Consider the following 288358-nt stretch of genomic DNA (forward strand, 5'->3'; position numbering starts at 1 on the left):
ACTGCTCCGTGACAAGGTTCATTCATAAAAGCGCCACACAAATACAATTTTATTTATTTGTTTATTATTATGTAAACTTTGATTTCTTTATTTAGAAAACATCTTTGCTATACAGGATCTGCTTACACCTGTCTAGAACTGCTTCTGCAAAATACTGTTGATACCATGTTAAGGTGATTCAACTGACCTAAAAAATGACATAACAGGAATAATTTGAATTCCTCATTATGCTTCAGCATTCAATTTAAGCTGAAGCAGTAATTTCTGATGCAGGTTATTGATTATGGTTTGCCACTATGGATTACCCTAAAAGAAAATTTTGTATCCCAGATATCCAGGGCAAACATATTTTGTGATTGCGTGTTGTCATTCATTGTTGCAGTTGACCAGAAACAAATGATTTGAATATTTTAAATAATAAATATTTCAAATACATTTTCACAAAAAAAATAAAAAATTTAATTGTTATCTAGAACCTGCTGCATTATACACATTAGCCTGAAACAATCATCTGGTTGCCAGTAGAACAGTTTAAACAACGAAAATAAATACATTGACTAGCTAGATATATACATGTGATGGAAAGATAAAACATGATGGCTCATAGCCAAAACACTGGCCATCCATTTGCAAAATTTTGGTCATGGGAATTAACAATGTTCAACATGGTCATAGACTATAGTTTTTTTAGTTTGTTTTAAAGTAATAGTAATCTAGCTTGATGTTTATTTGCTACATGTTTTGTTTTTGTTTTTTAAGTCCATTCCTGTGCAATTAAAGCATGGATCTGGGCAAGTACACTGGAGCTTAGCATTGCATGTTAGGCTAACTTGTACACTTATAATTTGTAAAACTTACTCTTTCAAAATAAGTCACTAAGGCGGGTTGATCACAGAACCTGCTGGGAAATCAGTGCTTCACAGTGGGAGAAATCACCTGACACAATTATAACTTCTCTAGAAAAAATATTTCTGAAGAGATCTGTATTGGTTCAGCTATCAATACAACTGTCCATGGAAGCCTGTCTTCTCTGTGTTCCCTACATTTATAAGTACAGAAAATGACTAGAATCAGGAATGAGAAGATCTCACAGAGGCAGTTGTCAGCACTAGACACACCTTGGGGCATTCAACTGCAAGCATTCATGGTGAAATATTGGGTGTCTAAGAGTTTAATGAGGACAAACTAGCCACCCTGAAAAGACAAAGATATCTAGAGATCATAAAACCCTGCCATGTCTCTATCTGATATGTGCTCTAATTGGTGAGTCATACAACCTTAGTTGTAATGACGGAATCACATAGCCAAAGTTACTGGAGCAAAAAGTGTAAAAACACTGTACAGTGAAATCCATTCTGTTTGTACCAATTTTACCTTATTATACCTACTGAAACCATGTAAAATGCAAGTCCATATTCCCATTACCACTTTGTAGAAAGTGGAATAATGAGGAAAAGTCCTCATTTGATTACTGTACAACTTGGTATATCATACAAGAGCCTTCCACAAATCTTTTAACAAATAAACATACAGCAAAAATACATTGGTCAGCTAAGTTATTTGTTCAGAATACAGAAGAGTTTGTATTAGGTTATTTTTGAAGAAAGAAATGCTCTAAATTAGTTCTCCTGAACAATCATTTCCTGTGTGAAATCATTGAGCGTTTATCCATTTTCATAATGCTGTAAATCTGTTTCTCGAAAAAATATGCAAATAGGATATAGAGTCACTATAAATATTAGCCTTTAAATGATTATTAGGTTTATCGCCTTTCAGTTATTTCTATTTTCACAGGTGGAACAGGGAGCCAGGAATCTCCTTAACAGCTGTCCTCTTGGACTTGCCTAAATTAACATAATAATATTTGATGTCCTTTAATTACAACAATTAACAACAGGTGAAACAAGAGTGTTTGCTTCCCAGCATGCAGTGTTCCAGGGACTTTGAATCCAACAAAACCTTGACCAGGAAAAAAGGGGTTACTAAGACTCAAAGAATCAATTTAATACAAAACAATAGATAATACAACACAAATCAGTTCTTCTAAGTAAAGGCTGATCTTCAAGAAAAAGCTTAGACCTTGGAAATAAAAAATGAGGTCTGAAGAATTTAGAGAATTGTGATTGCTGATTGTTACATATATGTTGGCCCAAATGCAATTCAAACTTAAATGCACATTATCTAAACAATATCCACATTCTATATTGCTTGAATGCATTACCAATTTCAAGCCAAAGTGTATGCTTTAAAATAAGCTGCGGGGGATTTTTAGGCAATAAAAAATCGTTAATAGTTTATGTTCTAAATGTGGTTTTCTGGGGGTACGTTTGGAATTGTTAGATGTGAATAGGTATAGATAATTTATGATATACCTTACACTAATACAATACCAAGGGTTTCTTTGGATTCTTGAGAAAACATTTAGCATGACAAGGGTGAAATGCTGATAGCAACAATTTGATTCTACCAGACAGGAGTACAACTGTGTGCATGATATAAGAAAGAAAGAAAAAACATATACATTTAGCATTTAAGCAGCGATAGTGGAACTACAACTGTTGGAAACACAATAAATTGATCTTAGCATTAGCGATAACCCAAATGGCTGAAGGAGGAGAAGGAGAGGAGGAAGGCGTTTATAGAGACAGCAGGGAAAAGGGAAGTGGAGGAAAGTGGAGGTTAGAGTTGTTACTATGACTGGTAAAGGGAGAGAGGTAGCTGATATAAAGGATGTGAAGAAAGGTAGATATGTTGTGTGTTCAGGAGACCAAGTGTAAAGGGAGAAAGACAAGAAACATTGGAGGGGTTTAAACTGTTCTTTTATGGTGTGGATGGAAAGAAAAATGGTGTAGGGGTGATTCTGAAGGAAGAGTACAGTAAGAGTGTAGTGGAGGTGAAGAGAGTTTCTGATAGGGTGATGAACGTTAAGCTGGAAGTTGAAAGGTTGATAATAAATGTCATTAGTGCTTACAGTGGGGCAAAAAAGTATTTAGTCAGCCACCAATTGTGCAAGTTCTCCCACTTAAAAAGATGAGAGAGGCCTGTAATTTTCATCATAGGTACACTTCAACTATGAGAGACAAATAAGAAAAAAAACTATTTAATTTAGATTTAAAAAAAATGTATTTGCAAATTAAGGTGAAAAAATAAGTATTTGGTCACCTACAAAAAGCAAGATTTCGGGATCTCACAGACCTGTAACTTATTTAAGAGGCTCTTTTGTCCTCCACTTGTTACCTGCATTAATAGTACCTGTTTGAACTCATTTTCAGTATAAAAGACACCTGTCCACAACCTCAAATAGTCAGACTCCAAACTCCACTATGGCCAAGACCAAAGAGCTGTCAAAGAACATCAGAAACAAAATTGTAGACCTACACCAGGCTGGAAAGACTGAATCTGCAATAGGTAAGCAGCTTGGTATGAAGAAATCAACTGTGGGAGCAATTATTAGAAAATAGAAGACATACAAGACTACTGATAATCTCCCTCATTCTGGGGCTCCATGCAAGATCGCACCCCGTGGGGTCAAAATGATCACAAGAACAGTGAGCAAAAATCCCAGAACCACACAGGGGGACCTAGTGAATGACCTGCAGAGAGCTGGGACCAAAGTAACAAAGGCTACCATCAGTAACACACTAGGCCACCAGGGACTCAAATCCTGCAGTGCCAGACGTGTCACCCAGCTTAAGCCAGTACATGTCTGGGCCCGTCTGAAGTTTGCTAGAGAGCATTTGGATGATCCAGAAGAGGATTGGGAGAATGTCATATGGTCGGATGAAACCAAAATAGAACTTCTTGGTAAAAACTCAACTTGTCATGTTTGGAGGAGAAAGAATGCTGAGTTGCATCCAAAGAACACCATATTTACTGTGAAGCATGGGGGTGGAAACATCATGCTTTGGGGCTGTTTTTCTGCAAAGGGACCAGGACGACTGATCCGTTTAAAGGAAAGAATGAATGGGGCCATGTATCGTGAGATTTTGAGTGAAATCCTCCTTCCATCAGCAAGGGCAACGAAGGAGTGGCTTCGTAAGAAGCATTTCAAGGTCCTGGAGTGGCCTAGCCAGTCTCTAGATCTTAACCCCATAGAAAATCTTTGGAGGGAGTTGAAAATACGTGTTGCCCAGCGACAGGCCCAAAACATCACTGCTCTAGAGGAGATCAGCTTGGAGGAATGGGCCAAAATACCAGCAACAGTGTGTAAAAACCTTTTTAAGTATTAAGTATTAAGATGAACTTTTGTTATCGACCAAATACTTATTTTCCACTATAATTAAAAAATAAATTCTTTAAAAATCAGACAAAGTGATTTTTGGGATTTTTTTTTATTATTATGTCTCTCATAATTGAAGTGTACCTATGATGACAATTACAGGCCTCTCTCTTCTTTTTAAGTGGGAGAACTTGCACAATTGGTGGCTGACTAAATATTTTTTTGCCCCAATGTATGCTCCACAAGTAGGTTGTGAGATGGAGGAAAAGGAAACATTATGGAGTGAGTTAGATGAAGTGGTGGAGATTGAACCTAGGAATGAAAGATTGGTGATTGGGGCAGACTTTAATGGGCATGTAGATGAAGGGAACAGAGGTGATGAGGAGGTGATGGGTAGGTATGGTCTTAAGGAGAGGAATGTGGAAGGCCGATGGTGGTAGATGTTGCTAAAAGGCTAGGAAATGGCAGTGGTGAATAATTATTTTAAGATGGAGGAGCATACGGTGACGTATAAGAGTGGAGGAAGGTGCACACAGGTGGCCAGGTCCTATGTAAGGTGTTGCCAGGGGACAGTGTAGCTAGACAGCATCGATTGAGATGGTTTGGACATGTGCAGAGGAGGGACATGGGTTATATCTGTAGGAGAATGCTGAGGATGGAGCCACTAGGAAGGAGGAAAAGAGAAAGGCCGAAGAGAATGTTCATGGATGTGGTGAAGGAAGACATGCAGGTAGTTGGTTTTAAAGAGGATGAAAGAGGATGATCCGCTGTGGTGACCCTTAATGGGAGAAGCTTAAAGAAGAAGAAGAAGAAGAAGAAGGAGAAGATTAGCAATAACCTATCATTATTTCCATTATTAATTTATAAGTGAACAGTTAATAACCTCAACAATGATAGAAATGTAAGGAATGGACATTCTGTGCAATCTTGATAAGGATGGCTTTTCATTTTGAGTCTTGTTTTACTCAAAGTTTTTCTACTTTTTCCACTGTAGGTTTCTTCCTCACTTCATCTCAAAAAGTTTTTCTTGCCACTGTCAACACTGGCTCAATTGATTAGGGGTAAACATAAAAGGCTGTGAGTGAGCATTACAAGTATTACAAGTAGTATTTCTGGTATAAATGTTTTTCTTAAAAAAAAAAAAAAAACTGTACATGCTGTATGACTAGTGGGCTCTTTGGGTGTTAGACATGGTACGCTGCAAGCACAGGGGAATCTGAGAGCAACTGAAAGAAAGTCAAGCAAATTCAAACTTGACGCTGAGCTCCTCTCACACTGGTCTCTTCTCTGCAACACTATAAAGCACAGTTTTATTTTGAATAATTTATTGGTGCATTTTGTTGCTAAACTATTGGTACCAGCCATAAATAAAACTGATTAGAATAAACATTACGCAAAGTGAACATTATATCTTCATGCAAAACATAATTTACACCTATAAAGTAAATATTATATAAAAACATTTAAAGAAAAAGTGACTGAATACCAAAACAAGAAGATGATACAAAATCAGTTGGTGCATTATAGCTGTATTGCAGACTAACAGTATGATTAATTCTGCTAATTACTAATTTATTTTAGCATAAAATGCATATAATGCTTGAATTGTATTAAAATAAAACTACCCTCCAAGCCCCAAAAAGTAAATCTTACAATTATTAAGGTCATTATCTTAATAATAAATCATCATAATAATAAATTATCAAGTATTGAATACTGTATACTTCTCCCTTCTCTATCAACACTAGTGACATTTATACTCTTTTTATCAGGCTTGATTAACTGCATAAGGTGAAGCAGATATATAGTAAATCCCAGAATATATTTTTGAATAATGTGTTAATGTGAATGTGAAGTGTTTGTGTGTTAATTTTATACCAAGCATTTAATCATCATTGTAATTCTTGTTTATTTTCTGACTAAAGATTTGTTTTTAAGGACATAACAACTTAATATTTGCTAAGAAATTTTTCATTTTAAGATGACCTTTATTCTAATGTAAGTCCTTCTTCCTTCAATCTATTCTAGTACATTTGATTTTGATGGGAACTTAAGTCGAATCTCACAGATCTGTCCAATATTTTGACAGAAGGTCAAAGCTGCTGTGCGAATGACCTTGGCCGTAGGTTTTTATCCACAGAATCTCTTAACCTCAAGGAATCTAAAAAGCACACAATCTTTAACTTAACTTCAGCTTGCACAGGACACCATGAGATAGATATCAGTGTTGAGAAGATAAACCAAGGTTGAATGAGGCAAACAATAATAACATGAAAATCCGACTGCAACTTTGATCACAGTGGGATCATCAATAGTGTACCTAAACACATAATTATACATTTATAATAAGCAATATAATATACACACTATATACATTTATAACTACAGCAAAAAGATCAAAACAAACAAAAGAGCTACAGCAACCAAAAAACACATCTTAAATGTAACCCGACCATATTTAATCACTACCCATCAAACTGCTCACAAGTTGTTTTTGTGAAATACTGTACATGTAGTGAGGAAGAACACAGTCATTGTGTGAGTTTAAAAATTAACTCACTATTTCACTATGTCTATTTCAGAGTAAGTTCCATCCATCCAAGTGATGATATGTGAGAGCATGGAGCTATTCTGTTCTAGCCTAGGCATTGCAAGTCAGAGTTCACATATTTACTACCCATAACTTGGTGATACTACCAAACATAACCGGTAAAATTATCATATCTGCCGAAAAACAGATTTAAACCTTATTATGACAGGTGATGATCCACAATGACAGAGTCTCCTGTGTAAATAGCAAACACAGTAAACAAAATAACTGCCTTTGGTGTTATCCAGCACCTTTTTCTACTTTGTGACATGCTTGACACAAGAATTGATGACATGAATCTGCAGTTTGTCCTAAAGAAATAAAGTTAATCCCCAGCATTTACTTTATAAGTATGTCTTTTTTTTTTTTGTTTTTTTTTTAAAATGACTGTTGCTCATGACCATCGATTTGTTGAGCAGGCCACACTTCACTCTTGCTACAGGCTGCTACCTAGTGAATTTTTAAGGGAAGCCTGTAACTAGGCAACATACCATCATCGATCTTAAAATCTAGGTCTGTTAGGTCATTTTAAATGCTTTTATGTGTATTATACCTACCATTTTTTAACAGCATCCAATAAAGTAGATTGGTTTGCCAGATGTTTGCAAAATTTCCAGCACAAATATTAGCACTGAAAAAAGTGTTTCCTTTTGCGTGTATGGGAAATATGGTCACTGTGATGCACACACATTTCTGATGTATAAACATCATCAATTCCCTAATCCCCCTTCTGCACTGCCATGTATTTTTAATATAATAAGAATGTGTACCTCATGCAAACACTGCTTGCACTGACACCATGTCTTTGTTTGCAGAAATGTATTACTGACTTTAAAACTTTTTTTCCCCCACATACATCATTGAAAATATTCATGTAGCAAACATGGGGTAGTGAGATTCCTGTCTCAAGACATCTTTTAGCTTTTAAAGTTGAGCTGAATGTTCCCGTCTTTGAACACTATTTTTTCAAAAATGGATTGTCTTTTTAAACACTAAATGATAAGAAATGGATCACACGGCTCTGCAATTGTGAAACATCTAGACTTGCCTTGCTTAGCAAAGCCTTGCTAATCATTAGCACACCAGCTTGTATTGCATTTTTTGTAATCAAATGTATGTGGACTTAAATGAAGATGAACTTTTGTTTAGTGGCTGATGGTGTGGGTTTCCTCACTTGCCCTTTAGATGTTTACTACAAGATGTTGCCTTTGCTTTGCAAGTTCATTTCATGTAATGGTCTTAAAAATAATATGCATTCATGAAAGTTTTTGTTTTACATTGTTAGTCTGCATAAAGCTTATAAACAGCTACTTCATACACACTTTTATAGTCACAGGCCTGAGGGGCTATTGATACTATTGTCCATTTCATTTAGGAAGTACAGTTACTATACAGCTACTTTAATGAACTTCAAACCTTCGCAATATTTGTACAATAGTGAGTAGATTATGAGGTTGATAGATGACATTGTTATTTGTGGTGAGAGTAGGGAGCAGGTTGAGAAGAGCCTGGAGAGGTGGAGGTATATGCTGAATGAAAGTCAGTACGAGTAAGACAGAGTACATGTGTGTAAATGAGAGGGAGGGCAGTGGAGTGGTGCAGTTGCAGGGAAATGAGGTGGAGAAGATAGAGGAGTTTGGGTACCTGGGGGTCAACAGTGCAAAGTAAAGGAGAGTGTGTTAGAGAAGTGAAGAAAAGAGTGCAGGCAGGGTGGAGTGGGTGGAAAAGAATGGCAGGAGTGATTTATGATAGAAGGGTATCTGTAAGAGTGAAAGGAAAAGTTTATAGGACTGTGGTGAGACCTGGGATGTTGTATAGATTAGAGACAGTGGCATTGAGTAAAAGACAGGAGGTGGAGCTGGAGGTAGCAGAGCTAAAGATGTTGAGGTTTTCGTTGGGAGTGACGAGGACGGACAGGATTAGAAATTAGTTTATTAGAGGGACAGCGCATGTAGGACATTTTGGAGACAAGGTGAGGGAGGCAAGATTGAGATGGTTTGGACATGTGCAGAAGAGGGACATGGGGTATATCGGTAGAGTAATGCTGAGGATGGAGCCACCTGGAAGGAGGAAAAGAGGAAAGCCAAGGAGGCGGTTTATGGATGTAGTGAGGGAAGACATGCAGGTAGTTGGGTTGAAAAGGGCAGATGTAGAGGAGAGGGGGGTATGGAGACAGATGATCCGCTGTGATGACCCCTAATGGGAGAAGCCGAAAGAAGAAGAAGAAGAAGAGTAGTGAGTAGCTCAGCAACAAGCTACCTGTACAGAACACCTTACCTAGCATTGTAGGTTCTGTATGTATATTAATTGTTCTAATTTGCTACTGTCACTTTGTAGAAGAAATTGGTAATGAGAAGATTACTTCAAGTTGACAAGCTGAGATTTTTGAGGGCAATTTTTTGCAGCCTTCATCATTTGACAGCTGTGAATTACTATCAGAATTATGTTACAAACTATGTTTTTCTGTGTTTGTTTTGTAAGTGTGTGTTTTGTTTTATTGCACCTGCATTTGCTACCACTGTTCATGACATGACATGACATACCACAAGACCAATAACATCAATGCAGCAAAAAACTTTTTTTAGAATGCTTTTGAAAGCAAGAGGAAGCTCTGGGAGAACCAGAAGTAGCTTAACTGGCCTGATGAATCTTGTGAGATACCAGCAGCATCATGAACATCCCTGCATTTTTGTCTTGTTGTTCTTTCCATGGTTAATGTTAAGGCTTGTCTTTGTACCCTAGTTTCATGTACCAGTTTTGCTGCTTGTTTCTATGTTTATTTTGTGTTTAGTTCCAGTGTGCTCGTTTTGTACATGGCACTTTATTAAAATATAATTACATTTGCATCCACTTCATAACATGACAAGAAGTTACAACTTTGCTTTGAATGCAGAATAAACCCATCTATACAATGTAAACCATCTCTGGCCCTTAGGATGCCAACAAATAGCTAATTTATTTAAACCTACTGCAATTCCCTGTTACATTTTGGGATAAAATTATAGGCACTTACATATAAATTCATATTTTATAACCTCTTTATATCTGTAGAGTTGCTTTGGGACAATGCCCATTGTTAAATGTGCTATAAAAAATAAAACTGAAGTGCATTTAATATCTTTGAAACGTTTAATAGTTTTAATATTTATGTGTGCTTCATTTCAGCTCAATCAAACAGTGAAATTATTTACTTTTACATTGTAATTTCTCCTATTATGACTGGTTACTAATCAGAATTGCTGTAAACATGTTGTACATGTTGTTGTAACATGCTGTACACACAGACAACAGTCTCATACAAATGCAGGAGGCAAACGTCTATAGGTTATATATGTAACCCTAGTTCTCTCAGGGAAAGAGACTGTGGGAGAGCGAATGGTTCGGGGAAAGGAAGACCACTACAGGACAGGTTCAAAATCAAAGAAGTGTTAATTTTTTTCATAAGCTCCATGCTCAGTGTCGCAGCCTTTCATTCCCAGGCACACACACACATCCTATCGCTTTCTTTTTAAATGCTCCCTCTCATCACTGCAAGAGGGAGAACACACATTAGTCACAATCCCCTTCAGGTGTGTCATTCCCATCTCTACCTGCTCCCGGCCTCGCCCTCCATTCACAAGCCGGCGCTCAGCCATGCCCCCACTGCTACAGAGATGCTGTGTCGCAACGGTTTGGGAACGCTTCTGAGTTGAAATCCGGCCAACAGAGAGACGCGACCTCACTGGCAGGACCAGGAAGCTACAAAGCGTGCAAGCAGTGGAATCGAAGCTAGCTTCTGCAAAAAGAAGGGAAGCATGGTAGGGAAGCAGTGCGCTTTAGCTCTATCTTGAATCTACTCTCTTCTGGTAAGGTAGGATTCTAACGTTCTATATCTATTTAACTCAGTTGATTCTAGAGTGTTGGTCTGTGCTTATTAGTTTGGTCAGGTGATTAATCATCCATAGAACAGATGTCACATTGCCAGTAACCTCATCTACCCGCCCCTGTTGTCTCAATCTCAAACAGTGGTGGTAGGTGGGCTATGGAATTGCCAGTCTGCTGTAAGGAAAGCTGACTTTATCACAGGCTTGGCTTCCCACTACACCTTTGACATTCTGGCACTTACTGAGACCTGGATATCCCCACAGAACACTGCTACACCAGCTGTGTCTTCTGCCTATGCATTTTCTCACTCACCAAGAAAAAACCAGTAGAGGTGGTGGTACAGGTCTACTTTTATCACAGAGATGGTGTTTCACACCTCTCCCTTTGTCTCATCTAACCATGTCTTCTTTTGAATTCCATGCAGTTTCAGTTACCTCTCCAATCAACCTTTTCATCATTGTCATCTACCGCCCTCCTGGTCCCCTTGGATTCCTCTGACAGTTCTTGATTACTTCAACCTCCCAACCACCCACATTTAACAGCTGCCCTCCAACACACAAGGGAGGAAATGTCCTGGACCTGGTTTTCACCCGCCCTACCCCAGCAACAGACATGACTGCCACTCCACTTCCAATCTCTGATCATCACCTGGTTTTCTTTTCAATCACTCTTCCTATTCAACCTAAAAATAATTTACATGTCTCTCTTATCCATCCTAACCTTCACTCCATCTCTCCCTCCTCTGTAGCTTCCTGTACTATTTCATCTCTTCCTGACCCTGACTCTACCCTTAAACATTGCTACTGTCTCCTTCCTCTCATCTCTTTCCTCAAGCATGGACCTCCTTTGCCCCTTGACTACAAAACCCAAGAATACTTCTTGTCTGTCAGAAGTTTTGCGCAGCAAACGACGAGAGCTCAGATCTGCAGAAAGGCAGTGGAAAAAAAATCACAATCCATCAGATACCACAGCTTCCGCTCAGATCTCAGCATGCTTGACAGACATATCTTCATGGATGAGTGCTCACCAACTAAAACTCAACCCCAGCAAAACAGAACTGCTGGTCATCCCAGGTGATTCATCTCCAGGTCAAGCTCTCCAAATAACACTTCATGACTCTCTGCTCTCCCCTTAAGCTGCACGTATCAGATTCAAAACACTGATGCTTGCCTACAAGGCCAAAAATGGACCAGCGCCATCTTACCTCAGTGACATCTTGCACTGCACCATGCTGTCTGAAATCCTCCAGCACTGCTCGACTGATACCACCTTCTCTCAAAATGAGAGGTAAGTACACTTCAAGGCTCTTCTTTGTTATGGCACTGAGGTGGTGGAATGAACTTCCCCTAGATGTCCGTACAGCAGAGTCCCTGACTATATTCAAGCGACGACTGAAGACCTACTTCTTCCTGACACACTTAAATTAGCACTTTCCTAGTTTGAAGAATTCAAGAGTTATATTTATATTAAGTTTGTAATCTGGCATACCAGTGTAGATTTATTCATTACTAGAGACTCAAAGCACTTTTGTACGTCGCTCTGGATAAGGGCATCTGCTAAATGCCGCAAATGTAAATGTAAATGGATGCAGGAAGTGTGGCTCAGAGACACAGCATCTTGTTCCCTCAGGGAACTAGGGTTACATACAAAACCTAGAGACACTCACTTTCTGGAACTCGAGAGCACCGCAACACCTTGGGAACGAGAGTCCAATCATGCCGCACAGCCAGAGCTCAGGACAGAGGTTAAAGTTATAGAACCTGACAAAGGTTAGTGTGGTGGACCAGCCAGCAGCGTTGCAGATGTCCTGGAGTGGGACTCCAGCAGACCAGGCTGTAGAGACCACCACACTCTAAATGGAGTGAGCCTTGACCCCAAAAAGAGTGGGGAGACCAGAGGACTCATAAGAAGAGGATATAGCATCCACAATCCACCTCCTGAGAGTCTACTTGTTGACAGTCTTGTCCTGTGGATGTATGGTTTTGCTTCTCCTGGTCAGGGGCTAAAAAGGGAGGCAGCACGTGCCTGCAGCATGACGGGTCGTGGGGGAACTGAGGGCACCTTACGTACATACCCCGTTGTGTGATAGAGAAAGGGACTGGCCATGGCAGGGATAAACTCCAGGAGAGATGGGCCATGGAGAGAGCCTGTAAGTCCCCGGCCCTTTTCAGGTAGGATATAGCCAGAAGAAAAACAGTCTTTATAGACAAATGCCTAAGGGCCACCTCAGCCAGTGGCTCAAAGGGGGTCTCAGACAGAGGCTCTAGCACGATGGCCAAGTGCCACACAGGCACTCTGGGTCACGTCCCGGGCCTCAACCTCTGGTTGCCGTGCATAAAATGTGTCACCAAGGGGTGTTTACCCAACGACTGCTCAGCAAGCAGAGTACAATAAGCCACACTAGCCAGACACGTGGCTTACTCATCAGGGATAAATGCACACCATTCACCTTAACTCTTAAAATTCCACTACCTCAGTAGAGAGACCAGCTGCTAGGAATTGTGCCACCTTAGGGGCCACAGCCACAGCCTCCATATCTCCGAGTGGGGGTGAACCAAGGTGCCCCCTTCCAGAAAGAGATGATCCCAAGGAGGATCCTTGAGGAGGGACAACAGGTCTGCGAACCATGGTCTGCCCATCCATGAAGGGGCCAAGAGGAGGAGACGGACTCCATCCCAGTAAACTTTTACCGGAACTCCTGGGAGCAGCGCAGGGAAAGGTGTACAAGAGTAGGCTTGGCCATGTCTGTACCTTGGCGTTTAATAACTAGAGTGCTTGGTGAGTGAGGGTGTCTGCTTCCTGACACTGGATGCTGCTGCCATGAGCCCGAGCAGCCTCTGGAACTGCTTCACAGTGAATGACTGGCCTTCTCTCACTCTCTTGACTGCCATGAGGATAGCCCCGATCCAAGTGGGAGACAGCTGTGCCCGCATGACGGTCGAGTTCCACACTATGCCTAAGAAGGTGGTTCTCTGTATTGGAGAAAGCAAACCCTTCTTGCTGTTTAGTCTGAACCCCAGCTCCTTCATACAGGCAAGTTTGACATCTCGATGCCGGACTGCCAGAAGCTCTGATTGAGGTAAAATCAAACAATTGTCAATATAGTTTAGATTGCGGATACCCCGGAGTCTCAGCGGGGTCAATGCTGCATCTATGCACTTTGTGAAGGTGCGGAGTGAGAGTGCAAGGCCGAACGGGAGGACCCAATATTGGTAAGCTTCGCCCCAAAAGCAAACATCAGGAACCTTCTGTGAGCCCAGGACCCACTGAGACATGTTTGGCAGGCTTTCCCAGGCTGCCAGGAAATCTTTTAAGACAAACCAGTCTCTCAAGACTGGCCTCTGACCTGACCAGAGAGGCTGGAGTAATGCCCTGCAGCCGTTGGAGCCTCCTAAGAGGTGGCTGGAGTAATGCCCTGCAGCCATTGGAGCCTCCTAAGAGGTGGCCGGTCTCCCTCATCCGCTATAATACCGGGCAGAGGTGGAGGAGGACGCCGCTGGAGGTGGCTGTGCCCTGAAGCACATCCTGTGGCAGGGTTAACAGCCCGACCTCCTGGTGACACTGAGAAGAACGGGCACCATATAATGAGGTGTACACCACCCTCCTAAAAATGAGGCCCTTTTGTTGTCACGCTTGCCGTAGAGGACAACCCTCAGGTCTAGGCTTGGTGCCCTAAAAACAGGTATGATTTTTTGATGGAAATTACTCCATGGGCTCAGAAACACCTCTAGAAATCAAACACAGAATTGTAAAAACAGCTCGCAGTGTCATCTACAAATGCAGGTTAATTATGCAAAGATGCAGGTGCTATCATGCAAAGAAGGCGGCATATGTGAATACGATATATGTATATGTAACCCGCCTTATGGTTACGAGTGTATAGGGTCTTGGCGCACAGAAGCCTGTGGTCCCAGCTGATAGATTGAGAATTATGCTGGCCTTTCACCTATAGTTCCTTTTCCCAAAATACAATAAAATAAAACAGTAGAAATGTCTATGCCGGTGCCTCCAAAATGTAATAATTACAGTTGATCAGTATGTTCTCAATAAATCCCGAAACATTTATCCTGGATTATAAACAAAATTAAGATATTTATTATTCTAAACCAATCTGCAGTGAAACAAAATAATAACAGTAAATTAAAGAAATATTAAATTAGACTCAGACAGGGATTTAAATATATCAGCAATAAAACAGAAATAAATCAGCCTGTCAGTTCCTTTGGACGATATTTTATACAGATGTGGCAATAAACTGAAATAGACAGTCAATGACTATTGAAACCAATAACCCAGTAGTCAGTTCAAAAGGAAAACAACATGTAGAAACACAAATATAGAAATACCCGGGTATGTAATTAGTTCGGGCCCTTAGCGTTGGTGCACGTTTGAGAAAAAAGCATCCATTCAGCAACAAACAGGTGCTTTCAGAATAAGTTTTTCAGCTTCCAAGTTACTCACGAAAACAAACGATTCTCATTCAGTAAAACAGGGTTTTCTCTGGTTGTATTCCTTCCTGCTGCAAGGTCATCCGCGACGAGAACAAAACAATACCAGAAAAAGTTGTAGGCGATCGCAACTCCACTGGCACGCAAAAGTCCGCAGGATAACACCTGACTGAAATCCGTCTGGTTTCGCTTGTCGGTCGAGTCCTGAACTCTCTCCCGATCTGCTGTTGGGCGACGATCACTTTGGTCGTCGGATTTCAGAACAAATCGAAAATGATATTCGTTATACCCGGGCTGAACGAACTTAATCCAAATGTCTAGATATTAATACTTTCTGGGAAAACATCCCGCACCGCCATTTTTCTGTCTCTCTCCTTCTTTTTTTTTCCCCGCGTTCCTCCACCAAAACCCAGTCCACCTCCGAAACCTGATTGGACAAACAGTCTGTCCCTCATACAGGGAGAAAATCCTCATTTGCTATTTTTCATGCCCCATCAAGACAATATATTCTTACAGTATTACAATAAGACAATTTTTCATTAAATGGGTTTGAAAATAAAATGAAATGAAATATATACATTGCCCTAAATCCATAGTATGTTACATATATATATTTAGTTTCTTAAACATATGCTTTCATCCAGAAAAAAACATCTGTTTTGGGAAAGGCCTTGCATATTTCAGCAAGACAATGCTAAACCACACCCTGCAGCTAATACAACAGCAAAGCTTCATAGTAGAAGAGTCTGGGTGCTGAAATTGCCTGCCTGCTGTCCAGACATTTCACAATGTAAAACATCTTACCTGCAAGCAAGACCTAACAGTATAAATGTGAGCTAGCAGCAGCACTGATGAGTAAAGTTACAGTGGTATGGTACACGAACAAAGAGCTATGGTTTAATGTTTAACAGTATACATGTGAGATAGCAGCACTGATGAGTAGAGTTACAGTGGTATGCTACACCAACAAAGAGCTATTGCTTTAAATTAAAAGTCTGCATAATTCATAATGAGCAGACAGTGGCACAAATTAAATCTCCACCAATACACCTTACGTTGGTTAGTGAAAGGAATATCAACACTGGCTTTAACAGTGGTTATTGCTAACCAAAGTGATGGGTTGCATAAACTATCATCACTGAAACTAATCTCTAATTTTCTATGCTAGAAAAAGGGTCTATCATTCTTGATTTTTCATGTTTAGTGGAAAACACAAAGTGTATCTGATGAATTGAGATGATGGGTTTTTAAATAATTATACATTTATAATCAGTGGTGGACAAAGTACTCAAACTATGTACTTGAGTTAAAGTAGATATACAATTGGTAAAATATTACTCAAGTAAAAGTAAAAGCTTTCCCTTTAAACTTTCACAAAACTACTGTACAAAAGTATTTGCCTTTAAATGTACTTAAGTACTTTAAATTATTATGGATATAATGTTCCTATTATAGCCCAAAAGCTTCTTTTCAACTAATAAAAAAAAATTGCACAAATAAGGCCACAGTTGTTGTGGAAAGTTAGAGACAGGAGTTTTTTTCCATAATTCTTTGCTCTCAAAATATTATGCTTGCTGTTGAACTGATGCTGAACTGTATGTACGTGCTAAGTAGTTACCATCAACCGGCAATTGAAACAAGTTCAAAACAGAGCGTGCACCTCCCTGATTGGTGGCTTGCTGCTTTTGCTGCGGTTACATTTTTATTAGGGATGCACCGAATATTCGGTCACCGAAAGACTTTGATCACCGAAAAACCGCGGCCTGCACGTGCTTGTCTGAAACAACATGTCTGCGGTGTGGACGTATTTCAGTATATCTGAGAAAGACCCACGGATAGCGTTTTGCAAAACATGTAATGCCGAAATTTCGTCTGCAAAGACTTTCTCCACGTCGAGTTTATCACCTGAAATCCAAACATTCCGATTGCTATACTGAATATGAGAAGAACGCGGCACAGAAAAGCAAAACCCCTCTGAGCATGCGCACTCCGTCTGTGGCGAACGTTTTTAAAAAGGCAGGAAGTTTCCCAGTGATATTGTTGTATTGTTGTATCTTTAAGCAGTTGCACTTGTTCTGAATGCACTTTGTTTTTATGAAAGAACATATTTAATTTTACAACCTTTCAGCAGGCCAGAGGGCCTGTACATTATTATTTAATGTACACATGAGTGCATTTAAGTTAAACATTTAAGTTAAAAAATTTTTTATCCTGTGCAGTGTTGCAATGTGCTATAAATAAATATTTTTATAATTTGTAACTGATTTATTCTTTGAAACTTTAATATTAATTCATGCAATTGAAATGCCTTGATTTTAGTAAGGTTAGTACACAGTCATAGACATAAATGCAATGGTAATAATAATTGGCATAATTTCTTTCGGTGTTTCGGTTTTCGGCCTTGCTTTCCTCTTTTTCGGTTTTCCGTTTCGGCCCAGAATTTTCATTTCGGTGCATCCCTAATTTTTATCCACTCATAAATAAAAAGGAACGACTGATTTCACAAAATGTAGTTGAATAAAAAGTAAGATATTTGAATTAAAATGTAGTAAAGTTAAAGTAAAAGTCTCCCCAAAAGAAAATATTTCATTAAAGTACAGATACGCAAAAAAAGCTACTTAAGTACAGTAACAAATTTACATTTACTTTGTTACTGTCTACCGCTGTTTATTATAAATAACAATATATTATATTTAAATAAAACGATTTTTACTGTGTGGTTCAAAATGTGCTGGTGTAGACAGTCCCGTATAAACTACTGAAACAGCAGGACATACTTGATTGTTTTTGCTACACACTGAAGGCATTTGGGTTTATGTTCAAAAAATTAATATTATACAATGAAATAAAATTTCAGTTTTTATTTCCTGATTTTTTTTTAGTTAGATAATGGTAAACAACTTACTGTATGTAGCACCTTTTATTTGAAGTCACCTATTTTTGCAAGGTAAAATTGTCCCACAGACAAAACCAAGCTCAAACCAAAAATAATTTCAGAGCTAAATCAAATATAAATACATTTGTTGCAATTCTCTCCAAAAGAACTAAAACAGCTAAGCTGATTGATTTGTCTAAATATTGAAAACACTGATGATCTGTCTTTAAGACCTTTATCCAGTACTCAGTGGTCCACCAATATAGCTGTCCCAGGAAAGCCATTTTTCTTTTTTTCAGCCATCTTAGCAATGGCTTTCTTACTGCCACTCACCCGGTTAAACCTGCAACTTAAAGTTCTCTTCTCAGCTGAAACTAAAACTTCCTTATTTGGGACTGGGGCATGTGAAGCTACATTTCTCTTAACATCACTGACCAAAAGTAATCCTGATGTCTGTGGGATCAAGTCCTGAACCCTAAGAAACACCTCCTTGAATGGTGTCAAAAAAAGTTTCTTGAAAACATTTTTCTGAAGATATGTTTTCTTAAGCTGAAAAATATGTATTATAATAAACATTATATAATATAATAAAATAAATAAAATATATCTGTCTGAGTTCATGTGTATATTTGATAATATTTTATTACATAGATTCAGTGTATCTTAGAACATAATTTATTCACATAATGTATGTAAGTATTTGTTGTTAACAGCATTCTTCTTCATTTTATCATTGTTGCTTGAAGTTGCATTGTTCACTTAAGTTACAATAGTTTCAAACAACATTCTGTAAGAGAAATCTGTGCTCAGTATGTTCTATGTAAAATGAGAAAAGAGTTCAAATGAATAGGGTGGAATGTACAGCCATAGCTATGTGTTAATATGTATGTATTAATAAAACAAACTCTCATGTACACACAATATGAATGAATATTATATATATTAATATGAATATTTGTTTTATATTATACTTTTTAAAATGTAAAAACCCCTTTATTAACCAGGTCAGATCTGACATTTATTTGCACACTTCACTTGTTAAAAAAAATACAAAGTTAAAAAAAATAATAGATTGCTTTGAGATTTCATTAGAAAGGTAGATAGGAGTAGTAGTAAGATTATTTGGTGTATAATATACCATTTACCAAGTTTAGCCCTGTAAAATCTTATACATCAAGATATACATTCTCTGCATTAAACAAGATAAAACAATTTATGTGTGTTTTACAAAAGTGTGTGTGTGTGTGTGTGTGTGTGTGTGTGTGTGTGTGTGTGTGTGTGTATATATACAGTATATACAGTGTAGCTGCCCAATGGTATCCATAAAAGAGACACAGAGTTTCCGACGGATGCTTCTTTCTTTATTTCGCTCGTGAAGAGCGCCATTAAACCTTAGTTTGCGTAGCACCATGAAACTACACAAAGAAACAACATAACAAATAAATATGACTCATATACAAAAAAAACTATAAATAAAGTTCACATTTACAGAGAAACATAAAATATAAATGATAAAGTGAATGAAGACAATATGAAACAATTAATTAACTAGCAGAGCTCAATGATTAACATGTACAAGCTAATGAAATGCTAACTTTGAAATAAACTATAACACGTAACATATGTCGACATCACATACCTCGCTCCGCTTTACCAAAGGGTACTAAGATGAAAGCAGAATATAGCCTCTGTTTACTGGAAAACACATATATGTATATGGACTATATAGGAACATGAATCTTCACTCTTCTCTGCTGAACTAATTACCTTTGCGTTACTTCCCCTACTGCATAAGCTAGCATGCTCAAGAAACATGCTGAAACGTACCATCCTCACGAAAAATTTAAAGTGACACAACCATACACGGTCATTTACATACAGACTTAGTTTACAGACTTTGTCTGTTTAGTTTAGTTCACATTGTTCTATACATAAATATACTTGTGTATTTGTTGCTAATATATAAACTCTAGCTAACAACATTCTAATTAATAAATTGTATTATTTAATCATTATTGTCAATAAATAATTGACAAAAATATTTATTATTGTTGCAATTAACACATGCATTACTACTTTTAATGGCTAACTTGGACTAACTAGTAAGCTAGAAGGTTTGACATAATTTCTGATCCCTGATTTTTTTGCCAGCATGTAATGAAAGTTTTTTCCCCCTTTGATCAGAATTTACACTGATCAAGTCCAGAATCAGGCAGTGCTGGCACAGTGGGTAGCTTCACAGCTCCAGTCTCGTTTAACTCCAATGCATGTTTCTTCTAGGTTCTCCAGTGAATTTCTTTTCTTTCACATATCCCAGTTTTTTAAGGAAGTTAGGGTGAGAGCACATGGTGAATCTGGAGCTGTTTTTAAACTCCGAACCTTCAGAAAACAGAAATCAGATTCTTTGTGAGTTACTCTTAATCCGGATCCAAATTGAAAGTCGCAAACTATCGAGGTCGTGATTGTCAAGTTCACGAGTATCAAGGTTACACTGTTCTTTATTTTCTAACGGGAAAAAAAAAAAACACTTTTCCAGCCTGCTGAATAATTAACATTAAAAACCTTACTAACAAGTTGCTGACCCTCCCACACCAGATGGTATCAGATCTGGAAACAGAGGTCTAGTTAAACAATGCATTTGTGATTTAATTACCATCTTCAATTGTGTCAGTGTACTATGTGTACTATTGTGTCAGTGTACTATGAACAAAGCTCAACATATGCAGGCTTTCCCAAAAGTAACACACTCACCAGTTCCTCTTAGTAGATTAAACAAAGACAAAAATAACTATTGTAAAGTCAGTGTGGACCAACACTGTGTGCATATTTAATTTCTGATATCATGAGCAGATATTGCTTCACTGTTTGCTGCTTTCAGTTAATCTTCAATGACTGATATAGCTGTCTTTAATATGTAAGGATGAGAAAGAAACTTCCACAGTAACACTAGATAAAAATACTAGATAAACTACTGCCATAAAATTAAGTGAAAATTAGCTTTTGAATCCTTGTTCCTTCTATACACTCCAGGCCAGATCAAAAGTTATGCTGAGACAACGATATCGGCTCACGCTTCACACTTCAAATTAGCAATGACAAGCAATTATACTGCATTGAACATTCATGGATATGGAAGGCAAAGTAATGAAGAGGGAAATAGATCTGAAGTCAGATCTGATTCTAAAGACTGCTTAGATCCCAGTAGGTAACATATTAGGGGCTATACTGCCATGTACTTCCACTTTATTGCCATTGTGTATACAATACAACAATACTTTATTTAAAATTTGAAATAAATCAAAATTATTTTAGGAACCTTTCCCTTATTTTATACTTTTATGGTGATAGAAAAAAAAAATGCAGGCAACCCTCTAGGCTAATAAGATTTAATTCATTAAAAAATATCTTGTCATTCTTTTTCTTTAAAACTGTAGGTATACAATTTTACATTACATTTACATCTGTCCCAAAGTGTTACATTGTATGTGTATAAATGTAAATCTAGATAATTGTTCACAATTGGATAAGCCATCGTTATGCCACTTATATGCCAGTCTATAACAGAAAAACTATGACAAAGTGCTAGCTTTCATACGTTAATATGCATATACTTAAAAAAATAAAATAAAATAAAATTGTCAAGGCGATTTGAGCAAAATGACAAATTCTATTAATAAAGGATGTTTCAATGAGTGCCAACAAAATCCTTGCTAACTATTTGCTTCCTATAATGATTTTTTTCAATTCTTACAATATTTTCATCATCATCATCTTTAATGATTTTATTATTAGATTATCTTTTTTTTTTTTTACAGTTCTGTTTGCTTTCTCTTTTCACCTATCTCTTTCTTTTCTGGTTTCTCTTCATTTTGAAGAGTGTGACAATCCAAAATAAACTTGCACATGATAGTAGGAAAGGGACCACTTTTGGGGGAATGCTTTGTATAGCAGTGTACATTACACATAAGACCGTTTTGAGAGTTTTACACTTTGAAAATGTCCATGGGCTTGGTGTCAGTATTCGGGGGGCCCTCAAAACTCAAGATTGTTTGCCTTACCTGTCCTGTAGCTATGCCTCTGGGTGAGACAGAGATGAAAAAAAGGGAAAGGGAGAAAGAGGGAAAGAGAAAGAGGGAGAGCAGACTACATCTCCTCTTTAGGATAAGGCCTGTGTAGAATCAGATAAAGAACTTCTCTCAGAACATCAGATACGAAAGGATTGGACGGCATGCTGCCTCACTCACATATTAAAACTAGTCAGGCAGCAGGGGAGCTAAGTCCAGCTTTACACAATCTCTAGCACAGAGTTACAGGGAGAAATCATTAAACCAGCAGCTACTTCTTCCTTTATATTCACACTTTATGTCTATGTTCTCTTGTGGGCATGTAACAACTTCTTCTGTTGTCAATTGTGGCCATTGGCATACAATTTATCTTAAAAGATAACTATTTAAACACACATTATATACAGCACCAATCGCTGCTAAAATTACTTGCTAGATTTCCATGTTTCATGCTAAACATTAAAAGCTTTTTAATAAAGTCTCATACTAAGTTTTCACACTAGTTTTTGTCATGAGAGAATTACAAAATGGTCCTAACTTCATACATTCAGCAGAGGCACCAACAGTCTATGCTACATCCTTTCAAGCTTTATTATTATTTGTAGCGTTTTTATACTTAGTAGTTTTCATAAAAAGCTTTTCTACCACCATGGTGCATAAATAATAATTGAGAATCGCAGGAAGGAACTAAAACTGTGAAAAAGGGATTAAAAAAACATCAGACCACGTGCCGTTCCGCTTTATTAGTCGTTTTACAGCATCTCACCTATTTTGCATTGAACTGACAAATTCTCATTGCAAATGTCGCATCTCATGCTGTTTTTTTTTTGATGGTTGCTGGAATGGCGTGTGCATGACCTGCAAGTACATAGCAAATGAAAAGTCACCTGTCGTTTTGCCGCTTGGTTGTGTCAACACAGGGGTAATTGATGCAAGAGCACTGAGGGGCACTAGTGTTTTCAGTTTACATGACCTTTAGTTACCACATCTGGATTCTTTGTTTACAGCAAGTCATGATTCAAAGCCACTTTAGTAGCATCATCAGTCAAATTACATTTAAATGAGATGTTTTGGTTTAGAATCACACTTGGACTTAGGTTTTTAAAATCATATATTCCATTTAGCATCTCAAAGTTACATTTTTTTGTCCTGAGGTAAACACATAATTTCACTACATCTGAATTTTTTACTTTCACAAAAGACACCAACTATAAACGCTATACAGAGAGGGAGCCAATAGCCATCTAAAGAATACATAAGGAACGTGTTATTTTATTTATTGTTATGTTACGTTTTATCCCTTAACAGTTTTTATTCATGTGAGTTTCAAACAGAGAAACTTTTTACTTTTATTTCTATATTTACTTTATGACATTTTTAGCTGATGTCACTCTCTACTTCTCTTTGGTTTCTCCATCAGCTCAGTGTGGTAGTTATATTCATTTCAGTGTTTAGTTAAAAAAAAACTTGAAAGTGAGTCATTATCGCAACGCTGGAGTTTCTCATAGAAAAAGGAACAGCTTTTAATAGGAATACTTTTGGGGAGGAAAAAACGCTTTTTTTTTAAAAAACAGCATTGATTTACCACTTCTGAAACAGCATGCTGTAAAATGGCATGTCTTTAGAAGGTTTTAAAAAGACTGGAGGGGCAACGAAAATTCTACTTCACAGATTTTAAGATATTCAAGGATAAGTGTTCTCCTTAGAGCAGCTCAGAATATCAGCTCTGAATCAATGTTCTCTTTATATGATTTAAATTTACGGAAGCTTTTTAACCGTAAACACATTTAAGGATGTTTTGACAATGAGCGCACATTCAGATTATAAAATCACTCTGAGGTCTGTTGTAGACAAAAGTCAACAACAGACCTCAGAGTGATTCTATAACCTAAATATGAATGTAAAAAAAATGATGTACACAAATCCTTTCAATAAAAAAGGCAGTACTTATTAAAAAGCAAAGCCTAAAGCAATACTAGTCCTGAGCTCCTGAGTCAAAAAGAATGGATGAAAGATAAATTGAGGGAATAGAAAAGCTTCTAAAAAATACAGGAAAAGAAAGGCAATCTGTGGACCCACTTCAACCATATCACTGTCAGTATGCCTGGGCTCAGATGATCCCAAGATGTTAAAGAACATGCACACTAAAGTGTGAATTATGCTCATTAGCTGCTTCCTATTCCTCATTAGCAGTGCAATACTGAAGGATCCACGCATCAGAAAGGAAAAATCTTAGGATTTTCACTCTGTGGGGAAATTAGGCTGCTTATAGAATCTTTTAGTTTGCATGTCACTGTGTGTATGAGTGCAATTGTGTGCATTCATATTCAGCATTTCACTAAACTCTACACAGCTTGGCTGGATGTATATTTTGGAAAATGTTTGTGCTTTTTCAAAAGATCACTCATTAAAATAGTCTTAAATTGGCTATGGCTTTAATAAAAACACCTAAAGAATACTAAATGCTAAAACAACAGAATTATAGGAGCCATTCAAAATCACTGAATTGGTTTTATTCATTTTGTTTATTTTACAACCCCAAACCTCAACTTGAAATGTAACCACTAGGGGGAGACCAATGAATCTGCACCAGCATCAAACCCTGCATAAACAAAGCTGCTTAATTCTATGGATCTGCACCAGCAGTTCTCATCAAACCCTGCATAAAGATTCCACATGCTGAGAAGTGTCTGTGTACATATATACAAATCAAACAATTAGACAAACAAAGACAAATACAATTTTAAGTTAAAGATGTATAAATAGGTATACACACAGACAGACATACACACACCTACTTTGTCAATGTGTCTATGGGTGCACAATACAATATCGTTGTATGGTTTATAGTGTGTATATATATTTACCACACCCATACCATCTCATCATCTGAACAGAGTGATGGGACTGGCACAAACACATACATACCATCTTATCATCTGAACACAGAAGTATACACTATTTAAAGTTATTTATATTGTAAAATTAAAGTAGAAGAAGGTATCCATGTAACATTCAGGCAGTCTAAATGCACTTTAAGGCTCAGTGTATACACTCTGTGTATGTTGTATGCAATAGTACATGGTCATGTGGCTATTCGGTAATGGATTAAAGAAATTCAAATTCACAAACCCTCAAACTTAAACAAACAAACAACCAAACAAAAAACAATACAATGCTCAGCAATATTGTGTTTTAGTTTTAAAGTTCTTACCAGTCACTTGGGGCTTTTCTGAGCATCATCTCTCCTGATATAAACAGTTTGTTGTATAATAAATAGGTGATGGCCTCCAAGTCCTCCAAAACTGGCTGCTGGAACAATTCTGCATTGATGTGTCCATGACTCTGCCATAAGCTCAATTAAAACTTTAAGTTGTTCTATTTTCAGCCCAAAATAAATGTCCTACATATAGAAGGTGGACCTTTTTTTTTTATTCCAAATGTCATCATAAATAAAAAATTGTGGCTGCTTACACTTGGGCCCGCATCTATTCCAGCTCAACATTGCTGTAAGGGGAAGTGGCAGCTCAGTAGTTGAGTTGTTGGACTTCTGATCAGAAGGTTTAGGAAAGGCCCTTAGCCCTCAACTGCTCATTTGTATAAATGGGATAAATTTAAGTTGCTCTGAATAAGAATGTCTAATAAATGCCGTAAATGTCATTTCATTCATTATTGAATGATAATCTGCTTTATGGAATCTTTGTCTTCTTTTTTTCTCGTTTCTCCAATAAGGTAAGATTTAGTTTCCAAACTACTAGTAAACTGTGTTCCTCACAGGGTGGTGATGCCTCCCCAAAACGCCACGCGTGACGTAACTTCCCATTGCCTTCAGGCCCTCAAGTCTACTTGTTGATTTAATAAATGGCGTGTGTAATTCATAATTACATTAAAGTAAATGTGAGAAACACCATGCCAACACGGTTGACACGATCAGGGCGCTTTATCCAAATGGTCCATCTGTGAATATTAAGCGCAGAAGCTGGAAACGTTCCTTCCGGTAAAGGGTTAATCTAGTTTGTGTACCGGCTCAGCGCTTTTTTTTCCTGAGGGTAGTAGTTATTGTGGCGCAGAGCCTGTGGACGGCGCGCTGCCGCAGCGCAACTTCTTCACTCGGCGAGAAGGCGATAAGAGCAGCGCGAGCGTGAACAATGGGCGAGCGGAGAGCGCGCGCCGCGGCGGATCGGGACCGAGCCTGTGCGTGAACGCGCCGCGGCGGCGGCGTCCGCAAAATAACCTGTCCCCGATGGACGGGCGTCTCGCGCACGGCGGCGACATGGAGAACGCGCCGGAAAACCCAAGCAAGGCGGCCGAGTTCCTGAAGGAGCTCAACAACATCATCGAGACCCAGCAGGAGTTGCTAGAGAAGCAGAAGGGTCGCATTGAGGAGCTCGAGCGCCAAGTGCACGAGCTGTGCGAGGAAAACGCGTGCCTGAAAGAACAGCACCAGCGGCACCTGGTCACCTGCAGACTGCAGCAGCTCAGCTCCATTAAAGAAAATGTCCTGCAGGAAAAGTAAGTCCTGGTCACTTTTGCTTTTGTGGGCATGTGCTTGGGTTTGGAGAAGCCCGCGGCTTGTTGCGTTTGGCGGCGTGCGGCACAACCTGTCCTGCCGCTGAGCGCAGTGACTCTGTAAACGAGAGCGTGCTGTGGGAAGTGTTGCTTTTGTGTTCAGTCTAAATCAAAATAAAATGTAGCGCATTGGTACAAGATGATACACATACACACATCACACGCGGCCAAGTGAACCAAAAGTCTCCTGTAAAAACCCCCCTGGTAGTGGTTAGACTGGTGCAAAACCGGAGTAGCAATTCTATTTGAAGCCATGTGCTATTATTATTATTATTATTATTATTATTATTATTATTATTATTATTATTCATCATCAGCCACTGTGGAAAGAAAACCTGTTCCATCTCCAACCACAACCAGCTTGACTGGCTAATGGAGAGGCTCCGAGGAAGCTGTTGTGATATTTGGCATGTAACTGGAAGGTATTTGTGTTTATATTATCAAATAACATTCTTTCCTGGAAAACAGCTAAATCCAGCTGTCACGTTAGGGAACGTGCATCCAGCTAGGATAGTTCTAGCTATAGACTAGTGGGCAGACTGAGGGGGTTGAGATGCGTGTGTTCATGCAACGATGCTGTGATTGGAACTATGTGCTTTGAGAGTTGCTATGTAGATGCACACCTAAATCTTCCCTAAATGTCTAAACTGTGATGTCTAAATGTTTAAACCTAATCCAGGAGCGGTGGTTCTGCCTGTAAAACTGGGCAGTGCTGGTCTGGTCAATAATGCATCAAGAGTGAAATTCAGTGGATTGTGGAGCAGCTTTTCAATTTGCATGCGCATATTTGTGTGCATATCCTCACAGCACCACTAAACTCTCTCATCGAGCTTTTTATCTCTTGCAGCTTTTTTTTTTCTTTTTTTTTTTATATGTTGAGAATCCTAGTAATGCTCTGGTCAACCCCCCCTTCCCCCCTCTCTCTTTCTGACATGCTGTAATGTTTGAGCCTTTTATGTGGATGTGAAGCAGAGAGAAGCATTAATCCTGGGATATATATGGGGGACCACCTAAGCTTTTGGATGTGGGGCATTTAATTTATTACACATACAGAGTTTATCTTAAAGTAGTATGTATACTGTATGTGTATGTGTAATGTTTGAGTCTTTTATACATAATACTGATGTGTAGCCAATAACTTGATTTATAGACCATTGGTGCTGATACAGGTATGCTCTGGGTTGTCTTTTCTTTAAAGGAGATCCATCAAGTGCTCTATCTAGAACATTCATGGAAAAAGGCTCCATCTTGCACCTTTAGGAGACTGTCAGATTGGTTCTTGTGTGGAAGGTTCCAAATAAGCAGATTGAAAGGTTGTGAGTTCCGATCTCAGCACCGCAATGCACCATGGTTGGGAGTTTGATCATAAATAGTTATAGGTTTAAAACATATGCACCCTGTACTGCTCTTCTGTTTAATGACTGACTTGAAGTGGCAGTGCAGCAGCACCTGCTTACAGTGCACTCTCTCTCTCTGTACTGTAATACAATGCTGAACAGATGCTGAGCTAATAGTTTTGGCCTGGCTTTCTGTAAAACTTTCTGGAATACTGAATCTGAATGAGTTTATTTGCACCAGGTATATCTGAGGGGAAAAGGCCACAGACCGTTTGCACTTCACACCATCTATGTGTGTGGTTTCAGCTTCGACACATCTAGGTCCTATCACTAGCTGAAGGGCTATTTTATTCAGAGTTGGTGACGAACTATTTCAGGAGTAGAGCTCTTTTAAAAAAAAATCTGACTCAATTAAGGAAATGATAGGACTGGACCTGAAGATACCTTTTTAGAATTTTAAGTTTTTTTTATAACTAGCAATACAGTTTATGTCGTGACACAACAGTTTAGTCAAATAAACTTTTTGGTTTGGTGCACTTTTACCTAATGTAGTCCAAGAAGAATACATTTGCTTGAAAATGCTCTGTGAGTCATGCTGTATGTGCAAAAGCACATTGTATCTGTGTTCCTGATTTTCTCTTTGTTGCAAATGTGCTGTTCTGGAGCTTAATCATAAATCATGATTTAAGACACTTAAGCTTTGCAGTGTGATTGTAAATAAATGTATATTCAATCCATGGGTGCAGTGTGCTGCAGAAATGAAGATGAATTACAGAGATACTTCATTCCCAACCATACCCTCCTCTTCAAGTTTGCAATTTTCACTTCTTGTCTGTATATAAAACACGAGCTCAGACAGATTCCAGTGTAGTGCGATTATGAAATATCTTAGAGTTTTGGGATTTTAAAGGGTTTTTAAACAGGATTGTGAAACTCATTATGTGTGGAATAGCATGTCTTTGGAGTAGGAGTTGAGTGCTCTGTGTTTGCTAAACAAATTCTGCTTCCAGTTTAAATAACAATAAAAATGAAAAGCTGAGTATCAGAAGTAAAAAGCTGCTTGTTTTTTAAACTGTTAATAATCTAGCTTCACTGATCTCCTGGGTAGTTGCACTGATGTAAACTGGCATGTCAAGTGTCACCATTGTCAGATGGAGACGTGGTATCAGCAGACCGACACAACAGATGTGCAACAAAGATCTGGATTCATTCTCTTGACCTTTAAACCTACAGAGTAAATGTGGGACAGCCTGTAACCCCTTGACTGCCAGTGATCAGTAATTTCATCAGGACTTTACATAGGACAGAGAGAATAAATCAAATAGACACTTTTAGCTCTCTGTGTTGGATGTGTCAGTAAAAAACTGAACTTAGTTTATTTAAGGAGTAAATAATACTTTATTGTTTGTGTATAATGGTGCAGTGTACTGTATATGTAAGCTATTTTGCGCATACACTTTTATTTTATGTTCAATATTCGTGTTTGTTTCTGAGATCAGTTGGTGGTAACAATTTTACAACAGAAAATACCATATTATTTTATATAACATTACTGTTGAAGTCACTGATCAGACTGGTCAGATGGTGTTGCTTAATTTTTCAGCACAGCTAACAGGTTTGTATAAATTATAATGACATTACTTTATATTACCGGATTACATTATATAACAGTTGGAATAGTTTAACAGTTTTGTGCTTGAGCTCAACAAGGAACATTAGCATATGCTTTTAACAAGTTTTCCCTTATACACCAAAAGAGGAGTTGTGAATCTGAAATGATTTGCATGATTGTTTTTGAACTCTTTTAATATTAGGACACTTCCTGGATGCTGCTCACTTTCTTAATATCATGTTCTCACAGCTTTTACAGAGAGAGAGAGTGAGAAGGAGAGAGTGAGAGCATGAGAAAGAGAAAGAAAACCGGAGCAGGTCTCTGTCTTTCTTCCTTGTGCACTTTGCCACGTCAGCTCTCAGCCTTGTGCTGACCACAGCAACCATCAGTCTGCCAGTCCACTCTATGCCTGTGAAGGCTACTGAAGAAACTCTATACGTAATGTTTAACTGCAACATCATGCAGTGTTGAATGTGCCCATGTCAAGTACTTACTCAGAGAATCGTTAATGCAGCAACGCTACTGCATCTGAGCCTAATTGCTTGGAATAAACATTTGAGACCTCACAGTTAATGGCTGTAGTCGAGAAGAGATATCACTGTAAAATGAAAGTGTAATACAGAAGTATCAAGCTCAAACTGGACCCGGGTCACATCAGCATTTCAGGGACCCTTTGAAGGAACATAATTAAAAGCTATTTATTAAAAAGCATATCCAGTCTTTTGATTAACTCCAGTAACATTTGCTTTGAAAGTAAAAGGAAAGCCTAAGAGAAACAATTCATCTGTATGCACTATAAGTTTGAGCTAACATTTTATTCAACTGGATTTATGCATCATTTTCTTTCTCCCTTGTGTTTATGCTGAATCGATTTGAAAAAAATAAATATTATAAATTCAACTTTATTTTTACATTGCTAGCACATTGAGAGTTAATATAGGATTAAGAGTTAAATACTAAAACACATGAAAGACATGTAGCATCAGCCATGTATGTTTGTTTCTCTGTTTTTAAAGGAAATGTTTCTAAATTTTGTTTGTGTGATGGAAATCTGTCTTGCATCAAACACAGCAGATGGATGTTGATTTTTACCTGCCCGTGTGTGCTGTACAGTGATGCATGCAGAACACGGACAATATCTAAGCTAAGGTGATGAATCAGTTTACTATCCTCATCAAGCATATGTAAAACATTTTACGAACATTTTTATTTTCTGCATGGAAAATCTTTCATTTTATTTTTATTTTATTTTATTTTTTTAATGTAAGTAGAACATGGATCGTCCAAGGGGTGGTAAAGGATTGTAAAACGAAGTAAAAAAAAAAAAAAGATTACACCACATTTCATTTTTTTTTTTATTGAAAGCAGTTTGCCAAACAGCATATGGGACTAAAAACTTCCCATACAATGAAGTTTATGTGCTTAATATATTTTCAGACAAACTGACAGAATTAAGGGTTTTTCCCCCCAGTTTTTCTTTAGATGGGTTGCTAGTTACCCTTACATAAGTAAACATTTAGAGAGTCATCTTTAGATATTCACACAAAAAATATGGTTTTAAATATTGACAAAAGCAATAAAATCTGTTTAAAATGTCCACATTAGAGTTAATTGAGATGATCACATTGTATCCTGCCAATCCACTTGTGTGACCCCCAAACTACCGTGCTTTTGTTCTTTCTTCACTTTCATGTTCCACAGGTAAATAATAGTGATTTTCACACAAATCTGAAGAAAGGAAATGATAGCCATCACATCTACAGTTTTGTTTTTGCAGCGCATAAGAATGCTGCTGTGCCAGGTTAAAGAAAAAATGCCGCTCTGGGAAGCCCATACAACCTCTTCTCATATTTTCAGTAAATGACATTCCTAACTCCTCGCTTGACTGACTTGCACTGGATCGTTACTGAAACTGAGATGCGTTCTTTACTCAGAATTGTTTTTTCCCCCCTTTTCCTTTCTAAAGTTCAGTTGTCATGTTTCTTTGTAGTATCAAAGCCAGCTGAGCAAAGATCAAAAGTAATGGATTCTATTAAATAAAAGCATTGCAAATGTGTGTTTAGAACGCACTGCCTAGACCTCCAGCAGCTCATCTAATGATCCCATAGGTGCCTTATTCAGCTTCCATATTCTCCTCAGCAGCACTGCCATTTAGATGGCTTATATTTTATAAGTAGGTGGCGTTGTCTGTTACCAGCACTGCTGAAAGAGGCATTTTCAAACTTCATGGTGATTGATAATTGTGTAAGAGTGTGCCGAGAAAAAAATGCTGCCTGTCTTATTTTATTTCTTTTTTCAATATAAGAATGACATGCTTTCAATTCGGTAGCAATGCTTTTTTGAATTTTAAGATTAAGTTACCTGCAAGTCTTTCCAAGCCATAACAGCTTAATCTAAATGCTCTGCCACAAATCATGCTTTTTCTCCTGAGTACATGGTACATGGCTGCGTGTCTGCAGTCATAATTAAGTACAAGTGGTGTTTGATTGCAGGTTTCATATACGGCTGAAAAGTGTCCTTCAGACAAGAAGTATTGCTGCTGGAGTTAATGGTCAAGGAAATTAGTAGTCATCTTGGAAGATGAACATTTTTGCAGTTATTTGTGGTCCAGGGTCAGGTTCAGTAGTGTAGATCTCAGTATATAGTTTCTATAAATGTTGAGTGTAAACAAACAATAAGAAACCAGGTGGGGGGAAAGACCATTGTTCAGTACCATGTAGAACAGTGGTTCTTAACCTTGTTGGAGGTACTGACCCCCACCAGTTTCATATGCGCATCCACCAAACCCTTCCAATGATGGCCAAGCGGGGCGTGTCATCATGAATCATATGAGTCGGGTGTGTGTCTTGACCTCCGCCGAACCCCTGAGACTGACTCACCGAACCCCTGGGGTTCGATTGAACCCAGGTTAAGAACCACTGATGTAGAACCACCTTTAACAACTATAACTTTAAGTAAATGCTTTCTGTATATTATTTACCTAAACGTGTAATGTGCTAACTAGGGTTGCACCGAATATTCGGCCACGGAAAATTATCGGCCGAAAATGGCCCAAAAGTGCATTTTCGGTTTTCGGCCAAAAGACTTTGATCACCGAAAAAACACGGCCGAAACAGTTTGTTGTGATGACGCAAACAGAAACCGTGGCCTGCACGTGCTTGTTTGAAACAACATGTCTGCGGTGTGGACGTATTTCAGTATATCTGAGAAAGACCCACGATTAGCGATTTGCAAAACGTAATGCCGAAATTTCAAGATGGGGTGCGTCTGCAAAGACTTTCTTCACGTCGGGTTTAATTTGAAATCCAAACATCCGATCGCTATGCTGAATATGAGAGGAACGCGGCACAGAAAAGCAAACAAGAATTTTCATTTCGGTGCATCCCTAGTGCTAACCATGTAAAATGTTTCCTAGGTTAAATAATGCAGCTCTTTGCCTTTTCTCTCCGAGAATGTCTAAATATTTAACAATCTGAGCTTGATTTGTTTGGATGCCGACTCCTGAAAAGACTGGCAACGTTCTTCTAAAAGTATCTTCATTTGTATAATCAGTTTCACATTGTTTGGTGAAGACCTTATAACCCTATTCAGATTGAAGAGCAGCAAAAGTTACTTCTCTGAGCTCATGGCTGACATTCTTTCTTCTTGCCATGATGTAGACACATATCTAAGAGCTCCAGCACACTAAACCGCTCATAATTCTGCTTTTATAAAGGTATTTAAATTTTTCGATGATAAACTAATAAATTAACCTGCCTTTTAATCACTGTCTTAATGATCGTGAATGTAAAAAATCGAATTGACATCGGTTGTGTTTAGTTGTTTGTAGAAGTATATAGTCCCTGATAAATTATAATATACAAAACAGAAATAGGTTGTAATTTATTTTTCTGTATGTCTATATGCATTTTCATACATTAGAAATGTCATTCCTTTTCACTTTATATCTTTTTTTTAATTGCATTTTCTTTCAGTGTTTTTCTAAATATGTAGATTTTTGTATCCATATTACTGAAAAATTTCTTTATGGAAAATCCATTCCATCATTCTCTTAAATGCTTTTATATTCCAGAAAAACACATTACCTCAATAATAGATTTTCCTATAGTTGATGTGAGATGTCTCTGGGTAATTAGTGCTAAATATTTTCTCAGCACTTTTGGGCAATGAAATAATTACACTGATTAATAAACCTTTTTATGTGTTAGAACTTTCCATTTTAAAAGCAAATAAAGAAAAACATTTGTGGTGTTGCTATCACAAAGACAGAGTATTAAAAGCGTTAGGAAAAGTTTTGAGATTTCTTTTTGAATTAATGGTCATGAGTTGGACGGCTATATATAGTTTTGTGTCAACTTCGTGACAGCCTAAAGTATACAGGTAGTCCCCTACTTACGATAGAGATACGTGACGACGACCCTCATCGTCAAAAATATCGTAAGTCAAAGATGGGACTATGACTGTGACAGTCTTTTCTGCTTCATGCTGATTTATAATTAAAATTTTCTGCTCTAAACTGATGGCTTTTCTCTTCGTTTTTTTCACTAGCAGCAGGAGACCTACTTGGGTGCTTAGAAGTCATGCTTTTATCACTAAAATTGCTGTTTAAAATAGTTTGAAACAGAAAAATTTACACATAGAGACAACTTTACTCCGTCGCCCGCTAGCGAGTGTGGAGCATCTCACAGGGCAAGAAATACGCTCCTCCAACGCATCATCGTAGGCTGCTTCCTGTGCCTGTTGTGCAAAAATGTACAATATCTTTTACAATTTTGTCGTACCGCTCTCGTCATCGTAAGATTGAAAAATCGTAAGTCAAACCATTGTAACTCGGGGACCATCTGTATTCATCATGATGGCTACATCTTCACTATCTCACTTAAGAACAAATTTGTCCTCTGATGCAATGGTGTTTGTGCTGTTATTAACTTTATTCATTTTCAATTTTTTAAAGATTTCTTTTTTGTAATTAGTAATGCTGGGTGTTCTGGGGGATAAAAATCATTGCACAAAAAAGCATACAATTAGTGGTGCATGAAATTCTGCGCCCTTCAATATATTATTGTGCTGAATTAATTGAGTCAGAGAGACATACTGAAACCTTTTGTTTGATAGCTGTGTGTTAAAGGAACGGCATGTTTTGTTACTTTATACTAAGGAAATGTTACTGTGTAGACTATTTATCATGCTGTAGTGCTTCAGGGCCAAGATGATGATGTTTATTGGTTTAAAGTCAGTATTTCTGTTATTTGCACCAAGAATAATTAACATTCTAATAATGTAATTCATCATCCCACTACCGTGACTGTCCTCTGGGTGTTGTGGCTTAGAAAAGTTAGCCTAAAGCCAGTTCACAGTTTCAGACATCAGCACTCTCGACTTATGCAATTATGTATACACTTTATTAACAGGACACCATCCATAATTAGAGATGAGTTTTAGGCGCTCTGTGACTGCCAATGTAATAGTCCCTTTGATTAGGCTGCAAACAGAATATCCTTTAAAGATGCTATGTAAAACCAGTTCAGGCATCTTATTTATAACTGCATTCTGAAACCTGCATTGGCATTCGGCAGCACTCACTTGTGATACCATGTATGTTCTTTTTTGTTTGTTTTCCTGTCCATGTAAATTTCAATATGCACAGAAATGAAAAACTATTTCCCAGAAGTTCTTGCTGTGAGACAGCCAATGCTGCTATGGAAGCCCTCGAAATGGGAGTCACAGACTGTAAAATCTCACCATCAAACCTCAAACCAATCATTAACTCTTGCATCTCAAAAAAAAAGTGGCGCAATGGAATGGGACCAGTGCACAGCTAACAAGCTACATTAAATCAAGCCAACTAGAAATGAAAAACAATTCAATTTTAAATCCAGACGCTTTCATTTGGAATACAGACATGATCAGATCATATACACAAGATGCCATATTGGACACTCCAGATTCATGAACATACATGACTATCAAACATATATTAATAGACTGCAATACTCTTAACAACACAAGACAGCATTTTATTCCAAGAAAGCATGTATGTAGGAGTATTTCAAAATGTACTGAATCACCAATAAATACTGGAATTCTAATGGAGTATAAAAATGAAGGACTGCATATAACGACTGATTTGTGCTACATTGAAACACTGGAGCTTGTATTTCCATAATGTTCCATTTTACCTACCTTGATCCTGCTATGAAAATAGCCATTCATGGCATAGCATTATTGTACACTGTGTTTGATATTTGTAAAGGTTGTCTTCATAAAATTTCATTTACATGGTTCACTGAATAGTTTGTATATAATCTCTGTCTTTTAATGTCTGGAAAGGTAGATTCCAGCATGCATTGCATCATGGCCACTTGTTATTTATTAGTAAAGCTGTATTTAGGCTTGTTTGCTGAATGGTGGAACATTTTGACATGCCTCAAACTTTGATGTGGCTAATTTACATAAAACACGCATATTGTGATTTGAGTGTATAAATGCCATGACAGGTTCATCCTCAGACACCCGACTCACTGAAAGGCCAGTTGTTAGTGCTTGCAGCAACATGAGTGCTACAGAAGATACACAGCTAAAATGAATTTAGATGTAAGTTTGCTGATAAAGCATGTCCTGCCTGAGCAATGTGGATTTGCAAATCACTGCATTTAGATTTCATTTAAATTTTCCACAGTGTCCTGACTTTTTTGGGACTGGGGTTGTATCTTCTTATTTACACTACATTTTAGACATATATGCAATATACTGACTCACTTCTGTCTTCATAATTTTACACTGCTGTAAAATGTGACATTTACTCCAATTGTGAGTGATTATACCAGACCTAATAACTTTTGCTTATTTAGTGTAAGAGCTTATTACATAAAAAAATTATGAATATATGCATGTGTTGAATGGACACGTGGATCTGAAATGATTTCTGCAGGGGTTTTGAGCATATCTCGATGCTTTAATTTGAGTTGTGGATGACCTCATTTTCATCAAAATAAATTTTTCTAATGGGTTTTTTTTCCCTAAATGAAAAATTCACTAATTCCAAAACAATTAGCTAACATTCAACAGGTATATAGTTAACAAATGTTAACTTTATTAATGATTCTAAATAAAAGAATGTCAAAAGAATGTGTACATTTTTACTGCTGATATTTAGAATATGCTGTTTGCTTTTTGTCTTTGGTTTTGCATTAGTTTTTGTTTTGCTTTACTATGCCCATGCTAAGTTTTTGCATTTGATGCTTGGTTACCTGTGTTTTTGGCCTGTTCTGTTTTGATTTTAATAATTTTTTTTCTAAAATTTTAACTGAAATAAACTAGACCAGTATCATGCAAATTTAGACCACACAAGATCCTTTGTATTCCTGAACATCTTCCTCTGCTTATATCCATACAATCCAGCACTGAAATTCGGGGCATAACTACCAGTAACTGTTCAACTGCATATTTCCATGTTTAGTCTAAAATGCATTGCTTTTTTTAATGATTAACAAAATAAACACTAGTATTTCATTAGTGATTTTTGCATAATTTTCTGACTGATCCTGCAGTTGATATGTTTCTTATTTGATTGGTCACTAAAATCGCAGAACATATCCCAGACCTGATAGAGACACACCTTTTATTGGATTTTGTCTCTCCAGAAACTCTGATGAGAAGGCAGAGCTTTTAACGAACACTTATTGGAATTTGAGGTGCAGGTCAGAGAGGGTCATGAGAGTTCTTCTAGCTCTGTGCAAAGATGAGATGAGATCACAGCTGGATTTGGTGAATTGTACATGGTGAAATGTACATTGCTGCTATTTCTCCCAAAGAATCGTGATGATTGTTAGCAATAAAGATTTTCAATTTTATTGGTTAGTGGATGTGTCTTTCTGACTAGCAATTTATACAAAAAAAAAACCCCTGCCCTTACATCTTGCATTGGATATTTAATGATGCTAAACATGAGGGATTTTATATATTAAAATCTAGAGGACCTAAAATGATGTGCTGTACAGGTTGTTCACAAGGTTAATCTAACCCATGTGGTCTATTCTAGAGAGGGGTCAGGATGAGCTGTCAATCAGAAAAAGAAAGCTGTTAAACTCTCACTTTGCCCTTCACTGGAAGGACAGTTAAAACAATATGAACTAAGAAAAACAGAATGGTACAAAGGATTTGTTTAAACTGTAATTAAAAGTATGTGCGTGTAAAAACGAACTGTATATAACGAGCTTATATAATGATTTGTGATTATTAATGCCTTTAAGACCGACAATAAATCCTGTGTAAATTCCCACACTAAAAATTGAAATGTGTAAAGGGGATAAGTCTGATCTTAATAAGTCATTTTAGTTTGACTAGTTTGTATAAGAATGTTATCCCAATTCTCTACCTCTTGTTGGCACCTCTGCACATCAGACTCTCTGTTCAATTCAGTTTTGTTTATGTATATTTATTTATAACCCCATTTCCAAAAAAGTTGGAACACTGTGTAAAATGTTAATTAAAAAAAGAATGCAATTATTCGAATGCTTTATAAACCCGTATTTGATTTACAATTGAACATAGCGAATGTTTCAAATGTTTAAACTAGAGCAGCAAGAGTTTCACAAAAGTACAGATGGGCAGGAGTTCACTAGTCTGCAAACTGTATCTAAAAATTCGGAAACATTTTCAAAATAATGTTCCTCGACATAAGATTGAGAAATCTTTGTTCGCAAGGATGAGGGCATAAATCGATATTGGGTGCCTGTGATCTTCAGCCCCTCCAGTGGCACTGCATTAAAAACAATCACGATTCTGTAATGTAATCCCGTCATGGGTTCAGAAATACCTCCAGAAATCATTTGTCTGTGAATTTGTGATAAAGATTTTTATATATATATATATATATATATATATATATATATATATATATATATATATATATATATTATTATTATTTTTTTTTTTTTTTTTTTTTTTTTCTTTTATATTTTTGTTGTATATCTAAGTCTAGATTAAATGTATCCTAAAACATAATAATTTTGCATGAGATCTTTTTGTATGGTTAGACTGTAATCTAAACCCATGTATTTCTAATTGATGCACTTATAATAATAATATATTTTTTTAATTAGTTTGTGATTCAGTTGTTAAAAAAATGATAATAATAAAATTAAAAATAATAAATATATGTATATAAACTTTTATTTTTATGAGGCATAATCTGTAATGTTTGTTTCTTTGTGTTTTTAATCTCTTTGAATTCTTGGTTGATGTGTCAGTGTTTTTAAGAAATTAAAAGATGCCAAACAACAGACTTAAAGTGAACAGTGATGCTGCTTGGAAAAAGTGTTAATCTGCAAGATGAGTCTGGTGTTTACCAATAAATGATTAAGTCTATAAATCTAATGAAGTCCTGGATAGTAAAAATCCAGTGCTAATATTGTATTTTTGGTTCTTTTGCTCTTAAAAGATAGTATTTTTCCCTGCTGGCGATTTACCTAAAAAATGTCTGATATAGGGTTTAATGGCCCAGAATGAAAGTAAGAAAAGTAAAAAGTTGGCTGTCAATCATAAAAACTTTGCTCAATGGTAGAATTTTAGGATTCTGTAGTAATGTGCAGTAAAGAGCAAACCACTTATCTTACTAAGGGTAGATTTTTAAATTACTTTTTACAGATTTAAAGATTAACAGATAGTTTAGTGTTAAGATTAACAGTTTCAGTGTTTTGCATATTTGACTGCATCGGAGTGCTCAAGAGTTGCAAAAAGGGCAAAAAAAAAAAAAAAAAAAAAATCACCATTTCCATTATTTGTTAAAAGTAGTGTTATTTAATTATGCCATTGCAGGCCTAATATTTTAGGGTGAATGTTTGTCTTTGAGTTTAGCGAAAGGTCAAATAAGCTTTTCTTAGCTATATACAGAGTCTCCAGAAAGTTTTCACCCCTAGACAAGGCTTTTCGTTTTAATGGAAAGTCACATTTAAGCACATAAGTCCATTATTTCAACTCAATTTAAAGTGACTTGTCAAAATGAAAATACAATTCTATGAAGTATTAAAGTGTCAAAAAAAGATATAAACTGCTTACTTGATAAGTATTAACCCCCCAGAGTATGAGGTATCACTTTTAAATTTTAGTCAATTAGGATGTCCTTAAGTTTTGCACATTTTGATTTAGAAATCTCTCTTCCATTCATCAGTGTGAGGATTGCAATCAATAGATCTCCATGTCTGTCCACTAGCATGTTTTTTCATCTATTTTGACAGTCATTTTCAGGTCACAGATCACATTTTTAGTTGGATTTTTTAAAGTCTGGGTTTTGACTGCACTGAAGCTGCAGTAACTAATTGATACAATCAATTATAATCAATAATAAAATTTGTCATCGAATGCCGTTATCAATTAGTTGAGTTATGGGATAGCGTGACGGCAAGATAACACAGAACAGGGTCAACTGGCAGTAGGGGAAAAAAAGTGTGTCTCAAGTCACCCAAGGCACGGTAGCATTTTATATTAAATGCAACAAAGAAAACTGTTATGCAAAGCTGAGCTTGTGTGGCATTTAAGTACCACAGTGATGCACGAGCATGTGAAAAATCATGCGTTACTGTTTAAGTGCTATTGTGTAAACTGTTTTTTTGTAACTTCAGTACAGTGGCACTGGATCTGTTCTGTCGTGACTCGCAAGCATCAGGTAGCATAATCGGCTCGCTCGTGACATAGTGATGGATTCAATTAAAAGAGTGAGAACAAACACTAAATCTAAAAGCAGCAAATAACGGCAAAAATGAACATTTACATGTTTAGTCACTGTTGTGGTTTTCAGCAAATGCGTATATAGATCAATGCATAATTCTTTTTTATCATTTGATTATTATATGAATTATATATTCTAGATGCTTATACCTTCACTAATTAACAAAATATCAGTGTATTAATTTATTAATTTATATATATTTTTTTTTTTACAAAAAAATTGCTAAAACAATTGTATTATATTTTATATTGATCTATTTATGCATGGTTGTCAACTTTCAATCTACAAAATACAAAATAAATGTTTACTACATGCTTCACCTTTCATATTTAAATGTAAAAGTTTTTCACTGAAAGAAACATCCCAGCATGAGTAAATTTGTTCAAAATAAAAGCAGAAATCCCCCATGCATTCCTCAACAAGCAGCCACTTTAAGCTTCAAAATATCTAAATTAATGATAAACTCGTGCCTTTTGCATTTTTTAAGCACACTTTTATACATAAATATAATGAATTAGGGTTTTATATAGTTATACAAAGTTAAACATTAATTTTTAAAAAAGAGTATTCGATTTAATCAAAGAATAAAGAAATTGTCAAATTAATCGTTTATCAAAAACATACCGTAATTTCCGGACTATTAAGCGCACCCAAATATAAGCTGCACCCACTGAATTTTACAAAGATTTTTATTTTGAACATAAATTGAACGCAAATTGAATCAAATGGTAATAATAAATAAACTTTACACAGGCTTTAACGAAAGACAGTGACTGTTACACGGCTTGTATCTAAACAGTAGCCTACCAAGAAAGTCATTGTTCACTGTCTTCCTCCTTCCTTTCACAACAATTTCTCTCGAGAGTTTTTCTTTTGGCATCGATGTGCGTTTAAAAACTTGCCAACGGTAAAGCTTTTCTTCCGATGCCATGCAGCTCAGAACACAGGTAAAGTGCGTTTTTTTTTCATGCCCGGTTGTTTTCAGCGTGACGAATGATTCGCATGTCCTGTAGACAGTCCGAGTGAGCGGCAGGTCAAACGTCAGAGGAACATCATCCATATTTATGATGTGGTGCGCATCTGATTTAATATAAAGAGTTTCATTGGTTCACCTGAACCCGTTCTGCAATTTCATTGGTCTAATATTATAGGGCTCAGTTTTTTGGCTTGAAGTTTGTGAAACCGGGAAAAACCCAGGGAAAAATCCATAAATCAGCTGCTTCATTGTTTAAGCCAACGGGGTTCAAATCGTGGGGAAAAAAGTAGCGGCTTATAGTCCGGAAAATACTGTAGTTAGTTGCAGCCGTACTCTGCACCATTCCAAATCGCATATGCTCTTTTCCCCCTTGCCATTTCTGTAATGCCTATGTAGGTTGTTTTGACAAGTCTTTTCAGAATTTTGTGTGATATTAGTATTCATCGATATTGCCTGTGATGGCAACAAGTTTTTGATATCTTCCTGCCGAGAAGCTGCTGATGCTTCCTGTCGTCTTATTAGGAATGGTGTTGTCTGGGCTGGATTGAGTGTACACCTAAATATTATGCTTTAGCACTAGACCAAATCACTCAACTCTGATCATACCAAACAATTTCTTTTTAAAAAGCACTCAAATGTTCTGAAAAGGCCTTCATCAGAAGTAGCTTTCTTCTGGCTACTCTCCCATTGAGGCAGGGTTTGTGAAGAGCTGATGATATTGTTGAGGTCTTTACAGGTTCTTCTATTTCAGACAGTGAGTTATGTAACTCATTCAGTGTTATAGCCAGACTCTTGGACACTTCTCTGATGATTAACCTTCTTGCCCAGGCACTCAGTTTGGCCAGACCTTCTGTCTGCGTTGTGCCACATTTTTTCCAGTTTGTTACAGTGGATTTCACTGTTCTCGTGGGGCAGTTAAAATTGTTGGCAGTGTTTTTTAATATCCTTTATCAACAATCTCAAAGGTTGTACTACTTTATCGGATTTTTATTGTTCAGTCCAACAACATGAAACATGTTCTTGTCTATATTTGCCTGACACATACTTAAGTTTTATATTAATTAATTAATGCAAATTCCGTTTACCTTGACAGAATGTGAGGCAATGGGGGAAGTTTTCAAGACACCTATCAATATATATATATATATATATATATATATATATATATATATATATATATATATATATATATATATATATATATATAATGTCAGTTATAATGTCTGTGCAATTAATTCATAATGAATATGCTGAGTGGCTTATATTCCATTTTATTGTGGAGTAAAAAGACTGCACTTTAACATATTTTTAAGTGATAACTTCTACTTGGAATTGGAATTTCTTTGAGACTACACAGGAAGAATCCCCCTAAAAGAGGTCATTCAAAAGTGTATATTCTATGCTCATGGAGAATCATGATCAAATGATGAAATTATTAAATATTTTATTGCAGCATTGTGCTGTTTTTTTCCTTTTAATGTAAATGGTTTTTAGGTGGACAGCACAGCCTGAATGTGAAAATCTCCAGATGCATGGCTTCTCCACAAACCTTACAAACAGCTGCTAGTCACTGGAATGGTATTGAACATGACTGACATTACAAACCAGCCAGATGTCCTATACCAGTGGTCAGTTAAATAGCATAATCCAAACCACTTTTGCATGCTAGTGTACAGTGTCTTATCTTATTTGCTTATCATTTCTATAAGCCCAGTTCCAAAATAAGTGCTGCGTGAAATGTAAATAAAAAAAAGTACCAATAGAAATCTACCATTTTAATGAAAAAAATGTGAATTTGATGGCTGTACGTCAAGAGTTTGAGAATCTGAAGAAATCTCTGTGCGCAATGGGCAAGGGTGAAAATCAATACTGTATGTTCGTGATCTTTGGGACCCCATGTGGCACTGCATTAAAAAGGTAAAGACACTTTTAAGTGGTCAGACAAATCGCTATTTTAAATTCTTCTTGGAAGAAACAGTCCAGAGAAAACCGAGTGACCTTTAGTAACTATATAATTGACAGCATGCACATCTGGAAAAGCACATTCTATACAAATTATGTGTTTAGTTTTTCAGGAAAGCCCTTGCATATTTCAGCAAAGCAATTCTGAAATGCATACTGCATCAATTGCAAGAACAAGGATTCATAGTAGAGTCTGAGTGCTTAACTAGCCTGCCTGCAATCCAGAGATTTTACTAACTATATAAATTTGCCACATCATGAAATAAAAAACACAACAAAGAAGTCTCAGGACTGTTAAACAGCTAGAATTCTGTATCTCACACATATGGGCCAAATTCCTTTCCCAAATCTCCACCAAATGGTCTCCTCAGTTCCTAGACATATACTGTACACAATGTTAAAAGAAGTGGGGATGCTACACAAATAAACAATGTTCCTGTTTCAACCTTTATGAGATGTGTTGCAGCTATCGGATTCAAAATCTTTTCTCTTCAAATAGAATTTCCATGAATACAGCTGTTTCTTTATATTTTCTCTTACATGTAATCAACAATTCTTAGTTATTTTGTTGCATATATACTATGTGGACCAAATTATTGGGACACCTGACATTTCAGGCCAAACTGTTTCCAAAGAATGAAAGGCACACAATTGTATAGGATATGGTAGCATACATTATTTTCCTTTATGTTCCAGCATGATCTTGAGTACCTTGCTCTAGAGCTCTGACTTTTGAACAGCACTTTTAAACACCTTTGGGATAAATTAAAATGCTTAGTGCACCCCATGCCTTCTCACCCTTCATCAATACCTGATATTGCTAATGGCCTTGTGGTTGAATTGAAACATTTTCCCAAAAGGGTGGAGGTTATTATAACAGGAAATGGGGACTAAATGTAGAATGTGGACAGCATGAATTTGATCAGGTGTACCCAAGCGTATGTCCATATAGCGTTTGTATTGGCATACTATGCAAATTATAAATAAATTTGACTTGATTGCTTTTTTGTGGCTCATCACAACTTTAATCAACTGCTTGCGGTTTAAAAAACCTTTCCAATAGCTCATTCATGCCATAGGACATGTTTGGGCTGTATGCTGTACTGGCTTTGGCCCAACCCTGAATGCATTGTTCCAGCCTGTTACATTGGATTTGGTAGCATTACAGCAACCAATGTTGGGCAGGGCTTTTAGTAAATACCAGCAATCAATATTAGCATGTGGTAAGACGAATGGGAAGTGGTTGTCTTTTCTTTCATGGGGGAGACCTTATTTAGAACTTATCAATCAAGTTGACTTCTGCAATGCCCTGTGACGTCTCCCCATTTAATATGTTACACGTAGTGCTAGTGGATAATTTGATTTTGCAGTGAGATAGAGAGCACACCACAGAGGAAACCTAGTCATAATGGGCTAGGATTTAATGTGACTGATTTTATCGATCGTCAGTTATATAACAGTCATTCATGTGTATCTTCTTCTTTTAGTTTCCAGCAGTGCACATTGGACACTTGGACCTCTCGTAGCAGAGTGTTTGCTGATTGTATTCCGGCTTTCTTTCCCATTTTGTAATAAACGGGTTCCTGCTGTCAGAAAGAAGCTCTAGCACACTACATCCTCAGAGTGCGGGCTCCGAGTTCTCAATGACATTTTGATTTGAGCACAGTTTCCTCTCCTGTGACCAGTGCGTCAAAATCCCATGAAACGGTAGCTGCAGCTCGCTCCCAATCTCTGCATTCAATTTGGCCCCATTACTCCTGAAAGTGGCTGACAGGAGCAAGGCTGTGTGCTGAGAGGGGCATGGGAGATTAAATTCAGCACTCATGTGCATTCGCTAAATCACAGCCTGAGGATGAAGAGATTAGTCCCTCGTCACAGAGCGCTTTCACACACATGCTGTTGCTCTTTTAAACACACTTTTGCACACTCTTAGGTGCCTTAAACAGGTGACAGGCTTTGAAACAGCTACTACCTTTAACTCTTTTTTTTGTAATGATCTGTTTAAATAATCAGAATATGTGATTCAAATTAGTTGTGTGTGTGTAGTACTGTGCAAATGTTTTAGGGCAAGTGTGAAGAAATGCCATAAATTAAGAATGCTTTCAGCAATAAATTTTATGTATTTAGATAAGATTAATATTATTTTTTTTTAGCAAGTTACAAAATGCATAGTGGGCAAACAAGAAAAATCTATATTTGTTTTGATTACTCTTTGGCTTTCAGTTCTTACATTTTCACAATGTCAGGAAATTTGGAGGATCAGAGTCAGGTGTATGATTAACCAATTATACCAGGCAGGTGCTAATGATCATCACTTTCACATGTAGGTTGAAACTCATTCAATAAGTGAACCAGAAACTTAAAACTTAAGTTTTAAAACTGGATGAGAACAGCCAAAAACTATATTGCATCAGCAAGGTTTCTCTCAGGCAAATATTTTTTAAAGCAGACTGGAGTTTTAAGGTGTGCTGTTCAAACTATTTTCAAGCAGCACAAAGAAACAGGAACTGGTGAGGATCGTAGGTGTATTGGTAGGCCAAGGAAACTTAATTCAGCCGATGTCCAACGGTGCTATCAGCAAAGAACTGGCAGTAACCAGTGGGACCCAGGTACACCCATTTACTGTCTGGCCAGATTGCAGCCAAAAAGCTATACCTTTGACATGGAAACAATGTTATGCACAGAAACATAGGAACTTGGATGCAGAAAAATCACAGCAGGTGATCTGGACTGCGGAGTCAAAACAGGTTATTGCTGGGATCCTCTTCCACTCCTCCATAATGACATCAAGGAGCTGCTGAATGTTAGACACATTACGTGTGTGTGTGTGTGTGTGTGTGTGTGTTGGCTACAAACAGAAAGAGTGTGTAAACTAGAATTCATTACCTGGCAGTCTTGCATACATACATTATATGTATTTATATAGTTCACATTGTTTGTTTTTAGCCAATTCACACATTTTTGTGGTGTCTACATAAATTGCACTGATGCTGTTTTTAACTGGTTTTACAAGCTGCACTATTTACAAATAACATTGTAATGCAGACAACACAAAATCATTGCATTTGGCTTCCACTAGGTTTCCACTTTTAGATTGAATTTAGCTTCACAGTCCTTGCATTTATCGCCATGCTATCAAGCTACAGGCTAGATAAGCAAAAATCTAGATTTAGATCTAGAAGGAGTGCACGTTGCAGGGCTGTTGGTAAAACAGTTTAGCTTGAAAGCTATGTCAAAATGAAGTTGAATAGAATAGGCGTATTTATGATGGCAGTGTGTGAATGTAGTGCACATTCTGGGTTAAGTGTACAAATTCTATTCTAATACCCTGTACTTCGTTTAGTTTGCACAAATTCGTTGTTTTATAATTTTCTACCACATTTAATTGAGTGTGTTCCTCTGTTGTCATCCATTGTTGCACCAATGCTTAGCATTGCGTGCAACTATATATGGCTAGAAAGAAACATTAGCTAATATTGCTAATAATTTTTTTTATCAATTGGATTAATGCATATCACCCTGTTAAACTGGCCAGAACAAAACATATTGTTCTATAACATTTTTCTACTGAATGTTTTCTTCTCTTTTTTCTTGTTTTATAATTGCTTTTTGCTGGACATTTAAGTTTTATGAAACTGTTAAGTTTTTTTTTTTTTTTTTTTAGCTTTCCTACAGTGTATATTGTGATGCATAAGGTGTAACAGAAATGTGTAGTGTGATTATTTTCTTATTACAATGGAAGCAATAGATAATTAAAGCCTTTAATGCGACGATAAGTGATTGCAGTCAGTAAATATTATATTTTATGATATAGCCTAAAGGTTTCTGAACATTTATCAAAATTTTAATGCTAATTATAAATGCTCAATTAAACATGTTTTTCTGAAAATGCATACTTTTAAGACAGAATTCAATTTCCACTATGTTCATTTGCTTAAACTGGTATGATTCTGTCATATGTTTGGCCATGGAAGGATATTGTATATCCTGTTTGAATCATATGGATGCGATGTGGTGGTCTCTTGGGCCTTTACCATTAATATAGTCATGATAAGGTACTTCCAGGGTTAAAAAAACCTTTTTTCAGTGTTATTTGAAGTCCTTTTACATGTAATGCAGACGTGTGTGGAAAGTCACTAAACTGCAAACTTTTTCTCTGAAACAGCTCTATTTGTGCCAGCAAAATCACAGGCCATAATCTTTTCATCTTTTCTGTGTACACACTCATGAGCATTGTTGTTTGGTAGATGTGCTGCTTGTGTTTTTGTAGTTTGTTGATTGCTTTCTCTTTCATTCCAGCTTTAATGCACTATGGAGGGTAATAGTGAGAGATAGATGGAAAGAGTTCTGCATTAACTGGGAAGCAAATTAGGATATCTGTCCTCAAAGCCTTTTTGGCTTTCTAACATACTTGTGCGCTCATAGTTCAATCTTTATAAAACTGCCTTAGTAGAAAATGCCCACAGAATTTCAATTTCAGATTGTAATGTGTTCTTATTCATGTTTTCATCACCAAAAGCAAAATTAGGGAACAAAAATCTGTTTCCTCAGGCCTCAGTGCATGAGTTATAGTTAATGCACATGAATGAGAGGGAATATTAGCCACTGGGCCACAGAACATTATGGACATTACAGTGTTTTAAATATTTATGCATTAACAAGCTGACAGTTTCCAACATTTGGCTTATGTGTGTAAATTCGGCCTTGGAACAGACACTGTGTGCTTTATTTATGTATTTATTTATTTATTTATTTATTTATTTTTAATTTTTTTTCTTGGCCTGCCCTGGCTACAGTCTGCCGGCTGATACAGATTCCCATATTCAGCACTGCATGGTGCCTTTGGTAATGATCAGGCTACTTGGGCATCACCAAGAGTAATTGCCTTGAATAAAATTAATGTTTGTAGCCTTGTACAACTTTATTTTAGCCAGGCTTCAGTTGACAGCCAAATTGCATCCCCAAAATGCATAATTGTAGCGGTTAGCCAAATGTTGAAACAGTAAATATCTGCAGATCATCTTGTTTGCCTTCCTTCAGAAGGAAGCGGCATTGTTTCTGAAAGCTGTGCTGGCATGAGGAATCTGTTTACTTATCAGATGAACATCTGCACAGCGCCTTGAGTTTATTCATTTTCCAAAGTGATGCTATTTCCAGGCAGCTGCGTATTTCTCTTCACCGGCTGTTCCGTCAAAGACGCCGTTTTGAGCGAGATCTTTTGACAAGTGGGAAGGCTTGCAGACATCTTTCAGATAAATATAGCATGTGATGTCATTAACGTAAAACGGATCGGCGGCTCAAAAACACTCAACCTATTCATTGCATCAATTCCTCCCTCTTGTGATCAGTTACCAGTTGCCTAATTTCCAATTAGCTCCACCGTTGTATGGCATGTTAACTGGTGCTTTTTATTAGTGCTCATTGCAACTCTGGTAGGAAGTTAATTCATTCTCTGTTTGGGCTTAATAACATAGCCAGCACAAATTTATAACACCCCAGGTCATTGTGCAGGGAACTCCTCAAATTGTTTGACGTTTTATATTTTAGCTGAAATCGGCTACAAATTCCACAAAACCTAGGACTTGGCTAAAGTCAGCAACATTGAGAAGTCACAGAAGCTATTTGTCATATTCAGTATGTTTTAAGCTTGGCTTCAACTTCAGAGTTGGGTATCTTCACTGCAGGACAGTTTCAAAAACAACAACCAAACAGACTTTTTAGATTCTTATGGTTTAATTTCAAAATAAACTTTTGACATTTCAACGTCAGTATGAAAGTGGAAACAGTGTCTTTTACCCCAGACACCTGAGGATGTTAAGAAGACCTTTTATAACGCCACTATATAGAGCATCCATAATGGGAACATCATTGTCTATGCCGGAAATGTAGTGCTAAGAAGTGCAAAAACTTATAAGGGGTTGTTAAATGAATCAGCATGTCAGCACTACATGCAGGATCTGGGGGATGCAGGTCCAGAACAGCAAAGATCTTTATGTATCCCACACAACCACAGACAATTCCAGTGGCTTAGCCTCTCTTGAGTGAGAAGTTCCCCAAGCTATCAGAACTCCTGTCCAGTCCTCCATATGCACAAACAGCTCCAGGTCATGCATGTCACTTTTTGTATGTGTACTATTGTTATGTTTCTGTTTGTGAATTCATGCCCCCTAGCTACATTTACCATAGGTGGCTGGGGGAAGGGGAAAACCAATGTATATCCACTGAATATTGTCTGCATGGTCAATTTAATGTTTGTTACTCACAGTCTTTGGAGAGGACATATCTCATTTCACTGCAGCTTTGTACCAGTTATGAATGCACATGTTATATAAAGCGTTCTTATCTTAATCTTCATTCATTAAATGAGACAGAAATTAAAGACCGTTTAGATTTGAAACTGGTATGCTGTAATATGTTCTTCTACACAGATTTGATATAAAAGGAAAACTAATTTCTGAAACAAATGAAATTGACTAAATATTTATGATGTGTTTTGCAATTCTGGTTCTGTATTTTGAATGCTTTAATGAGCAGTTTCTGCTGACATCTCAGTTACGGTGGTGTTTAACAGAAGTACATGTGCAAATAATATGAATGAGGCCAAATTCTCAGTTTCCAGCTAATTCTTTTTTCCTGCACATACAATTTTTCAATGTGAATGTAAAATATTTATATCCAAAAGTTGGATTCAGTGTTTCTGAATTTGATGCAGCTACAGGGTTACAGCAGAAGCACAGCTTGTCGAGCACAATGCCATTACTGATCGCATGAAAGTTGAAAGTTTATGAGCTGATCTGTAAAGCTCTGCTTCATCAGTTTTTGCAAGAAGTCATGAAGCAAGAGATAATTTCTACAGGCTTTACATCAGCAAAAAGAAAAAATGCCATTGTGGGTAATGTAGGCAACTGGAAGGACATTTCACTTCAAAATTAATCTTATACCATTGATTTTCCCATGCGTATTAAAGTTTTTAGAGAAAGGTAATCTTAAACGTTTTCTTCAAAATTTTCTATCAAATTGTATAACAAAACTAAGCTGTCGCCATGAATACAACCATAGAAGTTGACATGGCGCTAAGGAAAGAAAGAACGAAAGAAAGAACGAAAGAAAGACTATCACATGCTAATTAAAAAGATTTATATTTAAATGGTTTAGGGTGAATTATAATTATATTCCTTTCTACACTTGCCCAACTACCAATAATCCTTGGCATTTATAAAGTGATATTGAGATGGTCTGTGTGACACTGCACTGCAGTTCTCGACTCCTGCAGGACTTCAAAGCATAAAGGAGGGCTGCCGGTGAGAACTGCTGTATGCCAAAAGGTCAAAGTTCATGGAGATGAAGCGCCACTCCTCTGAGAGGTTCTGATTAGGCTGGGATATGAAAAGGCCTCGGCGTGTGCTCTCGATATGCGCAGCCAATTAAGCAAGACTGCTTTTGCTCGGCACTGCCACTTCGGTAATTACACTACGATTAATGAGGATCATTTACATTTTTGTAACAGGTTAAGTAGACACAATGTGTAATGTGGAAGCCCATAAATGTCTGGCTGTCCTGCTGAAGACAGAAATCAGATAGCATATGTAGGTATGGTTCATTTTATAAAGGACAATATAGACGTGTCATGACCAAGACATATTGGACTGTCAGTTGTAGTGCAGGCAGCAGCATTCGATATGGCCCGCATCAGCTTTCAACTAATTAGCAGAATATTATTGAATCCATTGTGTCATTCTTTCATTCATTCGGACAATCTAACAACGAGCATGTTTTTGGCAAGTATGAGAGTGTGTGTGTGAGTGGTGATGTTTGAGGTTCCAGTGACTGCTGTTCCTGCCCCTCTTCCCTTCGTGGATCTTCACACTTTGTCCAGGCCTGCCTCTGGATAGTGTTCTCTTCGAATGGAGGCCACTCTGTGCAGCTGGGGACGGTTTCTCATCAACGCCTTGGGTCGTTCCATGAAATTCTGGAGTAAGAACGGAAGCTTTGAGGATGGATTTGGACTGTAGTTAATGTCAACAGTCTGCTACATTAACTCAGGTCTACAGTTCGCTTCTGATCACTATCACTGTACCCCGCAACATCGTATATCTGCAATAAATGGACATTCGGTGCAACCCAGATGAGGATGGGTTCCCTCTGGAGTCTGGTTCATTTTTTATCACCACATTATCTGTGTAAAGCTGCTTTGAGACAATGTTCATTGTTAAAAGCGCTATACAAATAAAAACGTATTGAACTGAATTGATGTATGAAGTACTGGTAGCCCCCGACTAACGAAATAGATAGGGACCGGAAAAGTTTTTCGTTAGTTGAGAAGAGTGTCTCTGTCCCAAATCCATGCCTGCCAGGCGTGCTGCTTCTTCTTCCTGTTTGCGGCATTGTCAAATATAAATAGCACAAATTTTGAACGTTTTCTTAAATATATTTACATTTTCTTTGTTTTTCTTATCTCAGAAAATTAGTAAGTCGGCGTTCATAGGTTAAGGGCTCAATGTTTTTTATCCAATCTGTATTTCTGCTTCATGTCTTGTGTTCTTAGGATAAACTCTGCTTCTGTGCAAGATACAGTACTTACTGAATATAAATGAGCTAATCTTACAAGTTGCCCACTACTGGATTTTTATTTATTTTTATAAGTAGAAAAGTATTTAATAGAATTTGTAGTTGAGAGTTGATCTGATGTCACATGTTTAATTATGCCGTTTCACTATTTTTAAACGTGTGGTAGTGATGACAGAACTGGACTCGGTTGACTCAAGGACGCATTCAGTCAGTAAACAGATACAAAAACATGCTGTGGGCTATACAGATTGTGAACAAGCTTGTGGAACAATGTGTCTGTTTTTTCCAGCCACATTTTACAATTTGCATGTTTACTTCCTATTAATCTGGTAAAGGCCATCTTCTATCGCCTGTAAAGTAATATTTTTTGTTTCTATGTGAGAAAAGCTCTATCTCTGCCTTTTGTGAACTTGTGTCCATTTTCACATTTGTGAGAGAAAGACAAGAGAATCTGTTAAAACCTGTTAATCATGAGACCCTGTCAGTATTTGAAATCAGTACTTTTAAGTAAATTACTTAGAAGGCTGGTTGTGTGACTGAAATCTTAAATATATGATTTGATGTTTAAGATCAACCTTGGCCCTCAGCAGCCCAGCTGTGTGCTTTGGCTGTGTCCTGTCTCAGTTGTACACTCATTGAACCCATTATTAGGACCACCTGTGAACCAACTTTTGCAATGATCTAATCAGCCTATCGTCAGCAGTTGCAATACGCAAAATCATGCAAATAAAAAATCAAGGCCGGCAGCTTTGGGTAATTTTCACATCAACCATCAGAATGGGGGAAAAAATGTGATTTTAGTAATTTTGACCATGACAAGATGTGCTAGTCTAAGAATTTTTATAGCTGCTGGTCTCCTGAGATTTTCACACACATCAGTCTCTAGGGTTTACTAAGAATGATGTTATAAAGAACTAAAATCCAGTAAACTTTATGCAGACAGAAACACCTTGTTGTTAAGGAAGGTTAAACTGTGGATAGCCATACTATTTGGAGCTGACAGAAAGGCTACAGTAACCTTGATAACCACACGTTACAATCGTACTGAGCAGAAAACCCTAGAATGTGGCGCATGTTGAACTTTTGGGTCTTTTATCCGTCAGCCAAGAACAGAAAGCTGAGGCTGCATTTGGCACCAAAACTGTTGAAGAACTGGTGAATGTAGCTTGGTATGATGAATCTTGATTCCTTCTGAGGAGCACAGAGATTATAGGTCAGAATTTGGCATCAGCATATGAATCCATGGACCCAACCTGCCTTATGTCAACAGTCCAGGATGGTGGAGGTGGTGTTATGGAGTGGAGAATGTTGTCTTTCTCACACTTTGGACATTTTAACAGGCTAAATATGTGCCTCCCTTAATGGCCATTATTTACTGTCTTGGACGTTGGACCATAAGGATAAAAGTATACTCCAAAAGAATGGCAAATGCAAGATTGATGATTTAAAAGCTCATAGAGTTTCTTCCTTTGTTGTTTCGGCTAATGTTTGGAATGGTACAATTAGTTTTGAATCTGTAAGGGATGTTTCCATTTTATCTCCCTGAAAAATAAATACCTGATGCCTTTCTTCTGTCCACAAGAGATTCTGCTCAATCCACCTATGCTTAGTGAGTGAGATGTTCCCTGAGTTTGAAATCAATTCACAGGCAAAAGTAACATGTGGAATAGAAGTGGCTGGAAACATGGCTAAAAGAGCAAATTTTGTGTCTGTGCATTTACAGTATAACTTTTTAATTATGCTTCTCTTAAATATTAGTATTGTATTCAGTGCAAATAATTTTGTATATCTTGTAACTACTTATGTAGATTAAACTATAGGTAAGAGCTAAGGTACTGCCTGTGTGGTGGTTTGTGTGTTCTCCCCAATTCTGGGAAAATTCTGGGTTTGCTGGATTACTAGGTGCTTAGAGTTTTATGCAAATCGTAATATAAAATTTAAAAGTACAAGCTTTAACCTGAAATCACTCAATTACTAATCCACTTTAATAAAGGAGGTGTAGAGAGCTATCCCAAGTAATAGCCTCACATGCTTTTCTGAAATTACAAACAGAATATCCTTTGCTGACTAGCAACTACAAATGGGAAATTCATACATCCTGTTCCTGTCTAAAAAGAGCTTCTTGTCATTGCCTGATTCAGCAGTCCTGTGCTTCAAAGCTAAATGAGCACACTACATCCTACACACAGCTTGCTTCCAGAACTTCCAGAACATGTTCTTTTTTAGCCATAGATAATGAGCCATCTGCTTATTATCCAAACACATCATGCTCGTAATACACACTACCTTTAAATGTCTTGTTAAAAAAAAAATTCTGGTAAATGTTCTAGTAGTTGTTATTGCTTTGACAGTATTGTACCTAGCGAAATGCAGATGTATATAACACAGTTTTATTTTACATTTTAAGTTTTAACAATAGAATTCTGTGAAATGTGTTAGACAGATTTAAAATATTCTTGGAGTTGTCCTGCCCTAGTATGTATTGTATAATACACTTTATATAAGCTGAGGGTGTGTGTGTGTGTGTGTGTGTGTGTGTGTGTGTGTGTGTGTGTGTGTGTGTGTGTGTGTGTATATATATATATATATATATATATATATATATATATACACACACACACACACACACACACACACACACACACAATTTTATATACACTCTATCGCCTGCATCCGCTAGCCTGTATTAATATCTATAGAACACCGTCTGATCCAGCTTTCTCTCTTTCTTTCTCTCAGACCTCTCAGCACTTTCTAAATTACACGTCTGTTTGACTTCTTCAACTGACAATGTCACTTTAAATGTACTGTTACTTCTGCGCGCGCGCTCTCTCTCTCTCTCTCTCTCTCTCTCTCTCTCTCTCTCTCTCTCTCTCTCTCTCTCTCTCCATTTTTTACATTTTTATTTATTTTTTTAAAACTCTTTCTGCCTAGTAGGTTTAGTGACCAATATGACCCAGATGTGGGAAAAGTACCCAGTTATTTCATAACAAATACAATTTTGGCAAATGCACAAGAATTTAGCTACAGTTATACTTCCTTCCATACTACTACTTTATCAATGTTTGATCAGGATTATTCCCAATACCTGTCACCAGATTAATTTTAATTTTTAAAGCATTTCCTGCACAGATCCACTGAACATTGCATAGTCTATACTCAGTGAAAATTGTTTCACCTTGTAGAAGGATAATAACCCATATGATCTTTCTAAAGCTATTATTGAATAGTTCAGGGTCAAAAGTGGCCTTAGTCAGTCATCCACCCAGAATACCACTAGATGAATTACATGTGTGACAAATTAATACACTTTATTCATTAATTTATTCATGGTATTAATTTATTACGTCATTCTGTTCAGAGCCAGTCTGGAGCCTAACACTTGTGTGTGAAGCTGGAATGCTAGATGTTAGTCCTTCGCAGAATACTGCAGTAACCTGTGACTGTGTTTGAACCAGGAACACTGTGGGGAGTTGTGAGGTGGAGGCACTACACGTTGGACATTGTGCTTTCTCAGTACTATACATGATGGCGTTTTGCTTTGATCTGGTTACATCATGCATGCTTAGACAAGTGAACTAGAGTGTTTTAAGTGATCTAACCATTGAAATGTAGTAACTCTTGACCATGCTGTCATCTGTGTGTGTGTGTGTGTGTGTGTGTGTGTGTGTGTGTGTGTGTGTGTGTGTGTGTAATCTCCTGGTCTCTGTAGAGCTTATCAGAAAGCCTGCTGTTTCCAGGACTGCACTGAGCTGAACTCTTAAGCACTGTCATGTTCTCTGCATTTTAACACCTGTTCTGTTCCTGCAGGCACATGCCTGTCACAGCTGTGTAATATGTAAGAAAATAACACATGGTGGGCCATGCTGTTATAAAAAATAATATATTCACATTGTGAATGGTTCAGTGTGCTATGGTTCAGATTGAAGCAGATGTTGATTTTCCTATAGCATGATGGCCTGATGTGCGTATTCCTGTTATTCCGCAGTCATTTTTTTGACTGGGCTCCCAAGTGGCACATCAGAGAATAATGATGTATCCATATAATTTTGGAGTTCTAATTCTGACAATGCCGCATAAATGCATGGAGAGAGTAAAAAAAACAAAGCTGGCTGTGTTTTTTATGAGTGGCAGTTATGGCGTACTTTCTTACTCTGTCATTAATTTCCTATGTTATGCATACTATGCTGAGCTACTAGTTACATTGAATGTTATACACCATCCATGAGAGAAGTTGGTTCTGACTTGCCCCTGTTCTTTTGATTAGAGGAGAAAATGTCTTATCACCCAGATAGCACTCCTTTTGTCCTTTGTTGAAAATTATTTAACGTTACAACTTCATAATGATGCAAGTTCCTGTGTATGAGTGGTTACTGTAGCAAAAATCATGTTCTATATAAACTAGGGCTGTCAATAGATTAAAATATTTAATCGCATGATTGCCATGAGTTAACTCATTATTAATCAGAACTTTATGACACATATTTATCTGTTCTAAATGTACCTGAAATTAATACTTGAATACTCTAATCAACACAGGCATGGACAAATATGGATGCTTTATGCAAATGTATATTTTATTATTAGTGAAACCGTACTCAACATGGAGCATGAAGACAAAACAATCTTGTAAATGTTTTAAAGTAATTATGGTGTTTTACCTCATTTAAATCAACAGGACACCAAATGGAACTTTTGCTATGCTTCCACACGGACAGTTTAAATTGATGGATATGTGCATCATAGTGAATTTTGGTGCTTGATTTGAGACTTGGCGCAAAACAAACGTTTATTGATTAAAAATGATTTTTTGCTGGAGTTTATTTATAATTTTCTTTTTTTTTTTTTTTTTTTTATAAAGAAAGTGTAACCATTACTAGTTACATTGAATGTTTTACACCATCCACATCGTGAATAAATGTGTGGCTTTGAAAGTTTTAAGATTTTGCCTCTTTTTAAATTTATTTATGTATATGTTTTATAAAAATGGTCAAACAGAAATGTGCTGCATTAATAGCGTGTTAATACATTTAGTTCCGTTAAAATTAATTTGCGTTATGCATTAATTTTGACAGCCATAATATAAACCTATCAGTTATGTTACAGCCGGAGCTACTCGTGTAGGTATTGGTACTGTAGGTATTCTGGTAGTAACGTGCACTGATCATGAATTTAACATTAAATGCTAACTTGTGACTGGTATAGACAGATAAACTGCATGTGTGTTTTGGTGTAACCACGAAGTGGTATACTAGGATCTAATAACCAGCTGTACAAAAGCGATTCCACTGTGGTTTTCAAAACACTAATGAAAATTGCAGGAGGTTTGCTCTGATCAGCAAGTGGGATCTAACATTAGGTTAAATTGCATGTCTGAGTATAATGTCTTGAACATCCTATGTATGCGTGTGTGGCTTGATATTTTATCTTTTCTCTAAAATGGTGATTAATGGTCAGTGATATTAAATTTGTGAGCCCAGCTTTCATCAACACATTTTTGCATTTTGTCATAAGGAATTTAAACGCTATGAAATGCAAGAAAAAGCTCATGGAAAAAATAGAGCAATTTATTGGTCACTTGTGTTTCATTTTAAACAGAACAGCTGTGTGTGTGTGTGTGTGTGTGTGTGTGTGTGTGTGTGTGTGTGTGTGTGTGTGTGTGTGTGTGTGTGTGTATATAATATAGTTTTAAGTGAAACAAACTAGACTAGAGTTCATAGACTACGGTGTTTAAATAGTTGATGTAATGGAGAGTGCAGGTTGTTGAAATAAATGCAGTGAAATCAGGATTTGTATGCACAAAAAGGTATTTGTGAGCAGGGAGCAGTGACGTGTGTATGCAGAGAAGCTTACAGAGAAAAAAAATCACTTGCCAAGCAGTAAGCCTTGAAATACATGCACTTCATTTTCATTAACTCTCCATGGTCTAACTCTCATGAGTAAAGATTTTGGAGTAGGGATCAGAGGGATGTCTTCACTCCTGTGATTTGATCAGCCTCTTATATTGCCGTGTGTACATTGTGAGCATATCCACTACTTGTCTGAGTGATTTGTAAGCATGTGCACTGCTTGTGATTGATTATACTGCTCATTATTTGTGCCATTTAATCTCTGGCCTCCTGCAGAAAGCCCCATGCAGAGATATTCTCTGCTTTGTGAACTAATTACCGCATATACCACAAACACACACACACACACACACAGACACACACACAGAGGCAGGATGGAAAACTCATTCTAAAAACAGGTGAATGTTTATACTGCCTCCACCTCATTTTCCAACAACAGTCGCTCACGCCTGTTTATATTCAGTCAGAAAGGAGCTCTACAGATTGATGTAAATTCTCTTCAGCACTGCTAAAAATAGATAAACTAAACATACATTTCTTATTTTTTATTATATCTCGTGCTCAAGTAGTGAGCCAATGCTGAGCTCAGAGAGCAGTGTGTAGATTGTGTTTCTTGGTTACCCCAGTGTCCCAGAATGCTTCAGCTGCATTGTCAGGAAGCTTGACACAGGAAGTGAGGTCGTTGCTGCTGTTTTCCATTGGGAAGAAGCTGAATAACAGGAACAAAGAGGTGCTAGAGATAAGGTGACAGGAAACAGTGGGAATCCCACACACTGTGTTGTGTTTTTTATTTTTTTCCTTTCTAATGCAAATGATAGTAGCCAGTAAACATAGGAATGGTATTTTATACAGTATGGCACAGTATTTTTTTACATAAGTTTTTCATATAATTAATATATTTTTAGAATGCGTCAAAGAGTGTCTATAAAATTATTTTATGTTAAAAATAATTTAGAAGCAAGTGTTTCTGCACTCACAGTTCCAGGGTTTCAGCTTTGATCCTGTGCTCAAATTGCTTGCTTTGTGTCTGTGTTCTTCCAGGTTCTCAGATGGATTGGGAATGATAAATTGCCCCTAGGTGTGAATCATTGTGTGAATGTGTGTGGCACCCCTGCCTGAACTGGAGTTCCATCCAGGGGTGTATTCATACTACACATCATTGTTTCTGATATTCTTAAGAACGATAAAGCATTCCTGGAAACAGGAACATCACAAATCAGGAAATACTGTTTGAGGGCAGCAATGTGGGAGTCAAATAAGGTATTTATATTTACATTTGTGGCATTTAGCAGACACCCGTGTCCAAAGCAATGTGCAAAAGTGCTTTGAGTCTCTAGCAATTACTAAATCTACACTGGTATGCTAGATTACAAACTTAATATAAATATAACTTGAATTCTACAAAGCAAACTTGGAAAGTGCTAATTTAAGTGTTTCAGGAAGAGGTAGGTCTTCAACCATCGGTTAAAGATAGTCAGGGACTCCGCTGTACAGACATTTAGGGGAAGTTCAGTCCACCACCTCTGTGCCAGAACAGAGAAGAGCCTTGAAGTGTACTTACCTCTCATTCTGAGAGAAGGTGGTACCAGTCGAGCAGTGCTGGAGTATCTCCGTTATTGTTACAGATCAGTTCCAACTGCAAAAGACCAAGTGTGTAGACACAGTCACTTTAGGTTTTTCATAATAATAAATAATAAATGTTTTCTAGTATTTATACAATCACCCCAGACAATACAATACTGCATAAAGGACAACTAGAATGCAAATCTGCATCTGGTTTAACAGTCCTCAGACATGAAACAGACATGAGGGAATATTTTACAATACTGTCATATTTTTCACTATTTAGAGAATTTTTTTTTTTTTTTTTTTTGCAAATAGTGGTTCTGTTTCAGCGCTTCTAACCACCATGCAAATAACCTGCACACGTTTAACTTGTACACTATATACAGCTATATGCTTAATACAGTACTTTGGCTTCAGCAAAGAGTTTCAGCAAAACTGCATTCTACAGCCCTATAATCTTTTCTTTCACAGAATGCCCTCACTAGCGCCTGCTAGCTTTGTTTTTAACTATTACTGCTACTTATTACTCATCATGCTATTTAGTTTTTTGTTGTTGTTGCTCTGTGCTGATGCTGTATTTGATTTTTGTTGATGCTCATTAAGGAGTTCTCACATTTTATTCCCATTCTAAATCCATCTTCATAATTCCTGAATTCAACCCGCCACAGTTACCTCATGTGTCTGTTAGTCTGCAGTGAGTGGTTTCCAATTGCAGTCCCTCTATTCAGAAGTAGGGCACCAGGATTAATCAGGAAAGTTTAGAAAGAAGAGGAGGACAGGATCACAATCCCGACCACTATGACATTTTATCACCTTTTACCCTTGGGGTTATTCTGTATAAAATGCGGTCTTATTTGACAAACCTACATGCAAATTCATGCATCTTATTTCTAAATTATTGTAATGAGTGAAGGTACAGTTTATTTTAATGAGAAAAAAAGTCATATATTTAACATTTGTCTGTATGTTAATTGATCTAAAGCCCAAACTTCACCAACCAAAGTTGGCCCATGGTTACCTTTTATTTACCTGCCATGCAATATATGAGAAGAGGAAAAAAATGGCATTTTTAAAAAACGTTTAAAAACTAAGGACCAGCTTTATGTCTCTCATTAGAGGTTACTGAATAGTTGTATTAAGCATTGAAATCTATTGAGCAATAATTTCGATTGGTGTTTTCATTGTACTGTTAGTTTTGTTGAACCAAACATTTGAAATTAAACTATTAGTTAAGCTGATTACAGAGTAATGTTTTCTGTTTTGTTTATTTATTTATTTATTTATTTATTTATTTATTTATTAAGTATTATGAAATCATAAATGAGAGGAACCATGGTTTATTACTGTCTCTGTATTGAGTAACTCAAGATCCCAAAAAATATTTTCGAGTTGATTGGGTGTTTTAAATTTTTTTTTCTTCCCAGTTTAGAAGAGTGAAATTGTGAGGTGTATATATCCTCTGCTTGAATGTAGAACTATTTTCTCAGAGTATGGACATGTCTTGCTGTTAGGAAATTTGTTATATCTGCTAGTGTGGTTGAGTGGATTTCTTCATGCTGTTCACTGCAGAATAGCCTACATTAGCCAATTCCACTAGTACACTAAGCTGGAGTCAGGTTTTTTCCCCTTTACCCATCATTCCCCTTATTGTGTTTGTTTTCCCCGGAATGTGTTTGTTTCTAATTACAATCAGCATGCTAGTTTAACCAACTAAGCTAGCTAGATTTCTGTAATGTGTAGACTTAAGTTAGAGTTGTCTTTCCTACACAGACCAGACCCCTTGTTCTTCATATTACACAGAGTGGTTAACTAAATTGGGCTAAGACTCACACCTGTGTAGCTATCGTATCCTCAGGAAGCCAAAGACAGGTGCCAGATACTGTACATGCTTTATGCTGATATCTACATAGAGCATTTTTTGGCCGAATCTAACTCTAATTTGGAGGTAAATCTGATAAAAAATGCTGAGGCATTAACAAATAACAGTTTACAATACCCACCTTCAGCAGTGATTAATAAACAAGAATTTCAGGAAGGATTGAGTCACTTTGTAGACAAATTAACAACCAGATGAAACTGATATGTTGTTTGTAGGAGACCCTCTAATAATCGAATAATAATAATAAAAAAAAAAAAACTATGTTCATTGTAGATGTTTGAGGATGGCATCTGTAATGATTATAATCTAGTATTGAAACAAATGTTCAGTGCATCTACTGTACGTGGGGCATTGGTATACAGCCACTTTTTAAATGGCAGTGGCTCCACTTTAGTAAAGTGCTTTACATGCCACCAATTATACTTTTTTCTTTGACAGATTTCACTAGTTCTTGTGCATTGTTTCTTGAAAGATGTTCCAAATACTAACATTTATTCAGGTACTCTTATACAGTGTCAAGTCCCCTCCGGCACTGAGGTTGTTGTGGTGGCCTTTTCAAAGCATCACAGCACCGTGGAGGCATTTTTCTGGAGGATCATAAATTCATTACAACCCTTCTTAAAAGGGTGAGGTGTCTGCCACTATTATACAATATCCCTGCGCAGGCTCTACTCCTTCTGCTGGCTTTCATCTATGAAAAATGCCTGTTTGCTAGTGATTACTTCAAGGGAAAAAAGAGGAAACTGCATGCTCTTGCAAAAAGCTTGCCTTTCATATGTTGATGCACAGATGACTCGAGGTCACTTTGTGGTTAAATTAGGAATTTTCCCCCAGGCATCTCATCTTATTTTGTGAATCAATCAGTTGACTTAGCATTCCATAAGCATAAGTCTGCAGAATGTGCTCTGATGTCACCAGTGTGCACCCTATGGTACAATAAAGACCAGATATCAAACATGTGAGCCTCTGTTGGAGAAAAGATGCAAAGGACCCCTTTGTCTAAGCTGATGCAACAATACAAGGAGTGTTTCTATGTAATGGCCATTACTTAGAGACATGCTACTCTTTTCTTTGCTACAGTTACACAAGTTATTGTAAGCATTTTTACTATATTGCCATACTTTTTTTTTTGCTTTGTTGGTAAGCATGCATGCACAGGAAAAACACCTAAATACGTTTTGCATTAAAAAAAATGTAAATGAAAGAATTGAACAGATATCTCAAATCCATAAGTGAGGTTTGAGATGGCAGGATTTCTGTTCTTTTCTTCAGTACAGTGTAACATGCCAAAATGTGCTAATTGCACACCGGTAGAGAATACTAAACAATTTTGCTGAATTAAGTGCATGTCAGTGGTTTTATTTTAATAAAATGCTTTGCAATATAGACTTAACCTATGAGCAGCATTACATTGAAAACAGTGCTGTAATTCTGTAGATATAGTATTTTAGTAAACAGTTCTCTTGTGTCCTCCTGTATGCTGTAACACCTGATTTAAAATCCTCTCCCTGCTCCATCCGGTGTGTTCAACATGCATGCTAATATTCCTGAAACTGCCAAATTACAAACAAATAACTGAACCATGGTGTAAATAGCTCTGTCAGATAGACATGCAACCATGCTTATCTCCCCAGCCATCCATCCTGTGAGTGGGATTTTCTCATGCTGTGCATTTCATGTTATTTGAACACAAGCCCATCTCATCATATGCTTCAGATAAATATGCCTGGCAAAAGATTTCATGCTAAATGAGATCTTCAGTGCTTTTTTTTTTTTCTTTGAATTTGTGCTGCAGCTTAGTAAATCTGCTGTAACTTTGTACATTTGAAATCTTACAGTCCACTGAGTCGGTTATTGTTCCTGTTTAAGGCCTACTACTGGGTAAGTGGTGAAGATGGTGATGGTAATCAGCAAAGTACAAGCCCAGAGTCAACACTGTTTACCAATGGTATTATTGTTCATCTGTTCACATAGCAATATATTTCCATGTAAAACACTTATTCATCCTGCAGAATTATAATTTTTGTATTTTAAATTGTTTTTGTTTGTTTGCTTGTTTCAAAAGGTCAAATTCTGTGGAAATCAATTCCTTACATACACGTTTTATGTATTTACTTTTTAAATTTAGGTGAAGTAAGTTAAGTGTTTTATCCTTTTTTTATACTGACTCACTTGGACCTATTAGACTGTTAAAGACGAATTAGCCAAGTTTTGTCACGTTTAATCGTTATAAAGCTGAACAAATGAAACAATTTATATTCCCATTTATCCTCACCTCCAGGAGCTTTAGTTTTTTTTTTCTCCAGAGTGACTGTATTTGCTTTTAGACAATACAATATAAGACTACACCTAGACTACTGTATTGCTGTCCCCTTATTGGCAATTTGACAGATGATTACATTCACTTATCCCTACAGGCAGTTTGTCTAATCATGTCATCAAAGTAAACAAAGTGCCTGGTACAGCAGCATTTTTGTCAGAGCAGGCATTACACCCGAGTCTGACCTGCGGCTTTGCCCACTAGTCCATTCATAGAGTAATAGCTCCACTATGCAATCATACTGATGGTCATAGAAACCATAGAGACTGTTGTCAATACTAGCATGGATAGCATTAGCTGCATGGGTTAGCTAGCACTGCATATATATATATTTGCTTCATCCAAAGCGTTTCTTTACCTTTACCTATCTGATTAAAAAACGGCTCTGCTTGATTTATTATATAAAGCCAGCCTTTCAAAAACAGTTCATTGCTTTGTACAGATTGTGTTTACAGACATGACCATGAGCAATGTTGCCAAGTCATCAGCCAACTTCATCTCTTTTCCCAGTAATTAATTTCTTGATCTTTTATAGCCATCCGGATGTTTTATCGTAAACGGGCCAGAGACATTTTATTACAAATGACACCCTAAGAAATTAATCTCCTCTATACAGTGCGCAAGTCTGTACATATGAATCATTTTTTGAATTATTGTGTATTGTTGTAAAATGGATGATGTCCATAACAAATATTTTAATATTTCTTTTTAGGAAAGCCATAAGATTATAAAATTGACTTATTGGATATTCAGTTACTGATGAACCGAATATGCCAGTATAAAGGGAGAAAACATAGGCTGCACCCTAAAATGTCTTTTATGGGAATGAAAGAGCCCTCATTGACCTGCATGCAGCTTTTCTGTCTTGGACTGTATACAACAAAATCCACCTTAGAGAAAAACACACGTGCTGCTTATTTAATTTCTAAAATTTATTTTTGATCTTGTGTCAACCACTCATCTAACAGGATCAATTTGTATTCGCCCACTTTAGTGATAAGTGTACTGGCTGCTCTTCTGGACCAGCATAAGTGGGACTGCAAACGTTTCTACATTCCAGAATTCATCACAGAATTGCCAATTTGAGAATTTGTGTATGAAATGCCTTGTTGTATGTATTATGGGAAATATGACAAGTGAATAGATTCGCTTTTTTCTTTATTATTATTATTTTTTACATTGAAATAGTTTATATGTGCAATGAAGAATGGAGACACAATTAATGTTATTATTGGAGGAGGCATGAACTTATTACTTATTACAGCCATGATATCTTTTTGGGCAAATGTATAGTATATAGTGATGCATTATGCGTTATATTTGCAGTCATCTTTTAAAAAATAATGATGTGACAATGTCTTCAGTTATAGTGACTAGTACCCATAACCCAGGACAAGATATTTTTCTGATTCTTAATCGGTCAAGTCAAGTTTTTCTATAGCACTTTTCACAACAGACATTGTCTCAAAGCAGCTTTACAGAATTTAACAGTTAAGTTTGGCGACTGTGGCATGGAAAAACTCCTTTAGATGTTATGAGGAAGAAACCTTGAGAGGAACCAGACTCAAAAGGGAACCCATCCTCATTTGGGTGATTTCAAGAGTGTGATTATTAAACAATACAGAACACTGAAGAGTGGGAACTAGTTTCATGAGCACTGGAAAGTGTGATTATGAGTAATGTCCTTCCTACAGTCAATCGGTCACCATTTATTTTTCTTGTACCTGTAAGAAAGAAATATAATTTACTCCAAATGAGGGGAATTTTTAGCCAGATATGTAGTGGAAAGTAAGAATAGATGTTTCCTACATAAATTAACATGCTTTTACATGAACATTTTATCTCTGTCATTATAGGTAAGTAAAATCTCCATGCAGTATTGACCAGAGAAATACAGAATATATGTAGTTTTCAGGAGTCCTTTTTTATTTAGGTTATTCCAACATCCAGAAAAAAAATACCTCAATCACATTTTGAGATTGCTCAATAAAGTGATAAAATCTGAGAGGGGAGGTAGCGGGTAAACCCATCAGGGATTTATCCCAATGCTGTGTGCTACTTGTGTTTCTATTCAGTGTCACCTTTGACTACAGATAATAACAGGGAGGAGAACCTGGATATCAACTTTCTCAAAGCAAAACAAGGAAAAAACAATTGCTAGAGATGTTCGAGTGACCTTGCCTTTTAGTACAGCTGATTGGATAGCTGTAAAATATTATTTTGCTGAGTGGGAACACACTGCATGTGTTGTACTTCTACATGGCTTTGGCCCTCTGCCTGGCCCACTTCTCCTCTCCCTTATTATTGCCAACTATTTAAGGGGTCATTAAACATGTTGCAAGTTGCTGCCTGCCACTGGGTCTTTACCCAGTGGAGTTAAAGAACTCACCAAGAGTTGCCTATCTGAGCAATCAATTACCATCGGAATGGAATAGGCACAAAGCATCTGTCAGATGGTGACCATCTATGCGGATATGTTGCTGCCAGGATGCCTCTGCAAAGTTATTATGTTTGCCTGTATTGCAAATTTTCTAACTCCTTCTAGGGAGGATTAGAGTGCAGCATTAGAGCTGCATTGGCTGTAGGTTTGATTTCCAAGCAAGCCAGAAAAGGTACAACAGCAGAATGTCTGATTAAGATCCAAATTGCAGGGCCAGCAGATGTACAGCAAAATCTTGCTCACTCTATAAATGAGTGCAGGGGGTTTTGTGCAGAGAGCGGCACACAGCTCATTTAGTTTTGAAGTGACTAACCTTTCAGGCAACATGTCTTCCTTCCTGTGTATCATGCCAGATGGAACTAGACATGGTAGTAAAATGGATATTTTTGGTTCAATTGAGTGTACTTGGTTAGGGCATCCTAGCCCACGCTGAGGACTGACACAAGAATCGATAGAAATCCAATTGGCATTAAATGGGGACTTGGGTGTCCATGTCATTCCTTTGAGAACGATAAGTGCTGTTGGCACTGCATGGTCAGGTTCAAGTACTGTATGAGAGAAACCATGGGAGGAAGAACTTAAAAAGATTGTTGCTATTTACTATGAAATCTGCAATAACAGGATGTCAATAACATAGTAAATAATATAGTATTGTTATATTTGGCCACTTCTTTTTTTTTTTTTTTTTTTTTTTTTTTTTTATCTGTCCTGAAATTGAAGCCATGAAGTCCCATTAAGGCTGGTGCTTTTTGCACATTGTTTCAAAAGAACAATACACTGAAATCTAAGAACCTTTCTTGGACAAGTGGTAACTATAAGCCAAATTGGATTTCAGAATGACCTGAATGACTTTCTCATATCAGCTGTATTGTCTTCATAATTTCTCTTAATATTTTTAGAACATAATTCCTATTTACTTGTTGGGAGACTCAGGTGACCTGTAATTATGCAGAGGTTGGATTATTGTAGCTGATATATCATCAGATTCATTAAGGTAACGCAGAAAGATTTAAAATTCAGTATTTTATTTTAGTGTACATAGTGGACAGCGCATGTAGGACGTTTTGGAGACAAGGTGAGGGAGGCGAGATTGAGATGGTTTGGACATGTGCAGAGGAGGGACATGGGGTATATCGGTATGAGAATGCTGAGGATGGAACCACCAGGAAGGAGGAAAAGAGGCAGACCAAAGAGGGGGTTTATGGATGTGGTGAGGGAAGACATGCAGGTAGTTGGGTTGAAAGAGGCAGATGTAGAGAACAGAGGGGTTTGGAGACCAGTTGGTGATGTTAAAATGGTGTTAAAGTAATACATCAATATGTATACAGAGATGATACTTGCTTTAAGCATGTTAATTTTATCTGCATGCAATTAAGATTTGCCAAGATGGCAACTACTTGGTAAGCCTGGGACAATAAATGGAAATTGCACGATTTTTATGAGTATTAAGAGCAAGAGGTGATTTAAAAAGAAATCTATGATATACAGTCAGGTCCATAAATATTGACATCGACACAGTTATTGCCATTTTAGCTGTCTTTAATAGTAAATTAGCGTTTAAATTAAATATGTGCTTACAGTGCTGGCTTTTAACTTTAAAACTGAGGTTTTCATCCAAATCATGTGAATGGTAGGCAATCAGACAAATCATGAAGTCATAAATTAAGTTTCCATGTTTAATATTTGATGGAATTTCTTTTGTAATCAGTGGCAGCCTGAAATCTGAAACACACAAACATCACAGAATTCTGTGTTTTGTTTAGTTCAGTTTTAGTTCCTTTATTTATTTGCATATATGTATGTGTGTGTGTGTGTGTGTGTGTGTGTGTGTGTGTGTGTGTGTGTGTGTGTGTGTGTGTGTGTGTGTGTGTGTATATATATATATATATATATATATATATATATATATATATATATATATATATATATATATATATATATATATATATATATATATATATATATATATATATATATATATATATATATATATATATATACACATATATACAGTATATATACAGTATATATATGTGTATTTATTATGTGTATATATTTTGGATGCAGTATTTAAATGTATTTGATTACTGAATAATCTCTCTGATTCTTCAGCATGCAACAATGTTAAACTATGTTAAACAATATGCTTAAAATTAATTTAATGATTTTTTTCTGCATTGTAGTTTATTCTTATTCCTTGAAATTAGTTTTACGGAGGTGAAATTGAGTTTTTTAAGCCACTACACTTCACTAAGTGTAAATAATATATTGTTTTTAAATTCTATTCAATATTGCAGTCAAATAACATCTTATACATTTTAGCAGTGCATTTTTTTTAAAAGCTGACCTGATGATTCTCTTTATCCTTAAGGACTCACCATAAAGTCACTAATGTTTTATTTTAGCAAACTACACATTTGGAAGAGAATTACACAGGGCTGAAACTCCATTGCATGCAAAAGCAGCAGATGTATTGAGCATGTGAGCTAGATAGAAATAAACTTTATTTAAATCTGTTCCTGATCCATCCTGATGTTTATTTTCTGCTTGGAGTTCCTTCACCTGAGAGTCACTCACTTCTGATGAGAATGGGTCCACAACGATATAGTGAAGATGAAAGTGGATGGTCTCACATGGTAGCACTTGGTGAAAACAGTTTATGCCCATCTAAATGGAATTTTATAAGTGGATAATTCCACTTAGATTCTATAGACTTAAAGTAAAAAAAAAAAAAAAAAAAAAATGTGATTGGTGATTGTACTGTGGATTTTTTTTTTTTTTTTTTATCTTACTCTTTTATCATACATTTTGGCATGCACCTGTGGAAAAGTAATAATTCATAACCATGTTCACCAATGATTCAGAGCCATTCATCAGTATTTGGTCTCATTTATAGATGAAGATATGTTTCTTTTTGGAAGTGTGTCATCATTATGTCATCTCAGGGAGTTCGTCCTTCAATTCAATTCAGTTTTATTTGTATAGAGCTTATAACAAAGAACATCACAAAGCAGCTTAAAAAATGTAATTCCAGATATACATTTTTCATTTATTTCTAATGAGAGTGCTAGAGGTGATGCTGGCATGGAAAAAAAAAAACTCCCTGAGACGATATGATAATGGAAATTATTGGAGAGGAACCCATCTGCATTTGGAGAATCAGTTTTATTTAGTTGCAAGTTATTATCTGTTCACTATTGTGGACTTCAGTGCAAATTGATTTTTGACAATAGCAGTGGTAAAGCTTTGATAACGTTTGTAGTCCCAAACCATCGTAGCAATCTGTTGATATCAGTTGCACTCCAACGACATCTTCATGTTTTTTCAGTGGTTGCTTGCCACTGTTGCCTCTGGCTTTTTTTTTATTAGAGATAAATTGGTATCTGCAAAGTTGCTCTTGGACAGTATTCATTGTTCATTCATTCAAAGTTCCAGATAATCCTATGCCAATCTTATTCTCTATAAAACACCTAAAATTACAAAATAATCACTCTACCAAACGTACAACAAAAGACAACAAAAAAGTTGAAATCCTCATATTGATTCTTTCAGATGTTTGTTTTTTTCTGTTTTGTCTTTAAGTGGACCAGGGTTGTGATGGCCAGAGCTGGCACCACCAACATTGCTAATCCAATCACTGGGGAGTTGATGTTATCTTCCTGTAAGACAGAGAGTTCATTTTTATTCAGCAGCTTACCGAGCTAACCGCAGTCTCCTCATTGTTTTCCCCTTATTCCTATCTGCATTCTTTTGGGGTGATATATTGAGATGCCTTAAAGCTGAACTGAATGCTGATACTTGGGCTGTAAGTGAGCTTTTATAGGTTACAGTCAAAATATTAATCGCACAAATGTAATAAAATATTCTGCAGTATGCATATTTAAGATGTTTTATCATCTAAATATGGTCCAGAACATTTTGATTTAAGAGGAACACCATGAGGGGGTATTCTCTCTGTAAATGCTTTCAGACCACTTGAAGTGCAAGGTTGCATGCAGATGCAGGCCTGGAGTCAGGGCCTCTTATGGACTCTGAAAATGTGATTTGCCTTGCGGCTGCTTCACCACAGGCTGGCGGGTAAAAAGGTTAATTTCATTACCCTGCTAGATTAAACAATTGCAAATTTAGTGGGGAGAAAATGGGGTGAAATGTGCTTGACATGGCTGCCAATAGGGCAGGAGGATGCCCTGAGTTCACTCTGATGAAATGAGGAGCCATTTTAGAAACTATATCTAAGTTAATGTTTGGTTGTGAAATGTGTTTATGGTATCTGTCATCTGAGGTCATAGACAAGTATAAATGCAAATTTACAATCTAGTTCATAGTTTAAAAATATAACATTTGTCTGTTTAAGCCAATTGAGCATCTTCAATTAAATTAGATTTATGTGCTTATTGACATTCCCAATATGAAATTTGTTGCATAAATCTTAACTACAGTACTTGTAACCATGACAAATTGGAGGTTTTAAAGATTCATGATAAGTTCTTTGCTTGAAGTCCTCTACTCTCTACCTCTTAATATAATGGACATAATTCATGTAATCTCTTATAAAAGTTTTATAATATTAAACAATACGGAAGACTGATAATCTCAGTGGATAGTGCTGCTTCCTTGCAGCCCCAGATTCCCAGTTTGAACCTGAGCTCCAGTTACTGTCTATGTGGGTTTCTTCAAGTATCCCTGGTTCCGTTTTGCTTTTTAAAAATAGCTTTATTGAGTAAATTAGATCCAATTACAGACTATTTAGGAAGGAAGGGGAAAGGGGATAAACACACCCATAAATCAAACAATACACAATAATCTATTTCGGGCACCTCACAAAAGAACATTGTCTATATCGCAATATATACTACTTTTTCTTTTTGCGGCTGCTCCCATTAGGGATCACCACAGCGGATCATCCGTCTCCATACTATTGCCCTCTACATCTGCCTCTTTTGAAACACCATATCTTCCCCCACCACATCCATAAACCACATCGCTATATGTATGTACATATGTTTTCATATATATTTATATACATCCACTGTTAAAATGTCTAACAAGTACCAAGGATGTTTCCTTCTAGTTCTTCTAGTTCACATGCTACCTGTTTAAAGGCAGTCTCAGCAGGGAAATGGCACTGGTCATTAATAATCATGCATAGTGTTTTCCATATTTTATCATTCACAATACATATAACCATCCAAAAGTGTTTTTACTTTTTTGTCCAAATCGTCTTAAAATATTCCATACCTGATAGTTTTCTCATTTATGTTTATATTTGCCTCCAAAAACATACTGACTGAATTAGCTAAGCAATATTGCCATCAGAATCCCACCAGTGCACAAGCTAAGCTGAATAATAGTGATCACAAAACAATTCAAATACTGAATTTCAAATTTAAATCTATGAGCTGATCTTGCCAAGAGAAAATGTTACAACCACAGTGGAGATTATATATATATATATATATATATATATATATATATATATATATATATATATATATATATATATAGTACAGACCAAAAGTTTGGACACACCTTCTCATTCAAAGAGTTTTCTTTATTTTCAAATTGTAGCGTCACACTGAAGGCATCAAAACTATGAATTAACACGTGGAATTATATACATAACAAAAAAGTGTGAAACAACTGAAAATGTCATATTCAAGGTTCTTCAAAGTAGCCACCTTTTGCTTTGATTACTGCTTTGCACACTCTTAGCATTCTCTTGATGAGCTTCTAGAGGTAGTCACCTGAAATGGTCTTCCAACAGTCTTGAAGGAGTTCCCTGAGAGATGCTTAGCACTTGTTGGCCCTTTTGCCTTTACTCTGCGGTCCAGCTTACCCCTAAACCATCTCGATTTGGTTTAGGTCCGGTGACTGTGGAGGCCAGGTCATCTGGCGCAGCACCCCATCACTCTCCTTCTTGGTCAAATAGCCCTTGATGCCTTCAGTGTGACTCTACAATTTTCATAGTCATGAAAATAAAGAAAACTCTTTGAATGAAAAGGTGTGTCCAAACTTTTGGTCTGTACTGTGTATGTGTGTGTGTATATATATATATATATATATATATATATATATATATATATATATATATATATATATATATATATATATATATATATATATATATATATACAGGAGTGCAGAATTATTAGGCAAGTTGTATTTTGAGGATTAATTTTATTTGAGGATTAATTTGAACAACAACCATGTTCTCAATGAACACAAAAACTCATTAATATCAAAGCTGAATATTTTTGGAAGTAGTTTTAGTTTTAGCTATTTTAGGGGATATCTGTGTGTGCAGGTGACTATTACTGTGCATAATTATTAGGCAACTTAACAAAAACAAATTCATACCCATTTCAATTATTTATTTTACCAGTGAAACCAATATAACATCTCAACATTCACAAATATACATTTCTGACATTCAAAACCAAACAAAACAAATCAGTGACCAATATAGCCACCTTTCTTTGCAAGGACACTCAAAAGCCTGCCATCCATGGATTCTGTCAGTGTTTTGATCTGTTCACCATCAACATTGCGTGCAGCAGCAACCACAGCCTCCCAGACACTGTTCAGAGAGGTGTACTGTTTTCCTCCTTGTAAATCGCACATTTGATGATGGACCACAGGTTCTCAATGGGGTTCAGATCAGGTGAACAAGGAGGCCATATCATTAGATTTTCTTCTTTTATACCCTTTCTTGCCAGCCACGCTGTGGAGTACTTGGACGGTGTGATGGAGCATTGTCCTGCATGAAAATCATGTTTTTCTTGAAGGATGCAGACTTCTTCCTGTACCACTGCTTGAAGAAGGTGTCTTCCAGAAACTGGCAGTAGGACTGGGAGTTCAGCTTGACTCCATCCTCAAACCGAAAAGGCCCCACAAGCTCATCTTTGATGATACCAGCCCAAACCAGTACTCCACCTCCACCTTGCTGGCGTCTGAGTCGGACTGGAGCTCTCTGCCCTTTACCAATCCAGCCACGGGCCCATCCATCTGGCCCATCAAGACTCACTCTCATTTCATCAGTCCATAAAACCTTAGAAAAATCAGTCTTGAGATATTTCTTGGCCCAGTCTTGACGTTTCAGCTTGTGTGTCTTGTTCAGTGGTGGTCGACTTTCTGCCTTTCTTACCTTGGCCATGTCTCTGAGTATTGCACACCTTGTGCTTTTGGGCACTCAGTGATGTTGCAGCTCTGAAATATGGCCAAACTGGTGGCAAGTGGCATCTTGGCAGCTGCACGCTTGACTTTTCTCAGTTCACGGGCAGTTATTTTGCGCCTTGGTTTTTCCACACGCTTCTTGCGACCCTGTCGACTATTTTGAATGAAACGCTTGATTGTTCGATGATCACGCTTCAGAAGCTTGGCTATTTTAAGACTGCTGCATCCCTCTGCAATATATCTCACTATTTTTGGCTTTTCTGAGCCTGTCAAGTCCTTCTTTTGACCCATTTTGCCAAAGGAAAGGAAGTTGCCTAATAATTATGCACACCTGATATAGGGTGTTGATGTCATTAGACCACACCCCTTCTCATTACAGAGATGCACATCACCTAATATGCTTAATTGGTAGTAGGCTTTCCAGCCTATACAGCTTGGAGTAAGACAACATGCATAACGAGGATGATGTGGTCAAAATACTCATTTGCCTAATAATTCTGCACTCCCTGTATATACACACACACACACACAGTGGAACCCGGTTATGTCGATGTCCTAGGGGGTCGCCAAAAAGCATCGAGATATCCGATGATCGAGATAAACGAAAATCAAAATGGCGGCAATATATTAACGTGCTTGAAATTTCTTTATATACATGATGTGCGTTAATAAATGAGAATGTGCATGCACGTGTTTTTGGAGGGTTTTTTTACACAACAGCGTTGCCGCGATTTGTTTGATGAAGGCATGCTATAAAAATACATACAGTACATGTTTATCTGTCAGGAATCCACCTGCCACGCCCCCTTCGGCCCCCTTCAGCGTGTCAGGTGCTTTCGCCGCTTTCTGAAGCTCCCGGCTTCAATCGCGCACTTATGGTGCTCGTTTAGCATCATCACCAGCTCCTATTTAAACTTCCACACTCTCACTGTCCGTTATTGTTGGTATATGTTGGTTCACGGCGGTCGTTGTTATCGCTCATGTGTATCCCGGTACGTGCCTTCCCACCGGCACTCTCTCAACGGCTGCTCTTTTCTTCCCAAAGCGCACCGCGAATTCCCCCGATCCTGCCGGTGTTCATTCTATGATTTTCTATGACTTTCGCCTCCCGTTTATCGCATAACATTTAACAACAAAAGGCATATGTACACTAACTAACAGCAAAGATTCACCAGTATACAATACAACACCTGTAGCAGCTGTAAGGCTTAATTTTTCCGACACTTTCGCGAGTTCTTCTGCAGCTGCACCGAGATAACCGACGTGAAATGGCAAATTTTTCCCCCCTTGTGCTCGAGATATTAGGGTTCGGCGACATAAACCGATAAAAAATGCTTAGAAAAAGCGAGAATTTGACGGTTCCACTTCAAAAACGTCGACTTAATAGGGTTGTCGATGTAACCGAGGTCGAGATAACTGGGTTCCAGTGTGTGTGTGTGTGTGTGTATGTATGTGTATGTGTGTGTGTATATATATATATATATATATATATATATATATATATATATATATATATATATATATTCATCTTGGTGGTTATAACAAAAATATGTTCCATGCAATTAGACAAGGACTGAAATATGGTATGGTTTGTCACTTTTTTGTAGGGCTGCAAATAATGATTATTTAGATATATAATAAGCTGTTTTGCTTATTATAACTATATAGAACCATAATTCAGGGTATTTATGTATAAAAGTGTACTTTAATAAATGCAAAAGCCAGATATTGAGTTTACAGTAACTTTCTTTTTGACATTTCTCACAAGGTCAAGAAAATATGACCATATAACCCCAACCTGTTATGTGTCAAATCGCTTTAAATGCATAGATAAATCCCATGTATCTACTCAGTCTTGTAACACTCTTTGTCACACTCTTTGAATCTAAAAACTCTGGACTTCTGGTAGTTCCTAGAATAGCAATGTCCACTAAACTTTGGAATAGTCTTCCTGACAGTGTTCGTGGCTCAGACACACACTCCCAGTTTAAGTGCAGATTAAAGACTTATCTTTATAGCAAAGCCTACACATAACGCACATCATCTCATAACCTTGTGCTCCAGTACATCTGATCACACATTATCAGCTTGTGCTGTTAATATTATAAGTAGTATAAGTATTATAATAGTAAACTTTTTATTCAGCTTGCACATTTCTTTAAATGCCATAATCTTATACTTATACATAACCTTCTACTTCTCTCCATTTATTTTTCAATGCCATAGCATTAGAACCATTTACCTGTACTTCTCAACAATATGCACACATCTCTGCACTGCTATAGTCTATATATTTATTCACTGTACATATGTTCACATAATAAATATATAATATATATATATATATATATATATATATATATATATATATATATATATATATATATATATATATATATATATATATATATATATACAGTGGAACCTCGGGTTACGAACGCCCCGGCATACGTATAATTCAGGTTACAAATCGCAGTTCATAAAAAATGTTGCCTCTAGTTACGAGAAATATTTTAGGATACGAGCGTTGCGCACGGAAAATCGCAGGCAGGTTAGTTTTTACGTATCGCCACGTGCTCGCTGCGCCTCGCAGCACATACACATCCGCTCGTCGCTCTAACAGTGTGGAATTACTGAACTTTAAATACTGTACGTATTCCTATCACCATGCCGCCAACAAAGTAGCCTGATGGAAATTCTCCTTCTAAACAATAACTCTCCTCCTCCCGCTTCACGGACGTCGTCTCCATCATGCACGCAGCGAGACTTCTTAAAGGTAAGGTACCATTTAAAGATTTATTTTTTATATGTTTATATGTTTTTATATGATACGATTTCAATATAACATGTTAAAAGTAAATAATATTAGTGAATATTGGCGTTATTTTTTTTAAGAAACACTTTTTGGGTGTCCAGAACGAATTACCGAAGTTTCTATTCATTCTTATGGGAAAATTTGTATCGGGATACGAGCTTTTCAGGTTAAGAGTAAAGTGATGGAACCAATTAAACTCGTAACCCGAGGTTCCACTGTGTATATATGTGTATGTGTATATATATATATATATATATATATATATATATATATATATATATATATATATATATATATATATATATATATATATATAGCAAGCTGTAAATGTGATACTTATTAACTATTTGCACGATTGGTAGATGCCAAACTGCATTTCGTTGCTGTGTAGCTGTACTATGCAATGATGTGTCTCTCTCTCTCTCTCTGTCTCTGTCAACAGCAACTACACTCATTCCTCTCCACTGCTTCTCTTTCTCACCCATCCTGACGTTGTGCCAGCTTCAGTTGTGTCCCACCTAGATACTGGCCCCACAAACATCCCAAACCATCTAGACGTACCAGTGCCATTTGGATCCCACTTCATGTAGAGTTTGGACATTAGATTTCTTTGTACATTTAAAGGTTCTGGCATGGAGGAGTTGGTGTTGGATCTATGAGGATCTCATATGTTGAGCTATTTTATGAGTATTCATAAGAATATTACCGTAATTTCCGGACTATAAAGCGCACCTTGTATAATCCGCAGTGTCTACACTGAAACGAATGAACTTTACACAGGCTTTACCGAAGAGAGTGTCTGTTACACGGTGTAACGGGTGAAATATGTTGTGGCTCCTTGAAGAGCAGAGCGGCATTTGGGAATAGAATGTCACTGCATTCTCCCGGTATTACTGCGTGTGTGTGCGTGTGGAGACTGAGGATTATGTGCTCATTATTTTCTGATGCTCTTTTCTAAGTTTCTTTGACTAACCCATAACGCTGTTGCCAAGTAAATAAAAAAGCACGCGTTTTGGAAACCTGTCTGTGCTTATATGATTTCTGTTGCAACTGGAGTTTTAGTGAGCTCTCCCTTCACCCAGACTCAACGCGTTACAACGGCTTGTATCTAAACAGTAGCCGACCAAGAAAGTCATTGTTCACTGTCTTCCTCCTTCCTTTCACAACTACTGTATTTCTCTCTGGAGTTTATCTTTTGGCATCGTCGTGCGTTTAAAAATCAACACCGGTGAAGTTTTTTCTCTCAATGCCGTGCAGCTCAGGACCCAGGTGAGGTGCGTTTTTTTCGTTTCTGTTTGAAAATTTCATTGGTCTAATGTTATGTAACTCAGTTTTTTGGCTTGAAGTTTGTGAAACTGGGGACCCAGTAAAAATCCATAAATAAGGCGCTTCGTTTTTTAAGACGCGGGGGTTCAAAACGTGGGAAAAAGTAGCGGCTTATAGTCCAAAAAATACGGTAGTCATAATCACACACTGTGTTACTCATGGTGGTTCTCTCGCGCTGGTGTTTTGTATTGTTTTTTAGATTTTATAATCAGACTTATCACCCAAATGAGAATGGGTTTCACTTGTGAGTCTGGTTCCTTTTAAGGTTTTTTCCTTATTCAATCTTGTCACAGTCACCACTGGCTGCTCATCAAGGATAAACACACAATTTACTTATAATCGCCGTTGTGAAAAGCGCTATAGAAATAAACCTAAACTTATAGTGGCTGCTTGTTTAGTATTACATGGGGGGATTTCTCATTTGAACAAATTTAATCATGCTGGGTTGTTTCCTTCTGTAAAAAAAAATAAAAAAATTTATGCATTTTAATAATGCACAGTGTAAATTGTGTAGAAGAATAGAAAAGCCTTTATTTGTCACATGCATTACTGCACAGTGAAATTCCTTTCTACACATATCCCAGCTTGTTTGAAACTCGGGGTCAGAGTGCAGGGTCAGCCATGATACAGCACAGAGGGTTAAGAGTGGTAATAAACTGTTACTACTCCCCCCCTGCTACAAATCAACATTTGTATTGTTTTTTTTTTTTACAGATGGCAAATTAACTACCATGTTTAAAAAAAATACACAGACATTTTGTTTAGTTGTGAAGATATAAGCCTCTACAATATAATTACCGTATTTTTTGGACTATAAGCCGCTACCTTTTCCCACGTTTTGAACCCCCGCGGCTTAAACAACGAAGCGCCTTATTTATGAATTTTTCCTGGGTTTTTCCCGGTTTCACAAACTTCAAGCCAAAAAACTGAGCGACATATCATTAGACCAATGACATTTCCGAATGTAAATGAAAAAACACACCTCACCCGTGTTCTGAGCTGCACGGCATCGGGAGAAAAAACGTTTTTTTTTAAACACACGACAATGCCAAAAGATAAACTCCCAAGAGAAATAGTTGTGAAAGGAAGGAGGAAGACAGTGAACAATGACTTACTTGGTCGGCTACTGTTTAGATACAAGCCGTTGTAGCGCGTTGAGTCTGGGTCATGGGAGAGCTCACTAACTCCAGTTGCAACAGAAATCATATAAGCATAAGTTACTGTTGTAGTAGGCAAATGCTATAAAAAGAGAATCGAGTGGAGAAACAAAGCAAGCTAACAGGCCTAAATATGCATTGGTGTACAAATGCAAAAGCATTTGTAAAAGCTAAAAGACTAAAAAAAATTTAATCGTTTAATGCTTTAACTTTTATTGTTTGTTCACACTGTTTTAATTGAATCCATCTCTATGTTGCAAGTGAGGTGATTGCACAACCTGATGCTCGCGAGTCACGACAGCACAGATCCAATGCAACTGTCCTGAAGTTACAAGCAAACAGTTTACACAATAGCACTTCATTAAACTTTACCATTTACACATGATGAGGATTATACAGTTTTTGATTACCGTGATGTTTTGCCTTCATCCTTGAAACCAGTGTTTGTTGTTTTTTTTTTCCTCCCATTTCGCACCGGCTGTGTTATCTTGGCGTTGAGGAGCAAAATCCAACCCAGTATGTAGTGGTGTAAAAAAGTGTTTGCCCCTTCCTGATTTCTTTTGTTTTTTTGCTTGTTTGTCACACTTAAATGTTTCAGATCATCAAACTAATTTAAATATTAGTAAAAGATAACACAAGTGAACACAATATACAGTTTTAAATAAAGGTTTTTATTATTGTGGGAAAACAAAATCCAAAACTACATGGCCCTGTGTGGAAAAAGTGTTTGCCCCCTGAACCTGATAACTGGTTGGGCCACCCTTAGCAGCAACAACTGCAATCAAGCGTTTGCAATAACTTGCAATGAGTCTGTTACAGCGCTGTGGAGGAATTTTGGTCACTCATCTCTGCAGAAGTGTTGTAATTCAGCCACATTGGAGGGTTTTCGAGCATTAACCATCTTTTTAAGTTCATGCCACAGCATCTTAATAAGATTCAGGTCAGGACTTTGACTAGGCCACTCCAAAGTCTTCATTTAGTTTTTCCTCAGCCATTCTGAGGTAGACTTGCTGGTGTGTTTTGGATCATTGTCCTACTGCAGAACTCAAGTTCACTTCAGCTTGAGGTCACGAACACATGGCTACACATTCTCCTTCAGGATTTTTTGGTAAACAGCAGAATTCATGGTTCCATTTATCACAGCAAATCTTCCAGGTCCTGAAGCAGCAAAACCCCAGAACATCACACTACCACCACCATATTTTACTAGATGTAATGGGACACACACCTTCCAAAAAGTTTAACTTTTGTCTTGTCAGTCCACAGAGTATTTTCCCAAAAGTCTTGGAGATCTTCAAGATGTTTTATTTAGAAATGGCTTTTTAAACTTATCCATAGATCTCAATTACTTTTTTTTCCTCATTTTTTTGGATGTCAGCAAGATGTCTAGCTTTTGAGGATCTTTTGGTATACTTCACTTTGTCAGGCAGGTCTTATTTAAAAAATGTCTTGATTGTGAACAGGTGTGGCAGTACTCAGGCCTGGGTGTGGTTGGAGAAATTCAACCACACCCAGGTGTGATCAGCCACAGTTTTAACAGGGTGGGCAAACACTTTTTCACACCAATTTATTTAAGCTCTTTTCTCCAATTATCTGATTACAAATTGATCATATTCCACGTACACACTGACATATACTGTAGCCTTACATTCAGTTCATCTAGCAATCCTAGCTAGCAAGCTTTCAGTCAGAGTGACTGTTTTTTTCACTGTGTTTTGTTTGTCTCTCCGACTCAGGCTTATTCTCACAAATAAAGAGTTGGCCTTGCCTCCCCTCTCATATGACAGCTACCAGAGTTATTGCTATCACCCAAATGCATCTTTTTTTAACTGTTGAGTCAAAAAAATGCTACCTCTGTTATTGATGTTGATTGTTAGCTTGTGGATCTGTGAATGAGAGAGGATGCCACCCATACCGAGCTTAAAATTTCAGAACTAAGCCACATCGATATCCAATGGGTTTAACTTGACCACCCCACACAGAAGTAAAAGAGACAAAGTGGCTGAAAGGTTATATCCTTTAGGAGACATTGGAGTTGGAGTGATTGTTATTGGGAGTGGCTGTAGTGTGTTTCTTCTTTGAGGCTATCTTGGCATCCAAACAAGAATTAAAATAATTTTAATGTATTTTTTTTTTAACAGATGCCATCCTTGTGATGCAACGTATGTCCAAACTGAGGAATTATCCAATGGTGTTAAAACCTGATCAATTGTTTCTTATGACTTGGTGTCATTCATCACTAAATCACTGAATTTTGTATTTATGGACACCAATAAAGTACTGAGAGTCTCGTGATTTCACTCCCACAGAAATCTCGACATTTTTTCCCCCAGAAAATATTTAGGTTGTCCTTGACGTGTTAACACGTGTCAGCTTGATATCCCGGAGGTGCTAGCAGCTTGAAACTTTGCTGTCATAACAGTGTGCACACTAAGAGCACTTCCCTCTGGAGGAACTGGTTACTCACACTGTGCCAGAACTGGAAGAAAACTAAGAAAAATTCATAATAAATTCTTACAAAAAAAGGCTTATTATTTCAATTAAAATGCTAAATGCTTGGCACTTGATCTCAAAGTGGAAGGGCAATATAAAATAAGAGATTTTCTATGTGCAAAAAAAATGGCTCGGTTGAGGAAACGGTAATTAGCTTAATCCTGCTAATTCGTTTGTATGCATGCCGAAAGTGCTGGTATGCTAGTGGGAGCTGTAATTGCATCTTTTGTGGCTTAATTCCGGCAGTAACCACAAGCATCTTTCTCTGCTACACATCATGCATTTGTGCCACATTTATAGCATTCATTTCACATGGTCATTAAAAAAACTGGTTAGAGTAGTTTTAAGATTTCCTTTTTTCTGTATAGTTTTGTATGTCATTTTATTAGTTAAATGTGATACAGTAATGCGTAGTATAGCCCTGCGGTGGCCGTTCTCTTTCAGTAAGAGAAACACTGCTATTAAACCAAATGTCAGACAATAATACAATGTATATTAACAAGCTTAATCATACTATATTTTTCCAGCAAACTATTAGCAGAGCAAAACTGATTTGATTATAATACCTAATTTATTATTAATCCTGATAGAGGTTTGTTGAAGCAGTAATGGTTAGTTTATTATAACTCTTCTCTGTGTATTGATGCAGTTCCATTCAGTTGACCCTCATCTGTGAGCAGCTTGGTAAGTTCCTCTCATCATGTGCTCTTCTCACACCTTTATTGAGTATTGAGTAACAGCAGTCACGTGTTTTTTAATTTATTTTTCAGCAGGTTAACTATTGAACAGTGGCAAGTCCAAGATATTGTCCCTATATGCACCACAAGACTTACAGACTGTCTGATACTCTCTAAGCTGCTGCTTTTTTTCAGTACTAGGGAGCCACATAATTATGGAACAGTGACACTATTCCAAGACATCTGTTCCCAGGCCACTCCAGTGTAATGAGATTGCTTTGGTGCTGCTTTGGTGCTTGAACAGCTAGATTTGTGCTTGTTGTCAGCTGTGTAAGCAGGAATGACACAATCTTGAACCACGCTTTAAGTGTATACCTCTGAACCTTTTGGATAGCTGTAGTCTTGTTAATGACCAGTACAAAAGTTTCTTTGGTTGGTTCTGGTGATCTGTGAGGAGACTTGCATAAGGTCTCACAGTAAGCTTCAAGCTCGAGGGAATCTTTAATGAGCCAATTTGCTCATCCTCTAGTCCTGTTTTAGGTTAGTGGTAACCTAATGCTTAAGGGAGTTTTGTATTAATTGCCTCTGACAGCCACAATTTTCTTGGTCACATTGAATAACTGTTTGACAAATAAACAAATGTATATTACAGGGCTCCAGTTGTTCTCCCTGAGTGCAAATTTTATGCATTTATGCTGCTATACAACAAAACCTGTTGAAACCTGTTGTATTTTTTTCATGTAATGAAATTAATTGGCAGATAAAAATTCTTAAAAACATTTATTTAGAATCTCTTTTAGTGGATTTTTTTTTACTGTTTTGTTTTAATGTTTTAAATGCAAGAGAAGTCTCATGCATCTGTAACCAGAAGAGAATTGCAAGAACAGACTTGTGGTCTGTTAGGCTGATGTTTTAGGAGGAGGCTTGGACAGGTAAAACATCATTTTTCCTGGAGTTGGCAAAACACTGGTTATTAAACAAAGCTCAGTGGGCTTTAAACATTGTCTACCCTTAAATTTGTATTTGTACAGTTTATTGATCCAAGTTTGTGGGATAGGCTTCAGGCTCAATACAACCATCAACTGAATAAAACACTTACTAAACATTAATAAATTAATGACAAAAGCAGATATTGTTTTCCTTGTTACTGGCATTTAATGTATATTTATTTTACCATAATTTTTACATAGTGGTGTTTGATTATAAAATACCCTTGCACACTTTATTTGTTTTGCAGATGGGTTAAAATGCATACAATCCAATGAAAAGAATATAAGAAAAAAGAAAATGTCTAATGGTAAATTTAGTATGATGCAGTTTCAAGGAAATGTTTGAAAAGGCAGTAGTCTGAATAGGAGGAAACGGTCTTTATTGGAACAAATAAAAATGTCACAAATTGAACAGACTCACTCACAATCAAAAAAACACAAGGCCAAATATGGCTCACTGCCTATTTAAATAAATAATATTGCTACTTTTCACACTGCACACCACTGTACAGCCTACATAGACTTGCATTTCCTAGTGTTAAAACACTGATTGAAATCAACACATATCTGGTTTAGTCCAAATCCCAAGTCATTAATTTCCCAATTAAGAAGCCTAAAATTAAAGTAGGGAAAAAAGAAGGGCTGATGGAACACAAAGATGGAACATGAAAAACAGGTTAGCAAAAATTATTCCAGTGTATGTTCTGAAATGTTTTCCTGTTCCACAATTGCAGCCATGTTATTGGTGTTACAGAGCATATACAGTATGTTGTAATAAGTGTGTAGCTTTACATGCCCTCCCGAGGCTCACAAAATGTGGCCTAGGCAGAATTTGAGGTTGACATAAATGGCTGAAAGTAAACAGGGCAGGAACAACAAGGGAACTTTTATCTGTACAAGTAACTCATGTTTCTATAAAATAGAGGCACAGAAGAGTCTTACATTTACATTTATAGCATTTAGAAGATGCCTTTCCAGAACAATGTTCAAAACATTCAGAAAGAGTCTCTTTCAATGAGTAAATCTACACTGCTATGCTAGATTACAAACTAAAGGGAAATCAGCCCACAACTCTGTTTAAAAGAAATAATCAGTTTTAAAGTTTACAATTTCCCCAGATTCATACATAAGGCAAAACATGTGTATAGTTAGGGTGAAAAGCAGTGTTTTTGCTTTTATTGCAAGATCATCTGAAATCCAGTGAAAATGCTGTTACTTGATAAGATTGTGGCTTTTGAGTTGTTTTTTTTTGTTTGTTTTTTTGAGGGGGGGTAAAAACACGATTTTTTTTTTTTTATAAGTAGCAAAGAAAAAAAGCTTTTTGAGCAGTGTTAACAGAAATGCATTTTGAGATTCAGCTTGCGCACCAACCTGAGAGTGATGCTTATGAGATGTGTTTGATGCAGGCAATCCAACATGTAGTATCCAGTATTTCTATTTTGTCTTTCATTAAGAAAGACATAACAGCAAATAATTGAATCTGTCTTTAACCCTGCTGTAGACAGGCATTTGTCTGAACAGACAGCCTTACTGTAGTATTGAGAAGGTAGAGCAATTTCTTTTTTCTTTTTTTTAAATGAAGAAAAAAAAAATATATCAGTTCACACAGCATTTCCCAGCAAATTACAGCATTTTAACAGAACCTGATTTCAAAGATACGTGTAGCTAGTGAATTATTGAGTTGGGGCTGGCTAAGCAAGGAAAGCTGAGGTGTTCTGGCTGCCATGAATGTGAATATTGGAATCCTCCATCACTACATAGCACTTCATACCCACAAAGCCCAGTGGGACTCAGTGTGATATTAACTGGCAAATTATAGACTGTACATGCTCTGGGTCATAATCAGATGCGAGTATTGCAACTCCAGTATTTGTATTGGAGGCTTTGACTTCTGTATTCAGGGGTGAGGTTTTAAATCATGTTTTGTAATTATGTATCGCACTGTTTTTTTGCCAGATTAATTTCACACACGTGGTGCACAATCATATTTCTCCTTGAACTGCATGATCAACAAGCATGTGCTGTGCTGCCACAGAAACCCTTTGAAGATGCAGGTCAGGCTTCTGGCTCCTGTACAGTATGTAATGACAAGTGATATACCCAAAATGCTTTTTGTTATTGGCCTCTTTTTGTTTTTACAAAAAGTCTGCTTTCGACCATGAAATTGAAAAGTCATGTGGATGTAATGCATTTCAAAAGTTCTGACTCCAATATATAATACTTTAGCTGATATGGGTCAAGTAGTTCGACCTCTGGACCATAATGGAGCAGGAATGGGGGAAAAATTAAAATTTTTATCCTTCATACAAAAATTACATATTTGGATGGTGATGTGTATCATTTCCTTATAGTTTGAGGATCCAATGCTTGGTCCTAAGCTCATTACTGTGTGCTAGTAGGCAGAATACCACACTTTATTGTCTCTAGAGTGTCACTTCCATCCCAATCAGAATAAATCTCCATTTGTTTAGTTTATGTTTATACATTCTTTCTTTCTACATTCCACGACTGAAAGTGAAGCCTTGTGTGTCTCAAATGTCATGTCTGGAAGAATCATATTCCACTGTTGTGTGTGGCCATGCTTATCAGTTTTAGATATTATAAAAGCATGGCCATTTCCAGCTCTGATTCATATCATTCCAAAAGTCACTTTTTATAACTGTAGATGTTTCCTGTCTGTCTCGTCTTTGGAGAGAGCCCTGTCCTTGGGAAAACTTGTGCTTTTATAGTAATGACAGTTCTTAATGATATTTTTGTGGTTGTCTCAGTTTAACTAAGATTAAAAACTTACAGTTGCTTGTGGTACCTTTAGTACACTCTTACTAGTATGACTCTTAGTGAGGCATGGAACTTTATGGATGTGTGCAGAAGTTTTGGTTGACTTGGGATTTTCCAAAGGCATCAAGACAAACAGGCACTGTTTCTAATAGTAGGCCCTTTCACAGACCAAGTGCCTTTACAATTAGCCCCTAATTATGACAGCTGACTAATCAGAAGCTATTTTCTTTCTTATCCATCATATTGTGCCATGGGTAGCGTAAAACCACTAGTTTTTAAATTTGGATATACTTTAGATTTAGTCATACAAACAAATCAGAGAGAAATTAATTTGGGAATAAAAATGACAAAATTTGACAACCTTTAAAATTGAAATTCAGCTTAGACAGGAATAAACAGTGGTGGTTATAGTACTAAAATCACTAAATTTAATACACCTCATTAAATCCCTATACCTACAGTATGTATAGGGATCTACCAATGGGAATGCCCCATGTTCCTAAAATTTCCACAGATCAGTTATCAGTTCTGCCTAGAAGTATTATGGACTTAATTATGGCTCACAGCTCCAAATATCATCTTGTTTTGCTCAGTAGCCATAATGGCATCTATTTAGCTTTTTTTATGCTTCGAAGCAGATTGCCAAATTAAGTCCTACCTGTAAAGTAGGAATTTGCTAAATTTGGAGCAATTCAATTAAACACTGCTGCACTAAGTCCATGTAAATTCCTTCTTCTTTTGATGACAATGTTTGCATTCATCATAAATAGGGTTTATCTTGAACAGTTTAGCCTGTAAATCAGCTTCTGGAATCTGGAGATCTTTTAGTGTACATAAACATTTGGTTCACAGGAATTCTGATTGTGGGTTAAGGCTAAAATAAAGCTAATTCTAAATGATTGATTTGAAATTATTCTAATGTGAATAAAGTAGATTACCTAAATTATATACCTCAAAAATGCAACATGTTTTGTGTGACCTTGTGGAAAAAGAATCATCAATGGTTGAATATTTTTAGTCTGTGTATGTGTAAATTTTAACTTCTGCTCTGCTTCAGCACTTCTTCAGCATACGTTGTACATGCTGAACATGATTAACTTAAATTATTTCAGGGCATGATGTTCATTTACGCAGCCAAGACTGTTAACCATTGCCAAGCTTTCATATGTTAGAGTTGGCTTTCTTCCAGTAACTTCACAGTTTTTGTTTTTCCAAAACTAATGGCTTGTATAGTGTTTGTTTGTTTGTTGTAATGGTGCCCAGCTTGTGCTTATTATGGTAAAAAGCAATATATCTGACAAATAAGTTAAATGCAAAACAAGGACAGAATACAGTTTCTCCATTAAAATGATGATGATGGGACAGTTATGCAGTATTTGGCCTGAGTGTTCATATTTCAGACAGGACTGTGGTGGTAACCTAGTGTAATGGTGGAATGGTACTTGTTTAAAATGTGATATATATTTGTTTTAATATTCAATAAATGTGTAGTCCTAACAGCAATTTATTGATGATTTAGTTGGTGTGTTTTATGACATGAGGGCTGGTGGAAAAATAAAAATTAACTGTGAAATGCAATGTTTATCAAGAAAACCAGGTTTTTGACATTGATTTTGTTTGAAAATGTGGTAAGACTTTCAAAACGTTTGTATGCGTAATTGCTCACAGAGGATTTCATATGGAAAAAAGTAACACAGGTTCAGAGCACATGGGGTGATGCATTGATTTTAAATCCACAAATAAATCTGACCCAAGGGCAGGTATAAACTTTGGCCATTTCTGTTATCGATAAAAAAAGAAACTGTTTACAAGGCTTACTAATGAGAATACTCATGCATCAAATGTATGGCTTAATATCGGAATAGAAGTCTCTCTAAATCATTGCTCATTAAGTTTTTCATGTTAGCCAACATCATAGACCCTTTCATGTCCACTCTTATGTAATTTGAGGATAAACAGATGCAAGTGCAGAATACACTTTAATTGTGGGAACATAAAACACCAACCCTAGAATTAAAATGCAAAATAACTAGAAACATAAAGAAAAAAATATTAAACCTGAGCTTAAGCAAAAGCATGAAATGACAAACATGACAAAAGATTGCAATGAAAAGTGAGATGCAAATGTGCTAGCTATGATATTTTAAACACTTTTTTGATGCATTTCAGTATTATCATTTTTATCTTCAATACACAATTACATGCATGAGGCAAACTTCCTTCCTTCTTATCTGAGAATCTTGTTAAGATTTCAGATCAATTATCACATAGAAAACTCATTTAAATATGGTTTCAGGAGACATCATTTACACAATGGTTTTTATAGATCACCTACATACAGCCACTTACTACATGCACAACTTATCAGTGTAATATAATTGATGATAATTAAATGTATTACCAAATTTAAGCTTTTAGTTAATTAGATTGAGGATTATCGCAATCATCACTAATCTCGCTCTTCAGGGCTCTGGTAAATATCCTCCAAATAAAAAGGATTTTTTTATGCCTTTTTGTGCCCATGTCATTATAATAGAGGTTGTCTTATTTCAACAAAACCTTTCATGGAGATCAGCTTGAGGTATTTGAGAGGAAACTGAAATGACAGAAGATAGATCGGCTAAGGTGTCGAAGTAGGAAGCTGCAATAAAAAGCACATCATTTAGATGGAAATTATTCTAATGCATAACATTAAATTCAACAACTGATGACAATTGTCAGCCTTGTGCCAGTGTAATTGCCTGAGCTCTGAGTGATAGGTTTTTATTAGTGTGAGAGGGCAGGGCTATAAAGTGAGAGTTAGTTAATGATGGGGAAAGGGCGACAACTGTTTGTGTGCACGCGCGTGCCTGTGTGTGTGTATGTGTGTGTGTGTGTGTGTGTGTGTGTGTGTGTGTGCATGCGTGCAAGCTTTACAGAAAGCAATACAGCATCACACAGAGAGATGAGTGGAAATGATCACTTTCTGTTAGTCATTTTCATAGTTATTGACTTATCTGTAGACACTGCTTTTTCCATCCTATGGACTTGAACATTTTTATGAGTTTGTATATGACATTACTTTGGATTGGACTGAATCCAGTTAATTGTTTCTGAACATACAAATTATATATTTAACCACCCAGTTAGTGGTACATACCACACTTTATTCCCCTGATAAGTGTTTTCACCTTCAAAGAATTTATGCTAATCTGCAGCTCTTTCTTATCATAGTTAATGCTACTCTCATGGATGGCACCATGTATGCGCACTTTCACCAGTTTGTAAATGACTATTTTGCACTGGACTTATTGCTTTCAGTTAATTGTTTTTAAACATGCAAATCATAGATTTAAGTGCCTCATGTCTGTGCGTGGAAGTCATTAAGCTTACACTCAGTAAGCTTATCAGTGCACTACTGTTAATCAACATGTGACCTTTCTGAATCAAAAAAATCAACAGTGATCTGGTACAAATGGAACTTGGCAATTAAGCAAGATATCTTTGTTTTTAATATTATGTATTCTGTAGTGTGAGGTTTCACAAATCAAACCTTCTAAGGACAGAAGCAATGTTGTGACTGTTGCAGCTGTTGTTGAGGCCTTTAGATTGGCAGTGCTTTGCTCGAGACTGTTTTTGTGTGCGGGAGATATGAGAACACACTGTTCAAACAATTCATATCTGTGTGTCCTGCTTACTTTTCAAGGTGGTATGACCAGTATAGTACACAAGAATTTTACAAGGCTTTAATGTTTTAATTTGTTATAATGTAAAATAAAAAATCAATACACCACATTAGACATACTATAATTTCATTTGTTCTATTACTTTTATTTGGTAGTCAGCATATGAACAATTATGTGTGCCAGTTTCCTTTTTCCAAAGAAACAGGACGGTTTGTAGTTTTTTCCACTCCTGATGCGGATACTTGTGCACAAGGAGGGGTGTGTAGGTCAAGAGGAAATCTGTCACTCTGTTCCTTCAGGACTTTATTGCTCTCATTTGACCACTGGACTGTATGAGCATTGATCAGGTGTGTGTGTGTGTGTGTGTGTGTGTGTGTGTGTGTGTGTGTGTGTGTGTTTCAACTAGACGGAAGCTCTCTATTGCTTCGGGTGTGTGTTTAGTGTTTCCACTTTGCTGACATGGCATTCTGTGCACAAGGTTAAAGATGAAAGCAAACCACAAGCCGTGTGCTTTTATACTTTGTGATATCGATGTAACTGGATGTTGAAAAATGCATTTTAAAGATATGCGACTAAGGGTTTCGCTGAGTTGCAGAAAAAAAAAATCCCTTAATGATATTCCGAGACCTCATTAGTCATTAGCAAACACTGTGTCCATGTGCACACATACATGGAGGGATATGCAAAAGTATTTTGCTTTGTATTTAAATACTGAAATCACAATAATCTCAAAAATCTACAATTTAACCATTGCCACTTATGAATTATTGTTGACATCCAGCCCTCCAAAGTTGGGGATACCCTCTTCTAATTTCTTACTTTATTTATTTTTTTTGGTAAATTTACTTTTTCTATATAAAGGGTTGGGCAAAGATGCATCAAAATGTATTTTATGAATGTATCAAAATAAACTACAAAATACAGCAGCCACACCATGTGCCAAAATAAACAACTGTATTTTTATATTTAAGCTAAAAAAAAAAACATTTACATGGGAGCATGAAATTTCTGCGCAAACGTTCCATCAATTGGTCTATTTAATCTTCCATTACACTGACTCAGGTGGTTAAGTGAACAATGTTTGATAGCAACAGCTTTTCTCTAACTGAGTAATGCAATAAATCTGACACATGCAACCAGTTACCAGATCAAATAATCACACATTTCCCTGTAATCTCCCAGAAGAAGGTTAATGATACATGTATTTCAAAGTAACCAACAGATTAATGTTTTACAGTTTGCGAATTCCTTAAAATTGTATCCTAATTAAGTTACTTTGTGTTCGGTAATGAAGGGCCTAGTTTGCATCAGCATCACTGACTCATTTACAAACAGGTCATTCATAAGAAGACAACTTATGGCACCTGTATTATTAGCAACTAGTTTCTAATTAATTAATCATTTTATTGTTAATCATAAATATAATAATATATTCTGTGTCAGGCAGTCATTCATGACATGGTATGCAAAACCATCCTACTAAACAGCTACTTCAATTAAGGGTCCAATATTCAGCAATCAGATATTAATTAATTATTCACTGGACACCTATTTGGAAGTTTAAAAACAAAGGTTTTTAACAAACATTTGATCAAGTCCGGTAACTACCGTGTAGGCACTAATCAGTGGCTGCATTTTTATGATGTCATCATGTTTAGTACTTACAAAGTATTTTACAGTGTTTTAAAACTAAATACACATTATCTGAAGTATTTAGTAGTTATGTATTTTGATACAAACTATGAAGCCATTTTCATCAACCCGATCAAATACAAATTACAAGATCCTATTGTATATCAAATAAAATTTTATTTGTCACATACATACAGAGTCATGCAATAAATCTGACACATGCAACTACTGTAATTTCCGGACTATAAAGCGCACCCATATATAAGCCGCACCCACTGAATTTGACAAAGATTTTTATTTTAAACTTAAATAAGCATGTCTACACTGAAACTAATGAACTTTACACAGGCTTTAACAAAGGACAGTGTCTGTTACACGGTGTAATGGGTGAAATATGGTTTGGCTCCTTTAGGATGCATAGCGGTATTTTGGGAATAGCCTGCCGCCGAATTTTTCCGGTATTACTGCATGTGTGCAAGGCCGAGGAATATGTCCTTATTATTTTCTGATGCTCATTTCTAAGTTTCTTTGACTAACCCGTAACGCTGTTGCCAAGAAAAATAAAAAAGCACGAGTTTTGGAAACCTGTCTGTGCTTATTTGATTTCTGTTGCAACTGGAGTTAGCGAGCTCTCCCATGACCCAGACTCAATACGCTACAACGGCTTGTATCTAAACAGTAGCCTACCAAGAAAATCATTGTTCACTGTCTTCCTCCTTCCTTTCACAACTATTTCTCTCGAGAGTTTATCTTTTGGCATCGTCGCGCGTAAAAAAAAAAAAAAAAAAAGTTTTTTCTCCCGATACTGTGCAGTTCAGGTGAGGTGCGTTTTTTTTTTTCGTTTCCGTTCGAAAATTTCATTGGTCTAATGTTATGGGGCTCAGTTTTTTGGCTTGAAGTTTGTGAAACCGGGAAAAACCCAGGAAAAATTCATAAATAAGCCGCTTCGTTGTTTAAGCCACAGGGGTTCAAAACGTGGGAAAAAGTAGCGGCTTATAGTCCGAAAAATATGGTAATTAACAGATAAAATATTGAGGTGTTTTCTTTATTAGCATTGCTATGTTACATTTAGCTGGTCACTTGCCATTTTTTAGATGTGTTATGGCTTTGCATACACTAAAAAATCTCTGTTGACCATATGGTTAGTGGTACATACCACACTTTATTCTCCCTGTATCTTCCTTCCAGTAATCTGCATTTCCTTCCGACTTGCTGGCAAGCAGAGCTTTCAGCTAACTTTGCCAACATCATAGAGTGATACCCCCCCAAGAAAACACTTTTTATAATTTTTTTATTTTTTTTTAGCCAAATTCCTTCTAATTTGCAGCTCTTGCTTATTACAGTTCATGCTATTCCCACGGATGGGTATTAAATATGTGCTCACTTCCTCAGTACTGACTGCCTTAAGCAAGATCTGTCTGATTTGTACATTCCAATCCCTGACTTCATGGCAATGCCAGTATAAGCATGACATGCTTGGCTGGGTCAAAATCTTAGCAAAAAAACTTTAAAACAGTCTGCAAAACATCAAATCTCTAGATGAATCCACAACTAAGCTACAGATATATATATATCTGCATCATGGGCTTCAAGAGGTATACCACTCTATGAAGTCTTTCTGCTGCAATTTTCTTAAGACCTTGAGCATTTTTGGGGGGCTTAGTGTGATGTCTGGCTCCTCAGGACAATACTGGTACACACTATCCCAGAGTTGCACCCTTCCACATGTCAAAATTTATGTTGCCGTGTATCTCTTACCTTAAAAACTGACAGGATTCCTTGTCATTTGGAACATGTGCTGGCTCAGTAAGAAGGATCTAGGGAATGAGTGTTTATAGTGAATGGTGCACTGTATTGAATACTGTACACTGTGTAATACTGTGTTTATTTGTAAAACTTGTTTGTTGAGGACTATGTAGGCATGCAGACGTGGACGAGGTGATTTCAGTTATTATACACTATCAGGTGGCACACTGTTTGACTGATTAGGTGATATTTTTTAAACATGGCAGTGAATTAGATAATTTTGCAATGGTGGTTTTGTCAAGTTTCTATTAGGGCTAAAGCGATTCCTCGAGTATTTTGAATGCATAATAATAATGGAGGCAAATTATGCTTCGTTTAATCCATTTAACTACATACGAATCACCGTGTTTCCTCACAGACTACTATTACTAATGCAGCTCTCATTAAACTCTGCACTGCTCTGGGGGTCTCATTTATAAATGTGGCGTACGCACAAAATGGGAGTGAAAATGTGCATACGCCACTTTTCACACAAAGATTGTGCGTGCGATCTGTGTCGCCCATTCCCCTTTCTTTTTAATCACAACCTTTGCGTGGCTGAAAACCTGCGTATGCCACGTTTATAAATGAGGCCCCTGGACATGTAAACGCAGAAGATGCTGTGGAATGAAAAATGGATAAATGGAGAGAAAACAGCCAGGGAAGAGGAGAAGATTCAGGCCAAAGAACATAACAGAAGGTTTCCAAAGTTTGGGATCATTTCAAACTAAAACATAAAGAAAACAACACAGTGTATTTTCCTTTTTAAAAGTATTTATTTATTTTTTATTTATATATTTGTATTTGTATTTTGATGTAATATGGCAAATAAATACACTAAATAAGTTTAGTTTTCACAGCAATATTCCAGCAATAAAAATGTTAATTTCTCTAAAAAGGAAACAAATTACTTGTTTGTTTTAAGAGACCTCTCCTGTTTTCTCTTGAATATTTATTATTGCTCTTTAATGAAGAAAAGTACTTCTTATCTGATTACTTGATTAATCGATGGACTAATCAGTAGAATACTCCATTATTAAAACAATCGATAGCTGCAGTTTCTATTACATCAGCACAAATACAGTATACAGGTAGCATCTCTTGATTGAAATGAACTTCTTCTCAGACACTTTTCTAAGTGTTGTATTTGCTCTATTGTAAAATTTCTTTTCACTTTCGTCTTTCCTGTTTGGTCTGACAGTTCTTTGTGTTGTCTAACAGTGTTGATCGTAACGAATGTCATATATATATATATATATATATATATATATATATATATATATATATATATATATATATATATATATATATATATATATATATATTATAATTTGTTTATTGTGAAATATATAATAATAAGCAATGAATAAAAAAAAAACTTAAATAAAGTTGCCAATTTTTGCAAGTTGGCACTCATTTGACATTAAGTAGATGAAAACAAAAAGATTACAAAAACCTTTTGAAAATAGCTGATGTCTTAAATGGTCCAAATACATAGAGCAAAGAAACAATTGTCAATAATTCTCCTGTTTTTACTGAAAGCTGGTAATTTATTATGGCAGAAAAAATATTGCTACAGTAAAGTGGGCAGGGCATGCAACACAAACTGAGAGACTAGAAATTGGGGTGGGAGGATTAAGGCAACAACTATTTACTGGCTCAGATCTTATCTGACCTCATACTACATCACTGCATCGTACATCACTAAGGCCTCCAGATTGACAATTACATTTTTACAGATTTACATAGTTTTAAATGTTGTAGAAAAAATTTGCAGTTGCTGATAATTTATCCTTTTTTTTTTTATAACTTTGTTTCTACATATGCTATTTGTATTTTATAATTGCTATTGATACATTGATGGGCGATAATAAGAACATGGTTTGTGAAAATTTAACACACCTCTGATTTTAGTGGACTGAAGTCTGCTGGAATATTTCTTCAGCGTTGAAAGTGTAACTGGAGGGGAATTATATTGAGGTGTGGGTACAAGCCTGAACTGAGACACTCCACCTCAAGCCCAGGCACTATGTGATCAATAAGACTGAATGCCACTGCAGCAAATAATGACAGGTTTTTTGTTTTTCTTTCAGGTGTTATAGTTATTATTTAGAGGCCACTTTTTCTTCCTGAGCTATGGGATACCATTGCTACAAAGGTTCCATAAATCAGTGCAGGGTGGTAGAAGCAGAGGCCCACAAGTAATGAGAATTTAGCTGCTTCTCTGTGGGTCAGTCACCTCTGTAGAACTGCCTTCCAAGGTAGACTCCCATCTCCCATGGCAGATTGGACGTTTAAACGAAGAGGAAAAGAGTGATCATCTTGTTGCATTAAGAGGTTAAACCGACTATCCTTTTTCTTGGAATATTTTTGTTAGAATATTAGTTTTTTTAATGCTTGGCATGTCAGAATGGTTCTGTTAAAACACTAAAAGGTCATTTTTTGAAGAGTTAAGTGCAGTTAGTGTGTGACAGCAAGGCTTTTTTTGTTTTTCAGTGTTTCCTCTTTTTTTATATATATATATATATATATATATATATATATATATATATATATATATATATATATATATATATATATATATATATAAAATTATTTTTTTATTTATTTAATTCCCCCAGTTTAATGGTTCCAACTTATTTTTGTGTTTATTAGATTTTTCTTTTGCTTTTACACTTTGTTGAGGGTGAGATGGTTTGGTGACCGATGTTAATGTAAAACATTGTTTATTGCAGTGAAAGATCATGTACAGACACTAGAACTTATTGTATAAAATATTATTATTATTATTATTATTATTAACAACAACAACAATAAAACAAGAACTGCTTGTTTTTGTTCAGGGTACATTTTGCATCTCAGTAAACTAATTTTCCTAATTTCTGATTATGGTTACCATATTGCTAATTACCCAGTAGGGCATATACATGTATTATATACAATGTCACCACAATTCCAAAGCCTGAAATAGTTTTCAGCTACAAAATTTTAAATAATTCATACCACAAAGTACTGAATACTTTCCTAGAATAGGAATACCATTTGCATTTGCTTATGAATAATTCAATAAGCAAGAATAGAAAGGAGGATTGTGCATTGGGTTTTGATCATTTGGTCATGCAATGGGGGTTTAGGGTAAATATCGGGAATACTATGATCTCAATTACAGAATTTTTATTATTTAATAATAGTTGGTCTAATAGAATAATGAGTAAATGCTAAAGTGTCTTGTTTGAAATCCACCACAGTTCCACTGACATCAACAGAGCTGCTATAAAATAAATATGGAGTAAAAAAACAAATTCATTTGTGTGTCCCTGAGCATTGTAATCATGATGAAATCTTGTAAACTAAAGCTTAAACCGGTCTATTTTTGTGTTAATCATCTCATCATCTGTAATCAGTGTTTTTATGCCATTTGAATAACGGTCCAGATGCCACAATGATGTGTTATAACTTTTTACTGCTCCCTCTTTGACACTGCCCTGGTTTTATGTGAAGCCTTCCAGGTACTGATAATAACATTAGAGTTAATTTTACATCCTAGTGATGGAAATTAAGGCTCAGTTCACTGAGTCAGATCAAATGGCTCAGCTTACTGATAAGGGCCAGGTCCTGTAAATTTTCCCAATATGCATTTTTAACAGCCTAAAGATGTTGGCCTTTACCTATGTTATCTGTCACTTTTACTAACTTCTGATCAACATAATGACATAAAAATGTGCATTCCAATCAGTACATAAAATCTATTTAATGTTTACAATATGCAATAAATGTAAAGCATAAAGATTACAAATATGTAGGCTAGAATTAAAGCTTTGTGGATAGAGAATATTTTTTACTATGTTAATTTTATTTGTTGTAAAAATGTTCTCTCCCAGAATAGCTATTTATTTATTTTTATTATTTATTTATTTTTTATTGTAGGTTTGGTCAATACTGACTAGTCCATCCCAAATGGAATTGTTTCAGGTGCTTTTACATATGAAATACTGACTGAAGAAGGAGCAAAAGCATACTTCTTTTTTATTCCGTTTTGGCTACGCCAGCATTTTTTGTTTGTATAAATAGAAATATTAACCATTTAATAATTGACTGAATAAGCTTATTTGAGTGGTACATGTTTAAGTTGTCTCACAGTCTCTGGGATAACCAATTACCAAAATCCTCTACCAGCATCTATGATTTGCACTATCCTGTTAAATCTATATCTGGTGAAATTGGCATCCCTTCTTCCACAAGTTGGAAACAAATGTTTTTTTCCTACCCTGTAAGTTAAGGAGGCAGACATCCCCAACCTTTTATGCCTTTTCTGTAGGAACTCCACATTTACCATTGAAGTACCTGCTAATACGTACACGTTATAAGTCAGTCGACATGTTAATCAATAAGGATTTGCAGTCGCAGGTTTTTTTTAATTCTCTGAAATTGACAGGCAATCTGGATACCCCACCCCTGTCATCCTTTCTCACATTAGTGACTTTCTCAATTGAGGCCTACAGCAAATTGTAATAATGTTAATTAGAAAGTAATTAAAAATGCTGCTTATTTTCCTGCACCAGCTGTGCTCAAACAGCATGCGCTCACTTTTTACCTTACAGGTACAGCACACTACAGTTTTTACCTAATTCATGTGATTGTATCAGGACTATGCATTATTCCTCTTCAGTACTGGTGTATCTGAAAAGCTACTGCATACATCATTTTAACAAGCAACAGTGCCATGTTTGTTAATCTTTTTATTTGAACTTTTGTCACAAGCAGAGTCTATTTTAACACTTGTTTTATTTCACATCAGGCATCAGTTTTGTGCAGAACATAAACAACCATTATATTTTACTTTACTGAAAACTGAAATCTACAAAGGCTTAAGGAAGCCGATTTAGTTTTGTAGAAATTGTTTTGTACAGGACTGGTATTTGTGGATAATCAGAAGAAAATATGCTGTTTGTTCATGTCTCTGCTTTCTGGTGTTAGGTATTTATTGAGCTTTGTAGTAATTACAACTGGCCCCATTTATCAGGTTAATTGACACATGTGTACAGTAGTTTTCTTGATTGAAAATAAAGTGCACCGCTGCACTTTGGAATATTTGGGGATAGGAAAAAGGAGACACATTTGTCATCTTTGTTTGAAACCAGAAAACAGAAAAACATGCCCAGTTTGGCTTAAAACCTTGTCTTTCTTTTATATATCATGGACATTTATACCACACACTGCATTTGCAAAGCCAGCATTGAGGCTGACCACGGACTCACATCCAGTCTTCATCCTCCTGCCATCTATAAAAAGGTTGTGAAACATTTGCTGCCTCGTGTCCAGACTGTATAATAGTTTCTTTCTACAAATGATTTGACTCTTTGATACAAAGACACTAGTCTTAGACACACACACACACACACACACACACACACACACACACACACACACACACAATTAACACCTTTAGTGAAGCTTTTTGCATAGAACTGTGGTGAGACCTGCAATGGTGTATGGATTAGAGACAGTGGCACTGAGTAAAAGACAGCAGGTGGAGCCGAAGGTATCAGAGCTGAAGTTGTTAAGGTTTTCGTTGGGAGTGACGAGGATGGACAGGATTAGAAATGAGTTTATTAGAGGGACAGCGCATGTAGGAAGTTTTGGAGACAAGGTGAGGATGCGAAATTGAGATGGTTTGGACATGTGTAGAGGAGGTACATGGGTTATATCGGTATGAGAATGCTGAGGATGGATCCACCCGGAAGGAGGAAAAGAGGAAAGCCAAGGAGGATGTTTATGGATGTGGGAAAGACATGCATGTAGTTGGTTTGAAAGAGGCAGACGTAGAGGACAGTAGTATGGAGACACATGATCCGCTGTGGTGACCCCTATTCGGAGAAGAAGTAGTGAAGCTTTTTGCATAAATAACTGCTGCTAAACCATTAATATTTATATGTACAGTGTTGTTATTAAATGGACAATCTATTTGTACTATTTATTGCTTTGTGTTGAATATTTGTTGTAAATTGCTTACACACCTTTTTTATGTGCAAACAAACTAACCAAAAGAAAACGACCCTTTAATAAAACCTAGACTAGTCTTGCAGTACTGTCATTAGTAGAAAATAGTAGGATGTAAAGATGCATGCAAAGTGATGTGAAGTAGTTCTGGTACACACATGTGTACATGCACACTTGTGCACATGTGATTTTGCCATTTATCTAGGCATCGTGCCACTATAACAGGATGCTTAGACAACTAATTTGTTCACTTTGGCATGTAAATCTGTGTTTTCTGCCATGTCAGCAGCACATGAGGAGTTGTCTAGTTTTAGTCATCTTCCTGTTTCTCTTGGGACACTCCATGACTGCTTGACCCATTTCCATCTGTCACCTTTTCTTTTCCACCCCATACTTCACCATGTCTGCTCATCAAAATCCATTCTTATCTGTGCATGTACTGCTTCCATCTATCTGTATCTGCTCCCTCTTCCCTTCCTTTTATCTCCTACTCTTTGAGCAGGCAGGAAGATGAGAGCTGCTTCAACCAATTATGATTATGCGTATTCCAAAGGTCTCTGCCTTGATTTGCAGTCCTTCAGATGCCAAGTGTGCAAGCTAAAAGTAATGATTGATTCTATGCCCAGTAATGCGACAGTCAGCACTTGTTCTAATGCATATTCTCTCAAGTTAAAGAAGTGTGCGTTTGCAATCTGAGGATGATTTGAAGCCCAAAAGCATTTTGTGTCTATTGTGCAGCATGATATCACATCAGAGATGAAATCTTACAGCATTCTCTGAAATCCGTGTTGTCATCATGTTTGGTGCCCCCTATTTCTGCTATCCATTCTTTAAATCAACTGAAGGTAGAATATTGTATGAAATGTGAGCATCCAAAAAAAAGTAAAATGTTGTTTTTCTTTTTTTATCTTTTCACAAGACGACACACTTCTTTGCCTCCTGAAATGACAGAAAACCAAGGCACCTATATTACTCCTCTCTGTCGACGAAGTTACCCCTGTCGTAAATGGAAGTCAGCATCATTTGGGTAAGTGGAAAGGTTTACTGTTTGCTTTTGCTCACTGATGACACACAGATGCTGCATGCGTAAAACTATTCTACACTCCATACAAATGTTCTGCATTTAGTGAATCTTATCGTAGTGAGCACCACTGACTCTTCAACATTTGTTGTTTTCATGAGACTGCTGTGTCTGTGTATATACAATAACTGATCTATGCTGAATTCTGGGCTCCACGATTTCCACTGTGTGGCCCTGCTGATGGAACTCTCTATTTTTCACTTTACATTGGACTTGTCTTTAACTCACTTACTTTTATTAGGCTGAAGATGTTCCACACGGGGGAGCTATTGTCACTGTACAGTAGTGTGGAATGTCCTGGATGTGGACAGTAGGTGTTCGTAGATATCAGCTGTACAAATCTGCTATAAAAGCTGAAAAAGTGATGAACTTTATGGTATTCCTGCATGGCTGGCAACAAAACCAGATAGTCACCACGGCAGTAACTGGAAAATAACAAACATATGGTAGCCAGAAATGCCCATCACAGCATTTACATCACAGCTTTTAATTGTATTACACACATGAGAATTGAATTGATGAGATCAAAATGTGATCTGAGCAATGTCTGCAAGGTCAGGGTCAAAGCTGCAGTAGATTATAAAATGATTGATGCTGATATGTTGTTTGGTATTGGAATTGAGGACTAGTCAGGGTTTTTTTTTTTTTTTTTTTTTTGTAGAGGCTTGTAGTAATCCCTGTAAACCGTTTTTATATATATATTTCAGCTATAGCATTAATATCAATTACAGATAAATTAAAACACTCATTCCACTGAACCTGCCAAAAGGTGGGGTACATTAGGCAGCAAGAAAAGTCAGTTCTTGATGCTGATGATGAGTTGGAAACAGGAAACATAAAGATCTGTGCTACTCTGGCCAAAATGTGATGGCATGGTCTCCAAAACAGCAGGTCTTGTGTGGTGTTCCATGTTGTGTGGGGGTTAGTACCCACCTAACTGGCCCAAGGATTGACAGCCACTGAACAAAGACAGGGTCATCAAGGCTGCCCAAGACGCAATGATTGATGTAGGACCTGGAGGCCAGCCCATCGGGTTTGATCTCATAGAGGAGCTACTGTAGAATAAATCGCTAAAACAGTTGCTGGCTGTAATAAAGGTGTCAGAACACTGTAGCTTGCCGTGTATAAGGTTAATAGCTGCAGACTGGTCAGATTGCTCATGCTGATTCCTGTCCACTGCCGAAAGTATCTACAATGGGAATATGAACATCAGCACTGGACCATTGAGCAGTGGAAGAAGATGGCCTGGTCTGATGAGTCAAGTTTTCTTTTAAATTATGTATCGTCACTGAAGCATTAGATCCATCAGTTTAGAGCAGAAAATAAACATTACAGTATAAATAAACAGGAAGCAGGATAGACGGTCACAGTCATAGCACCATCTTCGACTTAAGATATTTTTTACTTACGATGGGGTCGTCGTAACTTAACTCCAAGTTACTATCATAAGTAGAGAACTACCTGCATTACTTTTACCATTGTATTTGTAGTTGAGATTTTATTTATTATTTTGTAACTCATTTATTGCTGAATGTTGTCTTAAAGATATTTTTGCAGTAAGCTCATACTTTCCCTCTAAATAGCCTTCTTTTTAATGTAGTCTTGTTTTATGATGCATTCTGCATTGACATGCGCTCTACTGTGCCATTTTGCACTTAAACTCAGAGACTATCACCTGTGTGTATATATTTACAGTTACATCAGCTGAAACATTCGGAAGTCTATAACGGTGTTACCAAAAATGTATCAAAAGAAAGCACATGCTGTACTAATTTTTTTCATTTTTATTTATTTTTTTTAATAAAAGGATAAAACTGCATCTCTAAAAAGATTTAGAGGTCTGTTGATGTGCAAGTGGATTTTTTTTTATATAAACATTACTTCGGAATTAATGTGCACTGTTCTTTAGAATGTTTACTTGTTTATATACCCAAGACCAGGGGTTGCTAACATGAGTCGCCCACGGGCCTTTTCTAAAAATAGTTCACCATAGATACAGCTCACCGGTAAGTGGCGCTAATTTTGTTTGTTGCTATTCTTTTTTTAAATCTGTCACGGATAGACCAAAAGTCAGAAACCGGAGTATGGTTAAACACCTTGTCTTTATTTAGTCTGAACATATACAAGGCAGAGGCTTGAGGAGAAGTACGAACCGGAGAGCGGGTAAAATCCGTGATGCTGGTAGGATCCGTAATGCAGGTAGTCCAGGGATGACCGCCAATGTGAACCGTTAAAGGCACACTTATCTTGAGTGCTTCCTCCGAAGCAGAGCCAGGAGCATGGAAGTACAGGGAATACTTAGTGGTAGGAAGTCCGGTAGATCTTTCATGGCAACGAGTAGATCCGACAGCGAGTGTGGTGGTGGTGTGTTAATATTAAAATGACAATATTAAAATATAGATAACTAGATATAGATGAATATCATTAATTAATAATAACATATAATTAAAGGTAAATTGAGCAAATTGTTATTTCAGAAGTGTGTATCGGGGTAATCGGTACCCAAGAAGTAGCTCTCAGTTGCAAAAAGGTTGGTGACCCCTGCCCAAGACCCTGAAGAGAAATCTCATTGTTATTATGGTGGCATCACTTCTCAGTTAGCTCAAGTGCTATTTTGCTATTTTTTTCTGGTGCTAATTTTACAGACTTTACAGATGAATGTTTAAATTGAAAGTGTGAATGAATTTGCTAGAACAGCGAGGCTCTGACAGTAGTTCCGGCTGTCCTGATATGTTATTGTTCCTGTAGTAACAGCTCATTCACAGGCACATTTATGGCAGATGGTCCACTATATACTAAGGTTAAGAATACACAGATTTAAAGAGATATTATGTAGTAATCAGTAATACATTTACATTATATTTGCATTTGTGGCATTTGGCACACTTACTTATCCAAAGCAACTTACAAAAGTGCTTTGAGGTTTCTATCAATAAATGCATTCTGATACTGGTTTGCTAGATGAAGAATACCATTCTTTCTTCTCACCAGAACTTTTCTAACTATATTTCCTTCAAACAGAGTTTTTATAGTTAAGTTCTTTAAGGAATAGAAGGTCTTCAGAAGTTGTTTGAAGACTGTTAGTGACTACGTGGTTTTTTCCAGCACCTTAGTGCCACAACAGAGAAGAGTCTATTTCTATAGCGCTTTTCACAACAGAAATTGTCTCAAATCAGATTTACAGAATTTAACAGTTAAGGGGAACGATGTGTATTTATCCCTGATGAGCAGCCATGGTTACTGTGGCAAGGAAAAACTTCCTTCAATGTTATGAGGAAGAAACCTTAAGAGGAAACAGACTCGAAAGGGGAACCCATCCTCATTTGGGTGATATCAAGAGTGTGATTACTAAATCTTTAAACAATACAGAACACTGGAGAGTGAGAACTAACATTAGCACCGGAATGTAAGATTACGAGTAATGTCCTTTCTACAGTCTTTTACAGTCATTTGAGTTAATGGAGCCAGGAGCTACTGAGCAACTCATAAAATAGTTTAACATTTGAGATAATCATAGATCCAACACCAGGTTCTTCATGCCAGAGCCTTTAAACACTCAAAGAAGGCCAATGTCCAAACTTCACATGAAGTAGGATCCAAAGGGTGCTGGTACATTGGTACATGGTTTGGGATGTTTGCGGGGTCGGCATCTACTTCTTTAAAGGTCCACAATCTTCATGAGGTGGGACTTGACTGGAGCTGGCCCAACCTCAGGGTGCCTCTGGATGGGTAGAGAAAGAGAAGCAGTGGAGAGGAATTAGCGTAGCTGCTGGTAGGGGAAGCCAGGTAGCCAGTGTAGGGATGATAAGATTGGGGTTATATGATCATGTTGTTAAGATTTGTAAAAGACAAGTTTCTGTCTAAAATAATGCATAGGTACTGTTGAACTAGTAGTTACAGTACATCCTTCTAAATGCAGGTTAAAATGCTGGAGCTTCTGTGTACTGGTTTTTAGGCCGATGAGCAAAGTCTCTGTCTCATCAGAATTTAATAATAGAAAGTTATGAGTCGTCCAATCTTTTAATTCTTTGACACACTCAGTTATCCAAGCCAATTGAGCTTTATCATCTGGATTTGATAAGATATATAAAGATGGGTATCATTTACATAACAGTGGAAGCTAATCCCATAACTTCTAATAATATTTCCCAAGGGAAGCATGTGTATTGTGAAAAGCAGGGATCCTAGAACCTTGTGGCACCCCATTTAAGTCTACAAAATGGTAACGACAGGTAGGATTTAAACCAAACTTGAATGAAGAGCTATCCAGGTTAATACAGAAGTCATGAAGCATGCCTTCCTTGTACCCTGAGAGATGGTGGACTGGTCAAAGATTAGTAGAGGATTGGGAATGATCATGGTGCAGTGTGGGGTGAGATAAGTGCTTTGAGGTAGAGCATGATGCAGTGCAGTTAGAGATAAATGTTTTGAGTGGTGCTGGTCCAAGTTTTTGCTTTGTATGCAAGCATCAGTGTTTTAAATTTAGTGCTACTACAAGTACTGTACAATTCAATATTATAGTAATCCCTCGTTTTACCGCAGTTCGAATCTCATAACTCTTTTGTTTGGCTGATTTTTCCAGTCTAGCACGATAAACCAAAAAAACTTATAGGGAATTGTTTTGGAGTTTTATGTTGAAATAATGAAATTTATAAATCAAAATATAATTAATAATTATAAAATGAAGTAAAATGTCAATTCATTAGAGTACTGTATACATAAAATTGCAATTTTGGGGTGGCGTCCATTTATCGCGGTTTTTTGTTTATCATGGGCGGTTTTGGAACGTAGCCACCGCGATAAATGGGGGATTACTGTATAGTAAGAAGCACTTAGTTAAGAGAAAACACAATCTATTACTTATATATACTTGAATATTATTATAGTTTTTTGCTGCAGCATAGTCTAGTCTAGGAGAGAGGAGTTTGAACTGTAAAGATTCTTATTAACATTTTCTTTCAGGTTTACTAAATTCAATATAGAAAATACAGAAGAGGCTGATAAGGAAACATCTGTTATAACATAAAGAATCAAATGATAGCTTGTCTAATGGACATTCCATAATAAAAAATATATCTCAGTGGTGGGTGGTCAGGGCCAACAAAGCCTTCTCTGCTGGCCTGAACACTATCAGAAGCACTGACCTACATTTACAACCTAAATTCTAATATTTTTTCCGTGAAATTGTATTAATTTATTCCCAACAGTTTATTCTCTTAATTTCATAGCGTTTTTCATAGCTGCACTGCTTCCAGTATGTGTATGTGGATGTTAGGTTTCTTTTTGTCCAATCAGATTTTAGCCCCTATGTGCTGCCATGTCAATCTAATCAGATTATTGACCACTGAGAATATTACCAACGGGTCTGTTTCTTTAACCAATCAGATTTCAAATTTGTCTCACAGGGCTAGCTAGCCTTAGTTAGACTTTTTTATGCCTACGGAGGAAGAGAAATTTATTTGGTCTCGGACATACTAGCGATATGGATTTTTTTGCGTTTTATGTATAGCCTCAAGAATGTCTCCCAGACGGAGAAAATCCTAACAATTCCACATATCGAGGGAGTGAATAAATAAATGATAGAAGGAATGATGACATTTGTTAAAGTATGCTGAAATAAGTAGAACAGTTAAGTAGATCATATCTTTAGAAAAAGAGAAGTGTAAAACACACACACACACATTTAAATACACCTCTGTATCACCCAAATGTGGTTAAATTTAAACTATTTAATTTAAACTTTTTTTACTTTTATTTAATAAGTTAAAATTGTGCCAATGTAATCAAAAAATATTATAAAATATGATTTTATATATTATTTAACCAAACAGGCATTTTATTTATCTAAAATTGTTTCAATAATGTAAACTGTTGTTCACAAATGTTTATAATAATACTAATAAACTGCATTAATAAAAAACAAGCAATTTAATGTTTTGCATTACCCTTACTGTACCGATATAGAACTGAACCTTGAATTAAAAACCGAGGCTTGTGCTGTGAATTTTGTGTAATTTTACACCTCTAAAACCCAGACAAAAATATATTCTGTGCATTATTACCATAATTGCATTTGCTGGCAAATGTGTTACAGCAAATTTGCTGTAACTGTGATATAAGTAGAATAACACTTTTCGAGCTGTGCTAATTCTGTGGTTAACTGTATTATATTGGTGCCACTTGCATGGATTTTTTTATTTATCTGAAATAGTATGGTATTTTGTGCCTTGTTCATTTCTTACAGTGTGCAATCTTGTAATTCTACAGATTACAGTAAAACTTTAGGCTTTACCTGCTTAATAACAACTGTTGACTCCAGGAAGTGGCAGTTATTGCGGGCTTTGAGCATGAGTACAAACAGTGATCGTGAGTTCCTGGGGCTGTGGACTTAATCTTCAGAAGCTTTAGAGCTTGCAATCCCTGTTTTTCACTGAAGGGATTTGATTGAGCTGTGAGAGGGATAAAGTCAGGGATGAAGGAAACTGTAATGCTTATTGGAGAGACTATTGGACAGCTGATTGAATCCTATCTGTATGTTGATGATATCATCATGTTAAAAAAAAAAAACCTTCATTATTGGGGTGCAATATGTAAATAGATACAAATCTAAAGGAATGCAGGTAATGTTTGGAAGCAGGCATGGATGCCCAAAACTACCAAGTGGACCATGTTATTAGCTGTCATTAATAAAGTGTAAACTTTTTTTTTTTTCTTTTTTTAGGGAAATATCAATTGATAAGTTGGAGACAAATACAGCTTCAGAGATAAAATAAACACTTACTAGTAGTATTTGTTCCTTTGTAAGACAGTAAAATCACCTCTTGAATAAGGCAAGGCATGTACAGTATTTCAGGTAAAGGGTGTTGCAAGCATAGGCATCCTAACCTTGTGTTTTATGCATTAGCATAAACTTGGCAACATGCACATTTTAATGAGCACTGCTTAATTAGAGGCACTACATTTTAGCTCATCAGTATTCCACTCAAACTCTGCATGATCAATAGCAGCATTTGGACTTGAAATAATTTCTTGCAGATCATTAGCAAATATACAGTTTCAGAGATTTCAAAGACCTCATTCTGAAGGAGGTGTATGTACTAAATAAAAGCCACTGGGATCAATTTCGGTCTTGTATCTGCATACATACTGTATCATGTGATTTATGCTTCACTAGTACACTCGATTTATATATACTGCACATCAGAAATCTCATTCAGTGTATATTTGGGCCTCACAAGCTATAAATCCATCTAGATATAGCAGTTATTAAAGTTGAATGAATGAATAAATAGTTTGTTGCCTGAAATAAAAAATACTGATAAAAAAGAAAAAATAATGGTATTCTAAGGAAAAAAATATTTTCAACTGTTTAAATAAAATTTCTTATATGATCAAAACAACCTGAATAAACACAAAACATTATTCAATTATCTTTTCCTTAATTGAAGCAATTGGTGTAATTTCTCCCTTAGTTTTCATCAGTGGCCAATTAGCCACATTTAATTGATAATTGGGTTCTATTAGATTAGACACACCTAGGCTTAAGAACTTGTTGAATCTAAACATGATTTGGAGTGAAACCTTCCAGAAATGTGAAGTAGGTCTCAATTTGCAGCACATCATGCACCAGTCAAAAGAAAATCTGGAAGAGATAAGAGTTATTGAATAAATCAGCATGGAAAGGGTTAAAGAGCATTTTCTAAGGTTCTGCAATGCCAGTAAACCACAATGAGTGCCATTATCCCTAAATGGAGAAAATCTGAAACAGCGGTGACCATTTTCAGAAGTATCAGCCCTATAAACATTCCTTCAAGAGTGCATTAATGATACATCCATGAAGCCTCAAATGAACCCAAAGAAACATCTAATGAACTGCAGGCCTCTGCCATCTCATAAAGGTCAAAGTTTATGATTACCCCATTAGAAATAGACTGTTCTTATAGTGAAGTTCTAGGATACCAGTTTTTCCAGTCAGACATGGTGAAGGAAGGGTAATGGTGCGAGAAAGATTTGCTGCTTCAAGCTCTTAGATGACAATTTTAGGGACTTCTGCTGTCAACCAGAAAAATCATGAAGGAGAATGTCTGGTCATCAGTCTGGGATCTAAAGTTCGAGCACAAATGGGCTATTCAACTTTCAAATAATACAAAGCACAGGAGCAAATCCACATCTTGCTGAAAATAAATTCAATTGGTCTCGTCCTGAATTGAACTCCATTAAGGTGATGTGACAGGACTTTAAATGGACAGTTCATTGAACACCTTCCAGTGTAGCTGTAGAAAACCAATACAGCAGAAGAAGAGTGGTCCAGATTTCCCCCACAGTAATGTGAAAAATGTTTGGTTGCAGTTGTTCAAGCTAAAGGTGAAACAACTAGTTCTACGTTTGGGGCAATTACTTTAAAAAAAAAAAAAAAAAAAAAAAAAGTTCTTGTTCTTTTTCTTTGATTAAATTAAAAGATTATTTTCAAAAGTGATTTTTCATGTCCTCTTGACTCCTATTACAGTTTCTATAAAGATATGAAACTATAATGCAAATACTTTCATAGCACTGTATTTGTCCATTTGCATTTTGATTACATCATTCTCATTCCTTTTTTTTTTTTTTTTTTTTTTTTTTTTTTTTAACGATTTTTTTAACAATCTTTTTTTTTAACGATTATGTGCATAGCATTAGTTAAAGACAAACCCTCTGGTTTGCATTTGGATTTTGCTGATTTTTTTTTTTTTTTTATCTATTAAACGCATACACAGAGCACTTTACTAGGGACACCTGTACACCTAATCGTTAGTTTAAGCTGTCAGAAAGTCTACAGTCTACTTTAACTTATAAGTACACTACACAAATATAATGAGCAGATCAGCATCTCAGAACACACAGCACATCAAACCTTGAGGTAGATGAGGCTTTAACAGAATATCAAATTGGCTTCCACTTCTGTCAGCCAGGAGCAGACTGATGCTGCAATAGTCACAGGCTCAGCAAACCTGGACAGCTGAAGACTGAAAGTTCTGAAGTCTGGTCTGATGAATTTCTATTTCTGCTGAGGCACACAAGTAGCTAGGTCAGACAAAGCATCTACCTACACATGTGAGAAGTGTTTACTTACTTACCACTGACCATACTTTGGGTCATTAATACTAATCAGTCATCATTTGAAAGCCACAGCCTATTTGAGTGTTGTTGCTGGCCGTCATTGATCATATTCTCATGGCTACTTCCAGCATTATAGTGCACCAGCAAAAAAGTTATTTTTTTTAATGACAATGAGTTCAGTTTTCTTCAGTGGTCTTTTCAGGCATGAATTCAGTAGAACACCTTTGGGATGTGGTAGAACAGGAGATTCACAGTTTGAAGGAGTGCAAAAATCCGCAGGAATTGTATGATGCAATCATTTCAGCATGGATCAGAATCTCATTGGATTGTTTCCAACATGTTGTGGAACCTATGCTTCGAAGAATTAAGACTATTTGGAGAGCAACAGGAGACCCTTATTAGTATAGTGTTCCTATTAAAGTGCTCTGTGAATGTACATTTGTGTGTGAATTGCCATTGAAACCTCAGTGCACTTATCCTCAAAAGCTCACCCACATGCATTTTGATTCAATTGGAAAAGTTAATTCAGAAAACTTCCCATTTCTTCCTCCCAAATCTCTTTAATGACTTGGTGTAAGTTTCATATCATGTCTGGCTTGTTGCCCGGCTCTTGGCAAGCAACGGGTGGTTTGATATACGAGCGGGTGAGTATGGGTGGGTGGTTTGCGTTTGGCGGCCCGGTGATGAGCGGCTGTGTGGGGAAAGCAGCACTACTTCATCACTGTAACACTGTGCAATAGGACTCACTCGCCCCAGTGCCTGTCACTGGACCACACCACTCCTACAGGCAGTTAATTAACTTTCCGCCTCTGCGTTGATGGAAAGCAAGAGGGAGGCAGGCACTGAAAACAACTGTGTGTGTGTGTGTGTGTGTGTGTGTGTGTGTGTGTGTGTGTGTGTGTGTGTGTGTGTGCGTGTACATGTGTTTGTGATTTAGGAGTGACTTATATAGAACCTTGTGAAGTCCGAATGGTCCAGAAGCAAGAAATTCTCAATTTTTCACAGTCTTAGTAACATAATAGTATTTTTACAGCATTTATTCGTAAAACAAAAAAATTATTATATGCAATATTCATGTCAAAGAAAGATTTATATTGCATCTATGCTGGGCTGTTTCCTCACTAGTTATATGCTGTATATGGTTATTTCTGAGTGTTGGCTGAAGACATCAAAGGTGTGAGATACAATTTAGACCTTTCCTAGAAACATGCAATTTATTGATGCCCTGTGACACAAAACACATGGCAGAATTTCTCAGCAAGTCATATATTTCAGAAAGGAAAAAGAGAAAAAGAGATTCTTCATGTACTGACACTGGGGTACCATTTCAGTGGGAGTTGTTTTCTTCCTCAACTGTGAGGCTTGCAAATAAAATGATTTACAATAGAACTGACTCAACGCCTGGAGCTTCTGATGCAAATCCAACACATTATTTATGCTTCAGTAGCAGTATGTTTCCAGCTTTGCTCTTTGTTGGTATGCTGACAACATGCTGGCACTAATATACATCCACAATAATTAATGCTACAGTTTGTAAGTTTTTTTATTTTGTTGTTTAAAAATTGGGGGGAGGGGGGCGCACTATTGAGTCCGATATTTTAAAACTGTTGAGTTGCTATTAGTCACCCTGACATCCTGTTGGGTTTGATTTGGTACGAGTGTTCGAAAGTATCATACTTTAGCTCATACTGTATGTCCCCACAACATCACACCAAAGGCCCAGCCTCAATGCGGTTAAAACAATGCTACAATGTGGTCTTGTTTTTGTACCACTTATCTGACCATAGAAAGTTAGGCCACACACAGCCCCACTGACAGCTAGTAATGTCATTATATAGGCTTGAGTGAGGCACTCATAACAAATACAAGTGTTTTTCCTAAATCCAATCTGTGATTTTGCTTTCTTGGACTTTCTGACCATCAATGGCTATTGAATTCCAAAGATTTCAAAGCCATTCATGTTCGGGAGGTCCAAAAGAGAGTAAATTAGACATGGAATGGGATGTCTCATTCTAGGTTTACTCACACAACAATTGTATTAATGCTGCAATTCACCAGCCCTGTTCTATAAATTTACCACTTGAGTTCCTACTTTAAATCCAGCACAGTAGCAACTAGAATTTCACTAATAAGAAGAGGAATTTACTCCCCTCTTCACTCCCATTAATAGTCACTGCATGAAATTTTGATATTTGTATAAATTTAAACGTTGTCACATTGTCCACTTTAATTCGCCAACAGATAATGTTGCTCATGTCAATGAAAGTGGCCAGCTCTTGTGCAAAATGCATGTTTTCTGGTTACTTTGTTATTGGGAGACACTGTATGTGTAAATGTAGCTTCATTGTCTCTTCGTTGTAAATCACAGTTCAGTCTTTACTAGCCAATCTTAAGCTTGCATATGCAGTAGCGAGACTGTTATGCTGCCTTATGTTGTATACGTAGTTTGAAAAGATGATGCTGGATCAAGCATTTGTTAGCCTTCTCCCTCCCTCGTTGGTATTTGTTATTAGTACTATCTATGATACTATTAGATAGATAGATAGATAGATAGATAGATAGATAGATAGATAGATAGATAGATAGATAGATAGATAGATCCATCTATCTATCTATCTATCTATCTATCTATCTATCTATCTATCTATCTATCTATCTATCTATCTATCTATCTATCTATCTATCTATCTATCTATCTATCTATCTATCCATCCATCCATCCATCTATCTATTTATCTATCTAATCATAATATCCTGTTTGTGTAGAGTTTAACCTAATGTTTCATCTGATTGGACCTAATCAGTTTTTGGAGTACTTTGGACTTTAGAGCTATGTGTTTAAAAAATATAATGAAGACCAATCATCAATGAAAGATAACCAATTTATGTGTTGAGACTATGGTTTGTATTCATTTACCAACTCATTATTAGTTTTTAGAAGACAAAGAACCCATACTCTATATAAAGTGGGAATATGTAAAATACTGAATTAAGCATTAATAAGCTATTAATGTTAAATGTCTGTTTTTATTACTTATACATAAATTTATTATTTATTTAATATATGGTTCAAGGTAGAGTAGGGGTTAGAACTCGTTTATCCTGCCATTTGTCTGGTCATTCCGGGTTAATTCTTGTGAACTCTTCCTCCTTTGGTGGTTAATCCCTGTATCCAGCATTTACAGTGACTGTTATAGGATACAAAAATGAACATGTTGGAAAAAGTAAATTGATTCCAGCTGACATGGAGGGAGAAATGTTTTTATTTTTCTCTCATCCCTTAAATGCTACAAGTGTTTGTATATAGTGTGTTGTGAGGCTAACTAGAGTTTTTTAATAAGATTAATTGCACACAGATGTTGACACACAAACTGGCATATCATTTTTGCGTGGAGGCCACAATCGACCAGCTTAATTTCTCTACATAAAACTGTAACACACACTAAAGTGTACTGGCCAGCTCTCATATTTCAGCAATACATTTTCATTAGTTACTCCAAGAATTATTGCCCCATTATGACCAGTTAACTGTTGTAATTTAAGATTTTTGCTGCTACACACTGCAGTTACTAAACATATGTCCTTAATGTGAAGTTAGTCAAGTTAGAAGGGTGACTACAGAAGCAGCTTTTAATAATTGATGCAAAAAGCGTCCTTGGTCTGTATTCCATTAAACATTGTATTTGCTATTCCTTGTTTTTGTAAGTGGCATATGGAATACATTAGCATTCATTTGTACTGTGTATTACATATTAGCATTGCAAATAATGTTTGTTTTTATGACTGTTCCTTACTGAACTGCTGGACAGCTTTTCGTCCAAAGCTCAAAAACAATGTCTAAACATACCCCAGTTGCCTGATGTCCATTCATATACTTCTGTTATGTGAGTGCTTGAAAAAAAATCAGTATTGGTTACGTAATTAATATTTAATGTTTTTTTAATTAGTTGTGTTTCTTCCATTTAGTAATTAATGGTGTGGAAGATTGTGCCTCAGATGCATTTTCTCATTCTCTCTTTCCAAGAAGGACTATAGAATGCTGGATGGTAAAAGCAGTAGAAGTACATTTCATCAATCTGAACCTTTTGTTAATGTTTTTCATTGGCTTATTTGGTATCTGTGTCCTTTCATGCTTTAAGCAGAATGAATATTGATTGAGTTAATGGACTTTACTAAACATCATTTTTCCTGCATACAAATATGATGTGATAAAGGCTGCCTGTTTACTACAGCATAGTGACAAGCCAACCCACTGAATGCTGGGCAAACATTTATCGTTCTTTCTTTTAGGTGGCTTTGCTGAGGGGCATTATGGGATGCTTATGGTGTGTCATTCCTGGCTGTGTGCTATCCACACAGTTCATGTGCTCTAGAAATGCATAATTTGTAAACACTGCTGCTACTGCCTCACTGTGGATTACCGTGGAGTCATTTTTCAAAATAAAACAATAACTTTCAAATTTTCTATCTTGCCATTGGGAGCCACTAACGTAGAGCTGAATATGTCCTCAGAAATACATTTTTAATAACTGCCATACATGCTAATAGAATTTCGTGTTGAGGTGTGCTTAGGGTATCGGTCTGGGTTTTATTTTTGTAGCGCAATAATCTGTTGTGCAGTTTAAAATGTGCAGAGAATGAAATTAGCAATCTTCTTTGCTCAAGTTTCAGTGAGAGTATACCTTTTTAATATTCTCTACCGCCAAGGCATGCTTAGAAATGGATGGATATAAAGTGAAAATACCTCATCTGCACACCTATGAGCTTTAAATAGGCATTTTACTATAATATACATTGTTGGGTGAATATTGTCACCCTATCTTAGAAGGATTTTCATCAAGTTTAATTTGTTTTAAATATTCGAGTTATATGACTGACAGGTTTCCTGACATTTTGTCAGTCTGTCCAGATACCATCCTGGCTGCCTAAGAGTCAGAAGATGATGAGTAAATGAACTATACATTGGGACTCATTAATGGAGCAGGACAACAAATGGATTTGTGTAAATTTTTAGTAGAAGCATTTACATAGAATTTTGGTTTTCATTTTTATTTCATGTATTTATTTAAAACTGCTATTGTGTGTAAATATGTGAAAAAAACTAACTACATAAAAAAATTCACAATGGACATGGTGTCAAAGCAGCTTTACAGAAATTAAGAAGTAAAGTGAATAAAGTGGATTTATCCCTGATGAGCAGCCTGGGGCGACTGTGGCAAGGAGAAACTCCCTTAGATGATCCTTATGAGGAAGAAACCTTGAGAGGAACCAGACTAAAAATGTTAACCCATCATTATTTGGGTGATATTAAGGGTGTGATTATAAATTATTAAGCCAATACAAAACACCAGAGAGTGAGAACGAACATGAGCACCGTGTGTGTGTGTGTGTGTGTGTGTGTGTGTGTGTGTGTGTGTGTGTGTGTGTGTGTGTGTGTGTTTATGATTAATGTCCTTTCTACAGTCTTATATATTGTTGAACCCGGAGCTACTGAGCAACTCATGAAATAGCTCAACATTTGAGATCATCATAGATCCAACACCAGCTTCTCCATGCCAGAGCCTTTAAAAATTCGAAGAGGTCCAATGCCAAACTCTGCATGAAGTGGAATCCAAACGGCACTGGTACGTCTCTAGATGGTTTTGGATGTTTGTGGGGTCTACTTCTACATCTACTTCTTTAAAGGTCTATAATCTTCATGAGGTGGGACACAACTGGAGCTGGCTCAGTGGAGAGGAATTAGTGTAGCTGCTGTTTAGAATATTAAAAATATTAACTTCTTTACTTATTGTAGAATATTGGCATTAAGTAAAATAAACCTAAGAACTCAATTATGACCAAATAAAGTTTAATCTGTCTGTTTAAAGACATAAACCATAAACAAATGCCTCAGCTGCAAAAAAGATTTTGCGCTCAGTTTTATGACATTTTATTACCTATTTTTTTATTTTCATAGTAGTGTTGAAATATTTTGACACATCAGCTTATTACCCATGGAACACAATTCTTACAGTGAAACATGGTAGGAGGCTGCTTCTCACCAGCTAGTACTCTGGTTCTAGACAAGAGCGAGGAGTAATAATAATTCACAAATTTTAACAAAAACCATGCAGATCTTTGTTCGAGTGCTAAAGTTGGGTGGAAAACCCTTCCTGCACCATAATAACCCAAATCACAAATCCAAGCCCAGGCTTCAGAAGATGATCGATGATTTCAAATGGCCCAGTCAGACCCCAATTCTAAATCATATCACAAACAAGAGGCATGATTTGAACAGACCGATACAGGTGATCGTTTATCAATCTGATAGAGCTGGATCATTTTAACAGGAAACATGGAATAAAATTGGCAAATCAAGATGCTCTTACTGTAATTGGTGGACTCTTACATAAAAGGCTGTATTACAACTAAAAGGTGCTGTGAGAAGTATTAGTACTTAAGCATCCAGTTTATTGTGTATTAGTTTTTTTTCCCCTTCTTCTTTTCACAAATACCTCTCTGGTTTTTATATCACATTAAAAATAGAAAAGTCTATGCCATGATTTAACTGTCTGACATCTTATGAAGTTTAAAGCTTAGCAGTAGAGATGTGAAAAATATTCTTGGGGGTGGAGTAACAACAGAGACTTGGAGATATGCATAGAGATGCTATTTTACATCTGTAAGTTACAATATATTCCCCTTTACAGTTTTATACGATTTTATAGGTTTTGTTGCCCGTTTGTTTTTTATAAGAGAAATGCTTGAAAAGTGTGTGTGTGTGTGTGTGTGTGTGTGTGTGTGTGTGTGTGTGTGTGTGTGTGTATTGTTGGGATTAAAATGGTCGCACATCAACATGAATGGCTATGACTGTAAAGCAATAGCTTGTCTGGCTACCTGGCCATCAATATGAAATCAATATCAATAGCCAAACATGTATAACAAAAGCCTTTAATAGTCAGCCATTCATTTCTATGCAGACTGTATGAATGGATTATGAATGGCCACCTGAGTTTAGAAAAGGATCAGACATAGTCTCAGATAAATGTTTTTATCTCATTTGTAATGAAAATCTTAATTAAATTTGAAATACAAACTCATAAGACACGTGGCTTTCAACCCACTACTTTTCTGGATTGCTCCAGGACTGATTTCATGTATTTATGTATGAAATAAAAATAATGTTCAATGCACAAAATGTATATTCATGGCACTTCGTCATCTATAACTTATATTTTTGAGCAATATCAACTTTGATGTTTGACAGTAAAGCTCAGTGTCTTCATCCTAAAGATATCTTAATTGTGTATGTAGCACATTTTTTTTATCAGGAGCTGTTAACATTTACAGTTTGGAAGGGCATTTCAGCTGTGAGTCCTAAATTTTGGGCTGGGTGGGGCAAACAAGACATAGTCTCAGATAAATGTTTGTAGGAATCTCATTTTTGTTATGTAAAATATACACTCATGAGGCATGTGGCTTTTAAATCAGTACTTTTCTGGATTGCTACATTACTGATTTCATGTATTTATATATGAAGAAAAAAATTCAATTCAGGAATTTATTTTTTACGGTACTTCATCATTTATAACTTTCTATAACTTATTATTATTAAGTGTCCTCCATTTAAATATGTTTAAATTGTGTATATAGCACATTTTTATCAGGATCTGTGAACATTTAAAGTTAAGTAGGGCATTTTCAGCTGTGAGTCCCAAAATCTGTGCCGAAGGCTAACAGGTTAAAAACATATTCAATTAGGGGCAATTTAAAGTTTTTCTGGGAGGTCAGAAAGAACCAAAAACCCCGAAGCTGTGAGGCAGCTGTGACACTGCATACTCTCTGTAATATCAGTAGTATAATACATTTGTAGTATAAAAAAAAATAAAATTTAGGGCTGCGAAGCATATCCCTAAGCTATATATATCCATAGCTATAAAGATATTTAACTCTGCCCCACTTATATGAAGGTGAACTCTCAGTAGTGTTTGTATTGAGAACAATGGTTCTTCACTGCTCAGGATTTCAAAATTTCAGAATTCCGCTATATAATAGAAAATTATTCTTTTAAAAAATAGATCTGGAGAAAGTGTAAAAACTTGCAGAGTTCATGACTGGTTAAGAGTGAGGAATTGGGTGTGTGTTTGGAGGGTTGCTTGCTTTCAGCCACCTTTTGCACTCCTTGCTTTATTGCGGAATGGTGTGGACACTATAGCATCTGGACTTTTTCTCCTGTTTTGGCCTCATGTCTCAGTCCATTATGGTCAAGTAATGTGCTTGTGTTTACAATTTCACAAGAAGCAGATATCATGCCCTGATGTATCCTGAGAAATTTGCAAATTGAACCAGTGGTTTGAAAGCTGGTGGTGGGGTCTTATCAAGATCTGTCATTAATCCGTGTTGAGATTGTTTAAAAAGACTGTATGTCAGCACTTCATTTCTCACACCATTGTGTTTATGTATTGCATTCCTCCCTGTATTGCAACTTGTATTATCTCTCTTTTTTCTCCCTCAATTCTTGTTAAGTCTGTCTTTAAGATGCCAGCACACCAGTTAGACTCCCAAAACAGATTTTTGGCTCTTTTTTTGTTATGGCTGATGCTGCATGACTCATATGACTGCAGTGCCATTGTTTGTTGTATTGCTGCAGAGTAAATTGCTCACCATTACTGTAAAAGCAAAGCACATACAGTCATTGCTAGGGGTGAGCCATAAGCCACGCATAATGGAAACATGGAATGTTGAGTTACTCTTGTATTCTGACACTGGAGCAGTTTAACAACTCTGAGCCCATGATAAATTTATTAGAGGAGGGTTTTCAGGGGCTGGTCGGCTCACTTTCCTCAGATTAATGATCTTTTCAGAGAAGAGTGACCCCTCAACATGTAGAAAACCTCTGTGTGTGTGTGTGTGTGTGTGTGTGTGTGTGTGTGTGTGTGTGTGTGTGTGTGTGTGTGTGTGTAATTTGCTACAATCAGTGCTATATATGTATATTTATTAATATATATAATATTGTGTGTCTCTCTCTTGCTCAAAGCACTGATTGTTGCAAATTTTCTTACTGCTGCTGAAAATAATGCAAGTAATAGAAAGAACTACGCAGAATGTTATTACATAAGTTATTAAACCTATAAAGAGCAATTACTTGTGAATTCCTAATACCTAATACCTTTTCTCGCTGCTTGTGTCTCAGGATGTTACAAGGTCACAAAATGATGGTTGCTGTTTTTTTCCACTTCTTTCATATGACATACAGTTTCTCAGTGTCAGAGCGTAACTAAAACTTTAAGATGTTGCCAATCCTGATATCGAATGCATTACAAATTAAATTTCACCTTTAAACAAAGTTAACTCTGTTTGCTTAGTTTGTAACATTTTCTGTTTCTCTTTCTAGTCTTTTGTTTTTATGTTAACAATATGTCCACTGGATAAACTCAGTTGGATACTGTAGACTGAAAACTGCTGCTAAAGACAAATCTGCGATTCCGAGTATTTTTGTCCACTATATTTCCACAACACTACACGTATTAATCATGTTTTTAGTTCTATGTGACTAGAAGTATACAAATACAGACATGCAATCATTTATCATCTGATTATTCTCTGTCACCCAGGAGAGGACAGATTACATTTTGATTCAAGGTTACTTCATTGTTTAGTGATGATTCCTTGCTGTGATCACTACTTGGGAATTTCAGATTTCTATAAAGCTGTCTATTCTTACAAATTATATTTATATATGTTTTTTTTTTTTTTTTTGACATTATTGTCATTATTGACATTACAGCTGGCAACGCCACATGTCCTATTCATCATTCATCAGGACCCTACAAATGTGTGTATCTTGTATTAAAGCAGTTGATATTTGGTGCTTTCAGTACAATTCCCTTATACTGACTACTGGATGTTCAACATGGCACCTCATGGCAAAGACTCTCTGAGGATTTGAGAATTAGTATTGTTGCTCTCCATAAAGATTCCCAGGCTATAAGATCAGTAACACCCTGAAACTGAGTTACAGTACAGTGGTCAGGTTCACAAAGATGTTTTCTAAGCTGGGTTCTGCTCTGAACAGGTTTCGCAAGGGTCCATTAAAGATCTTGCTTCCTCGTTCCTCGTCAGGGGCAAAATCAGGCTTCAGAAAACAGACACGAGTGCTGCCAGCATTGCTTTAGAGGTTGCAGAAGCAGAAGGTCCACTTGTCAGTGCTCAGACCAAACATTGCAAACTGCAGCAAGTCTGTTTACATGGCTGTCATCCCAGAAGGAAACCTTTTCTGAAACTGGCTCACAAGAAAGCTTACAAACAGTTTGCTGAAGACAACCTGTCAAAGAGCATGAATTACTGGAACCATGTCCTGTGGGTCTGATAAGACTAAGATAATCTTGTTTGGCTCAGATGGTGTGCAGCATGTGTGGCGATGCCCTCGTGAGGAGTACCAAGGAAATCAATCATGGTGATGGTAGCATCATGGTTTGGGGGCATGCTTGTACTGGAGAGCTGCAGTTCATTGAGGGAAACCTAAATTCAAACATGTACTGTGAAATTTTAAAATGAAACATGATGCCCTCCCTTCAGAAACATTTCAACATAATAAGGACAAAAAAACACACCAACAAGATGACAATTGACAATTGAAGGTGAATTTGATGGAGTGGCCAAGTATGTCTCCAGACCTGAACCCTATGAGCACCTGTGGGGCATCCTAAAGTGGAAGGTGGAAAAGCGCCATGTGTCTATTGAATCCAGCAGCTCCGTGATGTCATTATGGAGGAGTGGAAGAGGATCCCAGCAACAACCTGTGCAGCTCTGGTGAATTCCATGACCAGTGGGATTAAGCCAGGTATAGATAACAATGTGCTCACACAAAATATTAACACTTTGGACACAGTTTTGACATGCATGTTCACTTAGGGTATACTCACTTTTGTTGGCAGCTCTTTAGACAGTAGTGGCTGTATGCTGAGTTATTATAGAGGACAGTAAATCTGTAATGCTGAACAAGCTGCACATTCACCACTCTAAAATATATATCCAATTTTTTATTACTATAGTATTGTCCCTTGAGAACATATAATAAAATGGTTGCTGAAATGTGAGGGGTGTACTCACTTTTGTAAGATACTGTATATGTATGTATGTATGTATGTATGTATATTTAATTTTCTTTATTTTTGTATAAAAAAAAAGTATGTATTAAATTAAAAGTATTAAATGTAATTGCAAAAGCACACATTCCCTTTTGTCCCTCTTCTCATTATTTGTCAGCTTGTGTAATCTTTTTTACTTTTGCCATTTCCATAAAGCACAACACATAAATCCATCTTATTGGCAACTGGAACAGTAAAGTAATTATAATGTGGACCTTTCTGATGCCCTCTTGGCACTTCACGAACTGATCGAGGAATGAATTATGAATTCTCTCCTCCACAGCTCTGGTCACTGCTCTCTCATTAGAACCTGCCCTATTACCCTGTGTATGGGCAAATGCTGGGCTTGGGAAATTTGGTTTATTCAATCCCCTAAGTAACTTGCCTAGCCAGCAGCAGTGAAACCAAACTGATGATGATGAATTTTAATTTTGTACAGTATTTTTTCTGTCTCTCTGCCTCTGTTTTCTAATATGTATCACATGAATACCAATCAGAAAACCTAGATATAGTCATTTGTGGTTGGCAGAGAGAAAAGCTCTTTTTTTCAAAAGGGGTCACCCACAGCTCTTGTCAGTGCTGTTGGTCATATTTTTATAAGATGACCTCAACCCCTTGTTAATGAGTATATAGAGGAATTTGAACTTGATCTGTTGTTCTATTGAATTTTGTGATGCAAAAAACACAGCAGATTATGTATAAGAGGATGGATTTTAGATACTATAGAGTTAGGATTGGTAAGGTTTATTAAAAAGTTCTAAAGTGCCACAATTTAAACAACTTATATTATGCAGACATATAAAAGATTTGTTGGTTGTATTACATTTACATATTACTAAAAATAAGAGACTTGTATGTATGTAACATGTCTGTAACATCTGCTTCAGCCTGCTCACATTGCACTTTACTCTGAAACATTAAACATTACTTTGCTGCAATTTCCTTTTAAATAAGTTATTTAATACTCACATCCATGTCTTCAGCACCACCTATTTTACTTAATACTTAATTGCTGCTGTTGCTTTTTTTGTTTATATTTTGTTTATATTTACAAGTACACTCACGTTTACACTTCTTTTTTGAACATTGTACTGTATAACACATTATTCGGTAGGTTTACTGGTGGTGCTATTTTGTGTCTTGTGTTGTCTGTTGCTCTCTCTTTTGTCTGTACTGTTTGCTCTAGGATGCACATGATGCACTTAATGTGGTGAGGACACTTACTTTAGTCTTGAGCTCTGTATGTAGCTCTGTATATAGCTTTATGTTGTGTGATGTCGCTCTATGTTGTTTTATGTCTCGCCCGGGTTTTATGTAGTGCCAGTGTGTACTACGTCAACTGTATATGGTTGAAATGGGTCCACACATCCAACAATACATATTATTATTAACATTTCCAAAGATCACAGAAAGAAAATATATTTATCTAATAAAATGATTAAAATGGCCTTAATGCTGCATTGTTCTTCCCGGTTATTTATTCAAGAGTAAAGAAGCCTTACACAAAATTAGATATTGTTTTCTCAGATGAGACTCACGTTTCTTTGATTTGCAGTTGAAAAAATATATATTTATGATTTTTCTCTGTGTGCTGTTGGCTTCAAAATGCCAAACCTGGTTATAGACCAGCACTTTGGTATATACAAATGATTGCGTGTGTTTGTATTGTTATGACATTCAGCTGTCCAGCGCCAGCAGATTCCCATGTTATTTGCATAGCAGTAATGAAAATGAAAAAAGTCAATGCTGTTAGCACAAGGTATTTTTTGTTAGCTCAGCTCCCTGTGTTGGTAGACTTGGCCTTGTAATTTATCTGCTTTCACAGTTTATTCAGTACAGCCTTGCAGCAGGTTTGCTGTGCCAAGTAAGTCCAAACAGAAAGTAATTTTTTTATACCAGATATTTAGTTAATCCCTGAGACCTGTCTACACACATGACTAGACACCCCGAAGAACTCTCTAGCTCAATCAAACTCTGCTCATCAAACCACAATCATGGTCTATAAAATTATACAGTTGTCTCTAAAAGTGTATGAATGGTAAAGCCAATTATTTTGTTTTACACTGGAGACGTGGGTTTGAGATCAAAAGATATACATACATCCTTTAATGATTTTTACCTTTTTTTTTTTTATCATTTTTAACATTACTTTAGAAGAACAACAAGCAGAAGAGACTTGCTTGGGCCAAGAAACACAAGGATTGGACATTAGATCAATGAAATCCTTAAATTCTTTGATCTGATGTGTCTTTGTTAGACGTACAGAGGGTGAACAGATGGTTCCTGAATGTGTGGTTCCCACTGTGAAGCATTAGGGAGGAAGTGTGATGGTGTGGGGGAGTTTTGCTGGTGACACTGTTGCATATTTATTCAAAATTGTGGTCACACCCAACTAGTATTGCTACCAAAGCTTGTTGCAGAGACATTCCATTGATTTGCACTAAGTGGGCCCATTTTTATTTTTTTTTTCCTTTCAGGGTAATGTAAGAAAACAAACTCAAACACACCACTAGGTCAAGAGCCATTAGTTCAAGAAGGAGATTGATGCATAAAATGACCTGGCTTCCACATTTACTTAAATGAAATTCAGTTGAAATAAATTGGGGTAAGTTGGACTGGAGAGTGAAGGACTAGGGTTAGGGTTAGGGTTAGGGTTAGCACTCAACCAAGCACTCAACACCTCAGAGAACTGTTTAAGATTTTGTATAACTATTCCAGGTCACTACCTCATGAGGCTGACTGAGAGATTGCCAAGAGTGTGCAAAGTGGTCATCAAAGCAAAAGGTGGCTTGCACAGTGAAATGCACAGTGTTCTATAATAAAGTGTGACTACTTTTATTAAAGCAGGACTTTGACATACATACATGCAGATAGGACTTAGCCTTTTATCATATTAGAAAGTAATGATTGAAATAATTTCTGATCTTTTTAATCATATATTAAGATCTTTGATATTTGAGAGGCTAAAAACATACAAAGACAATCAGAAATACTTAAAAATTGAAACAGAATATGGAAATTTACAACAAGATCAATTCCATAGGATTTTTTGATTTTTTGATTTATCAAATTAGTTATTATTATCAGATTGTTTCTATGACTTAATTATATGGAGCCAAAGTCTAAAATTTATTCTGGATTTCATGGACCTGAATGATTCATTCACTGTTCCGTGTTTTTTTAGGCAAAAAAGGCGAGGAGAGTTTGTGTATGTGTTGGTTGCTGACAGGATTTCTCTGTAATTGGAGTTAGTTCCTTTCTCCTCTGAGATATTTTAGGACTATCAAAAAAAAATAATAAAAAAATGGCCCTCAGCTGTACAACTTCAGTGTCCCTTTAGAGCCCTGTGAAAAATGTGTTAATCAAAACAATTATTTTCTTTTAAAGGATAAAAATTATTGGAGGAACTGTAGTTTGACTGGAGCATTCTTATACTGTTTGGTACAAGATATATAATAAAACGTTAAAATTCACATGCTTGTAAAAGCATACACGTACTCATTGAGTATAAAAAAATCTCCAGTTTTTAGTCAGTATGTGGCACACATGCACAAACACAGAGGCCGAGTGTAGGGCAGTGGAACACGAGATGAACTTCTGCCTCAGTGACCTGTTTCCATAGTTGGTGGCTATAAATGCATGACAGACTGTTAGTGTTTATTGCAAGAGTTCTTGTCATTGCTGCAATGCACATGCATTCCTCAACTGAAAAGGTTACCCTGGAGAAGCATCTGTCACTGCCACTACCAACACTGCCACTACCACCATCTTTAGCTACCAACACTGTTCTACAAAGCCTACTATCAGAGTTTTTCTAGCTTACATAAATTAAATTCCTTTTTTTTTTCACTGAAAACTAGGGAAAAGACAAACTGCCTAATTTTAACAGCTGATTCCCTAGGATTTCTTCTGTCTCAGTGCTATGGATTGATCACTAAAATAGTCACTTAGACTCTTAGCTGTCCTTAGCCTTAGATGGTAATGATAAGCATTGATTTGAAGTGGTGTTTACAGGTTAACTGGAGATCCCAGCCTTGGAGTATTTTTTCCTTTGCCTGGTTGTTATTTACAGAGCAGCCATGGGTGTCCACCTGTGATATTGTACTAGATGTGAAACTGTACATTGGTTAGGGTTGAGTCCATGGTATGGTGAAACTCTTAATTGGTCCATGTGATGAAAAAAGAGTCTGAGGCTATAATTCATCAATACATCATTCATGAAAACATTACAGCAGAAAAGGAACTTCAGTTGAGTGTGAATTTTACCCAACATAAAATATATATATATATAATATAATTATAATATATACAGTGTGTATATACAGTGTGTGTGTGTGTGTGTGTGTGTGTGTGTGTGTGTGTGTGTGTGTGTGTGTGTGTGTATATATATATATATATATATATATATATATGCAGTGAGGAAAATAAGTATTTGAACACCCTGCTATTTTGCAAGTTCTCCCACTTCATGGAGGGGTCTAAAATTGTCATCATAGGTGCTTCACAGTTGGGATGGTGTTCTTGGGATGGTACACATCATTCTTCTTCCTCCAAACACGTTTAGTGGAATTATGACCCAAAAGTTCTATTTTGGTCTCATCTGACCACATGACTTTCTCCCATGACTCCTCTGGATCATCCAAATGGTCATTGGCAAACTTAAGACGTGCCTGGACATGTGCTGGTCAAACCATGACGTCTTAGTGTATTACCAACAGTAACCTTGGAAACGGTGGTCCCAGCTCTTTTCAGGTCATTGACCAGCTCCTCCCGTGTAGTTCTGGGCTGATTTCTCACCTTCCTTAGGATCATTAAGACCCCACAAGGTGAGATCTTGCATGGAGCCCCAGTCTGAGGGAGATTGACAGTCATGTTTAGCTTCTTCCATTTTCAAATGATTGCTCCAACAGTGGACCTTTTTTCACCAAGCTGCTTGGCAATTTCCCTGTAGCCTTTTCCAGCCTTGTGGAGGTGTACAATTTTGTCTCTAGTGTCTTTGGACAGCTCTTTGGTCTTGGCCATGTTAGTAGTTGGATTCTTACTGATTGTATGGGGTGGACAGGTGTCTTTATGCAGCTAAAGACCTCACAGGTGCATCTAATTTAGGATAATAAATGTAGTGGAGGTGGACATTTTAAAGGCAGACTAACAGGTCTTTGAGGGTCAGAATTCTAGCTGATAGACAGGTGTTCAAATACTTATTTGCAGCTGTATTATACAAATAGTTTAAAAATCATATATTGTGATTTCTGGATTTTTCTTTTTTCTTTTTAGATTATGTCTCTCACAGTGGACATGCACCTACGATGACAATTTCAGACCCCTCCATGATTTCTAAGATATATATATCTTAGAAATCATGGAGGGGTCTGAAATTGTCATCGTAGGTGCATGTCCACTGTGAGAGACATAATCTAAAAAAAACATAATCTTGAAAATATATATATATATATAAAATGGCATTTATGCTTCCAGTTTACCATTTTAGACAAGAGCTCTAGATGTTTTGTCTTACTGACAGCCTTAGTTGTCTAGTTTCTTAATATCAGGTAAAAACATTTGCATGTTTGATTGTTTGATTAGTATTTTATGGAAATTCATTGCATTATTTGCAACGTTTAAGAACCTTTTACACCTGAACCGCATGAATCCTGACTGACTAAAAAAAGCCTAGAGTGTCTGAGTCTAAACTGCATTAGTACAACACCAAAGCTTCATTTGTTGCTTTTGGTCTATTCCTGGTTTGTTGCTATCATTTCTTCCACCATGATTTGATTTAAGAAATTTTTTATCTTTCAGTAATACGATTTTTGGTTTATGAGCTTTGAGCATTTCTCCAGTAGGCTCAAATGCCCAATTCTAGGCTTAGCATGGATAAACAAGGCTATATGTTAAATAAGGGGTTAGAAATGAATAAATTTGCAGCATAGTCACCCTCTGAAAGTCAGACAACAGAATGTTATTATAGACTTAATACGAGTTAATAAGAGCCTGTTTTTGAATTTGTATTGATTCTCATTTCTCACTTCTCATACCGCTTTTATAGATTTTGGAAATACATTGTATTGTGTTGTCTTCATTTAGTCATAATATAGTAACTTCTGTAAAGTGTGTAAAAAAATAAATAAAATAAAACATTTGTCTTTTTAATAAAGCAATCTCGGGGCAATATGACACTCATACTGTGCCAATTTCATTTCTCATTTTCAGCACCCTGTATGCAAATTTAATGAGGGGTTTCCAAAGTTTTGCAATAAACTGTTATTCAGTCATAGAATTGTTTAAAGTCTGCAGGAAGCCTGACTTCAATTTCACAAATGCAAAAGTTGCTACAATTGAGCGCTCAATAAGTGTTATTTTGTTATAGAATGTTTTCTATTAAATTAATTCAGTCAATTTGGATACTTATCCTTGTTATCCTTTTATTTTCCTAAACTGCCTCAGCTGTTTGAGCATACAGTATGTGTGCATGGAGCGAGGAGATGCAACACGGATAATTGGGAGTGTGATGCACATGTTTTAGTAGACTTTGCTGTCTTGTCTGGCTGTTCTGTCAATGTACAACTAAAATAAAGATGTACAATAGGAAGAGGATCCAGATGTTCACAATGTTCTGCCTAACAGTTAGCAACAAGAATGTCTTTACTAGATATTTTTCAGATTGCTTGTCATTTTAAAAAAGGGCTAACATTTTTTGTTTAGCCTTGTAATTTACTATGATATGCCTTTTCTTCAGTAATGGCTTTCTGGGAAAGGGTTTTTGGGATACTCTTCTGACTAACATTCTCACTCCCTGGTCAAAAAACTTGCAAAGATCTCTTCTGCTGGTGGAGTGATATCTCTTCAACTTCTGGATAATGGCCCCAATGGTGCTTACAGGAACATTTAGGAATTGTGAAATCTATCGTTAAACAGTGCCATTACTGTGTAATGCAATCATCTAGTTGCAGAGGTTTTAGGAGAACTCAGGCCCAGGCCCATTTCACCTGCCTGTCTGATAGTCTGTGCTGAAAGTCTGACTAGAAATATACCTTCAGTTTGCTTACAGAGAAAACAGGTCCGTGGATGATGCAGGATGAAATGTATTTCAAATGTATCTACTGTATGTTCATTGCAACACCTTGACAGATCCTTTTTGTGGACCTCAGCTTAGCTTTCACAAGTATTGTTGTGCCGCAGTGATGTTTTAATTAAAAAATGTTGACCTGTTGACCTGTTGAATATTTTTTTCCCACTGTTTCTATTTAGTGTTATAATCTGAGCAGAATATTTGCTGTTTTGTCAGTAATGAAAAGTATGTGTTTTGTGTGCGAGGGATTTTGTAGGATCAGAGTTAGGTGTACGATTAAACAATTATACCAAACAGGTGCCAATGATCATCACTTTCATTTGTAGGTTCGAACACTGCATTTTTCAAAGCAGACTCAACATTTCAAAGCAGACTGGGGTTTCAAGCTATTTTGAAGAAGCACAAAGAAACTGGCAGTGTTGAAGTCTGTAGACGCAGTGGTCGGCCAAGGAAACTTCATGCACGATGCATCGTTCTTCAACAGTGGAAGATGTCTGGTAGTGCTGCACGATTACGACAATCACGAAGAATGCTCGATGGTTCAGGACTGTTTTGGGGACCACCACATAATGTTATGCCCGATCAGGTGGGCCATAGTTATGCCTGGTTGATGTATAAATTAGCATGAAACACAACTTTACACAGTTAGTTTCTCTAAACCATTTGCTGCAATAATTTGCCATGCTTTTTCTAAAATGTGCCAAAGGTATTCTTTGCTATTTGGACAGTTCTTCCTGACATTGCGATCTAGCTCATCTAAATATGACTGGGCAGACCATTCAGTCCAATGTTTGGAAATATAATCCAGGTAATTGGATTAAAGGCAAGAATAAAAAAATTGGATTTATTTGTCTGTAGAATCTTACTTCCAGTCATGTTTTTGTGTTATGTATTTTTGCTTCTTAGCTAGTTTGTTTCATATTAATGTTTTGAAAATCGTAAAAGGGCAAGTGTTTTAAAAATTTTGACAGGCACTGTGTGTTTATATACAGTAACCACAAAATGTGTTTTTTTGTTTGTTTTTTTATCATTCTTTTAGAAGATTTTATTGTTTTGTTTCTTGTTTGTTTGTACTTTCTCTCTTTATCACACACATTCAGGATTTTCTTTTTGGCAATATTGGTTCTTGTGCTAATGGTTTTAGGATTCGGTGTTGATGCTCATGATTAAGGCGGTGTGATCTGTCTGTGAACTTTATTGGCGCCCTAAGTGAACTGGTTTTTAATAAAGATTAGAGTTATGTTTCAGCAATAAATTCTCAGATTTTTTCCCCCAGAGAGAAAAAATATGAACTGTTACCTTAAACCATGCCTTTTGTCCTATTAATAATAAATATTAGTTCTTTAATGAGCAAAATGTTTTTGATGAATGGTTTGAATGGTTTTTAAATTAGGTGGTCCTTGTATTTTCTTTTTTGGTTTACAACAAAACAGTAAAGTTTATTTTATGGATCCACTCTAACCAGGAATAATAAATGAAGGCAACTGACTTTAAGATTGTGTTAATGGTTATAGGGAATTAAACAGGATAGAAAACATTAGAGCTCCTTCGCACATTTTATTACCTAATTTAAACCCTTTATGCATCACACCCAGTGCCATTCCAAATGCTGCAAATCCATCGCCTTCTACTGAAGAGATTTTATCTTGTGCGAACTTTAAATGCTGTTCTTAAAGGATCTCACTGTACATATGCCATTTGTCTTATGTAGTCATGGCACAGTACAGCAGTATAGTTGGGTTGGTTCATAAAGAAAAAATATTTTCTTACAGTAGCTAAGTAGAGTGTGCAGGCTTTTTTTTTAGTTTAAATAGCTGAAGAAATCTGATTCTAGTCCTGAGGTTTGCAGTTTACATCGTTGGCCTTTTCCTTCTAAGCCCTTCAGCTTCTCATGTGGAAAGGCTGAAAGATGTGGAATCATTAACATTATTTTGAAATTGGCATGTCTAATCTTATAACGATGCCCCAGTGTTGCCTTTTCACAGCTCCAGGGTTCCAGGTTCTTGAGTTACCAACAACTTGGAGTTTCACATGTTCTGATCATCAGTGTGAGTTTCTTCTGTTCTATGATTTCTTCCCTGACAGTAGTTGAGTTAGCTAAAGTAGGCTAAATTTGCCCTATGTATGTATGTATGCATGTATGCATGTATGTATGTGGGTGTGTATCTGTGTGTGCATGGATGAATGAATGGTATATTTTTATCTTAATTAAAGAAATATGCATTGTTTTGCTGGTAATTCTACTGCTGGCAATATTTTCAGGCCTCTTTAATAAAGAATAATGAAAATACGATTTGAATCTATAGCTTTGCTGATTAAAAAAATGTTTATCCTCACACAAGTAGCTCACTAATACTCATGTCCCCAACTAGATATGTTTAAAATGTAGTTAAACAAAAGTGATTTTTCAAAGTCAAGGAGTTTATACATAGCATGTATGTGGTGATTATACAATCTTTAATTATTCCAATCCTGTTCTAGTGATAAATGTATATTATACATAATGGGTGTAAAGGTACAAGGCTTTTCGTTCGGCACACATGTAACAAATGCAATCCTTTTTGTTGTCCTTTTATCTGTGGGACATAGTTAAAATCTGTTTTTTTCTTCAGGAATGTATTACATGTTGGACTGCAAGTTTGTTTAGTCCCCGCCTTGAAGTTTACGTGCTTTTAAAAAAAAATTATTATCAAATTGGAGAACATACACAACAATACCAGGGGTAAAAAAAAAAAAAAATTAAACTAGAATTAGAGCAGTGTCATTCATGTGGCTACTTATTCCACTCATTCCATACTGGAAATATGTTTTGTAGTGCATTGTTTTGTGCGTGTGCGAAATCGCAATACTTCCTGACATCACCAAGGCTAATAATAATGGATTCATTAGCACTTGTACAGCTTCAAGAATTTCTCTTAAAAGGAGAAAATCCAGATAATTCCACATATCGAGGGAGTCAATGAATGAAGGATAAGAGGAATGAAGACATTTTTTAAAGTATGCTTTAATTAAGTAGCACAGATAAGTGGAACACATTTAGAAAATTTTATATCAAATCTAAAAATCTACACACCTGTATTACCCAAATGGCATCCAACAATTTTTTTTATATTTTATTTAATTTATTAAATCAATTTAATTTGTACCAATTGAATATATTATACAATTTAATTGCTATAATAAAGTGGTATTGCATTCATTTGATTTATTGATCATTTATTTTTTTTATAAAATATTAATTTATTATTTAACCAAGCCGGAAATTTTATTTAACTTTTTTTTTTTTTTTTAAATGTACACTGTTGTTCACAAATGTTAATAATAATTAAAAACTGTGTTAATAAAATAAGGTTTTGCATTTCTTCCCCCAACTGTACCACGACATTTACAAAAATTACAAAAATTGTAAAAAAAGAGCCAGGGGGGCTGGGTGATTATCTGTAGTGTCAGTAGCCATTCACACATTTTAATCAACCAGGGAATAGACCCTAGTACTGGAATAAAGTTTTTTTTCTTATTGTTTAAGCCAGGTCCCGAGAGTGAGTACAGAAAGGTCATGCCTGAAAAAAAGGGGAAAGCACCAGCACATTGAGGAAAAGGGTGAGATGCGGTTGCTCAGGCCGACCTTTTCCATCAAACAGAAATACGAATTAGTTCCTTGAAAGATCTCTTTACAGGCTGGGAGGGAGGAAGTGCCAAACACAGCATCCAGCAAAAGAGGAAGCAAGCTGCACCTAGAGGAGGAGGGGATGCTGGAATGGCATTAAAATTGTAACCAGCCCTACAGTCCAGCATATGATATGTGCCCAATTGAGATTCATCCACCAAGCAGTGCCAACACACACACATATATATATATATATATATATATATATATATATATATATATATATATATATATATATATATATATATATATATATATATACACACACACACACACACACACACACACACACACACACACACACACTGTGCACACAGTTACAGGCTGTTCAACAACTCTCCTAGCTGACTTTACATGTTTTGTTCTTTTTGCCAGAAGAAAGAACAAGTGAATATGAAAGCAAGTCAGGCAAATGAGCGTGTGTATGTGTGTGTGTGTGTGTGTGTGTGTGTGTGTGTGTGTGTGTGTGTGTGCGCGCGGGCGTGCATGTATACACGTGTCATTCCTTCTGTCTTTCCCTTTCAGATATATCCTAGCCAATCCTCTGTTTCCAAGGAGACACGGGTATAGCAGGATGACCGCTGGGTTCAGTACAGTGTGCAGATTCTCTGATAAAAGCTATGCTTGAATCTCTCCATCTGTCTTTCTGTCTGTCTGGTTTTCTCTTTGTCTCTTGCTCTTACTCTCTTGGCTGTTATCAAACAGGCATGTCCATTGTGGGTCTTATCTGCTTATTAATTAGCCGCATTACTGTACAAAATGGAAAACAATAAAAAGTTATAGCCTTGATTTTCCTAGATCGTTTAGCCAGTTTTGTGTTATTTTTGTTTTAGGATAAATAAATGGTTGTTTTTGTTGTAATGAAATTAGTAGCATTTTACATAAGTAGTATTTCACATTTGTCCACAAGTGTTTCAATTTGCCATTTTGGGAGAGTAACTGAGTTTATATTTAGTTTGCGTTTCCTGGTTTCATACATGACTGCTTTGTTGCAAAGCAGTCAAGGTGTAAAAACCGTGTTGTATTTTTTGGGATCATGTGTGCAGTTAATGAAATCTTTTTAGCAGTGATACTCAAATCAGTTGTCTGTACGGTGTGGTCAAAAAAAAAAAAGTCACTGCTCAGGCAATAAAATAGTTTGACCATCTACAAGGAGCAGGATTTTAAAAGTGCCAAAGCTTTAAGGTTACCAGAAGCTGTAATTAAACTAATGGCATCACTCTGATTAAATCCACAACATCAGGCTGTTAGAAATGTATTGCACAAGGTCCATCTTGCGCACAGAGCAAATATAAAAACGGAAATCAGGATTCACACCTGTATAGTGGTTTATAAAATGTTACCAGATAGTGTGTGTTGTAATCATTTGTCTGGGATCGGCTACACTTATTTGCTTTAAGGTATTAGTATGTGGTTGAGTGTGTTCTTTATTGTACTGGTGTTCCAGGAATAAATACCAGATTTGTTCAAACCCTAAACAGGAAAAAGTACTGTCGATTACTGTAGATGAATTTGTGAAAGGAATGATCGGGTGTGTGATAGGAATCGTTGCTACATCCTTTCAACAAATCTTCTCCAAGAATCTTATTAAATCTACCAGAAACATCCTTTGAAATGTCCTTTTTGTTTTTTTATTATTCTAATTCAGTTTGGTTTTGGCTGGAGTCAAAAGAAAATGCCACTTCCACAAGTGTCTTTATCTGTAAAGAAGCATGGAAAAAAATGAAATCACCTCAACGCCACTCGTAAATCTAATCCAGTCTACATATGGCTTTTATTTTTTGGGCTTGTAATATTAATGACTATTTCCGTGAAGTTTTAGAAAGGGGTTTATGTCTCTACTCTTTTCTGCTGATCACATTAGAAAGGCCCATGTGGACATTATCAGATTACTGAAGTGCTTGTTATTCCTCTTCAAACACTCAGCTCCTGACAGACAATCTTCTTTCAGCAGTAACATATCTAGTAATATTGCCAGATGTGCAGTAAAAGAAGAGTGACACTATATTTGAAAATACATTAGGCCACTAATGGCTGAAGCATGGAAGTAACTAAGTGCTGATGTTCTTGTCTATCAAAAAACACCCACGTGTAAAAACAAGCTATGATGAGCTTCAAAATTGTTACAATGTGAAATCAAATGAAGGGGGCTTTGTGATGAGAGCTGTAACACTTATAATGGGTGATTCATATAGGAATTAAGACTGGTGTTCTTTACTTTGATTACTTAATATTTATTGCTTGTTGATTAAACCTGAAACCTGGATTTATATTTTAGTGCCACAAGTTACAAGCCGAACACAACGAAGCAAAATACACACAGTGGAGATTCTTGCATATCAGCTGTCCTGGAGGTGACAACAGCAGAGGAACATTTGTATTTGTAGATATTTTGACCAAATCCCTTGAGTAGTAGGAGCTGTAGAGAAGCTTTTAAGCTTACACCACAAAGTCACAATGTGACTAGCTGAGTAAGGGAGCAGATATTCAGCAACTTCGTCTTATATATAATTAAGTTGCACCTCTCTGTCATTATTATTTACTTTTTTACCCTCCGTGTAAAAACCCAAACAGTTTAAAATAAGATAATTGCACTATGCAATTTCAGTCTGTTGAAGGGCCTCCTAAGCAAACTCAATCCCAACATTCATATATTTTATTTGATAAATCTGCACAATTATGTTGCTCAGACTGACACTGTGTACAATACCACGTGATGTTTTACATTATAATCGTGTTTTATGAAAGTGCTTCATCCAACCTTTACTCCACATTACATGGTGTCCCTGCACATCAGGTATGAAGCTGGCACTGTGGAATCTTCACGATACAACTGAACAGAATAGTAACGTTTTCTGGCCTCCCACTTTTTCTATGTCAGACTGCTTTGTCATATCAGTAGAACTCAAATTTGACACTTTTTTCTTCTTTTTATTAAGCAGATCATCTAATTGTGTTTGTTAAGTTTGGTACACAATTTTGCAGCAGATAAATTAGAGGTGTTGGTCAAGTGTGTGATGTGTGAAGAGATTGCCCCCTACTGGTTATCTTTATTTGTGTGTTTTTTTTGTTTTTGTTTTTTTTAACTCACACTGATGAGGGACAGGTTAGATCGTAATAGTATAATGTTTTTTCCTTTAACTCAAATACTAGAGTAAAGACACTTGTTTGATATGAGATATTGTGTGTTCATTTCAGCATTCTGAACAAAATGATTCTTCTGAGCATGAGCTAATTGTACGCTATTGTACTTTCTTGTATTCAGAGGAGAAAGATGATGTAAAAAAACATGACTTCTACCGTTCTAGCAAGCATGTTGTACACATAATTCTGTATCAGTTTAAAGCTGCTACAGCTAAAAGGGTAGTATAAAAAAATTGTACATCTGCAGTGTCTCATTGTGGTCCAACAAAGTCTGTTTCATAAAGTCACAATCACATTTAAGTTGCGTTTTGGTTGACTTGTCTCAGAGTTATATGTGACTAAATTGCAATTCGAAAGAACAAATATCATTTTAGAATTAAGCCAGATTACACTGTCAATTCTAAGAGCCAACAATTGATTTAATTTGATATAGTGTGGATTTCACTTCTGAAAATTGTATTTATAATGGAGTTTAGTAAGGATATAAAATTCAATCTTTATCCACCAAAAGAGCTGCAAGCAATCCTCAGTGTTAAACTGCAATATTCAGGATAGGCTACACCTTGGAAGATCAGTAAGATAATCTACAGTCATTCCGAGGTTTAAACATCTCAGTCACGGCTTAACAGTCAAAGCAGAACACAATATGTAATTACATTTAAATGGAAGAAAGTATTTAAGTGAGATTAATAGCATCACAGTGATCTTCTGCTTCTATATGTTCAATGAGAACACTGATTGATTTCTCCAGCGAAGTGTGTGCATGTGTGTGGAAAAGAGTTGGACAGAGTCCAAAGGGGCATGTTGCATGAGTGGAAGCTTAATTCAGTGTATTTTCTACAGGATGAATAAAATAAACGATGTATAAAGGGATTGAGGACACTGGCAATTTAGTAGTGTTTTGGCATATGTATGATTATTTGCAAATCAACCACCAGGTTCATCTTCCTAGGTTGTGAAAAATTGACGGTATAATTAAACCTGAACTGGATCATAGAGGCACTTCCGTCTGTTGGCTTTCTTTTTTCAGTTCTTTAGCTCACTCTGTAGGTGTGTGTGTGTGTGTGTGTGTGTGTGTGTGTGTGTGTGTGTGTGTGTGAGTGTGAGTGCATGTGAGTCAAATATTACCAAGCCATTTGTCAAAACTGCCAGTCTTGAAAGCATGCTGGGTTCTGATGAGTGGCTCCAGCTGTGACAAACTTGGAGATGCTCCCTCTTTGAGTTTGGCATGAAATAGAAAGAGCCCTCAGAATGGAAATAGTGCTGACACATGGTCAATACTGTGTGCATATGGCTGTATGTGTCTGTGATCTCTAAAACCTGAAAGCAAAGTTATTTGTGAGTGTTTGACAGGTGTAATTGAGTGAGGTTTACCTGCACATTGTTCCATCTGTCATTCCCTCATACATGCTTATGGACTGCAGGAAGTCTGAGGAACTCCCTGCCATCACTCACATTCACTAATGAGAGCATTTGCACAGATGGTTAGGTGACGGAGCCAAAAACTGTGTCGTGATATTTGAGAAATTCTGAATTCATGAGTTTTTAAGTCTTAAGTTATCTCATTAGTAACGTTACTAGCAGTCTTTTTTACAGCATTAGCAACATTACTCCTTACAACAGTCATGTTTAATGTTAAATAAACACATAAATAAATACATGCTTCAAGTGAAAATATAGCTTACTGTTTTTATTATTTCAATCTTGTTAGAGCCATGTAATTAGCAGGTTCTTCCTCCTTATTTTATTTGTCATGTGGAATTAAGAGACCCACAGCTGTTTTGCGTTACTGAATAATGCAGTGATGAATAACTTATGCTTAATGTTTCTGTAGAGTCAAAATGGCATAATCATTGTGTTATTCTGACAATGTTTGTCCTGATTCAAGCGATTTTATTTTAATAAGGATCCGTTATGATAATTAATTTTGATCATTAGAATGTCTTTAAATGTTGGATCATTAATGTTGATTGTTGGCAAACCAATGAAATGACTAAAGGCCATTGATTTTACAACACTCAATGCCGTAACCGTACATCAATTTCAAAGCGCTTGAAGACCTTTCAGCTTGCATTTGAATATACTGTTCAGTTGACGCATTTCTCAGTGTCTCATTTCTATCAGTATTCTTCTCACTAATAATCTTGTTAATATTATGGACAGCAGCTACGCTAATTTCTCTCCACTGCTTCTCTTTATCTACCCATCCAGAGGCATCGTGAGGTTTAAGATTATAGACCTTTTAAAGAAGAAGATGCAGAGCCTGCAAACATCCCGAACCATCTAGAGACATGCAGTACTAACCACTTCATGTGGAGTTTGGATATTGAATCTCTTTAAATGTTTAAAAGCTCTGTCATGAAGAAGCTGGTGTTGAATCTATGATGATCTCAAATGTTGAGCTATTTTATGAGTTGCTCAGTAGCTCCTGGTTCCATAACATCAACTACTGTATAAGACTATAGAAAGGACATTACTCATCATCTTACATTCCAGTGCTCATGTTCATTTTCACTCTCCGGTGTTTTGTATTGGCTTAATGATTTATAATCACACTCTTGATATCACCCAAATGAGGATGGGTTCCACTTTTGAGTCTGGTTTCTCTCAAGGTTTCTTCCTCATAACATCTAAGGGAGGTTTTTCCTTGCCACAGTCACCCAGGCTGCTCATCAGAGATAAATACACATCGTTCACTTTAATTCTTAAATCCTGTAAAGCTGCTTTGAGACCAATGTCCATTGTGAAACGCGCTATAGAAATAAACTTGACTTGACTAATATAAGCCTATGCACCAAAAATCACAACAACAGCGAAGCTCCTGAGTTGACTGCATGGCCACACCAATCTAATGAACATAATAACTGTTCCCAATTAATTATTTTTATAGCAAAATAGATTGAAAAATGAACATTATGAAATGCACATTAATACACTGATTAATCTTTTCAGTTGCAGTTTTACTTTTGCAGTTGTAGTTTTTATTCAGAAACACAGCATACATACACACACACACACACACACACACACACACACACACAGTCATACAGTAGACTATACAGTTATAGTGCATTAAAAACTTTTAACAATGAAGCAGATTTATTTAATATGTACTTTAACATTTTTTTTCTGGAATTCCTTTAAGAACGGTATAAAAAAGCCACAAATCTCAAAGTTTGAAAGAGTTTATTAAAGAAAATAAGACTTTTCCCAGCATGTTCTTGTGTACTGTAGTTAAAGGTAGAATTTGTTTTATCTTCTCGACTAGTTGACATCACCTAAGTGCTGACTATTTAATGTATTAATCATGTATTGCTGCCAACCCCAGTGCACAAATATTATTAATTACAGAGTAGATGTTATGATTTTTTTATGTTATGGTGATGTCTCTGGAAGCATCCCTTCATTTTTGTTGTTACTAAGTAGCCCGCGCTGCCAGTGGCCTCTCTCTGGCACTTACCTGCTGCCCTAAAAGGTACATTGATGCAATTTACTGTGTCTCTAGTTGGAGATATGCAAACACACACATACACACAATCAACTTTTCTACTCATTGATTCAGAAAGCATGTCTTAAGCGAATGTTGAGTTGCAATTCTAGTGTTTTCTGTAAGAACATTCCAATCTGTTCTGGGTTCTGGTATAAGAGATTTGTGGTTAAATCATGTCTATAGACATTTGAAGTATCAGGCTGCAACATAAGACATAAGTGAAGGGGGTCTGAATACTTTTGGAATGCCCCGTGTTTTCCTTGGGAAAATTATGTTAACAAGAAAATGAGCAAGGATTAAACAAATGCACTATTGTAAACTCCTGTTCCACCATTTACTTTTGCTGGAAATTCATTTACATACTCTTCTTGTACACAAAGGTAAAAATCATGATAAAGACTTAAATATATGGTATAAACCTTAACACATTTGAGTTCACAACTTTTTCCAACTCATCAACTTTTCAAGCACATCAATATTGAATGGAACAGCAATGGCTCTTCTTTCTATAAAAAGCTGTGCAAGTTTATCCACTAGGCTACAACTGAAGAAATCAAAGGGAAAGGTATCGCATACTAAATATCTTTATCGAAATTATATTTATTTAAGTCATGCTAATTAACAATATTGTGCAATTTTTCTATTGTCCCTTTTTTTTTTTTTTTTTTGCTGGATTGTGGGTATTCTGATAATTGAAACCTATAAACTTAGTCAGAACAGTGACACCCAGATGGCAGCCCAAGACACTATTAATAAATGCACTCTTGTTCTAGACAAACTTTAGATCCAAAATTATGGATGTGACAAAGATTTCCTCTTTTGTTTATAGTATAAGGTTTTATGTGAGTGATGTGAGCTTCTCCTTGAGCTTCATTGTTTACAAAGTAAAAGCCTTTACTTTAAAATTCTTAAAAATAAAATATTTTTACACCTTACAGTTGATGATGGACTTCCACTGTAGCATTAGGTTTCTCAAATAATTCTGTGAACTACACCTTAATTTCTGCGGTTTAAATTTATTAGTAAAGAATATTACATTTGCATTACATTAGATTTTTCTGCATAGGACTACTTTCTCAGTTTGACTGCAATATTTATGACTTCAGAAATCTTGCATTTATGTTTTTACTGGAAACCATTAAATCTCCTACTATATTTCACTTGAGCATTTTTTTCCCCTGCAGATAAATCTCTTTATGAATTTTGCTTATTCGCAGCAAGTGAATCTCTTAATGAATTGTGCCTGTTCCGGAAAGCCTTATTACCATGCACTTGCCAAAATCGCTCACTTGAGTCAAGCACCATCTGCCAGGCTCCCAATTACAATTATACTCTCTACCTGCCTGTCTATTTGCACAATACTTCATTAGCTCTTAATGGTTCATCAGTTGGTAACAGGAAAAGGTGTGACTTTCTGATGCCACAACTCTTTCATTATGATTGGACATGCTTTTGCAAACAGCCTCTGTTGCCATGGTTACCAGCAGACCTGATGCATCTCTGCATCCTTGGGCCACAATAAAGTTGAGATACTAAGCCATATAGAGTCATTAAAAAAAAAAAACATGGACATCAAGAGTGAAGAGTTGTGTGTGCTGTATTATGAACGGTGTTCTGGTGAATTGGAGCATCTGAAATGTTTCCTGCTATGTTTTACGCACCACATATAGAAGCTCATCTGATTTCTCGTGTCATCTTGAATGCTGATGTTGCATTGTACACCCACACACCAAACAAACACACTCATTACACTCCGCCCCTCTATGGATAAGCTTGAATGAGCTAGCGAGCTTGTGAGTGTGTGAAGAAAGCAGTGCATGTGTCTGTGTGCGCACGAGGACACGCATCAGTTTGTGTGCGTTTGTGTGCGTGTGTGTGTGTATGTGTGTGAGCAGCCTGCACTACACACAGTCCCTGTGTTTTTCCACCAACGGCACGGAGACATCATGGCTAACAGACTCTACTACCTGTGAGTACTGTAGTTCTTGTGGAATAAACATATGTTTGCTAAAAACATAAAATAAAATGTGTTTGCTTTAAGCAAGTAATGCACATCACATTAAATAATTCAACTTACAAATAAGGCAATACATATGTGATCTCAGCAGCTTGTATAGAGTTGTGTGTATAACATAAAGAGATGCTGTTTGCTTTAACAGTGGCTGATCTGTTACAGCTGTTGACTTTTTAAAAATGTTCTGGCACGTACACGCTATAGAGAATAATTGCGTGCCATGATCATGATTAGCAGGCTTGAGCGTGTTAATTAAATATGTTTAATTCCTCATTGTGTGTATTATGTTGTTCGTTTATTTCTCGCCGCATGTTACTGTGAAGCTTAATTCAGGAGCAGTGTGAGATGTGGACGTGCCCTGCATGTCTCAAATGTCTACCTTGGCTGTGCTGAGCTGAGCCGAGCTAGAGCTTCTTTGACCTGCGTGCAGGGGGATAAGAATGAACATTGACATGCCTCGCACATCCAAACTGAAGACTTTGTGGACAGGCATTTGCGTAGCACTGATGTCGTCACACTTTCTATTTTTGGAAACCATATAAGCCTGTGTGCTTTCAAAGCCTCGCTGCTGACAGACTACACGAATGAGCCTGATTCTGCTTCAGCGCCTCGTTGTTCTGACACAGATAAAGTCCCAGTCACTTCACATAAGCTTATTAATCTGGACAGATTGTGTACCTCTGCATTTAGTGTAGAGGAATGACCATAAGCTCACTTTGGCTCAGCTCAAAACTACATGGAGGTACTTAAATTATTCTTTTCTATTATTTTAAAATATATGAAAAGTGGAAAATTGGTGTACATTTTAAATCTTGATAAGAAATGTACCTTGAGAAAGATTTTACAGCGAAAACTTTATATTGATTTTGATGTATTTGCTTAAGGCTGATGTTTATTCATAAAATACTTAAATGATAGTTTCCTATCCATATAGTATAACACCTCTGGTCCTATTCATATTTCCTCAAAAATATTAACATTTTCTCTTATGTTACATGTTAGAAAATGGTTTATCGTACAGCTACTCTTGAACCCAGAGTGGCTCTATGTCTCTAGCCCTTGACTTAATGTAACTCTACCTTCACAGTTTCATCCTGGGGGAGGGGAGGTCTGGGACTGCCATGAACATCATGTGCTCATTCCTCAAGGTCACTCTGATCCCCCATTATTCCTTCAAAGTAGCCCATGACTAATCAGTCCCCCTCTCTATAACCAGTCTTTTCCCTGACTGAAACACATGTGATGCCTCAGAATGGAGGTATGAATGCTGGGGTCAGTGTAATGGTAACAAGCTGAGCTCTGCATGTGTGACTGGATGCCACTATCAGTACATGCTATGGGAAGCTAGCAGTGAGCCAGACATACTAACAAGCAGGCCATCAGAGCACAATTCAGCTGGATGCTCCATATTGTTGTTCCTCCATTGTTATGATAGCTGCTAGCAGCCCTGAACCGATGTGTCACATTTTGTGATCGTCATCATTGGTTGGTTGGATATGCATTCAATCTAATTTAAATGTGTAATGATGTCTGGAAAGCACACACATACATTTGTATTAAAATAGATATAAAAGGATGGAACCATGATAGTGCTTAAGTTATGCATCTAAACCACTTCCATGATTTCAAATCATTTTGAAGTCTGCTGTCGAGGTGCCCTTGATCCTATCAAATAATTATAAATGAGTGGTGATGTGGAGATTTTAATATTTAAACATGTTTTTAATATTTAATACATTGAACACTTGGTTGGACTGCAATATTTGTGGAAGGGATAAGATATGGTGGCAAACACATTAAAGGATTTATATCAGCTTGATCAATTAATAATTACTATTTATTACAAATGAGCTAGTTTCCCTTCTTTAATACTGCCTAACTCATGGTACCTCAGCTGTGTTGTGGTACATTCTGTTTCTTGAATCTCTCAGATGTAATCATGTTTAAAAGAAAGCCATAAACCATGAGAGGGCATGTATTATAGTCATTTTATCACAAGCAAGGGTGTTGTGATGCAAGATTAGAGTAAATGCAAGCAAACTATTTAAACTCTTGTACATTCAAGTAGCACTCACACTGAAGCTGCACGTATATAAAAACATTCATTCCCAATATTTATTAAAACATTTCTTCGTTTTTATTTTTACATTGACACAGCGTTAGCAGTAATGCTTTACACTATCATTTTATCATAAAACCTTGTTTTGCATTTTATACACACACACACACACACACACACACACACACACACACACACAGTATTTCACAGTATCTCACAAAAGTGAGTACACCCCTCACATTTACTGATACATATATATTTTAGAGTGGTCAATGTGCAGCTTATATAGCAGTATAGATTTACTGTCCTCTGAAAATAACTCGATATACAGCCATTACTGTCAAAATAGCTGGCAACAAAAGTAAGTAAACCCCTCACATTTACTAAAACATATATTTTAGATTTTACTGTCGAAATAGCTGGCAACAAAAGTGAGTACACCCTAAGTGAAAACAGCTGTACGTCTTTTAACCATGCAAAGAGCACATGTCCTATTCATCATGTTTATGTGTTTGTCTGCTTGACACGACCATACAAATTTGTATATCTTGTATTAAAACAGTTAAAATGTGGTGCTTTCAGTACAATTCTCTCATACTGACCACTGGATGTTAAACATGGCACCTCATGGCAAAGACTCTAAGGATTTGAGAATATGAATTGTTGCTCTCTATAAAGATGCCCAGGCTATAAGATCAGTAACACCCTGAAACTGAGTTACAGTACAGTGGTCAGGTTCATACAGACATTTTCCAAGATGGGTTCTGCTCTGAACAGGTTTTGCAAGGGTCCATCAAAAAATGTGACTCCTCGTGCTGTGCGTCAGGTGCAAAATCAGGCTTTAAAAAACAGACGCACGACTGCTGCAGCATTGCTTTAGAGCAGGGGTCACCAACGTGGTGCCCGCGGGCCTTTTCTAAAAAAAAATAGCTGTTTCCTTTTTAAAACATTGTTGATACTTATGAGAAATCATTAACATGATCAGTGTCTTCACATAGATGAATATCATTAATTATTAATAATAACATATAATAAAAGGTCAATTGAGCAAATTTGTTATTTCAGATCAAACTGAAAACTGTGTGTATTAAACTGGTAGCCCTTCATATTAATGGTACCCAAGAAGTAGCTCTCAGTTCAAAAAGGTTGGTGACCCTTGCTTTAGTGGTTGCAGAAAAGGAAGGTCCGGTTGTCAGTGGTCAGACCAAACGGAAACAACATCTGAAACTGGCTTACAAGAAAGTCTGCAAACAGTTTGCTGAAGACAACCTGTCCAAGAGCATAAATTACTGAAACCATGTCCTGTGTCTGATGAGACTAAGATAAACTTGTTTGGCTCAGATGGTGTCCATCATGTGTGGCGATACCCTGGTGAGGTGTATCAAGAAAATGGTGTCGCCTACTTTCAAGCATGGTGGTGGTAGCATCATCTTCTGGGGCTGCATGAGTTAAGCTGGTACTAACATCAGCAGTGCCATGATGTCATTATGGAGGAGTGGAAGAGGATCACAGCAGTAACCTGTGCAGCTCTGGTGAATTCTATGTCCAGGAGGATTAAGGCAGTGCTACATAACAATGGTGTTCACACAGAATATTGACACTTTGGACACAATTTTGACATGTTCACTTAGGGTGTACTCAATTTTGTTGGCAGTTTTTTTTGGCAATAATGGCTATATGTTGGGGTTTGTGTGTGTGTGTGAGAATATACAGTAGTCATACACAGACCACACATTGCATTTCCAGCTTCAGTGCTTTTTACACTACAGTGTAAAATAGTAATTGCAGTAAATGTGCAAATTAATAAAATCATACATAATGGCTGGAAACTAAGAGCTTACATTATAGCTTTAATGATGAGTAGAGGATATGCATTTGGAAGGTTTTTTTCTGCTATGATGATCTGTTATGTACTGTCGATCCTAATCTTAACTGGCGTAGTGGGATTGGACAGTGACATGCAACCAACAGTTCAAATAGCATTCTTTCATGTGACGTTTGTCAAACCAGAAACCACTCTGCCACAGTGTAAGGATGATTTTTATTTACATTCATTTAACTTTAAAAGACAACTAAATTATTATTAGAGAGAAATTCCTTCCAGATTGTTGGGGAAATAGAATCAATGGAATGGGACAGCTGTTAATTAGCAGCAAAGATATTTAAGGTAAGGTACACATTTCTTTAGATATAATTATTTTTTCTTACTTTACTTACTGCTACCATTTGCACACAGTCTGACCATATTACATCCTGACCCTCCGACATTTGCACAAACACCTGGTATGTCTGGATTTTAAATACTGTTGATGACTCATGTGAGTCCTTGTGAGATTGCTGATGCAGAACATATATCTTACATATCTAAGTTCTAATCTCAAAGAATTCTATAAAACTGACACAAGCAGCACTTCACTCGCAACTAACGAGGGAGCTTTTACTTCTTTACAAAAGTCTAAATGAATCCATGATGGCTGATTTTGTTTTGCACAACTCTTCACTGTAAATGGAGCAACAGTCAAAAAGCTGGAGACTAGTGACATTTAATTCACCTTTTTTTTTTCCAGAGTGGTTTTGTTCACCTGCAACAGACAGCAAGTCCAAAGTAAAGACTCAGCACACATATTCATAAAAACTCATCTGAAAATTGTCACTTGAATGATGCAATACGTCAACTAGTAATTTTTGTTCATCATGAAGGGTTGTTTATTATATCTGGAGCTCTCTGTCTCAGGTGTGTGTCATGATGTGGAAAATAAAAGTAAAATTTATTTTGTTCTCTTTGTGCTATTTTAGGTTTAAACCACAGGAACTGGTTCACCGTTTGCTTTCATATAAATCTGTGAGCTCTTGTGGACTTCCTAAAAATTTTTTTTACTCTAATAAATGTATAATTCACATGAAGTGTGCATTTAAAACCTACATAGTAATTGAGTTTCTACTATTGCTTGTGCATTTGGCAGACATATTACTTCAGATTGGGTATTAGATATGGGGCATGGCCCCATATGTACCACTACTCCTATGCAAATATAATATAGCACAACCAACACTCCTAGAGGAAGCCTCCATCAAGAGTCCAAATAAGGAAGGGATTACTCAGGGTAGCAACCAAGTGGCAATGTGTAACTCTTAACTTGGGGCCACCACTACCATGCTTTACAGTGTGGATCAACATCACCCCGGAAGTATTGTCTTTTTTCTAATTATGAATCCAACGTATAGATATAGATCTAATATGATGAAATCCACTGATCTGTGAAGGTAAGCTTGAGTCTGAGTAGCTAGAAAACATACTTCCAGGCAGTAAGTAATAATTAGTAGTAATGTATTGGTTGTCTGCCAATGCCACTTTTCAGGTAATTTTTGAAGACAGTGTCACTATTTTACCATTTTTTTTTTACCAAGAGTAATGTTTTCTTTTCACAAACATACCGTTTTAAATAAGCTACGAGTGTTTAACATAAAGACCAAAGGTTTCTTAAGGATTTGCCAGATCCCAGGTGGCTTCTTCTTGTTCTATAATACTGTTTTTATAAGCTATAACATAATAGCTTTGCAAAATGAATTAGGGTAAACACTTTTATATAAAAGTTTCTTAACTGACCTTAATTCATTGGCATTTTAATTAACATTAACAAATTACATATTTCAGCATTTGAAACCAAATAAACCAATTAGAATTAAGCACAAAGTGACCAATATTAAACTACCTTAATGAAGATGTTTGAGGCAAGTCTTAGGAACAAGCTGCTTTTATTTTCCAAAAAGTGAATGTTGTTGAATGCAGGTGAATGTAGTTAATTTTTTTTAAAGCAAATATGTGACTGTAAATTCTTGCTTTTGCTAATGTTACTTGTGGTGTAACAATGCTAACGTTCATGATTTGTTTAAGTAATGCAATAAATAATGCTAATTTCAAGACCTATTAAGCATTACCAGTGTAGTACATTGTATAACCAATAAGTGTTTTTTAAGATTCAGCCACAAAAATAAATTACCTTAAGGTATTTTTGTCCATACTTAAGATTGAGATACTGGCACCCTGAGTTTTGTGCTCGTCAGGAGCCCGATAACATTTGTGCCTAACTTTACTACACTACAACCTGAAAACTTACCATTTTTGTAATGTACTGTTATGGGACTGGGCACAAATATAATAAATACTTGACCTGGGCACTTTTGGATGTGACACTGTTGATCTGCGTGTGTACTGGAAGAGTCTAGAAAGCAGGAAACAAATGACTAAAGCAAAGTTGAATTGAAAGGGGTGTTCATTTAAACCCACTAGAGGGAGCACATCTCTAAGGCACTGTGACTTTTGCATACACTGAATACTGAGTAAGCATATGGAGCTAAAGACCTCCTTTTTAATACACAAGAAGAATTGACCGGATTTCATATGGTTGCTGTGATGTTTTAATTGTGATAATAATGAAGTAGAACACTGTTGGTAATGTTAACTCATGATAATAAGAACGAGAATGTTGAGATCCAATTATTTATACACTTTCCAGTGTTTGCGGATGTAAATTGCATCGTCTTGATGTAGTTCCAGAACGGCTGTGAGAATAAAACCCATTGTTGTTCATGTATGAACCTCAGGAGAGATGAAAGCTGATCTAATAAATCTAAAGAAAATGACCTTATCCTTATTAAATGACAGACCTAAGACTTTCTTTAATGGTTTTATTATTTTCCTATGATTTCTTAACCTCAGAGGGTCACTGTAAATGAAAATGATAAATAAATAAGAAAACCTTATTTCAATATTTTTATTTGCCTTATTATATGCACATTTTGTATCTTAAAAATATTCTCTATCCTCTGGATATACCACTGGATTTGTCTATACAGTACTTTGTTTTTAACGATTGCTATTAAATTGTCAACAGCCAACAAAATTGATTTAGGAAAGCTGAGACTATATATATCTTCTTAATCTTCACACCTAAAACCTTTGCTTAGTTTCTCAAATGGAGACCATAAACGCACAGCCTGTGCTCATCATTCCAGCTCTGACCCCATCTGGCCCCACGTGCCCCGACAATAACTCCCAATTACACGCCCATCTGTCCCGCCCAAGCTGGCAGCGGCTTCACGAGGGCCTTTAAACCCGGCCACCATGCTTGGAATAATGTCTGCCTCCATTTAGCTCTTATTGCCCCCTCCTCCAGTAAAGCCAGAGAAATAATAACAGCACCATGACCTTTTATCTTCAGGTCATATCTGGACAAGGGAAGTGGACATGAACTTCCTCCACACTGTGTTAAAGCTCCAGTACATTAACTTGCCATTTTAGAGAACCAGTGCATGTCAGGTAAAGCACAAAAAAGATGCTTCACAGAGAATACAGAACATAGTTTTTTTATATATGGTAAAAGATGTATCTGTCTCATTTGCACTTCAATGCCTTTGTTCATAGGACAAAGGAAAGAAAATGTAATAAGCATGTGAGGTTATATCCCATTCTAGACTCATATTTCTACCAAACCAAGCCTTTGTTCCAGAGTTATGTATGATTTATTCACCATATTCTTTGTTTCACATATAAGAAGTTAAAGAAATATTTTTATTTTTACATTCTCAATTGGTTTGCTAGATACAATGCATATTTTGTATAGTCCTTTTTGTGTGCAGTTTGTTCTTGATTTTTACAGCTGATATCCATATCTGAAATTTTTCTCTTGTATATTCACTTTGGTATATTTTATAATGTGGAATGAAACATTATAGCAACAACTGGGCACAAAATATAAACATATTTTATAGCAGGGCACGTTTGCCTCATAAATGTCGTAACTCAATGCTTCTTTTTTTATATACTCTGGGCTCATATTTATCTCCTCTCTATGGTTTTAACAATGACATATTTGAACTGATTACAAAGTATAATTGTACGATCATGAGCAAGAGAGCATGCTGTCTCGTAGTGGATGTTTCATCATTTTCATGTGCTTACAGTAAGCTCTCAGTTCAGCTACGTATACTTTACTAGATTATCGTATAAAAGATTGTGCCCTCATGTTTGGATGTTTGTTCAGTATAATAAGGAGTCATTTGCTTCACAGTTAGACACATCGTAGCCCAGCCTTTAAATCATAAATGAGCTCATTTCATATCTGTTTTTCTAAATAACTCTTTACTTGCTAATGGTAACCAGCTTTACAGTAAAATTGCTTACTTAAAAAAAAAAATTATATCATTGGGTTGGGAGCATTCAGTCTAGTGTTAACACTGTTTCATGATCTTACCTTTTGATTGCGGGAAGTGAAGATTGAAAAGAAATCGTGTCTTAGTGATTTCCTTCTTTTGAGTTCCATCTTCAGGGGTTGAGTAAATGGTGATAACATCACCCAATTAACCCATGCATTCAATATACATCTGCTCTTTAATGAATTAGTCTCTATGAATTTCAAATAGCATTCAATTTCCCATGAGGGACGTTCAAGTTACGATGTGCTGGTATCATAAAAAGTGCCAGTCATGACTTGAAGGAATCGATTCAGAAGGCAGTGAAGGTTGAAGGACAAGCCTGCAGTAGTAGTTATGTGTGCGTCATGTCCTTCCCCAGGTGCTGAATGAGGCCATTAGCACTTATTGGCATTGGAGCTCATTCACTGGGAAGCGTTACCCAGCTGGGCCCTAAGACGTAACACCTGGTGTACAAGTGGCTCTAATGGCTGAACACTTGAAAGTCCTTAGTGGCTTTGCTCAGCTTTGTTCTACAGCTTCTGTTTGGCCTTGTTGGTTTAAAGATAAATGAAGCTTGAATTTTAAGAAAATAGTATTTGTTTTTGTTGTTTTTTCTTCAGAGACCTTCCTTATATTTAGGGCATAAATACACACAGACATTTTTTTCATAACTTCTATTTTTCTGTTTTCTCTTATTCCCGTTTCTTCCCCAGTATGTTCATTAGTATATTATATTCATTATTATAAACACTCTTTTGCACATTTTTAAATGAACCCTGGGTAAAACGCTGTGATTCTGTATTCTATGCATTTCCATCCTGACTCGCCACTGCCAGCTGGATGATGGATGTGTCCTCATTTGGCAGCAGCATGTGTTCCCTGCTTCATTCCCCTGCCCCCTCTTGCCAAGATGCCCCCCTTAACTGCCCCACAGACAAAAGAGTTGTTTGCAGTGCCTCATTAACGAACCAGTAGGAACATGTGTGGCCACTTCGTATGCTTACACATTTATGGGCTCTAAACATGTTAAGCGTCCACAAAATGGAAACACTTCATGGCTAAATTGCAGAAAGACTGAGTTGCGGGTGAATTAATGTGAACTTACTGCCTGCCTTCTGTTTGTGAAATAAATTGGACTTTGTTCTATGAGCGAATTAAGTGCTTGTTATATATCAGGGTTAGAGTTAAAGTGCCCTTGTGTCTGTAGATAATGTGTAAATATCGATCCTGATTTTAACCTGATAGAATGTTGTGGTAGAGAAAATAAAAACGTTTGAATTTTAACATTAAAGGGATCTTTGAACATTGATATTTAATTAGGTGTGCTGTAATTATTTAGGTTTCTTTTTCCTAGTGCTTTTGTTCTTTCTGTGGGAACCACAGCATCCCACTTGTATCTTTTTATTTGGCAGTGAGATTGAACACATTTCTCACTGTCCACTTACACAAAACCACTGTTTACTATTCCAACAGGCACTCTGTGTGTGTGTGTCAGAGAAAGTAAGATTCTATGTGCTATGTGTTTGTTTGCTTCTTGAAGTTGCTGCCTGTAAATGTAAGAGCGTGAGAGAGAGCAGAGAGATTTTAACTAGAATCATTTTATTTTAGCACAGTGCCCAGTCCACACACACCGCATGTGTGTGGGTTTAAATTAAAATAAGTTTTTAAAGACAAAAGAAATTGTGAAAATTGCTAAATGGAATAAAGTGCTAATCATTTCTAAATGTTTTAAGACTGAAATGTACAATTAAATTAAAAGATTCAAAGTAAAGGTTATTTTAATACAAAATCTGGTTAATACATTGCACAATATAAAAAAAATATTCTTGTCATTATGCTGAATGTTTAAAAGGCTCTATGCCAATCCATTTAAATGTGTATTTTTAATTACACATTTTTAATCACAATCTCTAGTACAAAGCCATAAAATGGTTCCACCACTGTGTACACTGTTTTGGTTTGCTGTTTTCAAGCTGCATCGATAGAAAAATAATCACAAAGTACATAATGGATTTGAGACAAAAACCTAGACCTCAGAGGGGAACCCCTCCTTCCCAGGCTTTGCCCAATCAGCAACTGTATCATCAGCCTCCTGCTTGGTATTTTAGCGTCAGGATTCCGTTGCTTGGCAACCAGCATCAGCATTTTTGTGGGAGGCCTTGGCTGGGGTAGGAGCATGTCCTCACTGAGCACCATGTGCTTCTTCTGATTATCTCCTCTCACTGTCCACATGGCTACGGAAGGGTGTGCACCATCAGATACGGGATAATTAATCCAAGCCAGGCCAGTGGGGGGTTTGTGAGCCTAGCTGCTCTCATCGACTCTGGGGGACAATAAGGGGACCCCAAAGATCTTGGCAAAGAAAGGAGCAGAAAAGACAGAGAGAGAGAAGGCTTTTCCTTCTATTTGTTTTTCTAGCAGTAAGAGAGAAAAAGCAAGAGACCTCCCGGATTAAAAATCATTGGGGGAGGATATCGTCTTTAGCTTACGGTTCACTCAATAATGCTCACCAACATGCTGTTCCATGGAGGCAAGAGAAACAACTCACAGCTAGCCTTTGTGTATGTCTCTTAACATGTATGATATCTTCATTGCACAGCGGAAGAGACATGGAGAGGGACCTTGAGCACTGTTGGTTTCAGAAGATACTTCTGATCAGGTGCTAAAATGAGTGTTGAAACATGTGGATAGATCAGCACTGGACACTAGGATCAGCTAAATTGCTAAAGTTTGCTTGTTTATTTTGCTGTCGCCTTTAAAGATCATGTTAAAGTTTAAGGCATTGTGTTTGGATTACTGGCAGTTCTTGTGCCTGCAGCCTCTCAGTGGGTTCTACAAAAGGTAAGATGACTGTCATGTTGATATAAACACTAATTACTCTCTGACCACCTTTTGCATCCATTGCAGTGATAACTCAGAGACTGGTCTGAATCATCTAGCAGAGGTAGTGGGAAACAGTGATGGGGTTAGCAGCTAAGGTGACAGCAAGTTAGAATGATTTCATTTAAAGAAGCAATTGTGCTCCTCTGAACAGGAGCATTTACACTCGAGCTTATTTCAGTTTTGTGCTTCTATCCTGGCCCCACCCATGTGTGTGGTCTGGTTTTAAGAATGTACAGATAGATATAGTACAGCAGATATTTTAAAAGATTTGACTTTTGATTTTTCTTTTTGGAAAATGTTTCTCAACATATTCAGGATCTGACAAGGATCACAGAATGACATAAACAGAACGAAAGCATCTGACACTAAGAACGTGTTTACATCTCAGTATGTTATAAATTTCAGTTAAGATTTTATTGGGATTACCTTATAAAATATCATTAGTAATCTTAATACAATTTGCACAAACTGGTTTTATTATCAGCCACATTTTTTTCTTTTACAGCAGAAAACTCACCAAATTAACTTTCAGTATCATTAAATAATGCTTTGTAGTGCATTGTTTCACAGGACTGCTTATTCAGTTCATTTGGTGCTTTGTAATTAGCTGGAAAGGTAATGAAGGATTTTGTGCATCAATAATGGGCAAATGCAGCATCCAAATTTTAACCCTTTTATTCTTCTTCAGGGGTATCAGAAAACCAAATTTGTAAAGCTGTGATTTAAAATATCTCCCATTTAGACTGGTTTGAATTACATACTCCAGTCTTCCCTGGGGGTAGTCATCTTTCTTTCTTATCTCATCATAGCATAGAACGTCTCAGGGGATTCCTTCAGCTGAGATCTCAGTAAAGTTAAGTTGACCCTAGATATAACAAGGATGTGGAAAAGATGAGAAGGACACCCACTGGTGGTGATGACAGCTGTCTCAGCTGTGGATATGTAGGAAACCTGCAGAATCTGTAACTGACGAGCGCTTTCTCCCCCCATCCTTATGGCACGTGTAAATGTGTGTGTGTGTGTGTGTGTGTGTAGTTTGCGTTGTCTATTGTTGTTGGGGTTTTTTTTCCCTTCTTGCAATTCCCACAAAACATCACAATTAACTATGTAATCATCCAGAATTTGGTGTTTCGTAATACAAGAATTTATCTACGGTACTTTTCTACCTTTTCAGCTCTTAATATCACTATTTGTGCAGTAGGGATTCTGTTCCCTGACAGAAATACTTGCAAAAACTCAGGTAAACCTGAACTAACTCTTTCTACAGGATACAGACAAAAAGTCCAGAATCTACTTGTGTTACAGCCAATATTAGTGTGTTTAATGTGTTGTTTTGTGATGTACAACAGAAATCCAGCAAGATTTTGTTGGTTTTTTTTTTAAAAACCTTTTAACTAAAAAAAATCAAGGTTTATGTTTGGCCTAATTAAAAACAAATCTGAACTATAAACTTTAACATTTTTGGGACTGACTGCATTGGCCATGATAAGAAAAGACCCACGTTAACAGGTCAGTGAGGTGTGTGCAAAACCAGTATGTGTTTGGATTGCTGTGTCAATTTTAATGCCATTTCCAACAAGGCTATGGAAGTACCTGATGGCCTTCTATTATTCTACTCTGGTAACTCAACACATTTCACTGGCTTTGATTAGGTACAGTTTTCCTCCAGTTTATTCATTAAGTTTGGTTGTACACCATTACTAAAGAATGAGGTTATTCTTATACTTATATTATTATAATATGCATTTCACAGAGTGTTTTTTGGACATACACCGCACAAACTATGGAAGCAGGTCATTGATGATTTCCCTAGCTAGTTAAGAAGTCTTCCACAATATCCCTAACATATGTTGTAGGAATTCATCAAACACAGAAAGAGAGTAGTTTAGTATTTTCTACAGGCATGTTGTTCTTTGAGGATAAAGAGAAATTGCATTTGTCAAATAAGTGTTAATTGCTTAGATTTTGAAGCCTAGCACCATGTGGGACGTGTGAAACTGCTGACTGATCAAGCATAAGCACTTGTAGTGTGTAGCCAATCACACCAGACGTTTAATAATTTCTCATTGTTCTCTTAAATTGAATTGCAGTGTAATAAATTCCCTGTTTCAGTGTTAAGGGTATATCAGTATAGCCCAATATGTATGTAGCATAAAGACAAGAAATCTGAAACGATGTTCTTCTGTTACGTTAAGCTATGCAAATTGATGTTGATGACAAAATGTTTTTTTTCCTGTGTGCATGGAATGAATGTATTATTTTGTAGATTCTGCCTTGTGAAGAAACTGCCATTTGAGAGTACTTTGTTTTTGTGATCACTGAGAATCACACACTTTCATTCCTTTCACCATACACTGTCTACAGTCATTAAAAGTGAAGTTTATTAAAATAAAAGTGATGCAGTCAAATAAATTTCATTTGTGAATCTTAGTTTTATTAGTATTGCATTTAATAAAATGCTGAAGTATAGCAGTTCATCTCAAAATGCATATTTTAGCCCAAGAAAAGTCAATATTTAAAGCAATATTTAGATCAGATGTGGAAATCAAGCAGTGGTATTAAGGGACCCAATATTTGCCAAGAAAATATTTCCCACACAATTACACCACAAGCAGCAGCCTGATCTTTCGATTCAATGAACTTTAGATAAAATGCGGATCATGCCATCTGCATATAGCTGCAGACCAGGTGATATTTTTCATATTTTTGATGCTTACCACAGATCCCTCTTTTTAACTGACAGAAGTAGATCCTGCTCCACAGCTGCTGTTGTTCATCTACATCAAGGTTTAAAAGTCAGTGACCACACTCAGGATTCCACACTGGTCTCAGCTGTAATAATTTTAATGTACATTATTTATACTGAGATTAATCATTAATAGGCCGCTGTTCATAATAGAAAGTGTGAAGATCAGTAGTTTGAAGAACGTTGTAGTTTATAAAAACTGTGCACTAGTGTTTGTGTGATACATCAAGGGAAATGTTGGCAGGGATTTTTGTGGTCATGAGCAATTGTTTCCCCAAAATTGTCTACAGATGCCAAAAATTTGAAGGCTTATGAAAGAGGAAAACTGGATACATGCATGTGCTAATGGGAGAACGTGGAGGAGGCTGTTACTATGTCAGACTCACTTAGATGGAGGAGGCTATGTACACGTTTGCAGTGTTTTTCAGCATATACCGTCACTAAAAAGCTGTCAAAAATGTGAAATGATCACGAGAATGTTAGATTTGGGGAATATTTACAGACTGTTTGGAGCCTAAATGTTTTTTTTTTGTCAGATTGTGTTTTGTCTGTGTGTGAGAGAGAGAAAGGGAGAGTTAAGGGGGGAGAGCATTCTACTACACTTCTGTGTATTGTACAAACCCAAACTCAGATCTACACAGAGACATTATACAATTCCCAGGTGGACTTTGGGGAGAAGTTTCTTTGCTGAGATATCTTTGTTTCTTGAAACACCCCTGTGCTCTTCCTGTTTCTTTGGGGTTTACAGTTTCAGATTTGAGCCTCAAGCTACCAATTCTTCTACACAGGCAACATGATGAATCAAATAAAGGCATTATAGGGGGTGAGGGTGCTGGTGGTGACATGGTTTCAAGAGCGTAAAACCAATAGTGAAAAGCTTTCACCCTAAAGCAGTGTCTGATATTGCTTTCACTTGGTCACATGTTCTCTGAAATATTTCGTCTCCTGATACACTTTTATTGTGCTTTAATTTTGTTTAGTTTTTTTTTTTTTTTGTATTGTGCAGTTATTTATATTGTTCAACTTTTAAAGCACCATGTTTGTATTTTGCTTTCCATTTGCTTCATTGCTTTAAATTCATGGTCTCCTTTAGGTTCCTAGACCATTTCCTTTTGTGGATGAATTTTTTTTTTTTCAAGCTTTATTCAGTGACTGTTCTAATTGATGACATAATACTCTTATTAACAGGAATGGTCTTTAAAGACATTTTCACAGTGACTCATGACCACAAATCACATGCAACTCTGTATTCTGTTACAACTAATTTTTGCTTTATTATGACTGGTTAAGTCAAGCAGTGTGTCATCTCAGAGCAGGAACATATTTGCCTAAATTTTCAACATATGTCATCACGTGGCTTTAGTCGTTGTCGCATATGCCAAACACAAAGGAAACAGGTTTTTTTTTCCCCAACTGATGAGAGAAGCTGAACTGTAGAGCTGGAAAAAGTGATGACTGTCCAGAGGAAAGGCTTTAAAATAGGAAATTAACATTCCATATTATGTATGTGACTTTAGAGAAGTAAGGCTTGGCATGCCTTCTGTTTAGCTGCTAGCCTTACTTGGTAATCTCAAAGCCCTGCCTAGAAACCTCCCAGAAGGGAACAGTTTGGTTTGGATACAAAATGAAAGTGAATTATACACACCAGTAACAACAGCAGTAACTGGAACTGGTTTGAGTTCATCATTTCTCTCTCTCCTTTAGGCTTTTTTAAAACGGCAAACACTGTTTGTGGTCAAGTAAAGGAAGAAATGGAAGAAATGTATTTTTTGGACACCAGAAATGTTGATGCATAAGTACACAGTGCAACTGTAGGTGTCTCATACAGTGATCTAGTTTTTATGCTCTTGTTTTGCTTCTTCTTTTTTGGATTAAAGGAATCAAATATAATTTTTTGGGAAACCTATCTGGAGTAATCAGGCAAATAATGTCCTGGCCATGTTGAATCTGATGTGGAAGTACTGTCTTTCAGTTCGAACAATAAGGTAAGAGACGTGTCATTAGACTGAGGTGTTTTTTTTTTCTCCTGAGGACGGAACACTGCCATGCTAATTAACACCCGTTTTCTCAGTCACATCTAATACAGTGTTCTGTTTCAGAGTGATCTAAAAACTTGAAGGAAAAGTAAATTTTACACTTCAGCTAAATTGAAAGGTTTTGTTATTTATAAGGTTATTTGCTATTCCTATTGCAATTTAACCTCATCTGAAATTATATTTTTGTAATCTTGTCTAGAGATTGAAAGTGTTTGTAGGGATTTATTTTTAGAGAGGACAGAAATGTAGGGTTTCAAGGTTCAAATTGGACCTTAAGCACAAAGAGTGACACAAATTGTCTTTGAAAATAAACCCCTTTAGTTTCATTTATTATGCTTAACAGAATGTGTTGTGATTATTTCATTTGTAATGAAACAGATTTTCAAGAACCTAAACTTTTTTCATGCCATCAACAGTAGAGTTTTTTTGGCCACTTCCACAATGCAAGGCTAAAATTAGTGGCAAGGGGCTTTGAGTCAAGTCACTAGACTCAGCAAAGTCATCCAGTCACCACTCTCAAATACTAAGCTGTATCATTTTCTGCCTAGTATTTAAACAACCACAGCTGTAGCTCTGCTTTTTAGCTTTAGGTCTTCTTTTTGTTTGTTCTATACTATTTACATAACATCTGGGTCTGGTATATGTAATGTTTTGTATATCTTTGGAATAATTTTCCATCCATCCCCAGACACCTAGCAATTTTTTCCACTCATCTAAAATCTGAAGTTCCTCATTTTTCCTTTAGCAGCATTTAATTGAAATAAATTTTCAGGAGAACTTCATAGACATAAGGAGATGGTGGTTTAAATGCCTGGTTAAAATGTACAAGTCCAAATTCTTGTACTCTTTTAATGCTGAAGCAAGTTTGAATGCATGGACAAGGATGTGGTTGTGAAATCCACAGTTATGGCCTAGCAAATATTTATATGGCCTGGCTCATGGTAGCAGAAAGCGCTCCAATTTCAGTAGCATGCTACATAAAGTCAGCACCTCAGGCCTTTTCTAATAGATTAATTCATTTCTAATGTCATATCTTTATTTTCACATCTAGGGGTAGCCTAGTTTTTTCCTATTTTATTTCGATGCGTTTTTGCCATTGACCTTTGAAATAGTTTTTACTCTTTTTTACTTTATTAGGATTAGGATTAAAAGGTTTGTTTGATCCTCTGGGGTTAAAACCAGGTCAGGTGTTGTAAATACCATTCTTGCTTCACTGGAGCTATTTGTATTGAATGTATGCCTTTAAAAGGCTGTTGTCTTTTGGCATGTGGCAGTCACTGACAATTGCTAAAGGAAATGGTTTTCCAGAAGCTTTAGCCTCTAAATACTCTAAATTCTTCTTTTTCTTCTTCTTCAAAAAAGCAGCCATGTAAGAGTAGAGGCCAGGCAACCTGATCCAGCCACTGAAAGGAGCAGGCTGTTTGAGTGCACGATATGATTAATTTACTGTGTGCAGTCTTCATGTCAGCCTGGACATACCCTGTCTGTCATAGTTCAGCTTGCCTCTTTCTTTCTTTTCCTCCCCTTGGACACTGAACTGTTTTGGTGGGATGAGCAGGTATACTTTTAGGGGTGCCCTGTGTATTAGAACCTGTATTTTACAGGAGATTTACGATCACTAGTAGCTAGGAGAGAACAGTGAGACAGCAGGTTATTTTGGGTTCTTGAGCTTTATAGCAGTCTTGGGTACAGGCAGGACTCGGGCTTGGATAGAGGGACTCAAGGACAAAATACCTTTTTTGCTTGCCTCTTTGACTTCAACTACACATTTGAAAGTTGTTCTGGGACAATACAAAAATTTGACCTGGCTGATTCCATGGAAATGTGGATGTGAGGCACAGACGAATCATCCAGATGAGCCTGTGATTTCATGGTCGGTGAGTCATTCATTTAGGACAATTCATTTTCTCTGGGGGAAGTACTGACATTTTGGGAGAGGTTAAAGTAAGGAATATCTTAAAATAAAATAAGAAAATCCAATAATTTTATATCTAATGACAGGAATATTTGTTTCTCAGTATATAGATTTGCTTTTGGCTGTTCTTTAGGCTGGAGATGTATTTAAGCTCTTACTTTTAGTGCTCAATTTGAATGATGTTTAATTTGTCCAATCAATTTGTTGTTGTTAGAAACACTGGTTATTTTGTGTGTATCTGACCTACAAGAATAATTACGTTTCAAATGTCCAATTCTTCCTTAGTTTCTTTGCCACAGTGCCAGTATTGTAATTAGCCACTATTAATATTTCAAGGAAGAGTCTCCATTTACAAAGTAAACCTGGATCTTATTTCGTTTTATGTTTCATTGTGTGGTGGTATGTTGTATTCAAATGAAGATCAGTTAAGTGTTACAGATGTGTTTCTGGGAATTATTTTCTTCAGAATTTGTAAAGTTGAATATTAAAAACACATTTATCTTTTGTATGAACTCATGAAATGTTTTATGACCGAATTGATGGCTTTATGCCATTGCTGTTGTTCCAGAAGTACGATCTCTTCCAGGGCTCTGATTAAATTTAAATCTCTTCTGACTAAAATGTAGTGTCAGTTTTTCCATAAGCATTTCATCACCATTTTTCTTTTTCATTTTTGTGAGGTTTCAGACCTATCTAAGCCCGGTCTTGTCTTAGATCACACAATATTATTGTTGGTGCATTCCATCAAACTGGGCTGTAAATGGATGGTATAATATAATAAAATGAATTTGTCATCATTATTTTCCATAATGTTGTAATGGGCAGTTTCATTGCCATAAAGTTAGAGTACATTGTTCAATGTATTGTTTCTCCACATAAGTGCACAGGCATCAGTTCAAGGCTGGAGCCACCTGGACAATATGTACTTCTCTATCTGGGTCTCCATGTTTTATTAATTTTACCCTTCACTGGTCAGTACTCATCTATTATTGATGACATAATGTTCGCTGATCCAGTAGACGTGGCATGAGACCAGTAGTCCTTTGTTGTGCCCTTGTAATGTATATTAAATTAAGATAATCATATTTGTACGAATTATATGAAGTATTTGTAAAAATGGTCAGTTCTTGTTATTAAAAACAAGCTTGTCGCTTATTGCAAAAGGTTAACCGTTTATCATTCTAATGTGATATTTGATGGACTCTTTGTTGGTACACAAAGGAAAGAGAAAAGGCCATGACTGAGATCTAGATTATAAAGACGATGATAATGTTAGCAAACTGAAGGCAAACCTAATCATACAGCACACAGCAGTAGTGTTTTAAGCACAATGACTGCAGTTGTACTTTACCATCTAAGTTACTTTTTTTTGTTGTTGTTGTTGTTTTTTTTTAAATACCTTCTAGTTGGTCTTTTCTGATGACAGAAATTTACTGTGGCAACAAAAAACATAGTGAAAACAATCCGCTTATGGTTTTAGATGAAATGTAACTTTGCCCAAAATAAAAACTCATTATTTGTGAGTCAACTGATCACATGTATAACTGCATAGACATTTAATTTACATAGGGATTTACATAGAGGTTTTCAGAAGTTTGTTTATTTACCAGAAACTACTGTATTGAGGTGTACATGTATATTGAGAAGTGGATTTATATTTATAAATACCCATAGACTGTACATTTAATGTAAAAAGATAAGGTAAAAGATTTATATTAAAGGTACGAACAGGTCCCCTTTATAGTACCCCCATAGTACTTTATAGTATAATATATTAAGGTCTGCAAGATTCTGAAGCTTATCGACAATTGTAATACAAGAAGTGTAAGTGAAAAGTGTAAAACACACTGCAGTGGATTGAAATGGTGCATCTTTCTTACCAAGAAGATATTGAACACTATATTATTTTAGCACCAACATGAAATTCAAGGTATGATTATGTTTAATAATAAGCACCTATGAATTGGATTAATACCATATATGTTAGTTTAGAAAAAAAAAGATGACATTAATCTCTTTAGATGGAGGTCAGTATCCAGCAGGGAGCTTTAGTCACCCTGCCCCAGTCTAAGTAATAATGCAGCATGAAAAGATGGCTTTTTTTCTTCCTGTTTCCCTGCTTAAGCTTTCTCTCTCTTACTCGCTCCCTATCTCACTCTTTCTCTCTCTGTCTCACTATGTGGCTAGCATGAGTCATATTATTTACCACATTTTTTTTCCATGGATCACTAACTACACACCACCATTACGAAGTATATTATTTTCTCCACAGGAACCTCCCAGTGATTTTTATACAGTCATTTAGCTTATTGGCAGAATCGTCTGTGGTACAGTTCTCGTGCAAATGCTGCTGTAGTAAATAGGAGTATGGCTAGCAGTATGTTATAATGCAGGTATATATATATATATATATATATATATATATATATATATATATATATTTTTTTTTTTTTTTTTATTTATTTTTTTTTTGGTTTAGACTGTTTATTTGCCATAGCTTAATTTTGTTTTAAAGTATTTATGCAAGTTGGGAGAACTAAAAAAAGCAATGAGAGAATAGCTTTGATTCAGTACTTTGAACACATCAATTGCAAACAAGTTGCCTGTGTAAACAGTGAATGTGGCATTTATAAAAACAAAAAAACAAAGGTCCATTTAAGGACAAACCAGTTGTCCATTAGTGTCATTAGTCATTAACAAAATGTTTACTTTTTACGTTAAGTACTAAGGATGTGTAAGTTATTAAAGTATTTTTTTACTCTTATTTCATTTAAATGGATACATGTTTAAAAAGTAGTATAGTTGTGATCAAGAGGTTGTGAATTCAAATCCCAGCCACACCAAGCAAGGTCCTTCACCACATAGCTGCTTAGTTGAATGAATAAGATCAATGTAATTCACTCTGGATAAGGGTGTCCACCAAATGCTCAATTGTAGATGTGCAGGAGAATTAAACAATTATTTGCATTCAAATATTGTTCACATAGACTGGTACTTTTGTACTTTCACTCAAGTACTGCAATGGTGTACTTTGTCTTCCACTGCAGTTCTCTATACAGTATAATGGCACTGAGAACTAACATTGTTAGTTCTTCACAGCCCTTACCCATTTTTCTTTCCAGACCAGAAGGGGAGTGCACTGTGTGCAGATCTCTGATGTTTACATGTATAGCTACCTTTCTTCGTGAAGATGATGTCCATAGGGATTGCTTATTTTATCAAGGTTTGTTTTTACTGATCTTGGCATACAAGTAATCGCCTCCCTCTGTGGATGGGCTCATTAAAGCCGCAGGACTCTGCATATCTGTATCGGAAAGGCAGCATTGTGTGTTTTTGACTCTGATTCTAAAAACAAGAAAGGAATTTGAACATTTTCAGATAGAAGACGACATATAGCCTTTTGACCTGTGTTTTTTTTCTTTCTTCAAACTCCATTACATTAGAACAGTGTCAGATGTACTTACAGGACCTCAGCAATTTTAACCAGCGAGCAAACATTAATTTTTCAGATTTCTATATGGTAAATATAGTGGCATTTCCATAGCTACACTTTGTTGCCACAAATAGAGTAGTAAAATGTCTTTGTTTGCATAGTAAAGCCGTGAACATGTATAGATCTGTCATCTGTGAAAAGGGATACAAAAATTCAGCTTGTTGGCAGAAGCCTAACGGTAACCTAACACATAGTACCCCATGCTTCGTCCTGCTACCTCTCTTCATCCTGTTGACAGTAGTGACGGCTTTTAAATTGGGCTTATTATTGTGCTGCCGAATGTCTGACAGATTTGGGACACAGAAAGCAGAATGTGGTCATGAAAAAATCTCCAGGAGCACTGCTGGTCTTTAAGTGATGTAACCGACATACTTTTGAGACTTATTTTGTTTTGCATCTACTGTACAGTGCATTCAGAGACGTGTATACCCTGTAAACCAGATGCTGTTGTCAAAGATTGTTGAGAATATTTAAAAGGTATGTAGACCTGATGGATAACTCAATAATTCTTTGGTAAAAATTACTAATTGATATTTGACAAAGATAGACTTCTTTATTTCTAACACTCCCTTTATTCGACTGTCGTTATTATCTTCCCAGCTCTCATCTTCCTATTATTTTTTTAATATCCATGTTGGGCTCAAGGGAAGAGCCAGAGATCCTGAGATCAATTACTCTGTGCACCGGCCAAATCAATCTTCCCTAATTTGCAATTCCTGCCTTTTAAAAAGGCCTGTCTTTGAGTGACAGGCATAATTATATATATTATACATAAAAAATATTATGGAGGAGGATATTTATATTCAGGACTGGGGTGAGCGTAAGATTCCTCCAGCAGGAGAGACTGGCATGGTGCTACAGTACATTTAAGGTACTTCCAACTTTTCTGGCTTGGCAATGAAGTGAATATGGGGGACAGAGATAACGAGTTCCACCTGTATCTACATAATAAATGTTCTAACAAAAAATTAACTGTTACAAAGAAATATTTTTGTATGTCAGTATAAAAAAGCACAAACGAAACTCTTTAATTCTATAAGACAATATAAAGTCACCTGCCACTATAAAACTGTAAAGTAAACCTGAGACTTCTCATTTTTAAATATATTTGTCTTACTATTTTATGCTATTTATAGTTATTGTAGTGGCAAAATTAAAATTCTATTCATGTGATGCAAGTATTTTTTTTTTTGCTTTGTCTGTTGCAGAATAAAATTAAGTCCTCGTTGAAAGTATGTGAAAAATAATAATTTTAAGTACCTGCACTCTGCTGAATTTAAAGGACACAAGCTGCATTTTTTGCTGATGCGGTTTACTCTTTTATGCTCATTATGCCAGCCCTCCTGTTTGTAAAAAAAAAAAAAAAAAAAAAAAAAAAAGGTGAGACAGGTAATGAATGTGTATTCATAATGAGGCTTTAAGGATGTGTATGCATCTGGATGGAAGCTAGTGTGTGATGGTGACGTGGTGTTGGTGGTCTTCCTCTACCAAGGATACTGATTAATCTAGCAAAATGACTCGCAGTGGCTCCCAACCTCAATCTGCTGCTCTTCAGTCCTGATCCAAGCAGTTTCTGATCAGACTTTAAGTGCTTAAAGATGACAAGAAATGGTGCATGTCCTGTCAGCATGGAGTTCAATGTAATTGAATATTGTTCATGTATATAACAGATCACCTCATTGTGAGTGAACAATGAAACAGTGTTATCGGGGAGGTTTTTTTTATCATCAATTAATGATTACTTGTTCGATGTTTTGCAATAATGCTTGTCAAAACAATATTACAAAAAAAGACAGGTGCTTGTAGGTCAACATTTGTTTTTCTTAAGGTGAAATCTTTCTTAAACTAGTACATAAAAGAGGGGAAAAAACCCTTTCATGTCAACCTGTGGTGTTCACTTGGAAAAATTAATTCTTGCTTTTTGGTGTTACGTTTCCCCCCTTTAAGTGACAAGTGTTCAAATGACGTTTATTTCACACCCCTCAAGGGGGTGAATGAAAAGTAAAAGTAAATACTGTATATGACAGTTTTCTCTTTGAAATCGCAGCTCTTCAGTTTGTCATTGAAAGCAAAATTGAAAACAGTGGAGTCTGGAAAGCTTTGATATGCTGCAGAGTGTCACAGAGTTAAAAGAGGCCTTGAAATACATCATGTCAAATAGCTAGCTGGCAGCGCCGGAGAGCACCTGATAAACTGCTTTATCACTGCTGACTGTGCAAGTTTCCCTCTTGGAATGTTTTGCTCATCACGATTCAAACGGAAGTCATTTTCTAAGGCTTGACATTTTACCAATCGTGCTGTCCATGATGACTGCCTTTTGCTTACCATATCAAATATAGACTAAGACCATTTTGTTATAAACAGACATCCCTTGCACTTTAGTCCCATATATCATTAAGTCTGCCCATGGCCCATTTCTCAGATTTTCCCAGCTGAGGACCCCCAACTCACATTAGCTATCTCATGAACACTCAAGGAAGTAGCAGGCAGTGCTTTGACAGCTGTGTGTGGAACATGGATCACTGCAGTTCGTAAACACTCATTAAATCCTGCCTGCACTGCATGGCACAGAATAAACAAGCTCACATGCCTAAGTAATATAGGGCCTGATGGAGCTCAGCCACACCTTCATATTTAGAACTCCTGATTGTTTTTATTAAACATTTGTTATTCATTACGTACTTAAAGAATCGTATAGTTGTCCTCCCCCATTCTTTTCCTCTGGAAGGACTGGAATGTCTTGAACATGATGTCATTGTGTGGACTAGAAATTACCGTTTTAGCCTTTTTGCCGGGCCTTTGGTCATCTTCTTTGTATGAGAAAAGGTTTTGGGATTTCAGAATTATGACTACTTTGAGAATGTACTCATGTATTTTAATTTTTTTTATTATTACGTTTTGCAGCATTTCTGCTTCAGGATGAAAAGTATAACCTCTAAATTTGTGACCATATTGCCACAGTGTAAGCGAGAGATCAAACCTGCATTATAAGTCGTGCAAGCTCACTGTAATGAGTTCCCTTGAGTTCCTGCTTGCCATTAAATATTTTGGGATTTGAATCTAAAAACACCAGCATACATTATATATTTATATATATATATATATATATATATATATATATATATATATATATATATATATATATATATTTGTAAATATATATATATATATATATATATATATAAAGAGTAAAAGCAAGGAAGATTTTTTTTTTAGTTTATAAGATGTAAATTTACACCAACAGTAAGAAATTAATAGATGTCAGTAATCTTCGATTGTTCTCTGACTCAAACCATAAATACATTCCGCCTCATTCTACATTTTCTCGTTTCTTCTTGTGTTGGTTGTGTAAGACCGCCCCCTACTGGCTGAATGCTGCATATGACATCACAGCCCAGTACAGTGTACAACGATGGAAATTACCCTATTCTTTTGCTGTGGTTTGTGGGATGTATTGTGAATTTTCAGCTAGTCTTATAGCTGATAGAAGAAAGAAAGACAACAAGTGTGAAATTAGGCCACGTTGTCTAATCACTGGTAAATGCATCATGACAGAATCTTGCAATACTAGTAATTGCTTCATAGTGGTTTATTGGTTTGACAGCCATGGCCAAGAGCCTGTCCCTTTGAAACTTCGATCTGTCTTCCTGTTTCCATGTGTATTTATATATAAAATGTGTGTGTGGGCGTGTGTGTGTGTGTGTGTGTGCGTGCGCGTGTGTGTGTGTGTGTGTGAGAGAGAGAGAGAGAGAGAGAGAGCGAGCATGCACAACTGTATAGAGACAGTCATTTTTAACAAAGATGCCTAAGAGTGTGTCAGACACTTCACACAGCTCAGCCAGTCACCCAGAAGAGATGAGGTAGCATTATTTGCGAGTAAATTTTGTGTCATTGTGGAAGAGCAACTCCTCTGAGAGCCAAGCCTACTCTTTCATCATGAACATGCCAAGTAAGAGAGAGTGTAGGCTTCCCAAGAGCCATGCTTTGATGGATAATACATATTCTTGGGATAAAATGTCTGCATATTATTATTGGAAACGGTTTCTCTTTTGGGACGTTTTTGACCAAAGTACCGATTTGTGATACGTGTTGTTTTACATGTAAATTATATGTGACGTATATTAATTGACATATTGAATGAATATTGGAATACATTTTATATGTATAGCACTTTTACAATTAACGTTTTTACAAAGCAGCAGACGTAGATTTTCCTTATTGGGAGACAGTGATGATGACAGGGAGCTGAACCTGACTTTAAAAGGAATACATCCTATTCTGAGTAACACCAGATAGTGAGAATATAAATAAGTATACAAATATAGTAGTGTACAGACAAACATTACTAAGTTTGTTGTGGATGTTTTGTATGAGTATAGTACAGCAGCAGTTCCAGGTGAGATTATTCACAGAAAATGGGTAAAATTTGGGCAGAGATTTGTAACTAATATGGTTTACTGTTTTATGAAACAAGGAAAGGAAAAAGAATACATTGCTCAACAAGTTTACCAGAATACCAGTCCTAAACACATTTCTACACTACACTTTTTTACTAGTGCCCATTTATGACACATCATGAAGATATTCTTCAAAGATATTTTTGTTTGTTTTTAATAATGGTATGTGTTTTCACAGTGTAAACATTTCTGTTAAAAATACGTTATAATTGCAAGTACAGATTACAGAGTTATATTATAGCACATGAAGGTTTTCACCATGTGAGTACAGTATTAATCTTAGTTAGTAATGTGCATGAATTGAAAAGAAAGCTTAGTGGTAGTGTACTCAGGGCACCTACAGGCACAAAGCCTCAGGGCTTTTAATATTAAATATTTTTTTTTTATTTAATATTTTCTATCCTATGAAATGTACACTATTGTAAAGTAGTAGCATATATAGGAAAAATGACACATTGCAAAGCCAAAAAAAAAAAATCATATTTTTATATTAATTTCTTACAAACATTTGTATTAGTGATGGAAGAGTCAATCCACCACGTAAAGTATTCTCCACCACATCCCACAGATTCTCAAAAGGGGTTAAGGTCTGGCCTCTGTTGTGGCTAATCTGTGTGTAAAAATTGTCTTATATATTTTTTCATAATTTCTGCCTAATCAGTACTGGCATTGTTATTTTGGAATATGCCAGTACCGTCAAAACTGGTCATTCAATATATTCCAGTAGTATGCCTACATAATTCTTAGGCACATAACGGTGCTGAAGCTAGACCTGACCAGCTGAAGCATCCACAAATCATTACACTGCCCCACAGGTTTGTATGGCAGACACTAGGATTGATGGGTGCATCACTGTATTTTCCTCTTTCTTACTCTGATTTATCCATCATTCTGGAACAGGGTAAATCTACACTCATAAGATCACATGACTTTTTTTTGGTGCTCAAGTTTCCAAGGTTTATGCTCCCCTTTTTTTTTTAGATTAGCTAAATGGTAAGTAATTTCCTATGGCTGTGCATGCAGAAATTCTCTTATTGTATACTTTTAGCTGTGAGTTCTTGTTTTTGTATGATTGATTTCACAGAATGTTTGTTATCTATAAGCAAAATTCTTATCCCACCACATTTCTTCCTCGAAGATGATGTTTTACCACTATCCTTACAGGTGTATATATAATGTGCTTGTGGATGTTGATCTGCACAGTGATCCTAACTGAGCCCAGATGAGAGATTAAATAGGCCAGGTGTAGATTGGCTCTTAGTAGTGTGAGGCCTCCTGTGTCCCATTTTCTTCCCAATTATTATTTGAAAGGCTAGATGACTAAAGGATTTTTCTTCACTTAGTATTTAAAATGGTAGCATTATAGTTATGCATAAATCAATAGAAATACTGTACCTCACAGTAGATGAGTAGATGGTGAGGTGTGTGTGTGTGTGTGTGTGTGTGTGTGTCCATGCCTGGAGAGGACCAACATTTTAACTTCCTTTCTTTGGTTCACTAATTATGAATCGGATTGACTAAAGTACCAGAAAACATAAACAACCACAAGAATCAATAACATTCTTTTAATGGTCTGTTCTTCTATAATGAAATGACTGTGGAACAGATGTGACTGCATTCTGCTGGCTTTTATATACCCCACTTTTCAGTTAGGGGCATTTTAGATGACCACTTATTACTAAGAGCTCAATACATGCTGACACAAAAATGAAAATGACTCATTTACTAATTTCCTCTATTTTTTTTAATTGCAGAGTGTAGTAATCAAAATATCACAATACCAAATATGATCAATACCCTAAAGTGCACAATATTTTCAATGTAACAGACCTAACCTTCAAATGAAAGTGAACCTGCTTGTCTTTTCCTAGAAAGAAACATTCACTCCGCAGATATTTGCAAAAATAATAAATAAGATACAAACTTTAGTAAAGTTTAAAACAGTCAAATATTCTCAGCAAATGTTCACATAAATACAACGTGGTGTGGCGGGGCGAGGTTGTTTCAAGTCTTTCTTCATTTTGTGCATTATTTTGCACGTAGCATTATAAGATGTGACAGATTCCCTTTTAAAAACTGTGCTTTTAAAAACCATGTAGTGATCCATATGAACTTTTTTAAATGCAGCCAGCATGTTTGATGAAGCCACTGATAGATTATGATGGTTGATCAGTTATTTTACATCCAGGGTGCTCAAGGATACTACAAAATTTAATTAAAAAAAAACATATATTTTATAATTTGCTTGTCATTTTAAAAACAAAAAGAAATGTGCTGATTGCACATGACCATTTACAGGGTGGTATCAACGAGTTTTGAAACTAGCTCTGTTTACAAAAATGTACTTATTTATATACATTTACACACTATCTCCTTCAAAATAGTTCCCTTGCACAGCAATACAGTGCTCCCAGTGTTCCTGTCACTTCTGGAATATGTCCTGAAAGCCTTCTTTTTGAAGCGTGTCAAGCTCCTTCTGCGATTTGTGCCGGATTTCCACAATGGTGTAAAAACTGCTACCTTAGAGCTGGATCTTCATCTTCATCAAGAGGGTGAGTTTCGCAGGTGCCAAATCTGGTGACTAAGGTGGGTGAAGATGTGAGATCATGGTTCCGGCGCACGTGGTCAGACTTGTAGGCATAGTAACGCATGTGGTCAGAATAGCACCAGGTGCACAGTTCCCGATGTACATGAGCTTATGAAGGTCAGTGCTCCCTGTGACTGTGTATGCAGCCTGGTGCTGCCATCTGTTGGCATGTTACAAGACCAGTCTTTAAACCTTTTTGCTACCACCTCGTATATAACTGTTTTGGATTCTGGATTTGGATGTGGATAAAGGATCTTTATGAATCTTGATTCAGGTTCACAGCTAGCTATCTAATTCTAGTGATGAAAAATATTGGGTTTGGCTACTTTTGAGTAATTTGCTAAAAATAAGACCCGAGAGAAAACCGAATAAATGTGTCCATCTCTAACAAATACCATATAGTTTCTTATTTTAATTTTATTTATTTATTTAACTATCTACTTGCTAATGTTATGTCTATAAAGCCTGCAGAATGGCAAGCATTTCTGACTACTGCATTGGTTTTGACCTATTACTTACATAGGAATTATGGATGATTTTATATATATATATATATATATATATATATATATATATATATATATATATATATATATATATATATATATATATAATGTGTGTGTGTGTGTGTATATATACAGCTTACAGCTGCTACAGGTGTTGTATTGTATACTGGTGAATCTCTGCTGTTAGTTAGTGCACATATGCCTTTTGTTGTTAAATGTTATGCGATGAACGGGAGGCGAAAGCCGCGCTTGGCAGCGCGGAACGTGGGATGAGCAGCAAAAGCATAGAATGAACACCGGCAGGATCAAGGGAAATCCACAGTGCGCTGTGGGAAGAAAAGAGCAGCCGTTGAGAGTGCGCCGGTGGGAAGGCACGTACCGGGATACGCATGAGCGACAACAACGACCGCCGTGAACCAACATATACCAACAATAACGGACAGTGAGAGTGTGGAAGTTTAAATAGGAGCTGGTGATGATGATAAACGAGCACCATAAGTGCGCGATTGAAGCCGGGAGCTTCAGAGAAAGCGGCCGAGAAAGCACCTGACACGCTGAAGGGGGCCGAAGGGGGCGTGGCAGGTGAATTCCTGACAGATAAACATGTACTGTATGTATTTTTATAGCATGCCTTCATCAAACAAATCGCGGCAACGCTGTTGTGTAAAAAAAACCCTTAAAAAACACGTGCCTGCACATTCTCATTTATTAACTTTTCAAGCACGTTAATATATTGCTGCCATTTTGATATTCGTTTATCTCGATCATCGGTTATCTCGATGCTTTTTGGCGACCCCCTAGGACATCGACATAACCGGGTTCCACTGTATATATACAGGGAGTGCAGAATTATTAGGCAAGTTGTATTTTTGAGGATTAATTTTATTTGAGGATTTAATTTGAACAACAACCATGTTCTCAATGAACACAAAAAACTCATTAATATCAAAGCTGAATATTTTTGGAAGTAGTTTTTAGTTTTAGCTATTTTAGGGGGATATCTGTGTGTGCAGGTGACTATTACTGTGCATAATTATTAGGCAACTTAACAAAAAACAAATTCATACCCATTTCAATTATTTATTTTTACCAGTGAAACCAATATAACATCTCAACATTCACAAATATACATTTCTGACATTCAAAAACCAAACAAAAACAAATCAGTGACCAATATAGCCACCTTTCTTTGCAAGGACACTCAAAAGCCTGCCATCCATGGATTCTGTCAGTGTTTTGATCTGTTCACCATCAACATTGCGTGCAGCAGCAACCACAGCCTCCCAGACACTGTTCAGAGAGGTGTACTGTTTTCCCTCCTTGTAAATCGCACATTTGATGATGGACCACAGGTTCTCAATGGGGTTCAGATCAGGTGAACAAGGAGGCCATATCATTAGATTTTCTTCTTTTATACCCTTTCTTGCCAGCCACGCTGTGGAGTACTTGGGCGTGTGTGATGGAGCATTGTCCTGCATGAAAATCATGTTTTTCTTGAAGGATGCAGACTTCTTCCTGTACCACTGCTTGAAGAAGGTGTCTTCCAGAAACTGGCAGTAGGACTGGGAGTTCAGCTTGACTCCATCCTCAACCCGAAAAGGCCCCACAAGCTCATCTTTGATGATACCAGCCCAAACCAGTACTCCACCTCCACCTTGCTGGCGTCTGAGTCGGACTGGAGCTCTCTGCCCTTTACCAATCCAGCCACGGGCCCATCCATCTGGCCCATCAAGACTCACTCTCATTTCATCAGTCCATAAAACCTTAGAAAAATCAGTCTTGAGATATTTCTTGGCCCAGTCTTGACGTTTCAGCTTGTGTGTCTTGTTCAGTGGTGGTCGACTTTCTGCCTTTCTTACCTTGGCCATGTCTCTGAGTATTGCACACCTTGTGCTTTTGGGCACTCAGTGATGTTGCAGCTCTGAAATATGGCCAAACTGGTGGCAAGTGGCATCTTGGCAGCTGCACGCTTGACTTTTCTCAGTTCACGGGCAGTTATTTTGCGCCTTGGTTTTCCACACGCTTCTTGCGACCCTGTCGACTATTTTGAATGAAACGCTTGATTGTTCGATGATCACGCTTCAGAAGCTTGGCTATTTTAAGACTGCTGCATCCCTCTGCAATATATCTCACTATTTTTGACTTTTCTGAGCCTGTCAAGTCCTTCTTTTGACCCATTTTGCCAAAGGAAAGGAAGTTGCCTAATAATTATGCACACCTGATATAGGGTGTTGATGTCATTAGACCACACCCTTCTCATTACAGAGATGCACATCACCTAATATGCTTAATTGGTAGTAGGCTTTCCAGCCTATACAGCTTGAGTAAGACAACATGCATAACGAGGATGATGTGGTCAAAATACTCATTTGCCTAATAATTCTGCACTCCTGTATATATATATATATATATATATATATATATATATATATATATATATATATATATATATATATATATAAATAACCCCCTGTCCTCTACATCTGCTTCTTTCAACCCAACTACCTGCATGTCTTCCCTCACCACATCCATAAACCTCCTCTTTGGTCTTCCTCTTTTCCGCCTTCCTGGCAGCTCCATTTCTTAGCATTCTCCTACCAATATACCCCATGTATACCCGCTCCTCTGCACATCAAGTCCAAGCCATCTCAATCGGGCCTCTCTCACTTTGTCTCCAAAACGTCCTAGATGTGCTGTCCCTCTAATAAACTAATTTCTAATCCTGTCCATCCTCGTCACTCCCAACAAAAACCTCAAAATCTGTGAGACGAATAAAGGTGGTCTTAAACACTTGCCGTTCTGCATCAGCTTCACCTTCTGCCACAGTGTTCTGCAAGTTTCATTTAAACTATGAAGATTTTATTTGCAATATGTGCTGCAGGATGCAACCTGCACTTTCATTTCTGCCCTTGAACTGTAGGTTAGTAAGAGCACACATGCCCTCTATGTAACTGTAACCTGTATAGTACATCAACTATGAACTGCTAATGCCTCAAAGTGAGTCAGCTTGCAAAAAGCAGTGTCAGTGAGCATAATCAGAGTTTAGGGCCACCTGATATTGAGTTCTGACTGTTGATGTGACATTCAGGCTTTATATATATATATATATATATTTTATTTTTTTTTTTATTAGATCCTGATGTAATTTTAGATTTGAGTAGCTATCCTAACAAAACAGGCCACGACATGAATGTGGAGACAATCCAGTCGCATGTAAACTTTTAACATGCACACTACATGCTAGCAGCATATATAAGTATTTAGTCAGTGTAGTTATATAAAACCGGTCTTGACCAGTATAAACCACTGGTGCATTTTAAAGCATATTGGACTATTTATAGTCAAAGAAATGTTCATGGCTCATTCCTCGTGCCTATGTGTCTGTGATCAGAATTGCAGAAGTTGACCCCGTGTTATTGTTAGAATAATGATGTCCTATATTTGGTGTCCTCTATTTTCTTTTTCTTTTTTGTTTGTTTACCTAGATACAGAAATTTGTTTAAATTAAAAATGTATTTAACATCACAAGCCTCTCCATTCATTGCACTGGTATTGGTACCCAAGCCTACCTATAGCCTAAAATACAGCTGTTTGAAGGCAATAGAGTACAGTTCCAAAATGTTATTCTCATTCTCTTTCCAAAAGTATTATATTTAACCAGTGACGTTTCTAAGGCTAGATTAAGAACAAATGATAAGAACTTAAAGCCCAGGACACACCAAGGGGACAGTTGGCCATTGGGAAAATGTTGGGTGGTTTTTAAGTTGGGTCGGCTTTAGTCAGACAGGCAGCACAATTGGCCAATGTCAATTAAAAAATGCCAAAAATTGTCATGATTAATCGACCGGCTAATCAATCGGTTGATCACTAATCTAAACAGTACCTCAGCACATGTTGCATGTAAAACCTTATAACCAACTCGTCCAGGAGTCACAAAATCATCCGCAGAGCCGATCCTTGATACAGCCGAACCTCCAGCTTGAACCAGTCTGTTGTTCCTACTGCACACTTCACTGCTGTCCTCATACATGTCCTGCACCACCCTCACATACTTCTGACACACCTGAATTTCTACACCCTGTTGTATGCTTTCTCTAAATCCACAAACACACAATGCAACCCCTTTCGACCTTTTATATATATATATATATATATATATATATATATATATATATATATATATATATATATATATATATATATATATACACCTTATTTGTATATTTATTAGCTGCTTTATAGAGTAAATGCAAATACACAAGAGCCCTTTTTTTACTGGAAGTATCTGAGAAAGATTTAGAGGGAAGACGCAAGGAGGGGAAGTAAGACAGGGGAGGGGCTGATGACATACAGTACAGATGAAAGCGAAGAGAGGGAGGTAGGGAAGGAGGAGTGGACTTAACACAGCACCTACGTCACTCTAGGTGAAGCTTGCAGAGCTGCTGGTTAGATAGCAAGCAGCTCCTCTGTTTTTAGTTTTCGTCACAGCTGAGCCTGTCTGTCCTGCCCCCTTATCCCCCCTCCCATTTCTGTCTGTCTCCTGCTGAAGAAGGATATTCTCAGGGCATAGACTTTTTATCTCATAGCTGTTACATGTTGTTCGTTGCAAGCCGGTGTGAGCAAGACATAAGAGGTATGTATTTTAAGTGTGTATTTGTTTTGTGCATGTGTATGTGTTGAGAATGTACTCTGCAGTGAGCAGGCAAGTAGCTGACTGAGTACTGCAGCAGACATCCAGCTCTCTCTCTCTCTCTCTCTCTCTCTCTCTCTCTCTCTCTCTCTCTCTCTCTCTCTCTCACACTCTCTTCCTCTCTCTTCCTTTCTCTTATAGTCTGATGTCATTCTGATGCAGACCAGGTGGACAGTCCTTTGCGTTCTAAGCTAAAGAAACGCTGCATTTAACTTTCTAAGTATATGCAACTACACTAGTCTGTGTATCTATATTGTTTTACTTCTAGTGGCTAAATTACCCTGCAGCCTAAATGCAGTTTATAGCATTGGATTATTTTTAAACGGGATTCTATTATGATCTCTGCAATGAGATCTGTCCATAAAGATCTCGGCACTGCTTTCTTAAATCTGTACCAACTTCTCTGACTGGCGAGTCACTCCCAGTGATTTGGCTTCTATGGTGTCCTTGCAGGGAGGGATTTTCAGTTAGCGAAAGATTATACAGCATTAAGCCGCTCGCTATCAGTTAATGCTGCAGTAATCAAATCCTCAGTGTTTCTGAACCTCAAGAGATTGTCGTGTTTTCAGCAGCATCACTGCTGCTGGGAATAGCTTCACATTACTGTTGTTGTCAAAGTTTTATCATGTGCAGCTTCTTAGTATTCTGCTATTATATGAGCATTAAAAAAAGTTTTTGATTTGTACTTTCTTGGGAGCTGGCGTTGGGTGATCGTTATTTAATATGACGTTATCCAATCTGCAATTTACGCATTTCTATTTTGGACAATAAAACAAAAAGGCCTGATTCCTCCCATCACATACTTTTCAGTCATTTCCCTGTATTCAACACATTTAATGTGAATGTCGGAGGGGCACTTCCAGGCACGCGTTCCAAGTCATCTGACCTGGCATGACTCATCACAGATATTTTAGGACAGTCTTAGTTTACCTTCTCAAAGGGCCACATTAACCAGCTTTACCAGTTGCCCATTTGTTATTTTTAGTATTTTAGAACTGAAATAAAGTGGCTACATAAAAAATAGATTCTATTATAATTAAAATGTTTTCAAATACTAACAATTCATCTCCTTGCGGACCAGTGACATGACCACATCACGATCAGTCTCATGTCATTTGCAATTATGGTACTGTTTTTTTTGTCGTTTTATATGGATCTCTGGTTTCTGTACTATTAGGGACTGGCTTTTGGTTTGCAATATGCGGTTTGTTTGGCAGTGAAGGAAGCATATCTGCAACATACTGCAATGTTGCTCAAGATTGTTATAAGTTCGAGGAACAAGAACATTATACCAGTCCATATTCAGATAGGTATAAAGATCTATTGGCCACTATTGGATCCTCTATGGTATTTTGTACTATAGAGAATTAGAAGATAAATTTCAGTGAATGACAGTCCAATGGGCGGTCCAATGCAAGGAAACGATTTGTGTTACAAATTACTTTGACCTAAGGATGTTGTGTAACAATTCTTTAAACTGATAATGACAGTTGAAGATTGGTATTAATAAATTGTGTAAGACGGAGATCATTGCAAGCAAACACCCTATTTTGCTGTATAGTATATATCAAAGGTGGTGTCCAAAAAAACACGTGCAAAAAAATGTGACTTTACACACATTTAAACCAGAAATAATCTGAAATCTATAAATAGTCAATTAACATATATCAGTGTAAGTGATAAGGCTGTCCAACTACAAAGCCTTCTCTGCTGGCCTAAACACTATCAGAAGCACTGACCTACATTTACAACCTAAATTCTAATAATTGTTCCATAAAATTGTATTGATTTATTCCCAACAGTTTATTCTCTTCATTTAGTAGCGTTTCTCTTGGCTGCACTGCTTCCAGTACGTGTATGTGGGTGTGCGATTTTTTTTTGTCCAATTAGATTTTAGCCTCTGTGCTGCCAAGTCAATCTAATATGCACAGGGCCTGCAAAGTCTGTTCTGCAGGACTTTGTTTTACCATAGTCTCCTTAATAAATAGATTCTTTAATCAATCAGACTTCATATTCTATGAAGCTATAAAATAGCTTAGCTGGCCCAGAATAGCGTCAGCATTTTTCCTCCTCTGATTGGTTGGTCAGAGGGAAACTGTTACAGCCAAGTTCAACTGGCAAAACACGTGTTTTGCACTGTGCACACATTAATACATCTGAGTTAGACTTTTTTATACCTACGGAGGAAGATAAATTTATTTGGTCATGGACATACTTAAAAATACATTTTCAAGAAAAGCTAGATGGCTAGGAGAGGTCGGCCAACCCCGAAGTTAGCTAGCGTGTCTCGGCCCAGGAAATGGTTTGTTCACCACTTGCAGACCAGTGAATACGAGTGGTACCACTGGCTTACAGCCTCTGAGCAGCGGTGCAAATTATGAGTCTGCATCTCTGGTAAGTAGGTTGGATTTTATTTACATTTTATTTTTATTAGACAAATATTGATTCTGAACTGCTCCAGATGATGTTGGTGGCACAGTTGTGGTTGTAGTGTAGAGGTTTGGAGCTTGCTTTAGTAAAATGGTATTCACCCTTCATATGTAAAATGGCTAACTCTCTGTAATGGAACACGTTGTTATATTGCGTTTCTGTATTGTATTGATGGTTTCTATAATTGCGACGTAATAGTGATGGTATTAAGAGGTGGATTAAGTCAGGTAAATCCCCACTGAAGGCCCAGGTACCAAATGCATGGCCCACTACTGCAATATATACAATGGTGAAAATGTGACAGCAGAAAAGTGAAGACCATTTCAGTAATACCTGCAATATATGTTATATAATATTTGTGCTTTGTTTTGCCCTTTTAGGGCAGCAAATGGCCTGCGGGCCCCACAAGAAATAACTCATAAGTAATGTATTGGTAAAGTCTTTTAATGGTGGACAGGGAGAGTGTTACTAGTTTCCTTCTGGGAAAGATGTGTGATGTTTACATTTACATTTATGGCATTCGGCAGAAGCCCTTATCCAGAGCGACTTAAAACTGAGCGGGTAAGGGTTAAGGGCCATGCTCAAGGGCCCCACACTGGCAGCATGGTGAAGCATGGATTTGAACCAAGGACCTTCCGATCCAAAGTTCCTTAAACACTGAGCTACCACCTTCCTTGTGCATCTGATGTGTTTCTAGCATGGGTTGAGTTAAGATTTGTGATTGGCTGATCACGACTGATTGGCAACGAATGGATTCGTAACGACTATTGTGCAGATAAGTCAATGCCGCAACTGTAAAAGTGAACAATATATGACTGGCTGTGAACATGACTATGCTTGGCAGTATCGAAGAGTTTGATGACTGCTCGCTCAAATTTAAGGAAAAGACGTTAGCTGTTGAAACGCCATTGTTAAATGCTCGTCTGCTTTGTCAACAGCAAAACGAATCACCACCTGAAGACACTAAAGTGCATTGTGCAGCCCACAAGATAGCAGCTACTGAAGATAATAAAATAAATGTTAAACCATGTTACAGATGTGGTGGCCAGCACACACTACAAACCTGAAAGTTTTCCACTTCTGTATGACATTACTGTAAAAAAGAAAAGAGGACACATAGCCCAGGTGTGCTTAACAAAGACTACACATAGTAGTTACCAGGATGCAGTTGGCACCGCAGCAGAACGGCATACAAACATTATAACTAAGCAGAATGAGTACTCTGTTTACAGAACCTCTACTAAATACAAAAAAAGGGGACAGAAGCCATATCTGGCCACTGTTATACTGAACAAACAAGCACACACAATGGAAGTGGACTCAGTAGCGGCATGCTCCTTGATTAGTGAGCATATTCTCACATATTGTGGCCCTCTCAACCCTCTGAAATCCATGCAGACAATCGAATACTAAAGCAGTGGTCACAGGCAGCCTTGGAAGTGAAATGGAACATGGAAAATGTGGAAGTTTTGTACAAAGGAATGCAAAACACATTGCCCTTGTTTATCATCAGGGGCCAGTGCACTAGTCTGCTGGGACATGACTGGTTTGTTTTCACTAAACAGGTTTATCAATAGCTTCCATTGGATGACAACTCTGCCGAGTTACTGACTATCAACACTCTCAATGGGCTTTGTTCCGGCTCGACAGATGCCATTTAGGGTGTCAATGGCTGTTTCATTTACATTACATTACATTTGCGGCATTTATCAGACGCCCTTATCCAGAGCGACGTACAAAAGTGCTTTAAATCTCTAGTAATGAATAAATCTACACTGGTACGCAAGATTACAAACTTAGTATAAATATAACTCGAATTCTACAAACTTGGAAAGTGCTAGTTTAGGTATTTAAGGAAGAGGTAGGTCTTCAGTCATCGCTTGAAGATAACCAGGGACTCTGCTGTACGGACATCTAGGGGAAGTTCATTCCACCACCTCGGTGCCAGAACAGAGAACGGCCTTGAAGTGTACTTACCTCTCATTCTGAGAGAAGGTGGTAACAGTCGAGCATTGCTGGAGTATCTCAGACAACGTGGTGCAGTGCGAGATGTGATGAGGTCACTGAGGTAAGATGGTGCTGGTTCATTTTTGGCCTTGTAGGCAAGCATCAGTGTTTTGAATCTGATACGTGCAGCTACTGGAAGCCAGTGAAGGGAGCGCAGCAGTGGGGTGGTGTGGGAGAACTTGTGTTCAATCAGCCCAAGTCGTGCAGCTGCGTTTTGGATCATTTGCAGTGGACGAATAGAGTTTAGGGGAAGACCTGCCAGCAGAGAGTTGCAGTAGTCAAGTCTTGAAATGACAAGAGACTGAACAAGCACCTGGGCAGCCTGTATGGACAGAAATGGTTGAATCCTTCGGATGTTTCAGTATTTTAAAGATTTATGGACACCCTGCTGGCAGGAATCTGAGGAGTCCAGCCACACCTGGATGACATCCTAATTTTAGGCAAAATCGTGGCGGAACACAATCCAGAGCTGAGAGCTGTAATAAAGTGCTTTGCTGAAGCTGGGTTGCAACAACAAAAAAATAAAGAAAAAAACATTTTTGCAGCTACTCAAGTGGGATTTTTGGGGTTTCGTGTGGATAAGGATGGCATCAAACCAGTCTGTGAAAAAGTGGAAGCTATCCAAAATGCCCCGGCCCCACGGAACAAAACAGAGCTCCGGGCATTCTTGGGGCTACTTAACTTTTACAGCTGTTTTCTTCCCAACAAGGCTACTGATCTGAAACCCCTGAACCAGTCTGCCACTTGGCAGTGGGAAAAAAAACATGAAGTAGCATATGTTCAGGCAAAACAGTTGCTGCAAACGGTTAAGGTGCTGGTGCATTATGATAAAAACTAACCTCTGGCAGTAGTTTGTGATGCTTTGCCTTATGGACTTGGGGCTTTATTGTTTCACATGGAACATGATGGCCAGGAGAGGCCCATTTGTTTTGCTTCCAGAACAATGACCACCAGGCGAGGGAGGGAGGTACTCGTTATGCTGCATGATAAAGGGACTCGCAAGGACTTATGTGTGGTGGCCTGGCATGGACAAAGATGTAGAGAAAACTGTCAAGTCATGCAAAGCTTGTCTAAAGTCGCATGGTACCGACACCCAAGGAGGCCCTGTCTCACATCACCAAGGGTGAGTGGCAGACCCGACTTGCTGTCACAGCACGTCACACAAACTTCATCAACAGGGTAAAGTCCTGTTGAGTTGTTTGCACTTTGACCATGAAGGTGATGTGCTCCAAAGACAGGAGCTGAGTGCTGAAAAATGCCCTGGTACTGTAAGAGGGTTTAGACCAAATGACTTGGTGTACATAAGAAGTTACACAAAAGATTCTAAGTGGATACCTGGCGTCATCATTGATGTAACAGGCCCCTTGTCATACAAGGTCAGGATTGATGATGGACAGGTGCACCGAAGGCATGTTCATCAGCTGATGGACAGGGTGGCATCCTCAGAAGACAAATCAAGGCCCAAGCCAGGTGGCTACACTGTCCTTCTGCCAGACCCTGCAGTGGCAGACAGGCCTGAATTACAGTCACCTACTGCAAAGGAGAAAACACTTTGTGGAGAGCTTGTTAGGGCTGAAGGCCCCTGCCCCTAGAAGGTACCCTGTAAAAGAGCATCGACCACCAAGAAGGTTTTCAGATTTTGTGCAGTATTGCAATGGTGGGGTTCCTTTATGAGGATTTGGAGGGTGTTACTAGTTTACTCCTGGGGAAGTGATGTGTGATGTTTAATGTGTTTCTAGCATGGGCTGAGTTAAGATGGGTGTAAAATGCATATATATAATATAATGTATGTATATATGTATGTGTGTATATATATATATATATATATATATATATATATATATATATATATATATATATATATATATATATATATATATATATATGTGTATATATATAATATAATGTGTGAAAGAAAAGGATGTATATACAAAAAAATGCTTATGGCAGTAAACAGTGAAACAGTAGACAATAAACAGTAAACAATAAACAATTTAATGTGGTTTAGATTGTCCATGAAGTGTCCGTGTGCGGTGTGGTGTAAAATGTCCATTAGTGTCCGTGTGCGGAATGGTGTGGTGTAAAGTGTCCGTGTGCGGTATGGTGTGGTATAAGAAATAAAGTGCACTGTGCTGTGCGAGTCCAGAGTTTAAAGTGTCGTGGTGCGAAAGGTGAGATATGTACCGAGGAGAAGTGTGATGATGGAGAGAGTGGGTCAGTTTTTTAGATTCTGGGTGTTTCCTGGTTTAAACTGCGAATGCCCTGCGGGAAGAAGCTTCTCCTTATTCTCTCTGTGTTCGCTTTCAGGGAGCGGAAGCATTTCCCTGACCGCAACAGAGAAAATAGTCCATTGTTGGGATGGCTGAGGTCCTTCATAATTTTCCTGGCTCTGGCTTGGCACTGCGTGCTGTAGATGTCCTGCAGGTTAGGGAGCTCTGTGTGGATGGTATGTTCAGCTGAACGCACCACCCTCTGGAGGGCTCTCCTGTCCTGCATGGTGCTGTTCCCGAACCAGGAAGTGATGCTACCCATTAAAACGCTCTCAATGGTGCAGGTCTTTAGCACCTAAGAGGGTAGTTTAAAGTCCCTTAAGCATCTCAGATGGTAGATTACAACTGACTCCTCCTGTCATTCAATCATCTTAGATAATATACTGTTATACACAGCATGGAAAGCTTTCTGTACATTTCTGCAATTGTGTTTGTGTAATTGGCTAATGGGCAAGTAATGTTATAAACTGAAACATATTAAAGTGATTTAGTGCTTGCTGTAACGAAATGACCCTAACAAAAGCAATTATAAACATAACAGAGCTAGTATTCCATATGGAGAGAGTATCTGATGGCAATTCATTTGAATAATAAAAACAAAAAACAAAATTCTGAGTATTTTTATATGTAGTTTAGAAGACTGCTGGAGAATATTAATAATCTTGTGCTTGCTTCAGCTGAGATCAGGAGACACTGCAGTACTGTCTTGTACTTAGTATTCTGGTCTGTGGTCTGAGTCAGTGGTTTGGAAATGTAGCACCAAGAAAAGCTTGTCTTCTTAAATCTGCTGAGTCATACTGATGAGCAAATAGATAGAAAAGGAAAGAACTCTGAATCGCAGTTCAAGCTATGATTTAGGGACAGAAGGAAAAAAGCGACATAACAGATTACTAACATACTATGCATCAGTGTTTGTTTGTTATTCATTTTTTTTTTTTTTGTGTTATTCTTACCTCATCTGTTATTTCAAAACTATGTTGTCATAAATAAAGACTTCTTTTTAAGATATAAATTAGTCACTTGTACTCCCACAAGTTAAATAAACTCACTTGTTTAACAGAAACAGAAATCGTCCTGTTCAAATTTTCAAGGGTTTTCTTGAAACCTGACCTCTTTGGAATCACACTCCATTCAAGCCAAAATGGCAAACTGAGCACTCTTTCTAGTCTCTGTATGCCTGAGACAAAAGCACTTTGTATTTTTTGAGGCATTATTCCTAAACCTTGCAACCCTGAATTATTCACTAACTAGCTTGCTATTAATAAGTATGCCAACAAAGGTAGCTTGCTAAGGTTAATCACTGCATTACTTTTCTTGAAACCCGAGGCCAAACAAATGTAAAATTTGTAGTTTTCCTCTAAAAGAGGTATTATCTTCTCTGTAGATTCTAAATAAATCTACATTAGCATATAATATAAATGTAATACATTGTAAAATATTTGCAAAGAATAATTGTGTAAATTCATATAATATTCAAATTTGAGGCAGAAACAACGATTTTTGTTTTTTTGTTCCCAGTTCTAATTGGATTTTAGAGAGACTTAAAGAAGAGGTACTTGGCCAGCAACACTAGACCATAAATGTAATTAAAATTCCACCTATTTGCTTGCACTGAATAAAAGGATGAATAGTTTGTGTTTGATCACTAGTCAGCCCGTTATCAGTCAACAGAATAAAGAGTGAAGTGTGTGTGTGTACATATGGTTGTGTGTATGCGAATGTGCATCTGTTCTTGGTTACTGCTGCATATCTTTCTCATTTAGGAATAACCCTTCTTGAAACTGCAGTGCTGTGTTAATATGAAGACCGATTGAAGTTTAATGAAGATGCTTGTGCTTTTTTCATTCTTTTATAGCCCTTTAAATGAAAAAGTATGAGTAAATCTGGAAGCTTTATTTCTTTTTTTGCTAAAGATTATTTCCCCTCACAACGATATAAGTATCTGGCTGTAAGCGTGTTATTGTGTGCACAATATCTAGTAAAACCTAGACAATTCAAGAATTTTTGAAAAATGAGTTATGGACCATTAAATAATTTGTCTAATTATTTTTTAACTGTTGGCGCTGCATAAAGTATTGTTTATCATGGTGTAGCATCTTCTCTTTTTTTCTAAACAGTTTGAAGACTTCTGGGCAGTGAGGTTAATAGTTTCTGGAGTTTTGCTGTTGGAATTTACTCCCATTCTTGCCTGATATAAGTTTCCAGCTGCTGAAGAGTTTGTGGTCATCTGTGGCGTATTTTTTCATTTAATTATGTGCCAAATGTTCTCTATAGGTGAACGATCTTGACTGCAGGCAGGCCAATGCAGCACCCGGACTCTTCTACTAAGAAGCCTTGCTGTTGTAATAGCTGCAATATGTGGTTTTGCATTGTTCTGCCGAAATACACAAGCCTTTCCCTGAAATAGACGTCAACTGGGGGGGAGCATATGTGGCTCTAAAACCTTTATGTACCTTCCAGCATTTATATGGCCTTTCAAAATATGCAAGCTGCCCATACCGTATGCATGTATTTACCACATACCATCAGAGATGCTGGAATTTGAACCAAAAGGTGAAGTACTCCCTCCTCTTTAACATGCTATATGTGATTTTCATCAAGAATGTCAAATCGTGACTCGTCGGACCATAGAACTCTTTTCCACTTTGAAACAGTCTGTTTTAAATGAGCCTTGGCCCACAGGACACGGAGGTGCTTCTTGACCATGTTCACATATGACTTCCTTTTTGCATGATGGAGATTTATTTGGCATTTGCAGATGGCACGGCGGATTGTGTTTACCGACAGTGGTTTCTGGAAGTATTCCTGGGCCCATTCAGTAATGTCAATGTGGCAATCATGCTGATGAGTAATGCAGTGTCGTCTGAGGGCCCGAAGACCACAGGCATCCAACAAAGTTCTTCAGCCTTTTTTCCTCATGCACAGAGATTTCTCCAGTCTCTCTGAATCTTTTGATGATGTTATGTACTGTAGATGATTAGATTTGCAAAGCCTTTGCAATTTGACGTTGAGGAATGTTGTTTTTAAACAATCTTTTTACACACTCATTCACAGATTGGAGAGCCTCTGCCCATCTTTACTTCTGAGAGACTCTGCCTCTCTAAGACATCCCTTTTAAGGCTAATTGTGTTACAGACCTGATGTCAATTAACTTGATTAGTTCCTAGATGTTCTTCCAGCTGAATATAAAACAATTCTGGCCTTCTCGGCCCATGTGCGAACTTTTCTGAGACCTGTAGCAGGGACCAAATTTGAAATGAGCTCATTTTGTGCATAAACGTGTAAGATTTCTTAGTTTAAACATGTATGTTCTCTATGTTCTATTGTGAATAGAATATAGGCTCATGTGTTTTGAAAGTCTTTTAGTTTTCATTTTATTTAAATAAAAATAGTCCCAACATTTCCAGAATTTGGGTTGTTTCCTATTTTTGCTTAGCACTAACTAAATGTATTTGACTAATGCATTTTACCTAAAACACAGTATTTATCACCATGGAAATCTAATTAGACTTCTGATGGATTCTGAGTGAAAGCGATTTACCAGTTTAAGATTTATCATGTGCAGTCAAGAATTAAACTCAGTCAGCTCATATAGCAGCACCTCAATGTCTTCATATTATCTCATGTGTGAAGAGAGAAACCTCTTGTGTATCTCTACATGTATTCAACATGACAGAAACACACTGGAAATCATTTTGAGCTTGTAGAAATTACTAATCACACAAAAAACCCTGACACGTATTTTCCACTCCTAAAACACTCCCAAAAACATTCCCAAATCATGTTCATCTAATCTACGCTGACAAGCTGACACCACTCCAGTTCACAGAGTGGCAAAGAGCATTAGAGAATGAGATGGATGACCTTCAGTGAGTCACACTTTAAATGCCACAGTCTTCAAACAGGGTTGATTTTTACTCCTAATCTCATGTTAGTGTTGAAATTGCAGGCACGTTTTAGCTAATATTACAGAATATTCCTATCTTTTTTTTTTTTCCATAGTCCTGCATAAAACATACATTTGTTTGAAACTACAGAAATGACCATATAGGGATATTTTCAGACTCCAGTACTGCTGCTTCAGCGATGACTTATCAAAATATTGCTACTTTTATCCCACACACTATAATTAACTTGTTCTTTTAGCTTGACTTGCTGCTAAATTGTACCACAGGGTGTTCTTGGTGCTCACATTAGTTGATGTAACTTTTATATATATAAATTTGTTTTTGGAAAGCATTTCAACTGTGCTTTATCAGCAACATGTCACACCCGGTTTGTCAGGAAATGAACTCCCTTGGTTTCATCATGTTCTCTGCTACCTCTGTCCCTATTAGGACATTTGAAAAAAGGCCACATTATTTGTCGAATGTGTGATATGGCTCTGTATTCTCAAGGAAATAGATATTTTAATCAGGTAAAACACTACAGTGGAGTGCGCCTATACTCACAAGAAGAAAAGCAAAGGATTCAGTCAAAGGTTGCTTAAATTTAGTTCTGGAGGAGGAAAGGAGTAGCCGTTTCATTCTCGCCAGCATAGATTACACCAATACTCCCCCTAAAAGCCTCCACTGATCTCTAAACATGAGGAAATGAAGGGAGGTGTTTTGTTTAATTGGTGTGTGTTTATATTTTAAGCTTGGTTCAGTTTGTACTAACAGGCCTGCCAGTTTTTCTGAGTTTTAAATGGTGGCATGGCCTAAAAGCAAATCTTTTAAACCAGGGTGCCACACAAAATCTGGAATTAAACATTATTATTGTGAAGATAGCTCAAGCACTTTATTTAGCATCCTGCAGGTGTTCTCTCCAGCTGCCTTTGCTACTAAGGGTGAATACCATTTTACTAAAGCAAGAAACCCAGGTAAGACAACTCCAAACCTCTACACTACCACCACAACTGTGCCACCTACATCATCTGGAGCAGTTCAGAATCAACATTTGTCTAATAACATGACAAAAACATACAAATTTAAATAAGATACAACCTACTCACCATAGATGTAATCCAGTGGTACCGCTCATATTCACTGGTCTGGAAGTGGCAAACAAATCATTTCCTTGGCCGAGACAAGCTAGGTAGCTTCGGGGTTGGCCGACCTTCTCACGATGTCTAGCGTTTCTTCAAAATGTATTTTTAGTATGTCAGAGACCAAATAAATTTCTCTTCCTCCGCTGGCAAAAAAAAAAAAAAGTGTAACTTTGATGTATTAATGTGTGCAGAGCGCTACAGACTTGTTTTGCCAGTCGAACTTGGCTGTAACAGTTTCCCCCTGACCAACCAATCAGAGGACGGAAAAATGCTGATGGTATTCTGGGTATTCTGACGGTATTCTGGGTATTCTGACGGTATTCTCAACTAGCTGACCCTGTGAGGTGAATTTGAAATCTGATTGGTTAAATAAATGGATATATTTATTAAGGAGACTATGGTAAAAAGGTGAGCAGAACTGACTTTGAAAGCCCTGGGCAGATTAAATTGACATGGCAGCACATTAAGCATGAAAATCTGATTAGACAAAAAAGAAATCTAACATCCACATACACGTACTGGAAGCAGTGCAGACAAGAGGAACACTATGAAATGAAGTGAACAGACTCTTGGGAATAAATCAGTACAATTTCATGAAACAAATATTAGAATTTAGTTTGTAAATGTAGGTCAGTGCTTCTGATAGTGTTAGGCCAGCAGAGAAGGCTTTGCTGGCCCTGAGCGCCTGCCCGAGTTTTGAAAAAGAAATAAAAATTATTTATATATATATATATATATATATATATATATATATATATATATATATATATATATATATATATATTATATACCTACCGTATTTTTCGAACTATAAGCCGCTACTTTTTTCCCACGTTTTGAACCCCGCGGCTTAAACGGTTTATTTATGGATTTTTCCTGGGTTTTTCTCTGTTTCACAAACTTTAAGCCAAAAAACTGAGCGACATAACATTAGACCAATGAAATTTCCGAACGGAAACGAAAAAACGCACCTCACCCGTGTTCTGAGCTGCACGGCTTCGGGAGAAAAAACTTCCATCGGGTGATTTTTAAATGCACGGTGATGCCAAAAGATAAACTCCCGAGATAAATAGTTGTGAAAGGAAGGAGGAAGACAGTGAACAATGACTTACTTGGTAGGCTACTGTTTAGATACAAGATGTAACGCGTTGAGTCTGGGTGAAGGGAGAGCTCACTAACTCCAGTTGCAACAGAAATTATATAAGCACAGACAGGTTTCCAAAACGCGTGCTTTTTTATTTTTCTTGGCAACAGCGTTACGGGTTAGTTAAAGAAACGTAGAAATGAGCATCAGAAAATAATAAGGACATATTCCTCGGTCTTGAACACACGCAGTAATACCGGGAAACAGCAGTGGCAGGCTATTCCCCAAATACCGCTATGCTCCTAAAGGAAGCGCAACATATTTCACCCGTTACACCGTGTAACGTGTCTTTAGTTAAAGCCTGTGTAAAGTGCATTAGTGTAGACATACCCGGCTCATACACAGGTGCGGCTTATTTACGTTAACCTCCTACGACCTGGGTGTCCACATACGTGAACATTGTGCACAATGGTGTCTTTATTGTTTTCTGTAGATACAGACCGAGTGTCCACATAAGTGACATCATTTTTTTCCAAGAAGAGCTTCATGTTCAAAGAAAATATATGGTTATTATAATTATTGGTTCTTCCTAACCCCAAATAACTGGAAGAAATCTAAAATGCAAGCCAAACCAAAGCTCAGGTCTTAGGAGGTTAAAAATAAAAAATATTTGTCAAATTCAGTGGGTGCAGCTTATATATGGGTGCGCTTTATAGTCCGGAAATTACGGTGTGTGTGTGTGTATATATATATATATATATATATATATATATATATATATATATATATATATATATATATATATATATATAATATTTTTTTTTTTTTTTTACACCTGCCACAGTTTGTGTTGTGTCTGATACTCACATAGATAGTGTTTTTTTTGTCTTTTGAAATTCGGCCACCAATAATTAAAAAAAAATAATGCTACAACCCATGTTGTTGAGTCCCAATGCATCCCTCTAGTGGGAAATGAATAAATCAGTTTCTTCATGTTGTCTTTACACTTTGCTGAAGGTCAGTGCTGTTTGGGTTATGTTGAAATTATAAGTGTTGCTGATATTTCTTATATTTTTCTGATTTTACTGTCTGCAAGACCTTTCAGATGAGCCAGGTCTGTTCAGTTATTATGCAGTTCTCTAGTTTTAACCAGCTCCCAATCCCCCCAAACCCCAAAAAGTTTCTGCAAACAGCTAATTTATGTATCCAGTCATTTGAATGCTTCTCTATAAATAGTGATTGTGTGCTGATGCAATCTGCTATAAAATGTCATTTCGTTTACTTTTGTGGTCTTTATATGATTTTTTTAAAGGGTTTATGACATAGAAAACATACCAGCCAACTGTTACATATGTGTGTTGGAATGCTGAGTTCACACCGACTTAACTCACCGCCTCTCGTAAATGTTAAATCTGACGACTAACTTATGTGCAGCACAATTAATGTTTACACAAAAAAAAAAAATTATAGCTAGTTCTCATTATTATTGGTGCTTGTTAGACGGTTTCGCTGCATATTGCTAAGCATCACTTTAAGAGCTTTTTTCTTCCTAATATTGATTCATTATGTTTAATGAGGATGCAGTCAGAAGTGTTTTGTTTCCAGTACAAGCCAGTTTAAGGTCATTAGAATAGTTTGTGTTGGCCTTCAGAATAGATTTTCTCGAAAGAAAAGCATTTGTTGTTGTAAAATCCCTGTAAGCAGGTTTGGATGTTTTTCATTAAGAAAAAGATTGAAGCCTCTTGACATTTTAAAGCTCCCATTTTATATTTTGTTTTTTATTTTCATAATGCTTTTTTGTGTATGTGCAGCAGCAGTGAAACAACAGTGTGATGATCCCAATTAAAATTCATGATATGAACGATACATATAGTCAGATACAATAGTCATTACTCCACCATGCACTGACCTCGGAATTCCAATTCCTCCTGTCAGTCAAACTAGAGTGTGAATGAGGCTTAATGTTCAGCACTTGTCTTCAGGCAGCTTTTACTTGGCATTGTTTGTCTAACTGCTCTATTAAAACATACTGTCAACTGCAGATTTATTGGCAGGTTTCAAGGGAATGGGCAAACATATATTCTTTTTGGTCAGATATAAATTTTATTAAAATAACCCCATGCAGTACATACATGTTTCTGAAATGTCACAGATTGCATGTGCTCTTCATTATATATCCTTATTTCTAGGAACAGCTTTTTTCAATTTTATAGTCTATGAGATGGTGTGCATTTACTGAAAGGTTTTCCTACATTTAGGGATTTCCAGTGTATTATATGTTCTTTCTCTAACTTTCATGTTCCAACAAATCACAATAATCAAAACAAAAAAATTATCTGAATGAATTTGAATTCTGTTCCTGGGGTAGAGATATGTATTATATCTCATGCAAAAATATGTTCATGTAAACTGTAGTAACTGATCTTTTGTCTGGAAATGTTCCAGAATGGATGACTGTATAACTCACCGTCCCATGTAGTTCTAAGACATTATTATGAGAAATTGTTGTCTTACCTCTGAGCCAGTAGACTAACAAAAATTATTTCCTATCTGTAGTGAACAGAGAATTATTTATCAGACAGAATGAAGTTCAGATTAACTTTCTTGCCTATGAAAAGAAAATCTGATATGTCATCAGATTTCAAAGACTTGCGGCTTACCTTTGTGTTTTGAGAAAAATTGCGTTTTGACAGAAGAGCAATAAAGGAATAAAAAAAATTGCACTGTGTATTCCACGGTTTTAATAGGTTTAAATATTACTATGAGTATATTAATAGACAGTCATTACAGTAGTTACTTTGCAGGTCATAGGTCAACAAAGCAGATATAGACAATTCCTTGCACCATTATGAATCCACAAGTGATTTTCAGATTCTGTCTTCTAAACCAGCCCAATATCTCTACAGGAAGTTAGCTGTGTTAGTCACCACTCCTTTCCTGAAATGTAAACATACACACACTCTCATATAGTGCAGTCTCTTCTGTTTTTAACATTGCTTCAAAAAATCACAGCAAGCCAGAAAGAAAAAAGGTAGCTGTTATACAGGATGCCAAGGCAAATTCTTGCACTTAGCTGGCAAGGTGTACATGGGTTAGGTGTCACACAACAGGCATATTATGTGTGCTAAGTATGAGCCTATGCCATGGGGCAAGAGTTTGAAAAGAAGGGAGAGGCGCATGACGGTGTCCAAGAAGAGACTTGAATATTATGCATGCTTGGGGCTAATATTACAAACCTGTATATCTTGCTGTACAAACATTGCTTTTAGACTCCACTGGGGTTTTTATCAGCTTGAGAGTGGTAGGTTTCACCCCAGTTTATACCCTGAATTTTCCTGCCTTTTTTTTCTTTTTTATACTAAAGGTTGGTTATGTCATGTATTACGATTTACCAATAAACACCACATTAGTTTCTATTGCTGAGGTAAAACTCGTCACTAATAAAATATTTATTAGTGACGAGTTTTACCTCAGCAATAGAAACTAATGTGATGTTTCCCCGCTATTCACTCTGCCTTTATTCCCAATGCCTGCTTGGTTAAATAATATATAAAATTATATTTTATAATATTTTATAAAAAATTAAATATTGAAAATAGAATAAAAAAAGAAAATAGAATAAATTAGATTAATGTAATACCCTTTTTTATTTTATTGATTCAACTGAGTAACCAATTAAATTGGCAAATGAACTGGATTAAATAAAAACATTTTAATGAAAAAAAATTATAAAATATTTAACATTTGTTAGACCCCGTTTGTTAGGCAGAGACTAAACGAATTAATACGTTTCTGTGGAAACTCAGAGTTTAGGTATCCACACGTAAAAAGAACGTAAACATGCACCGATCCAAAAGCCCTGTACCAAAAAAATTCTATACAAATACGTGTACCATTGCATACATAATTTTTAGCACAGTAGTTTAAACAATGGCAAGTAGTTTTGCTGTTCTGTGTTAAAAGAACGCACATTGAAATACATTGAACGGAACACAAATAAAACGTGGCCAGTGTCAAAGGAGTTAATTGCAATTTGTTGCCCTGGATGTCTACAGTTAGTTTTGTAAGTAAGTAAGTAAGTAAGTAAATAAATAAATAAATAAATAAATAAATAAAAGAAAGAAATAAATTGTGTGTGTGTGTGTGTGTATATGTGTATATGTGTGTATATATATATATATATAAGTGTCACGGTTGCGAAGTGACTGAAGCAAAAACTCCAGGGTAGTGAAAAAGGGTTTTTACTGAAGTAGGATGCAACAGAAAAGAAAACAACAGAAATGCTGAACACTGAGTAAAACGGTTCTTCGGAGAGGAAGAACCGAGCGGTCTCTGAAGGACTGGAGTTCGTGGTGGACATCCACAGGAAGGTGGAAGGTGTGTCACAATGTTCCTATACGTGAAGTAGTAGAACTGACGGTGAGTGAGAGCAGGAGAGGGGTTTATGTAGGGCTGTAGATAACGAGCCGCAGGTGCCGATACTTAGTATGATTGGGATAGACTGTGTGTGTGTGAGCTGGGGAATGGGGTGGCAGGCTGTCCCCTGACGCCCGGGAACGGCGCCTGGGGCGACCCCGACCCCGGGGGCCCGGACGGAGTGGATGAGCTGCGTGAAAGTCCACCAAGAGAGCCGGGTCCAGGACGTCCTGCCTGGGCACCCACGAGCGTTCCTCCGGACCAAACCCTTCCCAGTCGACCAGGTACTCCAGCACACGGCCCCTCCGGCACGAATCGAGCACCTCGTGCACCGCGTACACCGAGGGCTGGCCTAGGATGTCTGGCAGCGGAGGATCCCTGCCCGCCTCAGGAGGTGGCGTAGCCGGCGCGCGAAAGGGTTTTAAGAAGGGACACGTGAAACACGGGGTGGATCCGGTACCGAGGAGGGAGGTCGAGTTGGTAGGAGACCTCGTTGACCTGGCGAATGACCCGGAATGGCCCAATGAACCGGGGGCTTAGTTTCCTGCACGGGGGACGGAGCCATAGGTCCCTCGTGGAAAGCCACACTCTGTCTCCTGTATGGTAGGAGGGAGACTCCAGCCGACGTGCGTCGGCATGTCGTCGCGTGTCATCACGGGCTCGACGGAGCTGGGTGTGTGCCGACTCCCACACCCGGACGCTCTCCCGGAACCAGTAGTCGACGGCAGGGACGTTGGACGGCTCGTCCGACCACGGGAACAAGGGGGGCTGGTACCCCAGCACGCATTGAAACGGGGTCAAACCGGTGGTGTTCTGCCGTAGGGAGTTCTGGGCGTACTCTGCCCAAGGCAGGAATTGGCTCCACTCCATCTGATCCTCATGGCAGTACGACCGTAGGTAGCGCCCCAACTCCTGGATCTTCCTCTCGGTCTGCCCGTTGGAATGAGGATGGTAGCCGGACGATAGGTTGACCGCCACGCCGAGAAGGCGGAAGAATGCCCTCCAAACGCGTGACGTGAACTGCGGTCTGCGGTCTGACACTATCTCTTCCGGGAGGCCGAAGTTCCGGAACACGTGCTGAAAGAGAGGTTCGGCGGTCTCCAGGGCGGTGGGCAGACCAGGGAGAGGTATGAGGCGGCAGGCTTTGGAGAATCGGTCCACCGCCACGAGTACGCAGGTGTGACCTTCAGACCGTGGCATGTCCGTAACAAAGTCGATGCCTATGTGGGACCAGGGCCGTTCCAGAATTATAAGCGGGACCAGCTTACCCACAGGTAGGTGGCGCGGGACCTTGGACATGGCACAGGTCGGGCAGCCCTGGACATAACGTGCCACATCCCTGTGCATGTTGGGCCACCAGAACCGGGCTTGGAGGAGGAGTAAGGTACCCTGGCGTCCTGGGTGGCCAGTCCCGGGAGTGTCATGGATGGAGCTCCACAATGCGGGACGGCAGGCTGTGGGGACGAACGTCCTGCCTTCCAGGCACCCGGAGGGTGCGGGCTCCTGGCTTGTGGCCGAGCGGATTTCTTCCTCCAGGTTCCACACGATGGGGCATACGAACAACTCGGGAGGAATGATTGGCTCTGGTTCAATAGGTTCATCCGGACCGTAGATGCGGGAAAGGGCGTCGGCCTTGCCGTTCTTGGACCCCGGACGGTAGGTCAGGGTGTAGTTGAACCGGGTGAAGAACAGGGCCCATCGGGCTTGCCGGGGGTTTAGCCTCTTGGCCTCTCTGAGGTACTGCAGGTTCTTGTGGTCGGTGATCACCATGAACGGATGTTTAGCTCCCTCTAGCCAGTGTCTCCACTCCTCAAGTGCCAGTTTAACGGCGAGGAGTTCCCGGTTCCCTATATCGTAGTTCTGTTCGGCGGAGGACAAGTTTTTTCGAGAAGTAGGCACAGGGGTGAAGTCGAGCGGGGTCCCCGGAGTGCTGGGAGAGGGTAGCCCCAACCCCGTTGGATGATGCGTCCACCTCCACGACAAAGGGGCGTTCCGGGTCCGGGTGATTGAGCAGTGGAGCTGCGCAGAACCGCTCCCGGAGCTCCCGGAATGCCTCTTCTGCCTCGGACGTCCAGGGCAGTTCTTTGGGTTTGCCCCTGAGGAGGGAGGTAAGCGGGGCTGTGACCTGACTAAAACCCCGTATGAAGCGCCGGTAGAAGTTTGCAAACCCCAGGAACCTCTGTAACTCCTTTACAGAGCGGGGGGGCGGCCATTCCTGCACTGCCTGCACTTTCTTCTTGTCCATTTGGATTCCCTTGGCGCTCATCACATAGCCGAGGAACTGGACCCGGGTTTGGTGGAACTCACACTTAGGGAGGTTCAGGTATAGCTGGTGTTTTCGCAGGAGCTCCAACACTTGGGTCACGTGGTTGTGATGTTCCTGAAGCGTCCGGGAGAAGACTAGAATGTCATCGATGTAGACGATTACGGATCGGTGTAGGAGTGGTCTGAACACCTCATTCATGAAGCCCTGGAACACAGCCGGCGAGATGGAAAGGCCGTACGGCATGACCCGGTACTCGTAGTGACCAGCGGGAGTGATGAAGGCGGTCTTCCACTCATCTCCTTTACGAATCCGCACGAGGTTGTAGGCACTCCTGAGGTCTAGCTTGGTGAAGTAGCATGCCTCACGGAGGTCCTCTAATGCGGCAGGGACAAGCGGGAGCGGATAAGGGAGAGGAGTGATGAGGGCATTGAGGCCCCGATAGTCGATACAAGGCCGGAGGCCCCCATCCTTCTTGGCTACGAAGAAGAAGCTCGAGGCAGCGGGAGAGGAGGACGGGGTGATAAAGCCCTGGTCGAGGGCCTGCTGGATGTATTGTTCCATGGATGTGCGTTCAGGAACGGACAGGGGATAGATCCGGCCCTTCGGGAGTTTAGCTCCAGCAGCCAGATCGATGGCACAATCCCAGGGTCGGTGAGGAGGTAGTCGGGTTGCGGCTTGTTCGTTGAACACATCCTCGAACTCGTAGTATTCAGGCGGGATCTCCGTCTGAGAGGGTGTAGGGGGGTTTTTGACTCGTGTGGCGGCCATGGTCACCCTTCTGTTGAGTGGAGTGGGAAGACCATGGAGACAGTGTCTGTGGCACCAGGGACTCCATTCGAGGACATCACAAGGGCTCCAGGAACACCGAGGTGAGTGTTTAATCAGCCATGGACGCCCCAGGATGATGTTCACTGTAGAGTTTTCCAGGACCAGGAACTGTATACGTTCTTGATGGAACAGGCCGATCTGGAGGGTGATGACGGGAGCGCAGTATTTAATCCAGCCTTGTCCAAGCGGGCGTCCTTGGATAGTCTGGACGGCCAGATCGTGGTGTCCCCGCTCCCGGCGTAGCTGGAGCTGGTCTAGGCATTGCCTGGGAGATGAAGTTCCCGGCAGAACCTGAGTCGACTAGAGCAGAGGTGGAAAGGCGGGTGTTAGGACCGAGAAGGGTTACAGAAAGTGTGGTTAACTGAGAAATTCCAGAGGTAAAGGCGATATTGCTCACCTCAGCGCGTTGGGGTCGAACGGTGCACTGTGGAAGGGAGTGACCTGGATTACCACAGTACGGACAGGCCCTGGTGGTTCGGCGTCTCTCTCTCTCTCTCCTAGACAGACGCTGAAACCCCAACTGCATGGGTTCGGGGGTAATCCCTGATGCAGCAGCCGATGCAGTGGGAGGCGTGGAATCCGGCATGGAACAGGCAGATAGATGTTGTGAGACCAATATGGAACGTTGTATAAAGGTCTCTAGTCCCACCGCATCAACATGGGTGGCCATTGCCATTCGAATCGCCGGATTCAGACCTTGCCGATATACGCTTAACAGTGCATTCTCATTCCAACCACTGGAGGCCGCTAGAGTGCGGAAACGAAGGCTGTATTCCGCCACGCCGTCTGCTCCTTGGTGGAGATGCAGGAGTTCATCCGCGTTGTTTAGCGCTCCTGTTCCCGTGCAGAAAACCTCCGTAACGTGCGTAGTGAACGCCGCGAAGGAGGCGAGAGCTACGCTATTTGCCACGCGAGAGCTCTTCCGGATAGCAGCGAGATCAGAAATGCGATCTTCGCGCGGTCGGAGACGAAGCGGTGCGGCTGCATGGCGATGAATAGCTCTACCTGGAGTAGGAAGCCGCGGCATTCAGCCGCTTTCCCGGGGAAGGAGTTCGGGAGAGCCTTCGGGTTGTTAGAAGGTGGCGGAGGTGGCGACCGCAGCCCGGAGCGCTCCGATGAGCTCTCGAAGAAGCTCCGCGTTTGCACCCGGCTGAGGATCAGGTTCCATCGGTAAGGCTGCGTGGTTCTTTCTTACTCCTTCTGTTTGGTAAGGTCAGTTCTTCTGTCACGGTTGCGAAGTGACTGAAGCAAAAACTCCAGGGTAGTGAAAAAGGGTTTTTACTGAAGTAGGATGCAACAGAAAAGAAAACAACAGAAATGCTGAACACTGAGTAAAACGGTTCTTCGGAGAGGAAGAACCGAGCGGTCTCTGAAGGACTAGAGTTCGTGGTGGACATCCACAGGAAGGTGGAAGGTGTGTAGCTGGGTCACAATGTTCCTATACGTGAAGTAGTAGAACTGACGGTGAGTGAGAGCAGGAGAGGGGTTTATGTAGGGCTGTAGATAACGAGCCGCAGGTGCCGATACTTAGTATGATGGGAACAGACTACGTGTGTGTGTGGAGCTGGAGAATGGCGTGGCAGGCTGGTCCCTGACATTAAGTTTGTCATTCCTTTAAAACACAAAAAATACCGTATTTTTCTGACTATAAGCCGCTACTTTTTTCCCCACGGCATTGGGAGAAAAAACTTTTTTTTAAACGCACAACGATGCCAAAAGATAAACTCCTAAGAGAAATAGTTGTGATAGGATTGAGGAAGACAGTGAACAATGACTTTCTTGGTAGGCTACTGTTTAGATACAAGCCGTTGTAACGCGTTGAGTCTGGGTGAAGGGAGAGCTTGCTAACTCCAGTTGCAACAGAAATCATATAAGCACAGACAGGTTTCCAAAACTCGTGCTTTTTTATTTTTCTTGGCAACAGCGTTACGGATTAGACAAAGCAACTTAGAAATGAGCATCAGAAAATAATAAGGACATAATCCTCGTCTTGAACACACGCAATAATACCGGAAAAATGCGGCGGCAGGCTATTCCCAAAATAAAGGAAGCGCAACATATTTCACCTGTTACACCGTGTAACATGTCTTTCGTTAAAGCCTTATACACGGCTTATATACAGGTGCGGCTTATTTATGTCCAAAATAAAAATATTTGTAAAATTCAGTGGGTGTGGCTTATATATAGGTGCGCTTAATAGTCCGGAAATTACGGTATATGCATTTGAAGTGTATATTTTGGAGACACGTTTGGCAGCGTGAATTTTAGTACAGATTTAGGTGTCTTACAAGCACAGATGAACACTGATTGCTAAGCACCAAACAAGCACTGTAAATTAAATATATTTATTCATATCATTAGAATGACTAATTTATTTTGATTAGTTGTTTTTTTTTTCCTCTGTAGGAATACACATTTTTATTAATATTATATTTTAATACATATTGATACATTTTATTCCTTATATTTCATTTATTGCTAATAAAAATACTCTGAAGCTCTCAAGTGGCAGATCTATCTTACCTTAGCTTCTCTCTGGCTATTCCACAAGTGTCTTGTTTCATACCAAATGGTTTAAGATTAATGCTTCCCACCAGGCTTCTACACATCTTTATGCAAGCTCTTCTTTGTTTTCTCTGCTTCCCCTCATTTTTCTCCATCTGTCTGTCTGCAGTGATTGCTGACTGTGGCTTATATCTGTAACATGTCACCCTCTTGCCTTTTCCAATCTGAAGAACTCCATCTAGACATCTAAATGACGAAACACTGCAGTATACACAGCACATTTTCAACCCTAGAGGCACTCTTATGTCCCTGCTGGGTGAGAAGAAGCAGGAGGAGATAACTTAAGCATGTGCACATCTTTCTGTTTAGACTGGAGCTCTGAAGTCACTTTGTGCAGGAGGAACCATGTGGAGTCTATAAATGACTGAATGTGTTCATTAGCACTAACTCATCCATGCTGGAGCTGTCAGATTGCTACATTGCTCCTCTCAAGTGATTGAGGCTAAATCTGTGAGACAAATCTAAAGAAAGAATAGATATACTAGCCTTGTTTCTGCTCATGTTCTAAACATTCAGAATTAATCAGAAAAGGTTGTAGATAACCTCCACACTTATAAAGACTTATTTAGTTATTACCCAACATATGTTTCCTTCACTAGGAAAATATCTTATTCTTTGTGTTTTTTAAATTTTCCCCAAAGGCTCAACAAGGCTAAGGCTTCTGCAGTAGCACTTTAAAATCTTAATGGAAAGTTAACATTTCATGTTTTCTCACTGGTCAAGTTCAAATGTGTGGCGTACAGCAAAAGCTTTGACGTCGCAGAGGGGCTCAGGAGATACGTTTCCAGACTTCCTGTCTTTTTTGTAATGAGGTACAAAGTTGCAGTTCCAGACTGCTGCTGTAAAATGTTGAAATTAAGCTGGAACGAAACACTAGAATATCTCACATCTGATTGCAGGTCAGTGCTGCTACGCTTTTTGGTTTGGATTGACACAAATCTTGTTCATCTTCAGTAAAGGACTAAAATAATTGCCCACTGACTCACTTTCTGACATCCTGCTTTGAGCAAATCCAGTATGTGTGTTTGCCTGTCAGTATCTGATGAGCCCCTGTGGTGTGTTTATGCTTTTGGCCAATGCCTATCTTCAGATATAGCCTCTGTCAGTACATAAAGCTGAGCTGAGCAAGAATGAGCTACAATCTCTGGATTCGTATCTGACATGTTTGTAGAATATTGCTTCATCTGCTTTCTATAAGTTATTTTACAAAAGATTTTTTGATGATTTTTTGCAGCAATCACAGAGTTACATTCACTGTGCTGTACTTTCTACAGTCGAGGCTGCAACTACATTAGTTCTGCACATAATTGAGGCTTTTAGTGGAAGATCCTACAAATGAATAAATTCCATTTATGACTTTATTGAACTGGTAGAATGTTTTTTTTTTTTTTTTATGCACTGGTTATGAACATTTTGGTGTTGGAAAATAAAATGTGTGTGTGTGTGTGTGTGTGTGTCTGTCTGTGTGTCTGTGTCTGTGAGGAGCATAGCAGTGGAGGTTAGCAAGTTAGGGTGAAACCAATGTAATCAAATGGGAGATTCAGGTTCACTATAAAACCATTTTAGTGCCCAAAAATAGCAATTAGTCATTTTGTGCAATTTGTAATGTATAATTATTGTTCTGTAGACCTTTAGATTACGCTTTTGCTGCTAGCTGCATTATTACAATCAGAATTCGACAAGAAAATTGAAGCAAATGATTCAATGATTATTGATTCAATTTGAGTTCATCACATGAGTTATTTAGTTCCTGTAGCCCAGGGTTATTTCACTAGCTCTACAGTATAAGCAGTTACTGACTGAAATGAAAAACTAAGAAAAAATAAAGATGATCTCACAACATTTATGTGGGTTTTTTCTATTTACTGGGGACCTTACAGGAAAAACTTAATGGAGCTCTGTGTATGGGAGACTTTGTAGCCAACCCAAACTATCTAACACAGGCTGAACGCTTGTGCTAAACTTGCCCTTAATCTTGAGATCTCTAGTTAAGTATAGACATTAAAATGAGGTAAGATTGGTACTGAAATGACAGTAGACACATTGGCACCAGCATCTCCCCTGGGTTTGTGGCAGGCTGCATGCCATCTCTCTGTCCAGGCAGCACTGTCAGAGTGACATTGAGACGTGTAATAAGTGACAGCTGCTGGGGATTGCAAGTAAGAGGTGGTTTTCAAAGTGACCCCCCCCTCCCCAAAACAGGTGTCCTTAAAATATTAGTAGAATCAGAGTAATAAGAAACTCTGTCCTACTTTGTCCTTCACCGTGGAACAGATGAGATTCTGACAGACAGAACACCCACAAACCTAGAAAAGACTGATTTTATTCAACTTACATCTAAATGAGAATGAATGTACAGGGAGTGCAGAATTATTAGGCAAATGAGTATTTTGACCACATCATCCTCGTTATGCATGTTGTCTTACTCCAAGCTGTATAGGCTGGAAAGCCTACTACCAATTAAGCATATTAGGTGATGTGCATCTCTGTAATGAGAAGGGGTGTGGTCTAATGACATCAACACCCTATATCAGGTGTGCATAATTATTAGGCAACTTCCTTTCCTTTGGCAAAATGGGTCAAAAGAAGGACTTGACAGGCTCAGAAAAGCCAAAAATAGTGAGATATATTGCAGAGGGATGCAGCAGTCTTAAAATAGCCAAGCTTCTGAAGCGTGATCATCGAACAATCAAGCGTTTCATTCAAAATAGTCAACAGGGTCGCAAGAAGCGTGTGGAAAAACCAAGGCGCAAAATAACTGCCCGTGAACTGAGAAAAGTCAAGCGTGCAACTGCCAAGATGCCACTTGCCACCAGTTTGGCCATATTTCAGAGCTGCAACATCACTGAGTGCCCAAAAGCACAAGGTGTGCAATACTCAGAGACATGGCCAAGGTAAGAAAGGCAGAAAGTCGACCACCACTGAACAAGACACACAAGCTGAAACGTCAAGACTGGGCCAAGAAATATCTCAAGACTGATTTTCTAAGGTTTTATGGACTGATGAAATGAGAGTGAGTCTTGATGGGCCAGATGGATGGGCCCGTGGCTGGATTGGTAAAGGGCAGAGAGCTCCAGTCCGACTCAGGCGCCAGCAAGGTGGAGGTGGAGTACTGGTTTGGGCTGGTATCATCAAAGATGAGCTTGTGGGGCCTTTTCGGGTTGAGGATGGAGTCAAGCTGAACTCCCAGTCCTACTGCCAGTTTCTGGAAGACACCTTCTTCAAGCAGTGGTACAGGAAGAAGTCTGCATCCTTCAAGAAAAACATGATTTTCATGCAGGACAATGCTCCATCACACACGTCCAAGTACTCCACAGCGTGGCTGGCAAGAAAGGGTATAAAAGAAGAAAATCTAATGATATGGCCTCCTTGTTCACCTGATCTGAACCCCATTGAGAACCTGTGGTCCATCATCAAATGTGCGATTTACAAGGAGGAAAACAGTACACCTCTCTGAACAGTGTCTGGGAGGCTGTGGTTGCTGCTGCACGCAATGTTGATGGTGAACAGATCAAAACACTGACAGAATCCATGGATGGCAGGCTTTTGAGTGTCCTTGCAAAGAAAGGTGGCTATATTGGTCACTGATTTGTTTTTGTTTGGTTTTTGAATGTCAGAAATGTATATTTGTGAATGTTGAGATGTTATATTGGTTTCACTGGTAAAAATAAATAATTGAAATGGGTATGAATTTGTTTTTTGTTAAGTTGCCTAATAATTATGCACAGTAATAGTCACCTGCACACACAGATATCCCCCTAAAATAGCTAAAACTAAAAACTACTTCCAAAAATATTCAGCTTTGATATTAATGAGTTTTTTGTGTTCATTGAGAACATGGTTGTTGTTCAAATTAAATCCTCAAATAAAATTAATCCTCAAAAATACAACTTGCCTAATAATTCTGCACTCCCTGTATACTTAATACATTTGGTAACAAAAGCACCAAAGAGCAAGATGCATTTTTCCTCGTAAAATGTAGTAAGTAACTTATGCCAGAACTATGAAGATAAATTATTTGGGCCTCTCTGTCAGCTGACTATGATGTACATGGCCTTGAACAGTCTGCCTCCTATAAATTCTTCCTGCCACTCTGACACATTATTGAGCCCTTTATTGAGCCACAAAACCTTCATTAAAAGGTTTGAATTTAAAACAGACATGCTTATATAAAGTTTTATTTAAACTTGTTATTTAAAGAGAATAAATAGATTAGAAGGAAAATCCCTTCTCAAGAGATATTCTCAAAATTTACATCATGTCTAAAATGAATAGATGTCTAGGCAATATACAGGGATCATAAATGTTTAGTTGAACATCTAAAAATGTTCTGTCTCAAATTTAAATGGAATCGGGTGTGTTTTCATCTTAGGCTTTAGGCAGTTTGAGCTCTGGACAAAAGTGAGAAATAAAAGGCTTCACTCTTGGGAGCGACTAAAAAATTCCAGTAATTACAGCCACACTGTCACCTCACAGTGACTGCTTGCAGATAAAGTTGGATGTAGCTGGAGACTCAGCTACCATTATGTGTTTTTTCCAACTTTGATCACTGTAAGGTCTCAGCAGACCTCCTAACTGCTACATTGCTGCAATTTCACATTAAAGATTGGGGCTTTGTTTCATCCCAGAACATTGCATTTCATTGCATGGTGGGTGACAGCATCTGGACTCTACTCTTGTGTCACTCATTGTTTAGCTGATGATGTCAGCAAGAGGAAATGTGTAAAACTGACTTATGTAAGGAAATGGGAGGAGGGAAAAACGTGGGACAGATTATAGAGATGTTATTCAAGGCTTTGGTTATAAATATGTTGGGGTGTGCTTTTAGCCTTCTCTTAATACTGTGTTTAATACACTCAATTCTTAAGCTTCACACAGTCACACTAGGCATTTAGCAGACTTTTTTTTTATGTTTGTTTGAAGGTTTTTGTTTGGATGAAGGCCAATATGTAAGATGACTAAAGTTAAAGGTATACCTAGGTTTTGTGTGTTTTGTAGTGAAATGGTGACTTTTGAGTTGGCATATGGCCCTTTAAGAGGACTCATTCATGTAAACTGTGGTGTCAGAAGAGAATAGTGACGGCCATGTTTGGCTGCACCTCTCCTGCAGGCCCCACCGTCTGGAGCACGTCTATCACACATGTAGGGCTCAAATTACTGCCAAGACTTAGTCTGGCCCCTAGGAACAGCAGCTGAAGCCTTCAAGAAAGATAGAGAGAGATGGAAAGATAGAGAGGGAGGGATAAAGGCTTCCTCCACTTCTTAACTTCTCTAACAGCCTGAATCCATCCTGCAATCTGGCTATTATTAGCCCCACTTCCTCTCCTGGTCCAAAGGGGCTTCCCACTCTTTTAGCCATCATCTCTTTCAACTCTTTGGGCTCTGCCTTTACTAGTTTGCACATGATAAACTACCATGTATATTCTTTACTCTTTCACACTGTCTAGTCTGTACAGGACTAAGATAAACAATCCTCTTTGGGCCAGACTCGTTTATATTCCTGCCATCTAATTAGATTGCTGGACAGAGGAATTCCCTCCCCTTTTAGCCACAGTCACTGGCACGCATTCTGTTCTACCCCCTCCTTGCTATCCAGAGAGCAAGAGAAGGAAAACGAGGATATAGTGACCGTGGAGTCCAACGGAGTTGAACGAAGAGTAAAACACTGAGAGGCTTTGCTTGCCAAAGAGATGGGCAGCCATGGGTCAGCACAATGCTGCTATTTGTAGGGATCAGAAAGCAACATGTGGTGTTTGCAATGTGCGTCTGACAGAAGCCAGTCTCTACTGGAGCTGGAGTTGGAGCCGAACAGCTGGTAAGCTTTTAACATGTGTGTTTGAGGGGGTGTATATTACTCTGACTAAGGAGACTTGTAGGTTTTATACAGATCTTATTCTGTGTGAAACTTTTGAACTATGTTCCCTTTAAACATCTACTGATATTAAACATGTTTTGGTGAAGTAGTAGTAATTATTATCTAAATCTCGTAACATATTCCAGTGAATGTGGAGATGAACTGTGACAAGTGGTTGCATTTTATTCGGTGATCAATTCATGAATTCATGTAAAAACACAGATATATTACACTATTTTCATTAGAAACATTCGTAGAATAAGAACTCTAAAATTTGCAGACAGTAAGTCCATGTTGGTGTTTATGTAGCACTACATAAATACAATGTCCTTTTCATCTTTTTCCATGTGTGACTTACTCTTTAATCATATTGAAACCGCTTCTCTGTAATTAGTGCAAATTACAGGAAAATCACACAGATTCAGGGGTTATCATGTTGACTTTTTTTTAGGGGGAGTGTATGCATTAGTTAGAAAGCAGTTTACATACAAATGCAGTAAGTAATTGTTGGGAGGTGCAGTTATTGTTATCTGTTTGTTGTTTGTCGTCATGACTGTTGCATGTTTAGGTCTTGGCAGAATGCAGTTAAAGCTAAATGTAGGTTCAGCTTTATTTGAACGCCACTGGCTTTCTATCTGTGGCAGAGGATTTCTGAGACATGCAGCCTGCTATGCTTTTTAATGTGCTGCAGCTTTTCTTTTCATAACTTCCCACTGGCTGAAATGAATTTAACAAACGTAATTTACAGTTGAACAGCTAATGGAAAATTATTGTTATGGAATTGTCACATATGGAACTTTAATTTTCTTTCACCACATGTAAAAAGTCTGTTTAGTGTTTTGACCTCTAATCTGCAGCCTGGATGAATTACTATTGCCAACTAGTGCTCACAGACACTCCACCAAGCTTACCGAGTTCTCTATTAAACCAGTGGAATGTCTGCTAAATATACCCAAGGGTCATAGATACAGTGACTCTATATTGTAACATGCCTTCTCACTTTGGCCCAGTGATATATAGCATGTTTGCTGAATAGTGTTTGTAGAATTACATATACACGCATTGTCAATACCCCAAATATATATCTGAGACTAACGATGATGCTGTAAGAGAAAAAGGTTTTTATTTATTTATTTGTTTTAAATAGATGGAACTGAAGCTTAGAGTAATACAATCCACCCATATGTGAATATTGGGGGACAAATCCTTGCATCAATAACCAAAGTCTTTTGTCTTCATCTGCTCAGCTTAATTTAGCAGCACAACCTTTCCCTTCTGTTGGATCTAATTTAGATTATTCTCTTCATTTTCATTCAAATGAAAGAATATAATTCAGATGCTTTGTTTGCTTTTAAGTATTGGTGTGTAAGGTACTGTATTTTAATCCGGTTTATAAACAATCTTTCCTGCTCCCTGTTTGTACCCACTCACAGTATTTTTTAATAAAGTTAGTTGGTACTGTTTTTCAAAATATAAAGAAATAAGTGATTAAACCCACAGCAGCCCTGGCCACAATAAAGTAGTTATTAAAAAAGGGGTGAATGGGTGCCTCAATTTACACCAGACAAACCTGCAACATGTACACTTCCATGTAAATGAATATGCTCTTTTTTCCAGGCAAGCTACATCTGACAGCTAACACCCTTCCGTGTGATAGCAAATGTCACCCGCTCCCACACATTTTTATTGGCTCATGTTGGATCACATTCTGATTCTCAACTCTTGCTTCATGATTCTGACCCAGGAATTGTTGTAATGTTGTATAAGGCTTTACAGATAAACATGATGTACAGTATCTCAGACAGCAAACAGAAAGCCTTAAAGCCCAAGAAAATGTCAGCAAAAATGATGTGAAGGTCCAAGTGTTAATGTGAAAAGTGATTTAGGGACTGAAATGTAAATGAGGTCTCATTATATACCTCGTTAGGCTCACCATCTTTACCTGAGGCAAAGAGTTTTTTATGAACTAAACTCATCTCAACCCATTAAAAACCTGCATGTTTTCAACTACATCAATATATTTCCAAAATCACTGAGCGTTTGCCTTTTTTTTGTACTCAATAAGCATTTCATTATGGTATTTGATGTATTAAATATTGAATTATTATGAAGTTTTAAAGTTGATCTGATGCTGGTGCAACAAACATAAACATACAGAAAAAAACTCTGTACTTAAACAGGGATCTTAAACAGGAAAACACATTATCAAGTTGAATCACCTGTTATATAGTATTAACAAAATATTTGCTGAAAAACGTTCTTGTGAGCAACAATATCTGCTGTAATAGCTACTTATTTAAGAGTCTTTTAATTGTATTTTATTTATTATTATTATTATTTATTACATTTTTTTTTTTAGTAAAGATAGCCCCCTCTCTACTTTTTATCTTTTGGCTAACATTTCTTAAGATATTCTAAGATATATCTTTCTAAGATATTTAAGTGGCTTCCTGATTTCTGAGCAGGTAGCATTAATTACATTGACAGACACTTTCCCTTTTCTCAGCATCATTCTGACAAGTTTGTCATCTTAAACACACTAGGTTGATCAGGAAAAAAAAGGATTCACATTAACAATTAAGAGCTTGGTGCAAAATTGAAACAATTACATACTCTACTATTGTTCATTATAGCCATGATTAAAATTGTATTTCTAAGTGCCGCTGTACCAAGGGAACGCATCTTTAATGGGGGCTTATTGAGTGTTGTTTGTTTACTATTTGGGTGGGTACAACATGATCCAGTGTAGTTGTTTTTATTGGGTATATTGCTTGACCAATTTTTAGATATGAACAATTGCGCACACATCTGTGAGAACAAATGTAAATCTGTGAGAAGAAATTTAAAAACAGACTTTCAGAGTCATTATGTTCCATTTCCTACTGTTTTCACATAAACTAATATAGAGCAGATATTTAAATGAGATCTGCATTACTAGTTTGTCAGTGGATTGGAAACAGTGGCAACCTACCTCCTTTAAATTAAAAAAAAAATTCAGGCCCACCCATTACATACTGTAGCAATGTGTCCTGCATTTCTAAACCTTCCTTCTAAAGCATTTGTCTCACAGAAAAAAAACTCATCTCAGTTTAAAAAGATTTTCTAGTGTTATTCATCATAGTTCAGAGTGATGACAGCGTGCTACTCCTGCTCAGAATAAGAGAGCTGTCCTCTGAGAGATGAGAAGGCACCAAAACAAAATGAAAATCTCATTTCACTCCTCATTTCGAAATGTGCATCCAGTGCATTTTGAAGGCATCAGGAATAAAAGGTCTGAGTCATTCCAGCTCAACAGAGATAGTGCCAAATTAGCTGCCAACTGTGTCATCCAACACATCCCTGTGTCTTCTTTATTTATTTTCTTTGGAAAGTGATTCCACAAGAAAAGCAGCTGCTTCATTACTAAACATGTTCCCAAATTAAACCAGCTAGTTCATGGATGTTTATTTTCACTTTACTTTAGCTGAGAACATCTGCTTTTCTGAAAACATCTGCCTTCTGTGATTATTCCAGGTTCAGTATCACTCTGCATGGAAGTGGTTAATGTTTTTAATAAGATTTTGATAAATGCATTGAAGTTAGAATATTTGAAGGTTTGAAATTCATAGTTAGAATTTTGGTTAAGAATTATATATTTATGCATGAAGATATAATGGTTTGTAATTTAAACATTCCTATGCCTTTTTTTCTTAAGTAATTTTATTAATTGACATTTAAAGACATGAATATATAACTTAATATACTAATATTTTAATATTAAATAGCAAGTATTAAAACAGAGTCAAAACCAAGGCTAAATACATTATTATTATATACAATAATAGTTAATTACTAGAATAGTTAAAATGATATTGTACTCTGCATCTTGCTAATTCATTGAATTGAAGAATTCTCTGTTAATCTGAAACTAATCTACTGTCACTGAGTAGATTCAGAGAGTTTAGGAAAGATTATTGTTTTGCGTTTTTTCTTTCTATTTGCCTGTGTGATTTCTTTAAAATCAAAATGTATATGGAGTGACAAATTGTGACAGGTCTATTCTAAAACCCAAATGGCTGTCAACTTGCACTGCTGAAAGCTTTTTTGTTTTGAAAACCTTTTGCAGCAGTTTTCACATATACTTTGACTCTCCCCTGAATCTCAGAAATAAAAATATGTATTTAAATGAGACAGAAAAGTCACTGTTTCTGAATACATAAGCTTGTCTAATAGTGACCTCAGACAATAGAAAGCTTTTCTTGTATTATTTTGGTGACAGATATGAGTTGTTTTGCTAACTGTGCTGTAAAAGTGCTGTGTCACTGCAATGTAAGCATTCTTTGTTTGGCAGGTGTGTGTGTAAGAGAGAGAGAAAGAAATAACCAGAGAGAACAGAAGACAATCTGAGTTCAAGTCTTGAATCATGGTTTTTCAAGGCCACTTTCTCTTTTTCTTTGCTTTGTGTGTACCCTGGTATTTTAATGAATTTTATTGAACAAGAATGATAAGGATTTTATTGGCCAAGAAAGATTGTACCTACAAGGAAATATTTTAATTGCTCCATAAACCTGTGCTAATTTGTGTAGGAAGACAGGGGGAAAGATGGGTAAAATGTAAAATAAAATACAAATGCAAGACTCCTCTTACTTTGGAATTCAAGCTCAGCCTTTTCGCATTTCGTACTGAAGAAATTATTTTGATTTGATTCAATATACAGACAGTGTGTCAACTATGTCTGCTTTAGCCTCGTGAAAATACAACCGGTCTTTTTCACCTAGTTATTTAATTTTTCATAGTGTGCTATTTGCCAACTGCTTCTTTTGAAGTTACAATACACACAGGCAGGGAAAAATAATTCTAATTCATCATGTCATGTTTTACAACACCTCCTCCAAGCCCAAACAACCAGCAAGTAAAAACATATGCAGAGGGTTATTTTCAGCAGTATTTTATCCATTTCTGGTATAATGGTCTCTCTCAATTGAAGCATACCAAGTCTGGTTAAGATGGTTGACAGTGTGTAGAAATTACTCAGGAAAAATTATTCAATAAGAAGAAAAATTAGTTATTCATTTACACCAGAGATACTGGTAATCTGCTGTAAATTTTGGAAAATATTTTAAATAAATGAGTTCCTTAAGTGACACTCTCTTTTTCTCTCTGCAGTGTGGAGGGTGATGGTGCAGGCTGTGAGGCAGGTGTGTCTCTGGACAGCGGATATTCTCGTGGGCCGGTGACACGGAGCTCCGTCATCAGCACTGAGCACTTTGAGGCACCTTCGCTTTACACGCACGAGATCCGTCAGCGTCCCCGTCGCCCCAAACTCCAACATTCACAATCTATCCTCCGCAAACAGGCAGAGGAGGAGGCCATCAAACGCTCACGCTCCCTCTCTGAGAGCTATGAGCTCTCCACTGATCTTCAGGACAAACAGGTTCTCTTCTTTTCCCTATTTCACTGTCAATGTTTTATTCATGTATTTTTAGTGTTCATTTAGAACACAGTCAGTGAAACTGTCAGTTTCAACATGAATATACTATAATTAATCACTTGGGTTGTTGATTTTAAAGGATTCCAGGCAGTGATGATAGAGGAATAGTTTCCCGGCACTGTGTTAATACTGAATGAATGGCAATCATTCAGAATGACACAAATGAGATTACAAATGTCAGGTATGGCTACAGACTCACTGTGTCCCTCATCAGGATGAAGTGGTTGCTAACGTTGAATAAACGAATGGATAAATGTTCTTAAAATTATAGGAATAGATAAATATGTATCTTGGTACATAAATAACAAATGCATCAAAATAAAAACTACATCTACAGTACTAGTTCTACTTCAGGAGCTAAAATAATGTTAGCATCCTGGTACTTTGGTACTTAAACTAGCTATTAATAGTTCTAACACTAAAGCTATAACACTTAATGATCATCAAGCACCAAAATGGTGTTTCAACAATAAATCAAAATGTGGTTATAAATTAATTATAATTAAAAAATTATAAAATTAATTATAATGTCCCTTTTCCATATATCACTTATCCACAGTATTAGCCTGCTGTTACATTTTTTCTGTGTGGGCAACAGCCACTAAACACCCTAGCCCATAGACAAAAGACAATAGAAGCAAATTGTATTATTAGCAATGGTAAGCAGTAACCAGCTCACTAGTTATTGACAAGTACAATGATAAATGTCTTTATTGATCTGGATGAATAAGGATGTCTAGCAAAAAAAGTCATGATTTAATTAGAAATCAGCATAATAAGCTTTTGCTTATTTTTGGATTTTTGACAAGTCAGTCAGTAGTTTGTAGTTGCAGTCAGTAGTTTGAGCAGTAGTGTTGCCTTTTAATAAGAATCTCTTGAACGTAAATGTCTTGCTGTAAATGATATCTGAACCAATTTTGTGCTCTGAATCATCACTATGAAAAGTATTTTCTGTATTTGTATCAAAAATAGGATACTTCTATTTTGATGCAAGTTGCATACTTGTTTTGTATTGTTCCCATCAAAAGCATTTTATAAAACAATAGTATGTACAGTTGTGTTCAAAATTATTCAACCCCCACTGAAATTGATTGTTTTGGTCGGTTTGACATTGATTATGATCATTCAGTCATCCTGCTTACAATTAAATCAAAGAGGCACGTGTAGGTCAGACAAATATAACATAACATTTATAATGAAATAACCACAAATGTCTTTTCTGAGCTCACATCATTATCAGTTTTATTCAACCCCCAAGTGACATTCAATCTTAGTACTTAGTACAACATCCTTTTACAGTAATAACAGCTTTTAAACGTGAAGCATAGCTTGACACAAGTGTCTTGCAGCGATCTACGGGTATCTTCGCCCATTCATCATGGGCAGAAGCCTCCAGTTCAGTCACATTCTTAGGCTTGCGCACTGCAACTGCTTTCTTTAAGTCCCACCAGAGGTTCTCAATCGGATTTAAGTCTGGTGACTGCGATGGCCACTTCAAAATGTTCCAGCCTTTAATCTGCAACCATGCTCTAGTGGACTTGGAGGTATGCTTGGGATCATTGTCCTGTTGAAAGGTCCAACGTCTTCCAAGCCTCAGGTTTGTGACGGACTGCATCACATTGTCATCCAATATCTCCTGGTACTGAAGAGAATTCATGGTACCTTGCACACGCTGAAGCTTCCCAGTACCTGCAGAAGCAAAACAGCCCCAAAGCATGATTGACCCCCCGCCATGCTTCACAGTAGGCAAGGTGTTCTTTTCTTCATAGGCCTTGTTCTTCCTCCTCCAAACATAGCGTTGATCCATGGGCCCAAACAGTTCTAATTTTGTTTCATCAGTCCACAGAACACTATCCCAAAACTTCTGTGGTTTGTCCACATGACTTTTGGCATACTGCAGTCGACTCTTCTTATTCTTTGGGGACAGCAAGGGGGTGCGCCTGGGAGTTCTGGCATGGAGGCCTTCATTACGCAGGGTGCGCCGTATTGTCTGAGCAGAAACTTCAGTACCCACATCTGACAAATCTTTTCTCAGTTCCTCAGCAGTCACACGGGGACTTTTCTCCACTACGCTTCAGGTAGCGCACAGCAGTCGAAGTCAGCATCTTCTTTCTGCCACGACCAGGTAGCGTTTCAACAGTGCCCTTTGCCTTGAATTTGCGAATGATGCTTCCTATGGTGTCTCTTGGTATGTTTAACATCTTTGCAATCTTCTTATAGCCATTGCCCTTCCTGTGAAGAGTAATCACCTGTTCTCTTGTCTTCCTGGACCATTCTCTTGACCTCACCATGTTTGTAACCACACCAGTAAATGTCTAGAAGGAGCTGAGTATCACAGTCATTTTAAAGCTGCCTAATTGGTGCTTATTAGGCTTTATTGCTGCTCCCTGATATCCACAGGTGTTTTCAATACCTGATTGAAAACACTTCATTGAACCTCTGTTCTTCAGAGTGGTAGTCTTTAAGGGGTTGAATAATTATGTCAATGAAGAATTCACAAAAGAAACATTTACTACTGTATTACAAAACTAATTGATGTAATTTTAGTTGCATATGGTTCTTTAAGAAGTCCTTGTAGGATTTCATTCTGAATACAATTACAAATGTACACTAAATTCCCTAAAACCATTTACAGCATTGGGAGTTGAATAATTTCAAACACAACTGTATTCCAAATAGATATGTAAACACATGCTGTTGTCCCTGTTGTTTGCAAGGTAAACTATTTCTTTAAAATGAATGCACCTCTATAGGCATGTTTCACTATAAAATCTGGATTTAGCTTTAGTGAATGACACTAAGGCCATACTGTTGTTTTACACAAAAGACATCACGAATATTCTAGCAATAATTGCCCAGTCACATTTTGCTGTGATTAGTTTCTTCATGCAGTGCAATGTACCCTCAGGCAGACGGGAGATCGGAAAGCGGTCCTTTAGATCATGGAGGTTGAGCACACACATTCTTATAATACTTGTAACTTGCTATTCAAATCTTTTAAAAAGCTGCAGCTGATACCTTCAAGTGACAGGACGCATACTAGAGAAGTGTGGGAGGTTACAGATGGAGAAGAAATAGGATTGTTCCTGCCTGTGGTTCAGTCTGAGGGACTGGATTTTCTCCAAAGAAATAGCACTGTACATCAGGACAGCAGAATTTCTTTAAGAATGGCCATGTTTTCATTGACTGTTGTTATCAATATGATTTGATGTTTATGGTTCTTACAGTGAGACCTTTTAGAAAATGCTGAAAACCCAACATGCTTTAATCCTGTCTGTGGCCCTTTGTGGTTTATGTTGGCAGGTGGAGATGCTGGAGCGGAAGTACGGGGGACGTTTTATAACTCGGCATGCGGCCCGGACCATCCAAACAGCTTTCCGTCAGTATCAGATGAACAAAAATTTTGAGCGCCTCAGGAGTTCTATGTCTGAAAACCGCATGTCAAGGCGCATCGTCCTTTCCAATATGAGGATGCAATTTTCCTTCGAAGGACCTGAAAAAGTCCACAGCTCTTACTTTGAAGGCAAGCAGCTCTCCCTGAGTGATGATAGCTCTAAGCTGGCACAGTCAGATCGTGGTGACATGGTACCAGTCAATGTTAAGTCACAAGCAGGACAAAGTGACTTCACGGATGCCATCACTGAGCTGGAAGATGCCTTCTCTAGGCAGGTAAAGTCCCTGGCTGAGTCAATTGATGATGCTCTAAACTGTCGCAGTTTACATGGGGATGAGGGGCAAGATGAAGGCAAAAGGGGTCATGGTGACCTGGATCGGGACATCACATATCAGGTCAAACCATCACACAGCGGAGACCGTCGCAAGCTTGATGAAATGACGGCATCATACAGCGACGTGACCCTCTACATTGATGAAGAGGAACTGTCACCTCCTTTGCCTCTCTCACAGTCTGTAGTGGACAGGACATCCATGGATCCAGAACTGCAGCTGCGTGCACTAAACTCCTCACAGGACTATTGGGTACACAAGGAAGACAAAGGTGACACTGACACTAGCTGTCGCAGCACGCCATCTCTGGAGTGCCAGGAGCAACGGCTGAGGATGGACCATCTTCCACTGCTCACCATCGAACCTCCAAGCGACAGTTCAGTGGAGCTGAGTGATCGTTCCGAGCGCAGTTCCCTAAAACGGCAGAATGCCTATGAAAGAGGTGGGCCTAGCCAACAGGGCAGCCCCAAGCGCCATCCCTCGCATCCCTCCCATTCTTCCATTTCTCGAAGAGATGATGATGTCCCCCGGCATCGACCACGGCAGCTAGAAAGTCACCTGGCCATCAATGGCACAGTCAACAGGCAGAGCAAATCAGAGTCTGATTTCTCAGATGGTGACAATGACAGTGTAAACAGCACATCCAACTCCAATGACACAATCAATTGCAGTTCAGAGTCATCATCACGGGACAGCCTACGTGAGCAAACACTCAGCAAGCAAACATACCACAAGGAAACCCGTAACAGCTGGGACTCCCCAGCTTTCAGCAATGACGTCATCCGCAAGCGCCACTATCGCATTGGCCTCAACCTCTTTAACAAGTATGTGATGATTCTGAATAGGAAAATTGCAAAAAAGACAAAGACAACGACATGTTGTCTAATCTCGGTTTTCATTAGCACTAATCAGACCTTTGTGAAAGCTGTAAATGGACAGACATGCTGTTTATGTGAAAGTTATTTTTTTTTAATTAGCATCTTGATCTTTAACCCATAGTGCCATGTGATTTATTAATTATGAAGTTTCACAGCCTGTTCATTAATTTAACAGTAGGCTCGGTTTTATGCATGTGTGAACTGTGAACTATCATTGAGGCTCTTTGTTTAATTAACAACAATTAAAGATGTGAGGAGTATGGCAAAGGAAAGCACAGTCAGTTTATTTAAAGAGCTGTTTAGGCTGGTTTAGATTAGTACTGTAAATGACATGGTAATAAGTCAGACCAGATACCATCTGAAAACACTACAGCTGTCCATCTGCTTCTCTGATGAAGAAAAGCTCAAAGCCAAACCTTAGATAACCAGATTGTTTTAACCATTAAACATGAGATTAAAAATCTATACTGTCTGGATTGCTGGTTTGTTTGAAGTGACTTTTAGGGACCTGTCCATTTGTGTGTGCTTGTGTGTTTTGGATTGCTCAGAAGCTTTCTTTAAAGTACCAAGCCTTTAATTGTAGGTTGCTCTCTATTAAGTAAATGTTTTGTTTTTCTAATCACACAAACAACTCTAATTGGTCTAAGAAACAATCTGAATTCACTTGTTCCTCTTTCTTTATTGTGTGCAGAAAGCCGGAAAAAGGTATTCAGTATTTGATTGAGAGAGGGTTTGTTCCAGACACCCCTGTGGGTGTGGCTCACTTCTTGTTACAAAGGAAGGGGTTGAGTCGGCAGATGATTGGAGAGTTCCTGGGCAACAGACAAAAGCAGTTCAACCGAGATGTCCTGGAGTGAGTTCTCAGTATTATTTTTAGTACTGTTAAAATATTAAGGTCTTAGAATATGTTTCCGTATATTTAACAAATTATGATGACTTTTTGAAGTAATTTACTCCTTTAATTAATAGAGCTCCCATCTGTTCCCACTGCTGTGCAGCTTTATGATATATAAAAACATTATAAATTTAATAGGTTTTGCCTGATAATGCATCTATTCACACATTACTACTGTCACTGTGACTGCTGTGGGTGGTGCAGAGAAGGCATTAAATTCTTAATACATCAGTGCATTAAAATCTCTCCAGAATAACCTAAGTCTTTCCAGATTTGAAACATGATTACCGTAAACTTACTTTTTTAAACCTGAGGTAATTCCAAGGGCCCTTTTAAACCAGGCCCCGAAGGGAAATAGTCCAGTGAAATAAAGCCTGTGTTCTGCAAAAACCCAGTGCAGATACCTGTAACAGAACCCACCATCCATACTGTGTTTAACAAGATAATACATCCATATAAAGACAGAATGTTTAGCAGCTCCATTGACCCCTGTAGCTCTAGATATGTGTTTATTCTATTTCTTATAGATTTAATCAATCAGCAGAAACTATTCAAATCTGGGGTTTTTTTGAGAACTTTTTCTTTCAAAAATCCTTCTATAAATTAAAAATGAATATTATGAGTACACTAAAAATCGATAATTTAGTCATGTTATGTTATAATGCAAATTTAGGTATCTCAGAGAGAGTGACATATTTTGGTGTATTCATACACTGATCCGTATATGTATATTTCTTTTGGCAGTTGTGTGGTGGATGAGATGGACTTCTCTAGCATGGAGCTGGATGAAGCCTTGAGAAAGTTCCAGGCTCACATCCGGGTACAAGGGGAAGCACAGAAAGTGGAGAGGCTTATTGAAGCTTACAGGTTAAAAAAAACTCTATCACTCAACTTTTACAAAATCAGTTTAATACAAGCTGAGTAGTTGTTGCAGATTTCTTTTTTATAGCCTTGTTCATAATTCTGTTGCTGTAAAACAGCCACTTCAGAAATGTAGCCAGAGTGCTTGCTTTTATTTTGCCTTGCTCTCATTACATTTTCCTCACATTAAACCATGAAGGATTTTCCTCTTTATAGAAAACAAATAATCAGATCTTTCTGGAGAGTTTCCTGCCTTGTGAGAATCACTGGGATTGCTCTGAATGATAGTCTGCTGTCCTGAACATATCCACAAAGCCAAGGGCAAGCCAAAAATCTCCCAGAATTCCTGTATACACTATTTCTGTAAAAGGGGTCTCACCTAATTAAACATAAGCCTAAGCTGTAAATCAAGGCAGCATCTATATGAAAAGAGAAGCTCTTTTGGTTTTGTCTTATCCAGGGTATTGCTATATTCAGATTACCTCAGAAATGAGAAATCACAAAATTATCATGCTCTTTGTATTTGAGCTACATGAAGTAATCCCTTGGCTAATGTGATGAGTGGTATAAGTTTTCCTCCTCCAAACAGCAAACTGCGTAGTCACTGTTTACCAGTTGAATATGTCTGTACTGTATGTTGATTAATTGATTGATTGACAAACTCAGACACACTTACTCAACTGTTACGGAACAGTTACAACCTGAACTCAAGACACGTAGAGGCGATAAGCGGAGGCGGAGGGAAAACTCGTTTTAAACTATCACTCCTGTACACTACGTATCCCAAAACCTTAAAATGTTTACTTTTTCTTCTTTGCTTATCTTAATTTTTGTCACAATCTTCGCGTTCTGGCTTCACTTCGCCATCTAGCAGCGGCGTCTCGACCTCGTACCTCAATTTTTTGCTCGGGCAACAAAGCAAAAAAAATCAACCAAGTAAGCGCTCGTACCTCGGAAAACTCGTGCATTAATTCACTCGTAGGTCAAGGTACCACTGTAGTTGTAAAAGGAAGGAGGAAGCGCAAATTGCTCCTAATAGAAGCGCAACATATTGCATTTAGTGTCTTCTGTTAAAGCCTGTGTAAAGTTCATTAGTTTTGGCTTATAGACAGGTGCGGCTTATTTATGTTAAAAATAAAAATCTTTGTCAAATTCAATTCAATTTAATTCATTTTTATTTGTATAGCGCTTTTAACAATGAACATTGTCTCAAAGCAGCTTTACACAGATAATGTGGTGATTAAACGTAAATATGTTCTTTGTAAGTAAGTTTGTCCCTGATGAGCAACTGTGGCAAGAAAAAACTCCCCGAGATGGCATAAGGAAGAAACCTTGAGAGGAACCAGACTCAAGAGGGAACCCATCCTCATCTGGGTTGCACCAAATGTCCATTTGAAGCAGATATACAAAGTTGCGCGGTACAGTGATGACGATCAGAAGCAAACTGCACTCCTGAGTCAGTGCAGCAAACCGCCGACACCAACTACAGTCCAATCCGTCCTCAAAAGCACCCGTTCTACTCCGGAATTACATGGAACCACCCAAGGTGTTGATGAGATACCGTCCCAACTGCACAGAAGTGTGAAGATCCACGGAGGGGAGAGGGGCAGGAACAGTGGTCACTGGAACCTCAGGAGCATGTTTAACTCGACCGAGAGAGAGAGAGAGAGAGAGAGAGAGAGAGAGAGAGAAGGATATGGATTATTAACTGTCCCTATTGTTGTATGAAAGTTAATGTCACTGTGCAGTTTGGACTCCGGCAGGACTCGCTATGGCAGCATAACTAAAAGGGAGAACCAGAAGGTAACGCAGACATGAGGAATCTCTGGGATAAGAGACGACCCACCACACCACCGTCAACAAACCTGAGTGAACGTGTGAATGTGAGGGGACGACAGCATACAAATATACCAGTTCACCAAACACTCTATATCCATGCTCCCTCTAGATCTGAGCCTTTACCTAAGAAAAATCTACTGATAAAAGGCTTGACTAAATAAATAAGTTTTCAACCTCAACTTGAACACTGAGACTGTGTCCGAGTCCCGAACACTGGTTGGAAGGCTGTTCCATAAATTCAGTGGGTGCGGCTTATATGAGGGTGCACTTTATAGTCCGGAAATTACGGTAATCATATTAATCTGTTTACATGCTTTTTTGCACCTCCTTACATTGTGTTTATGTTTACAAGTACACTTTTGTTTATAGTTCTCTCTTTTGCACATGGTGCTGTATATTACAGTAGGTTTACAGGTCAGTGCTATTTTGTGTTTTGTGTATCCCACACTGTCTTGTGTTGTTTGTTTGCACTAGGTTGCACCCGATGTTGTGTGATGTAGTTCTATGTTTTTTTTATGCGCACCAGGCTTCTGGAGGAACGTTGTCTCATTTCACTGTGTACTGCGTCAGCTATATATGGTTGAAATGACAATAAAAGCTTCTTGACTTGATATAAAACAAACACTTGTATATACATTCAACCCCCCGATAATTTGTGGTCGAAACTCGTGATAGGATAATCCACAACTTGCTGTTAGTTAGGTTTCAAATGAGAATTCGTGAAAATTGCTGCTATTCGGAACTCGTGGTACGTCTTAGAGCGTAACCCTGTGAGTTCCGGGGGACCACTGTACAGCGTAGCATATAGTATAAGATACTATGTTACAAGTTATAAGTTACTGTGTTTAATACTGATGTGCACAGTAAAGCCCATGGTAGGAATTCCATCCCACTTTTTCTTATCATAGGTTTTTCATAGTCAGAGGAATTATGAGTTATGACATTTAGTAGAATGAAGCATTGTTTATTTTTTTTGGTCCTCTGTTTTGACTTTTTCCATTTGGGGAAACTGCTTATTTCTATCTAGTCAGCGCTACTGCATCTGCAATCCTGGAGTGGTGCGGCAATTTCGCAACCCAGACACGATCTTCATCCTGGCATTTGCTATCATCCTTCTCAACACTGACATGTACAGCCCCAATGTAAAGCCGGAGAGGAAGATGAAGCTGGAGGACTTCGTGAAGAACCTGCGAGGTGTGACTTTAAACTTTAAAGTACACAGACAATTAATTTGGGAGAGAGCAAAAAAAGAGCGCTTCTTTTCCTTGTTTAATGAGTAATACATTTTGAATTGTATTTGACTAAAGTACAAATCTCCTACTTATCTGGCAGGGGTTGATGATGGAGAAGACATCCCACGTGAGATGCTGATTGGCATTTATGAGCGTATCAGGAAACGGGAGCTCAAAACAAATGAAGACCATGTGTCCCAAGTGCAAAAAGTAGAGAAGCTCATTGTTGGGAAGAAGCCAGTGAGTGACATTATCACCACATCTGCTATCCTTTCCTTCTATCTGGAGCTGCTCATCACAGTTCATTACAGATCTTAAGACAGGTCAGGACTTAAAAGAAAAATAGTTCTTTAAAATTGAAAAACTCTTTACATTTACTTTATATTTAAAGAGCAGCGTAGTCTTATTTAGGTCACATTATTTACACACAAGGTGGCCTTAATATTCTAAATGATAGATAGACAAGATCTAGAAATAGATATACAAAAACACTTTGGTTCTATAGGACAGATATGCAATTTAGAACCTAGACATTCATGTCCACTGACCCTTTCAATTCTGTTCTACTTCAAGTTTATTCTCCTAAGGTTTCCTCTTTATTGCAGTCTAGGACAAATAACTTTACTTAATGGATGACATAAGTAAGAAAGGTAAAGCAAGAACAAAACAAAAATTAGAAAGCTTTAAGGTTGGCTTTAAATCTCTGCCTAATCTAAGTAGGATCTCTTCAGTCTCCTGGGAACTAAGGTGCTCGTAGAAACTTAAATGCAGTTCAGCTTCAGCCACCACAGCTTTGAAATAGTAATTATTACCGTTTTATTTCTAATGGAGATTGCACACACAACCTGACCTGCAGCCCCATCCGTCATGTCTGTTTAACACTGTGAGTCCCATCAAACATACCATTAATGGAGAGCCCCTGTGGAGCAAAACTGGAGGCTCCTCTGGCCCACGCTGCGGTAATTATTCCAAGCTCAGCAACAATGTTCTTCATCAACTCCAGCAGTCATCTCAGAAACACAAGAGCCTACAGACACCAGAAAGATGTGTTACAATTAGAGACATGGGGAAAGAAAAGAAAGAAAAAAACATATTTAATATCCCACCATGCTTCTTCTTGCAAATCCTTTCTCACACTTCTCACACTGTTTATTGTATTTATGACCTACTTGAGTTTTATTTGTCTTACAGATTGGCTCACTCCACCATGGCCTTGGATGTGTACGTATTATCTGGCTCAGTTTTTATTGTTGTTAAAACATATGTGGCACAAGTTTCCAGCTATGCGTTGATGTTTAGCAAGCAAGTAGCATGTAGTATCTGAAACTAACTGAAATTTTATTAAATAATGCAAGAAGGTAATGTGTTGAAAACACAAAGGATTGTAAATAAAGTGAACAATTTAAAGGTTCTTATGCACAGACATGGATTTGAAGAAGGCAGAACACACTAATTACTTATAATGAACAAAAATTGTTTTATTTTAGACTCTTTTTAGCCAAATCTGTGGAAACCGAATCTCACCCTTTGACCACTTCACGTGCACTTTTAGACAGTCCATAATTATGAATTCCTTTCATATAATGATTACCTTAACTATTTAAAAAATGTTTACTGTTATCGGTGTTCTCAAAATTATTAGCGTCAACAAGGTTTTTTTAATACATTTTGTTGTGGTTCTTTAACTGGAGGAAGAAAATGTATGTTTCAGCATATTTTGGTCATGACAAATCACCACAACACTGCCAAATTATACAATATATAATTTACTGTTTGACTACCCTGTGATTTATCTTTAACATTGTGGTTATAAACATAAGTGTGGCTACTGTTTTCCCTTTTTTGTGTTCTTTGCTGTATTTTTATTTTTCTAAAAGTGAAATAGAAATATCATATGTTTGGTCCCCGTTTCCACATCTGCCTTTTGCCTGACCTTAGCATAATGGCACAAACATTGGATATTTGTAAATAAAATGGTAATAAACATGGGCTGTGTACTTTCTCTTTTACAGGTTCTGTCCTTACCACATCGCAGGCTAGTGTGTTACTGCAGACTGTTTGAGGTCCCAGATCCCAACAAACCACAGAAACTCGGCCTCCACCAGAGAGAGATCTTCCTCTTCAATGACCTTCTGGTGGTAAGAACAGCTTCATTGAGCTGTTAGTGTAACATCCAAGTACTGTACAAGGGGAAAGTAGAAAATCCTGCAGCTTCTAACTGGAACCAACTGCATAAATGGTTGCTTCTGTCTTTAGATAGGAAGGATAGTCTTGTTCTCTCCTACTGATTGGAGCAGCACTATTAATCTATTAGCTTATGTATACTAAATATGTCTTCCTGCAGTGAAGTTAATAATTCCCAGTTCAAAAAGGATGCAGTGGATTTTTTTGAAGAAATTGTATGATATTGTAAATGTTGTATGATAGAGGACAGTCAGTTAAAATAACAAATATTAATCAAGCCTATGTAAGTTGCACATGAGATATTTGTAGCCTTTTGTTTCAGGTCACAAAGATTTTCCAGAAGAAGAAGAACTCAGTGACCTACAGCTTCAGGCAGTCCTTCTCTCTATACGGCATGCAGGTGCTTCTCTTTGAGAACCAGTGTAAGTGTCTTATTTTTTTTACCCCGTTTTTCTTTTTACCTCTGAGAATCTCTCATTTTCAGTCGTGAATAATTTTATTTACATCAATATTTATAATTAAGAACTATAAACAAAATGTGCTAAAAGGTTGTTTTCATTCCTCTTATATGTTGATGTTATCTCTTCAATTTAGCAATATCTGTTTCTTGTTTCAATTTTTTTTATTTTTTTATTTTTTTATTTTTATTTTTGTATTATTTTTTTTTACCAAGCAGGCTGTGATGTCAGCCTGATGTTTAGCCTACTGTATCAACTATTTAAACACAAAATGTCACAGCATTTTTATTTTTCCAACCAAGTGTATGCATAGTAGCAGGAATTAATGCTCATATGTGCAAAACAAATGTGACATTTGTTACTTGGAAATTGTATAAAATTGTTTTACATACAGTAAGTGTTGCACTTTCTTGCTTTCAGTCCTTAATGTGCTGATTTATGCCACTTTCAGTTCTTATGTAAATTGACCCCAACACAGAAAATTACATTTATTCATTTTGTCATTTCTGTAGCTTAATGAAATGAAGGCTATAGTTTTTGCATATTGATAATGCAGTTAGTGCACATGGTGAGGTGCTTCATCAAATGACCAGTGATTGGAGCTTTCTGACATGTGGGAATCATTGTTAAACTGAAAAGCAAAATGTTCACCCAATTGTTGTCTGGTCTGTTTAATAAACAACAATCAGCAGGGGAATAGTTAATAAATAATTCAATTTAAAATGAGTGTCAAAAAATGAATGCAAACCCAGTAATTGGAAGGGAAAATGAATATTGCATTATATTTAAAATGCTTGCCAGAAAATAACGAAAAACATGCTGCCATTTAACAAATTAAAACGCATCCTTTCTGAATCTCCCAACAGACACAAGCACAGACACAAGTTTCCTGTCAAATGAGAAATTATTTTTTTTAAACTAGAATATTCCTAAAGTATTTTGTCAAAAATAATTAGTGGTTTTAAAATCTGTATTATAGTTCCAACCATTCATCAATGACAATGAACTTTATTACTCCATTGTTTTTCTTAATATTTTTCCTATACATTGTTTTTTTATTTTTTATTTTTTGCACTGGTATGAAGGTATGAAAAGTATAAAATTATTTTCCTCATTTTTAAACAAGGACAACAATACCTGTATTTTGTAATCGGTTCAGAACTATATTTACCACCACAAGCACTTAAAAAGAGGTTTTTGATGTAGAGTATTTAAGTGCACATGATTGGATACCTGCTTTTCTTCCCCAAAACATTCTTAAAACAGAGGCATTACTGCCTTAAAGCAATACAATTTTATAAATAAATATTAGATTTAGATGTATAATACAAATTTACATGCGAGATGAAGTTGTAATATCTGAATGTATTTTAAAAAGGGTCCGTGTCATTACCTGTGCTTGTTAATTGATCCCTGCCTTTTGTTTTCCAGTTTATCCCAATGGTGTGCGGCTCACATCAGCCATCCCCGGTGCAGATATCAAAGTTCTGATCAACTTCAATGCACCCAACCCACAAGACCGCAAGAAGTTTACAGATGACCTGCGGGAGTCCATCGCAGAGGTGCAGGAGATGGAGAAATATAGGATTGAATGTGAGCATCATCAGCCTTCCTTTATAACCTTATTTATAGTCTCCTGCGATTTAATACCAGAGACTAACACCAGAAAGACTATCATTATTTTTTGCTTTCTTTCAGTTACTTTTTAATGTCTGTGTGTCACTGTCAGGGTACATTTTGGTCTTTTCAGTTTTTACTGGTTAGACAGTTCTTTGGATGCATTTTTTTTTTTGTAATACTAGAGGTTTAGTGTTCGTTGGAACAGAAAATAAACACAGCTTTTAAAGTGTGTGTGTGTGTGTGTGTGTGTGTGTGTGTGTGTGTAGCTGAGTTGGAAAAGCAGAAAGGAGTGGTACGGCCTAGCATCTCACAGAGCTCTGGTCTGAAAAAGGAGACAGGCAATGGTAACCTGAGCCGAGCTAGTCTGGATGACAGCTATGCCATGGGGGAGGGTCTGAAGAGAAGCGCCCTCAGCAGCTCACTACGTGACCTTTCTGATGCAGGTAATTTCAAACGTCACTACAAGAAAGTTAACTTCTAATAAGTAGAACTTTTCTTAGGACAGTTCATCAAAGTCCTGGTGGTGCTATAAACAATCTCAACTGCTCTTTAATCTAACAATCTACTGGCACAATAACTAATTTTCCCACTACCTCCTGCACCATTCATATTTAGTAAGTGTAAATAAATCCTCACAGGTTCTGTTCCAGAAGAAGTCTAAATAAGAAGTACAGTATCTGAATAATTTTTTTTTTGCCACTTGAGGAATCATAACTATTAACAAATATAATTATCAGTGAGTAAAAAATATAGCCCAGAAGGAGCAGTTATGATTAGATTTTTTTACCTTTATGGGTTTTTCTTTGTCATGTGAAAATCTTTTTCCACACCAGATAGATATCCCAGACATTCCATGGCAGATATAAGCAATGATGCATACATGTACAACAATGTCTTACACTGAAAAGCAAAACCTTCACTGCATTGCTTTTACGTTGTCTGATCTCTTTATTGAAATTCAAAAGCATGTAGATAAGAACTAAAAAGATTCCCGCCAACTACAGGCCAGGAAATAATCTAATTCCTCTAAATCATGATTAAACATCTTGTTCCTGTGACTGTGTTTATACTTTCATCTAAAACACTTGCTCCCACCATGTTGGACTCCTTACGATTACATGCCATCATTTAAAAACATTGAAGCCAATTTTTAATTGAGTTGAATGAACTTTGTGCCCAAGGTGGGCAGTTGCTGGCTGTGAATACTGATTATAATCACCACAGATCAATAGTGCAAAAGGGTTTGATAAAAAGGTAAATAAATCAGAGTAAGCAATTGATATGCTTTGCACTTAGTTTAAGGCTGCATGATTGCATGATAATGACTGCACCAGAGAAAGTAAGAAAGTGTTTTAACAGCTACCCACATCTTTTCTATTAGCACAGCCAGGCGATAATATGGCCACACTGCGAGTGAGAAGTCAACAAAGACAATGAAATCAGAAAGCAGTGTGTGTGTTTCAGTAGGCATCTTTAAATGTTATATAGCATAACAGAGATGAGGATGAAGAACACCTTGTATGTATTTGTGATAAGACTTTGTCCCTGCTGAGGACAGCTCATGGACCTGACTGCTCTGGACCTGTCAATCCAGCTCATGGATTACATAGACACATGTTTTGTATTGTATTTGAGAAGTTCCAAATAGAATGCTTACTATGTTTATCATATTGGTGATATTTAACTCTTAGGCATTGTAATCTTGATGGGTAATATGACTGCTATGATACGATTAGGTTTATGAGTTTAGGTTTTCCTACATCAAAGACAAAACAAATTGTCATTCTTACATATATTCCCCATTGTTATTTTTTTTTAGCTCTGTATCCTGTAGTACTGCTAGGTAAGTTAGTCTCATTATAATGTGTTCTGTTAGATGCTTTGAGTTAGTTGCCTTTTATATTATGCAGGCTAAATCATGCAAGAAAGACATGATGGATCTATTCATGCTAGCCTAGAATGTATTCAATCAAATGAAATAAAATCTTTCATTTTCCACTTCTAATAAGACCCAGGAGACTTCTCCTCACTTACCCAATCCTGTTCTCCCAACCTGACGTTAGGCAACTAGTGGCTTGCTTGATATCTGTTAGTGCCCACTGCAGGCAAGCAGGCTAGATGCTACTCTGTTTTTCCCTCCATTGTGCTGTGCTGTGCTGTGTTGTGTAAGCGTGCTCTGATCTGTGGCATGTCCTGCTCAGGCAAGCGAGGTCGCCGCAGCAGTGCAGGATCTCTAGACAGCAATATGGACGTAAGTACCATAATGTAAGGCTCAACCAGTCCAGACTGCTAGGAGCAAGAGCTCCTTCTTAGTTATGCCTTTGAGTGTGAAACTTCAACTGTTTCATTTTTCTTTGCACACTTGGTTCTCTTAGTTGTGTTGTGATGACAGTGTTGAAACTCACTCACTGCATGAGCAATTTCCTTGAATGTCAATGCATTCTCCTTCTCTTTTCAGCTGAACAAACACATCATAATTGGAATTTTAATAATGTTTTCAAATAAACATTTTGCTCTCAGTATAATGATTTCAATTATTGAATATTGAAGACCATTAAGTCAACTCTAATTCCGATATGTTCCTTTTAGAAGGGTTTGAACTTTTTCAGTGAAGCTATTGTTACACACATACACTATATAATATATATATATATATATATATATATATATATATATATATATATATATATATATATATATATATATATATATGAAAGGGGTGTAATAGTACACAAAATTCATGGTTTAGTATGTACCTCAGTTTTTAAGTCACGGTTCTGTTTAATTTCGGTACAGTTAGTGGGAAGAAATGCAAAACATAAACTTGCTTGTTGTTTTTTAAATGACGCAGTTTATTAGTATTAACATTTGTAAAAATCATTTGAACAGTTTACATTATTACAACAATTTTAAATAAAACGGCTGCATGGTTAAATAATATATAAAATATTTTATAAAAAAAAATGTATAGAACAAATCAAATTAATGCAATATACTTTATTATTTTCATTAAATTGAGTAATTAATTAAATTCCCTCATAATTTAATTGATTACATACAATTAAATAAATAGAATAGTTTACATTTGTTAGACCCTATTTGGGTACTACAGATGTGTGTTTGTGTGTTTTACATTTAATATTACATTTTCTAAGGATATGATCTACTTAACTGTTCTACTTATTTCAGCATACTTAAACAAATGTCTTCATCCTTCCATCCTTCATTCAGTCACTCCCTCAATATGTGGAATTGTCAAATTCTTAAAGCTTGACATAAAACGCTAAAGAATCCATAGCACTAGCGTTACCCGCTAGTCACTTCCTGGTTAATGCTATGGATTCTTTAGCGTTTTCATGCATGCACAAAACAAATCTTATTTCCGGTACAGAGCAAGTAGCCACAGTGTCTCTAGTTTATTTTTATACCCCTTGCATTGTTTAATAATACAATTTTTAAAAAGGCAAGTACGAGGCGGAGTCTAAACAAACTTGCAGTCCACCAACATTCCTGAGGGAACTCAGATGTACGCACATAAAGAGGATTGCATTCGGGACACATGTACCAAACCGAAAGCCATGTATATATGTATACATATGTATATATAATATATACACACATCTTTTCCCTCAACCATTTTAAAATTAAGATTTTATAGATATTAAAGGATAGAAACAAGTAATGAACTCGACACTGTAGAACCACTGACTGAGACAGAGACAAAGGAAATTACATTCACACAGCTTATATATATATATATATATATATATATATATATATATATATATATATATATATATATATATATATATATATATGCACTTTGAGTATCAACAACCTGTGATGCAAAGAAATGTTAAAGTGCCCTTGTCAGAAAAAGACCCCTTTTCCTATCATGTAGGGAAGTAGCAGAAAAGTAGCAAAGTAAGAATATGACTATAAATATTTCTTCAGTGCTTAAGGATGATTAGAAATATCATGACTTGAGGGCATAGTAATTAAACACTATTGTATGTGACTGAAAAATATACACACACAAATGCAAATAGTAATATTTAGCATTCACTACCTGTTCCAGCTTTTGCATGGCATGCATGACCATTCAGTATCTTCTCTCTTCTATTGTGTGACAGATGTGGTTTTGTTATGCACTGTGCCATGCTGCCTGAAAGTACTATCCATTTTTGTTACCAAATATGCCATACTGATGACTAATGTGATGCATGGAATTTTATATTGCACTGATTACAAATTCATCCTGTAGTCTTTTGATTCTTTCCGCTCCATTCAACCTGTAACAGATAATTTTATTCTCCAGTGCACTGCTTTTATAGCAGCATGTCAGACTCCAGTCCTGGAAAGCTGTTCGAGTTACCATGACCAATTTTAAATCACTACATAAACAGAAACTATACTGTACAACTATCCAAATATGAAACATTTTAAACTAGTTTTAATTGCAGTTATATATAATAGAGAATAATAATAGAGAAGTTATATACCAGTCATGTTGATATTAGAGGTGAAATGAAAGAAATATAAAATGTTTTCTTGTAAACATGAAAATATTTTATTGACTGACCTCCATCTCATATCAGGGGATCCACAAAATAATGTGTCTATTTTCATATTGCTGCTAATTAAGATCGAATAAAATACATTGTGTATAAACAACTCATTTGTATTTGTTATGTACAGTGAATCACCCCAGTCACACAGCCTTTCAGCACAGTAGTCTGATTCCCTGCTGTGTTTTTATCAGTCATGTGCAGAGTTTTTGTGCTTTCTTTCCTCTTAAATTTTATGTGTGCGTGTGTGCGTGTGTGTGTGTGTGCGTGTGTTTGTCTACAGGGCTCCATCATTAACAGCCCTCACAGGCGCCGTGCTGCCTCCAGTCGTGACTGCCCCTCACGCCAGCACTCAATGCCCAGCTCATCCTCACTGCTCGGCTCATTGTTCGGCACCAAGCGGGGCGTCAAGTCTCCTTCCCTGCCCCCGCAGCCCCCTCATCCATCCCACCCCACCCTGATCTCTCACACGCCGCACCCGTCCAACTTGCACCACACAGCTCGCGAGGGCACAAGTCTAAGCGACACACATCCACCACACCACACTCAGTACTGCCACGTTCAGCAGAACCCACCTCCATACCACCACCACCACCATTACCACCCTCCTGCACATATCCAGTACCACCCCTCTTCTGCACCTGCCTCTTCCTCCCATAGCCATTCACATGCACCACACTCCCACGCTCAGCATCCGCCCCATCCTTCCCACCTGCAGCACCACCACAGCCAGGTTCCGCCCCCTGCAGCCGGCCCAGGCAGTGCAAAGCCCAAACACAGCGGCATCAGCACTGTGGTGTGAGGGAGTGAGACTGGGAGTGACTTTCCAGAGGCACCTTGGCAGATTTGCTTTATAGCTGGCATGTGAAGACTGTGGCCCAGAAACCATGGGGAATGAAAACAAACAAAAGAAAAATGGCATTGTGACTCATTTTATTTCATTTTGAGCCCCTTTCCTCAGGGAAGAGAAAGGGGATGCACACTGTGTAGCACTGGCTTTCTCTTCCAGGCTTTCAGAGGGCTTCTAGACCCTGTGGGTTTCCCACCTCCATTTCCACATTTCCTGCACATCATTGTTCATTTGTTCAGGCAATGCTGCTTTTTCTCATTAGGTTGATTATTTCCTTTTTTTTTTTTTCCTTTTTTTTTTTTTTTTTCTTTTACTTAACACCTGGAAGCCTGTCCGGCTTTCATGAAATGACAATGCCAAGCATGCACAAAGACCATATCTACTGTTTTATCTTGTAATTAATTGCTTATGAAGTACTACAGTATAAAATACCCTGCTTGTTAATTAGCAGAATCAAACAGTCTCAGTAGAACGATTATGCCTAGAATTGGAGAGTTCAAATACAACGATCAAAAGTCTAGCCATGAATAAAATCACTCACAAAGACGTATGTGTTCCAGTATTTAATGTAGCTGTAGACCACAGTTCTCTGTGAAATAGTTAGCAGTCTTTAAATGTGCCAATTATTCAAAAGCAGTTACTGAGTTAGTAAGAAATGCTTTGTGTATGTCGTGCATATACTATTTTGTAAGATATCAACAATCAATATTACTGTTACAGAACAAAAAGCGTCTGAGGCGTGAGATAAAAAAATTCTCAGTATTATACTCTTAAAGTAGAAGATCTAGTTTCACTGTATAAAACTCAGTCCTTTTGATTAGGCATGAGGGCTTGACCACAAACTCTTCTGGATTGCCTTTGAAGCAAAATTCTGGAAGATTCATAAGCAAACACAGAGAATTTTCTGTTCCGGCAGAACTGTGTTTACTGTCGTCTGCTCATCACTAAACAATCAGGAGTAAGGAGCTAGCTAATGCAGGAATCCTTCTTAGGCCTTGACTCCTCAGTCTTGGCCACTTATTGCACCATGGTTTTATTTTTTTAACTACTTTTTTAGGGATAAATAAAATTATATGAATTTACCTGTACATTTAAAGATGATAATAATCAAACAGATTTGAGACTGACGAGGAAATACATACATATTACATACATGCTTTGCTCAAGAGAATTTAGAATGTTGTTTTTTGACTTTAAGGAGGGAGGCTACATTTCAGAGTTACGTTTAAAATTACTTTTCCTTTATTTCAAAAGAGATCTCTCCCAGTTTCTTGCTGTGCTATTTGTTTTCTCAGCAGGCTAAGTGAGTTTGTGCCCCTTCACCCCACTGGGTGCTGCTGTTTGTGGTTCTGCATGCAGCATAAATTGATCAGGCTTTCTAAAAATCTGCTTTTGGTTTGTTTTCTTTTGTTTTTTAATAAACACCTTTCACTTGTTCACAAATTAAGCTAAGGATAGGCTGAACCAGGGGATGAGATATGTAACTTATCACAGCAAATTAAGAAAAGAGGTTAAATCATATTTTTCCACACATCTTAATTTTTGTAACTTCCTTTATGCTGAGTATGCTGTGTATAGAAATGAGATGATGAAGTTATAATTTGATTCACTTGATCTGAGCTCAGATAAGAAAGATCTGAATGGCACTTGTCTCATTTTGTAAGTATTCATTTATGTACAGCAACTATGATAGAAGTTTGTACTATCTGAGACGAGTATCAGCAGTGAAGAGCTTTTGCTTTGCAATTGTTATTTTTTTCTGTTGGTCCCATTCTTTTGATTGTTTGGTTTGTATGTTTGTTTTTTTCCGTACTAATCTTATGTGCAATATGTATATGTTTCTGTTTTGTAAGTGAACATTTGCAATCTAGTGACAGACTTTCTTTTTTCCTTTAAGCTTGTCCTTGTCTTTAATTCTGCATTGCTTCTCTCCCTCCTTTCTCTGTTCTAGCGAATTGCAGTGAAGAATGTCCACTGAATTACTCTTGCATGTAACATTATACTGTAAGAATATTCTCTAAATATTGTATATTCCCAAAAAATATCAGTGTTACCTTTGACTGTTGTTGAAATTTAAGTGACATTAAAAGTATGTAAACTTCTCTTCATGCGACTGTGTACCTATGGAAGTCATTTTGTCATATTTTGTACCAGAAGATATTCAGCTATAAAACAAAATGAATAGAACAAATAGAACTATATTTCATCTATACAGTACAAACTGTGTATCGAGGCTTTAAAAGTAGATTAAGCTTCTCAACTACTTCTCAAATAATTTATATATTACTTGCATATAAATGGTGGTTATCAAGATGAAGTGGTTATAAAGCAAGTCACTAATCTCTGTCTATTATTATTATTATTATTATTATTATTATTATTACTATTATTATTATTATTATTATTGCTCCTTGAATGCTGCTGTCAGATCCAGGTTCAGGTGTGTAATTCACATAGAAACAATTTAATCTCAGATGGATCTTTTCCATTTTTCCATAGATAATATTTATTAAGCCATGTCACAATAATGAATTAATTTAACAGATTATACCTCTAAATGAATCTTGAAATTAATTGATTTCTGGGACAAAGTAAGAAAAGCAAATGTCTCTACATTTCTTTTTTCTTAAACCTTTGTTGAAGCATTATATTGCTTTTTTTTTTTTTTTTTTTTTTTGCTGTTTGGTTGGAATTTTTGTTTTTTTGTGTTTCATTTGAATGCAGTGAAAAGCAAGTGTAATACTTTAATGGTGTGAAGTACAGGATGTTTAGTCTAAAACTTCTACTCCATTGCATGCATTTGGACTGTTGGTTGAACTGTCATCTTCCATAAACATAGGAAATCAACTTATTTAATTCTGCTTATTCCATTGCATATATCCATGTTCAGTTTATAAATGGAAGGTTTTTTTTTTTTTGCCTTCTCGTACATTTTACACTTTTTACACAATCTTGCTGCACATAAGCATGTACTCTGGTTTTATTTATTGTTTAAAAAAAGAAAAAAAAAGAAAAAAAAAGAGAGACAGCATCGCACTGTGTATAGGTGTGTGACACAAATTATCTATGTATATATGACAAACGTATAAATGGGAAAAAAGGCCTATGAATATTTCTTTAATTGAATTTGAAAGGGGTAAGTTAGGGCTATGGGACTAATGTGTGTATAGAGTCTGTATAGTATTAGTAGTTAATTTGTCAACCATCATTTCATTAGTACAGTTTTATCTTTTTAAAGAGAGTTAACTCACTTCTACTACCAAATGTATTTGATTTGGCATTGGACCCTCTGTAGGTCTTTACAACTGGCTCTTACCCGGATTTCTCATATTTAGTCTGACACACTGCATTTCGACAGATATACACACACAAACATACAATGTAGCTCATTTTATAGGTCTAGTTGTCTGATCAAGAGAAGAGACTATACATGTTGAAATGTATTCTGTTTCTAAGTAGATTGAGACCCTATAGATGTACATCTATAACTGTGACCATGTGATTATCACACAATAAAAGTATACTGTCAGATTTACAACTTGTTGATCTGTTTGTGACATGTACCCTGGGGAAAATGCAGTTTGTTACTAAACATGTGCAATGTATTAAATGTCTTCCAATTCAAAATAAGATTGTTGTACTGAACAGAACTAAAAAAATAATAATAATAATAATTAAAAAAACACTTACATTCCAAAAGACCATGACACCCCCAAAATATTCCTGAAAGGCAGAAAACAGAATTGTATATAATATTTGTATACTGTTACAATTTCCCAAAACTGAATCTAAGAGGCCCAAACCTTGTTCCAGCATGACAGTGCTTCAGTGCACAGAATGAGATCCATAAAGAGACAGTTTGCAGAGGTTAGTGTGGAAGAAGTCGATTAGCCTGCACAACCTTAGTGAAAACTATTGGGACAAACTGGGCCTCTGACTGCCCTGGCTTCCTCATTAAATCTAACCTGAACTTTTTTTGGCTAAATTCCTACAGCCACACTACAAAATCTAATGAAAAACCTATCCAGAAAGGTGGAGGTTATTATAACAGCAAAGAATTGCTTAATCAAAAAGAACAAATTTATGTGATGGTAATTTGACCAAAAACCTTTGGCCATATCATGTATTAAACTTAGCAAATTTGTGATCTGCTTTAATATAAGCAAACATAGTAAATATAAATAGTAAATAGTAATAGTGTTGCATTATTTAGGTGAATTTGCTTAGGCATAATTATCAAAAAGAAACTGGTGTAAAAATATGTTTGTGTCGTGAGGACAATCATATCAGTGGCGATCTAGGAAAATAATGTAAAATATCAATATGCCAATAATACACTTTAAAACCTTCATAAAATCCTAAATGTATATTACAGCTAAAGCTTTTTGGGTTCATTTCTGTCCTTGCCTTGGCCATTTGTAATATGTATATTATTTATATATATATATATATATATATATATATATATATATATATATATATATATATATACACAGTATATATATATATATATATATATATATATATATATATATATATACATATACCCACACATTACAAATGGCCAAGGCAAGGACAGAAATGAACCCAAAAAGCTTTAGCTGTAATATAAGTGTAGATTGACGAAAACAAATATAAATTTTGATTATTGTAGTATCAGCTGGCCAAAGGAGGAGATGAGGAAGATGTCTATAGAGACGGCAGGGAAAGGATGTGAGATGTATCATGATTTAGTCATGTTTTTGCAAAGCTACAATCAGTTTAGTTTGTAAAAGATACTGGCTGTCAAATTTTCTTCAACGGTCCTGAACCATCACATCAGTATAGAAATAAAGTGACACGCATAAAAATTCTAGAGCTTTACTCCTGATCTCCGGAAAGTAACATTTTTAATTTCAGAATATATACACTGGCAATCAAAATTAGAAAACAATTTATAAACAATTGATCAATTCTGAAATAATGTCATCTTCACTGCTCAACAGTTGGAGTTTTTGTCCAGTCTATACCATGCTACCAGAACACCTGTTCCACAAAATAACTAAGGCATTTAAAAAAAAAAACCAATATTTTGCAGAAAACACACTGATCAAAATTAGAGAACACTTTCAGATACCTCCCAGTTATTGGTGTTAATCTGGTACCTGGTGCTAATTTCCTTGATTATCTGTCAACCCCTATTTAACTGGCAGCCTAACTTCCAGTTTATCTGACTCTGCAAGATGGTGGGCCGTTCTAAAGTGATTGAAAGCCTCCGGCAGCAGGTCGTCCAAATGAAGGCCAAAGAGATGACCCTATCAGCCATAGCAAGACAAGTTGGTTGTTCCAAATCTGTGAAGTCAGTGAAAAGTGGAGGAGAAAGTGTCATGGTTTGGGGCATGTTTTCTGCAGCAGGAGTTGGGCCTCTTGTACAGCTACATGGCAGAGTAAATGCAAATGTTTATCAGAACCTTCTTCAACAACATATGGTTCCTTCCATGCGTTCATCACCCAATCAGCCCGCAGTATTCATGCAGGACAACGCTCCATGTCACACAGCAAAACGGGTAAAGCAGTTCCTTGAAACTGAAAACATTGAAATAATGACATGGCCTGCCCAGAGTCCTGATCTCAACTCAATACAGAACCTCTGGAAAATCCTAGGTGACAAAGTTATGGCCAAGAAACCCACTACAGTCACCGAACTGTGGAGGAGACTGGAAGAAGAGTGGACCAAAATCACACCAGAGCAGTGTGAGAGACTAGTGCTGTCCTGTGGCTGCAGATGTGCTGAAGTCATTCAGAGCAGAGGCCTGTACACTTCCTACTAATTGCTGACTGTTGTAACCTTCAGAAAATTTTGTTGTAATGTTTTTCCATGCTACAGTCATTGATGTTCTCTAATTTTGCTCAGTGTGTTTTCTGCAAAATAATGTCTTTTTTTTTAAATGCCTTAGTTATTTTGTGGAAAAGGTGTTTTGGTAACATGGTATAGACTGGACAAAAACTCCTTCAACTGTTGAGCAGTGAAGATGACATTATTTCAGAATTGTTCAATTGTTTATAAATTGCTCCAGTCTCCTATGGAGGCGTGGGTTCGAATCCCACTTCTGACACCAAATGTGGTAGAGCAGCCTTACGGGTTTGCCTTTTACCCAAATGATGGCAATACTCGCTGTGATGTTCCGTGTAAAGTGGTATTTATTTACAGTGTGCTTAAGTGCAAAGTCCAAAGTATATACAACTCCACAGAAAAGAACAAGTGGAAAAATAACAAAACAAAGACAATTATGAGGAAAGTAAAGAAACCTATATACAAAGTAGGCGCACCTGCTCATGTGCATTCACTACAATAGCTCTCCAACTCCACTAACTCCACAATACAACACATCTACAACTCCCACGTTCAGTGTCAGGCCCGCCTCCTGGATCCTCCTCAGGGTCTGTTCGAGGTGGTTTAGGTGATCAGCCCAGGTCTCGCTATGGACCACCACATCGTCCAGATACGCGGCCAACCATTCTTCCCCGCCTTGCAGCGCTTGGTCCATCAACCTTTGGAATGTTGCTGGTGCCCCGTGTAGGCCGAAGGGAAGAACCGTGAACTGGAACAGTCCTAGTGGGGTCCTGAACGCTGTGTAAGGTCTGGACGTCTTTTCCAGAGGCACCTGCCAATATCCCTTACACAGGTCTAAGGTGGTCACGTACTTGGCTCCCCCGATTTTTTCCAGCAGATCATCAATGCGTAGCATCGGGTACGCGTCGAACTGGGACTGGGAGTTTAATCGACAGAAGTCAATGCAGATGCGGAGGGTGTTGTCCTTCTTCGGTACGATGACCACTGGACTACTCCATTCACTGCTTGACAGCTCGATTACTCCCATCTCCAGCATAGTCTTAACTTCTGCCTTCAGTGGTGCCACCAGCCTCTCAGGTACCCGATACGGTCTCTGTCGAGATGAGGTTGTATTGGTCAGGTGGATCTTGTGTTGTACCAGGTTGGTCCATCCAGGCCTCTGACGAAACAACGCCGGGTATCGACCAAAGAGCATTTGCAGCTCAGCCTGTTTGGGTGCCTCCAGGTGTCCGAGGTCTACCTCTGCTGGCTGTGTCTGCCCGCTAGCCTTTGGTTCCGGATGATCCTCCTCCTGCTCTTCCTCCACCTTCTGAATGAGCAGTACCGGGTCTGCCTTTTAGCTGGGAGGCTCTTTCCACTCCTTCAGCAGGTTAATATGGTAAGTTTGTTTTGCCTTGCCTTTGTCCGGATGATAGATTTCGTACGACGTCTGCCCCATCCTCCGTACCACACTGTAGGACCCCTGCCACTTCATAAGGAGCTTACTTGTGGACGTTGGCAGCAACAACAGTACTTTCTGTCCTGGTCGTAGCTCTCTGGAACAGGCTTGCTGGTCATACCACGTCTTCTGGTACTTTTGTCTGCCCGTTTATAGACACATTCACCTCGGTTTGGGGGTACTGTTTCACCTCTCCATGCACACTGTGTGTGTGTGTGTGTATATATATATATATATATATATATATATATATATATATATATATATATATATATATATATATATCACTACACTGTATTGCTTTCACAGATATTACCTGTATACAGTGCGTTCAGACCCCCTTCACATTTTATGTTGCAGCCTAATACTACATGAAATATTACATTTACAGTAGTATTCAGACTCGTTCCTCAGTACTTAGATGAAGTACCTTCGGCAGCAATTTCAGCTGCAAGTCTTTTTGGGTATGGTGCCACAAGCTTTGCACACCTTGGATTGGGGGATTTTCTCACATTCTTCATGACCGATCTTCTTAAAATTGGCAAGGTTTGATGGGGACAATAGGTGGACTTTCAGGTCTCTCCTAAGATGTTTAATTGGGTTTAAGTCAAGGCTCTGGCTGGGCCACTCTAGGACATTAACAGAGTTGTCCCTAAACCACTCCTGTGTTGTCTTAGCCATCTGCTTAGGGTTGTTGTCCTGTGGTAAGGTGAACCTTCAGCACAGACTGAGGTCCTCAGTATGGTGCTGCTCCCCCCACAGCATGGTGCTGCTACCAACATGTTTGAATTTGGATGGTTTTGAGCAGGCGATAAGTGGTGTCTGATTTCCACCAGACAAAACATTTAGAATTGAGGAAGTTTGAATCTTGGTTTCATCAGACAAGAGAATTTTGTTTCAAACAGTCTGAGAGTCCTTCAGGTGCCTATTGGCAAACTCCAAGCGGGCTTGCGTGGGTGTTGCACTGAGGAGAGGCTTCGATCTAACCACTCTGCCTTAAAGCCCAGAACAGTGGAGGCTGCAGTGCAGTTGTTGTCATTCTGGAACATTGTCCCACCTCCTCACAGGCTCTCCGGAGCTTATTCATTCTTGGTTACCTCTCTTACTATAGCCCTTCTCCCCTTGAATTCTCAGTTTGGCCAGGCACCCAGTTCTTGGAAGATTCCTGATTGTGCCACGTTACTTCCATTTGAGAATTATGGAGGCCACTGTGCTCTTGGAAATCTTCTGTGCAGCAGCAAGTTTTTCTAGCCTTCTCCAGATATGTAAAAACTTTCTTTTTAGCTTCTCCCATTAGGGGTCGCCACAGCAGATCATCTGTATTCGTGATCCGCATGTTCAATTTGGCACAATTTTATGCTGGATGTCCTTACTAACGCAACCCTTCCCATTTATCCGGGCTTGGGACTGGCACTAAGAGTGCACTGGCTTGTGCAACCCTAATGGCTGGGTTTGGCTCCCTGACCAGGAATCGAACCCAGGCCATGGTGGTAAGAGCACCAAATCCTAACCACTAGACCACCAGGGAACGCTCTTCTCCATATATGTGATGTGCAACAATCCTTAATTCAAGCTCTGCAGGCAGTTTCTTTGACCTCATTGCTTGTTTTTTGCTCTGATATTTATTGTCAGTGGTGAGGCCTGCTGTGTGTGCCTTTCCAAATAAAAAGACCAATCAAAAGACTTTTCCACAGGTGGACTCCAGTAAAGGTGAAGAAATATTTTAGCAATGATTAAGAGAAATGGGAGGCACCTGAGCTAATTTTCGTAGAGGTTTGGGTTGGTACTTTAAATTTGGGTACTATGACTGGTAAAGGGTGAGAGGTAGCTGATATGATGGAGAGGAGAAATGTGGCTATGTTGTGTGTTCAGGAGACTAAGTGGAAAGGGAGTATGGCCAGGAATATTGGAGGTGGGTTTAAACTGTTCTACCATGGTGTGGATGGAAAGAGGAATGGTGTAGGGGTGATCCTGAAGGAAGAGTACAGTAAAAGTGTAGTGGAGGTGAAGAGAGTTTCTGATAGGGTGATGAATGTGAAGCTAGAAATTGAAGGGTTGATGATAAATGTCATCAGTGCTTATTTTCCACAAGTCGGCTGTGAGATGGAGGAGAAGGAAAAATTCTGGAGTGAATTGGATGGAGTGGTAGATGGTGTACCTAGGAATGAACGATTGGTGATTGGGGCAGACTTTAATGGGCATGTAGGTGAAGGGAATAGAGGTGATGAGGAGGTGATGGGTAGGTATAGCTTTAAGGAGAGGAATGTGGAAGGGCAGATGGTGGTAGATTTTGCTAAAAGGATGGAAATGGCAGTGGTGAACACTTTTTTTTAGAAGAAGGAGCATTGGGTGATGTATAAAAGTGGAGGAAGGAGCACACAGGTGGACTATGTTCTATGCATCAGATGCAACCTGAAGGAGATTGGAGACTGTAAGGTGTTGGCAGGGGACAGTGTAGCTAGACAGCATCGGATGGTGGTCTGTAGGATGGTTCTGGAGGTGAACAAGAAGAGGAGGAGAGTGAGGACTGAAAAATAAATTAGATGGTGGAAACTGAAGGAGGCAGACTGTAGTGTGAGGTTCAGGAAAGAGGTCAGACAGGGGCTCTGTGATAGTAAGGAGATGTTGGATGATTGGGCAACTGGATGATTGGACAGCTAAAAAGGTACTTGGTGTGACATCTGGAAATGGAAAGGAAGACAAAGAGGCATGATGGTGGAATGAGGCAGTGAAAGAGGTTGGCAAAACAGAATTGGGATCGACAGAGAGATGAGAAAAGTAGGCAGGAGTACAAGGAGATGCGACAGCAGGTAAAGAGCGATGTGGCGAAAGCCAAGGAGAAGGCATAAGCTGTATAAGAAGTTGGACACTAAGGAAGCAGAAAAGGATTTATACTGATTGGCCAGGCAGAGGAACCGAGCTGGGAAGGATGTTCTGTAAGTTAGAGCAATAAAGGATGGAGATGGAAATGTGTTGACTAGTGAGGAGAGTGTGGTCAGAAAACAGAGGGAGTATTTTGAGCAGCTGATGAACGAGGAAAATGAGAGAGAGAGAAGGTTGGATAGTGTAGAGATGGTGAAGCAGGAAGTGGATAAGATTAGTTAGGAGGAAGTGAGAGCAGCTATTAGGAGGATGAAGAATGGAAAGGACCAGATGACATACCGGTAGAACCATGGAGATGTTTAGGAGAGATGGCAGTGGAGTTTTTAACAAGATTGTTTAACAGGATTCTGGAAGGTGAGAGGATGCCTGAGGAATGGAGAAGGAGTGTGCTGGTACCGGTTTTTAAGAATTAGGGAGATGTGCAGACCTGCAGTAACTACAGGGGAATTAAGTTGATCACACCATGAAGTTATGGTAAAGAGTAGTGGAAGCCAGGCTAAGAGAAGAGGTGACCCTCTGTTAGCAACAGTATGGTTTCATGCCGAGGAAGAGCACCACAGACACCTTATTTGCTTTAAAAATGTTGATGGAGAAGTATAGGGAAGGTCAGAGGTGGAGAGGTCGAGCTGGAGGTAGCAGAGTTGAAGATGTTAAGGTTTTTGTTGGGAGTGATGAGGATGGACAGGATTAGAAATGAGTTTATTAGAGGAACAGCGCATGTAGGACGTTTTGCAGGCAAGGTGAGGGAAGCAAGATTGAGATGGTTTGGACATTTGCAGAGGAGGGACATGAGTTATATCGGTAGAAGAATGCTGAGGATGGAGCCACCAGGAAGAAGGAAATGAGGAAGGCCAAGAAGGAGGTTCATGGATGTAGTGAAGGAAGACATGCAGGTAGTTGGTGTGACAGAGGCAGATGTAGAGGACAGGGGGTTGTGGAGATGGATGATCCGCTGTGGTGACCCCTAGAAGAAAAAGTAGAAAAAGAAGAAGTAGTAGTATCAGCTTGCATTTCCAAATGCATTGTATATCAAAGAGTAGTTAAATTGAGTCATAAATGCCACAATGCATAGCAGTTTCTTTTAACTGGGAATGTTGAGAACTTAAGAACACAAAGACAACCAACAAAATGTTATATAAATAAAAATGAAATATGTTTTTAATGACCACTAAGCTGTGCATCTAATACAATAAAAAATCATAATTAAACCATTTGTGTCCTTTTGGTTTATGTTGTCATTTTTAAAAAATCTCAAAAATTTCTTACTTGACTTGTTTTTAATTCTGCTATTCTATTTAATATAGTTGGAGGTTTCTGTTGTTTATTCAGTATGATTCTGGAACAGTTGTTTATATTCATTCCGGGGTTTAACTCGCTGCTGCATCATATAGTGATACAAAACACTATACATAGTAAATAAAGAATGACTTTAAAGGGGGTAGGTAGAAGAACCTGCCAGTGATTTGTATTACACTTGAAATTTGCCTTACAAGCAGGCCTTAAAACTGTTCATTTGAAAAGATTTGTCCTTTTTGCAGTAAATTAAAAAGGTTTCTACCTGCAGTGAATTAAAATTGCACAATTACAAATTTGTCCTAAAGGCACAAAAATGAGACATGGATGTGCTTGATTGTGGACACACAGATGTGCACCATTGACTTATACACAGCTCCATTTAATATTCAAGTCCTGCTAATTAGCATGCATAACCACTATGGCAGCAGTCAAACTTTCCCTCTGCCAAGAAATATAATCAGTTGCAGGCCTTTCTTTTTTTGCAGCATGCTCTGAACTTTCAAGCCAGAGGCTAGATGGATAATGTGGCAAACAACTGGAGATGCATAGAAATAGACCAGTGCTCTATTTATAGTTTTTTGCTTCTACTGCTGCTACCTCAGTAATCAAAATCTGCACCGTAACAAAACGCATGTGTAACGAGCTATGAGTGCAATATAAATGTAATACATAATTAGCTTTTTCCCCAAAAATCCTTATTGTATTGCTGTATTATTTCCATTTTCTTTCTTTGGGTATTAAGTGATCATTTTGCTGTTTGCTGTTAAGAGACTTTAATTTTGAGATTCGCTCTTGGTGTTATGTGGACGGCATTTTTAAATGAGCGTGCGTGCCTCGTCAGTTTGCATTGCATATGCTGGAGGGAGGAATGCATTGTCAAAAGGTGCCCACAAGTGATTTATCTCCTTTATTGACATTAATCCACAGAGGAGAGAGACGAGGAGTGTTCATTGGTGGGTGAGACTGTCAATAAACCTTCTCTGGTGACTAATCAAAAGTGTCCTGAGCCTTCCTTGAACACAATGCAGACAAGAGTAGCAGCAGTTAGCAGTAGACCAGCTATACTGGTGCCATGACCCAGATAAAGATTTGCTTCAGGCTCTACATCAGCTGGGTCAGCGAGGGATGCTGAATTAATGTTCACTTGTTCATTAGTGGAGAATTGTGACAATACAGTGGAACCCCGTTGTACGAGCATAATTCGTTCTTGAAAATTGCTCGTGTGTTCGTTTGCTCTTATGTTCGAACTGATTTTCCCCATAGGAATGAATGTAAAAGTGATTTAATCCGTTCCGAGATCTCATCCGATCGCTCATTCCTGCACTTAAAAAGTAATTGTAGCCTATTTTTAGAAACAAATACACAGCAAATGACCGTAATATAAACATAATTTAACACTTACTCATGTGATAGTGGTTGATTGCGAGTGTGAGAAGCACAAAACGCTCATAACCTCCTCGGTTTCCATGTAATTCTATTTACTTTCGTTTTCACAGCACCATCACTGATTTTCTTGGGAGACATTTTTCAAGATTTCTAGTGAAATAAAAAATATAAAACTAAAAACAGTTTTATGGACAACCTTCATCTCCTTCCTGAGATCACCAGAGCACCCGAGGCAGCTCACTCTACCCGGCCGAAGTGCTCGCAGGCGGCGTCGAGATCGTAAACAAAGGCGGGGAAAGCGTGGTGGAGTGAAAGCTAAGCTAAAGCGAACACCACACCGGCTCTCTTTACCCAGCATCTTCCTCGCCAATGTTCGGTCGCTGGTGAACAAACTGGAGGAGATTCGACTCAGCATCACACACAGCATGAAACTTCGAAACTGTAATGTCATGATTTTCACGGAAACATGGCTACACAGCGGCATTCCGGACAATGCTATTGAGCTAGCGGGACAACACACATTCCGGGACATTAGATGGCTATGGTAAGACCAGAGGCAGTGGACTGTGCATTTATGTCAACAAAGCTTGGTGCACGAACTCTGTTATTGTCGAGAGTCATTGTTCAGCTAACCTGGAGTTTCTAATGGTTAAATGTAGACCGTTTTATCTACCGCGGAAGTTTACTTCCACCATTATTACTGCTGCTTACATTCCCCCCGACGCTGATGCTAAGCTCGCTATGAAAGAACTTTATGCGGCCATCGGTAAACAACAGACTGTTCACCCGGAAGCTGCGTTTATTGTTGCGGGAGATTTTAATCACTCAAACTTAAAGGCAGTTCTTCAAAAAATTTCATCAGCATGTTTCATGTCACACCAGAGGGAACAAAACTTTAGACCATGTATACACAAACATGGCTGGAGCTTACGTTGCGACCTCCCTCCCCCAATTGGGACTCTCAGATCACCTTTCTTTGTTTCTCACCCCCAAATATGCACCCCTCATCAACCGGGTAAAGCCATCATTGAGAACTATCAAGGTGTGGCCCGCAGACGCAGATTTCACACTTCAGGAAAGGTTTCTACACAGACTGGAGTACATTTGCTTCTCAGGCCACCAGTGACTCTCACACAGACATTGACTGCTATACCTCCTCTGTTCTGGATTACATCCGTTCCACCACAGACAGTGTTACTACCCAGAAACAGATCATCACATACCCAAATCAGAAGCCATGGATGAACAAGGAGGTGCGCCTGCTGAAGGCACGCACTACTGCCTTCAGGTCAGGTGACGCTCAGGCCTACAGCACATCCAGAGCTAACCTGAAGAGGGGCATCAAAGAGGCCAAGCACTGCTACAAGCTAAAGATAGAGGAGCATTTTTCTAACTCTGACCCTCGACGCATGTGGCAAGGCATCCAGGCCATCAGTGATTACAAATCCTCCCACTTCACCCCCGCTGCCACTGATGTCCTCTTTCTGAATGAGCTTAATGACTTTTATGCTCGCTTTGAGAGAGACAACAAAGAAACTGCCACAAAGCTCAAACTCTCGGCTGATCACTCTCCAATCAAACTCTCCTCCACAGATGTCTGCAATGCACTGAGCTGGATCAGCGCTCACAAAGCCGCTGGACCAGACAACATCCCTGGTCGCGTACTCAGGGCATGTGCTGAGCAGCTCGCTGGGGTCTTTACTGACATCTTCAACCTGTGTCTTGCCCAAGCAGCTGTTCCCACTTGCTTTAAATGTACCTCCACATTTGACTCCCACCAGTTTGCCTACCGAAGCAATAGAAGCACAGAAGATGCAGTTTCCATGGCACTGCACTCTGTGCTCACACACTTGGACAATAAGAACACCTATGCACGTATGCTGTTTGTTGACTTCAGCTCAGCATTCAATACCATCATTCCAACCAAGTTAATAGCCAAACTTCTAGATCTGGGCATTAACACCTCCACCTGCAACTGGGTCATGGACTTTCTGATCAAAAGACCCCAGCAGGTTCGATCTGGCTCCATCTGCTCCAACACCATCACACTCAACACTGGTGTACCACAGGGCTGTGTGCTGAGCCCCTTCCTCTACTCCCTCTTCACCTCCGACTGCAGGCCTGTGAATGGATCTAACTCCATCATCAAGTTTGCAGATGACAATACCGTGATTGGTCTCATCACCAACAATGATGAGACTGCCTACAGGGAGGAGATCCAGCACCTAGCCACATGGTGCAACAACAACAACCTGCTCCTTAACACCTCCAAGACAAAGGAGCTTATTGTGGACTTCAGGAGGGAGGCAAGAGGCACACATGACACCACCCACATCAACGGGATGGCTGTTGAGCGTGTCTCCAGTTTCAAGTTCCTGGGGATCCACATCTCGGCGGACCTGTCCTGGAACATCCACACCTCCAGCCTGGTCAAGAAGGCTCACCAGCGCCTCTTTTTTTCTGAGGACACTTAAAAAAAAATCAGCTTTCCTCGGATATCCTGGTGAACTTCTAGCGCTGCGCAGTAGAGAGCATCCTGACCAGCTGTGTCACAGTTTGGTATGGGAGCTGCTCTGCTGCAGAGTGTAAGGCACTACAGCGGGTGGTGAAAACTGCCCAGCGCATCACAGGGACTCCACTCCCAGCCATGGAGGACTTCCAAAAGAAACGCTGTCTGCGTCGAGCTCGCAGCATTCTTAAGGACTCCTCTCATCCCGCCCATAGACTGTTTACTCTTCTGCATTTCGGCAGCCATTACAGGTGCCTCCGGACCAGGACCAGCAGACTAAAGAACAGCTTTTTTCCTAGAGCTGTCTCTTTAGTGAACTCTGACCCTCACTGATACACTACCACATTCCCCCCACACCTCACACTCTTTGCTAATGGACTCTCTGAACAAAAACTTATGCTCACCAAGACACTGATTATTCCTCACCTCACACTTTGTTATTGAACGGACTGTTTACACAAACCTTTGCTCATTTGCACACTGCTCTTTTTGTATTGCTGCTCACCATAAACTTATCACCACTGTACATATACCCATTCTCTGTTTATAGTTATAGCAATATTATTATGTCCACCGCTTACATCCTTCTGTAAATCTCTGTGTATAGTAATAGGCATCTGTATAGCATGTTCATAATACATATATATATATATATATATATATATATATATATATATATATATATATATATATATATATATATATATATATATATATTCATCTGTATATTATTGTTCATAGTACATATATATATTCATCTGTAATTATATTCATAAGTACTCTGGTTAGACCCAAACTGCATTTCGTTGCCTTGTACCTGTACATGTGTAATGACAATAAAGTTGAATCTAATCTAATCTAATCTAATCTAATCTAATCTAATCTAATATTTCTAACGTGATTATTGCATTTAAATATTTATCAAGTTATAATGTTTTTTTTGTGTGCGAGTCTGAGCATGGCATTTAGTTTAAAAGTAGACGAATTTTATGTAAATTATGCTCCATACGTGTACCCGATCATGGTTCCAATCCGGCAGCTAATACCTTGCCTTTAGCTGTCCCAGATATAAATGATCCAAATTGGCAAGGTTTGATAGCACATATCGCTCAACAAGTAGGACCGACAATGTTAGCTTCTCAAAAAGAGGCTAGTAACGGGATAGCTGAAAGTAGAGGTGCACAAACACAAGGGTAATACATCTTCAGACATACCTTCACTTAACTTGACTGGAGTGAGGTTGGTCATGCAATCCGATGCAAAAGAGCCCCCAGTTTACCGTGGTGATTCATCAGACAAGCTGGGAGTTTGTGAGTGGAAGGAGCAGATGGATACATATTTGCAAAAGAGAGGCATACCATTAGAACAACAACATCAAGAGATTTTAAGCAGATTGATGGGTAAAGCGAAATAATTTGTTAAAGTAACCGTTCGTTGTAATTTAGCTTTAAACCCAGTTGAGAACCCAAAGGTTATCATGGATATCCTGAAACAAAATTGTAGTGATGCCAACTATTCATTCAACTATTCAATCCTTTGGCCGACTTCTATGGCACTGTTCTGTTAGCAGGAGAAGATCCTGTCGATTACTGGATGCAGCTAAATAAAGCAGTGGATCTGGCAGAGGAAGCTTAAAAGAGATTTGGTCGATGGATGGAGGACCCATGTCAAAAAGTGGCTATGATGTTTGTGAAGTACAGCCCCGATTCCACTCTTGCTGCGGTATTCCGTTTTAAACGATCACTCTACTGTGACACATTTTTGACGAGAGCATCTGTGTTTTGCATGCTTTCAACCTGGGCATAGTAAGAGAGACTGTACAAGTGACAGGACTAGACCTGGTCCGGCAGCATTATGTGGTCCATCTCGAACCCCAGCAGTGCAGCTAATTCAGTCTTACCAAGATTTCGTACCAGCTGGATCTGACAACCTTCCCACCATCGCTGTGGATAAAATCCATGAAATGCAAGAGGCTGATTCAGTCATTTCCAGAGTCAACCTGCAAGGTGAGAAAGGGCCAATATGAATGCCAAGACCCTATCTTTTTTCAGACAATGGGACAAATCAAAGATTATGGATGGAATATTGTACAGAGTTATACAACACCCACACAGTAAACATAAGCGATATCAGCTGGTTTTACCTCCTAGCCTTAAGGATGAAGTTCTGAAGGGCGTGCATGACCTAGCGGGTCATCAAGGGCAAGAAAGAACCATCCATCTAGCTCGCCAATGCTTCTTTTGGCTGGGAATGGGGAACGATGTTTGCAATTACATCAAGCGCTGTCAGAGATGCATCTTGAGTGTGACAGGATGATAGTCATTGAGGCAGGAGACAGTAGACTTCTTCGGCGTGGGAACGATGGTCATTGTCTTGAGGCACGTAGGAACAATGTTGCTGCTCAGGGAGATGTTGAAGATGTCTGTAAAGACATTTGCTAGCTGTTCTGCACATTCCCTGAGCACTCTGCCAGAAATGTTGTCTGGTCCAGCAGACTTCCGTGGGTTAACTCTGCATAGAGTAGTGACCAGGTGCTCTGTCTAACCACAGCTGAAGTGAGGAGGAGGAGGGGAGGAAGGGTGAAAGGAAGGGTGGTCTTTCTCGCCTTCATGTTGTTCTTTACCTCAAACCGGGCATCACAACAGTGCATCTGGGAGGGAGGCATCATGGTCACAAGCAGGTGATGTTGTCTTGTAGATCATGATCGCCTGGATGTCCTGCCACATGCGCCGGGTGTCTCCGCTGTCCTGGAAGTGGTCGTGGATTTTTTTACGTGTGTGCGCTTCGCCTCTCTGATGGCATGAGTTTGGCCCTTGCTGTTCTTAAGGCTGTCTTGTCCCCTGCTCCGGAGGCAGAGTCTCTTTGTTTCAGCAGCGTATGCACTTTTGCAGTCATCCGCGGCTTCTGGCTGGAGCGTGTAGTGATGGTCTTGGAGATGGTCACGTCATCAACGCACATGCTGATGTAGCTGGTCACTGTTGACGTGTACTCCTCGAAGTTGATGGAATCACCATTGCCTCCCTAAACATGCCCCAGCCTCCCTAAACATGTCCCAGTCAGTGCACCCAAAACAGTCTTGAAGAGCAGAAGTGGCTCCCCCTGGCCAGGTTTTCACCTGTTTCAGAACTGGTTTAGAGCCTCTGACAAGCGGTCTGTATGCTGGAAACAGAGATGTGGTCTAAGTAGCCAAGATGGGGCGGGGCTCCGCACGATACACGCCGGGGATGTTTGTGAAGATCCAGCGTGTTCACTCTTCTCATTGCAAAGTCCACATGCTGATGGAGTTTAGGGAGTACAGTCCTGAGATTCGCATGGTTGAAATCTCCGGCGATAATAAACAATCTGTCGGGGTGAGCATTCTGCAGGTCGCTAATAGCGCCGTAGAGTTCACACAGTGCCTCCTTACCATTAGCTCTGGGAGGAATGTACACTCCGACAATGAAAACAGTGGTGAATTCCCGTGGTAAATACAACGGTCTGCATCCAAGTCATGAACTACACTGGCGATGAGCAATAGCGTGAGACAAAAACAGAGTTCTTGCACCAGTCCGTGTTGATATACACACGCCACCACCACGAGTCTTACCGCACAGAGCAGGATTTCTGTTGGCACAAAACATGGTCAGTCCATCTAGCTGGATGGCGGCTTCTGGAACTGAGCCACGTCTCCGTGAAAACAAAGACGCAGCAGTCTCTGAATGCTTGCCGCATGGTCCGCTGTAGTCGGATGTAATTCAGTTTATTGTCCAGGAAGCAGACATTAGAAACAAGAATGGACTGGAAACCCGCCTGCTTGCCGTGCTTCCGCTTCCTCGAGCAGCGCTTCTAACATCCCCTCTCCCAGCCACCGACATCAGGTGACACCGAGGGCTGGGGGCCTGGTCTTTGGGGCCGAGGTCGCAGCAAGCTGAGGTCGCAAAGGTTATTTATTACTTCATCATGCAGATTTTTAGTTGCATAATTCCTGTTCCATAACAGCAGTGGTCGTACACATGAACACAGCTGACTCGGATGTCTATGTATTGTAAAAAGTCAGGCTAAATATGGTAAAAGCACCATTTTTGGATCCGGAAATCCGCTGCGAGCTACTGCCGTGCCGCCATCTTGGATTAGAAACTAAATGAAATTGAGTCAATGGTTTAGAAACCTTATTATCTCCATGGTGTAGGAAGTCACCTGAAAAAGAGAACTGTGATATTTTTTCTGTCCTAAATAGTATTCTGTTATATATCGATTTTGTAAGATGTGAAGGGACATTTTAATTCCAAGTTTGAAATATTAGGGTCAAGTTGTATTATAGTGTACAAGGCATCATAATGTTCCAAGATGATCTTAGTCTTGATCACCCTGAGGTTTTTCTTGACCTATTGGAGGGTAACTGACAAGTTGAACTAATGGACGTTTTATTGCAGACCTGTACCAGTTATTTTATTTGGATCCAGTGCGGATTTTATTGAAATCCGGAAGGGGTGAATGTAACGAGCTATGAGTACAATATAAACATAATACATAATTTGCTTTTTCACAAAAATCATTATTTGGATTGCTGTATTATTTCCATTTTCTTTCTTTGGGTATTAAGTGTTAATTTTGCTGTTTGCTGTTAAGAGACTTCTATTTTGAGATTCGCTCTTGGTGTTATGCGGACGGCATTTTCAAGTGATCAGGTTGAATTGCATATGCTGGAGGGAGGAATGCATTGTCACAAGGTGCCCACGAGTGATTTATCTCCTTTATTGACATTAATCCACAGAGGTGAGAGACGAGGAGTGTTGATTGGTGGCGATACTGTCAATAAAAGTTCTCTGGTGACTGAAACGAAAGTGTCCTGAGCCTTCCTTGATCACAACACAGACAAGAGTAGCACCGGTTAGCAGTAGACCAGCTACACATGTAACATGATAGAGGATGTGTGGAATAGGGTGTCAAATGGTTACTTTAGGCCTGTGTTTATTTTCAGTACGACAAATTAAACAAGTGACAAAAGATGTTAAACACAACAGTTGTAGGGGTAGTGAAGCACAATGTTCTATTAAATTCACAAAAATAAATATTATAAATTAAATATATCGTAATTAGGGTTTATTTATAAAGGTATGCTATAAGAATATTGCTGTTATTGACAAACCATCTCTTTATTATACAAAGCCTAGACACCATCATTTGTCCTAAATACAGTGACTTACAGATTAAAGAGTTTTGAGTTTGTTCTTTTGTTTGATTTGAATCTAAAGTTTATCGTATGGACTACATTTGGTGCCAAAGGAACATACACCAAGACAAATATATTCAATTTAATTGTTTCTCAATTTCAAGTCTTTTGAGACTTCACACAATTCATGTTACTGTACCTTTTATTTGGCAAGTCAGTATACAGTATCAGAGTGCCTGACAATCAGCAGGAGGATTTTCACCAGTTCTGTCAGGAAGACTGTGCAAGTTTTTTTCAGTATTGACCTAAGCTTGTAGAAGGCGACAACAGTTTATTTAGATAAAGTGTCTTCTAAGTAAAATATTTTTTAATGACCATTCATGGAAATAAAGTAGATACCATATCTGATTTAACATAAATATTTATGTTAACATGAAATGTATAGAGATGTGAAAATAATTTTTTAGCTTAGGTTTAGGTACACATTTTGCCTCAACTGTATGTACTTTATAGCAACACAGTAGTTGTAAATATATATATATATATATATATATATATATATATATATATATATATATATATATATATATATATATATATTGCCTTTAGACGGTGCCATTGAGAGCTTAATCAACCAAGCATTTTCACACAGTTTTAGTTTTAATGGTGCAAAAGTAAGTTGCCTTGTGTTGCATCAGGTTTTCACAACATTCGCTGCAAAATGACTTTTGGAAAATTTGCTTTGTACTTTGTACTCAGTTGCCTGCTCTAAACAATTCACACCATCATTAAGTAAGGGTCCATTTCTGTGTTTATTTGAGTAAAACTGAAGAGTATTTTATGTCTTGCTGAGTATCTCTGGACTAATGAGGACTAAAGAATAATTAAAAGCATTTTAAATAGCTGCAAATGTCACACTACCTGAACCTGCAGCTACTACAGTTTAGATGGTAATGACTGAGGGACAGATGGTGAGTGCATTCAACAGCGCTTTTGCATTTTCCAAATTATAAAATGCTTTCCATGAAACTGCCCCAACTACTGTTGTAGATAATTAAAAGCAAACAATACCTTTTGTAAAGTTCTGTAATTTGTGAGCATGTCTTTATTTAATTTATTTATTAAACACTTCACTTTCCAAATCAAAATAGTATTATTCAGAATTAGAAACAAATGGCAAAACCATTTATGCTGTAGTGGACACTCCAGAAAATCAGCCGGATACATGATTGTGTTATTTTTTCTCCCTCTCCCTTGTATAATGAATAGTGCAGAGTATCTGAACAGCGCTTGTCTAGCTCTGGCTCAAGGTGAGGGGGAGGGTGAGGGTGAGGGTGAGGATGAGAGAGAGAGAGAGAGAGAGAGAGAGAGACTGAGAGAGAGAGACTGAGAGACTGAGAGACTGAGACTGTACTGCGGAAAATACGGAAACAGACGTTATTGTTTGAAAGCTATAACCTACAGCAGATTATGGGTCATGCTCTGATACAAGATGTGAGGAAAATGTCACTTATTTTCTGACTAACAAACTTATTTCTGACTATTTCAACATGAAAATGCTGGAAGTATATTTTAAGAATAAATATTTAAAGAACAATAATAGGCTAGTACATAAATAAAACATTAAGAACAAAAAAGGGCAGTGCTGTGGTTAGATAGTACTAAAATTGACATAGAGTACATGAAAAATGATCAGACCAATCAGAGATAACTTTAGGACTGGTAAAGTGAATAACACTGATTATCACTGTTTGGGGGTATATTAGGCAGCAAGTGGACATTTTGTTCTCAAAGTTGATGTGTTAAAAACAAGAAAAACGAGCAAGCGTAAGGATTTGAGCGAGTTTGACAAGAACCAAATTGTGATTGCTAGATGACAGGGTCAGAGCATCTCCAAAAATGCAGTCAGTATGTATTAAAATGGGTCCAAGGAAGGAACAGTGGGTTTACTGGTAACATAATCATGGGCGGCCAAGCGTGTGTGGAGCGTAGGCTGGCCTATGTGGTCCAATCCAGCAGATGAGCTACTGTAGCTTAAATTGCTGAAGAATTTTTGCTAATTTAGGGCTGCGTAGCTACAAACCAGTCAGGGTGCATATGCCCGTCATAATTTTATGCCTGATCAGTGTAGGTACACAAGGTTACAAGATAGGCAGGACAGCCTGGAAAATCTTCCCCTCAAACCTTTGCAAATACTGCCCTCTACCGACAACAATGTATACTCCTTGATGCAAGATCATGTCGTCATCTCTACGCGACGAATGTAGGGTAAAGGTTTTAACCGGTTACAGCTGCAACCTGAGGTAACTAAAGTGAAAACGTTATGTACAAAACAATGAACTTCAGCAGAATTATTGCTTTGTCAAAGACAGCTAACCTTGGTAGGACTTTACTCTCGGCGCGACTCGGTAAAGAGATGACCTGCTGCCATAGAACACCTCACCGCTGCGTGCAGTCTAGCTCAAGGAGTTTAGCGTACGCTAAAGATCTGTTCCTAGGAAAAGTGAATAAGGTGGGTGTCTGGGTTAATATTATGTAATTAAATTCGATCAAGCATGTCTGAATGAAACATCTGCCTTAAAATTTACTTTTAGAGTACAAATAAATAATTCATTAATGAATCACTCCAGTTATCAGAAATATCATGTAATTTTATTGGTAAAATGTAAGATTGACTGTTTTGAGTGCACAGGCTAGGTTCAGGGAAGCTGCCACCTATGACCAGCACATTTGTCTGGATAAATACACTTCTTCTGTGACTGGATACATAGAGAAGTGCATTTAGGATGTTACTGTGGAAAAAACATAACCACATGTGCTTAACCAGAATGCTGTGGATGACAGGTGCGGTACATATCCTGCTTAGACAGAGAGATGCTGCCTTCAAGTTGGGAGTAGAAGGACCACTCTGGTCAGCCAGGGCTCAGATTTCCAAAGCCATCAAGAAAGCAAAACACCAGTATGCACAGAAAATTAGCAATCAATTCTGTGATACTAAGGAACCCAGGTGCAAGTGGCAGGGCATTTATTCCTTAACTGGCCACAAAATCACATCACATGCCAGCAACAGTGACCCCATCTCCCTAAAATGTTAGAAGATGGAGGACACTATCTATAAAAAATATAGAAAGGTGAACTCCCGGATAACATACCAGGGAGCGTGCTCAGGGACTGTGCTGACCAGCTGGCAGGTGTCCTCACAGACATCTTCAACATCGCCCCGAGCCATGGTGTGGTTCATCCCGGTGTTGAAGAAGTGAGGTGTCTCAATGATTACCGTCTGGTAGCACTGACTCCCATCATGATGAAGTGCATTGAGCATCTAGTCAAGAGGCACATTTACTCTGCTATGCCCACCTTACTAGACTCACTCCAATTTGCATACTGTTTCAACCGTTCCACCGATGACACCATCTCCTACACCCTGCACTCTGTCCTCTCACATCTGGACACAAAGGACACAAATGTCAGAATGATGTTTGTTGACTTCAGCTCAGCAGTCAATAAAATCATCCTTCAGCAACTGGTCGAAAAATGTTTTTTTCTCAGACTTAACACTTCACTCTGCAGCTTGATTCTAGACTTCCTGACTGAGAGACTACAGTCAGTGCACATCATCAGCAGAACATCAGGCATCAAATTGTGCACAGGTCCCCCTCAAGGCTGTGTACTCAGCCCACTGCTGTTTACTTTGCTCACCCACGACTGCACGGCAAAGTCAGAATCCAACCTCCTCAGCAATGACGATGAAACACGATACAGTGAGAAGGTGAAACTGGTGGAATAGTGTCACAACAAGAAGTCTCTTAATGTAGACAAAACAAAGGAGATTGTTGTCCACTTCAGGAAAAGGTCAGGTGTCCACCCTTCCCTGCTCATCAGTGGCTCTGTAGTGGAGAGAGTCAGTAGTACCAAGTTTCTTGGTGTACACTTCTCTGATGACCTCACCTGGACTACCAAAACCAACTCCACTTTAAAGAAGGCACAGCAATGTCTTCACTTCCTGAGGAGGTTGAAGAGAGCCAGCCTCCCCCACCCATACTTACCACCTTCCACAAAGTATCTGTGGAGAGCATCCTGGCCAGTAGCATCACTGTGTGGTTTGGAAAATTAAAAACTTCAGAACGCAAGACCCAACAGCACAAAGTGAGCACAGCTGAGCCCTAAACACTCTTGTGCCACCCATGACCTTGCTTCCTCCTCCTTTATGGTCAACTATAGGTATTAATGGGCATAACATGGACATTAACGCACACTCGCATTCAGCCACTTCACTGTACATTAAAAATGCACATTGGACACACTAGCACATCTGCAGACATCTGCACTTAGGGACTTACTGTTTACTATAGACATTTGCACATTCTGTTAATTATTACACACTGGATATTGCACACACTTGTACATTGTGTAGACTTGTAAATTCTAGATATTGCACATTAGAAATTACACATGGTCACTCTGACTGTGCACTCGCACTTAACTTACTCTGTTCTTACATTACCTACATAATGTTACTCTTGCTGTTTCACTCTCTATGCACCTTGGTCCGTAGTAATGGCATTTAATTCTTTTGTATACTGTGTATGTAAAATAAAGCTTGAGTTGAGTTGGTGTAATACAATTTGCCCTTATCCTTTTGAAAAGTGTGACTACAGCTTTATCTGAGTTACACATTTTTTTTTTTACAATCTATTCCTTTCATCAGAATGAAGTCTTTCCTTATCCAGAAATAAGTAATGAAGAGTTAGAAGAGATTAAACAGTTTGTTGCTCCAGTTGAAAAGTTTTTCAGCGAGGAAGGTGAGTGATGAACAATGCTTCTTGAAACAGTGCATTTCCTAATTGTGAAGTGAAGCCATGTTTAATACCCAACACCTCCCTTAAGTTGATTCGAAAAAGATTGACGAGGATGCGAAAATCCCACCTGAAACTTTGGATGGACTGAAATTATTGGGGCTCTTTGGAATCCAGGTGCCTGAGGAGTATGGTGAGGGACATCTAAACACCACTGTACATCTACACATATAATGAGAGACTTAGTCTCAGGGTTAAGCCACTGAACACTGTTCCTTTTTCAGGTGGCCTTGGTCTCTCTAATACCATGTATGCCCGTTTGGGAGAAATCACATCCCTTGATGGAGCCATTGCTGTCACACTTGCAGCACATCAGGCCATTGGCTTAAAGGTGTGTTGTTTTGCAAGTAAATACACACACACACACGCACATCATCCATGACACATCTGTATCAGTGCTGTAGCTAAATTATTATACTTTTATCATGAGTTCATTAAACACGGAAAATTCCTCCACCCCAGCAGGAACTTGTGTTCATGGATTTCATTGACAATTATTCATCCAGAATTGAACTTACAGGATTTCATCTTAATTTCCAGGCCATCTACATATCAAAACCAGAAAAAACACATGAAAATATAACAAAACATTTGAACACTGGAAAAAGGCACATTTTTCTTATTTGTATTATTTTTTTTTAAATGCATGTAAGTGCATGTATTTATGATCATTGTATTACTGTAAAAAGAAAAAACTTTCTTCACAGCTATTTCAGTTTTAGTTAATGACCTTGTTTTAAACAACATATGAAATTGATGATCATAAGCACCTACTTGGTATAATTAATTTACACCAATTTCACGTCAATTTGTTTTAGTTTTCTCTTCTTTCCATTTACTTTCCATTTTGTTAATTAGTAAGAAATACACATTTAGGTTTTTGAAAACATTTTTACTTTACAGCATTCTTTTAAACCTGTTTAAAACTTGCAGAGTACTGAATGTTTATGTAATAGAAATAGCTTATAAACACACTTTCTGCATGAAAATGTATTACATTTAATTCTGATTAATTCTATAAAACAAGTTTTTGATAGTAGTGCAGGAGGTGGCAAAAGTACACATCCTTCACCTAAGTAAAAGTACAGATAACTACAGATGTATTAAAATACTCTGGGTAAAGTTGAAGTACTGACTATACTTTTTTTACTCAAGAAGCTCTGACATTCAATTGATTAAAATATTTAATCGCGATTAATCACACATTTTGATCTGTTCTAAATGTACCATAATTAATACTTTTCATAATACTATTTTTTCTAGTTTATTTAAAAGTAAACATTTCAAGCTTTCTATTCATTTATTTATTATGTCTGTGGGGCAAGTATTCACTGAGACTAAGGTTGTTTAATTTATGCAGAGAGATGACCAAGAGCGTGCACCCTGTCTGTTTCTTTTTTCTTTTACAAAAGCATAGCATTTTGTTATGAGTGTATACAAATAAAAGTAGACCCTTTTCATATTCAATTGATTTATTGCTCTTTTCTGTACGATCAAAAAAGACAGTAATGTTATGTTCGTTTCGGGGTATTTATCATGGCGAATTTTGGTGCTGATTTGAGACTTGGCGCATCAGTAAAACATGTTTACTGATTAAACAATATTCGAGTAAAGAAAGGACATCCTGAATAAACATGTTGCATTAAAGGTTTTATTTTCGCCTTTTTCATTTATTTATTTATAATTTTATATAGGTATTTATTTACCTGGGTTTTGCTGTATTGAAGCCACTGAGGCAGCATATTAAACTCTGGAAAAAAATTAATTACCAAGTGAAACCTCACATACAATGTTGTTTTAGGGAATCCTATTGGCTGGAACTGAGGAGCAAAAAGCCAAATACTTGCCTCGACTGGCTTCAGGAGAGCATATAGCAGCGTTCTGTCTGACTGAGCCAGGCAGGTCTGATGCCATTATCATTACATTGCACATTCAAAACATTCCATGCTTTTTAATTTTAGAAAATGATGAATGTTTGAATGTCCTCTTTGTTTTAGTGGAAGTGATGCAGCCTCTATACAGAGTCGTGCTACCTTAACAGAAGATGGGAAACATTTCATGCTTAATGGCTCAAAGGTGACTATTAATTATTCAATTAAATGTAATTAAGTTTTATTTGTGTAGCACTTTTAACAATGGATATTGTTCCAAAGTAACTTTAGGGAAGTAAAACTCTAACTGTATAAACCAATCTTTATAAATGTATCCCTAATGTGTATGCCAGTGGTGACAATCAAGGATGGTACGAGATGAAAGGAGTAAGACTGTAAGACTGTTCCTAAGCCATTGTAGCAGACTTTATTTTAATTACAGTCCAAATCCATCTTCATGGTTCTTACATTTAACTCTGCTCAGGAACTCTAAGGATCAAATGGTCTCCATGGATATTATGGTCTCCAGTTCTGTCCAGAGTTAGGGAGTAAGGATGAACCCGGCAGGGCCATAAAAAAGAAATGGACAGGATTACTGGTACCTCAGAAGCATTGTTTACCTCGAGAGGGCAGAAGGCAATATACATAGACATGAGGGATCTCTGGAATATACCACTGTCCCACCATACCACTGTCAAACTTGGTTCAACTTGTGAGAGTGGGGGATGACATCATCCAAACATCACAGATCTACTCCTTTACCTAAGAAAAATCTATTCACTAACGGCTTGTTTAAGCAACTTTGAGACTGCAATAACTGTGGGGCTTTGTAAAAGAAGGAAGCTCTGTTTCCACCTTGCACTTTGAGTGCAATTTTATCATTATTATTTAACTTAAAATGACTTCAGATGGATTCGGTGGATTCAGGCAAACATTATTTCTTGAATTTTTTTCCATCATAAATTCAGAAACATTTAATCAATTAAAAATGTAAAAGAAAGATAAATAAGAATAACATGTACATTTGAAATATCAGAAATTCTTTTGTTTTACTATGGAGATATACATGGCCATAGGCTCAGAAAAAAAATATTACTAGAAGACAGCAATCCCTGATATTTCCAGGTGACTGTTGAAGACTTATGGAACTTTGTAACTTTTTATGTAGCACTTGTATTTTTAAGCCTTTATGTTAAAGAAACCATAAACATCCTTGTACATATTTATCAAACTATTGTTTCCAAACAATAGTGGTCTATGGTCTATCTCACTCAAAATCCTGTGTTTCACTGTTTCTCAAACAAAAATTTACTTTCCATTTTGTTAATTAGTAAGAAATACACATTTAGGTTTTTGAAAACATTTTTACTTTACAGCATTCTTTTAAACCTGTTTAAAACTTGCAGAGTACTGAATGTTTATGTAATAGAAATAGCTTATAAACACACTTTCTGCATGAAAATGTATTACATTTAATTAATACTATTATAATACTATTTTTTATTTTTTCTAGTTTATATAAAAGTAAACATTTCACGCTATCTATTCATTTATTTATTATGTCTGTGGGGCAAGTATTCACTGAGACTAAGGTTGTTTAATTTATGCAGAGAGATGACCAAGACGGGAGAGCGTGCACCCTGTCTGTTTCTTTTTTCTTTTACAAAAGCACAGCATTTTGTTGTTATGAGTGTATACAAATAAAAGTAGACTCTTTTCATATTCAAATGATTTATTGCTCTTTTCTGTACGATCAAAAAAGATGTTATGTTCGAGTAATTATGTTCGTCATATGTAAATCATATTTATCAAACTATTGTTTCCAAACAATAGTGGTCTATGGTCTATCTCACTCAAAATCCTGTTCAAAATGCATGCATCAAATCAGAATCTTAGTGCAGGTTTCTTTTGAGTTCATAGCTTTTAAAAAGCTTTTTTTGTTATCTACAGAAAACATTCAGGTTTTCTGTACAATGTATTCATCCTTATTATAGGAAATTTGATAACGGGAGGTGGTAGCTTAGTGGTTAAGTCATTGAACTAAGCCACACCAAGTTAAGGCATTGGACCAATGTATGTATGAATGTAAGTTGCTCTGGATAAGGCCATCTGCAAACTGATATTTTATCCTTTTTTTTTTTTTTTTTATAAATTGTAGTAATATATATACTATGTTTAATTATGTGTTGTGAAGAAAATGTCACTTGCAAGTCTCTGTCACATTACTGCAGTTTGCAGCAGATGTTATAGAAAATGTTTTAGTTGAGATCTTCCAATTCTTATCTGCATTATTTTCTTCATGCTTAATGCAGAACTCAGTAAAGATAAATATACTTTTATTGATTAAAGCTAAAACTGGTACAAACAAAGATTCTGCACATTTTATTTTTGACCCTTTTAAGATCTGGATTTCCAATGGTGGCATGGCAGACATCATGACAGTGTTTGCAAGAACAGAGGTTTTGGACAAGGACGGCCAAAAGAAAGACAAGATAACAGCCTTCATTGTGGAGAAAGCGTTTGGTGGAGTGACCAGCGGCAAACCTGAGGACAAGCTGGGAATTAGAGGCTCTAACAGTTAGTTCCCATCCTTGATCTCTTATGATCATTAAGCTAATATGTAGTTCATGTACTGAATTTTGGCGTAAATATACACCATATAATTTTTAAAGTAATATTTTTAAAGTGTGGATAAAAAAATGCTTTCTCCATACTCATCACTTGTTAATGACTACTTTAATTTTGCCTGTTGTTTTTAGCATGTGAGGTGGCATTTGAAAATACGAAAGTGCCAGTGGAGAATGTGATTGGTGAAGTTGGTGGTGGTTTTAAGGTGATTACACAGCGCCACACTGAGTAGTGTTCTGCAGTATTTAGGACAAATTAAGTTATCATTAGTGATGGATTTGTGATGCATGTTACAGTGTAATGCGTTTGTGCCTCCACAGATTGCTATGAACATCCTGAATAGTGGAAGGTTCAGCATGGGAAGTGCAAGTGCAGGAATGATAAAGAAGCTGATTGGTATGAAAAAAAAAAATGAAACTAATTGTTTTATACTTTAAAACACTGGATCATGAAAAATAAGCATCACTTTGTTTTACAGAGATGTCGGCGGAATACGCAGGCACAAGGAAGCAGTTCAACAAGAAACTCGCTGAATTTGAAATGATTCAGGTATGACTGTCACTGTAGATTAATGGCAACTACAACCTCAATTCCAAAAGTTACGATGCTGTGTAAAATGTAAATAAAAACAGAATGCAATAATTTACGAATCTTACAAACCTATATTTTATTCACAACAGACCACAGAAAAAATATCAAGTGTTTATACTGAGGAAACGTACAATTTTATGGGGGGGAGAAAATAAGGTAATTGGGATTGGATGGCAGAACACACAAAAAATTTGGGATGGGGCAACAGAAGTCAGGAAAAATAAAAAGAAACTGCTGGAGAAACATTTTTTTTTCTTCAAATAAATAGGTCAGTTGTCAACAGGTCAGTAACATGATTACCTCTATAAGACTCTTTTTAACCCAGAGTCCCTAAGAAATAACTGTATCTGCAAAGTTTATCAGAATAATGTTCCTCAGCTTAAATTTGAATATGCCATAATCTACAGTACATAATATCAGAAAAATCTCTGCTCGGGATCTTCAGGACCTCAGGTGGCACTGCATTAAAAACAGGCATTATTCTGTAATGGAAATCACTGCTTGTGCTTATACACCTCCAGAATTATTTTTTTTGTGAACACAATTCTAGTAGAAGCCATATGTAAAAATGACCTTCAGACAATGCTAAATCGCATACTACATATTACATATTACAACGTGGCTTGATAGTAGAAAAGTAAAAGTGGGACAACATTTCTCTCCTTAAACTTCAGCAACTTCAGCAGATTCAATGAGGAGATGCAAAACTGGGGAAAATGGCCCTGTCTCAACATGTTGCATCAGTCAAATTCAATACATAATTAATTTTTTTTTATTATTATTTTTAGTTTAAACATGTTTTTATTATGAATAAAATATTTAAGAAATTGTATCTATAATAATTATAATGATGTTTATATAATATAATATTTATAAAATATTTATTACAATATTTTTAAATACATTGTGCACAGTTTCCCAGTTTTTTTGGAACAAAATGTTTTTGTTGTTTGTGCTACAGGAGAAGTTTGCCATCATGGCCCAGAATGTGTTTGTGATGGAGAGCATGGCATATCTGACTGCTGGATTGATGGACCGGCCTGGAGTTCCTGACTGCTCTGTTGAGGCAGCCATGGTGAAGGTAAATTTGTTTAGTCCAATTTTAACAACTCGGATGTTTGCCTTTTTGTGTTTGTCTTGCCTTTGAGTTTTTAATTTTTGATATAATCAGTTAGCTGATTAGCAATAACAGAGGAGGAAGGAGGAAACATCTTGTCTTTGAGGAAGGCATCTAATAAAGTCCTTGACAGCAATGTTATCCATCTGATTCTTTTCTTTTTTTTCCTGAGAGCAGTTCACCAGATCAAATATGTGCCTCCTCCATATGTTCCAGCATATTACAAAAACCTCCAGAAAACCACAAAAATGACTAAAAAATTTAATTGTTTACGGGTGCTGTTATTTGCTGCTTTTGGATTGTGTTTGTTCGCACTGGTTTAATTTAATTGAATTGACTTTTACCAGAATTCGTAGACAGCGAACTTTGCCAGATTTGTTCGATTAGTTGTTGCAGCCCTAATTATAACACAGTAAAATCTTTTTATTGGCTGATTCAAACACATTCATTTATCAATCTATTAACCCCTCAGGCAACAGTGGGAAATAAAAACATTCAATAGATGAATGAATGGATGGATGAATAAATAAATAAACAATCAAACAAATACATAAATAGGTAAGTAAGTAGTTCAGATGTATTTCATATTTGTGGTGTGGTATTTTCATGTGTTCTGTGTGCAGGTGTTCAGCTCTGAGGGTGGTTGGATTTGTGTGAGTGAGGCATTACAAGTTTTGGGAGGAGTTGGATATACCAAGAACTACCCCATTGAGCGGTACCTCAGAGACTGTCGAATCCTGCAGATCTTCGAGGTATTTTTGAGTGCACATTTAACTTCTATACTACACATTGTTCCACTTCTATTTTTCTCACATATTGTGGTTTATCAGGCTTTATTTTTTATTAGTTTGTTTGTTAATAACTCTGGTGATTCACCAAATATTGATATAAGGACATAATTCTTGTTTTTCTTTAGTCATCTATGCAATATAAATGAAATTGTGGCAAACCACATGACAGCTGTTTAACCCATGCCTTTAAGCATATACCATCCTTCATTTCCACTAAGCACATGGGTGTGTTACTTTAGGACATTTTTTTTTTTGTCTTTTAGTGATGTGTAAATTGTAACAGTTGTTTTTATATGCCTCCACTAGAGGGCACACACAACTTGATTGGAACATGTCTCATAATTTACCTTTTATTTTTTTCTATCTGCTTGTAGGGAACCAATGAGATCCTAAGGATGTACATTGCTCTCACAGGAATGCAGTATGCAGGCAAAATCCTAACAGGAAAAATCAAGTATGTGTAAACTGTAAATATGTCTGCCTGCTTCATCACAGTTAAAAAATGCAGCAAGGTAAACTGCTTGTTTGTGGCTGCCTTTTATAGCGAGATGAAAAAGGGGAACGTTGGTGTGGTATTTGAGATTTTGGGAAAGAAGTTAAAGGACTCTTTGGGAAGGACTGTCGACTTTGGCCTGACTGGCAAGGATGGCGTAGTTCACCCCAGTTTGACGGTATCTAAATTTGGTTATTCACTCTTGTGCTCATGTCATACATTTTTGGTGTCTAACTAAGTACTGCATATTAATATAATAATTTTATATGCACACATCTTTATAGAAATCCTGAGTTAAGAAGTAAAAGATGATGGATGATGGTGCAGGCTGTTACAGAAAACTAATCACTTACTGAGGGATGTGATTTGCCCCAAAATGAATTTGCCACCCCAAATTGTTACAATGTTTAATTTATAAAAGAATTACAACTAAAAATAGAATTTAAACTATGCTTTAATCTGGAATATCCAGGAGATATATTCCCCTGTCTTCACTTACCTTATATTAGCTATAAACAGTCCGTCCTAAACTTTTTAAGTGGTGACCACTTTCCATCAATGCTAAACTTTGCCATGTATCTGGTTCATCTGGTCCTTAGATTTGGTCTTCAAATTAGGTAAACACACCCTCAGATGAACAACACATGACCTATTGCAGGCCATTATTTTATTATTATATTGGAGACATTGTGGTCACAATTAGATTTGATTTTGATTAGATTAGATTAGATTTGGTCGTTTGACTTAAAATACACATTTTTCGATTCATAAATGGAGAAAAACAACATGCATTTTTGTCTGAAAATTAAAGTACATATTGCAACCAAAAGATTTAATAGTTAAAAAAAATGTTGTACTGGTACATATAATACAAATAAATGAATTTCTTTCTCCCACAGGAAAGTACTAAGATGTTTGAGCAGAATGTGGCCTTGTTTGGCTCTACTGTGGAAAGTCTACTCTACAGATATGGAAAGGTAAATCTATTCTACTGAATGCTCACTAAATGTTTAAATAAATATGTTGATTTATTTAATTACATAGATTTTGCAGAAATTCTCTGGTAAACTTGCTTTTTTTTTTACTGCCCCTGCGATAGAATTTCTGTATCCTTCCTCACTTTTCCTTTGCCTTTTGGGTTTTTATGTGATCACTTCCTTTTCAGATTTTCAAATACTGCCAGAGAAAAAACTCTATTGGTTTAACATCCCAGAGTGTTGCTGGTTGCCATAAGGAGGTGGAGGGTAATTAGTGTGGGCCTGTAGAGTATTTCTGGGACCGCCTTGATATTCCCCTATTTCCTGTTGTACTGAGGTAATGTGTGGCCTCATGTGTAAGACAGCTGTCCTGAGTTCTCATCACCCTGTCTTCAATATTTAGTTAAAAGAAGGCCATACTATTGTAATTAGGACTCCAGTCACAAAGAGACATGAGATTTCCGAATGATGTTTTTCTGGTTGATTCAAACACTGTTTATTTTCTTTTACATGTGAAAGAAATCTTTAAAGCAATAAATCATTACTCCACCACTTACATCTGCACTGTGCATGGAATATGTCAAGTTTGAAAAGAGTCACAATGCATGCACTACGTATGTGACAACTGACTGAAGTCTTTTATATACATCTCTTTTGCCACTTCCATGCTGTTATTTGGACAGAATCATTACATAACCTTTGTGTTTTTGTTGCATTTGCCTTTTACAATTAATGGTGTTTTTTTTTTTTTTTTAAATTGGTCAGTTGTGTATCATTCTGTGTTTTAGACTATAGTAGATGAGCAACTAGTGCTGAAAAGAGTGGCTGATACACTGATTAATCTGTATGCGATGACGGCAGTGCTGTCCCGTGCCAGCCGCTCAATCAGCATCGGCCTTCGCAACCACGATCATGAGGTAAATAATCCACCATCAACCAAACCTGTCAACCAAATACCAGACTGCCTTTTAACCAAACAGACTATCATCAGCATCTATTCAACTAAATGGAGCAGCCTTTTAACTAAAAACCTCAAACTAACTTCACATGAAAACAATACACTACAAAGTAATATGCATGAAACCCTGCAAAAGGTTTTTCCCCCTATTGTTTTATATTGTAACACTCAAGTCCTATGCAGAGGTCTTTAGGAGCATAAAAACAAAAGACAAAACAAATATACAAACAAATGGTGATTAAATCTATTTAATGACTGAAAGACACATGTATAGTCATGTATGCCTCTCAAACACCACAAAAAAGCAGGAAGTAACTACGCTGGATACATCTTTTAATTTATTAATTTGTACTTTATCCATGTTTTTACCAAGTGTATAAGAAATACACAGGAAATACACTAATAATACTGTACATCTTAGTTACTTATTTAATGGTTGTGTGTTTAAAATTCAATAAAATTTGAGAAACATTAACAAAAAAAAAAAGTATCGCCATATTGTTTTACTTCCATTGCATTGAAGAACAGATGCAGTACATCACAGATGTACATCACTTTAGAAAGCAACAGTGCATTGCTTTGCTGCAGTGTGAATACACAGTGAGGTTTCCAAGGGTGGATGAATGAAATCACTGAATACATCAGGAGCAATTAGTAAGAACACGTTGTAATAAGGTTTCCTTAAAAAAAAAAAATATAAGAAATTGGAATAATTGAAACTGTTTCATGTTCGGTCTAACATTTCATGTTGGGTTTCATCTAAATGTGATGTCTGTACTTGACAGCTGGCATAGTTCAACTATCATTTGTAGCCTGCCAGCCAGTTAACAAGCCAATATGAATCTGTACAGAGTTCAAAATGAAATCACTAACATTATCCTGCCAAGGGAAAAGGCATTCTGTTCTGGAAAACTTGGTTCCCACAACTGAAAAAACTGAAAAAACTGAAAGTGGCCACTTGTGTTAAGTGTGTGATGGCCACACCTCAATCCAAAAAACAAAATGAAAGGAAGTAGATCAAATAGACTTTTTAATTATTAATTAAAATTAGGGATGCACCGTATTTTCAGCCGCCAAAAATATGGTGGAAAAAATAGTATTATTGGCTTTTGGCTGAAAGAAAAAAAAAAGCCTAAAAATACAAACCGAAAATATGCCGCCCCGCATTTAGCGCTCAGATTACACTCTTGCTCTACCCTTTATTACAGCGCTACCTAGAAAAGAGAAATCATGTCAGCGGTATGGAAGTAATTTTAGCAGTAGTGTCACCCCTACATCACAACTGGGCACATATCTTGCTGAACTACCCATTTTCAGAAGCGATAATCTACTTGACTACCGGCGCATGAACAAAAAGCGCTTTCCACCGATTGAATGCAGGTATTTATCTGCCCCAAGCACCAGCACAGAGAGTGATAGACTATTCAGTGCAGCATCTCATGCTCTCAATGGAGGAGGAACCATCTCTCCTGCTAAAAAGCTGAGCAACTGCTGTTCTTGAAGTGAAACCTGCCACTTTTATTGAAATAGAAACAGTCCAATTTGCTATGTAAAATTTGTGTAGCCTTAAAAACTTTGTTCTCGCCTTGTGGCTACAGTTTGAGATTGGTTCTAGTTTGTATTACCTCTCTTTTGTACAATAATTGTTACATTTTATGTTGAACTTAAGGAAAAATAATGTTTGTTGTAAAATATTTTAATACTTGGTTTGATACTTTTTTCTAATTTGTTGCAATACTTTAAATAAAAAATTCAGTGTGATTATTTTATTAATTTCTAGTTTTTCAGTTCAGATAACACAATTTCACCAAAAAAAGCATAATATTAATACAATAAATTATGCAAAAATGATTTGCATAATGAGATGAGGCTCCAGGTGTGTTAAATAGTAAGATTGGTCTAATCAAGGGAAGTAATAATGACACCATGCTGAATTATTGCATCCAATATTTCTGTTCTTATTGTGTTTGATGACTTGATATTAACTACTGCAGGAACACCTTTTGTATTAAAACAGCTGCATGCTTCATTCTTATTCTTTGGTCTTTGCTGTGAAACACTCTTACAAACAAGCTGTGGTGTTTTCTACAGTAACACATTGTTCTTTTTTTTACTGGAGTAGGTGCTGCTCGCAAACACCTTCTGCAAGGACGCTTACTTCAAAAACAACTACTGGATGACTCAGATGCAAAAAAGTGAGTACAGCGTAAAACAGTAATTGAGACCAGGCCTGGTACATTTACTAGCACTGCAAGACAAAGCTCCAGCATGCAGAGTAGGGTTTGCACTAGCCTTCCATTTACACTCAAACTAATAGTTTCAGCTGCATGAGACACCTTCTGTCACTTCTGCAGAATGGATTGGTTTGTGTCAGTAATTAAAGTATGTTCATTGCAGATTCCCCCGAGAACAATGACGCCAACATTAAGAAGATTGCCCAGGAAGTCCTGGAGAAGCGGGCATATATCTGCTCCCACCCTCTCGAAAGAACATTCTAATGTAGTGCTTGTAACTACTGCATTTGAAAATGCTAATGCTAATTCTGGATGATGGGTTTAAGTCAATATGGACAACCTTGTGTAGCTTTCCCACTTTTTTCATTTAATAATAAAAGTTTCATGTGTTCATTTAACTGAATATGCAATCTGCCATCTTAATCTTATCAAAATATATTATTGTAAATACCTATCACCATGTTTTTTTCTATACTACTTTACTGTATTAATTGAACAGAATTATAACATTTTGATTCTGCTTAATTTACACTGGGCTTTAATGATGCACAGTAGCTCTGAAGTCTGACGCTGTACCAGCCTTGTTACTTTATGTAAACCTCTAGATTGTTGTAGGTCCTCATTTCTATGACCTTTCGCTTGCTATGGGCACTAGACAAATCTGTGTACATCATGGTGGTATTCTGAGGTTTTTGGAAGACAAACACACTTTTTTCTACATCTGAGAGTGGCAGTGCAGTTCGCTTGTGTTGAAAGGAGTGTGGTCTCCAGTAGCGTCTGTTGAAAACAAAAAAAACCTTTTGAAAACTGCAGTTTCTAGTTTCTTAAACTTTGTGCAACATTCTTCATACAATATCCTTTTTTTTTCTTAGCCATTAATCTATAGTAATATTTTTTTTAAGTTTGTGCTCAAATCCAAAGGTTGGAATAAATTTTTACTCACCTAAACTGGCACTTTGTCTGTGTGTGTGATGAAATGTGCAGTTCTTCTTCCTTTTTTGTGTCAGTATATGGCAAGGGCTAAAAAAAAAAAAAAAAAAAAAAATACACTGTGGTTTTACTTTTGTGTCAAATGTGTGACTGTTTATACAGTCCTGTGTTCATAAATATGTGTGTGTGTGTGTGTGTATATATTTACATGTATGTATGTGTATGTATATTTTATATATATATATATATATATATATATATATATATATATATATATATATATATATATATATAAAATATATTATATATAATATATATATATATATATATATTTTATATTTTATATATATATATATATATATATATATATATATATATATATATATATATATATATATAAAATATATATATATATATATATATATATATATATATATATATATATATATATATAAGCTTCTTGTCCATTTTAATTTGCTTAATCACATAAATATGTATGGGTTGTGTAGGTAAATCTTTACCAATGATCCATTCCATGCCCTCAGAGATCGCTTCATAGGCTTGTCTTTTAGAATATCATGAAGTTTATCCAGGCCTGCTTTTCGCATATAGCATTTGAAATCTGAAATCCGGCTGCAACTTGCAGATTTCTTATCAGGCAAAATTTTGCTGAGCCATCTGGTGAACTGAGCATGTGCAGCTTGAAGCTGTTCCTGATGCAGAGCTTCTCCTAGAAGAAGCCCACAGAGAATGAGTTTATGGAACGTAAAAAAAAAAATTATATATGCCCATTGTGATTGTATGGTCAGAAAGTTACCTGCGAGGTGAATAGTAAGTGGGAGTTCTTGCCCTAATACAGCAGGTGGTTTCCTGTAAAGCTCAAAGTCTTTGTGGCGTTTGCTCCAAGGAAATCTGTTCCTGTCGAGGAATGGCTTAAGTATGTTGTCATGAAGAATGTTCTCTTTCCAGGGCTGTTCATGGAGGAAAAATATTCACACTGTAATAAACTGTGGGTCAAACTGTGTTACATGTTCAAATGAAATAACATTATAACATTAATACTCATTAATACTGTAGTGTGGGCTTTGTCAGATGGTGGTCCCGCAAAGTATTTCAGCAGATCAAACAGCATACATTAAAAAATACTGTAGCAGAAACAAGTAATGCCTGAAAAGCACGACTAATTGCAACATGACTAGGGAAATCACTTACAAAAATGCCTATGAATGTATCATAGGAAATAATCCCTATCAAGAAAATAGAACAGTTAAGAAAATATAGGCTGATTACAGAAGTAATGACATGGCTTGTCCACTGTGTGTAAACTGATTAAACAGGGAAGTATCTGTTAATCCTCTAAAGCAGATGTTTGATTTATTCAGAGTCCATGGCATTAATTAAATATATGAAGCACCAGTGCAGCACAAATCATAACCAGTTCATATTAAGATGTCTTATTTATAGCCATAAATTAATCAGTAGAAGGTTGTCACCAGGCAGTTATTTATACAGAACATTTGTAAGCAAGGCCTTTATGTAGCTGGCATATAAGAATCTAATACCCCTGCACTAGAGGATATGATAAGACTTTCCCCATCATATATTTTTCAAGACATATTTGTGCAGTTGGCTTCTGTTCATTTGTGCACAATAAATCACATTTTCAGTGAAACTGATAAAGCTTGTGTCTTAGAGAAGCCTGGTCATCTGGTTAAGCCCTTTTGCAGTTATCTATCAATCTGCATTAGTCATGTCACATTATAGGCAACCAAATACCCACTTAAGATCAGAGGTGGGGTCATACAAACACAGCATTAAAGAATCTGTAATCTTGCACAAGCACTCTGGAATGCCCATTAAACAGTGGATTCTCAGGAGGTACATGAAACTTGTGAGGGCTAACAGTGAGCAAGACTGTGACAGCACCTTTCTAAGCTCTTCCAACCGAGCCTTGTCGGGGTGTTTGGGGTGTTGGTTGGACTCTAGGCTATTCTTGAAATCATAATAGACGATGCCATCGGGAGAACGCCATGCAGCGCGAGACGTGGCCTCCTCAGCCTTACGCTCAGCCTCTATGTCCACAGGGACCACTGTGAAAGAGTGGTAATCCTGACTATAGGTGAACCTGCGAGTTGGCTCCTATAACAGATATATAGTAGGTTATGTGACAATTTCAAACCACATTTCTAGCATTCACAATTAAATACATATTAGAATGTACGTATTCAAGAACACTGGCTTTATTTGGACCCACAACACAGTTAAAAAAAATGTGTATGCTAGTAAGAAAATACAATATTCAAAATACACTTAGGTGTCTTGTATGTTTCTGTTTGTTTTCAAAATCTGACCTTTGCCATTTCCTTATACATTAGCTCTTTAGCCAGACTGGTGCTGTTCATTTTCTGAATACTGTAGTTGTACACAGGCTGACCATCTTCCACTTTAGCTACAAACACTGTTGGTTTTTGCTTCTGTAAAGCACTTGATGCTCTTTGTATGTCCTCAATGTTGGCCTGAAATGTAGCCAATAGAGTGCATAATTTTATTCCTATTAGACATAATCTTGTCTCTATTATATGTTTATGCATGATTAAAAATACCTGTATATAGTTTTTGGAGTAAAGCCCTTCATTTGATTGATTCTGTTTCCAAGACAGATACTCTTTATTGTAGTTGTCGATGGGTGTATATGTCCTCCTCTCTGACACATGAGGATGGATAATAACCTTTCCCTTGATGCTGTCTGGAATTGGTCTCTCTACCTCTCTGCTAGGAACGATTCCAAACTCATTCCTCAAGCTTTGAACCATTTCAGCTGATGGGAACATGTTGTTTTGAACCACTTCTTCAAGTTTACTCACTTTGCACATGTGATTAATTCTAAAACAAAAGATAAAATCAAATAAAAGCACAAGGTATAACAATGAATCTGTAAACTGTTTATGCATATTCAAAGTATTTGTGTCTACTCTTTATTTACGTCTTTTTTTACTTATATTTAAGTGCAACTTGGCAAGTATTTCTTTTCAAACACCCTGAAAATGTTGTTAGATAAAAAAGATTCTAATATTTTGATGAACTAATATTTTCTCACAAAATAGTTTTTGGAATGATCGAATTCTTAAACCTTAACCTAGTGACTTGGTATCAGGATGTATTTGTTGACAGAGCCTTTAGAGCACTTCTGTAAGTCACTCTGGTTAAGGGTGTTTGCCAAATGCTATAACTGTAAATATTAGGCAGCAAGTGAACATTCTGTTAAATGGTCAACTATAAGGAAATTAGCAACTTTGATGTGGGCCAAATTGTGGCTAGATGACATTTGGCAGACCACAGCAGACCCTCAAGCTCCATGCCTTGACAGCTCAGAGCTGTTTTGGCAGCATAAGTAGCACCTACACAGCATTGTTATAATTTTATGGTTGATTTGTTTTATAAAAGACCATTTATATTTTAAACATTGTAAAGGCCCAAGACTCAAAATCCAATTGTGCACTTCTAATAGTGCATCTACAAATTGAACAAAATAATTTATGAGGTTTCTGTGTGTATGGCTTTTCTGAACAGTACTGTACCGTAACATGGCTTGTAGGCAGGTGTAGGGAACTGTATCCCTGATATACAAAAGAGGTTCTTTTATGATGGTCTCTAGTGATTCTTGGAGATGAACTGAACTCATTCCAACATCCAGAATGCCATAGAGCCTCTTTGAAAAGCTCAGACCTGAGTTATAAAGAACTTTGATGTGTCTCTCTTCTAGATCCTCAACCAACCTGTAAAATAAATAATTCTATAACTATTTATATATATTTCAAATATTGACTGTGTCTTAGTCTTTAAAATGACTAAATGGTTAGCCCAAAGGGGGAATACTAGCACTTCTTCATGCATTGTAGTTATGCAATATCTTACTTAAAAGGCACTGTTTCCCAGAGCGTTTTGATGGCTTCATCCTTTAGTCCTTCCAGTACAAAAAGATGTAGATCCTTATCAATGATGTGAAAGCCTGTTAAAGCATTTAAGTATTTGTTTTCTCTTTCTGTGGCATCCATTGTATAACCCTGTAAGATTCTTTGAGCTGTTTCTTTGTTATAGCATTGTACATGAAATGCCACCGTGTTGATTCTCAAAATTTCAGCCTCCAATTTTTCCAAAAATTCAGTATTGTATTTCAAAATGTAAATTATGCGGCCAAATGGGAAAGACTCTTCAGTTTTGTCAGAATTAAGTGGGTGTGCTATTTCAACCTGCACCTTGAGCACAGAGTTGGCTTTGAGATAATGACCAGCTGGCACAGAATTGTGCTGGGAATTTAGAGCACCTGCTGTCTCAGGCTCATTTTCCTTGCAGTCATTCTTGTCATCGGACAGCCTTTGTACTGAATAGGAAGCTCTTATAGGGAGGTTGAGCTTTAGATACCTGTATCCTTTGAGGAGTTTAGAAAAGTTTAGCTTGGCGATACCACATGGGTCACAAAGCTTCTTCATCTCTCTAAATGGGCTGTAGATTGTCTGTTTAGTTGGGACTAGAGCTGTGCTGGCTAATTTGCTATCAGTAGCCTCTGTGCCAAATATTGCTGGACTAGAAGCAATTTCTTCAGCTTTCCTATCACGGTCATGAACCTCAATTTCCAATGGTGGTCCCCTAAGAAACTCAAGCAGCTCTTCTCTCCTAAGGAGGCCAGTGAGGATCACATTCACATCATTGAAATATATTTTTGATCCGTGATTTAACCCTTTGGTCCTGTGGGCAGGCAAGTTGTGGAACTTGTACTGGCAGTAAACAGGCATGCATTTATGCTGTAAATACAAAAAGAATTGAAAAGCTAATTACACAAAATGTCTAAAATACTAACACAAACTTTCCTTTCCTTTATAGCCACATCCCAAAACATGTACAGGCCAGAATGCTTGAATGCTAGGTTATGACAGGCTGACTGTATGGATGTTAGCAGTCTACAATTAGTTTTTTCTCCTAGCTACAGAATGTTGGCATCACAGAGACCTTCTAGGCATAGAAATTAATGTTTTTATACATAGAGATTTTTTTTTTTCTATATTGCAAAATGACCATTTTTTACCATTTTATGTCAGATTTAGAGAGATTAAATAAAAAAATAAAAAAAATACAAAATTAATCAAAGAGAGAGTCTTATATAACAGACTACCTCAAGCTCATTGAATGACACAGGACTAGATGGCAGAGAAGATGCTGAAAAGATTGTGATTGCCAGTGGGTTGAGTTCAGCTTTAAGTTCTTCAGACAAAAGCGGTTGATCCAGAGCGATGCTGCACAAGACCTTAAACTCTCTTCCATAGCGGGTCATCATACAGTCTGTCAGCGACATCTCTCCTGTCACATAGACCAGTAATATTCATGATTAAAAATGGAGAAGGAATGGCACCATAATTTAACACACAAATTACACTAAATAATCACAGTAATAAATTGTCTCAAAAACAAGAAGTGACTGTCAGCTACCTTAAAATAGTCTGAAAACTTTTACTATTATTGACAATATTAATAAAATCTTTTTTCTTTTTTCTTTTGTTTTACATTTGTTTGAATTTCTTAATATACTGCAGACACCTCACATTTATTTTTTTTTCTTTCTTTTTAAATTCACTAAAAACACTTTTTTTTTTTTAGATCTACTTAAGATATTTTACTTAGCCAGTTATACACTGTCTAAATAATAATAGCATTGTATAATAGCCTCCATTCTTTTCAACCCCACAGTGAAAGTAGATTCATGAGATTTGTCTGGCTTCACTTTATAGGAGAAAGGCTGAACTGTATCCCAAGTGAAAGCTTTCATCAGAGGCTCCTGCTGTGGCTCAGAGTAGGACACATCAAAAGCCAAGCAAGCAGTTGGCTGGCTTAGACTGGTGCCGTTCCACAGCCAATTAGAGGCCTCAAAAACCTGGGCTCTGCAGGACGACCATTCTCCCAAATCCACCCCTACAGTGCACAGGAAGAGCAGAGAAACCCCCCAAATGCTCTCATACCATGTTACATAAACATACTGCTTGCTGACGGGAAACACATGGCCGAACTGCATAATAGACGAATGCAGCTGATCAGTCTTCTGCCTGTATAAAAGGCTAACTTGCAGCTGGTTGCCAATTTCTGAGTGTTTATTTCCTAAACCTCACACAAACTGATTTTTAATAAGTACCTGCAAGAAAATACATGACTTTGAACTCCGCAGAGGCAACACCATTTTGGCATATGTCATTTTCTTTTAATGTCTCCTGGATGGTTTTCTGAACATGTTTCTTTTTAGACACCATCAAGCTGCTGCCCTTCAATGTGCCACTCTTTGCAGAGTCTGAAAATAGGGAAAATAACACAAATACTGATGAAGGTTAATAGATTTCCAATTAAAAGAACAACATTTCAAAACGAATGATGTTCTAATGATTCCCAAGGCCAGAAATGCTCAAACTAGAGCCTGCAGGACATGCCATATATAAGAAGAAAAAAAAATGCCATTTCGAAAAATAAGGACCATCTTTAAGTCTCTTAGAGGTCACTAAATAGTTCTACAGTGGTCCCCCAGATTTCACGGGGGTTACATTCTAAGACACGAATTTTGGCCTCCCGCGGCGACTATGGTACCTTAGTGGATTCATCTAGACATTGTCACTTTAATACAATAATGTGTTTTCATAAATGTAATAAAATGTGTTAGTGAAAACATAGTTTAAAATATTATTCCCAACGTTCCTGAACATTCGGTCCCCCTGCGGTTTCCCGCGAGTTTTAAGATAATCCGCAACTTGCTCTTAGTTAGGTTCCAAATGAGAACCTATGACTTTTCTGAGACGCGAGTTCCGAACTGTGAATTATCGGGGGTATTAGGCATTAAAATGCTATTGTACATGAGAGTAAATAAAATATATGAGAATAAATGAGAGGAACCATTGCTAATTTAACTTTTAATTATAATGTTTGGTACAATGTAACATATAGGCCCATGCACTTTTTTTTTTGGCCTGTCATTGGAAAATGTTTGGGCACCTCTGGTCTAACTATATAAACTTAAATGTTACCACAGTGGTTTGCATATTATTTATGATCTATGAATATGATATATTTTTAAATAGATACACATACAGATCGTTGTACTGTCCTTGCAACCTTTAGTTTCTGATGATCTTCCTAATGATCGTTTCTGCAGTAACTTTGACAAAGCCATGTACTTTTCTTGATCCGCTGATCTGGCTTTAGGTGTGGTGCTTTTGGGACCAGTTGGTTTAGGACTCTGCTTTCCTCCATAGCTAGGATATATAATAATTATATAGTGCATTTCTTTAGACTAGTTTTATAAATAGCAATCATGTCTACTACTGCTACAAAATTCCCATTAACAATATAATACCACACCTACAGAATCAACATTTAAACATTAATTATTAAATGCACACAGAATTAGACTAGTAAGTTGCACATTATGTTGTATACCAATATTAATAATGTTTCCTGCAAGTATTAATCAGATTGTTATATGAATAAATAAGCAGCTCTGCCGAGTTCTAAACTGTAAAAAAGAATGGTGAATGCATTGGTGAACCTTTGTTTGGAATATGCTGCTTCTTGTGCCAGCAATACATCAGCATTCCTAACTACAGGTGACACAGGTTTCTCACTGACTCCACTTGCTTCCATATTGGGCAGTCTGGGATCATCTGTACAGATTGCGAAAGAGAACCATGTCTGTCCTTGTGGACTAGTGTTAAACCACTATCACAAATGATGCTGCATGTTTTGTTTTTTTACCTGTGTCATACTTCAGTTTTGAAGGCTGTATGTAGTCCGTTGTTATGACATCATTTTGGTATTTTTTGGGATGCTGCTTCTCATAAAGAGCTCGTAACCTAAGCACCATACCCTTTATGCCACCTTAGGAAACATTAGGTAAAACATTAACTGAGCATTTCCTGGGGTTTTATTTAATCGTTTTTTTTTTTATTTTATTTTATTAAAGAGCAACCAAAATGAATGATACGTTTAGAGCTGAAGTCACAAAAGTAAGGATTACTTACCTGCACGTTTCGGTTCACAGTTCTGGCTAGCACCTACCACAACACAATTTAAACAAGAGAGTCAGTTTCCTGTGTAAGCAATTAAAAGAACTATCTGAGGATACATTCTAAATGTAAAATATGCTGGCATTGAGTCCACTTAGCAATCTTAACCATACTCTAAGTTGCTAATTAACATTAGCTCTAGAGTTCATAACACATACAGAAAATCCTGTTTAGAAAAAAAGACCACTTCTATTATCATACTTGAAACTATTTTGTAAACATTTGTTGTAGCTATGAATACACCTTTTTGGTCTGGATCCTCCACCCTGCTTCCCTTTGCCAATCTGAAGGCTTTGGGTCTGTCATATTTTGCTTTAGAAGACACTCTGTCCTTAGTGTCCCACAGCCTGAAGGTTACTTTATGCGATGACAACTTTATGAGCAGCTCTCTGGTCACATTGAGCTTTACAGACTGAGTCCAGCCCAGCCAAATGTTATCACCCTCCTGCCATGCCTTTACCACCTACACAAAAACATGAAAAGTATCAGGCATTCAGTATGTATGAAACAAGAAAAAAATGCTGCCTACTAGATCTTAATCCAGTGGCATTGAGTCATGTCTGAATTTAGTGTTTACACAGATCTTTCTAAAATAGAATTACTAATATTATGATGTTTTCCCTGAACATACTTTATGGTTAATGACAAAATAGCATGATCAAGTAAACTGATTATGTGGTAAAGTATAACAAGTTTGAAGGCTGTCCTAAAGACTTTTTATTACAGTGTGTGCAATGTGAGGGTACAGAATTATAAAGATCCAGAAAGAAAGCAATTTTTTTTTTTACCTTTGTCTCATTATCCATATAAACCTTTGCCACCAAGCCATACATCACCATGTCTACTTTGACTGGCTCATGTTCAACAGGAAGAAGATTGTATTCTATATGGTAATGGGCCTGGGCTTTAGGTGCCTCTATAATGGACTTTTTGCCTTTATTCTTTTTCTCTGCGTCTATAACTGGATCATCTTCATAACCTTGATGGCGGAAAAGACAATATATTTTGAGCAACGCTGACTAGTTAACACACTGCAAATAGATATGATAATATCTATTTTAATGCCTTAGTGTAGAATTACACATGTAGGGGAATATATATATATATATATAGGGAACAATTTTAACTGTTGTCTGCAATATAAACAAAAAACTCTGTGCACCTCTAGGCACAGCCAGCACCATGCTGACTGTACAGGTGACTGTGTAACTGGAATCAGCATTGCGATGTGCGTGGGTATGGATAATATGTGAGGATAGTTCAGTTGGCTCCGGATCTGGTTCTTTGCTTTCGGAGATGTGAGCAGCATTTTCATCAACATTATTCAATTCACATGTTTCTCGTTCAACAGAAGACTGACAGTCATCATTACTACTGCTTCTTTTTGAGTCCAGTGAGGTGTTGAATTCATTAAAGTCCATCTTCCAGAGTGTTTTTTCTTTCTTTAGGAAAACACGTTAACATTCTACCAAGCAAAGAAAACAAGTTTATGGATCATGATTAACTAAATGAATTATATACACAATATGGACAAAAGTATTAAGACACCTGACTTTTCCAGCCATATTTGGTTCTTCCCCATACTGTAACCACAAAATTGGAGACACAAAAATATATATAATGTGGCAGCATTAAATTAACTCTTCACTTGACACACAAAGTGAGCTGCACAAAGGTATGGTTTGCATAGTTTAGAATGGAAAATCTTGAGTGGTCTGCTATAGCGCTCTGACTTCAACCCTGCTGAACACCTTTGGGATGAAATTTAATGCTGACTGCACCCCAGGTCTACATCAGTACCTGACTTTACAAACACCCTTGTGGCCGAACAAGCACAAATCTCCACAACACTCCACAATCTAGTAGAACGTTTTTCCAGAAGAATAAGAGTTATAATAATAAATGGGACTAAATATGGAATTGAAAAATATGGATGTTTAAAAAGCACATTCGAATCTTATGGCCAGGTTTCCGCATTCTTTTTCATTTTAACAATGGACAGTGTTCTGTAGCAGCTTTGCAGAGATAAATAGGTTATACAATTTACATGTTAGTTCCTATAAATTTAGTGGCTTAAATTGTATGCCTAATGAGCAAGCCGGTGGTGACAGTGGCAAAAATTTACTCCCTGATATGGAATTAAGCAGAAAGACTGAGAGGAACAAGACTCAAAAGAGAAATCATCCTTATCTGGGTGGCACCATATAGTGTGCATACATGAATCATATAAGACCAGAGTCTTATATAGCAGTGCACCACTTTTGTTTTTGCCCCTAATTTTTGGCATTTTATTGTGGCCAGCCTAGAGCACACCTGTGCAATAATCATGCTGTCTAATCAGCAACTGTAAGGTGGATGGATTCTCTCGGCAAAGTACAAGTGCTCACTAACACAGATTTAGACAGATTTGTGAACAATATTTGAGAGAAATAGGCACGAATGATGAGTTTTGCACTGCAGACCCTTTAAATGTGCCTTTGAACATGCATATGAACTCAACTGGACACAAGGTGTTTGCTTGCTGTCAAGTTCAAAAGTTCGCATTTTTATACTTAAAGATCTGCAATCTCAAGGTAGCTGGCTAACAATATTTGTGAAGATATATGCATGTAAAAAGTAAATGTAATTAGTTATTGTACTTAAGTAGCTTTTTCACGTATCTATATTTTTCTGAAGTATTTCCATTTGGGGAGACTTTTACTTCACTACATTTCAAAGTCATATCTTACTTTTTACTTAACTACTTTTTGCTAAATCAGTTGTTCCTTTTTATTTGAGTGAATAAAAACGCTGTTTTGAACTGTTTTGGTTAGCGCTTGGCGATATCTACTTCTACCTACATACAGTTCATCATCAGTACAACAGCAAGCATAACATTTTGAGAGTAATAAATAATGGAAGAAGCTCCTGAGTTGAAAGGAAGGTTTTGGGTTTATGATAATTTAATAGAAATCAATAAGTGTTTGAGTAATTCTAATAATTCTACTAATAAATTGGTCTGCTAAGAGTAACATTAGTAACTTTTCACACAAACAAGAGTTGATTAAGCAAAGAGTCTAATCTTTATAGCATTAGGAACATTATAGCAATAATATATTATAGTACTTTAGTTACTTAAGTACATTTTAAAGGCACATAGTTTAGTTTTTTTACTCAAGTGAAAGTTTAAAGGGAACACTGTTACTTTTACCGGAGTAATATTTTACCTATTGTATCTCTACTTAAGTACATGGTTTCGGTACTTCGTCCACCACTGGCCTACCGAATAAATTTCAAATATACTTCCTGCATAAAAGGCCCCGTATATGGATAAAAAAAAAAAAAAAAAAAAACACGTCCACTTTTTAATTAATTCACACACAACCTGCAGTTTGCACAATCGTATATAAGCAAAGTTATGACATAAAATTAATATTTCATGATTTTTTTTCTCGTGACTTTTGGGGGTTTGTTTCCATGGAAACGTATATAACGCCCAAAGAACCAAATATCAAGAACTTAAAATGCAATTAAATCTCCTATATCAATGATAGAATATTTAAGAAAGGAAAGAAAACGTGTTTACCTTTACTCAGGAGTGGGTGTAAAGAAATTAATTCTCTCTATTATTAAGGGTGTGATAAACTTTACTAAATTTAGTGAGTCTTGTACACACCGCTTAAACTCCCAGGCGCCTCTGTTACTGAGAACGCGTTATGTTGCCTAGGCAACCCGGCACGCGCACCCCGGAACTGTCACTGAGGAAACCGTGCAGCAGAAACTTTGAACTTTCTGCGAATCTGTTTGTATTCTATTTTTATGACAAATTCAGAAAAAAAAAGAACAAGGATAATAGTTTTAAAAACGTGCAGCACAGATTTAGCATTTGCCACGTTAAATAACTTTTATATTTATTTGTTTGATTTTTTTGGTTGGTTGTTTATTAGACGAATAATTTTCTTTCATAGAATCCAAGTGATTTAGCTTATGCCACGTTGGGTAGCTTTGTATTCATCCATCCATCCATCTATCTAATTACTCATTGGACATATACAGATATTTATTTATTTATTTGACGCATAAAATGTTTTTTCCCCCAAACAGAATCGAACCAGCTGCGGTGTTAAAACACACCACTGTCTGTTTTTAATAAATCTGCGTGAACATTTGGTATTGCTTGACCCTGGTCTATACTTTTATATATTCTCAGTAACTGTTATAAATCGTAATGGATAATCGCAATCCTCGTTAAACAGTGTCATTCACATGAAAAAAAAAGGAGAAGAGAAGAAAATCCTGCTTTTGAGAAGCTTTTTAACCACTACAGCACCGACCTCCTGTTCACAAAAGCCTGGACAAGAGAAAAGGTTTCGGTACCAGCAAATGGTTAACTGCTTTTCAAAAGTTTTTCCCCCTCAGTGTGTTTGGTGGGCTGTACGTTAGATTCCATACACGCGCGCGCACACACACACACACACACACACACACACACACACTCTGTGCACAGCCCTTGGTTTTTGATGCTAGGAAGATGATGTTTGACTGTGCATTTTTGTTGTAAGTCCATGAACACGTTTGTTGTGGATAAATGGAATAGTTTTGAGGGAAACACAGAGAATGGAGAGATTGGACACGTGTGATCCGTACAGCCGCCCGGCGCGCAGGACACAATGGATAGTGAGCACACTGGCTTACCATTACGGATTGGACCGCGGCGTGGAGAATGAGATCATAGTCCTCGCTACTGGTCTGGATCAGTACCTGCAGGAGATTTTTCACCACCTGGACTGCCAGGGCGACGGCAAAATCCCTGCCGAGGATTTCCAGATCTTGTGTGAAATCCTAGGGCTGAATAAAGAGATCGAGGCGGAGGAGTGCGCGGGCATTTTGGACAGTTTGCCGAGTGAGTTTACCTTCCGCCAATTCCACGCCAAACTGTGCGGCTACTTTAGCACCAAGGCGGGCTGCCACTACGCAGAAGGGCGGCTGCTGGTGGGCAGAGAGAGCGAGCACATTGAGACGCAGATCCGCCTCCGGAGCCCGCTGAGACGCAGGGAGAAGCTGTTGAGTTCGGGCTCCGGGAGGCGCACCAGGGCCTCCACACCTGCATCTGATCAGCACAATTCAGGATGCAGACAAGGCTCGTGTACACGCGAGTGTTATGAGGACATTGTGGCTTTGGAGGAAGCAGAGGACAGGATAGCCAAGCTGGAGGAGGAAAACGCAAGTCTTCGGGAATTGGTGGAGGACATGCGAGCTGCTCTTCAGAGCTGTGATGCACGCTCTTTGGCATTGCAAGTGAGTGACTTGTATTGTGACTTCTATTGAGATTTTTGCTGAATTTATTCTACTTTAATTATATATTCAAATTTTTCTTGGAGGCCACTTTTGCATTTGCATCCTTTCTTCTCTCTTCAGCATGTTCTGCATCATATGCTTGCTTGCATTGTGGGGTGATCAGAGATTTTCCAACCTATTCTTATTTACACTGACTGATGCAGGTTCTAAAGGGCATATTTTACACTTGCACCACTTGTGATCACGTGCTTCATGTGATGTTTTGAAATGTGTTACTTTCCATACAAACATTTTTTAATGAACAAGTAATCAAATCCACTCCTGAAGCCTGTGATACAAAGCCAAGCATTTTGTGTTGTGTATAAGTGCTAGTTCATTAGGGATATCTCAATTAGGCATACACCAATCTTACACTGGCCTGCAACCCTGGATCAATGTGGCAAAATTGTGGAACAGTAAGTGCCATAATCAGTCACGCATTTGGCCTTGAACATACAGTAGTACACATTGTCTTCAAGCACAGTATCATTGCACCTGATGTTTTACCTAATTTGCCAACAGATTTTAGTTTAATATCATGGCATGTTATGTAAAAAATAGAATTGGGTTTCTGATTGAATTACTAGCTTAGGTTACTGCCTTTGTGGAGTTTCTACACATGTTCTCTTGGTGCCTGTGGTATTTACTATGGGTTCCTGCATTTCTATACAGCAGGTGGATTGGGTATGCTAACTTTGTTCTGGAGTCAAACTAGTGTATACAGTTCAAGGTCTATTTCTGTAGTGTTTCTAGGGCACATCAACCTTGTCAAGGATAAAATGAATGAATATAATTTATGCATCTCTGTATTGTAATCAAAGCTATAACAAATATTCAGCAAGATTGGGATCATGACATTTATCACATTGTTTTTAAATAAAGAGAACACTGCCATTATCAGCCTTACAATCTAAGTCCACACTTCTTGAAATGCATAAATATTTGAACCAGTGTGAAACGGTTGCTTTTTTCTCTTCTTTTTTTATTTATAGTATAGCATTCTCTGTATACAATAGTTTTATATACTATTCACTACAATCTTAATTTGTCAAACTATCTTGTGAATCATACTTCAATCACTTTACACAATACTATTACCTTGTGCGTTCTATTATTAATATACCTGTGTCCTACTGTCTATGTCTATGTCTTATGTTGTAAAGTTAGGAATTTGTTAACAAGAGTGCAATTATAAAAAGATTGTATTCTGTATAACTCTCTGTAACAAAGAAAATGCTGATCTAAATCAAATATACATTGAGTCTTTCAGTTAATGACAGTATATGGAGCTTAAAATGTAATGTATTAAGTAATAATGTATTTAATGTAGTAATACTTATGATAAATCAGCCAAGAAACTTAAAAACTATGATAATATTTAAATTACACTTAAGTATGTATCCACAGTGTGGATTGTGCTGATGTAACATGCACTGTGTTTCAACTGATATTGTTGTTTTTCTGCACACTTTAGGTTGGACTGTGGAAGAGTCATGTGAAACACAGGCCAGACAGTGGCTGCTTTATTGCCCATCATAAGTGTATGACTCAGAAACCGACTACTCAGGGCAGTATGAAAAGACTTAAAGACTTTTTAACAGAGACTGAAGTAACTCTGAATTCTGAGCAGGTTGAGGATGTCCTGCTTCTAAACAAGAAGCAGGAGCAAGAGTTGCGTGTTTCTAGGGAGTCTGTGTTGTTGCTTGAGGAGTGCAACAGAACCCTGAAGAAGGAGCAGGTGGAGATGAGGAAGAAAGTGGAGGAAGCCAGGGAGGCTCTGCTGAGTGGTTTGAGCAAAGTAAAAGAGCTGGAAACCAAAGCTAGCCATGTGCCTGTCCTGCAAAGACACGTGCAGCAGCTGGAAATGGAACTTCTGTATTACAGGTGAGACAAATGGATACAAAGCTTCCACAAGGCTTCCTAGCTGCCAAACACTGATGGTTGAGTTGGCATGTATTAGCTTTAGGCAGTGGATTGATGCATGCTATTGCATAATTCTGTTTTGTCTGCTCTAACTTGGTGAATTGTAGTTTCTAAAATAGTTCCCATAAAATCATGAAAAAGTGTAGCAGCCTACATGCTATTTAAGATGCCTTGATGTGGTTTACTCTCTTGACTGCAGACCTTGTTTTGTTTGGGTTCATTAAGCAGACAACGTGTGTGGCAAGTGAGCTGCCACTTTGGTTCATTAAAACAGTGTGTGACTGTGTACCACTTGCTTCAGCAGAATTTATACCTAGCTTGTCATTAAACTATCAGAAAGGCTTGGCCATTTAATTAATGTTTACAGTCTGCTCATCTGTTCACTTGTTCTTTTGGTTTCATCTGCTTTTGCTGATAGATGATTAATTATGACTCATACTATTTCTATTTTTTCTATGTTTTAAAGCAAAGGTTAACTTAATGGATATTCCCACTACAACATATATCAGAGGAGATGATGTTTCACATTCACAATGACAATAACTGTTCTCTTTCCAATGAGCTAATCTAATTCTTCACAGTTCAGATTAGATTAGATTCAACTTTGTCATTGTGCAAAGTACAAGTACAGGGCTAATAAAATGCAGTTAGTATCTAACCAGAAGTGCAAATAGCAATGTATGTCATTTAGGGCTGTCAAAATTTATTTGTTAAAAATGCATTAACATAAATGAATTTTTCTGTTTGACCATTTTAATAAAAAAAAAAAAAAAAATGTATAAGAGGCGAAACCTTCAATGCAGCAAGTCTCAAATCAAGCAAAAGAATCCGCCATGAGCACGTTTGCGGCAGTTAAAAACGTGGAAACATAGCAAAAGTTCTGTTTGGTGTCCTGATGATTTACATAATTTAAGACACCATAATTACTTTAAAACTTGTACAAGAATATTTTGTCTACATGCTATATGTTGAGTATGGTTTCACTAAAAATAAACATACATTTGCCTTATTTGTCCATGCCCATGTTGATTAGAGTACTATGTAAGTTATTTGTAGAACAGATAAAAATGTGCGATTATTCACGAGTTAACTCGAGACAATCATGCGATTAATCATGGTTAAATATTTTAATCGACTGACAGCCCTAATATAAATATACAAATATACAATAAACATGTTGCGTATGCTACCATGTTAAGGTACGTAACATTTCTCTAGCCATGCTGAGAGGCCAGTGTCTTTTCATAGTCTTAAACCACATAATTCATTTAGAATTACAATAGGGCTGATCCATTCAGAGAGAGCTCCATTCACTTTAGGGCTGGCACATTGAGAGAAGGAAAAGGCCTGACCTAAACAGACTGAGTTCTAATCAATCTTCAACAGCTCTGCTGCTATCTATGCTCTGTTTGAATAATAGATGAACTGTCACAGCCTGAATCCTAGCAACTATTCTCCTCTGAACCCTAACATATTTGAGGACTCCCTGCCTACACAATGCAATGTAGTATAGGTCAGACTCTGCCATTTCATTTAACTGTATTACATGATTTGATATTTCTTACTTTAAAAAAATAAATGTAGCTACATTTGCAAGGTTATATCCTCTAAACTTTAAAAGGTTAAATAACCGGAGCAAGAGCAAGATTTATTGTAATTCTGGCATTACAGACATCCATGAAAGTCAGCATATTGACATGTTTGTGGAGGTGACCCTGAACTTAAACACTCTAAGCAACAGACAAACTAAAAATGATTGCCAAGCCAAAGAGTGTACCAATATAACCTATTACAAAAGTAGGTGGAATTTACTCAGTCCTTTTACATGCTTCCCTGAAACAAAACAATATCCTGCCAAATAAAAATAAATAAATACATTAGATCCCCATCTTGGTGGATAGTGTGTGAATAAATAACATTGGAATTCAAAAGAATATATCTATTAATAAATGTTACTGTGTGCTATTAATCTATGAAACAAATATAGGGTTAAATCCAGCCTTGAAGTGCACACAGTAAGCACCCAGCTGTTTAAAAGCAATACACAACAGCAGTTGGCACTGGTCATGCATCATGGGTCAGTAAGCAGCCCACTTGCCCTCATATCATTCTTTTCTTTCTCTTTGTATTGATTTATACATGCTACTATTATTCTCACTTGTCTAAAGTGGTCACTTGAATTACTACACCTGCCTATAAGACCACCCCATGTGGTGATTCAAATGGTCAGTAACTTTGTGTTGCTGTATCACATTAAAAAAGCTCTCTTCCCTTTAAGTATGCTGTTTTCTCAAGAATTACTCTTTTAATTAGGTGATTAAAATAGGATTCTGATCAGAGTCAGTTGGCTGCAAATATATTTGAATTAGTGTGAATGTTTTTGATACTACTGAGTATCTTTGTTTATCTTTTATTTAATTTTTAAGCATAAAACGTTTTACCCCAAAATTGTTTTATCTGTTTGTTTGTTTAACCTAATTTCTAAGATAAGTTAAATCTTAAATGAGATACACTTCACAATGGTGCGATTTTAGTTGATTTAGTTGAAGAGTAGACCCTGTGGAGAAGACTCTGGGGAAAGTAATGGATCTGCTCACTTAATTTCCATTAAAAACAGGAGACCAAGCCATGTGTATCTTAAAGAGCTGGAGGCGTTTTCATTTCCCAATAAATGCCGAGGAGGAATAGACCTGCAGGGACAATGAGGTCTAGAGGCTGGGGGAGGAGGAACAAAAGAGATGTGGGGGCACCATCTGGAACAGTCAGCTGTTTGTTCGCTGTCTCTGTATCTTTACAGAGCATGAAGTTCAGCTGAAAAACATCTTGCCTGACCATCTTGCTGTGATATTATAATGGCTATTTTCTTGGTTATTATCATGCCTGAACTGCATCGGTGAAAACATGCATGTCTGACATTTTGGTTTGACTATTTTTGCTAATATTGTCATCATTGTGGCTGGCCTGGCAGATCACAGAGGCTGACTAAAATAAACAGTTCTGGTTCTAAGAACTGTAATTTCAGGTGCTCTGTAGTAGCCACTTGTTAAGCATTCTCTTCTAAACTGTATTCCTGCAGCCCATAATGACAGGCCTAAAAAGGGCAAACTAATTGTTCCCTGTGTTATGTCTGAAGCAGGTATGGATTTGAAAGTTTTGAGATTTGAAAACACAATAAGACCTCACAGGGATAAGCAATTATGTCATGTATATGACGTGTGTGCAACCATATTTGGGTACAGAAAAATGTATTTAAGACTTTAAGCTTTTTGACAAAGTTGTTACTTTTATGATGGTTTTAAATAGCAACTCGTGTTGCCTTTCTAAAATCTTCTGTCCTGCTTCCCCTTTTCATGTTTACAGATGACTTTTTTCTGAGAAGAGCATTTTCCGTCATAACAAAGCACCAACTTTTAGCATGTTGTTGAGATGTGAGCTGTGCAAGACATGTAAAAGACATATTTTCATAACTTATTATATCTCTTTATTGCATATTGTTTACCATCACAAAACAGATATATTAGTTAGTATCCCATTTAGATTTAATGAGTTAAATTTAGACAACTGCCCCTATGAATTTAAATTGCTCATATGAAGTGATCAAATTTGTCACTATAAAGTTTTGGGTGCAGAAAGACATCATTCATATGCTTGAACTCAGCAGGTGAAAACTATTTAGCATTTAGGACAGATGCTTCACTGGGCTTTTTACAATTAGCTTTAGAATCTGAAAGTGCCATTGGATTGGCACTTCCATTTATGTACATTTCTATACAGATTCTGACAGCACAACATATTTTAAACACTTTGACACAAGTTTTTTAGCCTTATAAATATGAATTTAATTTTAAAATGTTTGACATTACATCATTTTGTTGAAAGCAATTTATTTCAGGTGAATATGGGTGATTGGTTTCCTTGCAGTGTCAGCACAATAGACTTCTTCACTAATATTAGGTTGTTTTTAGGCTAAATAACCTGACATTGACCAGACTAGGAATATAGATGAGTCAGTTTGGAAACTAAAGAATAAATGGTCATAAATGTCGATGGCGTATAAATGTTGACAAAATTGGTAAAAGACATGTCAAGATATGGTGAAATTAAATCTGATCTAATCTTGCCATAGGAAACCACTATGCAAATAACTGTTAATATTTTTTAAATATCCTTTTCTGTTTCTTTTTTTGTGTGGATGATTTTACCAAACATAATGTAGTAAGATCAATAATTGTATCAGGTGATTATACAAAAATCAGTTTGAGAGACAGAGAATGAGAGAAAACTCTGACTGAAAGCTTTGGACTGAATGAACATCAGGTTGTAATGTCAGCTTTGTTTTACTAAACACAGGAAATGCTTGGTGTCCTCACTGCTTAACCCCAAGCAGCTGTGACCTAAGAGCTTTTGGTTATGTCCAGTGTGAGTTTAGCTGCCTGATATCTGATCTTGTTGTTAGTACCTGAAACTGCACACATGATGGTGGGAGCCAGTGACTCAGAAAGAAGCAGTGATATGACAAATGCGCCAAACATGAAAAACAAAGTTAAATAAGAGACACTTGGAGTATTATTCCCATTATTTTCTTTTCTTCTGCATCTGTTTCTGTTTTGTTGCTTGCTTTGTGCTTTTTCCTGTAAGAAACAAATCTGCCTGTGAAGAAAACAGCCCCAAAGGGCAGGGAAGAAAAGTAATGAAAGTCATCTTGCATTTTTGGAGGGCCTTGCTAAACTCTGCACTGAAATACAGTGTGATTTTCTTGAAACATTGTTTATCTTGAACAGCTCAAGCAAGGCTCACTGGAAATGAAGCAAATTGAGTCTGTATAATCAGTGCAATTCATCTATGATTTTTACTAAACACTAGTTACAGAGCTTTGACTTGTATATTGCTTAAATTCGTGTCACAGCCAGTCAATCCTCTGTTATACTGTTTATACTATGTTATACTATTACTAGTCCATGCTTAGAGAAATGGCTTTTGTAGCAGCTTTTTATGCCCCTATTGATGGTAGACAATGGGATTAATGCTTACAGATAGTTGTTTTTTCTGTTTTTTCTTTTCTTTTCATTGTCCAAACATATCAAACATTTCAAAACCATGGAGCAGGATTCAACAGAAAAAATCCATTTCGGGAACCAGTAATTAGCATCTTGACCCTGAGTCGCAACATTCAAGATCATGTTAATAATTTACCAATGACTTACCTTTAACATGCTAAAATTAATGCAGTTAGGTCAAATACATGACTTTTCTACCCTCAGGGTTAACATTTAATCAGAAAGATTCTCATCTTGATTGTATTACATTGTTATTTATTAAATTCTTTTTTCCCCATTATTTCATAGTATTTTCACATCTTGTTTAAAGCAAGCCAGTAGTGGAAAGCCTTTTAAATTGTGCTGGATTGTGTGTTTACCTTTCCTGGTCTTATTTTTCTATTTTTAATCTAAGCATTTAATAATTAGACACACTATGATCTAGAATGCCCAAGTGAAACTTTAATGCATGTTTGACCCTCTTTTTCTCTTACTTTTATTTATTATTTATTATATCATGTCATTAATTAAAATCAAATTAGTCACACTGAGCATTGAAAATTCGCTTCTATAACTATTGTGATTGTTTCCCCATAGCAACTGTTAGGTTTTATATTTTCTAAAGGACAGAAGGTTGTATTACAGTAAAACACTAAACTGTACAGTGCTATGCTTCTTTGGGACATGTGATTGACATTCCTCTCTTAAAGCAACACCATACTTGAATCTGCTGTATCCACCACTAATACCCCAATTTCTGACCTCAACCTCTCCTTAGTGCCCATTCCTGAGCCTGCAGCCCAGGGGACAATGTTTTGTTAGCTTGTCCTGCAGCTTACAGAGACCAGGGTGAAAGCCTTTGCATGCTGAAGACTCACCTTGGCAGCAGGATGTGTGCGTCTTTTTTCACTCTCCAGGATTTAGTCTGCTGAAAGTGTATTTCTTTAGTTTTTTCCCATTTTTTTTCTTTTCTGGCAAAAGGCAGCCATCTGGAAACACTTAATCTCTGATTCATGAAGGCCCCCTATCGGATTTCCTCCTACACAAATGACCAAAGGAGTATTGAAACCATGGCTAGAAATAAAAACAATCTATTGCACTTTAAATTACAGCTGTTTTCTACCTGAGCATTAATTTAAACTGCCTATAGCTCTAACAAAAGAATTTCCTTCCTAACCTCGAACTTTAACAAGCTGTTTAGCAAAGCAACATATTTATAATATTCATTTAAACTTGTACATGTTAAGATATGTTATATACTTTTATGTGCTTTATGTGTTTATGATCCTTTATGTTTATAAGATTATTGCTGTTTTCCACGCAGTCTGTGAAGCTAAATTTTGCTCTGAGCTCAAAACATGCTGTGGCTGACTCTGGGTCTGGCTTCAATTACACACAGTCAGCCCTGCTAGTACTGCTTTATCACAAGAGCCAATGAAATTATTATGGTGCTTACGGACAAGAATTATGGCAGACTAGCTCATGTTACTCGGCTTCTATTTGATGTTTTATAAGGGACTAAAGCAATACTTTATATATGAGTATCTCATATTCTTCTTCGGTGAGGAGAAAAATGCCACTAACAGTTTTGTTAATTTAATGCATTTACATGTACATTGTAAGAGTGTAGAAGTGAGATTGCTTGACTTTTTTCTAGGACCAGTAATAACTACATTGTGTATTGTTTTGCAGGGCTGAGGTCCCCAAAGTGCCCGTGTCTAAAGTGTTCAGCAGCACAGAAGAGCTGCAGTACAGGGGCAACATGCGCCAGAGCAGCCGATGTTGTCTGGATACACAGCGAGACCGTGGCTCTCCAACAGGCCATGCAGAGACCAATCACGACAACAGTCAGTTGTGTGTTTTCAGCATATTTTCGTGTAAAATCAGAATTTAATAGAAGAATCCACCCTAAACAATATTTGTTATTCTTTTACTTTGACCATTTTCTACATTACCATTTTTATCTAAGAAAGCAATGCAGCATTAATTAGTTCTTTGTGCCATACTTTCCCATTCCCTCATCCTTACACTCAGATTTCATTAAATTTTATTTTATTTGCATAGGACTTTTAACAATGTACATTTTCAAAGCAGCTTTACACAAATAAGTAAATTATCATATTATTATTACATTTTTAAATTCATAAAATTTGTTTCTGTAACTTCATCCCTGTAGTTTCTTGTTTGCTTCTAATAAGTCAATGTCAATGGTGGCAAGAAAAAAACATTTTGAGGCGATATGAAGAAAAAACCTTGAGAGGAAACCGACTCAAACCGGAAACCCATCATCTTCTGGATGATCACTTTCCAAAAATCTAATATTTATGGTAAAACCACCACTAGAACATCATGCTCTTTATCTCGTTTTTTGCTAACTAGTAACCTAAATTTGTAATTGTGTATGGCTGCATTGCCTTCTGGAAGTTTGTGTATATTGTTTATCTCCAATGTTGTTACCGTTATCTCTAATAATTCAGATTGAAAAACCTAATACTATAACATGCCATTGTAGTTTCACTAGTATGATATTTCTGCTACTGGGAAATAGTTGTCTAATGTTTAATGTCATTATATCACACTAATTTTGTTGATTTACTTATAAATAAACATTTCTAGTTTCTACTCTGTTTGCAAGTAAATGTCATTATACGCCTGTTATAGATTTGTCTTGGGGGCATTGTCACATTCTATTTTTCAGTTCTGTGACTTATAAATCCTAAAAATCTTAATTAACTTTTTGTTTTGTTAATTGGCAGTGATACAGCAGACTCTTAATACAGCCTAGCCTTTTTATTGCCTAGCCTTAGTGATGTATACTTATTGTCCTGATTACATTTCAACATATGTGTTACATCAAGAACTCCTGAGAGATGATTCCCAATATAAGAAAACAGATGAAGGCTTGCCAATCAAAACACAGGCAAGGTGTTAATAAAGCAAGTAATATCACAACAAGCCATGCTGTCGTAGTAAATTATCAATACCAGGTCGGTGTTATATGGCATGTTGCTATAATTAACAATGATTAAGTATCTCTTTAAAGATGTTGAAAACATGCATATAAATTGTCTGCTATATGAACTCTCTTTAAGTGATATATGTTGCTGATAAATAGCTTGTTGTATGTCATGTGTCTCAGTGGAGGAGCAGCTCTTCCGCTCAGTGGAGGGTCAGGCAGCATCAGATGAAGAGGAGGAGAGGTGGACAGGAGAGCAGCAGAGACAAGTGGATGAGGTGAAGAAGATTCTTACCAGGCTTTCCTGCTGTGGAGACAGGTAAAATTATTCCATACAAACAGCACACACAGCACTGAGAGGGACATACGAAATGGTTAATTCATTCAGACACTTGAGCTCTGCAGTGAAACACTTGTGGACAGACTTAACATTCAAAACTGCATTTCAACTATAGAGACTTACTTTCAGTTACAGGCTGATGATTTTTGACATTGCAATGTTCGAATAAGTAATTTTAATCAGCGCTTTATTCCTTCCTACATGATGGTGAATAGGTAGATACACAAAAATCAACATTAGCCATTTACTTATAGTTCCTAAGGCACTGGCAAGACAAATAGCTTTTTTGGTATACACTAAATACAATTATGTTTATGATGAAGACATTAAGATGAAATAATAGATCAGAATTTTAGCTTCTGTAATTACATGATGTATTAAACAACTTAAAACTTTTGGTAGATAACCACACATCTTTTTTTAATGAGCAAAAGTATTTGAACAGAAAATAAAAAAAGTAAATTAAAGTAAACAATACTTTGTTGCATAGCCCTTGCTTGGAATAACTGCAGTGACCCACAGATATCAATAAACTGTTCTTTAATGTGAGGCTACTTTTTTTTTTTTTCCCCAGCTTATACTGCATCTTCTTTCAGTTTTGGGTTTTCAGGGCTGCTCTGTTGAGTTAAAGTCTGCTAATTAACCTGGCCAGTCTAAAACCTAGGTACATTGACTTGCTCCTTAATGAAGTTTCTCTTAATTAGATTGGATGCGTTTCTGTATAAATTGTCTTAGCGACTGTTTATGTAGACTTCTGAATTCATTCTGCTGATACCATCATAACTTACATCATCACGAAAGATT

General features: G+C 37.4%; 4 protein-coding genes and 1 non-coding gene across 15 annotated transcripts in view; 3 read left to right on the forward strand and 2 right to left on the reverse strand.

Annotated features, from left to right (window-relative positions):
* The first annotated feature begins 24801 nt into the window (after positions 1-24801).
* Positions 24802-229479, forward strand: iqsec1b (IQ motif and Sec7 domain ArfGEF 1b). Of its 8 annotated transcripts, XM_046874778.1 has the most exons (16): positions 24802-26572; positions 99277-99384; positions 206509-206776; positions 210137-211383; positions 212129-212290; positions 213077-213199; positions 216060-216226; positions 216365-216504; positions 217456-217485; positions 218277-218402; positions 218771-218870; positions 220338-220499; positions 220793-220969; positions 222346-222369; positions 222728-222777; positions 225378-229479. In XM_046874778.1, the coding sequence occupies exons 1-16, from the start codon at positions 26304-26306 to the stop codon at positions 225894-225896; spliced, it is 3672 nt and encodes a 1223-aa protein (XP_046730734.1). In that variant the 5' UTR covers positions 24802-26303; the 3' UTR covers positions 225897-229479. The 8 variants fall into 8 exon arrangements, with proteins under 8 accessions (XP_046730734.1, XP_046730735.1, XP_046730741.1 ...); XM_046874779.1 differs by lacking the exon at positions 222346-222369 and having other exon boundaries at positions 24807-26572; XM_046874780.1 differs by lacking the exons at positions 24802-26572; positions 99277-99384 and adding an exon at positions 138843-139002.
* Positions 229480-234671: 5192 nt separating this feature from the next.
* Positions 234672-234743, reverse strand: trnak-cuu. The gene has a single exon. It is a non-coding gene; the product is annotated as a tRNA-Lys (tRNA).
* Positions 234744-248669: 13926 nt separating this feature from the next.
* On the forward strand, positions 248670-263355 carry acad9 (acyl-CoA dehydrogenase family, member 9). Of its 2 annotated transcripts, XM_046874599.1 has the most exons (18): positions 248671-248953; positions 251150-251243; positions 251329-251430; positions 251522-251628; positions 253099-253199; positions 253295-253373; positions 255571-255745; positions 255928-256001; positions 256117-256192; positions 256275-256345; positions 257349-257468; positions 258128-258256; positions 258670-258749; positions 258840-258966; positions 259688-259765; positions 260554-260682; positions 262846-262918; positions 263121-263355. In XM_046874599.1, exons 1-18 carry the CDS (start codon positions 248765-248767, stop codon positions 263219-263221), a joined length of 1905 nt encoding a protein of 634 aa, XP_046730555.1. In that variant the 5' UTR covers positions 248671-248764; the 3' UTR covers positions 263222-263355. The 2 variants fall into 2 exon arrangements, with proteins under 2 accessions (XP_046730556.1, XP_046730555.1); XM_046874600.1 differs by lacking the exons at positions 260554-260682; positions 262846-262918; positions 263121-263355 and adding an exon at positions 259954-260321 and having other exon boundaries at positions 248670-248953.
* A 149-nt stretch (positions 263356-263504) lies between these two features.
* On the reverse strand, positions 263505-276773 carry cfap92 (cilia and flagella associated protein 92 (putative)). Of its 3 annotated transcripts, none has more exons than XM_046874595.1 (18): positions 276658-276773; positions 273146-273448; positions 272772-272962; positions 272227-272446; positions 271939-271971; positions 271673-271795; positions 271467-271581; positions 271010-271173; positions 270069-270221; positions 269058-269242; positions 267803-268689; positions 267466-267663; positions 266491-266770; positions 266239-266403; positions 265814-266026; positions 264705-264858; positions 264409-264617; positions 263505-263977 (listed from the first exon to the last, which is right to left on the reverse strand). In XM_046874595.1, exons 2-18 carry the CDS (start codon positions 273402-273404, stop codon positions 263897-263899), a joined length of 3630 nt encoding a protein of 1209 aa, XP_046730551.1. In that variant the 5' UTR covers positions 273405-273448; positions 276658-276773; the 3' UTR covers positions 263505-263896. The 3 variants fall into 3 exon arrangements, with proteins under 3 accessions (XP_046730551.1, XP_046730552.1, XP_046730550.1); XM_046874596.1 differs by lacking the exon at positions 276658-276773 and adding an exon at positions 275549-275686 and having other exon boundaries at positions 271034-271173; XM_046874594.1 differs by lacking the exon at positions 276658-276773 and adding an exon at positions 275549-275686.
* efcc1 (EF-hand and coiled-coil domain containing 1) overlaps positions 275921-288358 on the forward strand; it is a 19381-nt gene continuing 6943 nt past the window's right edge. Inside the window, exons 1-4 of the mRNA XM_046874598.1 lie at positions 275921-277260; positions 278774-279183; positions 285951-286105; positions 287398-287533. Of these exons, the coding sequence (XP_046730554.1) occupies positions 276580-277260; positions 278774-279183; positions 285951-286105; positions 287398-287533 (1382 nt within the window). The 5' untranslated portion in view covers positions 275921-276579. The remainder of the gene's footprint in view (positions 277261-278773; positions 279184-285950; positions 286106-287397; positions 287534-288358) is intronic.

Source organism: Silurus meridionalis, chromosome 19 (genome assembly GCF_014805685.1).
Source record: "Silurus meridionalis isolate SWU-2019-XX chromosome 19, ASM1480568v1, whole genome shotgun sequence".
In the NCBI taxonomy this organism is placed as follows: Eukaryota; Metazoa; Chordata; class Actinopteri; order Siluriformes; family Siluridae; genus Silurus; species Silurus meridionalis.

Coding starts and splice junctions, on each gene's coding strand:
- iqsec1b (XM_046874778.1), top strand. CDS start 26,304: ATGGACGGGCGTCTCGCGCACGGCGGCGACATGGAGAACGCGCCGGAA. Junction 26,573..99,276: donor GAAAATGTCCTGCAGGAAAA/GTAAGTCCTGGT, acceptor TCTTTTCACAAG/ACGACACACTTCTTTGCCTC. Junction 216,227..216,364: donor CTTCGTGAAGAACCTGCGAG/GTGTGACTTTAA, acceptor CTTATCTGGCAG/GGGTTGATGATGGAGAAGAC.
- acad9 (XM_046874599.1), top strand. CDS start 248,765: ATGTACAAAACAATGAACTTCAGCAGAATTATTGCTTTGTCAAAGACA. Junction 248,954..251,149: donor TCCTAGGAAAAGTGAATAAG/GTGGGTGTCTGG, acceptor TCCTTTCATCAG/AATGAAGTCTTTCCTTATCC. Junction 256,193..256,274: donor AATGATAAAGAAGCTGATTG/GTATGAAAAAAA, acceptor TTTGTTTTACAG/AGATGTCGGCGGAATACGCA.
- cfap92 (XM_046874595.1), bottom strand. CDS start 273,404: ATGGACTTTAATGAATTCAACACCTCACTGGACTCAAAAAGAAGCAGT. Junction 272,447..272,771: donor ATATGGATAATGAGACAAAG/GTAAAAAAAAAA, acceptor GTTTTTGTGTAG/GTGGTAAAGGCATGGCAGGA. Junction 270,222..271,009: donor CAAGGACAGTACAACGATCT/GTATGTGTATCT, acceptor CCCTATTTTCAG/ACTCTGCAAAGAGTGGCACA.